The sequence below is a fragment of the Coenobita brevimanus genome, chromosome 34 (assembly GCF_032717465.1).
Source record: "Coenobita brevimanus isolate Jiangsu-jjx chromosome 34, ASM3271746v2, whole genome shotgun sequence".
In the NCBI taxonomy this organism is placed as follows: domain Eukaryota; kingdom Metazoa; phylum Arthropoda; class Malacostraca; order Decapoda; family Coenobitidae; genus Coenobita; species Coenobita brevimanus.
The window spans coordinates 17,857,664-18,146,021 of NC_136987.1; the positions used below are offsets into that span (position 1 = coordinate 17,857,664).

The 288,358-nt window shown below is 41.8% G+C and overlaps 1 protein-coding gene across 1 annotated transcript; it reads right to left on the reverse strand.

Annotated features, from left to right (window-relative positions):
* Positions 1-104,793: 104,793 nt before the first annotated feature.
* LOC145396010 (histone-lysine N-methyltransferase SETMAR-like) lies at positions 104,794-105,682 on the reverse strand. The gene is made up of 2 exons (XM_080269476.1): positions 105,590-105,682; positions 104,794-105,261 (listed from the first exon to the last, which is right to left on the reverse strand). Exons 1-2 carry the CDS (start codon positions 105,680-105,682, stop codon positions 104,794-104,796), a joined length of 561 nt encoding a protein of 186 aa, XP_080125602.1.
* Positions 105,683-288,358: the final 182,676 nt, after the last annotated feature.

Sequence of the window (288,358 nt, forward strand, 5' to 3'; positions counted from 1 at the left end):
AGCCTACATCGCTCACTTTCTTTCCGTTTACCGTTGAAGTTAGGCCACGCCCTACTTCCGGCGAACACGGCCATCTCTCACCCCCTTTCATGGTTTGAAGTTAGTCAGCTTTGAGTCGCCTGGAGGGTAGGACCGTTTGTGCTCAGTGTAGAGCAGCACCTCCATTGTACAGCAAGTTCCTGAATCTCCACCTAGACGGTGAATTTGTGAAGCGGGCTTAGCGAATAGCAGCATTTTGATGTTCATCACAGGCACTCAGACTACTCGTTCGGCTCCCCTCCACTGACCAGTATTTCTGTTCGTTTTTCTAGGCTTAAGTGTGTTTAGCTTTTGAATGAGAGAGTGAGTGTATTCTTGTTATTTTGAATTCATTTTTGAGATTCATATAATGTAAATTTATTTTATTGTAATCAATAAATTTACAGTTCTTTTCTTTAAGCTTAATGTAATTAGACACGTATTTTATTTCTCCACATTAAGCTTATTTTAGTTGCCGCTCCTAGTTTGCACAAACTCTTTACATTATTCATAACTGGTACTTAGGCCGGTTCTTTTGTGTCAAACTTAAATTCGTTGTGCCAGCCAGGAGTTAGCATCGGCAAGAACCTGTTTATTATTATTAGCATTAGTTATTGATTGTCAGGGGTGGAGTCAATTTCTCAAGAGGCTAACAGTACTAACAAACAGCACTCGTGAGTAATAAGTCTCTGCTGTGTACTGTTGAGAAAGTTTATTAATTCTCGTTCTTTGAGAATCGGCGAAGTAAGCCGGCATAAAGTAGAACTTACTGCTTGATTTTCACAAGTCAGTTCCTTGTCTCTGTTTTCAAGTAACATCTAGCATTCTTAAATCACAAATTCACACATCCCCCCGTGACATCTGGCGACCTCATTCCAGGATATTAACTCCTAGCTCTAAAGTTATTAACGAGATAATACTCACTCACACCTAGGTATTTATCATTAAAATCTATAGATACTATCTTACTGGGGGTTATTGATTCATTTCTGTTAATTTTACGTTATAGTTTTCCCAGTTAGTTGATTTTTTTAAATTTTCTTTCTTTACCAGTTTAACAAGGTAAAACTGGTCACCACCAACTCGTGCCTATATTCTTTACTTTTGATTATTGGCATTTCTCTGCAAAATAGCAGTCAGTACTCAGTCTTTAGTCTACTCAGCCTTAGTTGAGTTAGCATTATGGCTACAAATATGTATGTGCAGGAAGCCAAAGATATGGGGCTTACAGACCCCGAACAAATAAAGGAGTACATCCTCTCTCAGTTCAGTTACAAGCAGCAATGTGAGAATGATGCTCGTGAAGAGCGTCGAATTCAGCGTGAGGAAAGCGAGAGAGAGAACGTGAACACAAGCGAGAACAACGCGAACACGATCAAAAACAATGCGAACAATGCGAGAGAGAACGTGAACTCGAGCGAGAACAACGCGATAGAGAACGTGAATGCGAACGAGAACAAGAGAGAGAACGTAAATACAAGCTAAAACAATGAGAGAGAGAACGTAAATACAAGCTAGAACAATGAGAGAGAGAACGAGAACACGAACGTGCCGAGCGCAAGGCACATGAGAAACATGAACTTGAGATGTTGAAGCTCAAGCAAGACTCCTTGGCTTCAGACACATCTGGTGCAGCTAACCCAAGCTCCACGAGCACTCTCCCTACACATGTTCTTGCAACCCCACACATCAAGCTTCCTCCATACAAGGAAGGCGAGCGAATCGAGCCATTCGTAGCTCGTTTCAAAGACATGGCTCAGCTGTACCAGCTGGATGAGGCAGCTAAGTGGCTCCAGTTTCTTTGCTTGTTTGAGGGCCCTGCCCTCGATATTCTCCACAGAATTCGTGGAGACAATCTCACGTATGAGATGATGAATGCTGCACTCGTCAAAGTGCATGGTCTCACAGTTGACGATGCCAGGAGTCAGGTTATGAGGGCACGTCTACAAGAAAAGGAGATTGCTGTTCAGTTTCTTGATCGACTTATTGCTTACTTAGATGAGTGGATGGAGAAAGATGAAACTCCTCCCACGCGAGAGGGGATAATTGACCTTATGCTGCGCATGCAGCTAGAAAAGTCGTGGTCTGCTGAGCTTATGGCTCAGCTTAAGATCTGCCAGGTAAGGGATGCCAGCCAAATGGTGGAGAAGGCTGATGCATTCTTCACTGCGTACGGGTATCAAATTCGTAAGCAACACACCTGGAACAGGAAAGCTGACAAATCTGGGAAACCATCTCAGACTGAACCCCAGCAACAAGGCCGTTCTCAGAATCCAAACAAACCACAGAAGAAGGACCAGGGGCAAAATACCCAGAAGCCTGAGTGGAAGTGGTACGACAAGTGCCCTAACCAGCAGCAGTATCAGCCATACAATCGACTGTTGGGACAAACCTTCTCAGCACCAGCCCCAGTGTATCAGAGGCAAAGCAGCCTTCATTCCTCAGCAGCAGTACAGTGGTGTCATCCCTAGCAGCACAGGTACTTTCCCACAGTTCACTAGTCCCCCAGTGACAGTGAACTCTCTGCCACAGGTGGTAAACGCTCCATCTCCCCAGACGGTGCGTACGACTCCTCAGGTATCAAATTCTCAGGGCACCATGTTTGCTGCATCATTTACTCAGCAGCCTCATCAGTGGCTGGCTGCTTCCTCCCTAGGCCCTCCCGCAGGCAACAGTGCCTTCCTTGTTCAGCCAGGGTTTGTGGGAGGCGTTCCTGTAAAGGTCCTGAGAGACAATGGTTCCTCTGGTTGCTCTGTCAAGCAGAGTCTAGTTCGGCCTGAGGAATACACAGGTCGACAGATCCCAGCTCAGCTTATTGATGGATCAGTGAGATTGTTCCCTGAGGCACGTATCCAGGTGGCATCTCCATTTTACACTGGTACGACAGTCGCAGTTGTCAGGCCAGAACATTTTTTTGACCTTATCATAGGCAACATACAAGGTGCCAACTATAGTTGCACCATAGATGACGCTACTCAGACTTCGGCTGCAGCAACACGAGCCATGACTGAGGCTCCAAATTGTGTCACCCCTGTGACCATTGCTTCGCCGCAAGATCTGATTTGTAGCCAATAACTTCCATTCTTGGCAAAGTTTTTGAGATGCTAATTAACAAACACATAATCAAGCATCTAGAAATCAATAAATTAATCAATGATCAGCAATATGGATTTAGACAAGAACGTTCAACTGTAGACATTCTCTGCCTTCTTACCCATCAGATTAACAAAACAATAGAGCAACACCGTGAAACACACACAATAGCACTAGATATATCAAAAGCATTTGACAAATTATGGCACTGGGCCTTATTGTTTAAGATGTCACACTATGGCCTTGCATCACTGGTTCCTCTAATTTCTTCTTACTTTCATAATAGAAAAATATGGGTCATGGTAGATGATATTTATTCTCAGTTTTATTCCATAAATGTTGGCATACCTCATGGATCAGTTTTGGCGCCAACCCTCTTTCTCATTCATATAAATGACCTATATGTCACTCACAACCCAATAGACTCTTATGCTGATAACTCAACCCTTCATAGTTCTTTCACATTTAGTACCTCCTTTACAGAATTTGATATTATAAATTCCCAAATAAACACAGCTATTTCTCTGAACCAGGACCTTTCTAAAATTAATTAATGGGGACAAACAAATCCGGTCTCATTTAATGCTCAGAAAACTAAATACAATAATTTCTCCAACAGAAAGAATCCTTCAGACTCTCACATAATTTTAAATGATGTCAATATTCCCATATCCACTACAATTGATATCCTAGGTGTTACTCTAAACCTCAACCTAAGCTGGATAGCTTGTGTTAAACCCCTTGCTAAAAATCTATCTATCTATCTATTGCCAGCCGCCTCAATCCCGTTTGGGGTGGCCACAAACAAATCGCCTCCACGTCGCCCTGTCCCCCGCTATTTCACTGCCCTGCTCCCAACTCACACCTCCCTCTCTCATATACCTCTCCACCCCATCCCTCCATCTCATCCTCGGCCTACCCCTCCCTCTTCCCCCCTCCACCTCACTCACATACACTCTCTTCGTCAGTCTCTCACCCTCCATCCTCTCGACATGGCCAAACTACCTCAGTGTGTTCCTCATAACGCTTCCTATCACATCCACATCCACACCACAACGCTTCTTTATATCCTCATTCGTCAGCCTGTCTCTCGATGTGACTCCACAGGCTTCTCTGAAATAACTCATTTCCACTGCTCTCACGCTTGCCTTGTGTCCTTCCAGCAACGTCCAAGCTTCACTTCCAGACGTTAGAGTTGGTATCACAATACTGTCATGTAGTAACTTTTTCACTTCCATGCTCACTTCCCTGTTTCTTATCACTGCTTTCAAAAAACCAGCAACCTTTCTTCCCTCCTGTACCCTTTCAAGCATTTCACCCTCCAAACCTTCATCCTTACTCATCACACTACCCAAGTACTTAAATGTACTCACATTTTCCAATTCCTCACCATCCAACCTCGCTGTACATTCACTGACTTCACCTCTCTCAAAGACCATCACTTTACTCTTCCCTACATTCACCTTTAGATTCCGTTTCTTACACACTCTCCCAAACTCATCCACCAAGCCTTGCAGCTCCCCTTCGTCTTCACTCAACAACACAGTATAGTCTGCAAACAACAGTACAGGGAGTTTCCAAACACTATCCTCTCTCACCAGGGCCACTCCAACATCCACTACCCTACCTTGTACCTTTTTTATTACCTCATCCATGTACAGATTGAACAACCATGAAGACATGACATATTCCTGTTTCAACCCAACCTTCAAAGAGAAAAATTCACTTAGTTCACCATCCACACGCACTGCAGCCTTAGCACCATCATACATACTCTTCACAGCATTCAACAACTTCCCATCTACTCCACATATTATTAATACTTTCCACAATCCTTGTCTATCCATCCTGTCAAATGCTTTCTCTAAATCCATGAAAGCCGCATACAACTTCTTTCCCTTCTCTAGAAACTTTTCCACTAAAGATCTAAGAATGAATATCTGATCTACACAACCTCTTCCCTTCCTAAAGCCTCCCTGTTCTTCTCCATCTAATTCCTCTGTTCTTTCTCTAACTCTGTCAATAAGTACCCTACCATACACTTTTCCTATTATATTAAGAAGACAAATGCCCCTATGATTACCACACACTTCTTTTTCCCCTTTTCCTTTGTACAAGGGAATAATTATACTTGACTTCCAATCCCCTGGGACTCTACCTTCCTCCCAGGCCAATCTGCACATCTTCCACATCCATTCTACTACTATCTCTCCCCCATGCTTCAGCATTTCACTACACACTGCATCAATTCCTGGGGCTTTCCCCAATTTAACTTTCTTCAGTGTTTCCACAACTTCTATCCTATTGATTTCTTCCTGTCTTCTCACCTCCCTCCTTCTCCCAGCCATTCCCCAGCCACTTATACTCATATTACTTCCATCCTGTATGTTCAACAATTCCTTAAAGTGTTCTCTCCATCTGCTCACTTTTTCTCCCTTCTCCACTAGTAATCTACCATTTTTATCTTTCACTCCCCTGCTAACCTCACTTCCACCCTGTCTTACTCTCTTCACCTCTTTCCAGAACATTTTCTTACAGTCACTCCACTTTACACTCAAATTCCTTTCAAATTTCTCATCCACTCTCTTCTTACTCTCTCTTACTAATCTTTTCACCTCTCTCTATCTTTCTGCATATAACTCTCTTTTCTGCCTCTCAACTTCTTCCACGCCACTATTTCTCATCCATTCATTGTATGCTTTCTTCATTTGTGCCACAGCCTGTCTCACCTCTTCAGTCCACCACGCTGTTCCTTGCACCCCCCTCTGTCTTCTCTTCCTCCCACACACCACATCACATGCTGCACATATTTCTTCTGTAAATATCCTGCACACACCTTTCACTTCCCCCATCTGCTCCAATTCATATTTGCCCAATCGTTCCTCCACTTCTCTCTTATACTCTGCTTTTTTCTCATCCTCTTGTAACCTTTCCACCCTCCTTGCAACTACTCCTTCCTCTCGTCTTTCCCTTCTTCTATTCCTCCATGTTACTTGGATCCTAATTCTGGCCACCACCAAGTAGTGGTCAGAAAGTCCACTCCCCCAGCCTCTATAAGCTCTTGCATCCATTACACATCTTCGCATCCTTTCATCCACACACACATAATCAATCATTGCCTTCCTTTCATTCAGTTCACCACCCAACCTTCTCATCACTCGCCATGTATACCTGTGGATCATTTTATCCCTGAAGAGGGTATTGGCTATCACCAACCCCCTCCCAGCACAAATGTCCACTAATGCACTGCCATTCTCATCTATCTCAGCAGGCACACCCCACTCACCAACTATTCCATCCACCTTCACATTCCCTACTTTACCATTCATATCACTGATCAGAAACACTCTCTCATTCCTTCTAAAAATGCTTCCAAAAAATTGGGTCTTATGTACAGAGTTCGTGAGTTCTTCACTGACAAATTGATGGCCGCAATATACTAAAGTCATGTGCGTTCTCAGATCGAATTCTGTTCACCACTGTGGAGTGGATGTGGAGCGGTTGCATTGAGGCAGTTGGACAAAATTCAAAACAAAGCCATTAGATTAATCAATAATCCTGCCATCACGCAAGACCTTCCTCCACTATCAGTACGTAGAGATTTTGCTTCTTTAGCATTATTTTATAGATATTTTTATCGTAAGTGTTCAGATGAACTGCCTTCAATTGTTCCTCCCTTTCATATTTTCTCCCGAAATACTTGGGCAGCTGGGAGCGCCCATGAATTCACACTATCTCCCCCGCAATGCAGAACCTCTGCTTATCAAAATTCATTTATCACCAGAACTACTACTCTCTGGAATTCGCTTCCTGGAAGTTGGTTCCCACAAATATTTGATCCACTTCAGTACAAGTCCAGTTGTTAAAATATTTTATGAATGGAGGATGCCTTTAGGCACATGGACTTATTTTTTTCCCCTTTGTTTTTCCTTCCTCCATTCACTATCTATAAAAAAACAACAACACTGACCCAACACTTGCTGCTGTGTGAAAGAAGCAAAAGGGTAGAGTGATTAAGTATTCACGGGGAGGTCAAGCCAGGTTCCTACACAAACAAGGACGGTTGTACCGTGAATCACGAACACCCCAGGGCAAGGTTCGACTGCAGTTTGTCGTTCCTGCTAATTTTCGCCAAGCAATGTTAGAATGGGGTCATTGTTCAGCCTCAGGAGGTCACATGGGCAAAAGGAAGACCCAGGGCGGTATCCGTGCTGACTTTTTCTGGCCAGGAATGGGACAAGAAATAGATAGCTTTGTGCGTTCCTGCAATGTGTGTCAACGTACCACCAGTCAGGGACATGTCCTTCCTGTGCTGTTTGAATCCACACCCATAATCTCTGAAGCAGTTGAGAGAGAGGGCAGTGGTAATGTGGATGCAGACCTGATGTCTCGCCCGTTGGTCCAACAGGATACATTACGTCCAGGACCTGTATATACATGAATACCGTAGGTTATGTGGAAGATCGAGACCCCTGTATGGACAATCCGAGGCTGTGTTTGAATTACCTTGTGGTGTCTCGAGCTGTGGGCCTCTCTGGGGATTCCCAGAGAATGCACATTATCCACATGAATGTTCACACCCACGGTGGGTGTTAAAATGTGACCTGCCCTAGACTGCATAAGGATTCTAAGCTTGCCAATGTTAATGGTAAGTGCAGAGTAGGGTTTAACCAGTAAACTATAAGGGTCCTTTGAGATTCTGTCCTGGGACCAAATATCCTGGTTAATAATAATGTAGGTTTAGGGTTTAACCAGTAAACAATAAGGGTCCTTTGAGATTCTGTCCTGGGACCACGTTTCCTAGTTAAATGTATCCAATACGAAAATAATGGCGACCTCGAATGTACAAAGCTTGGGTGTCACTTAAAATTTTTGGCTAGGGCATACTCTTTGTAGCATACATACTGACTGCTAGGCAGAGAGAGAGAAATTGTAATTTAATAATAATTGTTATTTGCACTGACACTTTTGATGCTCCACCTTGATTGCTCTTACAGGTGCAGCTGGCAGGTGTAGCAATTTTATCGTGCAGATCAGCTGATCGTCTCTGCTGCATGCTGCCACCTCTTCTCTTCTGCCTCGTCGCCTCTATTTACTATTGATTGTATTATATAATTTTACACGTAGGCACAGTTACGCCACAACTGTCACACCTACACCGTGTATTACATACATCATGCTACATAACAACTGGTTGTTAATGTAAATGTAGCGAACTTTTTGCTCAGTTTGACCTGAGTACAGGATTTTTCACCGTCGTCACGGAGTTTTTTCCTCAAGTTTGCTTCTATTAACGTAAATACGAGGTTTTTACGCTCATGGGTAACTGTGATTTTCTCCTGTAGCAGGATAGTACACACACCACAGTGTGAATCTTGTGCAACTGAGTTAGGATTTATATGTACAGTATGTATATCGAAAATTTTTCTGAAGAAAAATTTGGTTTTGATGGGGCTTAATGTCATGAAATCGCACTAGCGTATTTTGTAAATTCGTGACATTGTACTTTAGTTAGAAAACCACGAATTCTAGTGGAATTCTCACTGGGCATCACTCAGTTCAACTGTCCTCGTATTCACTCCGATGGGGATGGTTTTCAGAACATTTCTCATTGTTTCACAAGTGACCATTCTTATCCATGAGATTAGTGCTTTCACTGAGTGATCTATTGTGAGCCTACAGTATATCGCTCACTTTCTTTCCATTGACCATTGAAGTTAGGCCACACCCTACTTCCGGCAAACACGGCTATCTCTCACCCCCTTTCATGGTTTGAAGTTAGTCAGCTTTGAGTCACCTCAAGGGTAGGACTGTTTGTGCCCAGCATAGAGCAGCGCCTTCGTTGTACAGCGAGTTCCTGAATCTCCACCTAGACGGTGAATTGGCAAAGGGGGCTTAGCGAATAGCAACGTTTTGATGTTCATCACAGGCGCCAAGACTACTCGTTCGGCTCCCCTCCACTGACCAGTATTTCTGTTCGTTTTTCTAGGCTTAAGTGTGTTTAGCTTTTGAATGAGCAAGTGAGTGTATTCTCCTTGTTATTTTGAATTCATTTTTGTGATTCATATAATTTAAAATTTATTTTATTGTAATCAATATATTTGTAATTCTTTTCTCTGAGCTGAATGTAATTAGACACTTGTTTTATTTCTCCACATTAACCCTTCTCAGGTAAACCTAAAATTTTATCCTTACTTAGGTAATGTGGGGTCTGTCAGACCCCAATCTTTAAAAAATCGTCAAAAATACTTACAACAACTTTATTGAAACAATCGCTTTTACACAGCTTCTGTAGGCCTTTTCCTTCAATTTAGTGCAAAATGTATGGAAATATAAGTAACGAAATATTTTATGGAAAATTAAATGAAAAAACATTGACAAATTTTATACCATCTGAAATTAGTGGCTGCCATACCAACACTGATATGTTCCACCAGTGTTCTATCATTGCATGCTGTACAGTAATGGCCAATGTTTCTGTAAGCAGTAAGAGAAGCACGTCATAAAAAAAAAAAAAAAAAAAATTGTATGGAAGATATATATATGGGAAAATAATCACAGGTTAGGTAAAGTGGGGTCCACTGGACCCCAAAGGCCCTTTATCGCGAAAACAGAGCCAGATCCCGAACTCACCCCATCACCTCCCTAAACTAGTCTACTAGTCAGGAAGGTAGAGGGAAAACCAGATCCCAAGACCTTATAGTAATATATGAAAAACACTAAGAAAAATAGCGTGGGGTCCCACAGACCCACATTACCTGAGGAGGGTCAAGCTTATTTTAGTTGCTGCTCCTAGTTTGCACAAACTCTTTACGTTATTCATAACTAGTACTTGGGCCGGTTCTTTTGTATCAAACTTAAGTCCGTTGTGCCAGCCAGGAGTTAGCATCGGCAAGAACCTGTTTATTATTACTAGCATTAGTTATTGATTGTCAGGGGTGGAGTCACTTTCTCAAGAGGCAAACAGTACTAACAAACAGCATTCGTGAGTAATTAGTCTCCGCTGTGTACTGTTGAGAAAGTTTATAAACTTTGATTCTTAGAGAATCAGTGAAGTAAGCCGGCATAAAGTAAAACTTATTGCTTGATTTTCACAAGTCAGTTCCTTGTCTCTGTTTTCAAGTAACATCTAGCATTATTAATTCATAAATTCGCATCCCCTCGTGACGGAGACCCTATTGATCCGATATTGGCAGAGCACTACACTGTCTGGTCTCAGTTCGTGGCTTCTTGTTAGAAGGTTCTTCATCATATGGTGCCCCTTTCGAGCGCTTCACTGCTGTGTACTGCTTGTAACACGAAGGGTGGTACCTTTCATCATCAACACAACCACCCAATATCCTTTTAGTGACGTCATGATACTTGTCTGCCTTCAGGTTTTCATGCAAAGTAACTGCATTTTTCACCTTTGAGATACTGTCCCCCAGAGTTTTCAGTTTACCATCTTCTTCATTTGATTTTTCACAGATGTAGTAGTGGGAAATAAGCTTTTCATTGCTCTGGAAAAGAATAGGAAAGAAATTACAACAGAGAAAGAAACTCTGGAAACAACATTTTATCTGTACAATATATCACACCAAGAGTATTCAGGACATAAGAACATAAATTAATGGCTCTCATATGAATAGGAATATCAGTGATGAGTTTAATTTCCGTACCTCTTGGTTCTCCTTGTGAGATGGTTCAACAACCGAAACTTCACGTAGTTCTTTAGACTGTAAAGATGAATTATCTGTATCCATTCTTTCTGACAGTATATTCAACCTGAAATAATATTCTATGTTTTAAACTACTGCATAAAAGTGGGTCGTCTGGCAGATGAGCCTCACCCAGAAAATGTCTGGCAGTGTCAGTTCATGATACCTGGGGTGGTGCTAACCATTTCACAACTGATTTCATTGGGTTCTCTTCTAAGCTAATCTAGCTTACATATAGGGGGTAACTTTTGGGGGGGCACCTGGCAGGGGCACCCCACCCCTGAAAATGTCTGGCAGTGTCAATTCATGATACCTGGGGTGGTGCTAAAAGTTTTACAACTGTTAGGACTCCATATTATAAATACAATTAATTATAGAAAACATGATAGATAAATAGATAGATAGACAGAGCACCAGGCAAGCCTGGGAACGGGAAATGATCTTGCAAGTGTAACTGAGGAAATGTTGACAATACACTGGAAGCAGCAAGTCAAGGGATGATATAGATAGTGTGTCAGCGAGATAGCATACGAGCAATGCCTAGTGACCATACACACACATACACACATACTCACACACAGGTTTCTAGAACATTCCAACAACAGTGTAACACACGTGACACGACCCCTGCTACACCAGAATTTAGGAAGCAGAGCTCAGAAGGAGGCTAGCATTAGAACCGACAGGTAGTGGTGAGAGTGAACAAGAAGAGGGGTCCAACTAGACTTACTTTTTTTATTTTTTTTTTTAATAACAGAACGGAGGAAGGAAAAACAAATGGGGGAAAAAAAAAATCCATACACCAGACTACTGTGTATTCAGTCTCTGTAATACATACACTGCTCAACTTAAGATTTTCTATGAAGATAATAAATCAAGATAAACTCCCTGTATTCATCTTTAACTCCTACTACAAGAATCGAGAGTCACATTTGGTTGGCAGCGAACGTACGGACCTCGTCTACGAATCAACAGTGAATTTTTACAAAAGCAAGCGAGACTCTACAAGATTAGCTTCAGTTCTACAGTGAATTCCTAAAAAATACAGCCTACAAGCCTAGGAGCCTACAAGTCTACAAAACAACTCTATAATCTTCACGTAACTTCAAGCAGCAGCAAGAAGAATAAACAACAAAGCAAGTAAAGAAAAAGAAAGACCAAAGCAACAAGCACACAAAACCCCAACATTCTCTTCTGCCTACATCCATCGTGACGCAGAGGTCAAGAAACACAGCAAAACATCAGAGCCACATTTATAACGCATCTTACTCACCTTCCTTCACCCAGGTTACTCATCGCTACTCAGTTACTCACCACAGCTACCAGTGTGGGAAGCCGACGTCACCATGTGTATCTGCTGAGATGAATCACCACGCGAGTTTGCTGACATAAGGCCACGCCAAGCAACGTGTGACTGACACCAGGCACTTCTCACCCACTACTCATTACTCATTATTCACATAGCTCCTACTCATACTCATTTATTTCCACAGTATTGAGTTGGAAATTCGACGTTCTATGCTGAGGTTTGCCTGTGACAGCTGTTAACCACCACAAGCACCAGGCCATGGAATTTCCTGAGTCATCAACATAGCACTAGAATTATCAAGAGATCTTCAATCAACCCTGCATTTTTCTTCCGAGATCGACAGTTGCATCGACACGCCTCTCCAATCTGTATCAAGTGGGTGAAATTATACTTACTCATTTCTTCTCAGTGCTAAAATTAGGTATATTCAACTCCTTTACTTATTTCTATATATACACTTATACACTCACTATCTATCATTTATTACAACTCATTTACTCATCTATTTAGTTAAGACATAAACAAAAGGTGTATTTCATTGCACCAGACCTTAATGACGGATATTTTCACCACCACCCACGTTAATACCAGATGAAAAACAATTAGCTCCAACAACAGATTCACAATTAGGAGAGCACCAAGGCAACACACTCATTGTACAAAACTCAACAGAAACTAAAGATCAAGAAACAAATACGTCAGTTCCAGATGATGAGTGGGAATCCCCCTCTGACGTAGCAAGTGAGGACTTTGTCGCTGACTTGCACACATATGCCAATATACTTAACAGGGTTCACCGTTCAGGCCGAACCTATTCCACTATTCCCTCACACAACGATAAACAAGTCCAAGTTAAATTAACAGAGCAAACAGTGAAAATGAATAACGCAACAAATACCGCGGATCAAACTTCCCCACATCATGTTTATGTTTACCATGAAGATAAAACTGCCCCAAAATTCTCTGGCACAGAAAAAGATCGTATTGACGTCATTTCATTGGTCAGTCAGTGCGAACAAATGTTCATCAAGCGACACATCCTCGATGAACAAGAGAAAATTGCCTTTTTTTCGTCTTGCATAAGCCAGGAAAGATGTCCAGCAAACAATTTATTGAGATCAGATAAGCTCCTCAAGGCTAGGACATATGATGAATTTAAAACTGAATTTTTGAAGAAATTTTCTGGAGGTATGAACTTCTTGCCAGGTATAATTCCAGAATTACATAAGATTGTAGATCTTGTAAGGGAGCACACTACAAACCATGTGCTCAGTGAAATAACTGCTGATGTCTCCACAATCAAAAGAACATTGTTAGTTACTAAATGTGATAGCAGAGGACTAGAGGCTTGAGTTGTCTCCCTCCTGCAGGTCACGATCCTCCTTTATGGTGGTAGAGAGCGGGTGGAGAGACCTTTGTATAACTAGTCAGTGGAAGCACCAAGTAATATCGTTGCCGCCACATCAAAGCGACCCTCTTCAGCTCCAGATGTTTATAAAATGACGTGTCCTGTCTGGTGATATGGGATCCGTACGTGGCCGCAGCTTGGAGCTTCCCCTCTCTCCTCTACTCCCTGGCTGTGTGTCGTGTTGCACCAAACTTCTAATTGAATGGTAAATTTTTTATCAGCCATTTCTATCAAACTCTGAGGATCGGTTGTCGCTGCTTGTTGTGTTGTTGTGGTGGTGGTGGTAGTGGTGAGGATTAGAGTGGACAACGCGTGCACACAGGAGCTGGTTTTGTTTGGTAATGGTGAAGATTGACTCTTTTGTGCTGAGCTCTGTAGGTGGGAGTTTAGTCCTTTTGTTTAATCTCTCTCTCTCTCTCTCTCTCTCTCTCTCTTTGTGTGTGTGCCCCATCCCCCACTTTACTCTCTTTCCATCTCTGCCTCATATGTCAGGTTTGTTATCCTTTCCTTTCTCTGTCATTATTTTAGACCGGGAGCCCCTGGCGTTCAGGGTATCTGAAAACCAAACCAATTTTCTCTTGTGTCATGATAATGTATGAATCATCCCAGAGCATGAATATGGAAGTCTACCGTGCACTTGGTGGTGGGTGTGGCTGTGAGCGCCATGAGAAAGGGTTGAAAAAGATGAGCTAGATCAGCTCAGAATCGATACCTTTGAAACAAATGTCAAAATGTCCCTCTTGCCCTAAGCTATAATGTATGGGTACTGCCAGACATTTTCAGTGGTGGGGTACCCCCGACAGAGTAATGTAATTAATGCACAAACAGTAAGCTAGGTGAGCTCAGAACCGAACCCAATGAAACCAGTTGCAGGACATTTTTCATTAGTAACTATGCAAGTCCCCTTTTTCAAATGAACTTCCCCATTCATGTGATTAATTATGAATATCTGAGTTTCCCCTTCGTCGTTCATCTGACATAATGTGTTTTCTACTGACAATCCCTTTACTTTACATAATTCTTCTAAGAGAAGAATAGTTCTATTCCGTAATATGCTCTTTATGGTAACTTTCATATAGGAATTAGGTGGTATAACTTAATCATTGGTGAGATGGGCTGGAAAAACTGATAAATCAGTACTGTTATCTGGGTCTCTAATTCTGGAGACTGGGGCTGGTGGTGGGAGTGGATCTATACACTCATCTGTTTGTGTATGTTTGTTTAAGCTCTTAATATTACCAATTCTTTTTGGTTCTGTTTTACTAATCGGTGAGGGCTCTGATGGTCTTTCCTCTATGAATTCATTGTCAAAGTCTTTTCCATTCATTTGTGGGTATAAAGTTATGTTCTCTGCTCTCATGCATCTTAAGCCCAGTAACATATGAACTTTAATTGCTAAGTTTTCAACGATATAGAAAAATGCAGAGAATGGTCTTGTAGTCTCTGTGATACTGATATTTAACCTTATCATACCTTTTACTGTAATTTTTTTTTTCCATCTACCGTATATAAATCTAAATCAGCTTCTTCCAGAAAAGTTACTTTCTTCTTATTTTTAAGAATTCTATTTATTTCTTCATGTGTTATTAAGTTCACTGGAGAGCCTGTGTCTAAAAATAAGGAAACGTTTTGATCCTCACATACAGCTGGTATCAAGATACACTCATTTCCCAACATGCCTCCTATGTGAATTTTAGACTTGCTTTTCTTTACGTTTGTTCGTTTTTTGTCATGACTTGGTCTTCCCTCGATTTGAACATAGACACAATATTTTCTACTGTTTTGCAGTTACTGGTCCAGTGCCCTTGGCATCTATGATGCCTACAGTAAGGACCAAATCCTTGTGTCTTTTGTCTATCCTCTTTTGTTTTGATAAAGTATTCATACCTTGTGTGTCCTGGTTTTGCACAATAATAACATAAAATGGACCTATCTCTTGACTGTGATCTACGAGGTGACTTCCCATATGTAGTGTCGTTTGTGGTGCGAGATCTGCTCGGGCTGCGCTGTAAACTTTTGAAACTGCCTATAGCCTGGGTTTTGTGATCGAACCCTCGTCACGTTTAGTTGTTTGCTCTGCCTGCTTTCGTGTCGCGATCAATTTTGTTCTCTGTTTGGGGTCGGTGTTGATGTTTTCACAGCTGATGCTGTCTCAGGTACTCTCATTCTACTAGAATGTGCGTGTGTGTCGACCATACCTGCTTTACTGCACTGCATCTCTACCTCGTTCATTAAGTCTAGGAAGCACATGCCTGGAGTGTACGTGATCGTCTTGGCGATCTTAAAGGTTCCTATCAGGTAATTTACACAAGGCAGCTACATAACCAATGATGTCCACGACGAGGTCTGGGGACATCTTTCCTGAGGGTGGGCGACAAAAAAAGACAAAGCACACTGGCCCTCAACGTAAATCTTAAACCACCACATTCAATGTGCTACAGCGGAATTGTAGGGGTCTTAGGAATAAATTATACAATATAGCAATCTTGCTTTTACTACACAGGCCAGACGTTGTTTGTTTACAGGAGAGCGCCTGGAGGATCAACCTGATCCTCCACAGTTCAAACACTATCACTCGTATAGAAGATATGACGGTCGCGGAGTTGCTATATACACACACAGATCACACCCACAAACGGAAGTGATTCTAAATTCTACTACGGAAGCTGTCGCGTGGAGAATAAAATTTAATAACATGTATCTGTCTATTTGCTCTCTGTACTGGCCTCCACATGGCCCCATTGATAGTGATGCTTTAAATTCAATAGTTGACCATCTTCCTGGGAATAAGTTAGTGTTGGGCGATTTTAACGCCCATCATTATCAATGGGGTAGCTTGAGGATCGATGGTCGTGGGGAGCATGTAGCTGACCTAATACCACAGTCCAGCCTCTATCTTCTGAACGATGGTAGAGCGACTCGTGTAGATGATCGTACTGGTAACTTTTCGGCCATTGACTTATCTTTGGCCTCCCCTGGTATACATCAAGATTTCTCATGGGACCCTTATGACGATTCCTTGGGAAGTGATCATTTACCCATCTGTCTTTCTTATACATGTGACATCGTTTCGGACCGTCCACCTCCAAAATTTAACTATAAGAAAGCAGATTGGTGATCCTTCTCAAGGATTGCCAACTTAGATATATCTGGGGAGACCATAGATGTTAAGGTCGAAAATGTAACTACTTCCATATTACACACAGCTGAGGCTGCTATTCCCAAGACTTCTACAGTTCATGCGAAGCATAGAGCACATTGGTGGACGCAGGATTGCTGATAAGCATTAACCCCTTAAGTCCTAATCGCATCAATTGATGTGATTTGAGTTTCCTGCGTCCCTTCCCACCCTGTCTTGCTCCTCCTCCCTCCTTGCTAGCCTCGTCCCCCCCAAAAAAAACCACCCCATCTCTCCCTCCTTGTCCCTCACTTACTTCCTAACCCAAAACAGGCCCCTGCGTGTCAGGCCTGATGTACGTACCTGTTTCATATTATTTCTACTTCTTCCCAAATTTTTACACCTCACTCTGTTCATTTCTCACTTCGTACCTACCAGTTTCTGTATGTAAGTAGTTGGAGAATACTGTATGTTGTACTACGTACAACACAACTTTTTCTTTTTCTTTTTCATTCTCCCTATCTGCCCAGATTAGCACCTCTGAGTACTGTCCATCTGTGTTAGTTTTTGAAAGACTTCGAGGCCTTGTAGGGCTACTCCCCGCACCGGTTTCATCTTCCCACACATACAAACACACCTGTTTTCATAGCTGGTGTGATAAAATCCAATGAAATGGAGAGTTTCCACAAGAGAATTTAGTTGTTGCCAAAACTGTAATGATAAGTGTGATGAAGTGTAATGATAATGTGATAACTGTAATGGTGTGATAAATGTGTAACGAGAAGTTGGGACAGTAAAAAGAGAAATCAGAAACAAATTATTGTTTTTTTTTTCCTTTCTTATGCATGCATTTATAACATTATTCAACTTTATTTTGATGTTCTTCATGGTTATAAATTTATATGCATCTGTGTTAGTTTTGGAATGACTATGAGGCCTTGTAGGCTACTCCTCACACCTGTTTTATCTCCCCATACCTACATACATACCTGTTTTTATGGCTGGTATGACAAATCCCATTGAAATGGAGGGTTTCTACAAGAGAATTTGGTTGTCGCCAAAATTTTTCTCCCCAAGTACCACCAAGGCCTTGTAGGCCTACTCTCCACACTAGTTATCTCCCCACACCTACATACACACCTGTTTTCATGCTAGATGTTACAGAACACAAGGCCGTGCTTTCTTTTCTTGCAAAAAGCTGGTTATTTCCAACCCCCGTACCTATAGGCCTACTCCCCACAGCCTACTTTATCCCCCCACAGTCTAATATCTCCCCATACCTATATATTCCTGATTTCATGGTTGGTGTGACAAAACATTTTGAAATGACCTGTTTCAATAAGAAAAATAGGTAATCAAAATTTTCATGTTTTCGATTGTTTTCAAGGGGTAACAATCATAAACTTTTTTAAATTTGACGCGCGATTGTGCGGTAACCATTAGGCCTACGGGGGTACGGATTGCTTTGTTAGGTGTGTAAATTCTTCCTCTTTAGCCAGAACATAGTCAGTTTGCCCTTGGTGAAAGTTGCCAAAACACCCCCGGATTGCGGTTGTGGGAGGTACCCTGCCTGAAACAATTGCGGTCTTAAGGGGTTAAGAAAACGCAATAGGAGATACAGGATTTTTGATAGTCAGCCCACTGAGGAAAAATTTATTGCATACAATGAGGCACGGGCTGAGGCAAGGAGAATAATAAGAGGGGCCAAACGTGACTCCTGGCGGTCCTTTGTGTCCACTGTGACTCGTACAACACTATTAAGTAAAGTGTGGTCCACCATAAAAATATTAAATAATAAAGGTCCATATTTCCCTATCACCACCCTGCAGGTGAATAACACCGTCTATGACAAGCCCGTGGACGTTGCTAACATCCTCGCCAGGAGTTTTTCCCATGTAAGTAGCTCAGCCAATTATGACCAGCGTTTCCAACATCATAAATGCACGGCTAAGCTACAATTAATAGACTTTGCCACAGAAGACGTAGACTCCCCGTACAACCAAGAGTTTACGCTAGATGAACTGCTCCTTGCCCTTAAATCCTGTAAAGACACCAGACCTGGACCAGACACCATCACGTACGGTATGATCCAGCATCTTAATCAGGACAACCTGATTAAGATGTTAGCATTGTACAATGAGATTTGGGCGTCTTAAACTTTCCTAAACTCATGGCACTTTGTGCACGTCATACCAATACCCAAAGAGGCTGGTCTTCTTATGAATCCCACTTCATTTCGTCCTATTGTGTTGACTTCTTGTCTATGTAAGGTCATGGAACGCATGGTTAATAATAGGCTTCTTTTTGTTTTAGAGTCAAAGAATTTGTTAAATGATCAACAATGTGGCTTCCATAAATACAGAAGTTCACTAGATCATTTAATGAATTTGGAGCATTGTATTTCAGAGGCGTTTGCCAATAAAGAATTCATGATAGGGTTCTTGGATGTCCATAAAGCCTATGACAAGACATGGCAACACAGTATACTAATGAAGCTCTATGCTTATGATTTAAGAGGTAATTTGCCTATTTTTATTTCAAATTTCTTAAGGGACAGGACTTTCTCTGTCAAATTGCCCCGTAATGTAACACTGGATATATTTATCCAGGAAAACGGGGTGCCGCAGGGAAATGTGCTTAGTCCTACTTTATTTAGCATTATGATCAATGATATTCTGTCATCAGCTCCCATCCTGAGGAATCTTAAATACTCGCTCTACGCTGACGATTGTGCAATATGGCACTCTTCCCATAATGCACAATTTTCGGCTGGGCGGATTCAAGCAGCCCTTGACTCTGTCCACCAATGGGCCTTGCAGTGGGGATTTAAGTTTTCCATCCCTAAGTGTGCCGCTGTAGTCTTCACTAATCGTAACGTACCTAATTTGTTCTTTATTTGGATAATCAGGCGGTACCTTTTCAAAATTCTGTAAAGTTTTTGGGAATTCATTTTGATCGTCAGTTGAACTTCAAAATTCATATTAATAATTTGCTTGCTCATTGTGATAAATCAGTAAATGTCCTCAAGTACCTAGAGGGTACTACCTGGGGTGCTGACAGAAAATCTTTATTAATGGTGTATAAGTCCCGTATTTAATCAAAGCTAGACCATGGTCCACAGGTGTATGGCTCGGCATCCGATGCCAGTCTGAAAGGATTGGATGTGTTTCAGAAAGAATGTTTGCGAGTGTGTCTTGGAGCCGTCCGGTGTACCCATGTAGCTTGTGTGGAAGTGGAGGTGAATGTGCCTCCCCTCCATATTCGTCGTGACCACCTGGCTTGGTCCTATGGCCTCAGAACACTGAGGAAAAGTAATATTGGCAATGTGGCCTGTACCCACCCCTGCATCAATACCACCACCTTCTGCAGGGGGTGCGTCGGCCACTTGCCGTTCGCCTCCACTTACTGACTCAGGAGCTTGGTGTGGACCGCAGTGACTGTGACAAGTTGGTGTTAAAAAATATAGTGCCTTGGGAGCCACCCGGCTTTACCGTTGACGTATCATGGCTCCCAGCACCAAAGGCCAAGGCACCAGAGGCGGAGGTCCACCACTTGTTTCGTAACATCATCGTGAGTCACTTGGGGTCCCACCAATTGTACACGGATGGTTCCAAGTCTAGTGAATGTGTGGGTGCAAGTGTATGGTCGACTGAATGTGCCCTCAGGTATCGGTTGCTGACTCATACATCTGTGTTTACCTCCGACCTTTTTGCTATTGACAAAGCCATAGACTATGCTCTAAATTCTAGGCATGACTCATTTGTCATATTTTCGGATTCAAAATCAGCCCTTCAGGCAATTGCATCTTGTACTATGGACTCTTACGAGATCCAGGGCCACATCATTAATAAGTTGCATTCATGCAACAAGTCATTCACGCTGACCTGGGTGCCTGCTCATTGTCGTATCTACGGCAATGAGCAGGCTGACTTACTTGGAAAGTTGGCTGTAGAGCTCGAGGAGACTTAGGACGCTCCTCGTGATCTCCGGTCGAGTCTCTCTCTCGGAATGAAATCAATAAATCTTCTGTGGCAAGGTCATTGGATCAGACTATATATTCGAACGTGTAAGCCGTGCCTGGGCGACTGGGCCACTGCCAACCATCCCAGTCGCCTGGAAGAAAAAGTGTTGGCGCGATTACAGCTTAATACCACCATGTTTACGCACATGAAACCTTATTTGGAAAAACGATTCCCACCACACTGTGACATCTGTGATGCGGTGTTGTCTATTAGTCATATCATCCTGCACTGTTGGCAATTCATTCGTGAATGCGCTTCACTTATAAATTACTGCGGCGCAGCAGACGTCCCCTTCACCCCTTCCACCATCTTGGGTGGTGGGGACATTGTTATGACTGATAAATTGATGGCTTTCTTGAGAGAGACCGGACTGATCAGAGTGATGTGACTTTTTTACTCTACGGTTTTTGTTTTTATCGACTGTAAATATGTATATATTGTACTATTAATTAGGGCTGACAGATGACATATTTGAAATAGTTTCTCATCCCACTGATCTATTTCTAACATAGATGTCCCCTACATTAAACCCCGTTCCTCGCTTGACAGTCACCAGCTGATGAGTGCAAGTGTGCAATATAGAATGGTATTGGGCACTTGCAGTCGATGGTGGTCTGTTGGACGAGGTTCCTCATTTTGTACATATTATGTGAATATATTTTAACATCTTGCTTAAGTTATTCTCATTAGGCCCGACAGCTGATGTATATAGAAATGTTCCTGACCCGTCTGGTTCCCTTTCATATATTGATGTCCCCTATATTAAGTTGTGCCTCGACTGACAGTCACCAAGTGATGAGTGCAGGTATGTAATGTAGAAAGGCATTACATATCTGCAGTTGATGGTGTTCTGTTACTCGAGGTATTTTTACCATTAGTGTAGGTCTAGCTATTTGTCTCTGTAGGATTTAGTATAGGTTAGCGATTTGTCTGTTAGGTGATTAGTTTTAGGGTCTTTAGATTAGGTTTTTCTTTATAATATAAGGTTTAAAAAATATAAAACCAAGAATAATAAAAAAAATACCAAAGATAAATAAAAATAAAATTCATTATATATTTATATGTACGTGTGCATGAAAATGTGTCTGTATGTATGCAAGGAAGTGTGTGTGTGTGTATATATATATATATATATATATATATATATATATATATATATATATATATATATATATACGGCCTTAATGACCAGGGGCTTCGGCCCCAATGGTGGATAGGCCAGAAAAAAAGAACCAAAAAAAAAAAAAAAAAAAGCACACAATTCAGATCATCGTCCCTTTTCATCGTTGCAGGTTAGTGCCTGAGCTCTCAGACACTCCCTTTTCTCTCCTTCGTGTATTAAGTCATCATATACGTTCGTGAGTTAAATAAGTGATATTTTCCCCTTATCCTTTTTCTGTTGAATAACAAGATCATACCTCCTTTTCATCGTTGCAGACGAGAGTTATGGAGGGACGTGGCTAGCATCCCAAGGATTCGAGCGTTCTAGCCGCGGCCTAACCACTAGCACACTAAATCCCCTCCCCCCCTTAGTTCATGGAATCAAAGTGAATATCGGCTGGTCCATTTGTCCATTTGATTACGGTCCATGTGATTACTGGTCCTTTTGATTATTGTGTCTAGTTTGTATAGTATTATTCAATTGTCGTGTATTTAGTCTTAGAGAATATTCGTTGGTGATAAACTTTAGGTTCCTTCCCGACGAGTCCGTCAGAGACCACCGGACTATATCCATGCGTATCAGCATTCTCGGGATGTTCATCTAGTGTGTAAAGATACATATTTCTGGAGTTATACTGTAAATCCTCATTACTGAATATTAATTTAGGTCGTGAAGATTCATATTTCTGAAAAATGTAACAGTATTCTTTGAATATTCAGTTCGAGATGATTCATAATTCTGTTGATATAGATCATCATAATATTTTGTTATAATACACAGTTTGAAGAGTAATTTGTATCTCAGTTCTTAATATATAGTAAACCTTAGGTTAAGTCATTTTGAGTTTGAATTTTGCTATCCTCTAAGGAGTAATATAGGCGAGACTGAGTGGCCCGCAAAATGTGCTTAATATCTAACTACTCACGCCCTCTCAAATAAGATCATGCTACCTCATTTCTCATAAAGCCATATATTCTCAAATAAGATCAAGCTACCCTATTTCTCTCTTAATCTCTAAAATTCTCAAAATAAGATCACTTGATCTCGCGATGTTTCTAGATTTAATGATCTTTAAAGCTCCTGGTGGACAGCGACCTAAAAATATCTGAGGATTACACTGGTATCTAAATTTTTCTTGCAATACACTGGTGGCTTAAACGGTGGGATAAGATATTGTTGTGGGATTAGATATTGTTGTGGGATAAGATATTGTTGTGCAATAAGATATTGTTTTGTGAGAAGATATTGTTGTGAAATAGCATCCCTCAATAACAGTACACTGGAGGCCCACTTACTCTCACTATATTTCTAAAATTAATGATCTTTAAGCTCCTGGAGGACCAGCAAAATTATACTACACCAAGAATAGAATGAATACAAAGATGGAGACACAACTTATGTATTTTGTTGTGTGGTCTAGTGGAAGGAGCAGTAAGATGGAAGATGAGTTGTTGATGGAACTTAAGGGTAAAATGTCAAGAAGAACGAGTGTAGCTCAGTGGACCATGATTGCTGATTCATTAGGTTCTTCCCCCTCAAAACAAAACAACCCACACACATCACGCCATCGTGTAGTGGAAGTGTTGATGGACGGAGGTGTGTACGTGGTAGAGGATGTGTTCATGAGGAAGAGGATGCAGGGAGCCGCGGGACAGGTGAGGCCTTGTGGAGGAGAAGAGTGGCCCCTGGGTCCCCTGGAGGGGGCCTTTGAGCCTGATCCGGTGGATGAATAGTTCCGGTGAGAGATGCCCTCCCCAGAGACTTATTGAGAAGGGTTGTGTGTTAAGCTGGTTATTGCAGGATTATGTTAAGGGATGGATAGGGAAATGTGTGCGGGTCAGACTGTCTGACTATTGACTGTGAGTTCATAGGAGTTTGGGTTATGGGTGCAGCCCAGTTCAGTGGAAATATTATATTGCTTTAATTTGAGGGTCAGTGTGCACCTACCTCTCAACTTACAATCAACACGGTCTCGGGTGAAACAGTGACTTCAGGATCTAACAGGCACTCGTCAGTTACTAGGTGGAGACCTGGATGTGTAAGAACGAATGGATGGGAGCGTAAATGCGATTAGTTGATGGGTTTTATGAATGGGAAGCGCCCCTAGGACGATCCTGGCAGTGAGAGTACGGGTCTGTCCAGGTGAGACGACCATGTTGCCACCCAGGCAGGAGGTTGGCTGGGGCACATCTATCCACTGAATTTCGATTGTTTATCGTGACAGAGAAGCGACCCCCTGGGGTACGTGATTTTTCTTGTGGTCTGACAGGTGCCACTTATTGGAGTCGTGTTCACAGTCAAATTTGGTAAGTCCGTCCCGTCCACACACACGTCCCAAGGAAATGTAGATGAATGATTTGAATGTTGACTTCCTATATTGATTTTTTTTTTTTCCCGAAGGAAGGACCCGTGTAGTGCCATAAATTTAAGTATTAGTGTGGATTAGTATAAGCTACTATTGTAAGTGTAATCTTAAGCTTAAGTATGGTTGTAAATATAGCTCATGATTAAACCGTTAAGGTTTACATTTAAGTCTAGTCTTAGTTGATATTCATAATCTGAACATGATTCTGCTATTGATAATGCTAAGTAAAGTTTTGATGTGAATATGACTTGTGTTTATACATATGAACCAGCCGTTTTTAACAAAGACGTATTACCGCAGAAATTTCAGCAGCGATAGAAAACGCGAGTGTCTTCCTTTATATTCTGATCTAGAGATTTACCTGCCAAAGTTAATAGATTTCCCCTTTTGAATTATGCAGTGGTGATTAAGAGTTGACTGAAGTAAGAATATTGAAGATTGTCATTTGTGAAGCGGTAAATTCATGTTGTTGAGTCCTGTTTACAGTCATGCAAGCATGTAACTGACACGGGTAATAAAACTGTTCGAATTCTTAATTAATTTGGCTTCATTATGATTAAAGTCCCTATACACTTATTACAAAAAATTTCAACATCGTACGTAACTTTTCTATGTATGCTAAGTGCAAACGTATCTTTCATGTTCTTTGGAGATCAAGTAGAAACAGAAATATTATAAAGCAATCAGTTAAAGTTTTAGCCTATCCCCGAATACTGTCTTGATGCTTATAAAAGGCGAGAAGCCGCAGCAAACAATTCTGATCATCGCTCCTTTTCATCGTTGCAGGTTAGTGCCTGAGCTCTCACCCCTCCTCTTTTCTGTTCTTCGTGTATTAAGTCATCATATACTGCGTAAGTTAAATTAGTGATATTTTCCCATGATCCTTTTTGTGCTGAATAACGAGATCATCGCTCCTTTTCATCATTGCAGACAAGAGTTATGGAGGGCCGTGGCTAGCATCCCAAGGATTCGAGCGTTCTAGCCGCGGCCTAACCACTAGCACACTAAATCCCCTCCCCCCCTTAGTTCATGGAATCAAAGTGAATATCGGCTGGTCCATTTGTCCATTTGATTACAGTCCATGTGATCACTGGTCCTTTTGATTATTGTGTCTGGTTTGTATAGTATTATTCAATTGTCGTATATTTAGTCTTAGAGAATATTCTTTGGTGATAAACTTTAGGTTCCTTCCCGACGAGTCCGTCAGAGACCACGGGACTATATCCATGTGTATCAGTATTCTTGGGATATTCATCTAGTGTGTAAAGATACGTATTTCTGGAGTTATACTGTAAATCCTTATTACTGAATATTAATTTAGTTCATGAAGATTCATATTTCTGAAAAATGTAACAGTATTCTTTGAATATTCAGTTCGAGATGATTCATAATTCTGTTGATATAGATCCTCATAATATTTTGTTATAATACACAGTTTGAAGAGTAATTTGTATCTCAGTTCTTAATACATAGTAAATCTTAGGTTAAGTCATTTTGAGTTTGAATTTTGCTATCCTCTAAGGAGTAATATAGGCGAGATTGAGTGGTCCGCAAAATGTGCTTAATATCTAACTACTCACGCCCTTTCAAATAAGATCATGCTACCTCATTTCTCATAAAGCCATATATTCTCAGATAAGATCACGCTACCCTATTTCTCTATAATCTCTGAAATTCCCGTTATTACACTGGTGGCAGTATTCAAATTTCTTACATTACAGGTGAATCTGTGGTTACAGTTGCTACAAATATTGTGACGGATTAATCTAACATATCAACACAGAAGTAGTTTGACGTAGATCGAATACCGAAAGGAAGGAAATCACTTCAATCAACACCATTGCCCTGACTTTCTTTTTTTTTCTCCCAGGGCTGAGATAACGGAAAGTGAAGAAAAGCAGGTAAGAGACGGCACGAATCGAAATAACTACCGTGAGCATGCCTAGTGAAAGGGGAAGCTAATGTAAGCTATGTTTCCTGTCAGCTACAATCAATTATAGATCCCTTAGTGCTACACTGATTTAATCTCATTAAAGAAGTTGATTCAAGAAGGTCAGTACATAGAAGAAAGCGACAAATGTTGAAAATTAGGCTGCAACATGTACAACTCTCATAATACCAGACACAGGACACCACTGCTGATTTGTGACTGCTGATCTCTACCTCATCACAGAAGTACCTTGAAGAACTTTGGTATCAACGCTATCACACCGAAGGAGAGACGCCAGGTAAAGGTTAGGTTAGTTAAAGCTATGTAATACTCTTTCAGTCAGATAGTCTCTCCTATTAAGTTGCATAATATTTTATACCAGTAGCATGAAAAGAGAATGTTTGCTCGGGATGAGGTGGTTAGGAAATGGAGAAATCCAGCATTTTTTTTACCTCAACCTTGCGAAATAATACCATGCCATAGCAGTCTCTAACGTCCGATCACAGAGCTACTTTGGGGAAATTTGCTTTTTGGAGGGACAAAAATCACCATCATCATCATTATCATCATCATCATGACTATTTTCCCATCATCCACCATCATCATCATCATCTAGACTTGTTTTTTTCCAGCTAAGGATAGGGTGACGTAGTGTACAACAAGAAGGATTAAGAAGGCACGAAGATGGGAGAACTATCAAGATCATGCCCAGTGAAATGAAATGCCAACAAGTTTTCCCTTGGGCTGTGATCACCATCGCATCCCATAGCATGAGACACTGAACATCATTGCCACTTTGCGTCTGCTCATGTTCCCCTCATGTAAAATTGCATCACAGAAGTACCATGAAGAATTTCTGTGCGTGATGGAAAGAAAAAGCCAGCAAAAACAGACAGGACGAAATGCCATGCTAGGCTGACTTTCGTCATCGAAAATCGGATTTGTCTAAGCAGAAGTTTCATACTGGGTCACACTATTTGCCATCATTGTCAAACTACCGTTTATTTTATACACATTTTCCATCTTTTATGTTACAGTATTTCTTGGATAATTGCTTAACTTTGACCTTCCTCAATTTCTTTCTGTTCGCCAATGAAATTCGAGGACGTCCTTCTGTTTATTTTAGTCTATCTCCAGACAGTTATGGCTTAATAAGAGCCCGCAGATAGTGCAGGGGTTAATGACTACTGCATCTATATCCATAAGTCTCTTCATAGCTGAATAAGATCGTCTGGAAGTAGCTAACATGAAATAAAAGAAAGACCTCATAATAGTGAAAGAATTATTTTGAAAGGTTGCAATCGCCTTTCCTGCAGTTTCACAAGTATGAGCTTTACAATAACGTATGTCCGAAGAACACTACTTTCGACATTAACCAGCCGTGTGCCAGTGCTCTTTTAAAATGGTCTGATATAATGCAGTGGCCAGTGCCAGTGCCGTTTTAAATGGATTAAAATAAAAAACTTCACTGTGACCGCATTTTTCAAGATTTGCGGGTAAAAATTGGCAGGCATGTAAGGTAACTGTTCCTCTACCATCCCCCAGGCTGTCAAGGCAATACCCTCACTCACTTCCCCCCTCACGCTCGCTCTGGCTCACTCTGCCTGTGTCCTTCACCCAGTACTGTACTGTACATAGTGAATGCATTTTATAAATAATTTCATGTAAGTGTAAGTTGTAAATATTTTCTTGTACGTGTAAGGACTATATAGTGAAGTCAAGTTGTAAATAGCTTCTTGTAAGTGCCAGAACTGTACATAATGAAGTCAAGTTGTACCTATCTTCAAGTAAGTGTAAGATTATGTGTTCACAGTGAGAAAGACACAAATTGTGATAGATGCTTAAGTAATAAGTAATCAGAAAAGTGTACTGAACATTGCTATACCTTTCCAGCATAAATACCTGAGTATACCTTGCATAGAAAATGGCTTTTTCTCATGTACTTGGTGCGTGTGAGAGAGCGGCTATACCTGTTCATGAGTATGCAAGACTCAATAAGCTCATTTCCAAGCCTCGGTGAGCATTTTAACCCGCCCCGTGCCAGTGCCATTTTAAAACGGTCTGACGTAATTGTGTTCTCAGTGCCAGTGCCATTTTAAAATGGTCTCGATTTCAAAAATTCATTGTGACTGCAATTTTCAAGCTAGGTGCGCATAAATTGGTGTGCTTGTAGAACAACTCTTCCTCTATCTGCCCTCAGGCGGCCTGACCCATACACTCATACGCTTCCACCTCACGCTCACACTGCCTCACTCTGCTTGTGTCAGTCATACCGTGTAGTGATGTCTCGCCATGATCTCTCTGACGAGGAGATTCAGGACCTCCTGAGGGTTCCCTACACTGGGGAAAGTGATCTAGACGATGACGACATGCAGGATAAGGATTGCATCCAGCCTGAGGAGGAAAGTAGTAGTGATGACGAAATTCCCTCACTTAGAAAATCCAGGTATGTGGGCTACACTAGGGCAACACGTGGTAGGAGGCCACCTGCACGTTGTTGCCTTTCACATCACGACAATGAGGAGGAAGGTAGTCCCGCAGTTGAGGGGTGGTTGGGGAGGCAAAGAATTTCACCACGTGGGAAGGAAAGTGTGAGGAGGAAGCATGGAAGATTTGGGAAAGTTCCATTGTTGGGGGAGAGTGACTCATCTCACCTGCGTTCTCCCTTGCCTCCCTGTGACCCAGTTCAGCCCAGCACCTCAGGACAAAGTCTTCCTGCCTTCTCCACACCCAGCACCTCACGTGAAACTCTTCCCCCATTCCCCACACTTCCCCATGTTTCTCCACAGCCCGAGGAACATGGAGGCAATGATGATGATGAGGAGGGAACGAAGTGGGAGTGGGAGGATGGTAGCGACTTTTTCCCCCCACATTCACCGATTCACCCACGAAAATGAGGCTGGGTGTAGTGTCCCTGAACTTCACCATACCTCCAGTAGTCTTGACTTTTTCAGGAACTACTTTCCTGTGGAGTTTGTTTTGAAGATTGTGGCCCTGACCAACGCCTTTGCTGCATTTGAATGTGGGGGAACAACACAGACACGACACAGCCGATTGTTTGAACCTGACTTGACCCTGGGTGAAATATATGTGTTCGTAGCACTTGTGCTTTTGATGGGGATATTGAAAAAAAATCAGCTTCCCTCGTAATGGACTGTGGATCCAGTAATGGTGAAACCATTTTTTGGTAAGGTGATGGGAAGGAATCGTTTTCAGTACATCCTGAGCTGCCTTCATTTTTTTGACACCCTTGACCCTGCTAACGCAAACAACACGGACAGGATGAGGAGGATACGTCTGGTTTTTGATCACCTTCGAGAGAATTTCCGTACCTCCTTCTCTCCATACCGAGACTTCGTCATAGACGAAAGTCTAGTGATATGGAGAGGTAATATTGCTTTTTGTCAGTATATCCCCAGCAAAAGACACAAGTTTGGCTTCAAAATCTTCATGATGTGCGACTGTAAGACTGGGTATGTGCAGGACATAGTCCTGTACACAGGTGTTCAGGTGGACATCACAGAAGATAGAAGTTTGGGACTCAGGGGCTGTGGTAAAATTGATGATCGAGGAATACCTTCATCATGGGCATGTCTTATACCTCGATAATTGGTACACAAGCCCCCTCTCACCAGGTACCTTCACCTGCACGAAACTGGCACTGCAAAGAAGACCCGTCGGCACATGGTGAAGGTGGGGAGGAAGCTTCAGAAAAATTAGGTTGTTTTTTACAAAGCACATAATATCCTTGCAACAGCATGGCACCACAACCGCAAAGTATTCCTCCTCAGGTCTGTTCATCGGCTCCTTGTACACCGCAGAGACAGTATAGATTACAGGGCAGAAGGGCGGCGCCACGTCTGGAAACCAGAACCTGTCTTGGCGTTGTTATTGGAACAGAGAAAGATAATGTACACTTTAAGTGAGAATATGAGGAGTCACTACTGTCCCGTAAAGTTCCAGGTTCAAAACAAAAGAGTTAGGTAAAATTACAAGTTAAAGTTTAATGCTTAAATTAACAACAAAACATTCAGGACTCATAAGGATAATGTAATGGCAAATAAACAGGTTAAATATATGGTTAACTGCAATAGCCTCTATTAACACGAAATTAGCAAGAGTAAATTTTATCTAAGTCAGCCCTGATAAAATGAGATACCAGATAATACTCAGTGAATGCCAGATAAATAATTACAGATACAAACTATTATCAAAAATGACTGACATAAAGAACCCCACACGAATTACAAAAACTTCACTAGGCCTACAAATTAAACTTATGCTATACAGTACAAGAAAAAATGCAACAACAGTTATACTCAAATTACACACAGCTGCTAGATGGTTGGAGACTTCTTGAGCACTCACAATAATAATATCTGTATAGGGGAGGACAGAGATGTGAAGAAAGTGAGGAGCAGATCTAAGTGGCAATGATGCAGAGACTGAGCTCATTATATAGGGGCCGGCAGAGCCTGACACAACTTGTAAGAGGGACGCGCAAATGAAGCGATGGGGACAAACGGTCGACAATCCCGCACTGAATAACAGAAAGGACGACTTACTCTACTATAACGGTAGAAGGGGGGGACTGAGGCAGAACACGCTCGTGATCAAACATGCAGCAACTGTGCGTTAAAATTACACAAAGGATGATGAAATCATAGGCTATGTAACACCTCCCCACAAAGAAAAAAGAAATTTACAAGGGAAATTTCTTATTACTCTAAAGCAATCTGTATATGGCATTACATAACATGCAAAAGACTTTCCTAGTGTTACAAAACATGAGATCTCCCTTGCACGTTCAGTCATAGGTACTTGCCAGTATCCCTTTAACAAATCAAACTTACTTATGTACCTAGCCTTTCCGATCTTGTCTATGCAATCTTCCACGCGAGGGAGAGGGTAAGTGTCTGTTTTAGTTATCTGATTAACACGTCTGTAGTCGATGCAAAGCCTCTGTGACCCACCTGGCTTAGGGACTAGAGTGACAGGAGAACTCCACTCGCTCTGACAGGGCTCAATCATCTTGTGGTCCAACAGGTAGCCAAGCTCCTTCTCGATGAGAGGAACTTTCACTGGGTTCACACGGTAAGGAGGCAATTTAATTGGCTTTGCGTCTCCAACATTGACATCATGCATCAACACAGTGGTTCTTCCTGGAGTAGCACGGAACACTTGCGGGTACTCCTGCAGCAATGCCGAAAACTCCTGCCTTTCCTTCGGAGGTAGATGAGAAAGCTTAGTCTGGAGATCATTCATGATATCAGGATTCTTCCCCAAACTATCACTCAGGCTCATACTGCATGGGAGAGCTTCACTTGCAGACTCGGGTGGAACAGCTACAGTGCAGGCTGGATTATTTTCGTCCCGCCTGTGATATAATTTTAGCATGTTGATGTGACAAAGTTGCTTGCTCTTTCTACGATCTGGTGTGGCGATGACATAGTTGACATCACTGAGTTTCTTCTCCACGAAATAAGGACCACTAAACTTGGCTTGAAGAGGTTGCCCATGAACTGGTAGCAGAATCAAAACCTGATCTCCTGGCTGAAAGTGGCGTAACCTGGACTTCTTATCATACCAAGTCTTCATCTTCTCCTGAGCAGCTCCTAAATTCTCTCTCGCCAGCTGTAAAGCAGTGGACAGCCGTTCTTTGAACTTCATCACATACTCCAGCAGGTTGACGTCATCTTCCTCCGACAGCCAGCATTCCTTGAGTAACTTAAGGGGTCCTCTTACTTCATGGCCAAACAGTAGTTCAAAAGGTGAGAAGTCCAGTGATTCATTTGGAGATTCTCTTGCAGCAAACACAACGAATGGAAGACCTTTATCCCAGTCTTTCTGATGTTCCAAACAGTATTTCTTGAGCATCGATTTGAGTGTTTGATGGTATCTCTCCAACGCTCCTTGGGTCTGGGGATGGTAAGCTGAAGACGTGATCTGGGTGATGCCCAACTCTTTCAGAGACTGCTTGAAAACGTTTGACATGAAATTACTTCCCCGGTCTGACTGTACCTCCTTAGGCAGACCAAACTTTGTGAAGAACCCTAGCATTTCCTTAACCACGTTCTTTGCTGAGATGTTTCTAAGTGGAATGGCTTCAGGATAACGAGTAGCCATATCAATCAGGGTCAACACATAAGAAAATCCTGAAGAAGTCTTAGGAAGAGGGCCCACAATATCCACCAACACACGGGTGAAAGGCGCCTCAAAAGGAGGAATGGTAACTAGAGGTGCAACCTTTTCGGTCTGATTACACTTCCCCACAACTTGACAGGTGTGACAAGACTTACAATACCAGGAAACATCCCTGAAGATACCTGGCCAGTAGAAGTGTTTCAAAATGCGTGCCACAGTCTTCCTCACTCCAAGGTGTCCTGCCAAACTGGAATCATGAGCCACTCTAATGATATCCTGCCTACAAACACGAGGGATGACAACTTGATGTACAACCTCCCATTCACAGTCGGCTGATGCTGTTGGGGGTCTCCACTTCCTCATAAGTACTCCTGACTTTACATAATAACAAGTAGAAGCACCGGCTGACTCTTCTTCACTGTAAGCAGAGTTAGCTAGACCTTTCAACTCAGGGTCAGCAACCTGCAACTCAACCAACTCTTGACGAGACAAATTATCAACACTACGGGGTACTGCCTCATCTGGTGAGTGGTCCAAATTAGCAAGAAAAGTGTCAGCTAGGATAACATCATCATCATCATTATCCTCTAAATCACCAGTAACTTTAGACTTAGCCCTAGTGACAGCACATGCAGGGAACACATCAGGGACATCACAATCCTGGGACGCAGCCACTGGCTCACTAGACAACTGAGGAGCTGGACACACTTGACTTCCACCAATATCATTTCCAAGTAAGAAAGTTACACCTGACATTGGGAGTGTCTCAACCAACCCAACCATAACAGAACCATTAACAAAACCAGACTCTAAATTCACTCTGCACAGAGGAACAGAGAAGTAATTATTCCCTACACCTTGTAAGATTACAGTTTCATCAGAGGAATTAAAATTAGAGCCTAGAACACTGGTCAGCATAAGGGATTGGCAAGCACCTGTATCACGATATATTTTAACTGATTTCCTGTCATTACTGTCCAGAGGACTGACAAAACCATCAGACAGGAAATTAGCACATGAACTCTTGAGAGTGTCACCCACGTTACTGCTCAAAAGAGGAGCTCCATCATGAGAATTTAAGTTACCCCTCAAAGCAGGTTCAGTTAACTCAGTTAAAGAATTCTGGGAACTCTCAAGAGTGGACACTAGACCAATTGACTGAATATTTAAAGACTCCTTTTTGTTCACATCACGCTGTCTCCTGAAACATCTCTCCGTAGTATGACCAAGCTTACTACAATAAGTACATTTACTTTTCTGAAATCTAGAGGTGAAGCTGGTATTTACTTCCTGAGAAACATCATCCTTATTCTCTTTCCTGTTACCTGTACTCTGAGTAGAGGCAACGTACTTACTCTCAGCTTTCCCTTTTTCTCTAGAATATCTCTTGTGAGTGAGAACATACTCATCAGCTAAAACTGCAGCATCAGACAAATTATCTATTCTTCTCTCATCAAGATATAGGCTTACATCTTTATAAATACACCTTTTGAAATCCTCCAGCAAAATCATCTGCTTAAATTTACCAAAATCAGAATCCACATTCTTAGAATTTAACCACTGCTCTAACAAATCTTCTTTGATTTTTGCATACTCAACATGGGATTGCTTATCTTGCTTGAAAGTTGTCCTAAATTTTACTCTATAGGCTTCAGGAACAAGTTCATAGGCCTTAAGAATCAAGCTCTTAACTACATCATAATTATCACATTGATCCTGAGGCAAAGATGCATAAGTTACTTGAGCTTTACCGGTGAGAACAGTTTGAAGGAGTACTGGCCAATACTCCTTAGGCCAATTAAAACCTGTAGCTACCCTCTCAAACAACTGAAAATACTTTGTTAAATCAGATTCATTAAAAGGAGGGACAAGTTTAACATTTTTAGCCACATCAAAATCATCAGAGCTAGATGATCCAGTTCCACCTTGTTTCATGCGATACTCATGGTCTGCCTGAATCCTAGCAAGTTCAACTTGTGCCTGTATCTGTGCCTCCTGAATCCGAACCTGAGATTCCGCCTCCTTAGCCTGAGACTCAGCCTCCTTAGCACGTGCTTGAAATTCAGCCTCCTGAATACGAGCCTGAGACTCCGCCTGCTTAGCATTTGCCTGAAATTCAGCTTCTTTAGCACGAGCCTCCTGCAGAGCTAGCTGTAACTTAGCTAATTCAATCTGCGTTTGCTCATTTGGAGGAGTTACATTAAACAAGCTTTTATTAATCATGCCAACAATTTGATCCTTAGAATGATGAGAGTGAACTGCAATTCCCAATTGTTGAGCAACATGCTTAAGTTCATTCTTTGTTCTGTTTTCTATATCACACACTGTTTGCACATTTGACAAAAAGTCCTTGGCTTCATCAAGTGTAGTAATAGTAGACATAATTAATAAGTAACAGTCACAAAATATCAAGCAATATCCTTATGATAATATCCTGAATATCCTGATATGAGGTCGCCAAATTTATGTTACGGAACAGAGAAAGATAATGTACACTTTAAGTGAGAATACGAGGAGTCACTACTGTCCCGTAAAGTTCCAGGTTCAAAACAAAAGAGTTAGGTAAAATTACAAGTTAAAGTTTAATGCTTAAATTAACAACAAAACATTCAGGACTCATAAGGATAATGTAATGGCAAATAAACAGGTTAAATATATGGTTAACTGCAATAGCCTCTATTAACACGAAATTAGCAAGAGTAAATTTTATCTAAGTCAGCCCTGATAAAATGAGATACCAGATAATACTCAGTGAATGCCAGATAAATAATTACAGATACAAACTATTATCAAAAATGACTGACATAAAGAACCCCACACGAATTACAAAAACTTCACTAGGCCTACAAATTAAACTTATGCTATACAGTACAAGAAAAAATGCAACAACAGTTATACTCAAATTACACACAGCTGCTAGATGGTTGGAGACTTCTTGAGCACTCACAATAATAATATCTGTATAGGGGAGGACAGAGATGTGAAGAAAGTGAGGAGCAGATCTAAGTGGCAATGATGCAGAGACTGAGCTCATTATATAGGGGCCGGCAGAGCCTGACAACTTGTAAGAGGGACGCGCAAATGAAGCGATGGGGACAAACGGTCGACAATCCCGCACTGAATAACAGAAAGGACGACTTACTCTACTATAACGGTAGAAGGGGGGGACTGAGGCAGAACACGCTCGTGATCAAACATGCAGCAACTGTGCGTTAAAATTACACAAAGGATGATGAAATCATAGGCTATGTACCAGCGTACAACGTGAATATGCGACAGGTGGATTAATCAGACCCATGATTTCCAGCGTTGACTGTGCCAGGCCCACGATGAAGTGGTATAAAAAATTATTCTTCCATCTTCTCGACATCACCATCCTCAATGCTCACTATCTCCATGCACAGACCATTGGCATCCAAGAGACATTCGAGGGCTATATTCACGAGCTGGTGCGGGAGATAGTGGGGGAATATGGGGAAGATAGAAGTGCTGCTCGCCACTGCCACACCGCTGCCACACCTCTCCGCCTCACCTCTAGACACTTCCCCAAAATCGTCCCTCCAAGTACAACTTGTCAGAATCCCCAGCGGAGGTGTCATGTGTGTGCAAACAGCACTGTAAGGCCACGTACTCAGAGGAAGGACTCAAGGTATACATGTGCCGAGTGTGATGTAGGACTGTGCGTATACCCATGCTTCGAGGAGTACCACACTCTCGCTAACTATTGAGAAACAATAGTGTGGTAATGATGAGCAATAAAAAGACGTTCAAAAAGTGTTGTAAATACGAATAAAGACGCTCAGGAAGTGTTATTATATGTACTGCATACAGTGATGACATGTAAATATTTTCTTGTAAGTGTAAGGACTGAATGTTGTGGAGTAAAGTTTTATGTATGTTCTTGTAAATGTTAGACGATATATTCACAGTGAGAGGATCAAAAATACTCCATGTACACTGAAGGCATGTTGTAAATAATTTACTGTAAATGAAAGGGCTGTACATTGTGAAGTCGTTATGCATATTTTCTCGTAACTTTTTTTTTTTTATGTGTCCGACTCTGGGCATAGACTTCACAGCCTGCTATCAAGGCCCAGCAGTTCTCCTACATACCATACACCTCTACATGTCACCACTTCGGTGCTAACACCCACCGTCCATATCGAATACATGCTAGGGCTGTCTCATACAGGACTGGTGTATTGGTATTAGCGGGGGTATTTTTACGACATGTCGGTGGGTCTTCTGGTTGATCAGTAAAGCCTGATTTAATGAAATTCAAATCCTTAAACTGTTCCCTGCCCCAGCCGGGCTCGAACCTGGGTCCGTTAGGACAGCAGGCCACCTCTCTGTCGATTGAGCCACCGCCTCCAAGACAATGCATTAACTGTACAGTGATACGTATTGTGTTGCATGAGTAAGTGATTTTCTTCCCCCAAAAACGCGATTTCTTTATGAAATAAGATTTTTTTTGGTGTGGGTGAGAAGTGGACAGATAAGTGTTAAGACCACTCCTATACCTTCCCTGAGTCACGTTGGTGAGAATACCTGAGTTTACCTTGCATAGAAAACGGGTTTTCTCTCACCACCGCTGGGGATTCCCTGCCCGCTCACAGCTGCGAGCGGCCAGAGAGACTACGAAAAACGCACTCCAAGCCTCCGGTGAGTTTTTTTATGGTCATTTTCGTTTTTTTTTCATCAAAATCTATCATTTTATAAAAAAAAAAAAATCAAATATTGGCCGGCACGGAGGTGACACTTAGGGCTGGGAGTGGCTGGCACGCGGCGGGTTAATGGCAAAATTCGTTGTTTCCACATCAAAATCTAACATTTTAGCCCCCCCAAAAAAAGTCGAAAAAGGGCTGGCACTGGGGTGACCCATAGGTCTAAAAATAGCCAACATGCAGCGGGTTAATCACCAACAAATGAAGTGTATATATATATATATATATATATATATATATATATATATATATTACAAACATGCACAACTCAAATTCAGTGACTTAGTCTGAGCTGCGGGTGTCGAAGTTCAAGAAACGTGCCGCAAAAAGTGGACGAGTATCATGGCTGTATACAGAAATATGAATCTGGACTATTTTAGGGGGAAGGGTAGGGGGTAAGTTGTTCTTTCCCTCCTTTTCGCTCTAGATATTCACTCACACATATGAGTTTTACCACTGCGATAGTTGTTCCTCTCGTCTTCCCAGCCTCCATCCGAGTTTCGTAACAGTATTCTTTTATCTGGCACAGAGGTTTACCTGTACTTCCCATGTAACACATAAGGAGTCGTACCTGAATCTTTTACTAAACTACAACATTACCTGCTGAAACAGTGAATACTGGGTGTCCTGGGATCTGTTGCACTAACTTAGTGAGGTATTTCCTGTGGTCATTCTTAAGATATTTTTAAATTAGTCGATACCGCAATGGTTATTAAGTGTAGGGAATTTAAATATAGCCTATCGGTTGATAATTGGGGACACTGCCTACATCGACACATTCTTCAATCATTATACTCGTAAATAATTTATTTTTTGTGTGATGGTTTGCTAGGTAAGTTGACATCAGTAAAAATAATAACAGTAATAATAGCAATGCACTTATGAATACAGTCTGATGGCAGACTGGAATGGATGGTTATTCAGACATACTCTCAAAAAACATTAGGCTTGGAATGACCTCAGGAAATACCTCCAGCTGTCCTTGGAAGCCTTTATCTCGCCCTTCCCTTAGAGTATTTCATCACTGAAATAATCCCATTACACCAATACTGAATGAGACAGTCCTCGTGTATCCTCAGAATAAATGGTTCTGTATTAGGGCCCACCTCTAGGTGGCAGAGAAGGCTTCGTAGTTCCTCTTCCATAGTGATTCATTTGGCATAATTAACCATCTTTCTTGTATATTGATTATGCAAATTGTGACAGTATAAATAGGTATAGATAGCATACGATATAGATAGAGGTAAGAGGGAAAGTAAATCGCTAAGGAAAAGGTACAATGAATTCTCCTACACAAACTAAAATGTGTCCATTCATGTTCAACTGGTGTCAGCGTGAGGGTGTGTGGCAACATTAGTAACGCGTGGTAGGGCTGCCTGGCCTTATGCAGTGGGCAGGGTACTTTGCCTTTGTTCCGACCTTATGATATCTGACTATGGTGGTACAAATCTAAACTGGCGGCAAGGGTGTGGCGCGACCCTCTGTACTGTGTTGCTATGTTTCCCAAACCCGCAATGTGAAACGGCTGTTATATATGTAAAAGACATCACAAATACGAAAAACACATATGAATACAATGTTAACGTGTGTATTATAATATATGAAAGAACAGTAAACTTATGCATGAAATATTTATATGGCAATACAGAAACGTGGCATAATTATTTTACATTGTTGCTAAGAAAAAAAGTAGTCACTTTTATTGGCTCTTACCATATTTCTGGGGTGGGTAATAATGTCACAATTATGATTATAAGATAATGTGCAGGAATATAAGTAAAAATATGCCAATTTTTTAGTAAAAGAAAAAATAATACATTAAACCCTCGTGAGTGGCAACACTCACACAGACCCAGACCAACCCGAAAGGCTCCTCGTGTCACTTTCTTTTGTGTCCTTACCACCTGGGTGGTGTGGAAATAAAGTCAAATTTACAATATGTACAATATAATGTTAAAGAAAATAACCAAAATGTATTCTGAAACACCATAGATGAGAGAGAGAGAGAGAGAGAGAGAGAGAGAGAGAGAGAGAGAGAGAGAGAGAAAGAGAGAGAGAGAAAGAGAGAGAGAAGGGGGGGCAGGAAGGCAGGCCAGAGGAGGTGTTAAGGGATGGAGGAAGGGACGGAAGGAAGGAGGGATAGAGTGATTGAATGAAAGATCATGGCGCCGCACCAGCGAGGTCATCTGGTGACATGTAAAACAATAATAAATAATTTTAAGTATAATTAGATATAATAAAAAAATAAAGAAATGAAAGCATAAGTTTATAAGTCACTCATAAAAGAAACAAAATTCCCCAGGGTGATGCACAGCTCCCCCAGGAGAGAGAGAGAGAGAGAGAGAGAGAGAGAGAGAGAGAGAGGGGGGGCATCACGCAAATGGAAAATGTGGCAACACTGTACAGAGCTTCGTGCCCCACTCTAGCCGCCAGTTTAGATTTATCCTACCATAACACCTTTCAGCTTAGCTGATTGCCAAGAGTACTCAAACTGGAAGGTTGATATTAGTAGCGACCAATGTGTTTGATTTCCTAATTCATAACTGAGGCTCACTGAATTTCATTTCAACCAGGGCTGTGACAGTGGTCCCATCCTGCCAGGTGAAAATAGACACATTATAGTCACACTTTTTCACGCGATCTGCCTAGCACGAGCTAACACATTTTATACCGGTATCCTTTTTTTTCATGTTTTAATGTTCTACCCATTGGACCAGTTGGCACCAATTTTAATGAATCTCTGAAATTACAAATGTGTTTCAAACCACACACACATACAAAGAAAGATATCAGGAAACTATAAAACCGAGACATAAACAACTTACTGAGAATTTACAGTTTTGTACAGGCATTAAGAAACTGGTGCCCTGGTACTGTGTTTAGTGGTTAATGCAGATTGCTCTCACTGTGTCTGACCCAAATTTTGAAATGACGATGGAGCAGTACCGTAATAGTAGGAAGTAATGTATACTGTTTTGAATTATCGGAATCAATGTTTTGACAGCATATCTGGCAGGAAAACAATAGCTGCTGTACTCATATTACCTCTTGTAGCACTAGGCGGGTGTGGGGCATCATAGGACCCGAGGTTAAGTTATCATAGTCCACTAACTTAACTGCATGAGACAACTCCATGTCCCTAGCACCATAATTCATGATAAACAAACCACCGACCACCTTCAGGAGTCTAACCACAGCCCGTTTTCTACCCTGTACAGTACTGCAGGGTAGGCAGGTTTTGGGTTGAGAACCAAGTCATCTCTTGTAGGGCTGGTGTCAGCCAGCTTGGATCACAAACAACCAAAGAAATGTATTCAGAGTCATTTTATGTTTACCCAGCTGTAGAAAACCTGGTTTGCTCCCTCAAAGGGCAGTAGTCAAATTACTATACTTCGTGCACCATAATTTGGCAGAGATTGTTGTCCTTCGGCAGTATATTCCACATAGCTCAGTGGCAGGGTATGACAATACTGGGGTTGTACATCCTTTCCAAGGCCTTTCATGATTAACACCTCATTATAGTCTTAACCCGCCCCGTCCCGACCAATTTTCCACAACTAACTCCCCCCAATCCTGACCAATTTTGGAAAAAAATTTTTTTGGCTCAAACCTCTGCCTTTGGTGAGAAACATCGAAAATTCATAGAGAAATCGCTCACCTGAGGTTTAAAATACTGAGTACAGTACCCCATACCTTACTGGATTTTCTTTCAGGCTGGCTCCAAAGAAATAGAGTTCTATGGGAGGGTAACTATTCCACACCACACAAAAACTGTATTTATTTATTTATTTGGTGCGAATTTATATGTAGTATGAGAGTATATTGGTTTTCACACAGTAATATGGGCAATATAAGCATAGTTTCACTCACCAAACACATCAACATACCTGACCTTTTATGGTGACATTACCTGATCATCATTTCTGACTGCTTCTTCCTCTAATGCTGTGTAAACTTTGTCCTACAAATTGTCATCAATTGGGGAATCACTCTGGCCTTGAATTTTGTACCGTGGCACGACATGTCTTTAATGGCAATGTCACTGGTAACAGGTGAAATGCCGAGATAATGGCGTGTGGGGGACGTCATGCTGGGTAAGGCATTGTCCCTGCCTGGCTTCTTGTAGAGGAAGGTGTCCCGTGTACATGTACCAAAAATCACGCGTGAAACTTGAAAAATGTGCAAATGACAGACCTTGGAATTGAGGCGCACTTATATACGTCATTGGGACTCACAGTGATAAAATGTTCGGATGTATATATACGTCAACGGGACGCGGCGGGTTAATCACTTGCTACAGCTCAGCATTCAAGACAGAGAGATCGCGTTTTGGGGGCAAAGTTACATTGGGTGCAATCAAGTGGCAGGAGGATGTACAGTGACCATGTAGAAACGAATATGTCTTTGGTACCTGGCAATCCCAGAAGCTCAGCCTGCAGATTTGCATATAAGTTCATGGATAAGGGATATTCACTGTATTGCTCCATTACGCAATTGATACGTTTAACATGCAGTGTATTTTGAAGATTTTTCTGGGTTATATCCTTTGCCAGTCCAACAATGACCCTTTTTTTATTGTGTTAAGTTGTATTATTTTCATTATATTACCTAATTGTAGCCAATATTGATGAACCACATTGAACAGTGGTAAATCATAGAGGTTAAGCATAAATATATTCTTAGTATATTCTTAGCATTAAATGCAAAACATAAAATAAATAGGATCTTAGGATATATTTCATGAATTTGAGTAATAGGACATCTAAAATAATACTACAACTTTATCTAGCATTTGTAAGGCCACATTTAGACCATGTAGTGCAGTTTTGGTGTCTGTACTACAAAAGTAATTTAAAAACGTTAGAAAATGTACAGACGAATGACAAAAATGATACATGACGTTCAGAACCTTTCATATGAAGACAGGATGAAACAAGGAAAGTTACACTCACTTGAAGGGCGCAGTGTAAGGTGAGACTTAACTGAGGTGTTTAAGTGGATGAAGAAAGTAAATAAGGGAGATATTAGCTAGGTAGTTGAAGTAAGCATACAGGATAGAACTAGAAGTAATGGTTTCTAAAGTGCAGTATAGTATCACCAAGGGCAACCCAACAGCCCCAGAAGGAGCCCACAGAGGAGCATATACAGTGCGACTGGAATCCGGGTGACAAGGACATAAGTCTGCCCAGGCCGCATTCCCCTATGATCCGGAGCTCGCCCGCTGCCACCATAGCAGGAAAGCGAGACTACCTTCCAGGCAAGCTGACCACCGACAACCATGGGATGGAGCTGTTACTCTAGCTCCCGTCAGCATCCCTGAGACGGCCAGTAGCCGCACAATCCTCCTACAGGAGACAGCCTGCACCCACTCTCAAGGTAACCAGGAGAAGGCCAGTAGCAGCTCCCTCCTTTGTCAGGAGACAGCCAGAAGCCGCTCTGAAGGTGCTCCTAACGAGACGGCCTGTAGCTGCTTGACCCTCCAACAGGAGATGGCCTGCAGCCGCTCCGGAGGTAACCAGGAGATGGCTGGTAGCCACTCTGAAGGTGCCCCTCAAGAGACGGCCTGTAGCCACTAGACCCTCCTACAGGAGATGGTCTGCAGCCACTCCAGAGGTAACCAGGAGATGGCCAGTAGCCGCCCCCGCCTTCATCAGGAGATGGCCGGTAGCTGCTTACGAAGGTGCCCCTGAGTCGGCCTGTAGCCACTCCCTCCCCCGGGCCACGGCCAATAGCCGGGCCTTAGCAACGGCCAGTAGCCATGCCCCTAGAAGGTCACGGCCAGTAGCCAGGCCCTATGGTAGGAGACAGCCGGTAGCCACTCTTTCGTCAGGTGCTGAATCCTGCCCACCATCCTACGACCCAGAGGGAGCCCCCAGCCTGGAGGAATACTGGAGAGGCCCCATGACTACCACCGGGCTCTTCTCCCTGCAGCTGGTTCCTGAGAGGACTCGCCTTACAGACCACGACGTAGGCTGACGCCGTAGCCCCCTCCTGACGGCGTCCCTGACTGCCAGGGACTGCAGCCCTTGGGACCTCCAGACCGTCCCCAGGACTGCCAGTCGAGACCTCCCTACACCCCAACGTCGGAGATCTTCGTCCTCAATTAGGCGCCTGAGCGAGAAGTTCAGGCAGCTATTTGGCCCCAGCCCTGAGGGCCAGACTCCTGCCCCATGCCCCGAAAGCACGGGACCCTTTACCACCAGCAGCCCCGGATGAGAGAAGATGCCCCTACGCGTGATCCCATGGCCCCTGAACACAGAGGCCCCTGGCAGAACTCAGCCCCGTCAGTAGTGAGTCTGAGTCACCTCCGCTGCCCTTGTACCTGACCGCCACGATGCCCAAACCAGAAAGTGAATGACAGTGAAAGCACAGTGTCCATGACATAGTGAAGTAAAGGCAGTCAGCGAAAAAAGCATCATTAACAGGATAAAAGAGTGGTGGAATGAGCAGGGCGACAGTGAAATGGTGAACATGGTAAGACTGTGAAATACGGGTTTATCACAGTTAACACGCTACCAAATAGTGACCCCGCACCACAATAAGATCGTATGTAGGCCCCAGTGTTAAAGAAATAATTACCCGCAGTGAAATAGTGCCACCAATTCCACCAATATACAGAATCTAGACACCCTGCAATAATAGTGCATAACCTCTCTGCCCTAAGTGCTATTCACCTTACTTGACCTTGTCTTGAGTAATATCCTGCGCGATACTAACATCCCATATCAAGGCCTAAGAATTATAATTGCACAGTATACCTGTATTTGTGACATCTGCCCGTTCCACTTTAGAAATTAGTAATACACATGCAAGGTTGTTGCCTTGAGTTTTTGTGTCCTGCCTCTCTCTATTTGTCTAAGCTCCGCTCTTGAAAGAGAACCCAGCTACACACTAGGTGTTAGAGAGACGGGAAGCCGACCCTAAAACACCTAGCATTACAGTTTCAAACTAGGTAAGATCCGTTTAAGTAAGAATATAGGCAGTGACTGGCTTAGCAATAGAGTAGTGGACGAATTGCATAAGCTACCACGTGAAATACTTACTGCCTTTTCCATTGATAGTTTCAAGGATAGGCTACATGAGCATATGACAGTTAAGGGCTGGATAAAAAAAAGAAAAAAAAAGAAAAAAAGAATCTAAAAACTGGCACTAAATTATTCTTTTTCCGTTTCAGGTATCACAGCGATAAACTCTTTTCTCACTTCGCACCTTCATATAAAATGCCCACACCAGTTTCTCTATGCTGCATGGTGTTCCCTTTGACATTTTCTCGCCGGTTCGGGTGGAGGGTTTGGTGGGTGGGTGAGAGCCTTTTCCTCTGATATCCTTGTCTTATTCTAGTTACTAATAGATTAATCACTCCTGTAGGAGCTGCCTAGTATGGGGCAACTAGCCTACCGAAGTTATCCTTTCTTCTTATGTTCTTATTTTCTAGCTAAGCTCATTTAATCAATAAACCCTTGACCACTGCGTCATAATACTATTTTCCTGTGGCTGTATTATGTTTAATTAGGCTAATAGCAAATGATAAAATTAGTTTAAATGAGCAAATAATGAAATAAAATTCAATACAATATGGACCTAACCTCTCAAGGTCGAAAGTCTGACCTATGCTGAATAAAATCAGCAGAATTTAAAAAAAATAACAATATTTAAAGTCTTCATGGCAGTGTAGGTGTTAAGAAATCTATGAACATTTTGACCGTCGAGGAAGAGTATACTATATGTCAACAAGAAATGTTTAACTTTTTAAATATGATGACGTCTTTTGCAATTTACTTTTGTTATCACCAAATGACCTTACGTATTTCAAAAGAGCCTTCATTATCAGGAGAAGTCTGGTGTAATTCCCACACCAGAGACATTCAGCAGAATTAACATTAATGTTGAAGGTAACACACCATTTGTGTTTGATTCTTTCTACTGCAGGGAGTTTTATATGGCCAGGAGAAGACCTCCAATGCAAAGACGTTTCTACCAATTGCTTATAATTACATCATTACCATCTCTCTTCTGTGATACATAAAATTGTCTGGGACAACAGAAACAAAATCAGATTTATACTGAATCAGTTTTGTACTGAAACGTTTAAATAAAGCTTATAATACAGTTTCCTTGTAATTTATTTTAGTTGAACTTAAAGTATGACCACGTGGCTCGAGAGAGAGAGAGAGTATATGGGGGAGGGCGATGGCTCAATCGGTAGAGAGGTGGTCTGACCGGACACCTGTTCAAATCTCCGTTAGGACAAGGATCTTCACAAATTCAGATTTTACTGATCTACCAGAAGACCCGCCGACATGTCGTAAAAATAACCCCGCTAGTACCAATTCCCCACTCCTATATGAGACAGCCCTAGCATGTATTCAATATGGACGGTGGGCGTTAGCGCCGAAGTGGTAACATGTGGAGGTGTAGGACTGCTGGGCCTCAGGGAGATACCCTGCGGATAGGCTGTGAAGCCTCTCTCTCTCTCTCTCTCTCTCTCTCTCTCTCTCTCTCTCTCTCTCTATATATATATATATATCAGCCGTGGCTCAGTGGGTTAGAGCACTCCACTCTGACCGAAGGGTCGGATGATCGAATCCACCCAAAGGTCATTGGTAGACATCAGGAAGGGCATCCGGTCATAAAATGCTACACTCTCCAGTCCAAAACTCCTCTACCCAGAGGCAATGCCTTAGCCCTTCGGGGATACCAGGTGTAAAACCAGATTATTTTTTTATGTTATATATATATATATATATATATATATATATATATATATATATATATATATATATATATATATATATATATATATATATATATATATATATATATATGTGTGTGTGCACGAGCCGTCTCTAAATCACTCTTTGCTTTGGAGGAGTGCTTTGTGGCTGCAAAACACTTTCCCAATTGAGAGCCATTTCTGAACAGTTGACACCCCCACCGTCAGAACTGCCACCAGTACTGAAGTTACCTCAGCTACCATCAACACCACCACTACCGCAGCTGCTACCACCACCATCGTCGTCATCACACCAACCACCACGGCCACCAACATCATCATCACTGCTTTCACCACCGCCATCACGATCCTCACAGCTGCTACCCCCACGATCACCACCACCATCGCAACTACCCTCTCCACCACAGCTGCCACCATTTTCTCTCGAATAAAGCTGTCTGTTCTAGCATAAATGAAGTAACAGACGTAAGAGTGTAAATGTACAACCCCCTCCATCCTGCCAAGTTTCATGATAAATCATTTTTTCCAGTTTTGGGAACACACACACACACACACACACACACACACACACACACACACACACACACACACACACACACACACAAGATTATAGTACTGAATATTAGACACAAGAGCCTCAGAGAGAGAGAGAGAGAGAGAGAGAGAGAGAGAGAGAGATAGTAGTAGTGGTAGTAGTTGTAGTAGTAGTGGTGGTGGTGGTGGCAGTGGTGGTGCTGGTGGTGGTGGTAATAATAATAATAATAATTATTATTATTATTATTATTATTATTATTATTAATTTTTATTAGTATTATCATTTTCAACAGCAGCAGAAGCAGTAATAGTAGTAGTAGTGGTAGTAGTAGTAGTAGTAGTAGTAGCAGCAAGAGTCAAATTGATATTAGCTGTAGGTGTAGGATCACCTGATAAGTGAACCCAGTAGAGTTTAGGCGGATGCTGCCCTTTTCAGGCAGTTCACCATCTTTCCTTGAGTTAGGGAGTGAGTTGAGGAACGTTTGTAATACTGATCTGTAGAGACTCCCGGTTATATCAGTGCTGCTACATGAAGGCGTCCCTCTCCAGCACCAAAAGAGCAAATAGAATGGAACAAAATAAAATGACACCTTTAACAGTTGAACCCATCCCTGCAACTTTGTAACTGGAAATAAATAAATAATCATTTGCAGAGAAGGAAAGCTGAGGGGCAAACCACGGGGATCCCAGCTGCTGGGTGAAGGTCTGCCATTATGCTAAAATTCGTATGCATACAACTATGGTGCTTATCTCCAGTGGCCGCCTTAAGGGCACTGGGATCCCCAGTGGCCTTTGGGCGGTCATTGGGGGTTCCACCCTGTTTAAAACACGACCAAGAGGAATGTCTACCCGTTCGCAAGTTCCTAGGTTTAATACAGTAATCATGAGCAAAGGTTTGGGCCAGAAACATCTAGGCTCCCTCTCCCCCGTGGGAGTAGCCTGTGGGGGTTTCACGTTAACTAAAACGTGGCCGCAGTAGAGATTTGCCAGTGTGAAAAAAGAATTCATGACCATTGGTTAAAAAAAAAAAAAAAAAAATCGTTCCTCCTTGGGCCTCCTCTCTCCTGCGACTTCAAGGGGTGGCCATCTGACCCCTCCCCCCCTTGCATAAAACGTGGTCAGGGTAAACGTCTACCAATACGCAAAATTTCGTGTTTCTAGGTTAAAAAACTGTTGTCGTGCACAATGGCTTTGCCGTAACCCCCAGGGGCTGCCTCCTTCCCTGTGAGGTCAAAACCCTCCGTGGTTACATCCTTCCCAAACCGTGGCCTGGGTGAACGTCTGTCAATATGCAAAATTTCATGTTCTTCCATTACAACTATGGCCATGCATAACGACATTGTCTGAGAACAGGGGAGGGGGTCACCCTCCTTGTGGGAACCCCGCCATGCTTATAACCTGGCACAAATGAAGCTCCACCATTGTGCGAAAATTCGTGTTCTTTGGTGAAAACTGACCGTGGTTTAGGCTTTGGGAAGGGAAAGACACCCAAGGGCGATCACCCGTGTGTGAGGCTGCCCTCATGGGTCCTATCCTCCCTGTAACCTGGCCGAGGGGTAGGTTTATCATTGCACAAAACTTCATTTTCCTCACACTCCTCCGATAAAACCTGGACCCCATTCATCATGAAAGTTTCATTACCTCAGTGAGCGGGTGAGTGAGTGAGTAAGGGAGAATGGGAGTGAGGGAGTGACACAGAGACAGGCACTATATTTGGCCGTCCGTGTGGGTGTGGCAAAAATGAATGATCAGCGAATCGTTGGAACAAGGGCACCAGAATTAAGATTATAGACTAGCTGAAGAAAATGTGAGCCCTGGCTCTGCTGAATCACAGGTGGCAGAGAAAGATTACAGAGGAGCATTAACTGAACAGACTTACGGTAATTTCTGACACTCTTTCATTTGTACTTCATATTTCAATGGTTTTATCCCAATCATTGAGATTTTTTTTTAGTCTTACTTCTACTAGCACGGGAGAACTTTTAGAACAGGGCGGGATGGATACTGATCTTCACTAGTTCCTATGCTGCTAGACAGCATTCTGAGAAGGATTAAAGTCGATAAACAGAAAACCATTTTTACAGCTAGAGAGAATCAGATCTGGACGGGAATACTTTTCTAGTCCCAGTTTATGAAGTCAGTATGCATCGAGCTCTACATCAGACACCTGGAAGTAGAAATACCATCATGCTTTGGCTCATCTGATAACCGCCCACCAGGCGCCAAGGGTCAGGAGTTACTATCTGGTCATTTTTTGTCAAAGCGTCAACCCTCACTCTGCCCTTCATGAGATAGCTCCAACTCTTCCATAATGATCCGAAATATAAAGTCAGTAATGAACGATATTTAACATTCACTACTACAGTGTTGGAATCTAAAGCCTGACAAGCCGAGCTGATTTACATTCTCAAAAGAGAAATGATTCCAAGCGAAGAGCACCCACACTTTTATACACGTAGAGTACCATCATCCTCTCACTCATGGGAGCCTGTAAGTTAATTCTTAGTACGCAATCAGCACACTACTGTACATCTCTTACCATCATACACACACTCTTTTGTTACCCTCTGCATATACCGATATCTTCATACATAATATTCTGTCCTAGCTCTAGAGGAGAACTACACTGTTAATGGAACCCCTATCTGTAGTTAGAACCTGCCTTATATGAACCTCTTTCTTATGAGGAAAATATACCAATCCTGGATAGGTCCAATATATGAGAATAAACTTATATAATTGTCTCTACAGAGTCTTTGAACTAACAAACAACCTAAATAATACTGTAAAGGTGTCAGCATACTAGAAGAGTTACATTACTTGGCCCTTGTGTGGCCACACCCAACTGTCCCTCCCTCTGTACCTATGTCACCAGTCCTCTCCTATCGTCTCCCCTCTCTTCATGCCGTCCACCCTCCTTCCTTTATCATCCCTGCTCATTCTCTCGCGGTCTCCCCATCGGCATTATCCCTCCCCTCTCCTGTTATCGTGGTCACACCTCAGGTCCAGACTAAAGTAAAGTCATTTAAACTTCCTTGATTAGACCCACACCCTCACGAATCTGATAAGACAGATCTGACCCAACCAAACGTATCCTAACCCAACGTAACTTAACCTTATCCAGCCTGATCTAATGACATACGTCGTGCCAAACCTGATCTAAATTATATAAAATTTCAATATCATGACATATTAGTTCTTTTTATTTATGCCACCTTCAGATACTCTTATTTAACTAGAAAACTCTATATTTGTTAAGGGGTTAATTGGGGGCTGTGTAAAGTAAAATGACGGGATCTGGCTGATGGGCTTAAAATTTACTGTTTTTTACTTCTCCTCCTTGAGTAATGCCACTCAGGAACCGATAAGGCTGGACACCGTTGCCGTAAACATGGACACTGAGAAGAATGGCCCAGGGCCCCTACGCTCATATTCATAGCAACCAGAATGGGACTGGATGTTGTTGTTTGCTGTTGTTGCAAAGCCATGCAGAATCTCCGTCCCGCCAGTCCCTTTATCCACTCATTACACACACCATCATTAACTATGCCTCTCTAACCAGATGATCCATGGTTTCACAGTGAGTGTTGTTGTTGTTCATGTTTTCTAACATGACAAAATAATATTTCTGAATATCTGGTGTATTTCATATATTCTACTGTATATTCTATCATTTATTTACCTTTTTTTTAATTCATTCTCGCTGCCTCCAACCGATATTATTAAATCAATGAGAGTTCTCTTTCCGTAATTTGTTCAATCATATCTACACTTTCCTTTTCGTATAGTCTCTCCTGAGCTTACTGATGTTATTTGGTCGTATTAAGAATAGCTGCATACGAGGTGTTTCGATAGTTAAGAAACAAAACTGGTGTTTTCCAGTTATTCCATTTTTTCCCTTCAAATTATAGGACGTTATTTCCTTTTTATTCTGGGTGTCATCAGACGGTCGTCTGTGGGGACTCCCTTCATCCACTTACTCAGCGTTGTGATACTCAACTCCAGGGCAACTCTGTGCTGAGTGACAAGCCAAATGATCTGTAAACCAGCATATTATAATGGGTGGTAACCTTAAAACCGATCAATACGTGTTACTTACATGTAAACAAGAGGGTTGATGAAGGGTTAGTGCCCCTCCTCGGAAAGCAACTAACAGAAAAGACAAACAAAATGCCTCGGACAGGGACAAGCCAACTACTGATGACCAAGAACAGTACAAAGGACATGGTATAGATTTCAACGATGAATGTAAGGGGTGCGAATAATGAGGTGAAAGAAAGAAACATTGTTCAGGTGCTTGAGGATGCAAAAGTGGATGTATGTGGATTAACTGAGACTAAATGCTGAGATGTGAGAGAGTGTAAGTATGGATGGGGTATTATATGCAGGAGTCGGTGAGAATGAGAGAGCAAAAGAAGGTGTATGTATTGTTGTGTGCCAAAGATGGAAGGAAAATAAAAGAGACTATGGATCAGTTGGTTCAAGGATTGTGTGGGTGAGACTGAAAGCAGCAGTACAAACATGGGGAATTGTGTGTGTATATGTGCCAACGGAAGACCATGCAAGCAGACTGAAAGAACATCTGGTCAAATGTCGAAGTGTACATGGCGTAGATGGAAAAGTTTGAGGTGAATGAGAGAGTGTTTTTGATTGGAGATATGAATGAAAAAGTAGGGAATGTGAATGTGGAAGGAGTGGTTGGTGAGTGGGGTGTGCCTGCAGAAGTGGATGAGAATGGCAGTGCTCTAGTAGACATTTGTGTGGAGAGGGGGTTGGTGATAGCCAATACCCTCTTTAGGCGCAAAATGATCCACAGGTACCATTTGGTGGTAGTGAATGTCAAGATTCAACTGAAACGGAGAAGTAAGAGAAGGGAAGGAAAGGGGGAAGTAGTCCATACCAGGAGTAAAGAAAGGTTGAAAGAGGATGGAAAAACGACAGAATATATGAGAGAAGTGGAGGAGCGATTCGGTAGATATGATCTGGAGCAGATGGGGGAAGTGGAAGGTGTGTGCAAGATATTTACAGACGAAATCTGTGAGGTGGTATATGGGATTAAGGTAAGACTAAATGGGGTGCAGGGAACAGCATGGTGGAATGAAGATGTGACAAGCTGTGGCGCAGAAGAAGAATGCATATAGTGGGTGGATGGGAAGCAGAGACATGAAGAAAGGTGAGAGACGGAAGAGAGAGTTATATGTAGAAGGGAAGAGAGAGGTGAAAATAATAAGAGAAAGATGAGAGCTGATCAGCTCTTTGGAAGGAATTTGAGTGTAAACTGGTAGGAATGTAAGAAGATGTTCTGGAAGGAGGTAAAAAGATTCAGACAGGGTAATAAAGAAGTTAGAAGGGGAGTGAAAGATAAAAATGGTGGACTGATGATGGAGAAGGGAGAAAAAGTGAGCAGGTGGAGAGAACCCTTTACGAAATAGTAAAACATAGAGAACGAAAGTGTAAGTATAAGTGGCGGGGGAATGAATGGCTGGGAGATGGAGGGAGATGAGAGGAAAGAAAGATATCAGTAGGACTGAAGTAATGGAAGCAATGAAGAAAAGTCAAAAAGGTGAAAATCCCCAGGAATTAATGGAGTGTGTGGTGAAATGCTGAAGCATGGTGGAGGGATAGTAGCTGAATGGATATGGAAGATTTGCAGATTGGCCTGGGAGGAACGTGGTCCCTGAGGATTGGAAGTCAGGTATAATTATATCCCTGTAGAAAGGAAAAGGGGAAAAAGGATGTGTGTGGAAATCATAGGGCATTTGCCTTCATGGTGTAATAGGAGAAGTATATGGTAGGATACTTACTGACACAGTTAGGGAAATAACACAAGAATTAGTTGGAGAAGAACAGGAAGATTTTAGGAGGGGAAGAGGTTGCATAGGTCAAATATTCGTTCTTAGGTGTTTAGTGGAAAAGTTTCTAGAAAATAGAAAGAAGCTGTATGTGGCCTTCATGAATTTGGAGAAAGCGTATGACAGAGTAGACAGACAAAGGAATGTAGAAAATATTAAGAATATATGGAATAATGGGAAGTTACTGAGTGCCGTGAAGAGTGTGTATGAGGGTGCTAAGGCTGCAGTGCGTGTGGACGGTGGACTGAGTGAATTTCTGTCTGAATGTTGGATGGAAACAAGGATTTGTCACGTCTCCATGGATGTTCAGTCTATTTATAGATAGAGTTATAAAAGAGATGCAAGGAAGGCCAGTGGATGTTGGAGTGGTCCCAGTGAGAGAGGGCAGTGTTTGAAAACTTCCTGTTCTGTTCTTTGGTGATACTGTATTGTTAAATGAAGTTGAAAGGGAACTGCAAGGCTTGATGAATGATTCTGGGAGAATGTGTAAGAATCGGCATCTAAAGGTGAATGTAGGGAAGAGTAAAGTCGTGGTCTTCGAGAGAAATGAAGTTACTGAATGTACAGTGAGGTTGAATGTTGAGGAAATGGACAATGTGAGTACATTTAAATGCTAGGGTAGTGTGATAAGTAAGACTAGAAGTATGGAGGATGAAGTGCTTGAAAGAGTACAGTAGGGAAGTAAGGTTGCTGGATCTTTGACAACAGTGATAAGGAATAATAAGTGACCATGAAAGTAAAGAAGTCGCTGCATGATAGTACTGTGATACCAACTCTAACGTTTGAAAGTGAAGCTTGAACCTTGTTGGAAGGACACAAGTCAAGTGAGGGCAGTGGAAATGAGTCATTTGAGAGGAGCATGTAGAGTTACATGAGAGACTGACTGACAAATGAGGAAGTGAATGAGCGTTGTGGTGTAGATGTCGATGTGATGGAGAAATGCAAGGAGGTGGTTTGGCTATGTGGAGACGATGGAGAGCGGAAGAAAGGGGTGGAGGGGAAGGGGAAAGCCGAGGATGCGGTAAAGGGATGGAGTGGAGAGGTACGAGTATACGAGAGAGGGTGTGTGTGGGCTGGGGAAGGGCAGTGAAATGGCGGGGTACAGGGCGACACGGAGGCGATTTGTCTGTGGCCACCCCTTCCGGGGGCGATGGGCAATAAACAGACAGATAGATAGATAGATACTGTAGATAGTGAGTTAGATGACTGAAATGTACATACAAGAGTTTACATGACTATACATCTGATTTTATTGTATTCAAGATGCCGGAAGAGTCCATGATAACAGTTATCAGAGACAGACAGACAGACAGACTGGATGTCGTTCAGTACAGCAGTGTGTGTGTGTGTGTGTGTGTGTGTTTAACGGTGCAGGGGATATTAAGGCCCGGACCCCTGCACACCAGCCAGCTTCATGCAGCGTAACAATTGTTTTAATCCATTACGCCTCCCCTCCTTCGGGTCACGCACACAGACTTCTCCCGTTCCGATTTCACAATATCATTTCAATATGTCCTAGCTTTGCAGGGAGTCTCTCTCTCTCTCTCTCTCTCTCTCTCTCTCTCTCTCTCTCTCTCTCTCTCTCTCTCTCTCTCTCTCCGAGAACTTGTCAGCGCAAACTGTTGTTGTGTATTTAACAGGATATAAGCTTAGCTGATTGGGCATGGTTTAACACTGAGCCAGGATATTAACTGTTTCATATTAATCCGCTTCAACAACAACACAGCAGCTGACACCCTGGGTCAGCGTGTCAGCGAGCTCTCTTAGCGCTGGGACAGCTCTCAGGCCAGAGTTGACTTTAACAAGTCATCTTCCATTCCCCCACTAAAATCTTCAGATGGCAATATTACAAATGACCCACGTGGGAAAGCAGATATCTTTGCTAGTACCTTTGCCAGAAACTCTACCATAGATGATACCAGCCAGAATGTCTCAGTACTGGAACTTGATTCTCCCTAAATTGCCCCACTTAAAATACAGACAAGATACGTAAAATCCATCCTAGACAATTTACCTACCAACAAAGCTCCAGGCCCAGATGGTATTCCGCCAATTGTTTTGAAAAAGTGTTCCCCTGAACTTGCCTCTGTCCTAGCTAAATTATTCAGACTATGCATACGTACTTCTTTATTCCCAAATTCATGGAAAGAAGCCAATATCCACCCAGTTCCGAAGAAAGGAAGTTCGTCTGACCCCTCCAATTACAGACCAATAGCTGTCACATCTTCTCTTGGTAAGGTATTTGAAACTTTAATTAATAAGCATATTGTTAAACATCTTGAATCCAACAACTTAATTAGTGATAGACAATACGGTTTTCGCCACGAAAGATCCACCATTGACATACTCAATCTCTTAACTCATACAATCCATCAATCAATTGATTTTTTTGGAGAAACTCATGCAGTAGCTCTTGATATCTCTAAAGCTTTCGACAGAGTATGGCACCGTTCCCTGCTGTTCAAACTCCCTTGCTATGGACTAACGTCTTTTGTTCCTTTGATTTCTTCTTATCTTAGTGACAGGAAAATAAGAGTAAAAGTAGATGATATATATTCGAATTTCCACTCAATTAACGCCGGCGTGCCGCAGGGATCACTTCTGGCGCCAACCCTATTTCTGGTTCATATTAATGATCTCTTATCTGTCACTCACAATCCCATTCACTTATATGCAGATGACTCAACACTACATAGTTCATTCACACTCAGACATCCATTTACAAAGTCTAATATCTCTACCTCTCAACTCAGTACAGCCATCTCCATAAATCAAGATCTATCTACAATCAGTGAATGGGGACAAAACAACCTTGTTTCTTTTAATGCTAGTAAAACTAAATATATACAGTTTACTAATAGACAGATATTGCCAGATTCGTACATTACCTTCAGTGCTACTAATATTCCCATCTCCAAAAGTATTGAAATTCTTGGTGTCTCACTTAACAGTGCCCTCAGCTGGACCTCTCATGTCAGATCACTTGCTAAAACCGCCTCAAAGAAACTTGGATTATTGTATAGAGTCCGTAACTTCTTCGCCGATGAGCAGTTAGCTATAATTTATAAGAGTCATGTGCGCTCTCAGCTTGAATATTGCTCACCCTTGTGGAATGGTTGTGGAGAGGTTGCATTAAGACAACTACACAAAATTCAGAATAAAGCTGTTAGAATCATTAACAACCCTGCCATTACATATAAACTACCTGCCCTGCAAGTAAGAAGGAATTGCCTCCCTTGCATTATTTTACAGATATTATTTTGGCAAATGCTCAGACGAAGTTGCGTCCATGGTGCCACCTCTCCATGTCTTCCCTCGTGCTACACAGGCATCTGGTAGCGCTCATGACTGGAATGTCACTCAACCATATTGCAGAACTTCTGCCTATCAGAATTCTTTCATTCCCCGAACTGCATCTCTCTGGAACTCGCTTCCCCAGAGTTGTTTTACTCCAAATTTCAACCCACAACTGTTCAAGTCTAACTGTTACAGATATTTTATGAACAGAGGACACCAGTTATCTGGTGTATGAATTATTTTTTTTTTACCCATTTGTTTTTCCTTCCTCCGTTCTGTTATCTACAAAAAAAAAAAAAAAAAGAAGTTTAGCGTGTTTGTACCTAGATCTAGAGTTATAATCCAATCAGTGATATTTTTCGATGATCCATAGCATGCACTGGCGATTTTCAAGCAACATTGGTATCTTACTTGGGGATTTCTTTTTACTTTTTTTTTTTTTTCGAGGGGGGGGGGGTTACCGAGAATCTAGCCCCTTTTGACAGCATGATTAAAGACTTTGATGCCATATCTAACGATATACATTTTCCTTTTCGCAATTTTTCAGATATCCTTTTGACTTTTTAGCCACATGCAGCGTTATCATATTTTTTAGTGGTTTTCTAGAATTATACATCTTTGTGTCTTGAGAGCAGCTGATACCGTTGAAAACCAGGCCAGCGATTTAATAATGAGGCTTAGCGATAGTTTTTTTGTATAGTCTCAGATTTTAAACTTTTACTACTTTTTAAGGCATTTAAGCATCTTAGCTATTTTCTGGAGATTTTTAGAGGTCAGTGAAAACCAGATATTTTTCTATAGCGAGTTTGGCGACACCGAGTGGGGTTGAGGGTGATGGGGATGAGGTTGAGGATGATGGGAAGGAGGCTGAGAGCTGTTGGATTTTTACAAAAATTGATTTTTAACGATTCTAATCACTCATTTCATTACTTCTTTTTCAATTTCTTTTTCACAGGGTAGATGCTCAACGTTTATACATATAATAAGGGCAGGTCCACAGGCAATTTCAATCGATAACACGACACGAAGGCAACTCTCTGATTACATCCCAAATTCATCACAGTGACGCCCCACGTGTTTTGCGACACCTAATTTTAAAGCGATAGAAAATCAAGAGAAAAATAAATGCGAAAGAGCTCAAAATGAAAACGCTTTGAATCATTGCGACGACTGCACGAAAATGTCTGACATTCCAGGCCTTGACCTACGCCGACCTGAGTGTCAAAGAGCCAACCTAAGCCGACCCGACCTACACCAGTGTGACCCTCAAAGCCCCTCTCAATTCCTTAAACGCCTTCAACGTCACCCGCAACGCCCCTCTCAACTCCTTTAACGTCTTCAACGCCATCTTCAACGCCCCTCTCAACTCCACCAACACTGGCATCAAAGCCTTCAACGCCATCCTCACGCATTCCCACAACTCCAGCTCTGACTGGGGTGAGAACAACAGGTGGCGGAGTAGCCCGAGTAGCTGGGAAAAGAGTTGAAGGTGTGTGGGGGAGATGAGGGGGAGGGAGAATGAGGGAAATGATCCCGGGAACAAGACGCTCCCGGGGAAAAAGAAGAGAAGAGACCGGGGTCCGAGACAATGAAGAGACCCGGGGCTGAGAAAAAGAGGAGACCCTGGTCTGAAGAAAAGAGACCCTGGTCTGAAGAAAAAAAGAGAACCGGGTCTGGAAAAAAAAAGAGACCCGGGTCTGAGAAAAAGAAGACCCGGGTCTGAGAAAAAGAAGACCCGGGTCTGAGAATAAGAAGAGACCAAGGTCTGAAGAAAAGAAGAGACCTGGGTCTTAGAATAAGAAGAGACCCGGGTCGGAAGAAAAGAAGAGACCCAGGTCTGAGAAAAAGAGGAGACCCGGGTCTGAGAAAAAGACCCGGGTCTAAGAAAAAGGAAGAGACCCAGGTCTGAAAAAAGGAAGAGACCCAGGTCTGAAGAAAAGAGGACCGTTGTCTGAAAAAAGGAAGAGACGCGGGTCTGACAAAAAGAGACCCATGTGTGAAGAAAAGAGGAGGCCCGGGTCTGAAGAATAGAAGAGACCCACATTTGACGAAAAGGAGACCCGGGTCTGACTAAAAGAAGATACCTGGGTCTGACGAAAAGAAGAGACCTGGGTCTGACGAAAAGAAGAGACCTGGGTCCGAGAAAAAGAAGAGTCCCTGGTCAAAAAAAGAGAAGGGACCCGGGTCTGAAAGAAAAGAAATGACCCGGTCTGGAAATAAAGAAGAGACCCGGATCTGAGAAAAAGAAGAGACCCGGGTCTGAAAAAAAGTGACCTGGCTCTAAACAAAGAAGAGACCCCGGTCTGAAAAAAAAGAAAAGACCCAGGTCTGAGACAAAAATGAAGAGACCCGGGTCTGAGAGAAGAAAGAAGAAACCCATGGCATCAAAAAAAAAAAAAAAAAGAGAGACCTGGGGCAGCAAACAATAGAAGAGACCCGAGTCAGAAAAAAAATCCCAGGTCGGAAAGAGACCCAGTTCAGAAAGAGACCCATGTCAGAAAAAAGAGATCAGGGTCAGAAAAAGAAGAGACCCGGGTCACACAAAAAAAGAGATCCAGGTCAGAAAAATAATGAGGCCCAGGTGGGCTAGTACTAATACTAGTAGAGTAGACAGCGCGCTAGCGAGAGCGAGAGAGAGGATGTGTGTTTATGTGAGGTTTTCGTTTCTTGTTATCCATATATTATACTATAAATGATGGGTATGTATGTACTGTATGTATGTATGTATGTATAAAGAAACATTGGAGACAACCATCTGGGGTCTAGTAGCCGATTTTCCGAATTTGTTTCAGATTGATTTCCTCTGAGGAGGAGCTGTGTATTTTGGTAGGCGTCGTAAACGAGCAGGGTGAATACAATGTAAGAGAAAATGTGTGTAAATGTACAGAAACAAGTAGTGCAGTGGGTGTAAGTGTAGTAAGTAGTTATAGTAAGTATAGTAAGTGTAGAATGACCAATACAGTAAGAAGCTGTAAATGTAGTTATAAGAGTGTAGAAACATAAATGTAGAAAAAGTAAATATAGCTATAAATGAGTAAGGGTGGAAGTTACAGAGTGTGTAAATGTATTTGTATATGAGCACAGACAAACACAGGAGAAAGTGTAAAATGTAACCCAGTAAAGGTAGGCGGGCGGTGTTGATTGTGGTGATGACTGACACGGATATACAGAAAATATTAGACGTAAATTAGTAAGCACATATGGAAAGAAGACGGTATAAAGAGTAGGCAAGTGTCAGTGCAGTGGGAAGCTAGGAAATATTGGAAGTAAATGAGTGTAGGTATAAACAAAGTGTAGCTTCAGCGATGGCCCGAGGAGTATGTGATTGGGTGGGGGGAGGACATTTTTAACCAACTTGATCCATATATATATATATATATATATATATATATATATATATATATATATATATATATATATATATATATATATATATATATATATATATATATATATATATATTGTGTAAGCACTGTTAACTGTTAGCCTGTACTGTGGATAAATATAGTAGAACAAATATTGACAATCATTTTTCAAATACCCTGTACTAAAGAACTAATAACTAAACAGAAAATATTAATGCTACTATTGGCATGATACAGACAAGGAGAAAATAAATTCTGGCTATCTGGGCAGCCTCACCTGCACGTTCTGCAACATACAGCCTACTGTACAGATGCACACATCCTCCTACCAGCCTCTTCCTGAATCAACTGACTCGTTCTGATCACGAATACTTCGGTGGGCTGTGGGGGTTGCACTGGGGTGGCGATGTAACATAATTGTTCGCTTCGGTGTGACTAGTACTTGTACTTGGACAGTTGTAATTAAGAAAATTTTTTTGAGTACTTGTACTTGGGCTTTTAAAAATTAAAATACTCGTACTTAAGTAAAACCACCTGAACTTGGACCCAAGACTGAATCATTGTTGACAAGAAAATAGACATAGTGTGAATTATTTAGTAGTTTGATTAAACCAAATGACCCAGTCATAACATTTGGAGTTATTTATGACCAGACCAGAAGCAGAAGTTCATACAAATTTGCCCCGACCTCCCCCTCCCCTTGCCACCGTTCTATGGGTGAAGGGGGTCCTGGTCCAGTCACCTTGATTACTATGGTACCGGGTACTTGGTTTTTGCTTTGACTATTCTCCTGACAGGAGGGAAACTAGGGTATTTTGTATTTTGTGCTCCAAATATGTAAATAAAAAATTTTGTAAAAAGTATTTTATTGTCTCCACTCTTCATTTTTTACCAACTCAGCATTTTTTTTTTACCAACACAGAAACAAACATAGGGGGGGGGTTAAACCCCCCTCCCAGGTCAGGCCATCACTTAGGGTAGAAGAAGTAAGATAGAGAGGCCTGAGACTCGTCGTCAACCGAAATTCTTTAACCATTTATACTTCAGCTGCACTCTTTCCCTTTCCTTCCTCTTTATCCCTTGGTTTGTTTCATTCCCTTCCCTCTTTTTCTTCCTTCTCCTTTATCCCTTGTTTTGTTTCATCCCGTCCTCCATTTTTTCCGTCTCTTTTATCCTTTGTTTCATTTCCTTCTTTTTCTTCCTTCTTCTTTTTCTCTTGTCTTGCTTCATTCCCTTCCTTCTCGTCTTCCTTCTCCACTGCCTCTTGTTTTGTTTCAATCCCTCTCTCCTTTTCATCCTTGCTTCAATTTCCATTTTCTCCTCTTCTTTTCCTTTTTCTTTGTCTTTTCCTTTCCGTTTTTCTCCTTATTTTTTCTTCAGTCTGCCTCTTCTTTCATTTTCATGTCTTCTTTCGGTCTCTCTATTGATTTACCTTCTTACTTTCCCTTCTACCTCCTTTCCTTCTTCCCTCTGTTACATTATAAAGCAACAAGAGAAGTAGGAGCCAAGGTGGAGCATGGTGGATCGGCCTGAGATTCTAACAAAGGTGTCTGACGCTCAACCCAACATACAGTAAAAGGCTCCATTTTTGTGAGTTTTCTCTCATTTTTTGTTTTATTTTTCTCTTTGTTTTTTTTCAATTTATTCCCCGTTTGTTTTGTTTTACTCTTTTCGTCCGCTCTGCTATTTCTTCCTTACATCTTTGATTTTTTTCTTATTTTTTGTCGTGTTTAATTTCTATAATTATATGAACCTTTTTTTTTCTTTCTAGTCTCTGCCCTGCTTTCGTTATATTGATTTCATCCTCTTTGTATTTTTTCCTTACTATTTCTTTCTTTCCCAGTTTGTTTCTTTTGCCCCATGACTTCTCTCTTCCTTTTTTTTCTCCCTACATTATATTACAGCATCACATACTACATTACCACCTTCACCACCATCACCATCATGACCACCTTTACTACCATCACCATCATCATCATTAAAAAAATAAAACTTTATTTTTATCCAGACTAACTTACATGGCCATCACCATCAAGAGCACCACCATCAAAATCACACAACATTCACCACCATCACTACCACTACCATTTGCTGCATGCGATCAAACCCACAACTACATTTCAGTTCAGCAACACAAGCTACAAGAGATGTAGAAGGGTAGATGAAGTAACGTAGAGCGGCCTGGGACTACTACAGGTGTACAGAGTCAACACCTTTACCATTTACAGCTCATTCATTTTCTTCCCTCCCCCCTTTCCGTCTTTCCTTTACTAGTTTTTCATATATTGTTTCATTCTTTTCACTCTTCATACTTTTTTTTCTCAATTTCCATTTTGCTCCACCTTCTTCGTTTCATCTTCATCCCTTCTTTTTTTCTCCATTCATTTCTAATTCACTTTCACATGTTTCTCTCCTCCTTCTTCTTTTCTTTCTTTCTTCACTTCTTTACAGCATTAAAGCAACAAGAGAAGTAGGAGCCAAGATGAAGTAAGGAGGAGCGTCCTGAGATTCTAACAAAGGTGTCTCGAGTTCCACCCGACCTGAGTCTTAACTCCTTTTTAGTTCATTGTCATTCTGTTTTTCTTTATTTTCTTTTTTCTCCTCCTTGTTTTGTTCAGTGTTCTTTTGCTCCTTTCCTTTTGTTTTCCTCATTGTTAATCGTGTTTAATCCTTTCTCCTTTCTTCTTTTGATCTTTTGATCTCTTCTTTTTTCTTTGGCCTATTTATATCCCATCCTTTGTGAGTTTTAGTGTTCATGGGTTTTTAATCTTGTATTTTTTCTATTTTCTACCGATTTGTACTGACTCGCTTTCTACATTCTCCTTTCTTTTTCTTTGTTTTCCTCATTTCTCCCTTTAAATATTGCAAGAGAAACAGGGAGGGAGATGAAACATTGTTGTTTCAGTAACAGTAGACTACAATAATTGTACACCACCACTATCATCAATATTACCCATAGTCATCTCCATTCTCATCAAACCAAGCTTCATCACCCTCACCATCATCACAACTACCATTATCATCACAGTCATTATCATCATCATCACTACCAGCACTCTCCTGACCTACGTAGATTTCAACGCTATATTTCAGCATCACAGGCTACAGGAGAGGCAGGAGACGAGATGCAGTAAGGTGGAGCGGCCTGGGACTCTATAGAGGTGTCCTTAGGTCAGACCTAAGAATATCCTCTGCTCTTCTTTTCTCTCTTTCTTCTCTTATCTCTTTCTCTCCATTTCTTTCAAATTTTCCCTCATGTCTTTTCTTTACCTTTTATCTTTCTGCTTTTCTTTGCTTCAACCCCTATTCTTTCTTTCAGCTTTTCCTACTGTGTCATTCATTGGTTTCTTTTTTTATCGACTTCTCACTTTTCCTCACTGTTCTATTTTCATCTTATTTGTCTTCTTCCCCTCCTCCCTCTCTCTCTCTCTCTCTCTCTCTCTCTCTCTGTCCACTATACATAGCATGAAGAGCTACAATAAAGGAGAGAAGAAAGGTGTATCGGCCTGGGACTCCTCTACAGGTGTTCCAGGTTAACACCTTTACTGTTAGTACCTTGTGTTCATTTTCTTCTCCTATTCTTAGTTTCATTCATTATTATACCACACTTTGTTTCATTCTTCATTTCTTCCTCTTTATATTCTCCTGAACATTCTTTTCATCTGATCCTTGTTTTTCTCTCTCGTTTAATTCTAAACATTATATATTGTGTCAGTTCTTCTATCTCTTTGTTTCTTATTTATGAATTCTGTTTTATTTCTTTTTTCCCAATCTTTTACTTATTTGGCCTTTTCACATTTCCTTCTTTTCTTCTCTACTTTCCCTCCTTGCATTCTTCAATATATTACAGCAATTAAGCTACATCAGAGTAAAAGCCGGGTGAGGTAAGGAGGAGCGACCTGTGAATCCATCAAGTGTCTCAGGGTCGATCCTTTCCTGAACAGTTGCTCTCTCTCTCTCTCTCTCTCTCCTGCAAATCTTTGCTTTAATGTTCTTCCTTTATGCTTTTATCATTTTCTTTAAATATTTTTATTCCTTTCTATCTATTGCCAGACGCCTTAATCCCGTAAGCGGTGACCACAAACATATCACCTCCATCCATCGTTTCTTCTTCTCCTTTTTTCACCCCCCATTCTTACATTCTACTTTTCTGCTAACTTTTATTTCTGGCTTTCTTTATTAAGTCTGTCACTTCTCATTATATGTGACATGTGTTCAGGTCATATTCCTTCACCCCCTTTTTTTTTTTCTTCCTTTTTTTTTCACCTATTTTAAAGCATCCTAGTTACTTGAGTGGAAGGAACGGGATGAAATAAGGTATTTTCACTGATGGTAACCTATTGTACACCACCGCTTCCATCACCACAACTATTATCATCATCGTCATCATCAACATTGCGTATCCATGGTTAATATCACTCTCATTAAATTAAGCTACATCCATCATCACCATCACCTCAGCCAACAACATCACCATCATCACATCCATCATCATCACCATCATTGCAACCATCATCATCATAATATCGCAATCACAATCCATCATCAGAACTCTCACCACCACCGCGGTCATCATCATCATTACTGCCAGCACCACCATCAGTTACATAGATCAAGGCACTATATTACAGCATCACAAGCTACAGGAGAGGCAGGAGAGGAGATGAAGTAAGGTGGAGCTGCCTGGGACTGCTACAGGTGTACCGAGTGAACATCTTTACCTTCTATGCTTTATCATCTTTTTTTGCCTTTCTTTCGGTCTCACTCCTTTATGTCATGTTTTGTTTTATCTTAGTCCTCTTGTTCATCAGTTTCCTTCATTCCTTCCCTTTTCATAATGGAAGACCTTCCCAATAACCCAACCAGCTCACCTGGGAAGTTTCAGTCAAAGCCATTAAATAACCTAGCAGGAGTAAAAGCACACACACACACACACACGAAATGACTAAATCATGCGGAATGGTATACGGCGCGGTATCAAAAAATTATGCCAGCCTGCTTTACAGAATTGATGATAATATTAAGATAATAATGATAATAATAATAATAATAATAACAGTATTAGTAGTAGTACTAGTAGTAGTTGTAGTAGTAATAATAGTAATAATAATAATCATCATCATCCGGACCTCCTTTCGCACCCTAGCAATGTCCAGCCCAAATTTGCCCGATCCAATGGGCCACGCTTCCATTCAATCATCACTCAAGCCCCCGGAATCCTGGCTCTATCGGATACACCAAAAATATTCAACACGTTTTGTAGCTTCACATAAACGTATCCGATAGAGTCAATCCGTACGCTGTCACGTTAAAAAGGGGTGCCAAATCCCTGATCATGAACATCTCTTCACAACATTCATCCAGCCAGCTCGATCTCTTGTCAGTTCCCTAGCCTCACCGACTTCCAAACCTCTCTTCCTCACACACTCCACCATATCTCTCCACTTTCTCCTTGGCCTACCTCGCCTCCTCCCTCCTTCAAATTCGTTCAGATATACCTTTTTCACCACTCTATTGTTATCCATTCTCTCCACATGACCATACCATCTCAGCACACTCTCTTCGATTCTGGTCTCCACCGACTTCCTCACTCCACATCTTTCACGAATCACATTAGTTCGTTTCCTATCCACCCTCTGTATACCACATACATTCCTCAGCAGTCCCATCTCCACTGCTCTTACTCCTGACTTTTCATTTTCATGCCACACCATAGTCTCACATCCATATGTTAAAGTTGGCACTAACACTCCTTCATGTAAGCCTCGCGCAGCTGCAACACGCAAGCTTCTGTTTCTTATCAAGGCCTTCATTGCATCAGCTACTTTTCTTCCTTGTGTCACTCTACTTTCAACTTTTGCACATTTTCCTTTCTTTTCTATCACTATATCTAGGTATTTGAACTCACTCACCAGTTCCAGTCTCTCTCCTTTCACTGTAACATCGCCCTGGGAGTCACCTTCTCTCTCAATAACCATCACTTTACTCTTTTCTACATTTATTCTCAAGGCACGACGTTCACAGACATCAGCAAAACCTCTGCACTAGCATACCAAATTCTTGTCCGGTATTAGCAAGGAGAACTGCATCATCAGCATACAACAAATTTGAGATATTCCATCCATCATTCATTACCAACGCCATCCCTTTCTCCATTACTCGTGTTTTTACTTCTCTCATCACCCCATCCATATATGTATTGAACAACTTGGGGGCATCACAGAACCTTGTCGCACGCCCGCACAGATCGTGAACGATTCACTTTGATGCCCTTTAACCCTTACTCTTGACGGCACCCAGCAGCTTACCATCTACACCGTACATGCACAATACTTTCCACAGTCCTCTGTCCACTTTGCCGTATGCTTTTTCCAGATTCATGAATGCCATAAACACCTTGTGGTCCTTTTCACAAGCCTCCTCTGCTATCTGTCTCACTGCATATATTTGATCCATACATCCTCTGCCACTCCTAAAGCCACCCTGTTCATCACTCACTAGGACTTCTGATATCTCTCTTACTTCTCTATAATAATTCTTCCATATACCTTCCCTACCACACTCAGTAAACTTATGCCACAATTATTTTGCAGTCACTTCGCTCACCATTTTTTTGTACAGGGGTACAATCACAGCCTTTTTTCCACTGCTGGCACAGTTTCACTCATCCATGCCTTCTTACATATCTTCAACAACCACTTCATTCCACTCTTTCCATTAAACTTAATCATCTCTGCATACACCTCATCAACCCCAACTGCTTTCCCATTTTTCAGCCGCTTCACAGCGCTCTTCACCTATGCGAATGTCACGTCTCCTGGCACTGCATTCCTTCTCTGCACCCCCCTAAAACCAATCATGTTTATTGCCTTTCTGCTCTTTCTATTTTTAAAGCCTGAATAATAATAATAATAATAATAATAATAATAACAGTAATGATGATGAAGATAATAGTGATGATAGTGATGATGATGATGCTGACACTACTACTACTACTGCTACTATTACTACTACTACTACTACTACTACTATTAACAATAATAACAAACTGGTCAAAGAGCAGACGTTCGGACCATCCTCAGCAATCAAAAGCACACTTCCTATCAAGGACCATATGAATTTGAGAAACACATTCACGGTTCATGGTTCTAATATCGTTGCCACTATTTTGTTATATCATCTCCCAGGAAAGTGTTTGAAAGAGGCAAAAAAATGAAATAAAAATAAAACAAGAGAAATAATCAACTTCAGTGCGTCAAGGAAAATGCAACAGGGACACAATTTCACCCACCCTGTCATGAAGAGGCGCGGCATTTACCCTTCCCAACTGCATGATCAATACAAATCCCACCTCACACACACGGCCCAATCTGTCTTCATTGTAATGCCTTGTCACATGGTATAATATATTTATCCGTCTCATACACCTCATTCTTGAAACAAAAATAATGCATTAAGCACAGCTACAAGAGATAACACTGGAAATATGCGGCAGAAGTGGCAGATTGTTCACAGCCAATCGTGAGCCGGGAACAAAACAACTCTTACACACAACCAAACCAACAACACACATCACTACATCATCACACAGGTAGTATGCTTGTTTCCGCTGGTGCATTATGGTCTTAATTCGGCGAATCATAGGGCCGGAAATCAGTCGGTCTCATATTATAAAAATTTTAAATGTCAAAATGGATTCCTTGTATGGGAGATGCTTTTCACCTGCTGTCGACGACTAAGGTAAGGTTGGAAGTTAGTCTCGGTTTGGTTCGCATTAGACGGATCTAGGTTAGGTTTAATGGTGTTTTGCTTGATTAATGCTTACTCGTAAAATGGCTTGTAAGCTCCCACTTTACGGTTGCAGTATTTCCCCAGACACCTGCTTAGTTTTCCCTAGATTTAGTCAAATTCCCCAAATAATTTTCATAAGATTTTTCATTGCATAATGTTAGAAAAGGTTTATGAAAAGCACAGTTGCATTAGAAATCTGTTTACTTCAAAAACTGAGACACTAGAACATTTATTTCATTTAAAAAATGAATGACCTGCCTGAAGCTGGAGCTGTAGCTTCTGTAGTCTTGAAGTGTATATTATACAAAGACTTGTCATTATTCATATTCTTGTCACTGTTTGCATATTCATCATGCATGACTGCAACATAACTGAGACATCAGCACGACATTATTCCTTAGATCTTAGAATATCATGAACATGGTTGCCATACATCCAGAATTTCACGGACATGTCCTGCATTTAGGTGTCTAAATCTTCGTCCGGGAGGAATTTTAAAAATTCTCCAAAAGTCCGGAATTTCAGCTTCCATCACTTATCCTCGAAAAAAATAATACACTATTAAACTCTGTAATAACGAGAGAGAGAGAGAGAGAGAGAGAGAGAGAGAGAGAGAGAGAGAGAGAGAGAGAGAGACTTTCGTTTTCCTCAACTGGTCAGTGTTGCCAGTTTGTCTGGTTTAGTGCTAGCAGCTAGCTAAAATGTCCTGCCTTTTCCTCTTGTTCAGCCACGATTTTTTTTTTTTTTTTCATACTTAGGGCTGATATAGCCATAAAATAAATGGTAATTGCACTCAATTATTGGCTTAGTTTTAATTTTACACTGTAGCATTGGTTATTCTTATTATCTTATCCTGCATCTAAGGCGTTGTTGCACTTTACAGCCATAATCTTGCCAATTCTGTGCTTTTGCATGTTTTCCAATACATTGTAAAACGATTAAAGCAGGCGCTCCAATTGGATCTATATCCAAGGGATGGTTGGGGTTTATTGCTCACGTAATGCTACTCAGGGATGAGTGAGGCTGGTCACTTTCATCTTAAATGTCAGGATGATGAATCATGGATGGATGGATGGATGGATGTCGTACAGTAGCACTGATATGTATATATATATATATATATATATATATATATATATATATATATATATATATATATATATATATATATGGAACCATAGTGGTAAAGTGTGCATTTTCGTACACTGGAGAGCGAGGGTTCGCGCCCCGCCAGGATAATAAACTTTGGAAGCGTTCTCCCGGCCATGTACTGCTTTGGCGAACACCAGGGGTGCTGTGATTGAACCAGTGTCGCATACTGTAAAGTAAGTTTGCACCCACTCTGCTTGCGCGGGCCGATTACACTTGGTTCAGAGACTACACACACATCCAAAGCCATTACAACACTACAATCACATTTACAAGCACTTCTCACCCTACATACAATCTCTACCAGACAGCCTAAGCCACTTGGTAGAGTTACATAGGCTGTATCGTCCCTACTTCGGTCGGGATAGACGGGTCCTGCAGTGGATACTCAAAGGGCTGATGATATATATATATATATATATATATATATATATATATATATATATATATATATATATATATATATATATATATATATATATAAATATTTATTTATTTATATTTATATTTATATAAGAGTTTCATTATGCCAAAAGCCCAAAGTTTGTGTTGGTGGGGGAGAATGGAGGGATGGATAGACATGGATTGTGGAAAGTATTAAAAATATGTGGAGTAGATTGGAAGTTGTTGAATGCCGTGAACAGTATGTATGAGGGTGCTAAAGCTGCACTGTGTGAAGATAGTGAACTGAGTGAATTTTTTTATTTGAAGGTTGGGTTGAAACAGGGATGTGTTATGTCTCCATGGTTGTTCAATCTGTATATGGCTGGGGTTATTAAAGAGATACAAGGTAGGTCAGTGGATGTTGGAGTGGCCCTAATGAGAGAGGGCAGTGTTTGGAAACTCTCTGTACTGTTGTTTGCAGATGATACTGTGTTGTTAAGTGAAGACGAAGGGGAGTTGCAAGGCTTCGTGGATGAGTTTGGGAGAGTGTGTAAGAAACGGAATCTAAAGGTGAATGTAGGGAAGAGTAAAGTTATGGTCTTCGAGAGAGGTGAAGTCAATGAATGTACAGTGATGTTGAATGAGGTGGAAATGGGAAATGTGAGTGTGTTTAATTACTTGGGTAGTGTGATGAATAAGGATGGATGTTTAGAGGGTGACGTGCTTGAAAGGGTACAACAAGGAAGAAAGGTTGCTACTTCCTTGATGAAATCAGTGATAAGGTACAGGGAAGTGAGCACAGAAGTGAAAAAGTTACTGCATGACAGTATTGTGATACCAATTCTAACGTATGGAAGTGATGCTTGGACATTGTTGGAGGGACAGAAGTCAAGAGTGAGAGCTGTGGAAATGAGTTATTTGAAAGGAGCATGTGGAGTCACATGGAGAGACAGATTGACAAATGAGGAAGTGAAGGATCGTTGTGGTGAGGATGTGGATGCGATAGGAAGCGTTAGGAGGAACATGCTGAGGTGGTCTGGACATGTTGAGAGGATGGAGAGCGAGAGACTGATGAGGAGAGTATATGTAAGTGAGGTGGAGGGGGCGAGAGGGACGGGAAGGCCAAGGATGAGATGGAGGGGAGTGGAGAGGTATATGAGGGATGGGGGTGTAAACTGGGAGCAGGGCAGTGAAATGGCGGGGGACAGGGCAAAATGGAGGCGAATTGTTTGTGGCAACCCTTTAAGGGATTAAGGCGTCTGACAATAGATAGAGAGATAGATAGATATGGCAACCTTATTTCATGAGAAAATGAAAAGACGCTATGCTCCCTTACCACGTGACCAACACACATTATACAACACTGACGATGAGGCCGAGTGCCCGAGCTGCTCAGCTGAGGACACTCAGTGCAAGTGAGCGGATGGACAAATCACCATTGCCGACAGATCCATCGTGACTCTTGCGTTTTCAATGGTTGAGATTTTAAATCAGGGAGTGGGGTTCTATCACCCAGTAAGTACCTTCTACGTGGGTGCTGGATGGTTGACTGATTATGCGAGATATTTGAAAAGTTAATGTCTGAGTGTAGTATTATATACTGGCGCCGGTGCGGTTTAAGCGCATATTGACATATTCCCTAAATAATCCCTGGTGCTTAAAAAATCCCTAGAATTCCCTAAATTTTTTTAAATCCCCAGATTATTCCCTAACTTCCTCAAAAGTTCCAAATCTGGGGATAATTCCCTAAAAGTGGGAGCGCTGCTTGTAAGTCACTCGTTTTGGTTTATTTTTACCATTATGAAAGAAATCCATTGTTTTCCTCTTTCTGTGTGGGTTGTGTAGTTTCTGGTTTTATCTGCATCGACAACTGCTCTCTTCCCATGATTAATTCAGTGTTCTGACCGATTGCCACTTTGAAAATCGCCGCAAACACAAGTTTCTTGGTTGAGGTCCGCTGGTCTAAAACTCTGAAACTAATGATTTGCGATTAATTTCTATGGTCAAATTCATTCAAATTACCTAAAAACTACTTTTTAAAAATTAATTGCAGGTGTCCAGTGTCATGGATGTGTGAATATTTTTCTTAGCAACAGCCCCACCTAACCAATCAGTTTTCACAATGAAGGCCAAACCATGTACACTGCACCACATCACCAATCCCACTCACTTATGAGCATACCACTTCAAAGTCATACTGCCACATCAACCGCACGAACATACCAATGCACCATTTCACGCCAACCACACACCACCATAACAAGCAACACACCAGCCAGCACCACACAAGCACACCACCACATCAGCTCTACCTATTTAAGATATGACTTAGGTTTAGAGTGTGAAGCAGCATAACATTTCAGCATCGCACTGCAACCACCAAAAGTATTATCCAAGGAACACCACAGCACAGGGGCGTACCTAGATATTTGGGGGCCCGAAGGGCTAGGTACTTTGCGGGGCCCGCCAGGAGGGGGGTTCCTCGCAAAGTACCTAACCCCCTTCATTCTCAAAACTTATCTAATATCTCAGCCGGGATTGTCGGGATGATAAATATATATATATATATATATATATATATATATATATATATATATATATATATATATATATATACCGGGTATATATATATGGAGTGTGTGGTGAAATGCTGAAGCATGGGGGAGATATAGTAGTAGAATGGATGTGGAAGATGTGCAGATTGGCCTGGGAGGAAGGTAGAGTCCCGGAGGATTGGAAGTCAGGTATAATTATTCCCTTGTACAAAGGAAAAGGGGAAAAAGAAGTGTGTGGTAATCATAGGGGCATTTGTCTTCTTAGTATAATAGGAAAAGTGTATGGTAGGATACTTATTGACAGAGTTAGAGAAAGAACAGAGAAATTAGTTGGAGAAGAACAGGGAGGCTTTAAGAAGGGAAGAGGTTGTGTAGATCAGATATTCATTCTTAGATCGTTAGTGGAAAAGTTTCTAGAGAAGGGAAAGAAGTTGTATGCGGCTTTCATGGATTTGGAGAAAGCATATGACAGGGTGGATAGACAAGGATTGTGGAAAGTGTTAAGAATATATGGAGTAGATGGGAAGTTGTTGAATGCTGTGAAGAGTATGTACGATGGTGCGAAGGCTGCAGTGCGTGTGGATGGTGAACTAAGTGAATTTTTCTCTTTGAAAGTTGGTTTGAAACAGGGATGTGTCATGTCTGGATGGGGTAATAAAAAAGGTACAAGGTAGGGTAGTGGATGTTGGAGTGACCCTGGTGAGAGAGAATAGTGTTTGGAAACTCCCTGTACTGTTGTTTGCAAATGATACTGTGTTGTTGAGTGAAGACGAAGGGGAGCTGCAGGGCTTGGTGGATGAGTTTGAGAGAGTGTGTAAGAAACGGAATCTAAAGGTGAATGTAGGGAAGAGTAAAGTGATGGTCTTTGAGAGAGGTGAAGTTAGTGAATGTACAGCGAGGTTGGATGGTGAGGAATTGGAAAATGTGAGTACGTTTAAGTACTTGGGTAGTGTGATGAGTAAGGATGGAGATTTGGAGGATGAAGTGCTTGAAAGGGTACAGCAGGGAAGAAAGGTTGCTGGTTCTTTGAAAGCAGTGATAAGAAACAGGGAAGTGAGCATGGAAGTGAAAAAGTTACTACATGACAGTATTGTGATACCAACTCTAACGTACGGAAGTGAAGCTTGGACTTTGTTGGAAGGACACAAGTCAAGAGTGAGAGCAGTGGAAATGAGTTATTTAAGAGAAGCCTGTGGAGTCACGTGGAGAGACAGGCTGACGAATGAGGATATAAAGGAGCGTTGTGGTGTGGATGTGGATGTGATAGGAAGTGTTATGAGGAACACACTGAGGTGGTTTGGCCATGTGGAGAGGATGGAGGGTGAAAGACTGACGAAGAGAGTGTATGTGAGTGAGGTGGAGGGGGGAAGAGGGAGGGGGAGGCCGAGGATGAGATGGAGGGATGGGGTGGAGAGGTATATGAGAGAGGGGGGTGTGAGTTGGGAGCAGGGCAGTGAAATGGCTGGGGACAGGGCGACTTTTAGGCGATTTGTTTGTGGCCACCCCAAACGGGATTGAGGCGTCTGGCAAAATATATATATATATATATATATATATATATATATAAAAGCTTATAAATTTTTAAGGCTTTTGGGCGCCCCCCTCAATTGGGGGACCAGGGGGCAGTCTCAAACAGACCCCCCGTCCCCCCCTCAGGTACGCCAGTGCCACAGCAACACCACACCACCACATGCATTTCACTGAACCAACGCAGGACACCAACATCACATCATCTATTCTAGCTAATATTAACCCTCTTGCACACGATAAGTTTTAGTAAGATTTCCGGCGCACGATTTTATCCAACTGGCTCGGCTACCTCCACGCTGCAAATAGCACGTACTCTTGCTTTATTTTCGCCACCCAAATATCAATATACTGCCATGAAACCTATGTCATCTTATTCGTCGATGTTCATTCTACTCGTAGCTGATAAATGCCACAAAAAAACAGAACACAAATAAAACAACATCAGGCTTTCCATGATACAGGAAAATGTTATTAGAAGGTTTGATAGAGAATTTCATCAGCTTTCGAGAAAATAGCCAAAGACTGAAAGCCTTTTTTGAAAAAAATTCAATGAGCTCTCATTCTGAACTTTTCTCGCACACCTTATGTTTTTATTGCATAATATTATGCAGAATTTCACGAACTTTCTAATGAGCAAAGATGGTTTCGATACGCCTCATAGTTTTCGAGTAAATCACCAAAAACGACTGGAAACTCACGTCCATGCGTCACTTTTGTGGTGCGCACACAGCATTCGCTATATTCCCCGCCTACGTAACAACGAATTCTTATCATAGATAATACATTGTTATGTCTTGTACATACATAGAATTTACTGCTCTTTATCCTGGTTCTTAAAGGAAATTGATACATCCAATAGTTTGCGGGTAATTGGCTGACAAAGTGAGATTATTCCTTCAAGCGCTTTTGACTTTTATCGGAATAAAAGAAAAAATGAAGTATGTTCCCCCGCCTTTTCCTACCAAAAATGCTCCCAAAGGCTTATATTCTGGTAATGAATATACGTAGAATTTACTGCTCTTTATCATGGTTCTTACAGGAAGTTGATACGCCCAATATTTTTTGAGTAATAGGACAACAAAGCTAGATTATTCTTCCGGCCGCTACCTACTTTTACCAAGTGATAAAAGAACAGTGTTTTCTCCCCCTTTGCCTAAAGACTATATATATATATATATATATATATATATATATATATATATATATAGTCTTTATTTTAGATAAGAATCATAAATTTCAACAATTATTTTATCAATGTACAGTACCTGTCCACTGAGGTCCGTGGTTGCCTGACGTTGCAAGGTACAGTACCTGTTCACTGACGTCCCTTGTTCCTTGGCATCGTTACCTTTCCAAGCACACCTACCGTTAAAGTATCATTCACCTACGCTACACACCTAAATGAACACTCGTGGCACAGTTCACTTATATTTTACATGAAGTATAAGTTATCACTAAATGTCAGACCAAGGTACAGTACCTGTTCAATGACGTTCGTCGTTTCTTGGGATCGTTACCTTTCCCAGCACTCCTGATGCTAAAGTATCACTCACCTACGCTATGCACCTAAACGAACACTCGCGGCACAGTTCACATATATTTTACATAAAGTATAGGTTATCACTAAATGTCAGACCAAGGTACAGTACCAGCTCAATTACGTCCATCGTTCCTTGGCATCGTTACCTTTCCCAGCACACCTGCTGTTAAAGTATCGTTCACCTATGCTATGCACCTGAACGAACACTCGTGACTCAGTTCACGTATATTTTACATAAAGTATAAGTTATCACTAAATGTCAGACCAAGGTACAGTACTTGTTCAATGACGTCTGTCGTTCCTTGGCATTGTTACCTTTCCCAGGACACCTGATGCTAAAGTATCGTTCACCTATGTTACGCACCTAAATGAACACTCGCGGCACAGTTCACGTATATTTTACATAAAGTATAAGTTATCATTAAATGTCAGACCAAGGTACAGTACCTGTTCAATGACATCCGTCATTCCTAGGCATCCCTGTCTCCTGAGGACACCTGCCGCTAAGGTTTTGCTAACCTACACTATGCACCATAACTTATGCCGTCACGAGGATACGGGGCACATTTCACTTACACTTCACACTATCTTACACAAATACATGACTACCACAATGATTCCACCCCAACCTCCGCAATTATTCCCTTTCTTACTACGGTTCAATGTGACTGTGATGCAGCATCCTTCACTGGGAGAGTACGATGCAACGTTATTGTATTGACACACACCACACTCCTTCACTAACACGTTCGTGAAGGAGCAGCATGTTTGACATATATTTCACTCAATTCCATACACATTTTCACCATCAGAATCACAATAATTCCATCCCTAAACACCTTTAATTATTCCTTCCCAACTATAAAGTGTACATGATGCCTGCCCCATTCCACACTATGGTTTATGGCGTCCATAATGCTATCTTGTTCCATAATTTCACCAAGCCAGCCATAATATCTTTCATACAAAATACAGTTTAGGCATTGGCTTCATTATATACGTATTTGTACTCACGCCATAGGGCCTAGGGGAGGGCGAGAGGCAAAACCCCGCTACAGTGAACACGCGTATTGCCTCTAAGCCTAATGAATGATAACAGGCACATTTCCTTTTCGTGACATATAGCTATTTTCCATCGACAGTATTACATACAAATATTCTCACAAATAATGGATTATCACATTCAGTACATAGGGGCTTTGGCTCGGGCAGGAGGGGGAGAATTAGCAGGAGTTTAAATGGACAGGACATGCGACACAGCCTTACCGCTTGGCTGCTTGGAAGTGACTGAGGTTTATCACTATGTGCTGGGCCCCATGAAGCGCCTCGGTGTTGCCAATGCCTTACCACAGGAAAGCGACGTGCTCGCTAGAACACATCAAAATTTGATGCAAATCGCCCAGAAACTAAATTTTTGACGAATATTTTTATGCTTAGGAACGCGATTCGCGTGACTGTGCTTCTTTGTAACAAACCACATGTAACGCGAATGACATGACTGTGCCTGAGAGAGTTAATATATTAGTATTCCATCAATACAGCCATCTCACATCAGTACACTATGACAGTAATACACCATCCACCTAAGGTAAGAGCGACATCACACCTCTAAGCTAGTATTAATACTTGAACATCACACAAGCATGTACACGATTGCACCACATAAACATCACTACATTACATCACCCCTATCCACACCACATTATTTCGCTGCCATCATATCACACCACATCAACCTTACACCACATTAATATCACCACACCGCCCCTACCCCCCTGAGGCAGTGAGTGAGATCAGGTGTGCAGCGGTGGTCAACATTCACACGTACACCCAGGGGGACTGAATACCACCAGCCAGTCTGAGGATCCATCGTGTAATTTCATCAAAGGCACCGCACAGGTACCAGGGGGCAACCTTCCTTTTATATTGACAGATTTAGTATAGACTTTTCACCCTACCTATGAATCTGATGTGACTAGATATACATATTTGGTGCTGTGTGGAGTTTCGGACAGATAAAACAATGAGATTTAAAATTGCTTCATTTTTGTTGATGAGGTCAACTGAGTCTCTTGATTTTGGCAAATTTTTGAGATGTTGTGGAGAAATCGACTGGAAAGCTACTTGGGAAAACAGACAAAAAGCTCACCTACACTTTTACCCTAGACGGCTTTAATATAATTTTCAGTTTACTAAATCTGGTGCTACTGAATACAACTCATTGCTGTGTGGGGTTAAATCTAGTGCAACTGAATATAACTCATTGTGTGGGGTTAAATCTGGTGTGACTGAATATAACTCGTGTGGGGTTAATTCTGGTGCCACTAAACATAACCCATTGCTGTATGGGGTTCCCGACTGATAAAAAGATAAACATCGAGCCCATGGATATATAATAGGGAGGAGGCGGTATGTCCGTCTTCCTCTAACCGCGGGGCTTAGTGGTCCGGGGGGGTGGGGGAGATTGACTCAAAACATTGCGGTTTAGCAAGGAGACTTATTACATTTAATTACTTTCTGGTGTTCACCACACACACAAATTTGGAAATAGTATATGATATGCTCGGTATATAAAAAGACACTTTGTCAATGATACAGATCCCTGAAAAACCCACCAGGCATCACACTATACTTAGAAAATGTAAAGTTCTTGACTTGTTCACTCCATAGATAATCATTAATATTCCTTGTAAGAAATGCTAACAGTGTGTTGTTTTGACATCATATTATACTGCAGTGACTACAGATAAATATGAATCAGTGATGCACGCCAATAATAATCACAAATGGTAGTATTATTTAATATGTTTGGTTTTCATCAGTGATGGAGTTGGATTGACTTGAAACATTGCAGTTTTTTGCCAATTGTCTTCTCAAAAGTTCAGCTACTCCCCCTGCACAGTCTTCCATTACACCTAAACTGCTCGTGAATAGATTATTATTTCTCAAGTTATCTATAACATTCTGCAGTTGAGCATTTTTCCTTAACCCATTGCGTGCTGGCTATTTTTTGCCCTATGGGTCACCCCAGTGCCGGCCATTTTTCAACTTTTTTTTTTTTTTTTTTTTTTTTATTGATAGATTTTGTTGTGGAAACAACGAATTTCGCCATTAAAATGCTCACCAAGGCTTGGAAGTGAATTTTATTGAGTCCTGCATACTTGTGTACAGGTATAGCCGCTCTCTCATGCTCACCATGTAAGTGAGAGAAAGCTGTTTTCTATGTAAGGTACACTCAGATATTTATGCTGGGAAGGTATAGGAATGTTCAGTACACTTTTCTGATTACTTATTACTTCAGCATCTATCACAATTTGCATATCTTCCTCACTGTGAATGCATTCATCTTGCACTTACTTGAAGATAGGTTCAACCGGATTTCATTATGTACAGTCCTGGCATTTACAAGACAGTATTTACAACTTGACTTCACTATACTGTATAGTCCTTACTCTTAGAAGAAAATATTTACAACTTACTGAAAATATTTACAAAATGCCTTCACTATGTACAGCACTGGGTGAGGCACACAGGCAGAGTAAGGCAGAGCGAGAGTGAGGGGGAGTAGCGAATGAGTGTATGGCCTTGACAGCCTGGAAGATGGTAGAGGAACAGTTATCTTACATGCCTGCCAATTATTACCTGTGAATCTTGAAAAATGCAGTCACAGTGAATTTTTTTATTTTAAACCATTTTAAAACGGTACTGGCAGTGGCCGCGGAATTATGTCAGACCATTTTATAACAGCACTGGCACGCGGCAGGTTAAAACCCTTCGTTATGACTGAAGTAAAGTTTTATTTTTTTTTCTTGGAAGCTACAAGTTTTCTTCATTTTCAGCAAACTTCCTCTTCAATTTAGCCTTTTCAGGACCCACAGAGGACATCATAGGAGAGCTTAAGGTTACGAATTTGCGCGAGTGTATTTATAGATTCGTGACATTGTACTTCAGTGAGAAAACCACCAGTTCTAGTGGAATTCCCACTGCACATCACTCAGTTCAACCGTCTTTGTATTCACTTTGATCGGGATGGTGTTCAGAACATTTCTCACCGTTTCATAAGTGACCATTCTTACCCACAACATTAGTGCTTTCACTGAGTGATTTATTGTGAGCCTATATCACTCACTTTCTTTCCGTTGACCGTTGAAGGTCGAACAAGGCCATCTCTCGCCCCCTTTCATAGTTTGAAGTTAGTCAGCTTTCAGTCACCTCGAGGGTAGGACCGTTTGTGCCCAGCGTAAGGCAGCACCGCCGTTGTACTGCAAGTTCCTGAATCTCCACCTAGATGGTGAATTGGCAAAGCGGGCTTAGCAAATTGCAGCGTTTGATGTTCAGCACAGGCGCCCAGTCTTTTCGCTCAGCTCCCCTCCACTGACCAGTATTTCTGTTTGTTTTTCTAGGCTTAAGTGTGTTTAGCTCTTGAATGAGCGAGTGAGTGTATTCTCCTTGTTATTTTGTATTCATTTTTGAGATTCATATAACGTAAATTTATTTTACTGTAATCAATAAATTTACAGTTCTTTTCTTTGAGCTTAATGTAATTAGAATCGTGTTTTATTTCTCCACATTAAGCTTATTTTAGTTGCTGCTCCTAGTTCGCACAAACTCTTTACATTATCCTTAACTGGTAGTTAGGCCAGTTCTTTTGTATCAAACTTAAATCCTTTGTGCCAGCCAGGTGTCAAGCATCAGCAAGAACCTGTTTATTGTTATTATTAGCATTAGTTATTAATTGTCAGGGATGGAGTCACTTTCTTGAGAGGCTAACAGTACTACAAACAGCACTCGTGAGTAATTAGTCTCTGCTGTGTATTGTTGAGAAAGTTTATAAATTCTCGTCTTTAGAGAATCAGCGAAGTAAGCCGGCATAAAGTAAGCTTACTGCTTGATGTTCACAAGTCAATCCCTTGTTTTTTTTTTTTTTTTCAAGTAACATCTAGCAATATTTAATTCAGTAACTTCACATACCCCCGTGACAGTCTATCCATATGAAAGGAACAATTACTAGTGCCTTCTAAAGTATCAGTATTGGTATTAACACTAACAATTCTACTGCTGTTACCCGAATCCAGTTTAACAGATTGTGCTGCTGGTACCTCCCGTTTGTCTGGGCTTTTCCTGGGAAATTTAGTGTTCTTCTGTAAATATGATGGGAAACCAGCAAACATACTTAGTATCACACCTTCCATTAATATAGTTTGGTGTGGTCCTGTCAAAATCCTCTTTCATAAAATGTTGAGAACAAAGAACTGCTGATTTAGAAGGATTAAAGTCCTTCTTACGTGTTGTTTCCACCTGCTTCCTGCGAAAAATTTCATCTCTTGGGAACCTACAAGATAAAATACAAGCAAATAAGTTTTCTGTCAAGAGAGTACCAAATGTGGGGTCAAATAAGATTTCTTTGCTCCAAGTCAAATCCAGTTCCAGAGGGAAATTAAGTTATCAAACTCTAATTCATTTGCATGAGAACATTTATTGATTCCAGTTCAGGTAAATTTACCATAGTTTAAATTTAAAATTACTTAGGCTACATATATTTATCTATTCCACCTCAATGAAATTCGCTCAAGGTTGTAATCTTCCTTAACCCCGGCATACCACTGATAAAAGATAGCCAAGACAGAAACCCTTAGTTTTTTGTCTATATTAAACCAATGACTGCTATAAAATAACTCTTATAGTATGAAAAAGTTGATCATTATTAGACATTACATACCTTTTAAATCAAGTGGATGAGCTGAACTTAAATAGCTTACGCTAAGATTAGATCAGATTATAATGGTGAATTGGGTTAGGTAAGGTTAGGTTAGGATGAGCTGGGTTAAGCTGGCTCGGGGTAAGTAGTGTTAGATGGGTTAATTTTGTGCCTGGTTAAGATAAGGTAGGCCAGGCTGGGCTAGGTGGGTTAGGTTAAGTTACGTTAAGCTGGGTTAGGTGATTAGGTTGGGTTAGGCTAGGTTGCTTAGGTTATAAAGACTAATTTGGGATAGGCTATGTGGGTTAGGTTAGGTGTCTGAGACAGTATATCCTAGGCTAGCCTACTTATTGGACGATCCTGCCTGCCATAATGCTGAAGCACTTTGCCGGTATTCTTTACTTCCCCAAAAAAAATTTGGAATATTTAGTATTAGCACCGGTGTCTAAACTGAATGTAGATCATTGGAGGTTGCTAAAGTCGTAAAAAACATCAATATCAAATCACTAGACCATAAATGATCAAAGAAAATGCGTGGAAAAGAATCCGTGACACAATTTTATGCCCATTTCTAAGAAACCATTTCTTTATTATTTTAACCTAGTAGTTTTACCTGTGAAATGTTACAGAGTCCCGTCGATCCCTCTGCGTACATCCAAGAGCAGAACAAGCAGGCATGTTGAGTGTTTACACAAAAAATAATGAAGAGTTCCACTCTCAGCTGACGTTTGTTTTAAGTCAATGGGGGGCGGGGGATGCAGCGCGCTGGCTTCAAGTCACGTGACCTCACGCCGACTCCACCCATTATACCTCCATGATAGAGCCTGTTTCATTTTTGTTCATTAGCTGGGCAAGATTTCTCCGCAATCTGATGCATTTTCTAAATATTTTGAAGGAACATGCGACAATAATGATAATTTAGGCAAAGGCTTCAGCTAAATACCTGCACATATATGTGGCCAGATGTACAGGTATATCCTTCACCCCACTGTGAATGTGTACAACTATATAAGGAGTTCGGGACTATTAGGCCGTATTATTTTCGCCTGTGATCCTGTTAGACTGTTAGAACTTTAGGTCGTTTGGAGTTTAGGCCGTAAGATGTTTAGGCCGTGAGACGTTTAGGCCATAAGACTTTTAGGCCGTACGACGTTTAGGCCCCGGGAACCTCTAGGCCGTGTGATGCTTAGGCCGAAGGGTGATAAAATTATATAATACTGAACCTACGGCACCGTATATTGTCTTAGCTATAGGTGTGTGTGTGTGTGTGTGTGTGTGTGTGTGTGTGTGTGTGTGTGTGTGTGTGTGTGTGTGTGTGTGTGTGTGTGTGGAAATATGACTATACTGTCTAACATAACGAAGTACAGTCGAACTAAATAAAACATACATCAGTACTATATAAGAGAATTATTATATTTTATTCAATGAGAAATAATAAAATTAATATAAAGGAATACAGACTGCTACCTAATATATTGTCATGCCGAAATATAAAATGCTTACAATATACTAACATCAATAACTATAGATTAATTAAAAAATAATACATCAGCACAATATGAAAAGTATATTATATATATGGTAATAAATGTACAGAGATGTGCAGTATAACATCTAACCTATCCTACCCTAACCTAACCACGTTATCTTGATTAAGTTTGCTTATTTAGGTTGTATACGATTTGGGCCGTACGTTGTTTAGGCTGTTTGGCGATTCGGCTCTTTGCCAGTTTGGACGTTACGGCCTAAATGACTTACTGCCTAAATGACCATGACCGCAACTAGGTACACATACGAGACGCTCTTCTTTGAATAAGTGTCTATGGGGAGCAAAATTATACTGAAAATTACGTAATCGCAGATAAGCTGTTAATATGCGAGTATCTGTTATATTATAATTTCAGTGTATCCATACACAAATATTCGCGTCCATGTGAAGCGCTGGAGCGTGACCAAGCTTCATTATTTGCAATTTAAGTGTACAGTCTTGATCACTAAATACCATGCAAGTGTAGAGTACAAGAATGAGAACTGTTTTGCTTTGGGGAATGTTTGGGTTTTATTTATTACTTTAACATTATGTCTTCAGCATCTGACACATTCTCTAAGAAACTTATCCGTTTTGCGAAATGAAGTCACTCCTAACCTAAATTCATTCTTGTTTTATTTCCTTTCCTCGTAAAGGGAGGGTTAATGGACACTGCTTTCAACCATTAGATGAGGAGAGACCATTCCTAAGTGCATACATTGTGTGTCCTTGCCAAATGGTTAGAGCAACGTGCTGTGATAAGGTATGTACTACCAGAGGGCACTTTTGAATGCATGTTCTTCTAGACGGCTAGTTGTAATACTTATTTGCTTCACCATGAAATTCATGATAATATGTTCAAACGCTCGTCGCCATTCCCGAGCAGCTCGTGAGAACTTTTCGTTACCTGAGTCGTAGGATTCTGTTAGCAAGAACCAAAAATGGGTTCTGGAGTGGTAATCTATAATATTTCATGAGTAACAAATGATATGATTGCTTGTAAATATCTTTACCTTCATTCCTCCACCTACCAAACACTTTCAAACCATAGTAGAGTAAGTTATATCAAAAAGAAAAAATCGACATAACTAAGCAATTGATGGCAAAATTATTTTCACAACTATTGAGACATAATTACCAAAAATCTTGGTTAAGATCCTTATCAATACATCAGGGCTGGGATGTTCAAAACATCGTTGCCAGACGTCTCTATGATCATCGTAACGCGCTCGTAGCGGCCATCTTCGATCGTGAGCTACGACAACCGCTAAAGGCGTGTTTTTGTCGTCCAAGCTGGAGCTTGGGATTCGAAGCGCGTCTTGGGGCGCTTGGTTTTTGTCTGCAATAACAGTCCAGGATACGTAGAACCGAAAAATTACGTGCCAATCGCAAAGTAAACAGAGGGGTTCGCCGAAGACGATCTTCTGACGAATATGCAACTTACATGTAGCCGTTATTTGTGCTGAACTGGCTCTATATGGCGTTAATATTAGCCACCTGCACCCTAATTTTATGTACATAATGCTAATTTCAGGATATTTATCATTTATGTTTCCTTGCTGGCCAATCTCACTCTCCCCAAGCTACACCAAGACTGCTCCCGACCCTGCTCGGGTTGGATACGAAGACGGTCTTGGTTTTGATGACAAACGCTTGGGCCGGCTTCGTATCACTTTGGCCAACAAAAACAGCGCAGCTTGGTTTTACCGAAGATGACTTCGAATACAATCCCTCAGTTTGGACGACAAAAACGCGGCTTAGGGTGTATCTTCTAACGCTCGCGGCAACCCTCATAGCTCACGATGATGCGATCGTAAAACCCGTTCCGTTCCGTTCCTATTGTTCATAATGCCACCCAGCTGATTGTCACTGGGCCAGTCAGGAGAGAGATTTCATAAACTTGAAAGATTGTGAGCCAATCATAATGCACTTTCAAAATGTAAACAAATACACTCCTCCAAGCACGCAATTACATCACTCAAGCAACTACGGTATTCATCCCAAGACATCTAAGGAATGGCAAGTGACAAGCCCCCCACCAAACGAATTTGTTGAGCAAATTTTACAGATGAGATGATTGCGCTAATACAGGGTTGGCTCGACAGACAGACAGTACTAAGGGAAAGGTTTAGCGTCAAAGTGACTGCTGACAGAAGACAAGCGGCATGGGACGATATATTAACGAAACATTGATAATTTTGAAAATATCGAGATGCAATCTGAGACCCTTTTACTTGAATAAACAATATATCATTGGCTTCAGACTGTACTGTTACGACTTCCACAGAGTTAAACCATGTTTTAATGAACAGTGCATCGGTCTGCATTTTTATAGGTGTAAGCAGTAGAAGCGAAACATTCCCCTTTTTTGCATCTTAACTTCCCTAATTTATATTCTGTACAACACATGTTTCACTGTTAATTATTCTGCTCACACATGCCTGTGTTAAGCCGAATGTGTCTGCCAACACACTCTGAAATGAGCCACTTGCATAAAATCTGAATGTCATTAATACCTGCAAATGACATGGCACAGCACGAGATCTTCTTGTCGCTGGTCCAGCTAGTGGTTCAACTCTTGCACACCAATGAAGTTCTTGTCTGGGAAACCTATAATATCTCAGCAAATGTTTGACACTGTAAGCAAATGGATCCAGTCTGTCTCTGTAGTTCCTTTCATGTCTCATCGGTCTTCGTACTGCCAGTTCTACCTATAAAACCACTTGTAACTCTATCTTCTTTCACAGAAAAGGGTAAATAAACAAACTCAGCATCACTTGTTAGAGTTTGTTAGAGAAACATCCACTGTGCGACCCTACGATCAGCTTAAGGGTGCTTGTCAGAAATCGTAGCGCTATGAGCAAAAATGGCGGATGGAGCATCGTAATACTTGTTTGAACATACACCTTAGCTGTTTACGAGCGCGCTATGATTATTGTACCCACTACGATGATCTTAGCAGCCGTTACGAGCTTTCGAACATCTCACCCCTGGGCTGGGATGTTCAAAAGATCGTTGCGAGACGCCGCTATGATCATCATAATGCGCTCATAGCGGCCATCTTCGATGGTGAGCTACGACAACCGCCAAGGTGTATCTTCTAACGCTCGCGGCAACGCTCGTAGCTCACGATGATCCGATCGTAAAATCTGTTCCGTTCAGTTCCTATCGTTCATAATGCAACCCAGCTAATAGTCGCTGAGCCAATCAGAAGAGAAATTTCATAAACCTTGAAGGATTGTGGGCCAATCAAAATGGAGTTTCAAAATGTTAAATACACTTATCCAAGCGCGCCATTACATCACTCAAACAACTACGATATTCATCCCAAGACATACAAGACATGACAAGTGACGAGTCCCCTACCATGCGAATTCGTCGAGCAAATTTTACACATGAGATGATGGCGTTAATACAGGGTTGCCTTGACAGACAGACAGTGCTGAAGAACAATCACATCACCTTGGGTATAACTATAGTGTGGGATGAAAGATGCACATCATATTAACAAAACATAGTGATAATTTTGAAAATATCGAGATCCAAACTGAGACCCTTTTACCTGAATAAACTATACAGTATATCATTGGCTTCAGACTCCCACAGACTTAAACCATGTTTTAATGAACAGTGCATCGGTCTGCATTTTTGCAGATGTAAGGGGGCACGATAGCTCAGTGGTAAAGCATTGAGCTCGTAATCGGGGGATTGCGAGTTCGAGCCTCGCCCGGGACTGCCGTGCCGGGAGTGGTAGGGCGCTCCTGTAACCTAGCGGGGCTATATGATCCAAAACAGGGTCTAGCTCGGGGGAACGCCATTTCTCCATTTACAGATGTAAGCAGTAGAAACGAAAAATTCCCCCTCTTTGCTTACCTTTTGGCATCTTAACTTCCTTAAGAGATTTTCTGTACAACACGTGTGCCACTCTTAATTATTCTGCTCAAACGTCCCTGTGTTAAGCCTAATGTGTCTGCCAACACACTCTGAAATGAGCCACTTGCATAAAATCTGAATGCCATTAACACTTGCAAATGACATGGCACAGCACGGGATCTTCTTGTCGCTGGTCCAATTAGTGGTTCAACTCTTGCACACCAGTGAAGGAGTTCTTGTCTGGGAAACCTATAATATCTCAACAAATGTTCGCCGCTGTAAGCAAATGGATCCATTATGTCTCTGTAGTTCCTCTCAAATCTCATCGCTCTTTGTAGTGCCAGTTCTACCTGTAAAACCACTTGTAACTCCATCTTCGTTCAGAGAAAAGGATAAATAAACAAACTTAGCATCACATGATTCGGTATGTTCATTAGAGAAACATCCACTATGCGACACTACGATCAGCTTAAGGGTTCTTGTCAGAAATCGTAGCGCTACGAGCAAATATGGCGGAAGGAGGATTGTAAAATTTGTTTGAACATACACCTTAGCGGTTTACGAGCGCGCTATGATTATCGTACCCGCTACGATGATCTTAGTGGCCGTTACGAGCTTTCGAACATCCCACCCCTGGCTCGCAAGTAGAACACTGGGAGTCGTAGTCAGAGGGAATATGGGGGTGGTTACCTTGTGTGCAGTAAGTTGTTGTTGTTGTTGCCCTAGGCTCGTCTGAGCGCAAACCTGATGGACTCCATAGTGTAGGATGATATTGGAGTTCATCTACGGTCACCATCCTCCTTTGGGGGGACAGGGAGGGTACTGAGTTACGTTTGTATAACCGGGCATTAGAGTCATCTGGTAATATTGGTGGCAGCACGTGAAGGCGTCCCTCTCCAGCACTATAATCAGTCAGTGAATATGTGAAGCAAAGACTAGATGTCCATGCAACGTGAGTCAGTTTTGACCCTGGAGCTGTGTAGCGATCATAATCATGATCATCATATCCTGATCTTGTTCTCCACATATACATGGAAAATGTAAGATCCACAGATTGGAACAAAACAGCTGTACAATACCAAAACAATCAACGAAGTGCTCAGTGAGATGTAGTCTCGGCCGGTAATCCCTTTACACTTCCGGCATTCCGAACTAACGAAAGGACGAGATTATAGTAATTCATCTCACCTCTCTCTCTCTCTCTCTCTCTCTCTCTCTCTCTCTCTCTCTCGTAGCGAGACCTCTTTTGAGGTTCACTTATGTAGGATTTAGTGCCATGGAACAATTGACCATTACTGTACAATACGTGACATGTCAGCCTGGGACAGTGTAAAATGTTTGGTGTTGGTGCAACAAAAAAGTATCTTTCTAAATTTTGGTATATAAATCGCGAAGTTGAACGATCCTGATAACGCAACAGCCGAATTAAGAAGGTGGTTATGTTTTGGTAGTTGAAAATACTCTTGACATAACAGGGAAGATACCTGATCACCTAATTATATAGTGCCCCTGAGTTTTCATGTGTTTGTTAGTGGTAACCTACAGTAGAAAGATTATACGACAAACAATATTCGTAAAAGAAGACTAACAATCTACAACGGTACATAATTAAGCATACAGGTGAGGAAAAGAAAAAAAATATTCATAGTTATTACTAGACGAAATTACAAAAGAAAAAAAAATTGCATGTTGTTTACTAATGACTATATTCAGCTTTGGTGAGACAACTGATAACGAAGGGTTAAAGAAAGTTGTTATCTAACGCTTCCAGTTTTAATAGTTTATATACCGTGAAAAAATTAGTATGGAGATGAAAAGAATATATATATATATATATATATATATATATATATATATCATCATCAGCCGTTTGAGTATCCACTGCAGGACCGGCCTATTTCGACCGAAGTCGGGACAATACAACCAATGTATCTCTACCAAGTGGCTTAGGCTGTCTGATAGAGATTGTATGCAGGGTGAGAAGTGCTTGTGAGTGTAATTGTAGTATTGTAGTGGCTTTGGATGTGTGTGTAGTCTGTGAACAAAGCATAGTCGGCCCGCGCTAGCTGGCTGGGTGCAAGCATACTTTTATAGTAAGCGACACTGGTTCAACCACAGCACCCCTTGTCTCCGCCAATGAATTACGTGGCTGGGTGAACACTCCTAAAGTTTATTACCTTGGGAGGGTGCGACCCTGGCTCACCCGTGTACGAAAACGCACACTCTACCACTGTACCACAGAGGTTCCATATATACTGTATATATATATATATATATATATATATATATATATATATATATATATATATATATATATATATATATATATTTATTTATTTATTTATAGATAGATAGATAGATAGAAATACAGTATATATATATATATATATATATATATATATATATATATATATATATATATATATATATATATTGCTGTATCAATGTCTTAGATGGGACTACGGCGTGTACTCGATCGTAATTAGTTATTGTCACTGATACAGCCGAATATCCACAGAAAATCGACGCCATCCTCAGTGACGAGACGACATTCTTTAGTGACAAAAGATCCAACAGAAGCACTCAAAAGGAAAGTCAACAAACTGATTGAGACCAATAACTTCCAGCAACAGCATTAAATTCAGCAAGCTTTTGGAAGATTATGGAATGGGTTACTGCTACCGCATTGTAAAAACGCATAAGTCTGGCAATAAGCTGAGACCAATAATGTCTCAAATCCCTGCCCCAACTCACACCCAGCCAGGAAGTTATGTCCCATCCTGACCCCCTATGTGCCTACTACCTACAGTCTAAATTCAGCATGATCAGAATTCCTGGATATCCTAATGTCGAACAACGCATCATTAGTCGTGGAGTCGTTATTTACAAATGTCCCAGTCGACTGTACCATCGGATACATCCTCAGTCGTGTATAACATGATAACTTCACTTCTAATCTTAACATCCCCAACTCTGTACTACAGTACGTGGCCTGCTCGAGTGCTGTACTAAAGAAGCTCCCTACATCTGTCCCCGAGGGAAGACCGCCAGATAGACGGTGTAGCTATGGTTTCTCCCCTGGGAGTGCTGCCAGCAAACTTTCTCATGTAATGCATTGAGGAGGAAGTGTTCAGTAAGACAGAGAAACCAGACATCTTCATGAGGAATATCGACGATATTTTTATCAAGAGTAACAGCAATGAGCACACTGAACACCTTAGGCTTCACCTACAAGAGATCTCCGGCCTTATTATCACCATAGAAAATAGTGTTGATGGAACGATGCTATTTCTCAATGTTTCCGTAAAGCATGATGAATACTCCTTTAACTCGGATGTCTACGTGAAGGCAACGAATCCTTGCCACTGCCTACACGGTGGTAGTGAGTGCCCACAGAGATATAAGAATTCAACCATCGGAGCCTGCATTCGAAGAGCACTCACCCATTGCAGCTCTTGGCAACAAGTACGCAAAGAAGTGGAACGCTCTACACAACTGTTAAACAACAATGCCTTCTCAAATAAGGACATCAACCGACAAACAAGGAAAATCATCGATAACTGGTACAAGAAGAAGAACAAAAGAAACCATAAGAAGGAGGATGACATCAGCCTTTACCACAGAGGCACCTTGTCAACAGCCTATAAAGAAGAAGAAAGAATTATAAAACAAACAGTGAAGAGCAATGTTTAGCCATTAAACCCCGAAAACAGACTTGACCTGGTAATATACTGCAAGAGCAAAAAGACCAGTCACCTGCTATAATGGAACAGCTCTCGCCAGAAGCAAGACTTCAGAGGTCGCCTGTTGTATACAGGTTTACTTGTCAACGAGGGAACTGCTGTTCCAGAACGTAACTCATATTTTCCTGCAGCTACAAGATAATTTATTTCGGTATGGCAAGGATGCTTAGTAGTGAGGGGTTTAATGCAGACTATATATAATCTTTTCAGTTCAAAAGTTTTGTATTCAGCCAGATAAAATTGTCTGGGCGTAGCAAGAATTAAGGTAAAGTACGTCACTAAAATTCAAGGGTTTGTTGTGATGCTGCAGTACTTAGAGGAATGGTGAATGGGCTGTCAGGCAACAATACAGTTACATATAAAATCATAGTTATTGGTCGGTGCAGCCTGTACCATGCATGGTGATTCTGCACATTTTTTGGTTTTTGATTGTGTGTATATCCTTGTAAAAAATTTAGAAATGTTGTTCATCGGAAATCTGGATATAATTAATGTTGACTGTGCTGTTCTCTGTTCATTTCATGTGGCTTTCTATAACGTAAGTATATTTAGCAGGATCACATAATTATTTTCTTCTGATAAAAAAAAAAAACAGTGATATAACCGCTTTTACCTGTAGCAGCAACCAACGTCACTACAAGATCCAGACGCCGACTGAAGATGTTAAATATATATATATATATATATATATATATATATATATATATATATATATATATATATATATATATATATATTTAAAATCTCAATATAGATTATAAATACTAGCTAAGGAAAATGTAACTGGGATACATGTGGTTCTCGATTCTTCTAGTAGGATTTAAATATGAATACAAGGAGTTTATCTTGATTTATTATCTTCAGAGAAAATCTTAAGTTGAGCAGTGTATGTATTACAGAGACTGACTACACTAAGTAAGTCTAGTTGGACCCCTCTTCTTGTTCACACTCTCCACTACCTGTCGGTTCTATAGCTCGCCTCCTTCTGAGCTCTGCTTCCTAAATTCTGGTGTAGCAGGGGTCGTGTCACGTGTGTTACACTGTGGTTGGAAAGTTCTAGAAACCTGTGTGTGAGTATGTGTGTCACTAGGCTTTGTTCGTATGCTATCTCTCTGGCACACTACCTATATCATCCCCTGACTTGCTACTTCCTGTGTATTGTCAACATTTCCTCAGTTAACATGCAAGATCATTTCCCTTTCCCAGGCTTGGCTGGAGCTCTGTGTATCTATCTATTTATCTATCTATCTATTATGATTTGTAATTATAATATGGAGTCCTAACATTGCTCGGCCACGCCGCTGTAGGTCCTCTGACAGTAGTTATCATTGACATATGCTAAGCTATTAGTACATAATATTGATTATAATATTGTATACATATAATATTCATAGTAAATTCCAATGATTCAGTAATATTACATTTTAAACAAGTTGTATACATATTTGAATAAATGCACTAAAGGTAAACTATTTAACTGTAATACAGTATGTACATGGGTTATTGTAGTGAAATACATACATGCAAGAAAAAAAAAAAAGTTTAAAATTAAGATTATGGTAAGAGTTATTAATATTTCATTTAAAGATAATGCTACTGGTATGCCATACTTCTATACCATGGGTCATTCCTCTTTGTATTATATATATATATATATATATAATTAATACTATATACAGAATATGTACACTTCATTCAGGGGGGTTAACTTGGATGTTAACTCTACCCCCACTAAATACTGACTCCAAATTTGCAAGTCTTGCATGCATTCTGTGCATTGCGAACAGCAGTACTGCAAATACAATGCAGAAGATTATAAAGACAGTAGGTGCTGGGCTATACACATAATATGGGTTGAACATACTCAAACTCAAATCTTCTCAGAGCTTCATTGTTTCATTGATCAGTTGCACAGTTTCAAACTTAGGTGAAGTCAACTTAATACTTGTGCTCATGTTTAATTCCATATCAGGCAGTGGGTGGAAATGTTTGTGTGTATGATTGAGGATGGCGTAGTGATTGATGGTGGATAAAGTGGACATGGCTGGTGTAAATACCGCACAGTAGTCTGGTGCTATGTATAATCCTGAGGCTGAAGTATGAGATGGTGGTATATCTGGACAGACTATGTGAACTGATGTGTTATGAGTGAAATAAAAAAACTTTGAGTGTCCGATGTGTTGATGGTGTACAAGCTTATCTGGAGCAAAAGTGAAGTTGCATTGGTTTTGAATATTGTTATTTCTGATGATAGCCACTTCACAAAGGACTGTATCAGTAGGATGAAACATGAAATTGTACGCAGGACAAAGATGAACAGCATGTAAGGATGTGCGGCACTTTCGTTCAATCGTTGATTCACTTGCGAAAGTGACAGTGTTCCTTCTCTTGGAGACCATGATGAGTTCGGTGTCTGTGTTGATGCTGATGATGACCAAAGTGTTATTTTTAGAGGGGAAGGGGTGTATTTGGTATACTGTGAACAGGTCTTCAGTTATGAATGGTACATGAACTACTACTGATGTTGGTGTTAGTGTTGCTTCTAAATATGGATAATATTGCATGAATTCCCTACTCCGGAACAAAGGCTTCAATTTATGTTTATGTATGCCTTGACTAATTTTCTGACGTAGCTCATGAACTGGAAGTAAGTCAATTGTGATCTTGCCATCACCAGCATTCGAAATTCCTTGCATAAGTGCCCTGTAACGAACTCTAGTGTTGTCTAATTGTAGTAGAATTGTGTCAATATATTCTGTGATGATCGAGAAGTTTTGGAAAAGTGTTATGTTACCTTCCATTTCATTTATTTTATGTACACTTTCGAGAGCTATGTTTTCTGCCTTTTTCACAATTGTCTTCATTGCTGAGTTATGTCCTGTGATGAATTTATCTTGATATGTTAGTACCCGAGCTATTTTATTAAATTTGTTGTTTATATCTGTAGCCAATCCAAAGATGTTCCCAAGAACTGCGCCACCCAGGTCGAACAAACCGCGCTTTTGGCGAGTACGTGTGATGTTGTTCCTGTCGCTCAATACCTCCGTTCCATAAGATGGGAGATCTTGGATCATGATGAGCATAGTTGACTTTGCCTGTTCTATTTTCCATTTCGCTAACTTCACTATTTCATTCACTTCCTTTGTGTTATATGCTTTTGAAACATAGCTTCCTATCATGAAGTCCAGGGTTCGCATGGGTTTCGCGAGATTTTCTAGATAAGAAGGTAATTCATACAAGTAATCCAGACTTATTTCAGTACTCATGACGTCTTTTACGATTGAAGTCGTGGCCGTTGGAGCTATGAGGCATCCTTGTCGTACTATGTGTTGGGGGTCTAAGTGCGCATATCCTCTTGCTATGTAGAGCCATTGCAGTTGACATCTCAAAGGCTTTCGATCGAGTCTGGCATAAATCTTTAATTTCCAAACTGCCCTCCTACGCTTTCTATCCTTCTGTCTGTGCCTTCATCGCTAGCTTCCTTTCTGGTCGTTCTATAGCCGCTGTTGTAGACGGCCATCGTTCTTCTCCTAGATCTATCAACAGTGGTGTTCCTCAGGGCTCTGTCCTATCACCAACTCTCATCCTTTTATTCATCAATGATCTTCTAAGCTGTACATGTAACCCTATCCACACATACGTTGATGACTACACCCTTCACCTTTCCATTCGGTTCCCGCAACGCCCATCTCAACAGTTACTTCACCAAACAAGGGATGAGGCTATGGCACACCTAATGTCTGACTTGGCTCGTATCTCTGACTGGGGTAAAAATAATATGGTTGTCTTTAATGCATCTAAGACTCAGTTCTTACACCTATCAACCCGACAAAATCTTCCACAGGTATACCCACTAATGTTTAATAATATTCAGCTTAATACTGCATCATCCTTGAACATGCTTGGGGTTTCATTTGCTCGGGACTTATCTTGGAAAGATCATATTACATCTCTTGTAAAATCTGCTTCCAAGAGATTGGGTGTGCTAAGCCGACTCCGCTCTTTCTTTACCCCTGCACAATTGTTGACTCTATACAGGAGTTTTATCCTCCCCTGTGTAGAGTACAACTCTCATGTGTGGGGAGGCTCCCCACATACAGCTCTTCTCAATAGGGTGGAGTCAAAGGCTTTTCGTCTCATTAACTCTCCTCCTCTTACTGACTACCTTCAACCTCTTTCTCTTCGCCGCACTGTTGCATCTTTATCTCTTTTTTATCGCTACTTTAATGGTCACTGCTCCTCTGAACTGTCTGCTTGCATTCCTCCACCTCTACGACGGGCGCGTAGCACCTGTCTGGCAGGAAACTCTCATCCCTTTTCTGTCCAGCTCTCTAATGCAAGAGTTAACCGTTACTCCCAGTCTTTCATTTATGCAACAGGTCAGCTCTGGAACTGTCTCCCTCTGTCTGTATTTCCTGCTGCCTATGATCTCCAGTCTTTCAAACGCAGTGTGTCCAGGCATCTCAAAATGATCGGATCTTGAATTTGGCTCTCTATTGTATTTTGTTTTTCTCTTGGAGGGAAGTGTTACTGCGGGCTCATGGTCTTTGGTTCCTTCTTCCTCGCATAAAAAAAAGAAAAAAAATAAGTCCCTTCATCGCTACTTACCGAAAAAAAAAATATATATATATATTAATTTCCTATTATGGTCATGCTGCGGTCGATGATAGTGATGGTGTGCGTTACGGTTGATTGTTATTTCATTTATAAATAGATATAAATAGATAGAGTGTTCGTATTTTGTTGTAAATATCTGGATGATGAAGTACAGACAAACACACCAAAGCCCTTCTTTTCCTTGCACTGAATTTACTGAATTTACTCTAAAATATTCCGACTCTAACGTGAATTGCCGGTTTTCGCTCACTATAGCCGGGGTAAATGCGCGTTTCATCCCCCCGATATTTTATTTCACTGGGCGGTGGTTCCTTCACATTATTATTACCCAAGTTGTGTATCCAAGGACGTATAATAGCAGTGTTACCTTCTTAACTACCTTGAAGTATTTTCTCATAGGTTCTAGCTGGCGTCAGACTATTTTATGCTACGTTACGGTAATGGACTTCCTGGTAGAGAAGTGGTTCATTGAAGAAATATAAAACTAATGGTCGGTGCAGTGCTCCATTAACTGTGATATGACTAATTCTGATCATCTTCAGTAAACCGAACAAAATTGTCTTAAGGTAACGAAAATGGTGGACGTGGTCTTGTTGTAGGCGTAGATCGCCTGTTCGATACATGCTCCTATATTTCACGCATACCCAGATCGTGTCCACAGCCCCATAATGGCACGCCTTCCCGAGATGGCTCCGATACAGAGCAGAGAGAATCTACTGTCCGGTTATACTTGTCCCTCAACTTCTTCCCAGTCCTCTACAAGGAAAATTGTGGACAGCAGAAGGCAATTTCAGCCTGCAGTTCAAGGGTTGACATTCAGATGAGTTTGAGGTCGAAAATAACGACGATAACAACAATAACAACTTGAGCAGGAGGGTGTCTAGCAGTATTTTGTTCTTGCCACCTCTAGACGATTAAATTCAGCTTTGGAAGTGCTTGCCAAACTTCTATAGAGGTGGTCACTCTACGCTTAGTAGACTAATATAGTCAGGGCATAGCAAAGCGTAAAGGAAAAACCGTTGTAGCAGTGAAGAAGTCGGTTGTTTATCCGGGGTTTATCTAACTGAAATTTAAAGCAATCGTTTGGTGTTAACTAGAATTTAGCCAAAAGTAATATGAACTCAGATTAAAAGGGTAATTGACATTTGTTTCATTCTTTTTTTTCTACAGACAGGCGATTTCATTAATTTCATAGGGAGCCTTAAAACAGCGAGACCTATATTCTACCGTAGGATATTGGACGGACGTCTGCACCAGGCATGGATTATGCTAAGTTACGTGCCCGGCTTATTATTCATAACCATACCTCAATTTTTTTTAGCCTCCCATCTCCCTGCAAAGCTAGTTGCCTGTCTGTCAGTCTGTCTGTCTGTATCTCTGCCTTTATCTCTATCTATTTATTTATCTGTCTACACCATATCAAGACCTATTCAGGTATCTGCACCATTTCATTTAGCTCATCTGTGTTTCCTTGTCGGGCTTTCAAGCGAGGGCAATGAAGTGTGTTATGGCGGCAGGCTGTAATTCTCTGTTTAGAGCTACATACGAGCACAGGAGCACCTCACTCCTGAATGTAAACACCTGTCGTGGATGTGAATATCTGTCTTGGATGTGAACACCACTTTGTACGACAATCATTACCCGCCACTGCTAACATTCAAGACCCACAGCTACCACCATACCTATTAACAAACCAATACCACAGCCATTTATTATACCAAATCTAACAGAAAGATGCCACAACACTGATTGTAGCTCCTAAACCAGCCCCATTAAAGTGATGATAACCCTCTGCACCTTCATAGCACAGTCATTACCAACTTATATTCAGAACTTGCAACCGAGAAGCTACTCATTTACCCCGGAATCAATATTTTATCCATTTACCCATCACTACGACGACCATTTGTCAAGCCAACTCTAACATATTCACAGATATCAGTCCAACAACCACACGCATGACCGCCGTAACCAGCATAAAAAAAACCACCACTTATCCACAACCAAACCACCATCACCACCCCGACGGTAGCTCTTAAACCAGCCCCCGCACCATAATGTCCCTACACCAGCCTCAGCTTGACTAATCAGCTGCTATGGGTCCCACAAGACGTCCATCCTGGTGGCCCTCGGGAGTGCTGGCTGGGGAACAAATAAGCTCCACCACACTGTTTGTAGTGGATGAGATTGCCCTGGGGAAACTGCCAGAGTATCTTCTGTTTTACTTTTTCCTCTTTCGTTGTAGTTGAGACTTTGTATAATATATTGGACTGTCGACCCGATTTCCTAAATTTCCTTGATGTAGTGATTCTTCTAATTATGGTTTAAGTTAATTCTGACTGGAATATAATATAAATATATTGACATTGTGACTGATGTGCAGGATACAACAGTATCGGCCTGACTTGGTCCCTCATTAAGTATACCTAAAGAGCTCTAGACTGAATCGAGACTGTCATAAACACAATATCAGTGAGTACGTAGTCAGTCAGCTCTCCAATCTGACTACACATGGCCATCAACTGAGGTTAAAATAGTGGAAAATAGGCAACCTGTGCTCCTGACCACACGGGGGAGCTGCTATGAACTGCAATTGTTCAGGGATTTATTGTACTAGAATCCGCTGAGAATGGCGTAACACATTTTGAAATATCTGATCAACGTTAATGAGCACATCGACCCACGGACGTCCCATCAGTTCTATTGTGACTACGGGAAGACCTCTTGTAAAAGGGTTAGGGAAGTCTATAACTACAGTAACGACTCGACCTGGAAATGATTCTTAAGCCACATAAAATCGCTTAGATATTAAGAGAATGCAATATTAGTGAAGATTTTTGAGTACACGGTTTTTGAATGCATTTTCTTTCAGGTACTGTATTCTTCATCCTCATGCTATTCTGTTGTGCTTTTATGCAGCAGGTCTAGTTATGTCCCTGTCGTAAAGGCAAGGAAGGCCAGTAGTATTTGGCTATATGTGGTCAATAGTGTGGAAATGCTCTCATATGCCGGATATAATCATTCGTAGGTCGCATCGCTGTCATCTTATTGAACCTCTTTTCCACATGGGTGGGATCCAGAAACAGATATTACACAACATGAAAGTAAGGGATCCAACAACAGAATGTTCAAGTACATAAATTAGTTCATGAAGCAAATTCGCAAAATTCCCGGTTCCACCTCACCCCAAAGAATTCACACACAGTAATAGGTCAAATTCATTCTGCAGACTGTTAAGCGAAAAGAAGTGTAACCTGTGTTATGTGGACCGCAGTAAATGCATCGTCCCTCTGTTTCTTTCCTTCATAATTTTGCCGCATCCACAAGGGCAGCCAGACACAATATTTGTCTCTAACTTGATTTTTCTCCCTCCCTCCCTCCCTCCCGCACTCACTCACTCACTCAGTCACTGAGTTACTGTACTTTCTTGAAGAATGACATCCAGACTGTGGGGAAAGTGTCAGGAATACAAATATCTGTATAGTGGTAGATATCCCCCGGGTCAGGTTTCAGCTAGAGTATGACCGTTGAGAGCCACTCTCCACAGGGGTGGCGACCACAGACTATCCCATGCAAAATCGTTCTGCACGGCCCTTTTTTTTTTTTTCACCTGGGAACAGGAATTTTTGCACACTGACAAAGCTTTACTCTTACCAAGTTATAACCATGGTGGGATCCCCGGGAGCCGCCTACAACAGTGGAGAGGTCCATATCTGTCTCAGCCAAAGTCGCTATCCACGGCCAAAGACTTTAACCGGAGAGCATGAAATATATGAAATATTCAATATTGATCATTTTCATGTTCACCCCAGCCACTTTTTTGGGCAGGATGGAGCCACTGAAGGTCACCCATCAAGGGGTAAGGGTAGCCCCTCGTGGGACCTGGCAAAGCCATTATTCACGGCCGTAGTTTTTGACCTAAGATCACTAAATTTTAAATACTGGTAGCATTTATTCAAGTCAACTTTTAGGCAGGGTGGTACCCTGATGACCTTTCCCCATGAGTTTTTGGCCAACGCCGAAGCTGGACAATACCATAGTTTTTATTTTATTTTTTTATTTTTTTACCTAAGAACTTGAAATTTTACAAAATCGTAGATCCTTAGTAAGGCTACGTTTTAGGCAAGATGAGAACCACCAAGGTCACCCATCATGGGAGAGGGCGGCCTCCAGGGGTGCTGGGCAAAGCCTTTATGCATGGTTTTTGTCAAAAGAATACAATTTTTCACTACGTTTTAGGCAGGATGTGACCACCTAAAGCCATACCTGAGGTGGGAACGGGGACCGGCCCCCAGGGGAGCAGTGTTAGATATTTTACTTAGGTACAAAATTTTCAGCAGCAGTAGAACTTTCCTCAGGCCAGAGTTTATAAGGGTGGGACACCCGGGGTTGCTCCTCTTCCCCACCCATAAATAGCTATTTCTTTCCCTTACAATATTGCAAAGGTGGGTGCTGCTATCAAAGATGTCCTTATCTATGCCTTGTTTACTCACACGTTCACCTAGATAATCGGCTAACTTTCTGTCAGTCATTTCATTTCCCTCTTACCCTCAAGCTCATTTATGTAAATCTTACTATAAAGTGTTGTGAGCGCCTTTATTTAGTGGCGCCGATTACATCAGTCTTATTGGTGCTGCGCAGTCATGTAAATGTCCCATAATTCCCTCCCTGTTCTCAAAAGGATGATGGTGGACCATGGAAGAAGGGTTTATTTTGGCCTGCGTTCCACAGCCTCCAATTCCAAATGAACATGGGGTTACTACTGCTACTACGACTACTACTACTGCTATTACTACTACCGCTGTTGCTGCTGCTGCTGCTGCTGCTGCTATTATTATGACTACTGCTACTACTACTACTACCCTAAATACATTAATTCTCCGTGACAGTGGCCTCCATAGGACCATATTTAATGGGTTAATGATAGTTTCATTTAACCTTTCCTTCTGGGAAAATCCTCCTTGTGTTGGGTAAAAATAATACAGTATGGCGGTTACAACAATGGAATTCAGAAGATTCCCTGAATACCAGAGACATCTCCCAAACTTAATATCATTATCTGGCGGTAACGAATAAGGCTTAGGGGCCGTCCTGATAATGAAAGTGTTAATGGAGATCACTCTACAACAGGCCTCAGGTCTCTTCTGGGCTTAATAAAGTATTTTGGCGGCAGCAAGAAAAACTGAACAGACTGCTTGGGTTAAGGAAAGGGCACTGGCAGACTGCAGACAAAGAAATATCTTCAGCCTGGGTACGTCTGTTTATAATTTATTTTGGCAAACTCCAGACGATTTCATTCCATTCTGGTTAGTGTCCGAGAAGTACGGGTTGGCAACAATTGCAATAATCCCTTCAATATGGGCCTATTTATTTATTTATTTACTTATTTTATTCTGACTCATCATAGACGATCTTTTTCAGCCTTCGTAAGACACCCTTGGGCTGTGGGAGTTAGGACAAGAGAATATTAATGTGCAACATGTATTGGGGGAGTGGACTTTCTGACCACTACTTGGTGGTGGCCAGAATTAGGATGCAAGTAAGATGGAGGAATAGAAGAAGGGAAAGACGAGAGGAAGGAGTAGTTGCAAGGAGAGTGGAAAGGTTACAAGAGGATGAGAAAAAGGCAGAGTATAAGAGAGAAGTGGAGGAACGATTGGGCAAATATGAATTGGAGCAGATGGGAGACGTGGAAGGTATGTGTAAGATATTTACAGAAGAAATATGTGCAGCATGTGATGTGGTGTGTGGAAGGAAGAGAAGACGGAGGGGGGTGCAAGGAACAGCGTGGTGGACTGAAGAGGTGAAACAGGCTGTGGCACAAAAGAAGAAAGCATACAATGAATGGATGAGAAATAGGGGCGTGGAAGAAGTTGAGAGGCGGAAGAGAGAGTTATATGTGGAAAGGAAGAGAGGTGAAAAGATTAGTAAGAGAGAGTAAGAAGAGAGTGGATGAGAATTTGGAAGGAATTTGAGTGTAAAGTGGAGGGACTGTAAGAAAATGTTCTGGAGAGAAGTGAAAAGAGTAAGACAGGGTGGAAGTGAAGTTAGCAGGGGAGTGAAAGATAAAAATGGTAAATTACTAGTGGAGAAAGGAGAAAAAGTGAGCAGATGGAGAGAACACTTTAAGGAATTGTTGAACGTAGAGGATGGAAGTAATGCGAGTATAAGTGGCTGGGGAATGGCTGGGAGAAGGAGGGAGGTCAGAAGACAGGAAGAAATCAGTAGGATAGAAGTTGTGGAAGCAATGAAGAAAGTTAAATCGGGGAAAGCCCCAGGAATTGATGGAGTGTGTGGTGAAATGCTGAAGCATGGGGGAGAGATAGTAGTAGAATGGATGTGGAAGATGTGAGGATTGGCCTGGGAGGAAGGTAGAGTCCCGGAGGATTGGAAGTCAGGTATAATTATTCCCTTGTACAAAGGAAAAGGGGAAAAAGAAGTGTGTGGTAATCATAGGGGCATTTGTCTTCTTAGTATAATAGGAAAAGTGTATGGTAGGATACTTATAGACAGAGTTAGAGAAAGAACAGAGAAATTAGTTGGAGAAGAACAGGAGGCTTTAGGAAGGGAAGAGGTTGTGTAGATCAGATATTCATTCTTAGATCTTTAGTGGAAAAGTTTCTAGAGAAGGGAAAGAAGTTGTATGCGGCTTTCATGGATTTGGAGAAAGCATATGACAGGGTGGATAGACAAGGATTGTGGAAAGTGTTAAGAATATATGGAGTAGATGGGAAGTTGTTGAATGCTGTGAAGAGTATGTACGAAGGAGCTAGGGCTACAGTGCGTGTGGATGATGAACTAAGTGAATTTTCTCTTTGAAAGTTGGTTTGAAACAGGGATGTGTCATGTCTCCATGGTTGTTCAATCTGTACATGGATGGGGTAATAAAAGAGGTACAAGGTAGGGTAGTGGATGTTGGAGTGACCCTGGTGAGAGAGGATAGTGTTTGGAAACTCCCTGTACTGTTGTTTGCAGATGATACTGTGTTGTTGAGTGAAGACGAAGGGAGCTGCAAGGCTTGGTGGATGAGTTTGAGAGAGTGTGTAAGAAACGGAACCTAAAGGTGAATGGAGGGAAGAGTAAAGTGATGGTCTTTGAGAGAGGTGAAGTTAGTGAATGTACAGCGAGGTTGGATGGTGAGGAATTGGAAAATGTGAGTACGTTTAAGTATTTGGGTAGTGTGATGAGTAAGGATGGAGGTTTGGAGGGTGAAGTGCTTGAAAGGGTACAGCAGGGAAGAAAGGTTGCTGGTTCCTTGAAAGCAGTGATAAGAAACAGGGAAGTGAGCATGGAAGTGAAAAAGTTACTACATGACAGTATTGTGATACCAACTCTAACGTACGGAAGTGAAGCTTGGACATTGTTGGAAGGACACAAGTCAAGAGTGAGAGCAGTGGAAATGAGTTATTTAAGAGGAGCCTGTGGAATCACGTGGAGAGACAGGCTGACGAATGAGGATATAAAGGAACGTTGTGGTGTGGATGTGGATGTGATGGGAAGCGTTATGAGGAATACACTGAGGTGGTTTGGCCATGTGGAGAGGATGGAGGGTGAAAGACTGACGAAGAGAGTGTATATGAGTGAGGTGGAGGGGGAAAGAGGGAGGGGGAGGCCGAGGATGAGATGGAGGGATGGGGTGGAGAGGTATATGAGAGAGGGGGGTGTGAGTTGGGAGCAGGGCAGTGAAATGGGGGGGGACAGGGCGACTTGGAGGCGATTTGTTTGTGGCCACCCCAAACGGGATTGAGGCGTCTGGCAATAGATAGATAGATAGATAGATGTATTGACAAAATTGCTAAAAACAATTGCCACGAAGTCTGCTGTTTCTACGAGAATTTAGATTACAGCCATCATTAACCCTTCAGTGTAGCTACTTTTTTCGCCATATCTTGGCCTGAAATTTTGCGCTTTTGTATTTTTTTCCACAAATCTCAATGGCAGAATAAGAATGGTACTGCTCTACATCCTATCCATCGCACTGCTTCATGATTAGCATCATGTTCTAGTAAAAACCTAATACAGTAATGGAGAAGTGGCAATTTTAGGCCAAGTTAGTGCTCTCCGAAGCAGAATAAAAACAATGTCTGGTAGTACCAAGACAATAATACAGTATACTGTACGGGTAAGGGGATGGGTCCATTATGATGTGGCATGTGTAAACCAGCTCTGCTGTCACGCCCTGTTGCAGATGTCACTGATTGCTCTGCACGGTTGACCCTCGTGCAGCGTGGTGCGGTGAGGATCTGTCTCTTCTCCCCTTGGGGCTAAAATGCGAATGAATGTGTTTGAGTGGATGAATAAATTGGGAGTGTGTCGTCCTGTCTCGGCTACGTCCCTTTCCTTGGGGGAAACAGCCTAGGTATTTGGATAGATAGATACTGTACGTCCTGGTAATCAGGGGGTATGGCACTGAGGTACTCCAGAGTGGACATTTACCACAAGATGATCCTTGAAGGACCGTAGTACAAGGTAGTGTTCCCAGAGCACTTTCATACTGCACGAGGTTATGGTCTTCAAAAAAAAAATTGTCATTTGCACGAGCGGTATTACAGCAATGACAGGGCTATATGGACGTTAGGAGACTCCAGTTCCCATTTCGCTGATGAAATAGGGGGAAGGGGATACGATGCTCCCAGCTTGCACCTGAATCTCTATGTCCGGTGGATGAAAGAGAGAGAAAAATGAATAAATATATAAAATACACAGATTAATAAAAGAATCTCTGATTTTAATGTTAACCTGCCTGTCCTTCCGCTGCTACTCTTCGCCTCACGCTACGTGACTGTCTCGTCGGGCGAGTGTCTCGTCTTGCCACTGCCGCCGAGATTGTTGTTCTCTCCCCCATCTCAGCCCTGCTCTCCATTGTCTCCTCCTATCCTCCACCCCGCTAGATGTCCCCTATCCCCATGATTTACTAGAATCTCCCCCCTGATGGGCTTCACTTCCCCGTGTCCACTCTACTGAGATAGATGGACGTATCTTAACAAACAGTGCACTCAGTCGAACAACTGTGAAAGTCTTACATAATAATCTAAAAAATATGACGGACTTTGAGGATGGCAATACAAGGTTTCGAAAGTGATCACTCAGTGTCTTGTTATGCATCGTAGTGTCGTGATCAGTGTTTATGTCCGCATCTGTACACTGGGACACACCGGTTCTTGTTTCACTGATCGAAAGGGAAGAGAGGTGCGATCCTGATTTCTCGGGCCTGAATCTATCCGGCTGATAGCAAAATAAACTATAAAATAACAAGTAAAATCATGGTATTGATGTTCTGGAGTTACGACATGAAAGGAGAGCAGACACAAATTTTCTTTCTTTCTCCCGAGAAGACCTGAACTCACCACTTCCTTTATAATACCTTTTTTTGTGGCTTGGTTTGCTAAGGATGGATCATTTGACCCTTTGACCCACCCTCCCCTCTGGCTACGCTACTGTTTACAAGCACCTCACCATTACCAGTTTACCTCCGCATGCAACATGGTGGTACTTCTCATGCATGTAGTATTTTTTTGTGTGTGATCCTGGACATAGGCGTCGCAGCCCGTTCCTTGAGGTCCAGCAGTCCTCCAACATACAACACACCTTCACGTGCCACCACTTCGGCGCAAACACCTACCGTCAATATTGAATACATGCTAGGAGTGTCCCATGCAGGACTGGAGTACTGGTGTTTGCGGGGTATTTCTACATGTCGGCGGGTCTTACGGTAGACCAGGAAAGCCTGCTTATTAGCGAAAATCAGATCCTTAAACTTTTTCCTGCCCTGCTGGATTCGAACCCGCCTCCACTGGAACTGCATACCACCTCTCTACCGATTCGGCCATCGCCTCCCCTCAAGCGTATGAAGGGTGGAACTCCAAACACTTTTATAAAAGTTCCAGGTTACTTCACCTAAAACACTCTGTGTTGATTTTATTGATACATTTCTAGCATATAACTAGAGGGGCACTCAGTGGACCGCATCTCTCCGACAAGGGCAACATAATTTCCAAACCACTCTTCATAATGGGCTAGGTTTTCTTTATCATTGGTTAGAGTTTCACAAAAAGTGTTTTCCGGATCCAGAATCTGTAATACGATCTGGATCTGTCCCAAAATTTAATCGATTGTTCCCTGGGACATGTGTTATCTACTCACCAAATTTGGTCCAAACCTCTCTTTTAGTTTTTGAGTAATCCTGCTAGCAAACAAACGAACAAACAAACAAACAGGAGTGAAAACATACTCTCTTTGTCGGAAAGAAAAATCAGCCACTAGGGAAGCGGTACTATGTACCCTCCTTAGGTGACGAGAACACGACTCTTGAAATGATGTTGACTTTGGGTACAGAGCCATGCTGCAGAAACAAAAACTTTGTTCCATGTAATAGTGTGTGTGTGTGGGGGGAGAGAGAGAGAGAGAGAGAGAGAGAGAGAGAGAGAGAGAATTCTGCAGGTTAATGAAGGAATTGAAAAAATTGTTCATAGCAATGAAAATTCTGACATTACGAATCCCAGGATGTGGCACAGTTATCAAAAGGTTAGGTTGCTTTCTCAGTAACTAATGTCTAACGAATGGATGGATTAATGGGCACAGAAATTAGAATCCATGATGTAACGAAAATCCTGATTCATTACCTGATGGAAGAGAATAGGTTTGATTGTAGGAAGTTACAATAATATGGTTGTAGAGAACTGTCACTATAAGATCAGGGATAAATGTACGGATTGAAAAATTAACTAGCAATTTTTCTTCCATGTTATGTAGAATATCCTTAAATATTACGAGCTCCTGCAAGATCTGAGATATTGATATACAATCTGAGATACCGTACCGATAGTTTAATTAAGGAGGAAAAATGCACTGGATTGGATGAATAGATGGACAAATGGGTAAAAAAAATACTGATTCTCATCCTTGAGATTATCAAAACGCAATCAGCGCTTCCAGAAAATCGGTTTGACTTGAATTACGAAAAAATTAATTGAAGAGTGATAAGATGATGCATGGATGGCCCAACGGATGAATAAATGCAAAACATTTTATTATACAATAAATATACGTAAATCTCAATACATTACCAGCTGGCGAAGACCGGTTTGAGGTGAATTATGAAATTTTTTGGTTGAGAGACAGAATTTAACAGGACTGGATGACCGACGGATGGATGGGTATGAGGATAAACCAGGGAAGATAAATAATGCATAATATTCATGAATATTTTAATATATTAAGAGCCGTGGAAGATGGTTGTAATGAACGACACTTGCCAGAAGTTTATATATGTGTTTTTCTACGTTAATCAGTCCTAATGTTTGGTCGCATAGATAGACAAACAAATTCGAATACCTAACATTACGAAAATCTTAATACACTATACCGTACTTGACGTTATACTGTTATCAAAAGATTAGGGGGAAAGAAAAATTTAGAATAAAGCTCAAAATCAAAAGACTGAATAGCGGATAGGTGGACTGAAAAGTGCATATGTGCAAGGGTGGATCAAAATTTCTAGGTCTCAGGTATAACGAAAAACGACAGTAAATCATAAATAATTTCATTTAGCAATATCGTCACACTGAACCTCTTGACACTTATTATAACGTTCTCGACGCTTTTCAATGCCGTTCAAATAAAGGTGTTATCTTGCTCGTTTAACCATTTTTCTGTGGTTGTCTCTGGCTTATCGTCATCCATGAAGCGAGTTCCACGGAGGTGGCCCTTCAAATCTGGAAACAGGTGAAGATCACTCGGTGCCAGGTCTGGTGAGTTCGGAGGGTACAGCATCTCTTCAAATCCACAGTCTTGCACAGCAGCCTTGGCAGTCCCTGACGTGTGGGCAGCAACATTGCTATGGAACAACAGGGGTATCTTCGACAACTTTCCTCTTCGTTTTTCACGAATTGATTGGCTCAAATACTGATGTAAATCCACGTAATACCGACCCGTAATGACAGTCTTGTGAGGGATGTAGTCAATGTGAATCACTCCTTCTCCATCGTGGAAAATGGTGCACATAATCTTGCCGGCACTGGGTTGGACCTTGAATTTCTTTTGTGCTGTAGAGTGGGCGTGCTTCCAATCTTTTACTGGTGTCTGGACTCAGGGTCACAGTGATGGATCCATCTTTCACACCAAGTTACAGACCGTTGCTTAAATTTTCCCAGCCCCGATTCATCAGCATAAGATTTTCCGCTGAACATCGGATACGATTTAGCTTCATTTCAGGAGTCATCTTACTCGATCCCCAACGAGCACACACTTTGCTCATAGCCAAATGTTCGTGAAGGATGAATTCCAGTGAGCCGTAACTAATCCCCACAGTGTTCACTATCTGACGCACTGTCACTGTTCTATTGTCATATTAATATTCTCCGCAGCCTCAATGTTTTCTGCAATGATCGCTGTCAAGGGTCTGCCAGACCTGGTGTCGTCCTCGAGAGATGTCCTGCCACTCCACCTCTTGCTGTGAAATACGCAGGACACTGGTCCAGGTCCACTTTGACCATGCCAGCATGATTTTCTGCAGGCTTAAAATAATCTAGTATCAACAGATTCTATCACAGCACAGTGCTTGATTTTGACGTTTTCAGTTTCCATGCTGGCGTAGGTCTGAAGGAAAGAAAAAAAAAACACACACACACACATCCAGAAAACTAAAATTGCATCTTTTCATACGCAAGAATGGGGCTCCAAATCGAAAAAGACTCAAACGTCTAGGACGCCACTTCAGAGTTAGGGCGATAACTTTTTGATCTCCCTCGTATATCCGTATCATTACCAAAACCTCAATATATTTCGAGCCTCCAGAGGATCGGTCTGATGCAAGACAGTTACCAGAAGTTTAGCTGGCTCTCCAGTTAAGTTATTCCAAGGCTGAGCACAGGCAGCAGACCGTCCTCTACGTGCACCTCCAACAACTCTAATTCCCAGAGTAAAGTTTTAATGGTGGTGCGAAAACTAGGGTAGGTCATGCGTGGTTAGAGGAGGAGTTGTGGTCCAGAAGAACAATTCAAAAACTGCGAGAAGGAAGGGTGGAAGAAGTAGAAGTGGTGAGGAACCAAATTGGAGAGGAGGAAACTACAGCGACGAAAAGAGGTGATTAGAAACAAAGCTGCAGCCCTGAAAAACAGTTACAAACTACGATGGAGGAGGGTGAAAGGGTGTTGATAAAAGTGTGAAACGGAAGAGAGAATGAGTGAGATTCCTGCAGCGAACATAGGACAAAACTACGAGGGGAAAGTAGGGAACTACTGAATGTCATACGTGTTGAAAGGAGGAATTGAAACACCGAAAAACAATTAGAAAACTACGACGGGGAAACCAGACAGAGTTGCATACGAAGATGAGGGGAATGACAGTTATCGATATGAACTGTTGGCAGTATTTTATCTAATCTCATGTTGTCCTGTTTTTTGGATGACAGACGAAGAGCGAAGGGGAGTAACTGCCGACGATATGAACAAGAAATAGACGACAATGGGCCAAAGAAAGGAAGAAAATGAAAATTCAGCAACAGAACGAATCATCAGTGCGTAAAGACAATATTGTAACGCCCTCTCCTCCCCCAAAAAAAATAAAAAAAAGAGAGAAAATTACAAATGACAAACAAGAAAAGAATCTGAATGAGACAGGAAGAACGGGGGTGAGTGGTACTGTTGATAATACAGTAATTATTACAAGGGGAAAATGTAAGAATCATGGGTATGTAGACTTGGAGATGTAATCTCGAAATAGGAACTGTGAAGAGGAATAATGGAAGGGGCGTAGGTGAGAGGGGGTAAACGGAGGGGAATTATTAATGTTGAAATGAAATGTTACGTTTTTTGTTCTTTCATACCACTGTTGTTCTGTTTAACGGTGACCTACACAACGGAGGCAAGGGACTTCAGTCCGAATGAATTATATATATATATATATATATATATATATATATATATATATATATATATATATATATATATATATATATATACTAAGCGAGGAAGCCAGAAACATGTATCGATGAGAGCTGGGCAACAGAGGCATGATTGCCGTAGATATGAGTGACAAGGATGGAGGGAAGCGATGGTGATGAGACTTGAGGCGCGAAGGAAAGTTACTGATGTCAGTATGAATTGCTATTTAGGTCTCAACTCCTTGGTGCAGATCTACTGTGTTCATTCTTCCTCTTTAATTTTTTCCAAACGCTTTTCAGATTGGTACCATTCCTTCATTACCAATGTTCTTCAGTCTTGACATAATTGTTCCTTTGCCATCTAATCCACAGACATTTACATTTTTTTAACAGAGTACTATTAAGGGGTTTTATGAGCTCAAAAGTGAAACTAAACAAAAGTAAAAATTTTATGATCTGTTATTGTCTGTTCATTAATTTTCATATAATTTTGGCAGTAGTTGTGAGGAGATCATCCTGAATCCACTTGGCAATGTTGGCACTGATGAGTTAACAAGAATGCGGTGTGCAAAAACAAATTTAAGTTAAAAAAAATATGAATGAACGAGAATTTGGTTTACTATATATATATATATATATATATATATATATATATATACAGAGAGAGAGAGAGAGAGAGAGAGAGAGAGAGGTAGATAGATTAAGATATATGGATGATAGAAAGATAAATAGACAGATAAATGTGTATACATCTCTCTCTCTCTCTCTCTCTCTCTCTCTCTCTCTCTCTATATATATATATATATATATATATATATATATATATATATATATATATATATATATATATATATATATATATATATATATATATATATATATATATATGTTGGAACTTCGAAGCCACCATTTATACATATATATGCAAACTAACCACAGGACAAATGAAAGGAGCGACAGTGAGTACTTTCGTATATTACATCTTCAGATAGAGTGAAGCAGAAACGTAGAGGGTAGACGTCTTTTATGCACACCCGCAGCAGATAGTGGCACACAGAACAATGAATGATCTGAATTTTTACCTGCGGCTTTACTTAGGGTCACCTGCAGCAGGAAGTGGAACACAACAAAGGATGACATGAATCTAAAAATGCACGTGACAAAGGAGGAGGGAGTGGGAGGGGAGGAAAGGGGAGTGGGAGGGAGGGGGAAATGGAGAGGGGGGAGGAAGGGATAAATACTGCTGCTTAACTTAAGACCTAGAGGATTAATGCTTGGTGTGTCCCACACAGGTGTGACTACACCACCAGGAAATGACAGGGAACAATCACATGTTAATCTGGGGGATACTGCTTTAAAATTAATTCAGTTAACAATTTATCACACTTAAATCTCTACGTTTCTGTCTCACTCTGTCTGAAGATGAAATATACGAAAGTACTCACTGTCGCTCCTTTCATTTCTCCTGTGGTTAGTTTGCATACATATCTTCACGGTGAATTGAAGTCTCTGCATATATATATATATATATATATATATATAACACTTTAATCTTGTAATAGGCGGATCTTGAGTTTTGGTTAAAGTTATTTTGTTAATTGAAGAGTAGGAGGAGTTAAAGATGAATACAGGAAGTTGATCTTGATTTATTATCTTCAGAGAAAGTCTAAGGTGAGCAGCGTCTGTATTACAAGGGACTTAATATACTAAGTCTAGTTGGACCCCGCTTCTTATTCGCTCTCTCCACTACCTGCCGGTTCTATGGCCAGTCCCTTTCTGAGCTCTGATTCCTACATTCTCGTTTAGCAGGGGTCGTGTCACGTGGGGTATACTGTTGTTGAAATGTTCTAGAAGCCTGTGTGTGTGTATGTGTGTATGTGTGTGTATGGTCACGAGGCGCTGTTTGTGGGCTATTGTTCTGGTGGGAGACATTCAGGAGAGGTGCTAACATCATTTCCTTTTGGCCTTTCGGTTTGACATTGACCTAACCTCTAGACTCTGTATGTATGTTGCTAGCTATTATGTATTAGGATATTCTAGAGTCCTGACATCGCTCGATCACGCAGCTGGCGGTCCTCCGACAGCAATGATCATTGACATATGATAATCTATAAATACATAATATTCCTCTTCTTCACTCTTAATACATAATATTGATTATAATATTGTACAGACATAATTTTCATGGTAATATTGCAGTGATCCAGTAATATTACATTATAAACAAGTTGTATGCATTATTGAATAAATGCAATATAGTTAAATTGGTTATTGTATGACATTTTGCAAGCTGTGTATGTATAATAGTAAAATGCATATATGCCAAAAAAAAAAGTTCAAAGTTAAGATTATGGTAAGACCTATTAATATTTCATACTGAGATAATGATACTGGTATACTTTTATATCATGTGCCATTTTTCTTTTTCTTTTTCTTCTTTTTTATAAAATTAATACTATATACAAAATATGTACACTTCATTCAGGGGGGTTAACTTGAATGCTTACTCTACCACTACTAAATACTGACTCCAAATTTGCAGTTCTTGCATGCATTCTGTGCATTGCAAACAGCACTACTGCAAATACAATACAGAAGATTATAAAGACAGTAGGTGCTTGGCTATACACATAATATGGGTTGAACATACTCAAACTCAAATCTTCCCAGGGCTGCATTGTTTCATTGATCAGTTGCATAGTTTCAAACTTAGGTGAAATCAACTTAATACTTGTGCTCATGTTTAATTCCATATCAGGCAGTGGGTGGAAATGTTTGTGTGTATGATTGAGGATGGCGTAGTGATTGATGGTGGATAAAGTGGACCTGGATGGTGTAAATACCGCACAGTAATCTGGTGCTATGTATAATCCTGAGGCTGAAGTATGAGACGGTGGTATATCTGGACAGACTATGTAAACTGATGTGTTATGAGTGAAATAAAAAAAAAAAACTGTAAACTGATGTGTTATGAGTGAAATAAAAAAAAAAACTGTGAGTGTCTGATGCGTTGATGGTGTACAAGTTTATCTGGAGCAAAAGAGAAGTTGCAATGATTATGAATATTGTGATTTCTGATGATAGCCATTTCACAAGGGACTGTATCAGTAGGATGAAACGTGAAAATGTACACAGGACAAAGGTGAACAGCGTGTAAGGATGTGTGGCACTTTCGTTCAGTCGTTGATTCACTTGCGAAAGTGACAGTGTTCCGTCTCTGAGAGACAATGATGAATTCGGTGTCTGTGTTGATGTTGATGATGACCAAAGTGCTATTATTCTTAGAAGGGAAGGGGTGTATTTCATAATACTGTGAGCAGGTCGTCAGTTATGAATGGTACATGAACTGCTACTGATGTTGGTGTTAGTGTTGCCTCTAAATATGGATAATATTGCATGAATTCCCTACTTCGGAACAAAGACTTCAATTAATGTTTATGTATGCCTTGACCAATTATTTGACGTTGCTCATGAACTGGTAGTAATATGTGTTGAGGGTCTAAGTGAGCATATCCTCTTGCTATAGAGAAGAATCCATAGCGTAAGTCCCTTCATCGTTACCCACGGACAAAAAAAAATATATATAAAATTTCTAATATGGTCAAGCTGTGGTCGATGATAGTGATGTGCGTTACGGTTAACTAACGTAGAACAATAACTTGATTGTTATTTCATTTATAGAAGGAGTTTAAATCGATATTTAAATCTCGTAAATGATGTTCTGTAGCTTTTATTGGAACAGTTGCACCTATATTTGATTGTTTGGTATATGACCTTAAATTATTTCTGTAATTATTGTTGTTTTCTTGATTGGTTTCGTGAGTTAGGTTCGGTTGTTCGGTTGTATCCTAGGCTGTATAATTATTGAATAGTTCCCTTGAAACTCGTTTTAAATGGTCAAATGAACTTGTTTTTCTTTCCCACTTGACAGTGACCTAATTAAAACGTTGTTTGATTTTATGTTACTTACTCTGTATGGGCCCTCAAATTTTGGGGATAATTTATTGACTCTCGTATGAATGATACCATAAACAATGTCTCCTAAGCTGATAAGCGAGTCTCTTGCCTTTTTATTAAATGCCTTCGTCATTTCTTCCTTGGACATCGTTAATTGTTTTTTAACTCTTTTGTGTATGTCCTGAAATTCACGTAAACGGAGTTTAGAGTCATCATCGTAATTGTATATGGGCAGACTGTCACCTTCTAGGAGCTCATATGGCAGTTTTTTATCTGTCCCATATATAATGAAATGTGGTGTGTCACCTATGGATTTATTTATAGATCCATTAATTGAGGTTTCGACTCTTGGAATCCAATCATCCCAGCTTGGATAATTTTCATTGAGAACGTGTCGTAGTACATCTAATACTTTTTTTTTTGTCTCTCTACTAACCCATTACATGCTGGGTGACAGGCTAAAACGTTAACCTTTTTGATGTTGTATTGTTTACATATTTCTTGTAAGATATCAGAATTAAATTCTCCTCCATTATCACTTATTAGTATCTTTGGGGTAGTAAAGCGACATATTACATTATCTATTATTGCCTTTGCTACTGTCTCTGCTGTTTTATCTTTAATTGGAGCTAAAATTACATAACGGGAAAAATGATCCGTTGCTACGAACAGGTATGGGTTATTATTGTATGATAATGGCATATTGAGTAAATCAACAGCGACAACGTCCCATGGTTGATGTGGTACAGGGTAATTACCCCTTCGTTGCAGGTGAAAATGGGTATCCTTTGTATTTTGCACATGATTTGCATCTGTCTATATGATTGTTTATATCTTTTCGTATTGATGGGCAGTAATATAACAACTGCACTTGTTTGAATTTCCTATGCTTTCCAGGATGCCCTGCATGTGGGCTATCGTGTATCGTTCGTAATACTTGGGGTATCATGTCATTAGGTACTACCAATTGGTTAGTATTTCTTCGGCGTTTTGGTTGTCCTGGGTTGATCTTGTATAAAGTATTATTGACTATTGTGAATTGTTCGAGTGGTACATGTAGTTTGGGTAATTGTGTGTCATCTCCACTTTCTAACTTGTGTATATCTTTAGACCATATTGGATCAAGTCTTTGTGCTTTTGTGATATCATTGTGGTTTGGGATATTTCTTTTGAGATCTAATGCCGCGACCTGAATTGTGTTCGGGTTCCTAGATAATGCGTTAGCTACTAGATTCATTTTGCCTTGTATAAAAAGAATATGTACATTGTAGTTTTCGACTGTACATTTCCATCTTGCTCTCCTCCCAGAGAGGAGTTTTTCTTTAAACATACCCACTAGCTATTTATGGTCGGTGAATAAGTGTATTTCGTAACCATATACCAAATCTCGAAACTTTTGTAATGCAAAAACCACTGCAAGTGCCTCTAAGTCTGTAGTGCAATAATTTTTCTCTGCACCTTTTGTTTGTCTGCTGACAAATGCAATTGGTTGATTCTGTCCTCTTTTATCTTCTTGCATCAGTACAGCCCCTAATCCTTTAACTGATGCATCTGTACAGACAATAAATAATTTTGTGAAATCCGGATATGCCAAACAAGGTGCATTTGTTAGTTTAATTTTTAATTTGTTAAATGCTTGTTTTTGTTCTTCTTCTCATTGGAATATAGCATCTTGTTTGAGTATTTGGAACAGAGGAAAGGCTATATGAGAGAATTGTTGTACGAATGACCTATAGTACCCAGCTAGACCTAAAAATTGTCTAACTTCGTCATTCGTAGTGGGGTCAGGAAAATCTCTCACTGCCTGTATTTTGTCATAAGTGGTGTGAATACCATTAGAACTTAAATTGTGGCCTAAGAAATTTATTTCCTCAATGCAAAATATGCATTTGGAAAGCTTACCATGATTTTAAAAGCAGCATCACCAAGTTTTTGTATGAGTAGGTCTAATTTCTGGAGATGTCCCGTGATATCTTTTGTTGCGATGGTAATATCGGCAAGATAAACAAATTTTCCTTGTCCTAAAATTCCGGACAACACGTAATTCATAAGACACTGGAATGTGCCCGGGGCTGTCCACAGTCCCATCGGCATCCTTCTATACCGATAGTGTCCTCTATTTGTGGAAAAGGCAGTGTATTTATGTGACTCCTGATCTACAGAAATTTGATAATAACCACTTAGCAGATCGATCGTGGAAAATACATTATTTTCTGGTCCAATATTCTGTAGGATGTTGCTTAGCAATGGCATGGGAAATCGGTCTGGGATTGTGTGATTGTTTAGTTTACGGTAATCTACTACTGCACGCATTTCTCCATTTCGTTTGGGCACGAAGAATAATGGGGCATTCCACTGGGAGACTGATGGCTCAATAATTCCAAGTTTTAACATTTCATCGACATACTGGTTTGCGAGTGTACGCTGAGATTGTGGGATCCGGTAGGCCGGTATGAAAATTGGTGGTGTATCTGGGTGCACATTACTCTTATGATTAATCAGGCTAGTATACCCTAATTGTTCTCTGGGTAATGCTACGGTGTCCCTGAGTGTTTCCAACAGTGTTAACAAATCATTTTCTTCACCAAATTCACCTGAGTGAATTAAATTCTCTTTTATGCATTCTCTATCCGTAGATTTTATCTCACTTGTCACTCCAGCTACAGCTATTTCCTTCACAGGGGCGGGACATTTTTCAGTATTAACTATACAAGTCCTCCTTTTTACTGTACTTTCCCATTCATATGATTAATTATGAATATCTGAGTTTGCCCTTCGTCGTTCATCTGACATAATGCTTTTTCTACTGACAATCCCTTTACTTTACATAATTCTTCTAAGACAAGAACAGTACTATTCCGTAACTTGCTCTTTATGGTAACCTTCATATAGAAGTTAGGTGGTATAACTAAATCATTGGTGAGATGGGTGGGAAAAACTGATAAATCAGTACCGTTACCTGGGTTTCTAGTCCTGGAGGCTGGGGGGGAGGGGTGGATCTATACACTCATCTGTTTGTGTATGTTTGTTCAAGCTTTTAATATTACCAATTCTTTTTGGTTCTCTTTTACTAATCGGTGAGGGCTTTGATGGTATTTCCTCTATGAATTCATTATCAAAGTCTATTCCATTCATTTGTGGGAGTAAAGTTATTTACTCTGTTCTCATGCATCTTAAGCCCAGTAACATATGAGCTTTAATTGCTAAGTTTTCAACGATGTAGAAAAATGCAGAGATTGGTCTTTCAGTCACTGTGAAACTGATGTTTAACAGTGTCATAGCTTTTACTGTGATTTGTTTTCCATCTACTGTATATAAGTCTAAATCAGATTCTTCCAGAAAAGTTACTTTCTTCTTATTTCTAAAAATTCTATTTATTTCCTCTTGTGTTATTCAGTTCACTGGAGAGCTTGTGTCCAGAAATACGGAAACGTTTTGATCCTCACTTACAGCTGGTATCAAGATACACTCATTTCCCAACATGCCTCCTATGTGAATTTTAGACTTGCTTTTCTTTATGTTTGTTCGTTTTTTGTCCTGACTTGGTCTTTCTCCGATTTGAGAATGGACACTAGTTTTTCTACTGTTTTGCAGTTACTGGTCCAGTGCCCATGGCACCGATGATGCCTACTGTAGGGACCAAATCCTTGTGTCTTTTGTCTATCCTCTTTTTTTTTGATAAAGCATTAATTCCTTGTGTGTCCTGGTTTTGCACAATAATGACATAGAATGGACCAGCTCCTGACTGTGATCTACGAGATGACTTCCCATAGTTAATGGTGTCTGTGCCGCGAGATCTGCTGGGGCTGCACGGAAACTTATGAAAGTGCTTGTGGCTTGGTGTTTGTGATCGTAGGCTTGACACGTTTGGCTGTTTGCTCTATCTGCTTTCGGGTCGCGATCGATTTTTTTCTGTTTGGTTTAGTTGTAGCTGTTTTCACAGCTGATACTGTCTCAGGCACTCTCGTTCTACTAGAATGTGATTGTGGTTCGATCACCCCTGCTTTGCTACACTGCATCTCTACCTCGTTCATTAAGTCTAGTAAGCACATACCTGGGGTGTATGCAATCGTCTTGGCAATCTTAAGGGTCCTATCAGGTAATTTACACAAGGCAGCTACATAACCAATGATGTCCACGACGAGGTCTGGGGACATTTTTTAATCTCCCGTTGTCCAGTTTGAGTTTTCTAAGGTAGCTAATAATGTTCTTTTGATCGTGGAGACATCAGCAGTTATTGCACTGATCACATGATTTGTAGCGTGCTCCCTTACAAGATCTACAATCTTATGTAATTCTAGGATTATGCCTGGCAAAAAGTTCATACCTCCAGAAAATTTCTTCATAAATTTCAGTTTTGAATTCATCATATGTCTTAGCTCTGAGGAGCTTATCTGACCTTAGCAAGTCTCCTGCTGGGCATCTTTCCTGACTAATCCAAGAGGAAAAAATGGCAATTTTCTCTTCTTCATCTCTAATGTGTCTTTTAATGAAGATCTGTTTGCACTGATTGACCAATGAAATGACATCAATGCGATCTTTTTCTGTGCCAGGGAATTTCGGGACAGTTTTATCCTCATGATAAACGAACATCTGATATTGATCTGTGGTATTCATTTTCACTGATTGCTCTGTTAATTTAACTTGGACTTGTTTATCGTTGTGTGAGGGCATAGTGGAATAGATTTTCCCTGAATGATGAACCCTGTTAAGTATATTTTCATAGGTATGCAAGTCAGAGACAAAGTTCTCACTCGCTACATCAGAGAAGGTTTGCCAATCATCATCATCTTCATCTAGAACTGAGGTATTTATTTCTTTATCTTTAGTTTGTGGTGAATTTTGTAGGGTGGGTGTGTTGCCCTGGTGCTCTCCTAATTATGTATCCGCAGTGGGCGCTGTGTATCATTTGGTACTAACACGGGTGGAGGTGAAAATATTCCTGTCATATCACTCAGCTAAAAAGAATTCATGTTGCTAAGGTATGGTGTTATGGAATACGTCTTTTGTTTATGTCCTAACTAAATAGATGAGTTAATGAGTTGTATTAAATGATAGATAGTGAGTGTATAAGTGTATATATAAAAATAGGTAAAGGAGTTGATTGTACCTAATTTAAGCACTGAGAAGAAATAAGTATAATTACACCCACTTGATACAGATGCCACTCGGAGAGGCGTGTCAAATCAACTGTCGATCTCGGAAGATAAATGCAGAGTTGAATGAAGATCTCTCGATAATTCTAGGGCTGTGATGATGGAAGATATTACTCAGAAAATTCCATGGCCTGATGAATGTAGTGGTTAACAGATGTAGTCACAAGCGAACCTCACCATAGAACGTCGAATTCCCACTCAATGCTGTGAAAATACATGAGTATGAGTAGGAGCTATGTAAATAATGAGTAACGAGTAGTGGGTGAGAAGTGCCTGGTGTCAGTCACACGTTGATTGGCGTGGCGTCGTCTCAGCAAACACGCATGGCAACGTCGTCTCAGCAGATACATATTGTCACGAATCAATTCGCGACATTTCCTTTTTGTGAGAAGCCACGAACTATTAGTGGAAAACTCACTGTGTATCGCTCAGTTAACCGTTTCTCTCTCCATTCCGGGGTATACTTTTCAAATAATTCGTCACCGTTTTCAAAAGTGACCGATTTAATGCACGTCACTAAGTGCGCTACTGAGCGATACAATTATTTCTTTATCGTTTGCCTCTGCTTCCCTCAACCGTTAGCCACGCCTTGCGTCCTGCCCATTCAATGTATTTGAATTCAGTTTTGTGTTTGCTGTGACGGAGAAAGGGTCTGTGCTCAGAAGTGGAGAGGTCAGCTAGCACCCCAAGCTCCATTAGTACAGTTAATCCCAGCTCTCCCACCTTAGTGGTGATACACAGTATTCATCGACTGGTATTTCTTTTGTGTATTTTGTAGTTTTAAGAGCTTAGTTAAGGTGTTTTTCCCTAGGCGTAAGTATTTAGCTTCTGTGTGAGTGAGCGAGTGCGTCTCATTTAATTTGATTTGAAATGTAATGTTAAATTTATTTTTGTGATTAATAAATTTAACAGTTCTATTTCTTGAGCTTAATGTAGAGTAAAAATCTTGTTTCATTTCTCCATAATTAAGCTTATTTTCCATACAGCTCTAGCTTGCATAAACATTTACTATTCATAACTGGTACTTAGACCAGTCTTGTTGTATTAACTTAAAATCCGTTGTGCCAGGAGTTAATGCATCAGCAAGAACCTGATGTTATTATTATTAGTATTAGTTATTTATTGTCAGGGGTGATGTAACTTTCTCCAGAGGCTAACAGTACAGTAAGTCAGCAATTGTGAGTAATTAGTCTCTGCTGTGTACTGTTGAGGAAGTTTATAAATTCTCGTTCTCAGAGAATCGTGCTAAGCCAACGTAAAGTAATCGTTGCTTGATGTAGCAAGACAACCATTGTCTCTGCTCTTCAATATTATTGAATATTATCAATTTAAATAATATTTAACCATTTATATCAAAATTACCGTGATATTATAAAAACCCCGTGACAATTGGCGACCTCATTCCAGGATATTAACTCCTAGCTCTAAAGCTATTCACGAGATAGTGCTCACTCATTCATATTTAGGTATTTATCATTAAAGTTTATAGGCACAAGCTTACTGGTGTTTACCGTTAATTTAGCAAGTGAATTTTGCTTTATTAATCAATAGAGTACTTAACTCTAGTTTATTCTTGGTAACGCCATACGATTTTATTCGCTCCTGGGAAGTCGCCGTACCATTGTGTTTATTATTGAGTCTTCCCAGTCATTTACATTTTTGATTTATTCTTTGCCAGTTAACTGGATAAGACTGGTCACCACTAGCTTGTGTCTGTATTCTTTATTTGTGTTTATTAGTATTCGTCGCTAAGCAGTCAGTACTCAATTTCGGTTTGCTTAATAAATTAGCGCCATGGCTACTACTGTATTTTTACAGGAAGCCAAAGAAATGGGTCTTTCGGACCCAACCGAAATTAAAGAGTATATACTCTCACGGCATAATCAGGAGCAGCAGCGCGAGAATGATGCCCGTGAAGAGCGTAAGATTCAGCGCGAATACGAGCGAGAACAGCGTGAGGAACGCGAAAAGGAGCGCGAGTACGAGCGAGAACAGCGCGAACACGAGCAGAAACAACGCGAGCTCGAGTTAGAAAAAGAGCGAGAACAGCGCGAACACGAGCGAGAACAGCGCGAATACGAGCGTGAACAACGAGACAAAGAACGAGAACATGAACTTGAAGTGCTGAAGCTCAAGCGAGATTCCTTGGCTTCAGACACGTCTGGTGCAGTTGGTCAAAGCTCCACGAGCGTTCTCCCTGCACATGTCCTGGCGACCCCACGCATCAAGCTTCCTTCATACAAGGAAAGCGAGCGAATCGAGCCGTACATAGCTCGTTTTGAGGACATGGCAGACTTATATCAACTGGATGAGGCAGCTAAGCGGCTTCAGTTTCTTAGCCTATTTGAGGGCCCTGCCCTCGATATTCTCCACAGAATTCGTGGAGACAATCTCACATATGAGATGATGAAAGCTGCACTCATTAAGGCGTATGGTCTCACAGTAGACGACGCCAAAGTTCAGTTCATGCGAGCTCGTCTCCAAGACAAGGAGACAGCTGTTCAGTTCCTTGATCGTCTCACAGCTTACTTAAATGAGTGGATGGAGAAAGATGAAACTCCTTCCACGCGTGAGGGGATAATTGACCTTATGCTGCGTACACAGCTAGAGAGGTCGTGGCCTGCTGAGCTCATAGCACAGCTTAAGATCTGCCAGGTGAAAGATGCCAGCCAAATGGCAGAGAAGGCTGACGCATTCTTTACTGCATACGGGTATCAAGCTCGTAAGCAAAACACCTGGAGCAGAAAAGATACTGCCAAGTCTGGGAAGCCGTCTCCAGACTGAATCCCAGCACCAAGGCCGTTCTCAGAATAATGGCCAAGGTCCAAAACCGCAGTGGAAGGACCAGGGGCAAAACACTCAGAAACCTGAGTGGAAGCGGTACAACAAGCACCCCAACCAGCAGCAGTTTCCCAAGCATCAGCAGCAATACAAGGACAAGCCACGTAACCCTCAGTCAGGTCAATTAGTGTATCGGAGGCAGGAGGCAAATGCAGCCTTTATTCCACAAGTACCCGGTGGTGCCATCCCTACCAGTGTGGGTACTTCCCCACAGTTCACTAGTCCCACAGTGACAGTGAACCCCCCTCCACAGATGGCCAATGTTCCATCTCCCCAATATAACCTTCAAGGCACAATGTTTGCCACATCAATTCAGCAGCCTCATGAGTGGCTAGCTGCTTCCTCCACAGGCCCTCCCACAGGTGACAGTACCTTCCTTGTTCAGCCAGGGTTTGTGGGAGACATTCCTGTGAAGGTCCTGAGAGACAATGGTTCCTCAGGTTGCTCTGTCAAGCAGAGTCTAGTTCGGCCTGAGCAGTATACAGGTCGACAGATCCATGTAAGCCTTATTGATGGATCAGTGAGATTGTTCCCTGAGGCATGTATCCAGGTGGCATCTCCATTTTATACTGGTATGACACTTGCAGTTGTCATGCCAGAGCCTCTATTTGACTTAATAGTAGGCAATATTAATGGAGTCAAGGATAGTTGCTCCGATGGCGCTACTCAGACTTCGGCTGCTGCGGTGACACGAGCCATGACTGAGGCTCCAGACTGTGTCACCCCAGTGATCATTGAATCGCCGCAAGATCTGATGTGCAGTCAACTTGTACAAGAACAACATTCTGACCCGACACTTGCTGCCGTGCGGAATAAACAAAAGGGTCGAGTGATTAAGTATTCACGGGGAGGTCGAGCCAAGTTCCTTCGCAAACAAGGACGGCTCTACCGTGAGTCACGAACACCCGAGGGCGAGGTTCGACTGCAGTTTGTCGTTCCCGCCAAGTACCGCCTAGCAGTGTTACAATGGGGTCATTGTTCAGCCTCAGGAGGTCACATGGGCAAAAGGAAGACCCAGGGCCATATCCGAGCTGACTTTTTCTGGCCAGGGATGGGACGGGACATAGATAATTTTGTCCGTTCTTGCAGTGTGTGCCAAAGTATCACCACTAATCAGGGACATGCCCTTCCTGTGCCATTCATAACCACACCTGTAATCTCTGAGTCAGTTGAGAGACAGGGTAGTGGTGAAGTGGGTGCAGACCTGACATCTCGCCCATTGGCCCCACAGGACACATTATGTCCAGGGCCTGTACATACACGAGTATTGTAGGTTAAGGGGGAAGTTTGAGAGAGAACTCCGCAGAGGCGACTTGAGGCTATGGAAGACCCAAGTTTGCACAAGGATTCTCAGCTTCCCAATACTAATATAGTACTGTAGGTTAAGGGGGAAGTGAGAACTCTGCAGAGGCGACTTGAGGCTATGGAAGACCCAAGTTTGCACAAGGATTCTCAGCTTCCCGATATTAATATAAGTACTGTAGGTTAAGGCACAGGTTGAGGACCCGTGTGCGGTTCGAGGCTATGGAAGACCCGAGTTTTCACAGGGATTCTCAACTTGCCGACCATAATCGTGTGCTAAAATTAATGGCGACCTCGAGTGTACTTTTCATAGCATGTACTGACTGCTAGGCAGAGAGAGTAATTGTAACATAATAAGAATTTTGTCTCATTGACACTTTTGATGCTCCACCTTAATTGGTTTTGCAGGTTCAGCAATGGGTGTAGCAGTTTTGCTGTGCGGACCAGCTGATCATCTGCCGCACGTTGCTGCCTCTTCTCCTCTGCCTTCGTCGTCGCCATATTATTTACTGTGTCATTTTACACGTAGGTACAGTTACACTACAACTGTCACACCTACACCGTGTATTACATACACCACGCTACACAACAATTAGTTGTCAGTGTAAATGTAGCGAATTTTCGCTCAGTTTGACCTGAGTACAGGATTTTCACCGTCGTCACGGAGTTTTTCCCTCAAGCTTGCTTCTATTAACGTAAATACGAGGTTTTTTCGCTCACTGGCGACTGCGATTTTCTCCTGTAGCAGGATAGCACACACACCACAGTGTGAATCTTGTGTGACTGAGTTAGGATTTATATATATGTATATTGAAATCTTTCTTCTGAAGGAAGAAAGATTTAATTTTCATGGGGCGTAATGTCACGAATCAATTCGCGACATTTCCTTTTTGTGAGAAGCCACGAACTATTAGTGGAAAACTCACTGTGTATCGCTCAGTTAACCGTTTCTCTCTCCATTCCGGGGTATACTTTTCAAATAATTCGTCACCGTTTTCAAAAGTGACCGATTTAATGCACGTCACTAAGTGCGCTACTGAGCGATACAATTATTTCTTTATCGTTTGCCTCTGCTTCCCTCAACCGTTAGCCACGCCTTGCGTCCTGCCCATTCAATGTATTTGAATTCAGTTTTGTGTTTGCTGTGACGGAGAAAGGGTCTGTGCTCCAGAAGTGGAGAGGTCAGCTAGCACCCCAAGCTCCATTAGTACAGTTAATCCCAGCTCTCCCACCTTAGTGGTGATACACAGTATTCATCGACTGGTATTTCTTTTGTGTATTTTGTAGTTTTAAGAGCTTAGTTAAGGTGTTTTTCCCTAGGCGTAAGTATTTAGCTTCTGTGTGAGTGAGCGAGTGCGTCTCATTTAATTTGATTTGAAATGTAATGTTAAATTTATTTTTGTGATTAATAAATTTAACAGTTCTATTTCTTGAGCTTAATGTAGAGTAAAAATCTTGTTTCATTTCTCCATAATTAAGCTTATTTTCCATACAGCTCCTAGCTTGCATAAACATTTACTATTCATAACTGGTACTTAGACCAGTCTTGTTGTATTAACTTAAAATCCGTTGTGCCAGGAGTTAATGCATCAGCAAGAACCTGATGTTATTATTATTAGTATTAGTTATTTATTGTCAGGGGTGATGTAACTTTCTCCAGAGGCTAACAGTACAGTAAGTCAGCAATTGTGAGTAATTAGTCTCTGCTGTGTACTGTTGAGGAAGTTTATAAATTCTCGTTCTCAGAGAATCGTGCTAAGCCAACGTAAAGTAATCGTTGCTTGATGTAGCAAGACAACCATTGTCTCTGCTCTTCAATATTATTGAATATTATCAATTTAAATAATATTTAACCATTTATATCAAAATTACCGTGATATTATAAAAACCCCGTGACACATATGGTGATGTTGGCTTCCCACACTGGTAGCTGTGGTGAGTAACTGAGTACCGATGAGTAACCTGAGTGAAGAAAGGTGTGTAAGACGCGTAATAAATGTGGCTCTGGTGTTTGCCGAGTGTCTTGACCTCTGCGTCAGCGATGGAGGTAGAGGGGCGGTGGGTTGCTTCGTTCTTGCTTTTTGTTTACTTGTTTTGTTTTTTATCCTTCTTGCTGCTGCTAGAAGTTGCGTGAAGAAGATTATAGAGTTGTGCTGTAGACTTGTTATTTGTAGTTAATCGTAGAGCTTGTTGATCCTCACTCGTACCTCGTTGTCGCTACTGTATGCTCGTAGACTCGTAGACTAGTTCCACTTATTGTATACTCACTTGCTTGATCGTTTAATTTTAGTAATGTAGAATCAGCTGTAGAACTGGAGCTGACCTTGGTTACAGGTTCGCCTGCTTTTGCAGAAATGATGTTTCGAAGACATAGAGTCGATCGATACTGCCACCATTTAAAGTTGGAACTTTGTAACCACCATTTATTTATATATATATATATATATATATATATATGTAACTCTTTAATCTTGTAATAGGTGAATCTTGAGTTATTTTGGTAATTGAAGAGCAGGAGGAGTTAAAGGGAGGTGATCTTGATTTATTATCTTCAGAGAAAGTCTAAGCTGAGCAGCGTCTGTATTACAAGGAACTTAATATACTAAGTCTAGTTGGACCCCTCTTCTTATTCGCTCTCTCCACTACCTGCCAGTTCTATGGCCAGTTCCTTTCTGAGCTCTGATTCCTACATTCTCGTTTAGCAGGGGTCGTGTCACGTGGGCTATACTATTGTTGAAATGTTCTAGAAGCCTGTGTGTGTGTATGTGTGTGTATGGTCACGAGGCGCTGTTTGTGGGCTATTGTTCTGGTGGGAGACATTCTGGAGAGGTGCTAACATCATTTCCTTATGGCCCCTCGGTTTGACATTGACCTAACCTCTAGACTCTATATGTATGTTGCTAGCTATTATGTGTTAAGATTTTCTAGAGTCCTGATATATATATATATATATATATATATATATATATATATATATGTGAAGGAGTGTTAGTGCCAACTATAACATATGGATGTGAAACTATGGTGTTGCATGAAAATGAAAAGTCAAGAGTAGGAGCAGTAAAGATGGGACTGCTGAGGAATTTATGTGGAGTACGGAGGGTGGATAGGATATGAAATAATGTGATTCGTAAAAAATGTGGAGTGAGGAAGTCGGTGGACACCATAATCGAAGAGAGTGTAGTGATAATGGTATGTCATATGGAGAGAATGGATAATAATAGAGTGGTGAAAAAATTTGAAGAAAGGACGAGGCGAGGTAGACCAAGAAGGTGGAGAGATATGGTGGATGAGTTTGTGAGGATGAGAAGTTTGGAAGTTGGTGAGGTTAGGGAACTGACAAGAGATCAAGCTGGCTAAATGAATGTTGTGAGGAGAAGTGCATGATCAGGGATTTGGCACCCATTTTTAACATGGCAGCGTCGGATTGACTCTACCGGATACGTTTAAGGGAAGCTACACAACGTGGTGAATATTTTTGGCATATCCGGTAGAGCCAGGATTCCGGGGGCTTGAATGATGAGTGAATGGAAGCATGGCCCATTGGATTGGGCAAATTTGGGCTGTCTGGACGTTGCTACTCCTCATCCTGCCATAAGGTGGGAAAGGAGGTCCGGATGATGATGATGATAATGATATATATATATATATATATATATATATATATAGAGAGAGAGAGAGAGAGAGAGAGAGAGAGAGAGAGAGGGAGAGAGAGAGCCTCTGTGATACAGTGGCAGAGTATGCATTTCGTACACGGGTGAACCAGGGTTTGCGCCCCACCAGGGTAATAAACTTTGGGAGTGTTCACCCGGTCACATACTACATTGGCGGACACAAGGGGTGCTGTGGTTGAACCAGTGTCGCTTACTATAAAATATGCTTGCACCCAGTCGGCTTCCATGAGCCGATTACACTTGGTTCACAGAATACACACACATCCAAAGCCGCTCCAACACTACAATTACACTTACAAGGACTTCTCACCCTACATACAATCTCTACCAGACAGCCTAAGCCAATTGGTAGAGATATATTGGCTGTATCGTCCCGACTTAGTTCGGGATAGGCCGGTCCAGTCATGGATACTCATACGGCTGATGATGATGATTATATATATATATATATATATATATATATATATATATATATCCCACGCCGTCCCGAGGAGGTACTTCCACGTCCTCACGTTTTGTCACAGCTAATCCCGAGGACGTACTTCAACGTCCTGCAATTGCAAGGTTCATAATTTCCACAATTTTCAATTTTCGCGAGTCATTTTTGGTACGTATACACGGGACACCTGCCTCAACAAGATGCCAGGCAGAGACAATGCCTTACCCAGCATGACCTCCCCCCCCCTGCATGCCCTTTTCTCAGCAATTCACCTGTTATCAGTGACCTGGCCAGTATAGCCATGTCATGCCACGGTATGAAATTCAGGGCCAGAGTGATTCCCCAATCAATGACAATGTGGAGGACAAACTTTACATAGCATTAGAGGAAGAAACAGTTAGAAATGATGATCAGGTAATGTGGCAAAAAAAGGTCAGGTATTAGTGAGTGAAACAATGCTTATAATGCCTATATTACTGCTTGAAAACCAATATACTCTTCTACTACATATAAATTCGTAACAGTAAATAAATAAATACCGTTTATGAGTGGTGTGAAATAGTTATCCTCCCATAGAACTCGTTTTCTTTGGTGCCAGCCTGATAGAAAACCCAGTAAGGTAAGGAGGCTCTCCTACCTGTAATGAGTATTTTAAACCTCAGGTGAGCGATTTCTCTATGAATTTTCGATGTTTCTCACCAAAAGCGAAAGTTTTAGCAAAAAAAAAAAATGGTCGAAAAATGGTCGGGATTGGGGGGTACCAGTGGTCAAAAAGTGGTCGGGACGGGGCGGGATATATATATATATATATATATATATATATATATATATATATATATATATATATATATATATATATATATATATATATATATTCATATTCTACGTTGCCCCATGTGGAGCGTAGGAGTCCGGGGCTAGGCAGGTGGTCCTGATATTTAAGATGAGAGTGACCAGCCTCACTCATCCCTGAGTGGCATTACGTGTGCAATAAACCCCTATTACCCCTTGGATATAAACCTTCACCGATTCAATCCGATTGGAGTGGAATAATTACCCACTAAACCACCAGGCGCCAAAATTTGGTTATATGGTTACCACCAAGCGTAGTAAATGGTTTCCTGGTGTACAGGAAACCATTTGGCTTGTCACTCAGTGTAGCTTCACCCACAGGCAGAAGGAACAGGAAAGAACAAAGAAAAGAAAGATGAGGGAGTGTAAAGTCACCCTCAGGCAGAAGGACGGGGAAAGACTGAAGGAAAGAAAAACAATAGAGGATGGAAGAATATATATATATATATATATATATATATATATATATATATATATACCTAGGCTGCTTCCCCCAAGGAGAGGGAGGTAGCCGAGACAGGATGACACACTCCCCATTTACTCATCCATTCAAACACATTCATTCGCATCTTAGCCCCAAAGGGGAGAATGGACAGATCCTCACCGCACCATACCGCACAAGGGTCAACTGCGCAATGCAATCAGTGACATCCGCAGCAGGGCCCGACAGCAGAACTGGTTTACCCCTGCCACATCATAACAGATCCATCCCCTTACCCGCACCTGACCTGACTAGCTGATCAGATCAAATGCGGGAGAATATCCCCTCAGGCCTGTGTCATCACTTATTCCTTCACAATTTCTCTCCATTTATTTCTGTCATGCACAGCCACTCTTCCTTGCTCAACAGACATCCCTCTCGCATCCAGCGCTCTCTTCACACTGTCCATCCATCCTATTCGTGGTCTTCCTCTCAGCCTTACACCTCTCACATCAGATCTAGTTATCTTTTTCAACAATCGCTCATTATCCATTCTCTCCATATGCCCAAACCATTGCAACACCCTCTGGTCAACTCTACCAGTCATCTTCCGAACAACTCCAGTTCTCCTTCGTACTTCATCATTTCGCACTTGATCCATGAGCGTCAATCCACACATACTCCTCAGACACCTCATCTCCATTACATTCAAACTTTTCCTCTCTGCTACACCCATATTCCATGTTTCAGCCCCATAAAACGCAGTCGGTACCACAACACCCTCATATAGCCTTCTCTTTACATCCATTCTAAGCGAACGACATCTAAACACTTTTTTCATTCCTCCCAGCACCTTCCCTACTTCATTTATTCTAAACTTCACTTCTTCATCTATTCTTCCATCCACAGCAACATGTGACCCTAAATATTTAAAACACTCTACCTCCTCAAGCAACTCGCCATTCAAAATTATATTCATCCCCCTACCATCTACCAACCTCGTATACTTCATCACTTTACTCTTATTCTTATTTACTTTCAATTTCTTCCTTTCACACACCCTTCCAAACCCCTCTACCAACTTTGTTTTTATGTGAAGAAGAAGGAACCAAAGGCCATGAGCCTGCAAAACTGTTCCTTCCAAGAGAAAAACAAAATACAAGAGAGAGCCAAATTCAAGAACCATTTATTTCGAGAAGCCTGGACAAACTACTTTTGAAAGACTGGAGATCATAGGAAGCAGGAAATACAGACAGAGGGAGATAGTTCCAGAGCTGACCTGTTGCATTAATGAAGGATTGGGAGTAACAGTTAACTCTTGCATTAGAGAGTTGGACAGATAATGGGTGAGAGTTTGCTGCTAGACGGGTGCTACGTGCCCGTCATAGAAGTGGAGGAATGCATGCAGACAGTTCAGAGGAACAGTGACCATTGACGTAGCGATAGAAAAGAGATAAAGATGCAACATTGCGGCGAAGAGACAGGTTGAAGGGAGCCAGTAAGAGGGGGAGAGTTAATGAGACGAAAAGCCTTTGACTCCACCCTATTTAGAAGAGCTGTATGTGGGGAGCCTCCCCACACATGAAAGTTGTACCCCACACAGGGGTGGATAAAACCCCTGTCTAAAGTCAACAATTGTGCAGGGGCAAAGAAGGAACGGAGTCGGCTTAGCACACCCAATCACTTGGAAGCCGATTTTACAAGAGATGTAATATGATGTTTCCAAAACAAGTCCCGAGGAAATGAAACCCCAAGCATATTCAACGATGATGCAGGATTAACCTGAGTATTATTAAACATAAGTGGGTATACCTGTGGAAGATTTTGTCGGGTTGATAGGTGCAAAAACTGAGTCTTTGATGCATTAAAAACAACCAGATTATTTTTACCCCAGTCAGAGATACGAGCTAAGTCAGACATAAGGTGTGCCATAGCCTCATCCCTTCCCTGTTGAAGGAACTGCTGAGATGGACGTTGTGGGAATCGAATGGAAAGGTGAAGGGTGGAGTCATCAGCGTATGAGTGGATAGGGTTAGATGTACAGCTTAGAAGGTCATTGATGAATAAAAGGAAGAGAGTTGGTGATGGGACAGAACCCTTAGGAACACCACTGTTGATAGATCTAGGAGAAGAACGATGGCTGACTACAACAACGGCCATAGAATGACAAGAAAGGAAGGTAGAGATGAAGGCACAGATAGAAGGATAGAAACCGTAGGAGGGCAGTTTGGAAATTAAAGATTTATGCCAGACTCGATCGAAAGCCTTTGAGATGTCAAGTGCAATGGCAAAGCTTTCGCCAAAGTCCCGAAAGGAGGATGACCAGGAGTCTGAAAGGTAGGTGAGAAGGTCACCTGTGGAGCGTCCCTGACGGAACCCATACTGACGATCAGAAAGAAGTTTGTGATAGGAAAGATGCTTTAAAATTTTTCTATTAAGAATATACTCAAAAACTTTTGAGATACAGGATGTTAAAGCAATTGGGCGATAGTTAAAGGGTTGGGAATGGTCACTTTTCTTTTGGACTGGCTGAATGAGAGCAAACTTCCAGCAAGAAGGAAAGGTACAAGTTGACAGACAAAGGCGAAAGAGTTTGCCTAGGCAGAGTGTAAGCACAGAAACACAGTTCTTGAGAACAACAGGAGGGACTCCATCAGGCCCATATGCCTTATTAGTACTGAGGCCAGCAATGGCGGAAAATACATCAGCTGAAGAAATTTTAATGTTAGCCATGAGGAAGTCTGAGAGGGGAAGTGATGGAGGAACAGTATATATATATATATATATATATATATATATATATATATATATATATATATATATATATATATATATATATATATATATATATATATATATATATATATATATATATATATATATATATATATATATATATATATATATATATATATATATATATATATATATATATATATATATATATATATATATATATATATATATATATATATATATATGGTACATTAGCTCATGAACAATACGATACATGACCCCTTGAACCCTAGGACGTCAGTCTCACCTTTTTCTTGCTGTTACCACAGTTTTATTCTGGTTAGTACACCTGATTAGTGAAAGAGTTACTCAGAACCTACCAGTTCGATAAGTGTACCGTAAGCTTCATGATATGACTAGATATGACATGCATACAGGAAAACAGAACGTCCTTTGCCCGAAGGAGATAAAATAACCAAATTATCCGTTTATAATCCTCACAACAGCAGTCATCACAAGCCATTACCTTCACGTCAGCATTAAACCTGCTTCTTCTGAGAGGCTCTGCTGACACCAGCCGATAACCCGTGATTGAAGAAGAATCCCTCACGCCCCGAGAATAGAAGGTCCTGGCTTCTCTCCAAACGTTTTGACTTCGGCGTCTGAAAATTACCCAAGTGAAATGTTGCGCTGATGGCGCCTTGCAGGCACTGTGGATGAGTCACTATCTTTTAGGAGAAAGAAAAGGATTAAGAGGGAAAAATGAACGAAAAATGGACGCTAAATGGGAAGGGACGATTCCTAGGAACGAAAAGGAAAATAATCGAGAGATTTAAACTGGAGCTTGAAGCAACATCAGGGATGTTGCTGGATGCACGACAAAGTCAGGAGAAATTATCTGACTCCTCGCCACATCCCTGCACCACAGATCTACTCCTCTCCCCCTACCACACTTCTCCGTTACAACCTGCCACACCTCTCCACCACGGTTCTACCACATCTTTTCACTATAGCCTACCACAGCTCTTCACCACAGCCTACCACACTTCTCTAGCTACCACGTTTCTTCACCTCATTTCTACTACAGCTCTGTCTTACCATAGTTCTCTATTGTCCTACCACACATCTTCCCCTATCACACTTCTTCGTCACAGCCCTAACACACCACTCCTTCTCCAACAGTTATTCTAGTCCTACCACACACCAACACCTTCCTACCACACCTCTGCTCCCTAACACACTTCACCACAGCCCTACCACACCTCTCTCCTACAGTCTACTACATCTTTCCATCATAACCGAACCACAGCTCTACACCACAGCCCTGCCATAACTCTCTGTTATAGCTCTACCACAACTCACCATCACAACTCTCCACTACAACCCTACCACAACTCTCTACCACTGCCTTACCACACCTCTCAATCGCACTTCTACCACAGTCTCCACACAGTCCTGCCACGCCTCAACTCCACCCAAGAATTCTACATCTCTTTCCCATATACGCCACACCTTACCAGGTTTTCCAGCCTGTCACACCTCTCAACACTGCCACACCTCAATACCGTCACCTCACTCCTACCACACCTCTCCATCTTCACACCAGCCTCGCCTCTGCACAAAACAGTATAATGGCTCTGAATATGTTCATGTGGAGAAAATGGAATGTGAGAGATTGACTAGGAGAGAGTATGTGAGAGGGGGGAGGGGAGGGAGATCGAGGATAGGATGGGGGAACATGGTGTAGATTCGTTTTTCTTTCCTATATTTCTTTTCGCTGATAATATAAAATAGAACGTACCTAACCAGCTTTCAATGTTCTTTATTGATGAAGTTGAAGAAGTCAAAGCATAAAATAAGAAAGCCTGAAGATATAAAACACCCTGACTGATAAATTTCATCCTGTAGTTCCGGTAAAGCAGGCGTTCTTCCTTACTTTAGCGTTATCTAATATTTACCCCGTCACTGAGATTATTTATATATTTTATTCTCTGTACCTTGTGACGTTTCTATTTAGCTTAGGAGAAACTTTTCAAACTGGAGGGGTTAGATATAGCCTTAATTATCGTCTTTGCTCGTACAAGACTTTTCTGAGATGAATTAAAAAAAAAAAAAAAAAGGTAACGGTAAAAAAATAATACAGGTCAGGATAGGCAAGCTTCGTATCGTCAAAACGTCTTTTATCCACAGAAATGAGGCTGCATGACTTCTGTCCTCGCATGAATGAACGGGGACAAAGATGTTTTCGTATCTGGCCGCCTGGATACCAATAACGACAGTGCTTTTATAAATGAAACATAATACATCGAGATGTACAATTAAATTCATGGAATCGGTGACATATTTCAGTTGTTTATGCTGCTTCCTGCAGACTGTTATATTCAGATAAAGGGAGAATTCCTGTAGTGCAGAGGTAAATGAACGGCTATACTGAACCTCTCCATTTCCACGATTTCCGAGAAAATTTGTCTGATCATTTTACTAACAGTAAAGCAAAAATACGTCATCAGATTAAAGACGTTACTAACACACTACATTACTTATCAGAAGTATCCTTTACCAGCATTAACCCTTTCAGTCCCATAACTTATTTTTATCCTTCTCTCTCCATACGATTTTATTCACCACAGCAACCAAGGGAAATGGATGTGGTAGAACCTTCTGTCTTTTATATCATAAACCCATAGTGGTTATCTGCCTCAGTGACCCTTGTGCAGTGGAAAGGCATATATCTATTTAATATCACTAAATCACCTTAGCATAGACGTTTCGATCTGGTGATTTTAAATACAAACTTCATTAATCTCCTTAGTACCAGGTGGCATTCCTTTGGCTGAATAAAATCGTCTGGTAACAGCAGTCATGAAATAAAAGTGAAGTGCTCAGGTAGAAGTTGTTAAAGACATAAGTGTGTAACAGGTGGTGATGCAGTGGCTACCTGCAGCCATACAGAGTTGCAGATATGACATTTATTTAAAGCACACAACAGAATAATTACAAAGCATAATTACCTGTCGCTTGGTAAATAATTTCACAAAAGTACTGAACACGATCTATCAGTCAATCTGTCAATCTTTATCTATCTATCTATGTATCTACCTGTCTATTTGCCTATATCCATCCATCTATTTTTCCATTTATTAATTTAATCACACACACACACACACACACACACACACACACACACACACACACACACACACACACACACACACACACACACACACACACACACACACACACACACACACACATGGCTACTTCTTCACACATGAAAGCCTGGTACACCATGGTGGGTGCATAGTTGAGAGATGTGATCATGTCTGAAGCTATTGTTACCTGTGCTATACTGTAATCATAATGTACCTGTGTAATTATATTAAGAAGAAGACCAATTAATGAATCGCTTAGCCAGTTCAACAGGAGTAATGCACAACGTGTTCTTTTCTTCTAATTCCATTACTTTTTCTGTTTTCAATAATCTCTTCAATAAGTTGATATCTGTTTATTTACTTTACTCTCGATTACTATCAGCGATTTCATTCAACTCTGTCTGGAATTTCAAAAGCAGAGGGGCTAAACTTATCATTAGATAACCATTTCATATTCAGGGTACTCTAAGCTAAGTTTAATAATACTCAGCTTAATCCTGCATCATCTTTGAACATGCTTGGGGTTTCATTTACTCGGGACTTATCTTGGAAAGATCATATTACATCTCTTATAAAATCGGCTTCCAAGAGATTGGGTGTGCTGAGCCGACTCCGTTCCTTCTTTACCCCAGCACAATTGTTGACTCTATACAGGGGTTTTATCCGCCCCTGCGTGGAGTACAACTCTCATGTGTGGGGAGGCTCCCCACATACAGCTCTTCTCAGTAGGGTGGAGTCAAAGGCTTTTCGCCTCATTAACTCTCCCTCTCTTACTGACTCCCTTCAACCTCTGTCTCTTCGCCTCACTGTTGCATCTTTATCTCTTTTCTATCGCTACTCAATGGTCACTGCTCCTCTGAACTCTGCATGCCTTCCTCCACCTCTACGACGTGTGCGTAGCACCCGTCTAGCAGCAAACTCTCATCCCTTTTCTGTCCAACTCTCTAATGCAAGAATTAACCGTTACTCCCAGTCTTTCATTCATGCAACGGGTCAGCTCTGGAACTGTCTCCCTCTGTATTTCCTGTTTCCTATGATCTCCAGTCTTTCAAACGCAGTGTGTCCAGGCATTTCGAAATGATCGGATCTTGAATTTGTCTCTCTCTTGTATTTTGTTTTTCTCTTGGAAGGAACAGTTTTGCGGGCTCGTTGCCTTTGGTTCCTTCTTCCTCACATAGAAAAAAAAAAAACATAAACCTTCAGTTGACGTACCGGTAAGTGGTTAATGCAGCCTATGGGCGTTCACAGACAGCCAACCTGAAATATGGGATGAGGCGCCTCTAACGCACTTACAGGCAAGACTTACATCTAAAGAGCTCCAGCCCACATTTACCTGTACTCCCTTCACGCCACCCACCTCTCACCCTTAGCATTGCAGGTAGGGTAGACGATGTCTGACAAACTATCAGCATAGTTTTGTGATTTTCACGCGATACCTTCATTGATTTCTAGATGCGGGAACATCTCTAGCAGTGGCCTGGTCTCTAAAATCTAATGGTATTTACAGGCAAAGTGATTCAGTCTAACGAAGCCTAATATGGTGGTTCATTTTAGTACCCAAAGGATTTTCACTCTCACTGTGTTACACTATGACAAAACCTCATGTGGTGCTTCACTGTACTCCGCTGAATGAGGCGTCTTACTGAATAAAATCGTCTGGAGGAGGCAGGGATATAATGGCAAAATGCGTCATCGGACTTAGAGGATTTAACGTCTCAAGCAACCCCTACAGGACGTGAGGAATCTTCACTCTTTTATTCTTTCAGATGACTTTATTCAGCTTGCAACCCCCCCCCCCTTGGGGATGGGAAGGGAATAATACTTCGCCAGTATTCCTGTTTGTCATAAGAGGCGACTAAATGGGGCCTTTTTGTCTCGTCATTCTCCTTACTGTCCTCTTCTGCTCTTTTGTATTACCTATCTTCTTGATACTCGTATTTCCGTGTTTTTTTCCTTACTTTATTTTTCCGTTACTCCTACAGTGCCATATAGCCATATTATGGTTTGGTGCTAATTCTTCATTATTCCTTCAGCTTGCAAGTGGTCTGTCATTGTGTACGAGTTGGTCCTCTGATATCTTCACTATCTTTTTATCTTGTTGCCTCCACACGATTTTACTTAGCCCGGCAATTTTACTTAGCCTAAGAACGGCTTCTCGATTAAGGGTTAATAATTATACAATGTGAGGTTAACCGTGCAGTGAATAAAATCGTCTGACGCTGGTAAAAAAAAGGCAACGACAATCACTGTCCTGGTAAGAGGTGCACTGAGGACGGTTTATAACTCCTGACATAAATAAACCCGTCTATTGAAGCAAAAATTTAAGTGAAGATATATTATTTTTTCTAGCTGTTACTGCGGACTGTTGGAAAATGTCTGCAATAACCCTCTAAGGGGAACGGGAAGGAGAGGGGGTGTGAGGTGGGGCAAAAGGTGGGAATTGAAAAGTAAGTGGGAGATGAAGACTTGTTGGGGGTAGAAAACCAGGATCTCCCCTTCCTCCTTCCCAGAACTCCATCATTATTCGTTTCTCCAACCACTCCAAACTTCCCTAATCTCCCCTGTGTACCTCCCTATCCCTTTCCCAAACCCACTCCATACATCCAAAAAACCACAAACACCACTCATCTCCCCCACATTTCCTCCAACGCAGTGATTCCCAGATTACCCTTCTCCTTCCCTCTTCGTTCCTCCATCCGTTCCAACAATCCTGACACCAATCCACCCTTTATTGTTGCTCATGTTCCATTTTCCCCTTTCTCCTCCTCCTTTTTTCCCCCAGTTCTCCTCATCTTGCCACCCTTCACATTCCCCATACACAGCTATAACAAGTGATTCTTCTGCCCCTAACCCTTTCACCACTCAGGACGTGCTTTACATCCCCATCTTGCCTCCACCAGACGATATTATTCAACAATTATCTGCAACTCCAGTAGTGAAGATATTAACTAAGGCTCAGTGTAACCCATCCACCTGGAAATGTCTACCCAGTAGATCTGAATAAACTGGCTTGTCGTAGGGGAGAAACAGGCGAAAGGTACAACATGGCGTCCAGGGGATTAACACGTCTTACTTTAATTCATTGTCTACTGTGTAGCGCCTGACCCAGCCTTCACTACCACCCCAGCCAACATTATAACTACACGAAACTAAATAATTGACAACCCTGCACTCTGCCTCACCACTGTTAATTACACTTTCATCGTCAAACACACCTGCAGTCCCGCAGTCTTTCTTAGTCACCTTCAAAAGTAAACTACCCTCAATAAGAACAACTCTCACACCGCCTTCTAACCATTATCATAACTACAATGCCCTTAATAACAGCTCTAAATAGTCTGTTACCACCTTCCTCACCGCTACCACAGCTACATTACCCTCACTAAAAACAGTTTCCACAATCTCTTCATCATCTTTGTCATTACACTATAGTCCGAAGAAAACAATTAAGAATATTTTTTTTTCACTCTCATCTTAAATGTCAGGACCAACTGCCTAGCCCCGGGCTCCTATGCTCCTCATGGGGCAACGTAGGATTGGATGATGGATGGATGGATTAAATATTTTCCTAACTACTGTCAAAACTATACTAATTTCATTATTAACACTTAAAAATCTTTTAGTCTTCACACCTACCATAACTACACTACTGCACAATCAGGAAAACTTATTCCCGCGTTCTCATCCAAACAGTTATTCCACTTCCCTCACCAAAGATAGAAGTCTCGCGCTCTCTTCCTAACTACCGTCGTAACTACCCTACCCTAACTAGCAATCCCAAAAGGCCAACTGTGTCTTCTTAATGACTACCATAACTAAAAACACATTACTCCCGCACTCCCTCAATGCACTACCGTCACTACTAGCATAGAAAACGATGCGAGCCGACCAGTTCCGGGATCACTAGAAATTAAGATGACTATAGGTAGAGCTCCCGGGTGTAATCTTTCATTTTACCTCTCTGCTCACAAGGGTGGATGAACACCTGAGTCAAGAATAACAGCACCCCGATTGGAAGCCCTTCGGTGCTAACCAGCAGGCAGCTTCTGGTACCATCAGGAAGTAATCAGCCGCCGCAGCCTGGACTAGACACAGGTTACGTTCTGGCTGAGTTTACAAAATTTTTTACTGTGTTCCAGCTTACGCCATATGATTTTTATTGCATTCAGAGAAACCACAGGCGAAGTATTAAAATTTGTTTAACCTTTTAGTGCAATGCTGTCTGTTAGTTCATTCTTGCTGATAACAAGCGAATTTATTCACCTTAGGAGAGGTACTTTGCAGAGAAGGGGATAAAAAAGCTGCATCAAATTCTTCCACTTGAAAAAAAAAAAACAAACTAAATAACATCGTCTGGAGAGAGCAAGAATAAAATGAAAAAGTCTACCCTCGCAGCGAAGAAAATGAACACCATAAGAGAGGTTTGCGGAGAAATGTTAGTAAGAAGAAGCATGCAAGAAGACTGGGAAAGAGGAAAAAGTAGGAGGTAAAGTATGAGCTTTGAAGAAAAAATTAATGCAAATTGCTATTAAAATGGGAAATTGTTCTAGATGCAGGTGAGAAAATGTAGAAGTGAAAGCGGAAAGAATTGGGAAACTGTGAGGGACGAAAGCAGAAGAACACTAAGCAGAGGAAGAGAAGTAAAAAGTAGTAAAAACAAAAAATATATCTGGAAGGCTTGGTGAATAGGAATGGTGAGAGCAGAGAGACTGTAAACAAGATTGGTTTTAGTCGTTCGCAGAGTAGAAATATAGTGCCTGGAGACGTGGCATTGACAGAAGTGAAGAATGCTGTGAAACGGCTGAAGTAAAGGAAAGCAGTAGGTACTGATGACATGTATTTTGACATGATAAAGTGAATAGATTGGATGACGTTTGTCAGAGATATGTAACAAGGCATAGATGAGTGAAATTGTCTTTGCATTACTGTACAAAAGTAAAGCCGAGTGAAGTGAGTGCAAAAAATAACGTGGTATTTATCTCAGGAGAGATGTAGGAGAGATAAATGGGAGAATTAAAATAGAGAAATTAAGAGAGATATTAAGAGGCCTGGGGAGTTGTGAACAAGGTGATTTTAAGACTGGTAGAGAATGTGTGGATCAGATATTTGAAATGAGACAGAGTGTGAAGAATGGCTGTGAGAAGAACTATAATGCATTAATGGCTCTTAAGGATGTGAAAATAGCATACGAAAAGAACTATAAGGCATTAATGGGTATTATGGATGTGATAATAGCATACGACAAGGTAAACTGGTCTGATGATATCCCATGCGTCATGGAGATGGCTGAGTCAGTTGGTGTGGCACTGAGAATCTGAAATGGACGAACGATCGAGAATAGACTTTGATAGCTCTGACTGAGACGTCCCCGAAACTATCTATCTCTATCTATATACCTAGGCTGCTTCCCCCAAGGAAAGGGAGGTAGCCGAGACAGGACGACTCACTCTCCATTTACTCATCCATTCAAACACATTCATTTGCATCTTAGCCCCAAAGGGGAGAACGGACAGATCCTCACCTCACCACACCGCACAAGGGTCAACTGGGCAATGCAATCAGTGACATCCGCAGCAGGGCCCGACAGCAGAACTGGTTTACCCCTGCCACATCATAACAGACCCATCCCCTTACCCGCACCTGACTTGACTAGCTGATCAGACCAAATGCGGGAGAATATCCCCTCAGGGCTGCGTCATCACTTATTCATTCACAATTTCTCTCCATTTATTTCTGTCACGCACAGCCACTCTTCCTTGCTCAACAGACATCCCTCTCGCATCCAGCGCTCTCTTCACACTGTCCATCCATCCTATTCGTGGTCTTCCTCTCAGCCTTACACCTCTCATATCAGATCTAGTTATCTTTTTCACCAATCGCTCATTATCCATTCTCTCCATATGTCCAAACCATTGCAACACCCTCTGCTCAACTCTACCAGCCATCTCCCGAACAACTCCAGTTCTCCTTCGCACTTCATCATTTCGCACCCGATCCATACGCGTCACTCCACACATACTCCTCAGACATCTCATCTCCATTACATTCAAACTTTTCCTCTCTGCTACACCCATATTCCATGTTTCAGCCCCATATAATGCAGTCGGTACCACAACACCCTCATACAGCCTTCTCTTTACATCCATTCTAAGCGAACGACATTTAAACACTTTTTTCATTCCTCCCAGCACCTTTCCTACTTCATTTATTCTAAACTTCACTTCTGCATCTATTCTTCCATCCACAGCAACATGTGACCCTAGATATTTAAAACACATTGGAAATTACAAGGTGGGATGGAACAGGAATATTAGACAATAACCACCTTTTCATCATAAGCGTTATTAACATGTGTCTTTGTGCGATGTTCTTTGTTGGTGTGAGGGAAGACCCAGCAGTCTGTGCCAAGAGCTGAATTTAATATATTTTCAATAATTTCGACGTTAGTAGAGATTACCAGAGTTCAGCATAACTTATGATATTAACATAATAATTACTCCTCAACATCTTCTCCTTTCGGCTCTCCCCTCAGGGGTCGCCACAGCGGATCACCCGTCTCCATCTTACTGTCTTCTGCATCTTCTTCTCTTACACCTACCATCCGCATGTCCTCCTTCACTACATCCATAAACCTTCTCTTTGGCCTTCCTCTCTTTCTCCTGCCTGGTACCTCCAATTTCATCCTCCTCCTCCCGACATACTCCTCATCCCTCCTCCGCACATGTCCAAACCATCTCAGTCTCGTCTCTCTAGCTTTGTCCCCAAATTGACTTCCGTGCGCTGTCCCTCTATTATGTTCATTTCTAATTTTGTCCAACCTCGTCACTCCTAGTGAAAAACGCATCTTCAGTTCTGCTACCTCCAACTGTGCCTCCTGTCTTTTTGTCAGTGGTACTGTCTCCATTCCATACAACATGGCTGGCCTCACTACAGTCATATAAACCTTCCCTTTCATTGCTGCAGAGACCCTTCTGTCGCAGATTATTCCTGTCATCTTTCTCCACCCACTCCATCCCGCCTGCAATCTCTTCTTTACCTTCTCTACCACACTCTCCGTTACTTTGTACAGTTGACCCCAAGTATTTGAATTCATCTACCTTTGCCACCTCTACATCTTGCAGCCTCACGGTTCCCCTGTCATCTCTCTCTTTTACACACATGTACTGAATCTTGCTTCTGCTTACTTTCATTCACCCTTCTCTCCAGTGCATATCTCCATCTATCAAGCTCTGCCTCAGCTTCCTCCCGGCTCTCACTACATCTCACAATGTCGTTTGCAAACATCATTGTCCACGGAGGCTCCTGTCTAATCTCATTTGTCAATCTGTTAGGACTCCATATTATAATTACAAATCATAATAGATAGATAGATAAATAGATAGATAGACAGAGCACCAGGCAAGCCTGGGAACGGAAAATGATCGAGAGATTTAAACTGGAGCTTGAAGCAACATCAGGGATGTTGCTCGATGCACGACAAAGTCAGGAGAAATTATCTGACTCCTCGCCACATCCCTGCACCACAGATCTACTCCTCTCCCCCTACCACACTTCTCCGTTACAACCTGCCACACCTCTCCACCACGGTTCTACCACATCTTTTCACTATAGCCTACCACAGCTCTTCACCACAGCCTACCACACTTCTCTAGCTACCACATTTCTTCACCTCATTTCTACTACAGCTCTGTCCTACCACAGTTCTCTATTGTCCTACCACACATCTTCCCCTATCACACTTCTTCGTCACAGCCCTAACACACCACTCCTCCTCCAACAGTTTATTCTAGTCCTACCACACACCAACACCTTCCTACCACACCTCTGCCCCCTAACACACTTCACCACAGCCCTACCACACCTCTCTCCTACAGTCTACTACATCTTTCCATCATAACCGAACCACAGCTCTACACCACAGCCCTGCCATAACTCTCTGTTATAGCTCTACCACAACTCACCATCACAACTCTCCACTACAACCCTACCACAACTCTCTACCACTGCCTTACCACACCTCTCAATCGCACTTCTACCACAGTCTCCACACAGTCCTGCCACGCCTCAACTCCACCCAAGAATTCTACATCTCTTTCCCATATACGCCACACCTTACCAGGTTTTCCAGCCTGTCACACCTCTCAACACTGCCACACCTCAATACCGTCACCTCACTCCTACCACACCTCTCCATCTTCACACCAGTCTCGCCTCTGCACAAAACAGTATAATGGCTCTGAATATGTTCATGTGGAGAAAATCGAATGTGAGACATTGACTAGGAGAGAGTATGTGACAGGGGAGAGGGGAGGGCGATCGAGGATAGGGTGGGGGAACATGGTGTAGATTCGTTTTTCTTTCCAATATTTCTTTTCGCTGATATTATAAAATAGAACGTACCTAACCAGCTTTCAATGTTCTTTATTGATGAAGTTGAAGAAGTCAAAGCATAAAATAAGAAAGCCTGAAGATATGAAACACCCTGACTGATAAATTTCATCCTGTAGTTCCGGTAAAGCAGGCGTTCTTCCTTACTTTAGCGTTATCTAATATTTACCCCGTCACTGAGATTATTTATATATTTTATTCTCTGTACCTTGTGACGTTTCTATTTAGCTTAGGAGAAACTTTTCAAACTGGAGGGGTTAGATATAGCCTTAATTATCGTCTTGGCTCGTACAAGTCTTTTCTGAGATGAATTAAAAAAAAAAAATTAAGGTAACGGCAAAAAAATAATACAGGTCAGGATAGGCAAGCTTCGTATCGTCAAAACGTCTTTTATCCACAGAAATGAGGCTGCATGACTTCTGTCCTCGCATGAATGAACAGGGACAAAGATGTTTTCGTATCTGGCCGCCTGGATACCAATAACAACAGTGCTTTTATAAATGAATCATAATACATCGAGATGTACAATTAAATTCATGGAATAGGTGACGTATTTCAGTTGTTTATGCTGCTTCCTGCAGACTGTTATATTCAGATAAAGGGAGAATTCCTGTAGTGCAGAGGTAAATGAACGGCTATACTGAACCTCTCCATTTCCACGATTTCCGAGAAAATTTGTCTGATCATTGTAACAGTAAAGCAAAAATACGTCATCAGATTAAAGACGTTACTAACACACTACATTACTTATCAGAAGTATCCTTTACCAGCATTAACCCTTTCAGTCCCATAACTTATTTTTATCCTTCTCTCTCCATACGATTTTATTCACCACAGCAACCAAGGGAAATGGATGTGGTAGACCCTTCTGTCTTTTATATCATAAACCCATAGTGGTTATCTGCCTCAGTGACCCTTGTGCAGTGGAAAGGCATATATCTATTTAATATCACTAAATCACCTTAGCATAGACGTTTGGATCTGGTGATTTTAAATACATACTTCATTAATCTCCTTAGTACCAGGTGGCATTCCTTTGGCTGAATAAAATCGTCTGGTAACAGCAGTCATGAAATAAAAGAGAAGTGCTCAGGTAGAAGTGGTTAAAGACATAAGTGTGTAACAGGTGGTGATGCAGTGGCTACCTGCAGCCATACAGAGTTGCAGATATGACATTTATTTAAGGCACACCACAGAATAATTACAAAGCATAATTACCTGTCGCTTGGTAAATAATTTCACAAAAGTACAGAACACGATCTATCAGTCAATCTGTCAATCTTTATCTATCTATCTATGTATCTACCTGTCTACTTGCCTATATCCATCCATCTATTTTTCCATTTATTAATTTAATCACACACACACACACACACACACACACACACACACACACACACACACACACACACACACACACACACACACACACACATGGCTACTTCTTCACACATGAAAGCCTGGTACACCATGGTGGGTGCATAGTTGAGAGATGTGATCATGTCTGAAGCTAATGTTACCTGTGCTATACTGTAATCATAATGTACCTGTGTAATTATATTAAGAAGAAGACCAATTAACGAATCGCTTAGCCAGTTCAACAGAAGTAATGCACAACGTGTTCTTTTCTTCTAATTCCATTACTTTTTCTGTTTTCAATAATCTCTTCAGTAAGTTGATATCTGTTTATTTACTTTACTCTCGATTACTATAAGCGATTTTATTTAACTCTGGCTGTAATTTCAAAAGCAGAGGGACTATACATATCATTAGATAACCATTTCACATTCAGAGTACTCTAAGCTAAGTTTAATAATATTCAGCTTAATCCTGCATCATCCTTGAACATGCTTAGGGTTTCATTTACTCGGGACTTATCTTGGAAAGATCATATTACATCTCTTGTAAAATCGGCTTCCAAGAGATTGGGTGTGCTGAGCCGACTCCGTTCCTTCTTTACCCCAGCACAATTGTTGACTCTATACATGGGTTTCATCCGCCCCTGCGTGGAGTACAACTCTCATGTGTGGGGAGGCTCTCCACATACAGCTCTTCTCAGTTGGATGGAGTCAAAGGCTTTTCGCCTCATTAACTCTCCTCCTCTTACTGACTCCCTTCAACCTCTGTCTCTTCGCCTCACTGTTGCATCTTTATCTCCTTTCTATCGCTACTCAGTGGTCACTGCTGCTCTGAACTCTCTGCATGCATTCCTCCACCTCTACGACGGGTGCGTAGTATCCGTCTAGCAGCAAACTCTCATCCCTTTTCTGTCCAACTCTTTAATGCAAGAATTAATCGTTACTCCCAGTCCTTCATTCATGCAACAGGTCAGCTCTGGAACTGTCTCCCTCTGTCTGTATTTCCTGTTTCCTATGATCTCCAGTCTTTCAAACGCAGTGTGTCCAGGCATCTCGAAATGATCGGATCTTGAATTTGGCTCTCTCTTGTATTTTGTTTTTCTCTTGGAAGGAACAGTTTTGCGGGCTCGTTGCCTTTGGTTCCTTCTTCCTCACATAAAAAAACAAAAACAAAAACCATAAACCTTCAGTTGACGTACCGGTAAGCGGTTAATGCAGCCTATGGGCGTGCACAGACAGCCAACCTGAAATATGGGATGAGGCGCCTCTAACGCACTTACAGGCAAGACTTACATCTAAAGAGCTCCAGCCCACATTTACCTGTACTCCCCTCACGCCACCCACCTCTCACCCTTAGCATTGCAGGTAGGGTAGACGATGTCTGACAAACTATCAGCATAGTTTTGTGATTTTCACGCGATACCTTCATTGATTTCTAGATGCGGGAACATCTCTAGCAGTGGCCTGGTCTCTAAAATCTAATGGTATTTACAGGCAAAGTGATTCAGTCTAACGAAGCTCAATATGGTGGTTCATTTTAGTACTCAAAGGATTTTCACTCTCTCTGTGTTACACTATGACAAAACCTCATGTGGTGCTTCACTGTACTTCGCTGAATGAGGCGTCTTACTGAATAAAATCGTCTGGAGGAGGCAGGGATAAAATGGCAAAATGCGTCGTCGGACTTAGAGGATTTAACGTCTCAAGCAACCCCTACAGGACGTGAGAAATCTTCACTCTTTTATTCTTTCAGATGACTTTATTCAGCTTGCAACCCCCCTTGGGGATGGGAAGGGAATAATACTTCCCCAGTATTCATGTTTGTCATAAGAGGACACTAAATGGGACCTTTTTGTCTCGTCATTCTCCTTACTGTCCTCTTCTGCTCTTTTCTATTACCTATCTTCTTGATACTCGTATTTCCGTGTTTTTGTCCTTACTTTATTTTTCCTTTACTCCTACAGTGCCATATAGCCATATTATGGTTTGGTGCTAATTCTTCATTATTCCTTCAGCTTGCAAGTGGTCTGTCATCGTGTACGGGTTGGTCCTCTGATATCTTCACTATTTTTTAATCTTGTTGCCTCCACACGATTTTACTTAGCCCGACAATTTTACTTAGCCCAAGAACGGCTTCTCGATTAAGGGTTAATAATTATACAATGTGAAGTTAACCGTGCAGTGAATAAAATCGTCTGACGCCGGTAAGAATAAGGCAACAACAATCACTGCCCTGGTAAGAGGTGCACTGAGGACGGTTTATAACTCCTGACATAAATAAACCCGTCTATTGAAGCAAAAATTTAAGTAAAGATATATTATTTTATCTAGCTGTTGCTGTGGACTGTTGGAAAATGTCTGCCATAACCCTCTAAGGGGAACGGGAAGGAGAGGGGGTGTGAGGTGTGGAAAAGGTGGGAATTGAAAAGTAAGTGGGAGATGAAGACTTTTTGGGGGTAGAAAACCAGGATCACCCCTTCCTCCGTCCCAGAACTCCATCATTATTCTTTTCTCCAACCACTCCAAACTTCCCTAATCTCCCCTGTGTACCTCCCTATCCCTTTCCCAAACCCACTCCATTCATCCACAAAACCATAAACACCACTCATCTCCCCCACATTTCCTCCAACGCAGTGATTCCCAGATTACCCTTCTCCTTCCCTCTTCTTTCCTCCATCCGTTCCAACAATCCTGACACCAATCCACCCTTTATTGTTGCTCATGTTCCATTTTCCCCTTTCTCCTCCTCCTTTTTCCCCTCAGTTCTCCTCATCTTGCCACCCTTCACATTCCCCATACACAGCTATAACAAGTGCTTCTTCTGCCCCTAACCCTTTCACCACTCAGGACGTGCTTTACATCCCCATCTTGCCTCCACCAGACGATATTATTCAACAGTTATCTGCAACTCCAGTAGTGAAGATATTAACTAAGGCTCAGTGTAACCCCTACACCTGGAAATGTCTACCCAGTAGATCTGAATGAACTGGCGTGTCGTAAGGGAGAATCAGGCAAAATGTACAACATGGCGTCCAGGGGATTAACACGTCTTACTTTAATTCATTGTCTACTGTGTACCGCCTGACCCAGCCTTCACTCACACCCCAGCCAACATTATAACTACACGAAACTAAATAATTGACAACCCTGCACTCTGCCTCACCACTGTTAATTACACTTTCATCGTCAAACACACCTGCAGTCCCGCAGTCTTTTCTTTGTCACCTTCAAAAGTAAATTACCCTCAATAAGAACAACTCTTACACCGCCTTCAAACCATTATCATAACTACAATACCCTTAATAACAACTCTAAATAGTCTGTTACCACCTTCCTCACCACTACCACTGCTATATTACCCTCACTAAAAACAGTTTCCACAATCTCTTCATCATCTTTGTCATTACACTATAGTCCGAAGAAAACAATTAAGAATATTTTGTTTTTTCACTCTGATCTTAAATGTCAGGACCAACTGCCTAGCCCCGGGCTCCTACCCTCCTCATGGGGCAACGTAGGATTGGATGATGGATGGATGGATTAAATATTTTCCTAACTACTGTCAAAACTATACTAACTTCATTATGAACACTTAAAAACATTTTAGTCTTCACACCTACCATAACTACACTACTGCACGATAAGGAAAACTTATTCCCGCGTTCTCATCCAAACAGTTATTCCACTTCCCTCACCAAAGATAGAAGTCTCGCGTTCCCTTCCTACCTACCGTCGTAACTACCCTACCCTAACTAGCAATCCCAAAAGGCCAACTGTGTCTTCTTAATGACTACCATAACTAAAAACACATTACTCCCGCCTCCCTAAATGCACTACCCTCACTACTAGCATAGAAAACGATACGAGCCGACCAGTTCCGGGATCACTAGAAATTAAGATGACTATAGTTAGAGCTCCTGGGTGTAATCTTTCATTTTACCTCTCTGCTCACAAGGGTGGATGAACACCTGAGTCAAGAATAACAGCACCCCGATTGGAAGCATTCCGGTGCTAACCAGCAGGCAGCTTCTGGTACCAACAGGAAGTAATCAGCCGCCGCAGCCTGGACTAGACACAGGTTACGTTCTGGCTGAGTTTACAAAATTTCTTGCTGTGTTCCAGCTTACACCATATGATTTTTATTGCATTCAGAGAAACCACAGGCGAAGTATTAAAATTTGTTTAACCTTTTAGTGCAGTGCTGTCTGTTAGTTCATTCTTGCTGATAACAAGCGAATTTATTCACCTTAGGAGAGGTACTTTGCAGAGAAGGGGATAAAAAAGCTGCATCAAATTCTTCCACTTGAAAAAAAAAAAAAAAAAAAAAACTAAATAACATTGTCTGGAGAGAGCAAGAATAAAATGAAAAAGTTTGCCCTCGCAGCAAAGGAAATGAACACCATAAGAGAGGTTTGCGGAGAAATGTTAGTAAGAAGAAGCATGCAAGAAGATTGGGAAAGAGGAAAAAGTAGGAGGTAAAGTATGAGCTTTGAAGAAAAAATTAATGCAAATTGCTATTAATGTGGGAAAATGTTCTAGATGCAGGTGAGAAAATGTAGAAGTGAAAGCGGAAAGAACTGGGAAACTGTGAGGGACGAAAGTGGAAGAACACTAACCAGAGGAAGAGAAGTAAAAAGTAGTAAAAACAAAAAATATATCTGGAAGGCTTGGTGAATAGGAATGGTGAGAGCAGAGAGACTGTAAACAAGATTGGTTTTAGTCGTTCGCAGAGTAGAAATATAGTGCCTGGAGACGTGGCATTGACAGAAGTGAAGAATGCTGTGAAACGGCTGAAGTAATGGAAAGCAGTAGGTATTGATGACATGTATTTTGACATGACAAAGTGAATAGATTGGATGACGTTTGTCAGAGATATGTAACAAGGCATAGATGAGTGAAATTGTCTTTGCATTACTGTACAAAAGTAAAGCCGAGTGAAGTGAGTGCAAAAAATAACGTGGTATATATCTCAGGAGAGATGTAGGAGAGATAAATGGGAGAATTAAAATAGAGAAATTAAGAGAGATATTAATGGAAAAGTTTCTAGAGAAAGGAAAGAAGTTCTGTGCGGCTTTCATGGATTTGGAGAAAGCATATGACAGGGTGGATAGACAAGGATTGTGGAAAGTGTTAAGAATATATGGAGTAGATGGGAAGTTGTTGAATGCTGTGAAGAGTATGTACGATGGTGCGAAGGCTGCAGTGCGTGTGGATGGTGAACTAAGTGAATTTTTCTCTTTGAAAGTTGGGTTGAAACAGAGATGTGTCATGTCTCCATGGTTGTTCAATCTGTACATGGATGGGGTAATAAAAGAGGTACAAGGTAGGGTAGTGGATGTTGGAGTGGCCCTGGTGAGAGAGGATAGTGTTTGGAAACTCCCTGTACTGTTGTTTGCAGATGATACTGTGTTGTTGAGTGAAGACGAAGGGGAGCTGCAAGGCTTGGTGGATGAGTTTGGGAGAGTGTGTAAGAAACGGAATCTAAAGGTGAATGTAGGGAAGAGTAAAGTGATGGTCTTTGAGAGAGGTGAAGTCAGTGAATGTACAGCGAGGTTGGATGGTGAGGAATTGGAAAATGGGAGTACGTTTAAGTACTTGGGTAGTGTGATGAGTAAGGATGGAGGTTTGGAGGGTGAATTGCTTGAAAGGGTACAGCAGGGAAGAAAGGTTGCTGGTTCTTTGAAAGCAGTGATAAGAAACAGGGAAGTGAGCATGGAAGTGAAAAAGTTACTACATGACAGTATTGTGATCCCAACTCGAACGTACGGAAGTGAAGCTTGGACGTTGTTGGAAGGACACAAGTCAAGAGTGAGAGCAGTGGAAATGAGTTACTTAAGAGGAGCCTGTGGAGTTACATGGAGAGACAGGCTGACGAATGAGGATATAAAGGAGCGTTGTGGTGTGGATGTGGATGTGATAGGAAGCGTTATGAGGAACACACTGAGGTGGTTTGGCCATGTTGAGAGGATGGAGGGTGAAAGACTGACGAAGAGAGTGTATGTGAGTGAGGTGGAGGGGGGAAGAGGGATGGGGAGACCAAAGATGAGATAAAGGGATGAGGTGGAGAGGTATATGAGAGAGGGGTGTGTGAGTTGGGAGCAGGGGAGTGAAACGGCAGGGGACAGGGCGACTTGGAGGCGATTTGTTTGTGGCCACCCCAAACGGGATTGAGACGTCTGGCAATATATATATATATATATATATATATATATATATATATATATATATATATATATATATATATATATATATATATATATATACCCGGTACATACACACACACACACTTCCATGCATACATACAGACACACTTTCATGCACACGTACATATATATATAATAATTTTTATTTTATTTATTTTTTTTTATTTTTGTCTTGGTTTTACTTCTTTTTACCTTATATTATAAAGAAAAACCTAATCTAAAGACCCTAAAACTAATCACCTAACAGACAAATCGCTAACCTATACTAAATCCTACAGAGACAAATAGCTAGACCTACACTAATTGTAAAAATACCTAGACTAAGAGAACACCATCGACTGCAGGTATGTAATGCCTTTCTATATTACACACCTGCACTCATCACCTGGTGACTATCAGTCGAGGCACAACTTAATATAGGGGACATCAATATATGAAAGGGAACCAGACGATTCAGGAACATTTCCATATACGTCAGCTGTCGGCCCTAAGTAGAACAACTTGAACAAGGTGGTATAAGGTATTTACATAACATGTACAAAAAGTGAAGGACCTCGCCCAACAGACCACCATCGACTGCAACTGCCCAATACTTTTATATATATTGCACACTTACATTCATCAGCTGGTGACTGTCAGTCGAGGAACGGGGTTTAATGTAGGGTACATCAATATTAGAAATAGATCAGTGGGAAGGTGGAACTATTTAAAATGTCAATTGTCAACCCTAATTAATAGTACAATATATACATAATTACAGCCGATGAAAAACAAAACCATATAGTAAAAAATCACGTCACTCTGATCAGTCCGGTCTCTCTCAAGAAAGCCATCAATTTGTCAATTATAACAATGTCCCCATCACCCAGGATGGTGGAAAGAGTGAAGGGGACGTCTGCTGCGCCGCAGTGATATATAAGTGAAGCGCGTTCACGAATAAATCACCAACAGCGCAGGATGATATCACTGATAGATAACACCGCATCACAGATGTCACAGTGCGGTGGGAATCGTTTTCCCATTTAAGGTTTCCTGTGAGTAAGCATGGTGGCATTAAGCCGTAAGCACTCCAACACTTTTTCTTCCAGGCGACTGGGACGGTTGGCAGTTGCCCAGTCGCCCAGGTACGGCTTACACATTCGAATATTTAGTCTGGTCCACTGACCTTGGCACAGAAGATTTATTGATTTCTTTCCAAGAGAGAGACTCGACCGTAGATCAAGAAGAACGTCCGAAGTCTCTTCGAGCTCTACAGCCGACTTTGCAAGTAAGTCAGCCTGCTCATTGCCGTAGATACGACAATGACCAGGCACCTAGATCAGCGTGAATGACTTGTTGCATGAATGCAATTTATTAACGATGCGGCCCTGAATCTCGTGAGAGTCCATAGTACAAGATGCAATTGCCTGAAGGGCTGATTTTGAATCTGAAAATATGACAAATGAGTCATGCCTAGAATTGAGAGCATAGTCTATGGCTTTGTCAACAGCAAAAAGTTCAGAGGTAAACACAGATGTATGAGTCGGCAACCGATACCTGAGAGCACATTCGGTCGACCATACATTTGCACCCACACATTCACTTGACTTGGAACCATCGGTGTACAATTGGTGGGACCCCAAGTGATGCATGATGATGTTACGAAACAAGTGGTGGACCTCCGCCTCCGGCGCCTTGGTCTTTGGTGCTGGGAGCCATGATACGTCAATGGTAAAGGCGGGCAGCTCCCAAGGAAACTATATTTTTTAACACCAACTTGTCACAGTCACTGAGGTCAACACCAAGCTCCTGAGTCAGTAAGTGGAGGCGAACGGCAACTGGCCAACGCACCCCCCACAGAAGGTGGTGGTATTGATGCGTGGGGTACAGGCCACATTGCCGATATTACTTTTTCTCGATGTTCTGAGGCCATAGGACCAAACCAGGTGGTCACGGTGAATAAGAAGGGGAGGCACATTCGGCTCCACTTCCATACGAGCTACACGGGTACACCGGACGGCTCTAAGTCATTCGCAAACATTTATTCTGCAACACACCCAATTCTTTGAGTGTGGCATCGGATGCCTAGCCATACACCTGTGCACCATAGTCTAGCTCTGATTGAATAAGGGACTTATACACCATTAATAAAGATTTTCTGTCAGCACCCCAGGTAGTACCCGTTAGGTAATTGAGGACATTCACAGGTTTACCACAACGAGCAAGCAAATTATTAACATGAATTTTGAAGTTCAACCAATGATCAAAATGAATTCCCAAAAACTTTACAGAATTTTGAAAAGGTACTGCCTGATTACCCAAAGTCAAGCAAAAATTAGGTATGTTACGATTAGTGAAGACTAGCCGCACACTTACGGACGGAAAACTTAAATCCCCACTGCAAGCCCCGTTGGTGGACGGAGTCAAGGGCTGCTTGAATCTGCCCAGCCGAAAATTTTGCTATGGGAAGAGTGCCATACTGCACAATTGTCAGCGCAGAGCGAGTATTTAAGATTCCTTGGGATGGGAGCTGATGACAGTATATCATTGATCATAATGCTAAATAAAGTAGGAATAAGCACACTTCCCTGCGGCACCCCATTCTCCTGGATAAATATATCCGATGTTATGTTACGGGGCAATTTGACAGAGAAAGTCTTGTCCCTTAAGAAATTTGAAATAAAATTAGGCATATTACCTCTTAAACCATAAGCATAGAGCTTCATTAATATACCGTGTCGCCATGTCATGTCATAGGCTTTATGGATGTCCAAGAACACCCCTATCATGAATTCTTTATTGGTAAACCCCTCTGAAATACAATGCTCCAAATTCATTAAGTGATCTAGTGAACTTCTGTATTTACGGAAGCCACACTGTTGATCATTTAACCCGCCCCGTCCCGACGACGTATGGGTACGTCACCACGATTTGCATTTGCCAGTCCCGGCGACGTACCAGTACGTCGTGCAATTGCAAGGTCGCTAATTTGCACAATTTTCAATTTTCGCACGTGATTTTTCGTATGTATACACGGGACACCTTCCTCTATTCCTGTACAAGATACCAAGCAGGGACAATGCCTTACACTGCATAACCTCCCCCCTCCCCCCCTCACGACATTGTCTTGGCAAAGGACCTGTTACCAGTGACCTGGCTAGTAAAGTTATTCAGGGCCAGAGTGATTCCCCAATCGATGACAATGTGGAGGACAATGTTTACATAGCATTAGAAGAAGAAACAGCCAGAAATAATGATCAGGTAGTGTGGCAAAAATAGGTCAGGTATGGTGATTAGTTAGTGAGTGAAACAATGCTTATAATGCCTTTATTACTGCTTGAAAACCAATATACTGTCATACTACATATACATTCGTACCAAGTAAATAAATAAGTACCGTTTATGAGTGGATAAAATAGTTACCCTCCCATAGAACTCGTTTTCTTTGGTGCCAGCATGTTAGAAAACCCACTCAGGTAAGGAGGAACTCCTACCTGGATTGGGCACTTTAAACCTCAGGTGAGCGATTTCTCTATGAATTTTCGATGTTTCTCACCAAAAGCGAAGGTTTTAGCCAAAAAAAAAAAATTCGAAAATACCTCGGGACTGGGGGATGTCGGAGGTGCGGAAAGCCTCGGGACGTGACGGGTTAACAAATTCTTCGACTCTAAATAAAAAAGAAGCCTATTATTAACCATGCGTTCCATGACCTTACATAGACAAGAAGTCAACTCAATAGGACGAAATGAAGTGGGATTCATAAGACGACCAGTCTCTTTGGGTATCGGTATGATGTGCACAAAGTGCCATGAGTTTTGGAACGTTTGAGAAGCCCAAATCTCATTGTACGATGCTAACATCTTAATCAGGTTGTCCTGATTAAGATGCTGGATCATACCGTACGTGATGGTGTCTGGTCCAGGGCTGGTGTCTTTACAGGATTTAAGGGCAAGGAGCAGTTCTTCTAGTGTAAACTCTTGATTGTACAGGGAGTCTACATCTTCTGTGGCAAAGTCAACTGTAGCTCAGCCGTGCGTTTATGATGTTGAAAACGTGGATCATAATTGGCTGAGCTACTTACATGAGAAAAACTCCTGGCGAGGATGTTAGCAACGTCCACGGGCTCGTCATAGATGGTGTTATTCACCTGCAGGGTGGTCACAGGGAAGTATGGGCCTTTATTATTTAATATTCTTATTGTCGACCAGACTTTACTTAATGGTGTAGTAAGAGTCACCGTGGACACAAAGGACCGCCAAGAGTCATGTTTGCCCCGTCTTATTATTCTCCTTGCCTCAGCCCATGCCTGTTTGTGCGCAATAAAATTTCCCTCAATGGGCTGACTATAAAAAATCATGTATCTCCTATTCCATTTTCTTAATGCTTGTCGGCAATCCGATGTCCACCAATGTGCTCTATGCTTCGCATGAACTGTAGAAGTTTTGGGAATAGCAGCCTCAGCTGTGTGTAATATGGAAGTAGTTATATTTTGGACCTCAACATCTATGGTCTCCCCAGATATATCTAAATTGGTGATCCTTGAGAAGGATCCCCAATCTGCTTTCTTATAGTTTAATTTTGGAGGTGGAGGGTCCGAAACAATGTCGCGTGTATAAGAAAGACAGATGGGTAAATGATCACTTCCCAAGGTGTCGTCATAAGGGTCCCATGAGAAATCTTGATGTATACCAGGGGAGACCAGAGATAAGTCAATGGCCGAAAAGTTACCAGTACGATCATCTACACGAGTCGCTCTACCATCGTTCAGAAGACAGAGGTTGGACTGTAGTATTAGGTTGGCTACTTGCTCCCCACGACCATTGATCCTCTAGCTACCCCATTGATAGTGATGGTCGTTAAAATCGCCCAACACTAACTTTTTCCCAGGTAGATGTTCAAATAGTGAATTTAAAGCATCACTATCAATGGGGCCATGTGGAGGACAGTACAGAGAGCAAATGGACAGATACGTGTTATTAAATTTTACTCTGCACACGACAGCTTCCAGAGTAGAATTTAGAATCACTTCCGTTTGTGGGTGTGATTTGTGTGTGTATAAGGCCACTCCATGACCTTCATATCTTCTATACGAGTGGTAGTGTTTTAACTGTGGAGGATCAGGGTGATCCTCCAGACGCATCTCCTGTAAACAAATAACATCTGGCCTCTGTATAGATAGAAAGATTGCTAGATTTTGTAATTTATTTCCAACACCTCTACGATTCCACTGTAGGATAGTGAAAGCGACGGTTTAAGATTTTCGTTGGGGGGCTGCGTGCTTAGTCTTTTTTTGTCATCCGGCAGCAAGCGAGTAACTACCTGGGGACCTATCCCGGTGCTTGTTGATGGAAACCTCCATATTTTCATCAATAACTAGGCTCCCAGCCTCCCCCAAGGAAGAGCTAACCTTTCTCTCCATCAATGGAGTAGGAACCGGAAGAACATGAGGACGAGACAGTTTCGTGAGGGTGGTCATGTTACACTTAGTAGGCTTGTCAGACTTTGCTTCAGGCCGTACTGATGGAGAGGCAGCAGCAGCCTGAGAATATGTGAAAGCTTTAGGGATGTCAGTGAGAGAGTTGGAGCAGACAGGAGGCCGAGATGGAGAGGTACTGTGAGTGGCAGGAGGGAGAAGGACAAGGTCAGTTTGCATCTCGACAGAGCACATCACAGGACGGGACATTACTGCTGAAGCATAGGACCTATTCAGGTTGGGAGTTGCGTGAAATTCCATCACCTTTTTCCTAGCTTCATAGAAGGAAATACCCTCAGTTGCCTTCACCGTGCAGACCTCCTTCTCCTCCTTCCACTTGGGACAATCCCTAGAGGAAGTGGAGTGAGTACCCTTGCAGTGAAGGCAGCATACTGTCTCGGATGTGCAATGTTCCGCATCATGACCCTGGCTTGCACACATGCCGCACACTGGCTGGGAAGCCCGACAAGTCTTTGCACCATGCCCATACAGCTGGCATTTCAGGCAATGCAAAGGGTTAGGGATGTACGATCGAACATGAATGATTTCATAACCAACTTTGACATGACTAGGAAGAGAAACTTTGCCATACATCAAGATAGTAGTTGCTGTCTTCGTCCTTATGCCTTCTGAGTAACGAGTAATGAACTTAGCCTCAGTTACATCTTCCTGCGCCAGTTCATGTCCGATTTCGTCCTCGCTCATCACCAAGAGATCCCTGCAAGTGACAACACCCTTGCAAGAATTCATGGAGACTGGAATTTTCGCTTTAACATTGTATCAGTGAAATTTACACAGTTTCAGCAAATCTTTCACTTGTGATGAGTTGACAGTATTGACCAGGGGATCTCCGTTAGCAAGTTTTTTTACTTGTTCGACTTCTCCCACACAGTGGTCAATCACCTTCTTGATAAGGAAGGGATTGAGACTGGACAGGGGAGTTGAACCGAGAGCATGGATAGTATGTCGCACTGTCTACGGGAATGTCAAGTGGGGCTCGAGTCTGACATCCGGCAGTCTGGGTGTGGTCAGTCCAGTCATTCCTACAGTCGTCAGGACCACCTACCCCCCTGAAGGGGGGGAGGAGGCGGCAGGGGCGTCCGCCATAATAACCACTCCCCCCTAATGGGGGAAGTGGGAAGAGGGAGAAAAACAAGCAAGGGACAAATAACCCGGGGAAATCACACCTACATTGAGATTACCCTCTCAAACCACTCTCGGGAGGACGCGCCTGTGTATAACTCACACCCCAGAGCGATCAGTGGGGGTACACTCCAGAGGCGAGTAAGCAAAGGTAAGCTCAGTAAACAGATATAGACATCTACTATATCTCTATTAAGGACAGGGAGGAAAATTAGGACTAGCGAACCTAACTTTTACTAACCCTACGTACAAAACTAATGCCAGTGAGGCAGCCCTAGAATGCTAGAGGAGAGATCAACGAGTACACGTCTGTCCTCTCCACGACCATCCATCAAAGTTAAACCAACTATGGACAGCTACTCCAACCTTATATATGGCAGCCCCAAGCCAGAAATGGCGGGAATCACTCCCATCATGCATCATTTCTCTAAACACTATGCACCATATATGATTCTGGATAAAAAAAAACATTTAGCAAACATTAACAAACAATACAAACACAATTTACAAAAAATACATTTAAATTATTAAATAAATCCCAATATACAGAATTTCACCTGAAACTGACTCTAGATCATTCTCATCGCTTCACGAGAATATTTCTAGTTCCCCATGGGTTCACTCAACTAAATCGAGATCCCAGTCCGTATTTATGGTACACTAATACATTTCTTAAAGGATCAGCAAGATACCGTACCTAACAATATATATATATATATATATATATATATATATATATATATATATATATATATATATATATATATATATATATATATATATAGATAGATAGATAGATAGATAGATGAACAGAGTTTCAGTTCATCATAAGTGATAAATCAATATGCAATAGTGCAATAGTTTAGACTGGTAGGGATACTGTAGGTTAGGTTCAGTTCGTTAAGGTGAGGTGGGACTGTGAGAGATTGGGTTGTAATGTTATGAATCCATATTATAATTAGAAATCATAATAGATAGATAGATAAATAGATAGATAGACAGCTCCATGCAAACCTGGGAAAGGGAAATGATCTTGCAAGTTAACTGAGGAAATGTTGACCATACACAGGAAGTAGCAAGTCAGGGGATGATGTAGGTAGTGTGTCAGCGAGATAGCATGCGAACAAAGCCTAGTGACATACACACATACTCACACACAGGTTTCTGGAACTTTCCAACCACAGTGTAACACACGTGACACGACCCCTGTTTCACCAGAATTTAGGAAGCAGAGCTCAGAAGGAGACAGGCCATAGAACCGACAGGTAGTGGAGAGAGTGAACAAGAAAGAGGGGCCCAACTAGACTTACTTATTATATTGTCTCTGTAAGACATACCCTGCTCAACTTAGATTTTCTCTGAAGATAATAAATTAAGATCAACTCACTGTATTCATCTTTAATTCCTACTACAACAAATCCAGAGTGACAACTAAACAACAAAACTTCTCTACAAGTTACTACAAAGTCTTTTATGACATATTGGTGGCAGCGGTGGGATATATTTGACCGGAACGGTGAACCCTGTTAAGTGTATTGGCATACGTGTGCAAGTCAGCTACAAAGTCCTCACTTGCTATGTCAGAGGGGGTTTCCCTCTCATCATCTGGAACTGACGTATTTGTTTCTTGAATTTTAGTTTGTGGTGAGGTTTGTACAATGGGTGCGTTGCCTTGGTTCTCTCCTAATTGTGAATCTTTAGTTGGAGCTAATTGTGCTTCATGTGGTATTAACGTGGGTGGTGGCGAAAATATCCCTGTCATTAAGATATGATGTTATGAAATACGCCTTTTGTTTATTTATGTCCTAACTAAATAGATGAGTAAATGAATTGTAATAAATGATAGACAGTGAGTGTATAAGTGTATATATAGAAATAAGTAAAGGAGTTGAATATACCTAATTTTAGCACTGAGAAGAAATGAGTAAGCATTATTTCACTCACTTGGTATAAATCGGAGAGGCGTGTTGATGCAACTGTCAATCTAGGAAGAAAAGTGCAGGGTTGATTGAAGATCTCTTGATAATTCTAGTGTTGTGTTGATGGACGATATTACTCGGGAAATTCCATGACCTGGTGCTTGTGGTGGTTAACAGCTGTCACAGGCAAACCTCAGCATAGAACGTCGAACTTCTAACTCAATACTGTGGAAATAAATGAGTATGAGTAGGAGCTATGTGAATAATGAGTAATGAGTAGTGGGTGAGAAGTGCCTGGTGTCAGTCACACGTTGCTTGGCGTGGCCCTAAGTCAGCAAACTCGCGTTGTGATGTCATCTCAGCACATGGTGACGTCGGCTTCCCACACTGGTAGCTGTGGTGAATACTGAGTAGCGATGCATAACCTGGGTGAAGAAAGGTGAGTAAGACACGTTATAAATGTGGCTCATTACCTGATAGGACCCTTAAGATCGCCAAGACGATCGCGTACACCCCAGGCATGTGCTTACTAGACTTAATGAACGAGGTAGAGATGCAGTGCAGTAAAGCAGGTATGGTCGACACACCTGCACATTCTAGTAGAATGAGAGTACCTGAGACAGTATCAGTTGTGAAAACATCTACACCGGTCTCAAACAGAGAACAAAATCGATCGCGACCCGAAAGCAGGCAGAGCAAACGACCAAACGTGAGGAGGGTTCAATCACAAACACAAGGCTACAGGCAGTTTCATAAGTTTTCGTGCAGCTCGAGCAGGTCTCGCACCATAAACAACACTACTTATGGGAAGTCACCTCGTAGGTCACAGTCAAGAGATAGGTTCATTCTATGTCATTATTGTGCAAAACCAGGACACACAAGGTATGAATGCTTTATCAGAGCAAAAGAGAATAGACAAAAGACACAAGGATTTGGTCCTTACTGTAGGCATCATAGATACCAAGGGCACTGGACAAGAGACTGCAAAACAGTAGAAAAAATTGTGTCTATGTTCAAATCGGGGGAAGACCAAGTCATGACAAAAAACGAACAAACGTAAACAAAAGCAAGTCTAAAATTCAAATAGGAGGCATGCTGGGAAATGAGTGTATCTTGATACCAGCAGTATGTGAGGATCAAAACGTTTCCTTATTTTTAGATACAGGCTCTCCAGTGAACTTAATAACACATGAAGAAATAAATAGAATTCTTAGAAATAAGAAGAAAGTAACTTTTCTGGAAGAAGCTGATTTAGATTTATATAAGGTAGATGGAAAAAAAATTACAGTGAAAGATATGATAAGGTTAAATATCAGTTTCACAGACACTACAAGACCATTCTCTGCATTTTTCTATATCGTTGAAAACTTAGCAATTAAAGCTCATATGTTACTGGGCTTAAGATCCATGAGAGCAGAGAACATAACTATACTTCCACAAATGAATGGAATAGACTTTGACAATGAACTCATAAAGGAAATACCATCAGAGCCCTCACCGATTAGTAAAAGAGAACCAAAAAGAATTGGTAATATTAAAGGCGTAAACAAACATATACAAACAGATGAGTGTATAGATCCACTCCCACCACCAGCCCCAGCCTCCAGAATTAGTGACCCAGATAGCAGTACTGATTTATCAGTTTTTCCAGCCCATCTCACCAATGATTTAGTTATACCACCTAATCCGTACATGAAAGTTACCAAAAAGAGCAAATTACGGAATAGTACTGTTCTTGTCTTAGAAGAATTATGTAAAGTAAAGGGATTGTCAGTAGAAAACGCATTATGTCAGATGAACAACGAAGGGTAAACTCAGATATTAATAATTAATCACATGAATGGAGAAGTTTAGTTGAAAAAGGGGACTTGCATAGTTAATATTGAAAAATGTCCGGCCCCTGTGAAGGAAATAGTTATAGCTGGAGTGACAAGTGAGATAAAATCTACGGATAGAGAAAGCATAAAAGAGAATTTAATTCACTCAGGTGAATTTGATGAAGAAAATGATTTGTTAACCCTGCTGGAAACACACAGGGACACCGTAGCATTACCCGGAGAACAATTAGGGTGTACCAACCTGATTAATCACAAGATTAATGTGCACCCAGAAACACCACCAATTTTCGTACCAGCCTACAGCATCCCACACTCCCAACGTACACTTGCAAATCAGTACGTCAATGAAATGTTAAAACTTGGAAATATTGAGCCTTCAGTCTCCCCGTGGATTGCCCCATTATTCTTCATGCCCAAATGAAATGGAGAAATGCATGCGGTAGTAGATTACCGTAAACTAAACAATCACACAATCCCAGACCGATTTCCCATGCCATTGCTAAGCGACATTCTACAGAATATTGGACCTGAGAATAACATATTCTCAACCATCGATCTCCTAAACGGCTATTATCAGATACCGGTTTCAGAGGAGACACGTAAATACACTGCCTTTTCCACAAACAGAGGCCACTATCAATATACAATGATGCCGATGGGACTGAGGACAGCCCCAGGCACATTCCAGCGTCTTATGAATTACGTATTGTCCGGAATTTTAGGACAAGGAATATTTGTTTATCTTGACGATATTATCATCGCAGCGAAGAATATTACGGATCATCTCAGGAAATTAGACTTACTCTTACAAAAACTTAGTGATGCTGGTTTAAAAATTGAGCTTTCAAAATGCAAATTTTGCTTTAAGGAAATAAATTTCTTAGGCCACAAATTAAGGTCTAATGGTATTCACACCACTGATGAGAAAATACCGGCAGTGAGAAATTTTCCTGAACCCACTACGACTGACGAAGTTAGACAATTTTTAGGTCTAGCTGGGTACTATAGGTCATTCGTACCACAATTCTCTCGTATAGCCTTTCCTCTATTCCAACTACTCAAAAAAGATGCTATATTCCAATGGGAAGAAGAACAAAAAAGGGTAATTAACAATCTACAAATTAAACTAACAAATGCACCTTGTTTAGCATATCCGGATTACACAAAATCATTTCTTATTTGTACAAACGCATCAGTTAAAGGATTAGGGGCTGTACTGATGCAAGAAGATAAAAGAGGAAAGAATCAACCAATTGCATTTGCCAGCAGACAAACAAAAGGTGCAGAGAAAAATTATTGCACTACAGACTTAGAGGCACTTGCAGTGGTTTTTGCATTACAAAAGTTTCGAGATTTGGTATATGGTTACGAAATCCACTTATTCACCGACCATAAACCACTAGTGAGTATGTTTAAAGAAAAACTCCTCTCTGGGAGGAGAGCAAGATGGATATGTACAGTTGAAAACTACAATGTACAAATTCATTATATACAAGGAAAAATGAACATGGTAGCTGACGCATTATCTAGGAACCCGAACACAATTCAGGTCGCGGCACTAGATCTCAAAGGAAATATCCCAAACCACGATGATATCGCAAAAGCACAAAGACTTAACCCAATATGGTCTAAAGTTATATACAAGTTAGAAAGTGGAGATGACATACAATTACCCAAACTGCATGTACCACTCAAACAATTCACAATGGTCAATAATACATTATACAATATTAACTCTAAACAACCAAAACGCCAAAGAAATACTAACCAGTTGGTAGTGCCTAATGACATGATACCCCAAGTATTACGAACGATACACGATAGCCCACATGCAGGACATCCTGGAAATGATAAGACATTCAGACAAGCCCAGCTGTTATATTACTGGCCTTCATTACGAAAAAATATAAACAATCATATAGACAGATGCGAATCATGTGCAAAACACAAAGGATACCCAATCACACCTGCACCGATGGGTAATTACCCTGTACCACATCAACCATGGGACGTTGTCGCTGTTGATTTACTCAAGATGCCATTATCATACAATAATAACCTATACGTATTCGTAGCAACGGATCATTTTTCCCGTTATGTCATTTTAGCTCCAATTAAAGATAAGACAGCAGAGACAGTAGCAAAGGCAATAACAGATAATGTAATATGTCGCTTTACTACCCCAAAGGTACTAATAAGTGATAATGGAGGAGAATTTAATTCTGAGATCTTACAAGAAATATGTAAACAATACAACATCAAAAAGGTTAACGTTTTAGCCTATCACCCAGCATCGAATGGGTTAGTAGTGAGACAAAAAAAAAGTATTAGATGTGCTACGACACATTCTCAGTGAAAATTATGCAAGCTGGGATGATTGGATTCCCAGAGAAGAAGCCTCATTTAATGGATCTATAAATAAATCAATAGGTGACACACCACATTTCATTATATATAGGACAGATAAAAAACTACCATATGAGCTCCTAGAAGGTGACAGTCTGCCCATATACAATTACGATGATTACTCTAAACTCCGTTTACGTGAATGCCAGGACATACACAAAAGAGTAAAAAAAAACAATTAACGATGTCCAAGGAAGAAATGACGGAGGCATTTAACAAGAAGGCAAGAGATTCACCTATCAGCTTAGGAGACATTGTTTATGGTATCATTCATAAGAGAGACAATAAATTATCCCCAAAATTTGAGGGCCCATGCAGAGTAATTAACATAAAAGCAAACAAAGTTTTAATTAAGTGACTGTCAACTGGCGAAGAGAAACAAGTTCATATTGACCATTTAAAACGAGTTTCAAGGGAATTATCCAATAATTATTCAGCATCGGATACAACCGAACAGGCGAACGTACCTCAAGAAACCAAGCAAGAAAACAACAATGATTACAAAAAGAAATTAAGGTCACATGACAAACAATCAAACATAGGTGCAACTGTTTCAATAAAATCTACAGTATATCATTTATGAGAATTAAATATTGATTTAAACTCCTTCTATAAATGATATAACAATCAACCGTAACGCTCATCATCACTATCATCGACCACAGCATGACCATATTAGGAAATTAATAGATTTTTTTTTTCGGTAGGTAACGATGAAGGGACCTATGCTATGGATTCTCCTGTACATAGCAAGAGGATATGCGCACTTAGACCCCCAACACATAGTACGACAAGGATGCCTCATAGCTCCAACGTCCACGACTTCAATCGTAAAAGACGTCATGAGTACTGAAATAAGTCTGGATTACTTGTATGAATTACCTTCTTGTCTAGAAAATCTTGCGAAGCCTCTGCGAACCCTGGACTTCATGATAGGAAGCTATGTTTCACAAGCACATAACACAAAGGAAGTGAATGAAATAGTGAAGTTAGCGAAATGGAAAATAGAACAGGCAAAGTCAACTATGCTCATCATGATCCAAGATCTCCCATCTTATGGAACGGAGGTACTGAGCAACAGGAACATCACACGTACTCGCCAAAAGCACGGTTTTTTCTACCTGGGTGGCGCAGTTCTTGGGAACATCTTTGGATTGGCTACAGAGGATGACCTTAAAGAAATAAACAACAAATTTAATAAAATAGCTCGGGTACTAACATACCAAGATAAATTCATCACAGGACAGAACTCACCAATGAAGACAATTGTGAAAAATCTGAAAAAGGCAGAAAACATAGCTCTCGAAAGTGTAGATAAAATAAATGAAATGGAAGGTAACATTACACTTTTCCAACACCTCTCCATCATCACAGAACATATTGACACGATTCTACTACAATTAGACGACACTAGAGATCGTTACAGGGCACTTATGCAAGGAATTGCGAATGCTGGTGATGGCAAGATCACAATTGACTTACTCCCAGTTCATGAGCTACGTCAGATAATTAGTCAAGGCATACATAAACATAAATTGAAGCCTTTGTTCCGAAGTAGGGAATTCATGCAATATTATCTATATTTAGAAGCAACACTAACACCAACATCAGTAGTAGTTCATGTACCATTCATAACTGAAGACCTGTTCACAGTATACCAAATACGTCCCTTCCCCTCTAAAAATAACAACACATTGATTATCATCAACATCAACACAGACACCGAACTCATCATGGTCTCCAAGAGACGGAACACTGTCACTTTCGCAAGTGAATCAACGATTGAACGAAAGTGCCGCACATACTTACATGCTGTTAATCTTTGTCCTGCGTACATTTTCACGTTTCAGCCTACTGATACAGTCCCTTGTGAAAAGGCTATCATCAGAAATGACAATATTCATAATCACTGCAACTTCACTTTTGCTCCAGATAAACTTGTACACCATCAGCGCATCGGACACTCACAGTTTTTTTATTTCACTCATAACACATCAGTTTACATAGTCTGTCCAGATATACCACCATCTCATACTTCAGCCTCAGGATTATACATAACACCAGACTACTGTGCGGTATTTACACCAGCCATGTCTACTTTATCCACCATCAATCACTACACCATCCTCAATCATACACACAAACATTTCCACCCACTGCCTGATATGGACTTAAACATGGGCACAAGTATTAAGTTGACTTCACCTAAGTCTGAAACTATGCATCTGATCAGTGAAACAATGAAGCCCTGGGAAGATTTGAATTTGAGCATGTTCAACCCATATTATGTGTATAACCCAGCACCTACTGTCTTTATAATCTTCTGCATTGTATTTGGAGTACTGCTCTTCGCAATGCAGAGAATGCATGCAAGAATTGCAAATTTGGAGTCAGTATTTAGTGGGGGGAGAGTTAACATTCAAGTTATCCCCCCTGAATGAAGTGTACATATTTTGTATATAGTATTAATTTTATTTAAAAAAAAGAAGAATGACACATAGAAGTATACCAGTATCATTATCTATATATGAAACATTAATAGCTCTTACCATGATCTTAACTTTGAACTATTTTTTTTTTTCATATATGCATTTTACTATTATACATACACATTTTACAATATATATATATATATATATATATAACAAAGAAGAATGACCCATGATATAGAAGTATGGCATACTAGTACCATTATCTTTAAATGAAATAGTAATAACTCTTACCATAATCTTAATTTTAATATTTTTTTTTCTTGCATGTATGAATTTCACTACAATAACCCATGTACATACTGTATGACAATTAAATAGTTTACCTTTAGTGCATTTATTCAAATATGTATACAACTTGTTTAAAATGTAATATCACTGGATCATTGCAATTTACTATGAATAGTATATGTATACAATATTATAATCCATATTATGTACTAATAGATTAACATATGTCAATGATAATTGCTGTCGGAGGACCTTCAGCGGCGTGGCCGAGCAATGTTATGAATCCATATTATAATTACAAATCATAATAGATAGATAGATAAATAGATAGATAGACAGCTCCATGCAAGCCTGGGAAAGGGAAATGATCTTGCAAGTTAACTGAGGAAATGTTGACCATACACAGGAAGTAGCAAGTCAGGGGATGATGTAGGTAGTGTGTCAGCGAGATAGCATGCGAACAAAGCCTAGTGACCATACACACACATACTCACACACAGGTTTCTGGAACTTTCCAACCACAGTGTAACACACGTGACACGACCCCTGTTTCACCAGAATTTAGGAAGCAGAGCTCAGAAGGAGACAGGCCATAGAACCGACAGGTAGTGGAGAGAGTGAACAAGAAAGAGGGGCCCAACTAGACTTACTTATTATATTGTCTCTGTAAGACATACCCTGCTCAACTTAGATTTTCTCTGAAGATAATAAATTAAGATCAACTCACTGTATTCACCTTTAATCCCTACTACAACAAATCCAGAGTGACAACTAAACAACAAAACTTCTCTACAAGTTACTACAAAGTCTTTATGACAGTAAATGTTAGGTGAAGATAGTATATGCCATAAGGGCTACGTTATGTCGTTAGGGTTGCTTAAGATAGGTTAGGACATTAGGAGCATTTTAGTGAGGTATTAGATTACATCAGGAAAGGTATTAAATGAATTACACTGGAGAAAGCTCCATCGCAGCGGTAGGTTAGATGTGGTAGGGCTACGTTGTTTTATGGTATGCAGCAGAGATCTATGCCTGTGGTAGGATTTGATAGTTTAGGCTAAGTTAGGGTAAGTGCAGAAATAGGTTACGCTGGGGAAACATGTCATTTTATTTTACTCCTGCCTAGCCTGATCCTATCCTTGGTCTCCCGCTCTTTTATTGACCATCCCACACGGCTAAAGACCTCATCAGTAACAGAATGGACACACCCACCATGTTGGTTCCGCCTCCATATAAGCTGCAGAGAGGGAGTATGCTTGCTTGTGCGGTTGAATCCAGTGATACATTATGCACTGTAGTTTAACTGCCTCCATGCGGTTTTATTCAGTTTAGTTAATTGTACTCCTCTGAAATGGAAAGAAATTCAATTTGTTGGGCTGAAAGACCTCGTCAACCATTTTCTTTCCCGGAGTCTCTTCAGAAACTCAATAAAAATGCTTTGTACGATCAATAATGAAATATATACAGCGCCATATAAGACTTTTCCTTTTTTGTGTTTGTGTGCTGACCTGACTTGTTTAGACAGCTTGTGTTTGCTGTATCTCTTACTGCAATGGTGTCATTTCATGTTAGGTAATACAGCTAGGAATGACAATATTAATATAAGGATAAGAGACACTGCATTTACTTTTTCATTTCACTCACATCTATTATTATTATGTTTCTGGACACAAGAGCATCTAGAGAAGCAGTTCTGTCCGTCTGCCTCTCGCTAATGATATTCGGACTCAAGGTACTTCATCCTCGTAGACTTTAGCGACTTAACCCCTTAACCGCGGGTATTGTTTTGGTCTGACTGTCCTCTCCCGCGGGGGTTTCAGCCAAATGTAAACAAACCTTTAAACCTTAATAACTCTGCACAGAATAAAGCTAGAGAAAAAAATAAGGTACCATTAGAAAGTACAAACCTTCAGCTTTCCATTGATGTAGGTTTCATGACTTCGTTGACTTTCACAGGACGGGGAGAGCCGTTAGAAGTGAGGGGTGTGAAATAACTATTTTACGCCCCACACACCAGTACCAAATGCCAACCACTCTCTCATAATAGTAATATAAACATATATGAACACTGTACATACGATAAACACCCACTCTGTGTTCACTGAGGTAGGTAAAAGGCACTTCCCTGCGGCTGCGCCCGCTCTTCACTGCGGCTGCGCCTCACTTCACTGCGGCGGCACCCGCTCACTGACGTTTCCTGCGATCTTTTCATTATTTCTAACTTCTAATATTATTTTACATATAATATGGGCAATGTACATTATATTTACAATGCACTTATTACTATATTGCGTCACTGGCGCATCACAGAATTACATAAGTGCCGCAGAATTCCACAAGTGCCGCAGATTCTCTTATTACAATATCACTTATTATACTGGCCAATATTTCCTTTATTTTCTAGGCAAAATATCCCTTATTACTACATTATCCATTATACAATTATTGGCAAAGCACGTCACTGTCGCATCACTATATATCACTGTCACTTTCAGTATTTACTCAGAGAGTGGTACTCGGCAAAGCACGGAGTTACACATAGAGCGACTTGGCATTCAAGGCACTGGTGTGTGCTCATTTTTCTCGTCGTAGGCCTTCGTGTGGTGGTTGAACATACTCTGCAGCGGCCCTGTGACAACCTGCCGCCTGCTTTAGGAGGCAATTTCACAAGCTGGTGCCGGCTCATGTAATTGCGGCACTCAAGACGGTCAGGTTGTGTGTCAGAGTGTCGCCTCGGGATCAATGCCGTCACCTGACCAAATCGTTCAAGTAGCTGCTGAACGACAGTCTTGAGAAAACTGTCTCAGTGATGGTTGCCTTATGCCCCCCGACTTGTGTCTTGTAAAGAATGAAGGCGTTGAGCATGCACATATCGAGCATGTGCAGGCAAGCCTTCCTGTACCATCGGGTGTTTCTCCTGAGACAGTCTATTTCGCCAATCATCATATCAGACTTATCAACGAGTCTCATATTTACATTATAATCAATGACGGCATCAGGCTTCATGATTGGCTCTCCCGTCCTGTAGCTGACCTTCCCAGTTCTCTTCATTTCCCCCTTGTGGATGGTGCTGATCATATTGACAACCTTCTTGTCATGCCACCTGATCGCAAGAAGCTTTTCTGACTTCTTCAGGTGAACATCTCCCCTGGATGATGATGATGCTTCGGGGAAACTAGGCCACTCTTTCCTATAGCTCCGTACAGTGCCCAGTGCCAATGCCGTGTTCAGCAAGGTATTTGGAGAGTTTCGGTGCTGTGTAATAATTGTCTGTGTACAGCACATGATTACCACCAAAATACCTCTCCATCAGCACTTTTACAACGGAGCCAGAGAAGCCAAGGGGTCTTTCCTGTTCACATCCATTGTGCTAGCCGAGTAAATGACAAAATCCATTATATACCCCGTCTCACAGTCACACAGCACAAAGAACTTTATCCCAAAGCGGTGGCGTTTGCTGGGGATGTACTGCCTGAATTTGAGACGTCCTCTGAACAATACCAGGGACTCGTCTATGACGACTTTCTGCATAGGCTTGAAAAATCGCATAAATCGATCCCTAATCTTGTTGAGGAAATCCCTCACTTTCCACAAAGGGTCAGTTTGGGACGGGTTGTCATTATCAGCGAAGTGCAGGTATCCAAGCAGCTGTCGGAACCGATCCCGTGACATATACTTCCCGAATATGGGGATAATAGTTATGTCATCCACGAGCCAGTACTCCTCCAACTCATGTCTCTTTATATGGGCCATCAAAAACATGAGTGCAAAAAAAACATACAGCTCTCTGATCCCGACAGGCAACCACGACACTTGCTTTGGCGAGCCAATAGGTCCCAGCCCTTGTGCTGCACACTGAGTTGCATACCTATTGGTCTCATCGCTGACATGCTGCACAATTTCATCATCAAGGAAGGCCAGGAAGTAATCAACAAACTCATCACCTGCGTTGCATGGGAAGGCAGGCTGTATTCCAGCATTTGTCATATCAAACGGTGGATTGTGTGGCTGGAAATCTCCACCGTCAGTCCAAACAAATGCATCAACTTGCCCTGTGCGTGGTTCAGTGGCAGGGGCAGGTTGCATTTCACTCTGCTTCCCCGTGAGAAGGAGCTGATGTAGAGGCAATGGGTGAGGCAGGAGGTGAGGCAGGAGGCAAGCGGGAGGTGGGTGAGGCAGGAGGCAACGGGGAGGGGGTGAGTGCGGGGCGGTGAGTGGGGGGGTGGCGCGGGTGAGGGAACTGAGCGGGGGCAGCCGGGGTATTCTGACCTGGTGCGTGGTGAAACTTGACCCTTTCTACCCCGCTTATCACCTCGCTTATCGCCTCGCTTATCGCCCAGCTTTGCCCTCCAACTGCCACGCATCCCCTTTGTTCTAGGCCTGCCTGCACGGCCTGCACGGCCTGCCTTCCCTCGCTTTGCAGGCTTTGGTAATTAATACTCCTCAGATGATGTAGACTGAGGAGAGGGCAATGACATGATGATGATGATGATGTGAGGGCAATTGGGCTAGGGGAACGGGAAATTGATGGGAAATGTGTACTAGGGCCTGGTGTGGGAGACGTGAGCCTGCGCTTCACTCCCTTCCCACGTGCAATACCAGATTTGCCCATAGGAGCCTTTCCTTTCCCAGAGTAAGTTGGGGGTGGTGGGGGGAATCAACACGATCACTTTCATCACTGTCACTATCAATGGAAAATGGTTCACCACCAATCACTGCCAAATCATCACTGCTTGCTGTGAGTGTGTCACTTTCACTGCCACAATCAAGAGTAGTACTTACTGTTTTGTCCAGCTCAGTTCTAATTTCAGGAGTGCTCAACCCCTTCTGCCTCGCCGTCGGCAGTTCCTTTACCGGTGTAGAGGTAGAGGGAACACTAGCACTAAACATTGTAGAGGAGGAAGCGAGCGACGATGAGTCGGGACGGAGCGCCATTATCACGCACAGAGCTGGACAGATACTGACTGACGCGGGTCAGGGCAGGGGTGGGGGGGGTCCCCTCGGGGTTGGAGGAGGGAGGTGTGGGATGGCTGGCGTGAAAGAACTCGACAGCTACTCTTGCGTGAGAATATTTGCGCGCCGGGAAAACGCGCGGTGTTCAAAATATTCACGATCATTCCAGAATGCCACCCGCGGTTTGGTCCAGTTTTGTCGCCGTCATTCTGGAATGACACCCGCGGTTAAGGGGTTAATCGAAGCCACACCATAACACTTCAAACCAAAAATCCTCTCACACCAAAGCACACCAAAGACATCAACCGCAGGGCCCTGAAGCTCCTGTGAGTAGTACTTCTGCATACCATACTATTTCCGGACGATTTTCATTCAATTTGGGGAAGGTCTGTCGTACCAACACATGTTACATTCTCCAACAACCAGTTCAGTATAACAGCTTCAGTTTACATTCATTCTTGCTACTTCCAGACGATGCTCATTTATGGAAAAACCTCTCATGCTACAGGAGTTAAAAGTTAGGAAAATTATTTCATCAGCTTTACATAGATGACGACTATTGTTGAATGTTGCTCCTACCGTCAGACTCTACTGTTCAGCGTAGGAAAAGCCCATGATATTGAAGGGGTTGATGCAGGCCATATCTGATCGTTCCAGTTCGAAGTAGTCTCTCCTAAGGTGACGTAAATCGTACGGAGATGGTAACCCCTCCCCCACACTCACAAATTAGTCATCGTTGTAATAAGATGAACTGAGTGTCTCTATCTCCTCACAGTAGTACAGTAAGACAGGTTTTCTTCATGCTGAATAAAGCTCTGTTTTTACCAATATCATGTTAAGTCTACAGACGTCATCGTACCTGAGTTAAAGAAACACATTCTTTGTAAGTTAGCTAAATCTAACTCGATTTCCTTTCTTTTTTTTTTTACTAGTCACCAAATGTATTGGTTACGTACACGGGACGTGTTTGTGTGAGAAGAGTGAGCCTGGGTCCAGCATGGGGGAACTGTCTACTGTAGTGTGTTTTAGTACAGGGTCTGTACACCCTAGCTTAACCCTGGATAGGCATAGGCCTTTTCTAGTAATACCACAGGCATACCTGGGTATTATTCACCCGGCCCTGGAAGAAAAAAAATTCTAATCAATAATTATTCATGAAACTTGGTATGAGTGTGGAAGAATCTCTCTTGTTCACATTGATATAGGTATTAAAGAAAATTTAATGAGAGGTAGCAATGCAAAGACAAAAATCCTGAGATCATTAAAAAAAAAAAAGTTCAAGAGTTGATAGGTATGTATATACAGGAGTCAAAACTTTTTTTGCCCTTATTTTATACTCCTTGCCTGTATCCTCAAAACCTTCCAGACACAGGCTGCTAGCTCCTCTTTCACCAGAAAACCATAAGTGAAAAATACTATTCACACCCGACCACCCACCCACCTAACACTGAGTCTCAACACACAGTGCAGCTACTGAGAGAGAGAATATTCTGGAGATAAAGGAACCATGTGTATAATACAGTGTTGCAATATCATTAGGTGAATTTCACTCAGGTATACCTGTCCAGGGTCAATCAAGGAAAGCCACTTAACATTCACTGTCCTTTGGAAGTCGACTGGTATGCGTACTGACTCATGAGATAATCGAGACTCAGGCTGGAGACACTGATTTAAAAAAAGATGGGAGAGTCCCTGCCCTGAGGTGCACTGTCTTATGTTATTCTATAAGCAGGTGTTGACTAGTGCTTTAGGTAACAGATTTCTGGGTTGACACGCTGAAATTTCTTTAATGAATAGCAAGTAGAAGTGTAAGCAGGGAACAGATATAGGGACTATTTGTATGAGGGAAATGTTCGAAGTCGACGTATTAATTTTCTGACCGTGTTATTCACTCCCTCAAGCCGCAAGTGTTAAGTAGAAGTGACGCGCACGGTACCGAATACACTGGTAGTGACAGGTATGGAAACTGCAAATGTTGGCAAAGAAGTAACGTACATGGTGCGTGCTACCAAAGACATTGTTGGGAAGCGAAAGTATGAAGTGAAAGTATGGATACAATGTACAAATTAGTGAATGATGGAAATTGCAAGTGTTGCCTTGGTGGACTTCGTGCACGGCATGTACACCTCCTGAAAGGTAGTCTGAGGAAAAAATCATTTTTCTAAAATGGTTTCTTGTTCTCTTTGATTTCATTTAAGCGTGATGGCAGAAAAAGCATGAACTGGAGTGGTTCTGGGTAATAAGACGCCACAAGAGTTAATCGGGCCATAAGTCCCATTATTCGGCCAGGCTGCAGAAGATGGCCACCACAGCTGACTCAAGCCAAGGCTGAGGCCAATGTTGGTCCCTCAGTGCATTTGTGACTTGACATATCACAAAAGTCAAGTTGACTGCAACAGCCCAGTTTGCTGTAACCGTTCACTGTAGGTAAACCGATGAATAACAACGGCCAGACTGGTTGCAACAGTTCAGTACGCTGCGGCCACTCCAAGATCGAGTACCAAATAAATATCGCCTGTGAAAGGCAAGTCTGCCTATCCTCTGGTGTTCTCGAGAACTATCAACTGAGCCGTCGTAATCCTGACTAATATCATTCACATTCGTAGAAAAAACGCTCATCATTTCTATACCCAACCTTAGCTTTGTGCTAGGCCACCAGCATGGTCCCTTGGACCATAAACTTGCCCTACTGATGAGCTAATTTATAGTAGCTTCAGCTCCCTCTGATCTCAAGGGCGAAGCAGTTGATAGCGACTTCAGTGGCGGTATCATAGCCACTGCGCTGTGTCAAGAGGCTTGCATGGCATCTGCTTACTGGTTTTATATTGTCGTATGAAAGCAGTTACCTCAGCATAGTGTCAGCATTACACAGTATGGGAAGAGTACTGAGGTTAGTATTCTTGATAGAACAGGGCTACAAGTAAAGTGTAATACAAGATGTTTCATTTCTTTTTCTTTTTTTTCCCCCCACTTACAGTGCAGAGAAATGACGCCTTTCAGTGTAAATGAATGCTGACTTGTTCACGGGCAGAACCAGAGAGGTAAACTTTAAACGCAATAGCTGCGATAATGCGATAAAGTTAATTCGTACGACATTCAGATTAACAGTAGGCGATATTTTTCACTTAGAAAAGAATTCTTAACGTGAAAAGGTTAATTTCCTGTTCAATTAACGTTTTTTGCCGTGAACTACAAACTTTGTAGTATATACCAGTTAACGTTGATTGAATTCAGCTTTTTATTTTCTGTTATCTCCACATGATTTTATTAGATTTAGGAAAGACCTTCAGTGAGGAATGGGTCGTGAAGGCCATTTGTAACTCCACCGATTTCGAAAGCTCTCCCTTGATGTAAATAAAATCGTTTCAAAAGCAAAAATATAAAGAAGAGAAAATACTTCCTGGGGCTGAAGATGTAATTATCATCAAAATTATTATTCACAGGCCATCACCGCTTCTATTAATAGATAATTTAAAGTATAACTCCCATGGCGCCCACTTGAGTGTGACTTGTATAATGTCGAGACAACTTGCCTGAAGTTAATTACGGCACAAACAACCACTTTCACAGCCAGTCCCTCTCCTCTGCGGTGTCGGCGTGGCGCACAGTGCTCACAACTCAGTATTTCCTGGACAAAATTCCAAGCTGTATCCTTCATATTAATGAAGGAGCGGTTTGTTCTACATAAGATCAGAATACAGTTATTGGTATTTACCTTATGCGGGTAGTCAGGGATAAAGGTCTGTCTAATATTTCATCAATTCCTTCTGCTCGCAAAATTTCCTAAGCTGAAAGGGACTTGGTATATTTCTGTCACAGTGGATGATTCTCCTTTATATGATGCGCCAGTGAGGACAGTGTTTCTTTCACAGTGGATGATTCTCCTTTATATGATGCCCCAGGGAGGGAAGTGATGGACATGCCACGAGTGTGAAGTAGACACAGTGGAGCATTAAACAAACTTTTGACCTCGACTGCACATTGGTTAGCACATCCTACTCGCAGCTCGACGAACCTGAACTAGGGCCAATATCTACTCGTAACTCAGATTCTTATTTACAACAAGAACACTGAACATAGCAAGTTTGGCACCATCATTTACTTGACTTTCCTGGAAAAAATGTTCATGATAATTTCTCCTCCCTAACTGAGGTCTATTTTTTGCTGGACGAACAAGAGACGTGGGAGAACTCCACAATCTCTGTTTTTGTTTTGTTTTTTTCCCCCAGATTAGAGACTGTCGGCTGCCGTATGTTTCTTCTCTGCCTTTGTCAACCCACCAGTACATATGAGTTCAGTTTCGTGGAAGAAGACTGAGACTATTAAAAATTATCGTTTGCCTTACTGACACTCGTGTAGTGTAGCGGTATGAATGCAAGCTTTCCTCTTATTTCTTCTCTTGCCATAATACAGTGATGTAACCCATATATAAAGACTGTGCCTTTTTGTATGAGATTCTGAGTATACTGACATTTATCTAGTGCTTGAAGTATGCTTATGAGTACACGGGTACCAGTATCATCATGAAATCTTCTTCGTAGAGTCTAGCAAAACTTCAAATTACCGCCGTAACACTGGACAACATGTCTTCGTTGGCTGGGAAACTCTGGCTACTTCCCTCTAGCCGGGATAGGACTGAAGGGTGAGTAGAAACTATAGGTTGTGAGCGTACAGTCAAAGACGATATTTTTTCAACTTACCTACTGTTTCAACTCCACATTTTGGGGAGTCCGTCACTTGCTCCCGACGGTATCGTTTCAATGGGAATCATTCACGTACAGAGAAACATGACAAGCCTCTCCCTTCTTAGGAATATTAGGTAGCAGAGGAAAGTGAGAAGCAGAAGACGTGACATTGAGGAACTTTGTCCCCCTATGACACATGCAATAAATGCTAAGTCTAGATCCCGTCTGTGATGTTTGTTTCATGTATGTTTTCACTCGACAAATTCATTACGTTCAAAAGAGAGATCTTGCTGTGGATGAACTGAGAACTTTGCCACTGATCAATCCTTTCACTAAGAAGGGTCAAGTTACATATATGCGTCATCGTTGTGAAGCGGTTGACATTATCCCGCATGACTTGTTAGTACCTTCACGCCGAGTACGTGTTGTATGATATTCTTGTTACCATCAGATTTTTTTATATGTGCGGAACTGACCTTCGGCAGCAATGGAGTAAAGGACGTCTATATCCCACCCGTCCGTTTTGAAGTCTCCCTTTAGGCCAATAAAACCATCTGGATAGTGCAGGAATTTAATTTTAAAAAGCCTGCATGTCAGAAGACTGGTTAATAATGCCAATGCTTGCTCAGGTTCTGAAAAAAACAGTGGCTTGGTAGCCAGGGCCAAGGTCCCCACGCTCCAGCTGGAGGAGATTGATACAGCCTCCATTGGCCCTTCATTACGAGAAGTCTCCTTTATGAATAGTTAAACCGTTTGATCTATCTACCTATCTATCTATTGCCAAACGCCTAAATCCCGAAAGGGTTGGTCACAAACAAATCTCCTCCATGTCGCCCTGTCCCCTGCCATTTCCCTGTCCTCCCCGCAACTCACATCCTCCTCTCTCATATACCTCTCCACCCCATCCCTCCATCCTATACTTGGCCTCTCCCTCCCTTTCACCCCCTGAACCTCACTCACATACACTCTCCTCGCTACTCACTCGCTCTCCATTCTCTTCATATGGCCAAACCACCTAAATATACTTCTAACAAATTCTATCACATTCACCTCCACACCAAAACGCTCATTCACTCCCTTATTTGTCAGTATGTCTCTCCACATGACTCCACAACTCCTCTCAAATTACTCATTTACCTTGCTCTCACTCTTGAATTGTGTCCTTTCAACAAGGTCCAAGCTTCACTTCCATATATTAGACATGGTATCAGTACTATGAAGCAGCGACTGTTTTACATCCCTGCTCACTTCCCCACTGCTTATCACTGCTTTCAATGAACTAGCAACCTTTCTTCCTTGTTGTGCCCTTTGAAGTACTTCATCCTCCAAACTTCCATTCTTACTCATAACATTACCCAAGTACTTAAACGCACTCACATATTCCTTCTCCTCATCATCCAGCCTCACTGTACATTCACTGACGTCATTTCTCTAGAAGACCATAACTATACTTTTCCCTACATTCACCTTTAGATTCCGTTTCTTACACAGTCTCCAAACCTCATTCACCAAGCCCTGAAGTTCCCCTTTGTCTTCACTTAACAATACAGATCATCTGCAAACAACAGAACAGGAAGTTTCTAAACGCTGCCCTCTCTCATTAGGGCTGCTCCGACATCCATTGTATCTCTTTTATAACCCCGTCCATATACAGATTGAACAACCATGGAGACATAACACATCTCTGTTTCAATTCAACATTCAGATAGAAAAATTCACTCAGTTCACCATCCATACACATTGCAGCCATAACACCCTCATACGTACTCTTCACTGCATTCAACAGCTTCGAATTTACTCCATATATTCTTAATAGTTTCCACATTCCTTGTCTATCCACCCTGTCATATTCTCCAAATCCATGAAGCCCGCAAACAGCTGCTTTCCCTTCTCTATAAACTTTTCAACTGAAGACCTAAGGACGAATATTTGACCTACACAACCTCTTCCCTTCCTAAAACCTCCCTGATAATCTCCAACCAAATCCTCTGTTATATCCATACCTCTGTCAGCAAGTATCCTACCATATACTTCCGTTACACTAAGAAGGCATATGCCCCTAGACTACCACAAATTATTTTTCCCTTTTCCTTTGCACAGGAGAATAATTGTACTAACTTCCAATCCTCCGGAACTCTACCTTCCTCCCAGGCCACATCTTCCATATACATTCACCTATTATCTATCCCATTTCATAAGCATTTTACTACATCCTCCATCAATTCCTGGGGCTTTCCCCATTCTAACTTTCTTCATTGCTTCCACTACTTGCATCCTACCGATCTCTTCTTCCCTTCTCATCCCCCTCCTTTTCTCACCAATTCCCGAGCCACTTATACTTACATTACTTTCATTCTCTGTGTTTAACAATTCCTTAAAGTTTTTCTCTCCTTCTGCTCACCTTTTCTCCCTTCTCCACTGTCAGTCCACCATTTTTATCTTTGACGCCCCAACTAACTTCTTTATTACCCTGCCTAACTCTCTTTACCTCCTTCCAGTTTACACTCAAATTCCTTTGAAATTCCTCATCCACTTTCTTCTGATTCTTCCTCTCTACATGTAACTCTCTCGTCTGTCCCTCAACTTTCTCCACGCCCCTGCTTTCCATCCACTCACTATATGCTTTCTTCCTTTGTGCCACAGCGTCTCTCACCTCTTCATTCCACCTTGCTGTTCCTTGTACCCCGCTCATCTTCTCTTCACCCCACGCACCACCTCACATGCTGTACAGATTTCTTCTTTGAATATCTTGCACACACCTTTTACGTCTCCCATTTGCCCCAAATCACATTTACCTAATGACTCCTCAACTTCCCTCTTAAAATCTTTCATTTTTTTCCATCACCTTGCAACCTTTCTTCCCTCCTTGATTGGACTACTTCCTTCTGTCCTTCTATCCTTCTATTCCTCCATTGTGCTTGACTTTCATCATCGCCAAATGGTGGTCAGAAAGTCCACTCCCCCAGCCTCTGTATTCTCTTGCATCCATTACACACCATTCCATTCTGTCATCCACACACACACATAACCAATCATTGCCTTCCTTTCATTCAGTTCACCACTCACCCTTTTCGTCACTTGGCATGTATAAGTGTGGATTATTTTGTGCCTAAAGAGGATATTGGCTATTACCAACCCCTTCTGTGCTCAAATATCCACTAGAGCACTACCATTTTTATCCACTTCTGCAGGCACACCCCACTCACCAAGTACTCCATTTTCACTCAGGTTCTGGCAATACAAATAAAGCGATAAAAGCCATAAAAATACTCGTACATCATCGGCTGGAAATAGTTAGTGCATGTGTCTTGTCACTCAAGTATTATCATTGCGCTGATTCTGACTTTCATTCCACCTTCTTTGAAGGGGACAGTGATTTCAGTGACCCTATTACCAGTCTTTTGATTCTTTTTCTGAATTAAAGATGAAACAGTCAAACACACAAACAAACAAACAAAAACACGACCAATATTTAAATAACATATAACCATCTATCTATCTATCTATTTATCTATAGCCAGACGCCTTAATAATGTAAGGGTTGGCCACAAACAAATCGCCTCCATGTCGCTCTGTCCCCCGCCATTTTCCTGCTCTCACCCCAGCTCACACACCCCTCTCTCATATACTTCTCCACTCTCTCCACTCCATCCCTCCATCTCCTCCTCGGCCTCCTCCTCCCTCTCTCCCCTTCACATTACGTACACTTTTCTCGTTAGTCTCTCGCCCTCCATCCTCTCCACGTGGCCAAACCAACTCAGTGTATTTCTCCTAACGTTTTCTGTCATTCCACATCCACACCACAATGCCCCTTCACATCCTCATTTGTCAGTCCGTCTCTCTATGTAACTTCACATGCTCCTCTAAAATAACTCATTTCCACCACTCTCACACTTAACTTGTGTCCCTCCAACAAGGTCCAAATTTCACTTCCATACGATAGAGTTGGTATCACAATACTACCATGCAGCGACTTTTTAATTTCCATAATAAAGGAGCAAAATAAATCAAAATGTTTTACTTATGGCCGCGCTAGAGCTTGACACTAAATAGGCTACGCACAGTTGTTAATAAGCGAGGATTAAAGCGCCTAACATTCAGGACCGGGACCAACTCACGACTACCCCGCTGTCTGCGTCTTATCACTGCATGAATTCTTGAGTGCGGGTTTAGCTCACAGTTTTATCTTACATGGTAGAGGATGAATCATTTGGAAATGAATTTATGATTTTTGCTAGTGACGTTTGCTAAAAATTCAGGTAATTAACAATATTTCTTCCAACCTAACTCGGAGATTATCATCATTTTGCAGACTTTTATTCGTAGCTCAGCTGCAGAATAATACTACAGTTCAACATCCTTTCCACAGCAGATCTTCATGAATAGCACCGTAGAGGGGGAGGCGGTGGCTGAATCGGCAGAGAGGCGGCTTGCAGTCCTAATGGATCCAGGATCGAATCTCGGCTGGGGCAGGGAACAGTTTAAGGATTTGAATTTCCTAAAAGCAGACTTTCCTGATCTACCTGATGACCCGCCGACATGTCGTAAAAGTACCCCCGCTAATACCAATACACCAGTCCTGTATGAGACAGCCCTAGCATGTATTCAATATGGACGGTGGGTGTTAGCGCCGAAGTGGTGACATGTGGAGGTGTAGGAGGACTACTGGGCCTTGGTATAGGCTACTGCCCCCAAGAAATAGGCCCTGAGCCTTTGTCCAGAGTCGGACACATAAAAAAAAAAAAAAAAATCCAGTATTAACCTCTTGGTACAGGTCAGCATTCAAAATGGTGAAAATAATACGGCTCGATATCTTCCCACGGGACTTCTTCGTGATTGGCACCGTTTTTTAGTAGCACCGAATTCAAGTGCTAATCCAACGTTACAACTTAACATTCAGGATGAGAAGAGGGTTCAGCTGTTAAAGCTGTCCATTGTTTTTGTTTAACCAGTCATGTCCTGAGGTTTTTCGCACCTCCGACACCCCCCAACCCCGAGCTATTTTGGAAATTTTTTTTTTTGGTTAAAACTTCCGCTTTTGTTGAGAAACAAAGGAAAATCACCAAGAAAGGGCTTACAGTGGTCCATAAGTGGTCAGAACAAGTGAGGTCCCCCGCGCCAGGTATCGTATTGTATTATTGACGTGTGAGTCGTTCACGTTTTCTATGGTAGGAAATACTGGGAGAAACAACAAACAACACCTCTACATTTATTGAATTTGAACTAATAAACAATAAGAGTAACAAGAAAATGAATTTCAAACACATATATATGAAAAATAAGCATTGTACCTTCGCACGAGCATAGTGAGTTGGGTCCGAGTGGTAACATGCTATGTGCTAAGTTTCTTGTATCAGTCAACATATCATTTTTTCTCTTGTATACTTCTGTTTCAATGACATTTTACCAATTTTTACTGTTTGTAAATGTTTTCAGCTGTTTTCATTCATTACGATGACATGCAGCATAAGTATAGCGCACATCTTGCTAAGGGCACTCGCTATGACTCGTATTTCAACATACTCATTTGTTTTATCACTTTCCTATTATTGTTTTCTTTACATAGAACCTTTCCTCCACCACTGTAAATGTTTTATTTACATTCATTACGAGAGCATTTAGCGAAATGCTAGCGCATATTCACGTAGCAAGCACAATCTCAAACACTCGTGCTTCATCTTCTTTATTTTTTCACTCCAATTATACTTTTCTCACTTACATTACACACGTTTACACCCCTATACTGCACTATACATAGTTACTGGCATTATTTATTCTAGTGAGCGTCAGAATATCGCACGAAAATACCCTCGCAATGAATGTTTCGACAAACATAATACTCAAACACTTACATACAAATTTTTCACTTATATTACACACTTTCCTACTTGTTGACTCCTATTTTCATAATTACGGGCCTTATTCATTCCACTGAGCGTCAGGAAATCGCATCTATATACACTTGCTAGGAATATTTTGACTTAGAATATATTTCAGCACTTACAATACTTTGAACTTATATTATACCCGTTTGCATTTCCCATAATAATATTTACATATTTACGGGCCTTATTTATTCCACTGAGCTACAGAATATCCCATCAAAATGCCCTCGCTACATATGTTTCCACTTAGATCATATTTATACTCTTACATACTATTTTTGCACTTATGTTATACCCGTATGCACTTTATACTAATATTTTCACATCAACAGGACTTATAATTACACTGAGCATCTGTTTATCGCATTTACTGCAGAGTTACGGTGTCCTATCACATTAACACCATATTGGAACTGCATCAAGGTGTGATACTCACTGAAACATGTGTGAATACAGAGACCCACGTCACACTCGACGCACTCATAGCGGGTGTCCTTCCTCTGTGTGGTGAGTCTCACCCGGGAATTGCTACACACGTGATACCTGCGTTGGGGCCTAGGTCTATTTGGCTGGGGAGGGATAGGAGTGGGGAAATGGCGGCCAGATATTCCAAGGGGAGTTTGGGCAATAGGGGCAGTGCGGGTGCGATGTTGGGGCCTTTCAACAGCATACCGTGCAAACATCTCTCTTGTGAGCTCCCTCACAAACCCTTCAAAGGTTTCCTGAACTCCTGTTGTCATAGCGTGCAGGTGGTGGTAATTCAGAGCAGTGATATCTAGCAAGCGAAAGAGCAGTTTCTTATACCACTTCATCGTGGTCCTGGCACACTCGACCGTCGATATCATGGAGTCTGACTGGTCCACCAGGCGCATGATTATGTTATAATCCAGGACACACTCATGTTTCCATATGTGACGCCTGTTCTCGCTCTAGTAATCCACGGAATCTGTACGGTCCATCAAAGGTCGGTGAACCGTGGACAAGAGGCTTACTTCTCTATTATGGTTCCACACAGTTGCAAGTATGTTGTTGGCTTTGAAGAAGACAACCTCATTCCTATCAAGTTTCAGCCCTACCTTGACCATGTGACGCCGGTTCACCTTCACGGTACCACAGATTCCCGTTTCATGCATGTGTAGATAACGAGTGAGAAGAGGGCTAGTGTACCAATTGTCCAGGTAGAGGACATGACCACAGTGAAGGTAGTCTTCTATCATTGTCTTTACCACTGCTCCCGACAGTCCAATACTCCGATCTTCTATTATGTCTGTCTGTGCACCAGTGTACAAGACTATGTCTTGCACATAACCAGTCCTACAGTCACACATAACAAAGATCTTGAACCCAAAACGGTGCCTTTTGCTGGGAATATACTGCCTAAATGAAATATTGCTTCTCCACAACACAAGACTCTCGTCTATGACGAGGTCTCTATAGGGATAAAATGACGAACGAGATGTTTGCCTCAGGTGATCAAAGACCAACCTAATTCGCCTCATCTTATCTGTGTCGTTCGCATTTGCAGGATCATCAGCATCGTAAAAGTGGAGGCGACTTAGAATTTGTTGGAACCGATTACTGCTCATGACTTGGCCAAATATTGGTGTCAGCATAACAGGGTCCCTTGTCCAGTAGGCCGGAATTCTGCTTTTTCATATAATACCCACCAAAAGGACCAGGGCAAAAAATAAGAACATTTCTGAAAGAGAGACAGGGTAATCATATATGATAGAATGCCTGCTCAATATTCGCAATCTTTCACTCTCACGGTGCTGGCTGCTTGCAAAACGGTTGGTTTGGTCAACTATCTGCTCCACGAAAGCCTCAGTAAAAAACGGGTGGAAAAAATCCATCCTGGTGGAATTAGGGTGAATTCCGGGAGCAAAGCAGCCAGCGCGCCCCTGCTCAGTGAAGGGGTGAATGAGGGGAGAAAAATCACTCCCATCCTCCAGATTCCATCCCACAAATCCCTCGTCCCCATCAGTGCTTTCGTCTGGGTGGGGAGGAGATGCTGGTGGGGGAGGTTGGGGAGAAGGAGTGTGGAGGGCTTCCCCACTCACACTCCTCCTCCCTCGGCCTTTACCCTTTCCCTTTCCCTTACCGTTATGGCCTTGAGGAACATTAGGGGGCTGTGGGGATGAAATTAAGGAATATTGGGGAGCATAAGACGTGGTGGGGAGTGGTTCCTCTCCACCTTCCCCCTCCATCACAACACCACATGATTTTTCACACACCCTCACTCGCCCACTTGTTTGGGAATATTGGGGAGTGTAAGACGTGCTGAGGAATCGTTCCTCCCCACCTTCCCCCTCCATCACAACCCCACGTGATTCAGGACGCACCCTCACTCGCCCATGTGATACACCCCGCTGCCTCACATCACCTAGGGAGAGCGATGACTCACTCCCACCGCTCACACTTTCCATACTCCTCCCTGCACTTTCCCTTTTGCTCCCCACTACTCCATGGCACTTCCTACCTCCCCAAACAAAAGACTAGGCCCATACCTGCTCATCCGATGTGGTGTGCACTCGGGGCGACGATGAGTTATTACCTCATGTCCGTACCACGTGGCAGCACGTCCCACGGCTCCATCCTCGTCCTCATCCTCGTCATCAAATTCGGGCTTCACATCACGTTGGGGCTGGGCAGAGGATGTTCCATGCTGTTTTTTGGCCGGCTGCCCCTTTCTAGCAGCACGGTAAGTCACCTACTGCTGCTTCCTAGGGGACGGGACTTCCTCATCACTGCTGGTGGTTTCCTCCTCCTCTAGCTGTACATTATCTTTGTCAACAACCTCGTTGTCCAGTAGGGAATCACTGTCGCCTGTAAAGGCATCTAGGGCAGCTTGAATTTCGTCCTCTGAGAGACCTCTCTTCGCCATGTCTGAGCAGGACCGTCGATAATAGGTGAGTGACCGAGCCGCCGGTGAGCGCAGATCCGCGAGGTCGCTGAGTGTCCCAGCCTGGTGGCAGGTAGGGGATCGTCTAGCGACCCTAAAGTACCGAAAATCAAGCGCGAAATTTGAAAATTGTGCAAATTATGCACCTTGCAATTGCGCGACGTACCGGTACGTCACCGGGACTGGCAAATGCAAAATGTTGCAACGTACCCATATGTCGACGGGATGCGGTGGGTTAAAATGGAACACAATCGTTTCATTTCTCTTTTCTCAAAAATGCTAATTGTTGTTTATTTAAATTCTTACTATAATTTTTTAATTATTTGCCATTTACTGATTCACTTAAAAAACAAGCTGGCATTTTATTGTCTACCTTTGATGATCAAATGCAGCTTGAACAGGTCATAAATTACATACAGACACTTGAAGAGTTGCAGATGAAGTTCTTACAACTAGTCCTGTTTACTATGCTGATCGTTTTTTCAGTTGAGCTCCCACGTTCATGATATTATCAAGTCTCTGCTGTGTTTCCAGTAAGGCCTGTGGACACTCTCATTAGTAATGTGTCAGCTACTATGGCAAAGAGGATTGGCAGGCTCTGAGGTAATATTTCTTTTTAAATCCTTGTAAAGACTGTTGGTCCCGTGTTGTGAGCTATCTGAGTGTTTTCTTAATGTTGCAGAACTGATCTTCTTTGCCTTGGAAGCACTTATTCTTTTTTCAAACCTACTGATTAATGTTGAAAATCTTTGTTCTATAACACTTGTTTTAACTTTCATCACGTCACGTACATGGATTTCAAAATATGCGGGGCCTAACTTACCACTCAATTACTATGCATGCTTTGTGTTGCCCTGGAGTTCTGCAAAATCTGTTTTTCTTCATAACAAGAAAAAATTCATTCACCTAATTAAATCTGAGCCTCAAAAATTCCACTGAAACTTCTTCATAAACCAAACATAGGATGCTAGTTCATACTGCAATTTCTAGTCTAGCATTTCATGCAATATTGATGATCTTGGTCTGCTGATGGGTTCAGCCAACAGGGGTATGCTTTGTTTGTTGTAGGATTCATGCCCGCTTGCTTTAGCCTTCAGAACAAACATCACATTATCAACTTCTTTTATGCCCACCCCTATTTTACACAAACAGTGCCCAATACAGTGAATTATCATATGTTCCCATAATAACTGTCAGTAATTTATACCAACAGTGATGTCGTTTCGATGTTACTGATTGCTCTACTGGTTTGCGGTGCGGTCATATTCATTCCCAATAGTTTTCTTTTCTCATTTTCTTTATTTTTTTTTTCTTTTGCATACCCGTTGATTTCATGGCATTACTATACGAAATTTATGAATATTCAGCTGTAATTTCTCCATAATTTTTCTTTGTTTTGGTCCTATCTAAAGTCTGCAATGACTCCTAGTTTCAGTATGACTTAAAATTGATCTTGCGGTTTTCTGGCGAACTTCTTCCATTGTCGTAACAATTTTTGTAGAACTGCTGACTACATCAGAAAATCATGTTCAGGAAATATATACAGTCTTGCAAAGTCGTCAACCCTAAAGTTGGGAACGCAGGGTTCGAATTCCGTAAAAAAGAACAAAACACTTTTCAATATAAAAAAAATCATGCATCTGTACCAAGAGTTCTAGGGTGCCTAAATTCAGTATATTAAGGTTATTACCCTCAATGTCGAGGTGGGGTGGACGATGCTGTAACGGTAGCACACTCGCCCTGCAAGAGAGAGTTCTCTGGTTCGATTCCCGGGTCGACCACGAGACCTTTTGGCACTGTTTCCTTTGCCCTAGCCTGTTCGTACCTAGAACTAAAAATAGGTACCCGGATGTAAAATTGACGGTTGCGTGTCGTATTGCGGGAGAATGTTTGGGAGCTTACTTTCCTTGTCTGTTCACTCCAGTGTCGAGGTCACTATATTTCTGCAACACTGTTGAAAACAGGCGGGAATTTTCATATGTTTTACACTGTAAAATGTTGAGATATTTTGAAACGCATTCTTGAGAAACACATGTTTAACAAAGTCATCCTTAATTTAAACTTACTGCGTTGATAATGCAGGAGCACAATGCCGTACTCATCAGTAGCAGCTTGTTGTTTTTAAGGAGCTGAAGCTTTAAATTGCTTTAAGAATACTAAGGAATGAGTTTTCAGAACATATTCAAATAAATTGTTCTGCATCAGAGCGAGGACAAACTTTAAATATCCTACCTAGCGAGATTTTCAAGTGCATCCATTGCCACCCTAAACCTTTGGACCATGGCAAGATTTATGAGGGGATCTGGTCTCACTTGGACCTCAGAAAAATAGTCTCACATCAGAGACCAATGGCGTTTTCCCTCAGGTAATGAAGGAAATGCTAAGATGCCAAAGTGCAAAGTAAGGCCGAGATTTTTTTTTTTTTTAAATAGTAAGTCGTATGGTGAGAAAATAAAATTATGGTCAGATGAGGCCTGGTAAGACGCTAGGAAACAGCTCCTTCCTTCCGTTTTCACGGGTAAGTGAAGGGTTGACACTTACGTTATATAATTAGTCCAGTAATGTAACGAACACTTTTATCATGTGGAGGTTCTTTTAAGTGTACTTCTTCCCTCTTGAAAACATGATATGATTGCGTTTGTAGACGTTGATAATGACCTTTAAACTTCACTTTTTCCAATAAGTTGCCTGGAAATATGAGAAGCTCACATCTGTAGCACTTCAAACCTTCTAAATAAGGCTTGATGCGATTGGGAGGGAAATGAAAATACGCGTTTTGATTGATTAGCGTTCATCGCTCAACAACAACAACAAAAAAATGTATTAAAGAAAGGGGAAATAGAATATTTATCTAAGTGTGTTCATAATGTTTTATACGAGTACAGACTCTTAGTGCACTGTCCGTGACTACAATTAAATATATGCCTGAGATAATCTGAAGACTTAGGTTATGAATTCTAGATACCAAAGGAAATTCATAAAATAGTTTCCAGTTACCAGGAAGATTCCCAATATGACATTCAATTTTAAAAATCTTTACGTTAAAATGTTTTCAATTATGGAGGCAGTTCGAAACCTAAACTTTAATTAATGAATTTGGTTTGAAATTTTAGCAAACTGACCCACGCCTAATTGATTAATCAAATAATTAAAAAATCAAGAAAATTCAGTTAACTAAGTTAACTTGACATCAACGACATTAAATGAACCAAATATATGCTAGAAATTGTCTAGTTCCTGCGCTCCAATAACTCCATTTTCTTGTATGCTCTTGCTGGCAGACAATCTGATTCAGCTCAGGAGAGACTTTAGCATCCAGATTTTAGCTACAGGTATAATTAACCGCTTTACTAGTATACGTTCTTTTTAAGCTAAGTAAAATAGACCACTGTGATTATATTACAGAGATTATCCTTGTGAAGTGGTTAATCAAATCAACACCTGAAGCCATCCTAACTCCTTCAGCTACCTTTTAGTTTATATTGCCAATTCCAGACGATCTTACTCAGCTAGGGAATATCCTCTTAGTAAAGGATTAATGAGGGCACAATGAGACCTTTCACTGGAAAAAAAAAAGTGTATTTTTAAGGCGAATAGAACAGTATAGAGGCAGCACAAATGCATTCAATGAAAACATCATCGAAATGAAGTGATTTAGTAAAGATAAAAGATCTCACATTCGGAACACGTAAAATGAAATGGAGGAAAAATATGAAAGTATAAAAAAATAAGACAGTTAACGAGTTAAATCCACGGGCAGATAAGGTCTTTTGTGAGGTGAAAGAAAACGAGATCAAACAAGATTTGATTTATAAAAATGTAGGTTCCGAAGAATACACGCTGCGGGGGAACAATTTACGAGCGGGAGATTGCGTTCATGGACGCACTCCAAATTGTTGACACTGCTCCTTCGTAGACTAGCCCCTTGTGTGTGTGTGTGTGTGTGTGTGTGTGAGAGAGAGAGAGAGAGAGAGAGAGAGAGAGAGAGAGAGAGAGAGAGATTAAAACAAAATTGCCACTGCCACAAGTAGACGGTTTACTAAGCAGAGTTAAAAAAGGGTTAGTTTAGGTTACAATAATACTGGCTTTATAAATGATCTGAAAACATAATGACCACCACAGTAACCATATTTTCATTTCATTTATGCAGTGATAAGGATCGTAATTTATGTGCAGTGCACAGTGAATGAATATAAAATCAACTGAAACTGGTATATGCATTCCTTTACAATGCAAGTCTCAGCATTTTTCGCCTAATCCTTCACGGAAGCCATCTGTAATGTTTAGTTATTTTTAATTAATTCTCTAATCAGACTTATTATTTTTAAAAGTTTGTCGTTGTTACCTTCATACGATTGTATTTTCCTTTGAGATTTTTCAAAATGGAAAGATTAAGTATAGCAATCGGCAACCATTCAGTTACAGAAGGTTCATTTAAAATAAAGATATCTGAAGGTAACGAAAACAATTATAACACATCATCGTAGTACTTAACAGCAGATAACAGTGCTCCTTTCATGGAAGTTGCCAGGACGATAAAGGGTTAAGTATGGGGTTTATTGCGGCTACTGAATCATAATTTTACGGGTTACTGGTAAATATCGTAGCTCAAAAGAGTTAAAAAGGGATTCTCCTTTGGCTGACAACGGACCAGTTCATCCTTCATGGGAGAACGTCTCATCTGTCAATGAAATTTTAGTTTTATTCTGGGTATCGCCACCTGACTGTGTATGTCATACTTGAGTAATTTCTGGTAAATGCCCCATGTTCTAAAGCATATTTTTCCTCTCTGGTTAACTCCTGCCGAGCTTATCTAACACCAGATTATTTAGCTCTTTAACTGGATATTCTTCGGTGGAAAGTGAGCCAAATTACTTTCTTAAGCACTGTTCTCTGCTAAATCAACAGTATACTGTATTTCTTCTGATTATTTATTCCACCGAATATGGTCGTTCTAAATAATAGCCCCTGCATCAGAAAGAACGACAAGATCTTATTCTTGATGGAAGGAACATTCAGAGTAATACCGACATACGCATTTTCTAAGATGCATTGAGGAATCCATGGACTTTTAACCCCTGCTCTCCCCTCCGGCCGTCTGCCCCCATCCCGCCAACCCATCCCATTTCTCCAAACACACAGGGACCCACCAGTACTCTCCTTCTCGCTCCTGGTAACATATAAATGTTTCAAATTGAATCTGTTCACTCTTTATGTTCGCGGGTTCATGTCTAGGGGAAATCGGGGAGTGGAACGAAATATACACTTTTATATCTGTTGCCTGATTTTGTAATATAAGAGAAACAAGAATTTTAGTAAACAAATGTGATATATTCATGTTATCAAACTTTCACAATAGATATTAGCACCGCTGTATCCATCAGCAAAAGCCTTGCCTGAAGGGATATTTTGTTCGAATTGCATAATACAGTCGACCCTCTGTCTTCGCGGAGGTTAGAGGCCTGAGACCCCCGCGAAGATCGAAAATCCGTGTAAAACTGGTGCCCCCCTAAAAACACCCCTAGCCCCCCATTTCCTTTTTTAATGAAAGAAAACCCCTGTGTACATGTCAATAAGCACTTTATTTATAATTAAAGTATGAAAAAAATAGTTTAATTGCGTAGGTGGATGGCTGCTCACACCGCTCGTCACAGCTACACTCTTACCCTCCATCACCGTTACCAGGATTTTCCCTCCCGTAACTTGTCCAGCAATTCTATCTTCGGAGATGTCTTGGCTGCTCTCTTAGGGCCCGTGGTAGAAAAAATGATGGTGTCACGGAGAGATCAGCGAGTGCAAGCACACACAAGCGTGGTCACAGTGAGAATGGGTTTCGGAACAATTCGCCGTCAAGTCAATTCGCAGTCACAACAATAACAAGACAATTCGTTGTCAGGACTTTTCGCCATCAAGACGATTCCCCGTCATTTATTTACTTACTATAATAGTCTTTTAAATATACGAATTTTAAAAGTGGTGGTGGTTTATTGTTTTTATAATAAATGTAGTGACATCTGTTGAGGCTCAGCCATATCTTTCCCCACAGTTTGCGTCCACTATGACCGATCAGAATAACACGTTGGATATTGTCATTTGAGATGAATATATACTTGTACCTCTTCAGAGTCGTTTTAAAATATACCCAGGATGTTGTAGTACCAATGAAAATTAATGAAGACAGCTACGGGTGACACTAGAATATAATTCAAAGTCGACTACAGTGAAGTAGAAACACGCTAATTATTGGCTAAAAGTGCAACTTATATATGATATCCAAAGCCTATGCTATTGAATGAACATAGACTTTGATAGATTCCCCTGAAAATTAGTTGTTAAAGTATTAATTATTCAAAAATAAGTATACAGTATTTATAGAATGACGAGGAATCGTCCAGGGTGCGAATTGTCCTGACAGGGAATCGTCCATGTTTTGACAGCGAATTGTCTGACGGCGAATTGACTTGACGGCGAATTATCTCGGAACCTGAGAATGAGAGAGCCTGCTGCGAGAGATTCAAAACAATGTGCGGGTGGCGCGGGTGACGCTGCGGGCGGTATGCAGCGTGTGGCGCGTGATTTGAATGTGTTTCCATTTTTCTCTGGATTTCAAAAACGGTGATTTGGTTACCCTGGTGACAAACCGCGAACAATCGAAACCCCAAACAGAGGAACCGCGAGGACAGAGGGTCGACTGTAAGCAACTCCTGTGCTCGTGAATGCGACAAGCCACGTACACGGGTTGCCCTACTAGATCTATGGCTGGCGGAAGGTGGAGCACTGCTCCTGGTCCCGTCTCAGCAGAACGTACGTCCGTATTTTTAAACTTTTCCTTCCCTTTTAGATGCATGAGAAGGTTATCCCTCGATGAAGTGGTATTCTAAATAAAATAAAAAAAATCTCTTTCGGAGCTGCTCGAAGGGCATGGTCTTCCCTTCCTGCAGCCGAAATTATTGGAACTTGACGGAATCATTTGACCCGTCTCTTCAAAAATTCCTCCGCAATATTTGTGCGTTCTTTTGTAATTTATTGCCTTAAATAACTTAAAATCCTGATGAAAGGTACTGTACAATATTATTAATACGATTTATAACGATTTGCTGATTTTTAAAAAGTGCTATTTGTATCTCTTTAAAACTGTTAGCTATGTCGGCTAAGATGGTTAGCCAGACATAAACAGAGCTGATGACGTACTACTTACAATATTCATCCAGTCTTATATGATCTGACACTGACAAATCTTATACATTATGGCCAGGGTCACACGAGCATTTTTTTTTTTTTTTCAAGAAATATTTGCTTGTAAATTTGCCCGGAAAAGGAAAATCTGCCATCAAGGTCACACGAGTGGTTTGGCTCATGTCTTCAAACTGGAAAAAAAAAAAAAGTGAGCGCCGCCATGTGAGTACATGAGACGGACATTAACAAGTGATGCTTACATTTATGAATACAAGATTAAAGATAATAATATTCCTTGATTATAATTTATCAAAATAGCGTCGTGAAGAGTGAACACCACTGCTGTGGTGTATTATTTTATGAATTTATTGCTCCACCATACCAAATATCAGCAGGATGGGTCGGTTTTAGCTTAACAGGGCCACCAACCTGAACATTTTCTCTTCCCTTCTAAGGAAATCTGGATACCAATGGAAATCAAAACTCCTTTGATGGGAAGGGAAAGTTTAGGGAAAGGATTATTTTTAAGATTACGGCTGTTAATTTCTTAACACAGGCAGACGATTTGACTCAGCTTAAGACAGGATTATCGAACGTAAGTGCTTAGATGCTGTATACTCGTAGTTTATGACTTTGCCCCTTCATCACCGCAGATCTTTCTGTATTTGAATATCATCTGCTGATCCCATAATTAATGTAAACAAAGTTATCATACTAAGAGAATGAGAACAATTGGAATAAATATAAAAAATAACCAAGTTCACGTAATAGATCACATACTGAATTCATAACCCTTTCAGCCTGGGAACATCCTTTTAGATGCCGTAATATGTCAAGCAGTGGCTCTGTTAATCTCTCACTAACGATTATCGGACTTGAGATGCTTCATTCCTGAAAGTTTTATCGACTTCAGCGAAGTCACACCACACCATACCACACCACATCGCGCAGCATACAATACCATACCACCCTCTCGCACTACAACACGGAAAATTACCCTCACACATTGAACCACGCCATATCAAGGACACTAACCAAAGTCCACTGAAGCCTCTGCATCTAGGACATCTTTGCTTGTTTCATGTTGTTCTAACAACATTTTATTTATTCAGCTGTGCACCATCTTCCCATAGTCAAGGGGTTAACGACGGCTGTATCTGGCACCTCCAGTTAAAAAAAAAAAAAAAAAAAAAAAAAAAAAGAGCTGAATGTATTTGTTAAGAAGTGCGATGAATAAAAAAAAAAAAAGTAATTGCAGTTAAAATCTCCACCCATTAATACGGAATCTGTTCCTGAGATACACAAAATTGTCTGGTCATTGTATATTAAAACGTGTTGAAAAACTGCTATGAACAGGCCAATCATGGTTTTGTAATTTGAATAAAAAACAGACCATTAATAAAACAAATATACAAAAGTAGGTTTTATAAGTATTTATAAATTTTTGCTCTTCTTTAAAATTAGAGGATAGATCAATAGTTGTAGCCTTGCAGGAGCCTCATAAGCTTAAGTTGAAATATGCCTATAACCCCCCCCCCAGCCTAGCTTCATGTAGTTGTATGTAACCTACAATCCAGACACAACTGCCTCTGAGTATGACAGTAACAGTGGTATATATTACTTCTTACTTCTAAATCGTGTTCATCAATGTGACATTTTTTGTTTAGTCACCCAAAGTAAAAATGAACAATCTTTCAAACTCATGGGAAAATACTCTGATAGTGGCAGAGGGAAAAAACGTTCACAAAAATGTAAATTTGTCTCTTCCCTGAGTCGGGGAAAAAGGTAAAAGTCAATATTTGAAGCTGTTGCTCCAGGTCTCCCCTCGTCACCCACCTTTCCCAGAGGTCATGAATAGTACACCGTTCGGATAAAATTGTGATGGGAATTTTTAAACTCTTTCCCTCTCTCTCTCTCCCTCTCTCTCTCTCCCTCTCTCTCTCTCCCTCTCTCTCTATCTGTTTATCTATCTATCTACCTCACTTTGATGAAAGCGCTGACGCCAAAAAACTAGCATCATCAGTAAAACAGTAAATTACACTTACTGATTTCCTGCTTATAAATCCTTTCACCCCTCATAAAGATTTTATGCCTCTTTTCATTTTCCCATCACTTTTCAGTGAAGTCACTGATGTAACAATTTTTAGGCAATGATCTGCCCTGAAGTAAAATTATTTATTTCAGTTATGGATTTTTATTTATTAACCTCTTCAGTCTAGTAGAAAAGCTGAGAAGAATACTGAACATTCTTTCTTCTTTTTCGAACTATCGGTTCTTTGGTGAAAGCATTGACGCAGCAATATTTAACCCTCTCGCTGCTGTTGGTACACTTACATATTATGTTGCAGATAACAACACAACATTATTGTACAACTGAGAGAAATTCTAACAGATTAAGTCTTCTACTGAGGAGTAGACTGTAGCACCATTCGAGCAGGGCAGTACTCCCAAGGTGGATGGAAAGCTGATGACAGGGAGACCTGGAGCTTCCGTTTCATCAGCCCTCGGGACTAGGTCCAGACCATCCCCCTTTGCTGAACTTTTTCAGTGTCTCAGTAACACAGAGAGTAGGTCAACATGCTCTCCAAAATAAGTTTCTCTAACTATCAACACCAAACTGCATGCACAGTACACACTACACTTCCTTTTCCAAAAAAAAAAAAAAAAAAAGTCATGGCAGCACTACACGTGGCCTCGGAGTCCCCAGGGGGGGGGGGAACATAAATACCCCCACCTTCTGCCCCTCTCCCGGTGATGACTCGAGCTGCCTGGAACCACTGTCTGACTCTTCTTCATTTCTGCAACATTCGCGGCCTTTCCTCTAATTTTCGCTCTGTTCAGCACCACCTCTCCTTCTCTAAACCTCACCTTCTTTTTCTAAATGAGACTCAGCTGTCTGAGGCAACTGAGAGCAAACCCTTTTCTGTATCCTCCTACTTTCTCTATACTCATTTCAAAGCCAAAGGTGGATGTTGCATATATGTACGCAATGACCTATCTTGTTCTCGTGTTCCTGAACTCGATTCTTCTGATTTCTCTACACTCTGGCTTCGGCTTTCTTGTCATTCTCTGACTAAATGTATCTGCGCTGTTTACTTATCCCCTAATTCTACTGACTATAAAAAATTCTTTGACTATCTTACTTCTACGATGGAACACATTCTATCCATTTCTCCTTTCTCTAAAATCTCCATTCTAGGAGATTTCAATATTCACCACCACCTTTGGCTCTCCTCTCCTTTCACTGATCCACCTGGTGACCTAGCCTATACCTTTTCTATCCTTAATGACCTAGAGCAGCTTGTACAGCCCCTACCCATATCCCTGACTACCTTGGAGAGAGCTCCCACATACTTGACCTCTTCCTGACTACTAATCCTTCTGCTTACACTGTTAATCTTTTCTCTCCGTTGGGCTCCTCCGATCACAACTTTATCACCTTAACGTGTCCTATCACTCCAGTCCGGCCTGTGGACCCTCCAATGAAACGACGTCTGTGGCACTTTGGAGCTGCGGATTGGGAGGTCCTCAGGCAGTACTGCTTTGATTTTTCCTGGAATAATTATTGCTTCCATTGCAGGGAGCCATCTGGGTGTGCCTTGCGCATTATGGAGGTTATTCTCTCTGGCATGGAAGCATACACTCCTTTCTCATATCCTCTGACTAATGCAAGAAAACCTTGGTTTAATCACGCTTGTTCTAATGCTGTCCGCAACAAGGAGAGGGCCTATAAATGGTACCAGAGCCATCCCACCTCTGAATCACATCTTTCATACGTTTCTGCCCGGAATTATACTAAGTCTGTTCTTCGCTCTGCTAAAAATAATTTCATCCGTACTAAATGCTCTCAACTCTCCAACTCGAATTCTTCCCGCTCCTTCTGGCACCTTGCCAAAAACCTTTCTAACAACTTTACCTCATCATCCTTCCCTCCTCTTTTCTAGTCTGATGGCTCTGTAGCTATTTCTTCTACTGATAAAGCACATCTCTTCGCTCAGACTTTCTCCTCCAGTTCCACCTTAGACGATTCCGGTGCTGTTCCTCCATCACTTCCCCCCTCTGACTTCCTCATGGCTGACATTAAAATTTCTTCAGCTGATGTATTTTCTGCCATCACTGGCCTCAATACTAACAAGGCATATGGGCTTGATGGAGTCCCTCCTGTTGTTCTCACGAACTGTGCTTCTGTGCTTACACCCTGCCTAGGCAAACTCTTTCGCCTTTGTCTATCAACTTATACCTTTCCTTCTTGCTGGAAGTTTGCTCTCGTTCAGCCAGTCCCAAAGAAGGGTGACAATTCCCAACCCTCTATCGTCCAATTGCTTTAACATCCTATATCTCAAACGTTTTCGAGTCAATTCTTAATAGAAAATTTTTAAAGCATCTTTCCTATCACAACCTTCTTTCTGATCGTCAGTATGGGTTCCGTCAGGGATGCTCCACTGGCGATCTTCTCACCTACATTTCAGACTCCTGGTCATCCTCCTTTCGGGACTTTGGCGAAAGCTTTGCCATTGCACTTGACATCTCAAAGGCTTTCGATCGAGTCTGGCATAAATCTTTAATTTCCAAACTGCCCTCTTACAGTTTCTATCCTTCTATCTGTGCCTTTGTCTCTAGCTTCCTTTCTGGTCGTTCTATAGCCACTGTTGTAGACGGCCATCGTTCTTCTCCTAGATCTATGAACAGCTGTGTTCATCAGGGCTCTGTCCTATTGCCAACTCTCTTCATTTTTATTCATCAATGACCTTTTAAGCTATACATCTAACCCAATCCACTCATATGCTGATGACTCCACCCTTCACCTTTCCATTCGGTTCCCGCAACGTCCATCTCAGCAGTTACTTCAACAAACAAGGGACAAGGGTATGGCACACCTAATGTCTGACTTCGCTCGTATCTCTGACTGGGGTAAAAATAATCTGGTTGTTTTTAATACATCAAAGACTCAGTTTTTACACCTATCAACCCAACAAAATTTTCTGCAGGTACACCCATTAATGTTTAATAATATTCAGCTCAATCCTGCATCATCCTTGAACATGCTTGGGGTTTCATTTACTCGGGACTTATCTTGGAAAGATCATATTAAATCTCTTGAAAAATCTGTTTCCAAGAGATTAGGTGTGCTAAGCTGACTCCGTTCCTTCTTTACCCCTGCACAATTGTTGACTCTATACAGGGGTTTTATCCGCCCCTGTGTGGAGTACAACTCTCATTTGTGGGGAGGCTCCCTACATACAGCTCTTCTTAATAGGATGGAGTCAAAGGCTTTTCGTCTCATTAACTCTTCTCCTCTTACTGACACCCTTCAACCTCTGTCTCTTTGACACACTGTTGCATCTTTATCTCTTTTCTATCTCTACTTCAATGGTCACTGCGCCTCTGAACTGTCTGCATGCATTCCTCCTCTTCTACGACGGGCGCGTAGCACCCGTCTAGCAGCAAATTCTCATCCCTTTTCTGTCCAACTCTCTAATGCAAGAGTTAACCGTTACTCCCAGTCTTTCATTTATGCAACAGGTCATCTCTGGAACTGTCTCCCTCTGTCTGTATTTCCTGCTTCCTATGATCTCCAGTCTTTCAAGCGCAGTGTGTCCAGGCATCTCGAAATGATCGAATCTTGAATTTGGCTCTCTCTTGTATTTTGTTTTTCTCTTGGAAGGAACAATAATTGCGGGCTCGCGGCATTTGGTTCCTTCTTCCTCGCATTAAAATAAAACTGTTGTGTCAGTTTTCTGCTAGTGTCAGACTCAGGAAATTAAAAAAGCCTGTTGTAAACGATTCTGCTTCGTCAAGAAAAAAATGTAGCATTCAATTAGTTATACAACCGTCTGTTATAAAAGAAGTTCATCATCATCCACACCCACCTTCTCTAAACTACACGAGGTTGGCGAGCTTCAGAAACAGGAATAGAACAATAAAATAGCTAATGAACAAACAAAAGCATGGCCCTCTGAAACAGAACGGGTTTAATGTTTCATTTTACAAATCCCCAGATATGTTACATGTTAGGTCGTTAAGTATTGCATTGTATTATTTAAGTATTAGAGATCTAATAAATAGAATCCTGATAAATAATTATTTACCTAAGGAGGAGGCTCGGCGATGGTTAGGCATGATACGGCTGACTATAATATTGAACTACGGGGAACTCTTTTTAAGTTGATTGGTGCTGTTCACCTTCAGTACATTAAAGCCTCACTACCGCCAGAGAACATTACCAATAACACTTGCACTGAGGAACAAACAAGTAACTCTGGATTGGTGAGTGTCATGGGGCGTGGCCATCCCTTCCCTGCCACTGCAACACACTTTGGATGACAGTTATTTAACCATCAAGGAATACTGTGTGGTACTGACTTGGCATGGTAGATTTGTTCACGGGAGTATTCTACGATATGGAAACGAGATATGTATTTTGTAGAAATATTCTGCAGTATTCTAGGAACCAAGACCTGGATCCAGTAATGCCCTTACGATCAATTCCCTATTGTTACTCAGGTTTTGATTTGCAGGAAGGACTAGGAGGCTGTCAAGTCTTCCTCTGTCTTCTGTTCTACCTTCATAAATGAATCTTACTTACGAGACGAAAATCACAGCAGGTTACAAGTGTTTTCTGCAGGATGATTGGGGAAAAGAATGAAAAGTTTTCCTTTGTCTAGTTCTTTCTGTAAAATCATATCTACATTACAACAGGGAATCAATAGTAAATATGTCTGAGAATCCTACCCATCACATGTACAATGCTTATACAAAATAGTAGGTAATATATAAACCAGAAATATCCATATTAAAATATCAGGAACCAACAACAATATAATGTACAGACTTTGGATGGCAACTTGTTCCTTTTCGTCTTGACGGAAATTTGCTCTTATTCAACCTGTGCCGAAGAAGCGTGACAATACTCAGCGCTCTAACTATCGCCCAATTGCTTTAATATCATGTTTTTCAAAAGTCTTTGAGTCTATTCTTAATTAAAAACTTTTAAGCACCATTCCTATAACAACTTTCTTTCCTATCGTCAGTCTGGGTTCTGCCAGGGACGCTCCACTGGCGACCTTCTCACATACCTTTCACGCTCCTAGTCAACCTCCTTTCAGGACTTTGGCGAATGCTTTGCCATTGCACTTGACATCTCTGGGCTTTCGATCGAGTATGGCATAAAAATGTGTAGTTTCCAAACTGCTGTCTTACGGTTTCTATCCTATGTCTGCCTTTACTGTATACCTAGCTTCCTTTCTGGTCGGTCTGTAGCTGCTCTTTTAGATGGCCACCGATCATCTCCTTGTGCTATCTATAGTGGTGTTCCTCAGGGCTCTGTCCTACCACCAGCTCTCTTCCTTCTATTCGCTAATGACCTTCTAAGCTGTCCATCTAATCCTATCCACTCATACACTGATGACTTCATCCTTCACCTTCCCATTCGCTTCCAGAAGCGTCCATCTCAGCAGTTACCTCAACAAATAAGGGATGACGCTATGGCACACCTAATGTCTGACTTGCCTCATATATCTGATTGGGGTAGAAAGAATCTTATTGTCTTTAATGCAACAAAAAATCATTTGTTACATCTTTAAACCCGACAATATTATCCGCAAGTTTATTCTCTAATCTTTAACAATATCCGTCTCAATAATGCATCACCTTTAAACAGACCTGGGGTTTCATTCTCTCGGGGTTTATCTTAGAAAAGTCATATTACCTCTCTTGTAAAATTTGCTTCCAAGAGGTTAGGTGTGCTAAGCCGACTTTGTGCCTTCTTTACTCCTGCACAGTTGTTGAATTTAAACACGGGTTTTATTCGCCCATGTGTAGAGTACAACTCTCATGTGTGGGGAAGCTCCCTACATACAGCTCTTCTCAAAAAAGTGGAGTCAAAGGCTTTTCACCTTATTAACTATCCTCTTCTTACTGGCCTCCTTCAACCTCTGTCTCTTCGCCGCACTGTTGCATCTTTATCTCTTTTCTATCACCACTTCGATGGTCACTGCTATGCTGAGCTGTCTGCTTGCATCCCTCCATCACTATGGCGGGTGCGTAACATCCGTCTAGCAACAAACTCTCATCCCTTTCTGTCCAACTCTCGAATGCAAGAGTTAACCGTTAGTACCAGTCCATCATGTGTGCAACAGATCAACTTTGTAACTGTCTCCCTTTGTCTGTATTTTGTACTGCCTATGATCTTCAGTCTTTCAAAAGCAATTTGTCCATGCATCTCGAGATTAACAGATCTTGAATTTGGCTTTCTGTTATGTTTTTTTTTTTTTTTTTTTTTTATGGAGGGAAAAATTTTGCGTGCTCCTGGCCTTTGGCTCCTCTCTTGCATAAAAAAAAACGTATTATTAAAAGCTAGTAATATTTTTAAGATACAACAAAAGGTAGCAGGCAGTTTGGAAATAATCTGTTAAGGAATCATGAATAACCACAGATTATGAAGGGCAAGTCTTTTAGGAACTAGGAATGTCTTACAGCACAGAATTAGGAGATTAAAGTGTCCACCAACCAGGAATATTACACGCTCAAACATCTGAATGGTTGATGTTATAGGTAACATGGGCTTTATAAGGAACTGATTTAGTATGACAGGTGTTTAGGAAAATGAGATAATTTACGATATACACAAACACGACGGAAGAGATATTGAAAACCAGGAATAATTTACGATATAACTTTGCATGGCATGTATTTCGAGAATCATTTAGTTTGAAACAAAAATATTTCATGATACAGGGCTGGGATAAGTATTCCGGGAGCCCGCACTGTTATACGGAACAAAATAAAATGTGATCCATGGCTCTGACATTAACCTTTATCATTAACCCGCTGACTGCACGGGATTTCTGTGCTCTGAATCGCATTGTTAAGGGATAATTAAAACTCACAACCAAAGCTAAACTAATACTCTGAAAGTTTTATAGAGACTGTTTTTTGATCCACTGACTACATATTACTTATGTCTGTTTAATAGCCTCTCCTAGAGTTAGTGAGCTTAATTATTATCAGAGTCTGACTATCTCAGAGGATGAGTCAGGTGGAATAACTGAGACAGAAAGGAAGTAGAAAACAATAGCAGTGCAGGTAGGTACCCCTAAGTTTTATTCTTATCCTTATCTATGCATTCTTCACGTAGCATCGCTATCTACTGTAATTACATGTTTCATATCGGCCATCAATATTGTGTTCCCTATATCTGCTTCATGTTCACCATTCTCTTACTTTACTGTTGCTGCAACAATATATCCAGATCTTCCATCAGATCAAGGTTTCCTTTACTCACCAGCACATGAATAGCTTTCCCTTACATAATTTTTCCCTTCTGTATGTCCACTTACATATATGAGCTCTCACAACCATTTACATAACACCGAACCAATCTGTAAGGATCCCGTTCATTGTCTGCACCGCACATATATTGACATTCTGCCTCCCACCATCCCCTGTGTCTGTCTCCTCCCTCCATTTTTAGCCTGCCGCACAACCCTGTCCAAATATGTACCGTACAACCGTCGGAGCAACAAACGCCTTTGTATCACTTCAACATTGGTATTGAACCATTCACTCAGACTACATTTATCCATAAGTGTAATGTCTTTTTCACCATACACCATTTTTCTATACACACTGTCTATGCTTTATACAGCTTCTTAAATGCCATAAACGTCATACAGCTCCTCTCACACGCTGTCTCCACGGTCTGTGTTACTGCAGTTGTTTGATAAACACATACCCTGCCACTCTGGAGTTCATGTGGACGTGTATGGAAATTGTTAGGAGTACTCCGAGATGGTTTGATTTGTGAATCTACTGGAGAGTGAGAGATTGACTAAGAATGTGCATCAAGTGAAGGGAGAGAGGGGGTGAGGAGAACCGATGATAAAATAGAGTGACAGGGTGGATAAACAGATTTATAATTGCTGCAGAGCCACCTTCTCTACAGCCTACAAGAAGGAAGAAAAAATTATACAACAAACAGTGAGGCGCAAGTTGAAGCCATAAAACCCCGAGAAAGAGACTTAACCTGGTAATACACTACAAGAGTACAAAGACCAGTCACCTGCTACTAAGGAACAGCCCCGGCCAGGAGAGAGACATACTGCATATTGTATATAGATTTACTTGTCAACGAGCAAACTGTGAAGCCCTCCCCTCTGCCCATGTGGGCATGACGACTATGAAATTGCCTGAGTTACCACCTTACAACTTGAGCACCTAAAAACCACCTTAAGCAGGAACATGGAATTACCCTTATAAGGAAAATATTGGAAGAAAATACAGAAATTCAAACTATATGTGAAGATGTAAGACGCCTCCACTTACAAGAGGCACCGTGTATCAAAGAACTAAACCCCAGACTCAATATACAAGCAGATCTCCAAGCCCTCTCTAGCTTACGGCGGGCCACACCCCAAATATAACAACCAATCAGAATCTAGCACACGCAGTTGTCCGATCCAGGACACGGATTAAATAGCGCCCACCTTACCTGCTCAGTGCGTCGTCATCGTGGTCACTCGAGCCCTGTACTGACTAAGTGAAACGTGGGTTGCACTGACCCAAGCCTTTTCATGCAGTCGGCCTCAGCAGCTGTCTCCATCGCCTCTCACAAAGCCCTCTGAGCTCTGCTGTCTCTGCCAACGCCATACACGACTGCAGCTGTACACTGATAGTTTCACTGTCGGCTGTACACTGTTGCCTGCACGTGTATCACCTGCTCCCTTACACCTTCATTTCCTTCACCATCCTCCCCTCATCTAGCCCCTCACATATTACCCAGACACACAACCTCAACACTACACACCATCGCACCATCTCCCTAAACTCTTTGCAGTCTTTGCCCACCCCGCCGTAGGATTCCCTGCCACTCCACAACTACCAACCCCGAGGAAAGCCATTTAGGGCCGCCACGAGGGGGGTCACTATAGTCGTTTTTTTTTTTTTTTTCCAGCTGCCGTAAATGTTGGCAATCGTCATCCAAACACCTGAGCTGGAAAGGAAATACAGAATCTCTAATCTTCCTACAAATCCTTCCAAGCACATTCCAAGCATATTCACTTTCTCATGATGGTTATGAATAAGTGTATGAGCAATCTAGACAAAAAAAAAAAATGTTTATCAAGCTTAAATGCAAGGAAAACAAACGATTTAAAAAATTAGGTGCATAAACATCTCTGTGACGAGACTCACTTTTTCGGTCATCCAGAGGCGCTTACTGTATCATCTTTCATAACTGAGATGACTATTGACTTCGTTTAATAGTGGTAAATACAATGAGGGGTGGTTGGGGTTGATTGCTCATGTAATGCCACTCAGGGATGAGTGAGGCTGGTCACTCTCATCTTAAATGTCGAGAACAACTGCCTAGCCCCGGGCTCCTAAGCTCCTCATGGGGCATTGTAGGATTGCATGATGGATGGATGGATGGAAATACAATGAGCTAACGTGAATGAATATCAGCATTTCTAGTGTCTGATTATATGACTGAGGTGAGGATGGATTTTGAATCAATGGTAAAAACATTGAGCTAAAGTGAAGAAATGTATTGTTAATTACTATCTGCATTATACAGTGAAAATAAGATTTAAAAATACTTCAGAATATGTTAATCGGGGAAAAAATACAAACAAAAGGAAAACTGGCCGCCAAAGTTATCGCTTGTGCAACATTTGGAAACATACCGTGTTAATTCCCAGTTCCCACACTGCCACAGGCTCCAACAGCAGTAGTGCAGTACGGGAAGGAAGTTGCCCAGTGAGTTGTTCTTCCTATGGTCAGTCTTAGGTGTACAGTACACAAGATCAGCTGAGGCGAAAATAAACACTGGCTTCTAAAGGTTCACTGTCTTTATTTTCCGAATAATTCCACTTAATGCTTTTCAGCTTCACTGTTCTCACAAGCACTGGAGCTGTACACACTTTATTCACTGCTGTTATACTTAATGCTTAACAACACTTCACTGTTAGTACACTTAATGCTTACCAACACTTCACTTATTACACAAGTACAGAAAATATCTTCACTGACAGTAATTACACTTAATGCTTGCCAGCAAGTCTCCACAAACTTCACTAACAGCACTGCACTGATACTGTACTACACTGAACCAAAACCGACTGCACTTCACTCAAACTGAACTGAAACCCGACTAAACTTGTAATAATCTCTATCCCATCTTACATAGGCTTCCATTATTCGAGAAACGTCTACACTTTACGAGTATACTCTCGACGGGCAACAGTTGCCAAACTCAGACACATCACAACATGCAGAGTTGTCTCACATTACATAACACTCAATATCATTTACCATACGAACTTAAATTACATAATTTAACAAGCAATCATTTAAATAAAACATTATTGAGAAAAAGAGCACAAAAATTAATGCATAACTTACGAAATAACTACGCTCACAAACAGCAGGAAAACAGGCAACTCTGACTCGTACCGGAGCTTACGGTATGAGAAACGTCTCGAAGGTACGAGACTACCTAACTGGCAAATCTCCCTTCATAACCGTATCCCACTATTTCTCCGTGTCTCCCAACCTTCTCTCCACTTCCTCTTCCAACCTCCACTCCTACCATTCTCTCTCAAAACCCCTCCCTCCCCTCACAGCCGTAAGAGTGTACAATATAATTATATGTTTCATTACTAACTGTTGTTTTATTATTGCTTTAAAGGCCCCCAACTAATTTTTAATATGCCAGTATTATAATATGTGGCAACTCTGTGCTCAGTAGATCGTGAAAATTTTAACCGTTGCCCATTGGCAGAGTTGCCAACTTGGCGCTTTTGGCGCTAGATCTAGTGCTTTTCATAATGATTTAGCGCCAAAAAATATTAGATTTTCTTCTACATCTAGCGCGTTTTGAAGTCCAATTTATCGCGAAAATTTGAACTATTTTCCTATAGTTTAGTGCGTTTTAAAGTTGAGCATAACGCTTTTGAAGATTTCTGCTTGGCAACACTGCCCGTTGGTTCAGACTCAGTATCCACCACTATGTGACAGGGGATGCATGTATTAGTCGTACTTCACCTTTTTTTTTATTTGTTACTCCTTGTTGTTCAGTGATTCTCCAGGCATGATTGGTTGTAGCATTAGCTGCTCTCACCGAGGAAATAATGTTGTGGGCTGGAGTGGAATGACAGGACATGTTATCCTTTTGAAATATTAAATGAGATCAAGAATCTGCGCATGTTTACCGTACTATTTTGACTAGGTAAGTGACAGTGAAAACATATATGTGAAAATTATGTGTATATGCAAAATAAAACCGAATTCAGCAAGGATCATATAGAATTGTGTATGGTGCAGAAAGGTGTTGACGGCAGCACTGTCTGAAGGCGAATGGTAATGTTAATGACTGATAACTCTGGTGGGCGAGATGTAAACTGCCGACATTTACGTCAGCTGAAAAAAAACGACTAGTTTATAAAGGCTCCAACATCATTGCATGCATCGAGCTTTGTCACTTAACCTGCCCCATCCCGACCATTTTTCCACCACTGACTCCCCCCAATCCCGACCCTTTTTGGAAAAAATTTTTTTTGGCTCAAACCTCCGCTTTTGGTGAGAAGCATCGAGAATTCATAGAGAAATCGCTCACCTGAGGTTTAAAATACTCGATCCAGGTAGGAGTACCTCCTTACCTTACAGGGTTTTCTAGCAGGCTGGCTGCAAAGAAAACGAGTTCTATGGGAGGATAACTATTCCACACCACTCATAAATGGTATTTATTTATTTATTTGGTACGAATTTATATGTAGTACGAAAGTATATTGGTTTTCAAATGGTAATATAGGCATTATAAGCATTGTTTCACTCACTAACTCATCACCATTCCTGACCTTTTTTTACCACATTACCTGATCATCATTTCTGACTGTTTCTTCCTCTAATGTTTGTCCTCCACATTGTCATCGATTGGGGAATCACTCTGGCCCTGAATTTCGAACCGTGGCATGACATGGCTTTACTGGCCAGGTCACTGATAACAGGTGAATTGCTGAGAAAAGGGCATGCAGGGGGGGGAGGAGGTCATGCTGGGTAAGGCATTGTGCCTGCCTGGCATCTTGTAGAGGAAGGTGTCCCGTGTATACGTGCCAAAAATCACTTGCGAAAATAGAAAATTGTGCAAATTAGGGACCTTGCAATTGATTCGGGTTTATGTACGTCGACGGGATTGGCAGTGACAAAACGTGTGGACGTTAATTCACGTCGACGGGACGCCGCCTGTTAAAGTACGTGACTGGCCCACCATACTCCCTGATCTCTGGCAGCCATCGTACTTGCCTTTATAAGTAAAAAATAAAAATTGTGAATTCATGATGGCAGAGCTAGTAGTTAAGACACCCATCTCATTTTTAACCCGTCACGTCCCGAGGTTTTCCGCACCTCCGACATCCCCCAGTCCCGAGGTATTTTCGAAATTTTTTTTTTTGGCTTAAACCTTCGCTTTTGGGGAGAAACATCGAAAATTCATAGAGAAATCGCTCACCTGAGGTTTAAAGTGCCCAATCCAGGTAGGAGTTCCTCCTTACCTGAGTGGGTTTTCTAACATGCTGGCACCAAAGAAAACGAGTTCTATGGGAGGGTAACTATTTTATCAACTCATAAACGGTATTTATTTATTTACTTGGTACGAATGTATATGTAGTATGAGAGTATATTGGTTTTCAAGCAGTAATAAAGGCATTATAAGCATTGTTTCACTCACTAATCACCATACCTGACCTTTTTTTGCCACATTACCTGATCATTATTTCTGGCTGTTTCTTCTTCTAATGCTATGTAAACATTGTCCTCCACATTGTCATCGATTGGGGAATCACTCTGGCCCTGAATATATTTACTAGCCAGATCACTGGTAACAGGTCCTTTGCCAAGACAATGGCGTGAAGGGGGGAGGGGGGAGGTTATGCAATGTAAGGCATTGTCCCTGCTTGGCATCTTGTAGAGGAATAGAGGAAGGTGTCCCGTGTATACATACGAAAAATCACGTGCGAAAATTGAAAATTGTGCAAATTAGGGACCTTGCAATTGCACGACGTACTGGTACGTCGCCGGGACTGGCAAATGCAAATCGTTGCAACGTACCCATACGTCGACGGGATGGGGCGGGTTAAGCTATACCAAACCTTTACAGTACACTTATAGAAGTTTTTACTATTTTTATTTTAGAGGCAAGGAATTTCTGTAATAAATATTAAGCCTGTCTTGTGGTGGCTCCTTTGGCATATATGAAGAGCCCAAGGCTAGAATCCCAGTTGAACCCTTTGAGTCCTGCCCTCAAAAATGTACTAAAAGTGTCCAAAATAAAGTCGACAATCAAGGATGCCCAGATTAAAATTACTTATGGAGGACATCATGAAGTACCATATAATGAGCTTTGTGAGGAAAAGAGCTTTTAGCCAGAGGGTTGTTGAAGAGTGGAATAGACTACCAGAAACAGTGGTAGCCTGTAAGTCGGTCAATCAGTCCAAGAACCAGTTGGAAAAATGGATGAAGAAAGACCCACTACTGGATTTGGATTCTGAGGTTACTGAACCCCCCCCCCTCATTCGGGAAGCCTCAGCTTTCCACAGCATTTGACAAAGAGAGACAGCAGCTCTAGTGCTGCATAACTCTCAATGGTGAGTCATGGTGAGTGAGTCATATTCGAATAATATGGCACTGTTGCAAACTGTGGCGATATTAACCCCTACACCGCGGGCATGTTTACCAATGTTTTGCGTGTGCCGCAGGGTTATTCGGGCTCTGACAGACTCTCAAAAAATATTTGCCAAAAATCAGTTATTAGTCCTAGAATATTAAAATTAAATATGCTTATGGCACATACCTTCAGCTTTCTTCTGGAATGTTTGTTGAGCCTTCATCGGTTACCATAGGACTTGTGGAGACCTCTGAAATTGGGTAACGAAGTCTCCACTTTACACTTCCCGACAAACCGTAATATGATTACCACACCCAGATATTAACACTATAAACACTACTCTATGATTTTCAAGTAGTTTGGGATCCATACTCCTAAAAAAAAAACACTGTGAAAGCAATGAAAATTACGAGCGCGTCTGACCGTCGCACTTGCGCTAGTTCGCTCTTGGTACTCTGTCATTTATTATTCATAAAACCCCTCACACTTTATATTTCTATTACTATATAACACTTATATATATCTACAGTCTTTATCCATAAGTTTCCTTCAGTAGTATTAGTTTATTGTCACTGTAGGGATTCAATTTCTTTCAGTAAAATACGTAGCATTCATTTCTCGTCCTGTATACTAGCATTGAGAGTGAATGTCACTTTCAATTTCACTCTCATAACTCATAGTATTCAGACATGCTAGAGTGAAACTTTCACTTTCATTACTCCTAGGGTATGTACTCGTATTCTTATAATACTACTCATTTACATTTCTATTTACGTTCTCTATTTTATTTACGTTATTTACAATTCTATTTTATTTACACTGTGTTATGCACTGTCACTTGAAGTAACTTATAAAACTATTTTCCACAGTTCACGTATATTTACATTCATTACTTTCACTTGCTGTTTACACATTATTTACAATTCCACTTGCACTGTTTTACTCAATAGAAAGATCGTAGTCACTCTTTTATCAATTGTCAGCCCTTTACACATTCCACACGAGGTTTAGTAGGGGGTAAAGGTCACAGGGCCCTTTTGCATGGGGGTGAAAAGGCCCTGAAGCTAGCAAGAGCGAACAGACGTACCCCCACACTGGAAGATGAGAGTGAACTGATAAGAGTGGGCCGGGGTGGTGGCCTACCTAGGGAAATCAGTACTGCCAGCGTTTAGCCTCTTGACACAGCTACTTTATAGCAGTGAAATGATTGGCAGGAAATCTAGACAATACATTATAAATTAGGTAGTTCCAGGTGAATGTAAATATCACTTAGGCTTCTCCCTTCCCTCCTTATATGTATATTTATTACGAAAATAGATCATACGGCATATTTCAAGGGGAAATAAACAGCGAAAATTAGCGCACGAGTGCACGTGAGGTGTTGTCAGGTGATAATTAGCCAATTCCAGGTGTATGGCACTCTCACTTACCTTATTTCTTTCTTGTATATATTTTTTGGTATAAGAATAGGGCATAGGGCTTATTTCAATGGATGAAATCAGTGAAAAATTCCAGGGAAGATTTACTTAGCGTAGCACGGCAAGGCAGGCGAGAGGATAGGGTAATGGAGGGGGGGTAGGGAGGGGAATCAAGAACGGGGAGAAATGGCTAAATTGTCAACAATGGATGGGAGTACAGATGAGATTAGGAGTGCTGACTAGTGTTGGACATTGGCAGTATTGATAGATGATACAAGCCCCCACTTGGAAGCCCGGGTGAATTCAAAATAACACAGAATCACAAAAGCGATGCCCCGTGGTATGATCCTTTGCTCCTAAGCGCCACGAAAGTGATGCCCCGCGGTTAAGGGGTTAAAGAAGGGTAAAGCAGCACACAAGAGAATATTATGGTATAAAGGCGAGTTGGCAGGAAGTAGGAGGCTCCTTACCAATTTATTGATGTATCTGGCACGTTAGTGTACTCATACTGTGCTTTTCCAATGGCAATATACAGAAAAAAAATCTCGTTCCTGAGGCAAACACATAAGCACCCACAGATGATATCAACCTTTTTTTATCACCAAAATTAGGGTAGAATTTCGCAGACTAAACTGGCATAAAATTTTCATTTCTAGATGCAATATGATAGAGTAAATAATATATGGATTTATGTTAAGTATATTGATTCTCTAAGAATAACAATAAATGTCCCAAATGCGAGTTTGCCTCAGTTTCAAAATGTTAACAAAGAAGGAGAAGTTCTGAGATGGCTTTAAAATGTATTATCACTTGCCTGTCTATGTACTGTTATGCTTGACAAATTTTTTGTTTTAGGTTTATTTAGGTTAGGTTGATCTAGGATAAGGTTAGGTTAAGGTTAGGTTAGGTAATTTAGGCTTAACAGAGAAGGGAACGGTAACTTCCAGCATAAAGTCACTCCGTGCATATGACACCAGGAATCTGTTTTGCTTACCTAATATTGCTTACCTAGTATTGCTTAAGTTTAATAAAGTACTAACTCAGTAATGCACAATGTCTGGTGCATGTTTGCTGGGGGAATACCTGAGGTGTAATGACCTGGAGAAACTAGGAACACGACAAGGAATTGCTTGTGAAGTCTTACGTGGTACTGATGGCCAAAGTTGTCATTAAGAAGCTGGGTTGCGGGGTGGATGGACAAGTGTTGCTGGTCACATACAAGGGTCAGAAGGCTTGTTTGAAGGTAGGGTATGAGCGACGAGATGTGTATGGCGATAAGCCAACGTATTGGCAAGCACACGTGATGGCCAAGCTGAACGGGATTGGGAGAGCACCCAAGGTGTACACAGTCTGCTCTGACTGTAAGATGATATTGCTGGAGTTCGTGGAAGGTACATCCATGGAAGAGTTTTATAAAAGTGGTTACGGCATTGACAGTTTTGACAGGATCCAGATTGAGAATGGCATGTGACGGGAGGTGAAACAGATTCATAATGCTGGTTACATGCACAGTGACATCCACGAGATGAACATGATGGTGTGTGGACAGCCCAGAAATTATGGCGTTCATATTATTGATTTTGGAAAGAGTAGATTGCTGAATGCCAAGGGTATGAGTGCTGAAAAAAAGACGACCAGGGATCTGAGCCCTGTAGAAGCTATGATTAACCGGCTAAGTTTTGAAGTGGGTTGTGAAGTCAGTGATTGCTTACCTTACCTTTAGTGATGGTTAAGAAGCATAGGATCAGTGCTCATAAAAGGTGCCTTTTCTCTGTTTTACAATCTCAGCATACTTGTCATACAAATTTTTAAAAGCATTCACAATCTGGCTCGTGACTACTTCATCTGGGAAACTGTTCCCATGGTTCACTACTCTTGCATTAAAATTTTTTTTCCTCCATGTGGTTCTGTGCCAGAGTTTAGCTAGCTTCAGACTGTGTCCTCTGGTGTTCGGTTGGCTGTCTCTTGATGCAAGTTGTAGAAAGTTTCCATCTTTAACCACATCAGTACTGTCGAGTACCTTTTACATCTGAATAATGTCGCCACATACCATCCTTTCCTCCAGTGTGGAGAGGCTGAGACAGGCCAGCCTTTCCCCACAAGACAGTTTGGATAGCTCCGGGACTTGTTTAGGGGCTCTCCATTGTACTTGTTCTACCTTGTTCATGTCTCGACAGGTGTAAGGTGACCATGCTTTGATACTGTATTCCAGTTGGGGTCTGATCAGAGATTTGTAAAAGGGGAGAAACATCTCTGCATCCAGGAATGTGTATGTTTTTCTTCAATGTCCCACTATGGAGTTTACGTTGGCTGCTGCCTTTGTGACTTGTACTGTTAGGTTCAGGTTGGGGGTAACATATACACCTAGGTCCTTCTCCTCCTCTGTGGTGGTTAGTGGAGTGTAACCCATATGGTATAGTTACTCTGGATTTCCTCTCCCTCGCTGCGTAACCTTACACTCCTCGATGAAATTCAGAAGCCATTTTCTGCTCCACTCCCGTAATCTGGTGATGTCCTCCTGAAGCTCTCTATCTGCTGGGTTTCTGATTCTCCTGAACAGCTTGGCATCGTCTGCAAAGAGCTTATTGCTTGATTGTATCGAGTTCATAAGGTAATTTATATACACTAGGAAGAGTATCGGCCTAAGCACACTCCCTTGGGGTACTCCACTCCAGACCCATAGTCATTCTGAATGTGAGTCTTTGATGACATGTTGGCCCCTCCTGCTCAGAAAGTTCTCAGTCCAGACCAAGGTATCATCAGAGATTGTCACAGCCATTAGCTTGCTGAGTAAGCGAAGGTGGGGGACAGTGTCAAAAGGCTTTCTTGCAGTCTAAATATACATTGTCCACATCATCCTCTTCGTCAAGTGCATCCTCTAGATCCTCAAAGAACTCCAGTAACTGTCAGACAAGATCTCCCTGTTCTGAAACCATGTTGGAAATATTAATACCAATACCCAGTAAAAATGATACCTTTAATAATAATAATAATAATAATAATAATAATAATAATAATAACAGTAATAATAATAATAATAATAATAATAATAATAATAATGATGATAATAATAATAATACAGACAACAACTACCACATATCTCCTCAAAAAGCACTATTGGATACATACTCGTACACCCACCAGTAAACTATTTTCTGTTACAGCACATGGTGGTGGTGTTTGGGCTGGTTTGGGCCTTGCTGATGGTCTGCATGCAATCTTGTAGCTAGGTTAGGTGTGGCTTAGTTGTTGGTTTAGCTGTGGTTTATCCTGGTTGCTGGCTGAGGTTTGGTTAAGTTATTGGCTGAGGTTTAGTTAAGTTGCTGGCATGGAGTGGGCCTTCTTCGATGGAACATTGCCTTGTTGTGGCGAAGAGGCTTGCGTTTCCCAGTCATCAATGGAGCTTTACTAGTCTGGTTCAGCTGGGCTATGAAAACTCTGGTTCATTGTTTGGGATCATATTAAAAGTGTTCCCCTCACAGTCATGGCCTGAATCGGCAGACTGCGTGGTGTGTATTGGCTCAGAATTTCCTTTAAACTACACCTTTTTTTCTACAGTAACTTAACCTAAAATTCACGTCTTTCCATCTTTAATGCTGAGTTTTAACCCGTCGCATCCCGTCGAGGTATGGGTACGTTGCAACAGTTTGCATTTTTCAATCCCGGCGACGTACCGGTACGTCGTGCAATTGCAAGGTGCATAATTTGCACAATTTTCGAATTTTGCACTCAGTCACTCACCTGTTAGCAATGGTCCTGCTCAGACATGGGGAAGAGAGTTCTCTCAGAGGACGAAATTCAAGCCGCCCTGGACTCCTTTACAGGCAACAGTGATTCCCCACTGAACGGCGAGGTTGTTGACAAAGATTATGTGCAGCCAGAGGAGGAGGAAACCACCAGCAGTGATGAGGAAGTCCCATCCCCCAGGAAGTGGCAGTACATGACTTACCGTGCCGCTAGAGAGGGGCAGCCGGCCAAAAATCAACATGGACCATCTTCTTCCCAGCCCCAACGTGATGTGGAGCCCGAATTTGATTACAAGGACGAGGACGGAGCCGTGGGACGTGCTGCCACATGGTACAGATGTGAGGTGATAACTCATCATGGCCCCGAGTGCACACCACGTCGGACGAGCAGGTATGGGCCTAGTCTTTTGTTTGGGGAGGTAGAAAGTGCCATGAAGGGAGTGGGGAGTGAAAGGGAAAGTGCAGGGAGGAGTATGGAAAGTGAGAGTGGTGGGAGTGAGTCAGCGCTCTCCCTAGGTGGTGTGAGGCAGCGGGGTGTATCACGTGGGCAAGTGAGGGTGCGTCCTGAATCACGTGGGGTTGTGATGGAGGGGGAAGGTGGGGAGGAACCACTCCCCAGCACGTTTTATGCTCCCCAATATTCCCTAACATGTTGGCGAGCGAGGGTGCGTGAAAATTCACGTGGTGTTGTGAATGGAGGGGGAAGGTGCGGAGGAACCACTCCCCAATATTCCCGAACTTCATCCCCACAGCCCCCTAATGTTCCTCAAGGCCGTTAGGGTAAGGGAAAGGGAAAGGGTAAAGGCTGAGGGAAGAGGAGTGCGATTGGGGAAGCCCTCCACACTCCTTCTCCCCAACCTCCCCCACCAGCATCTCCTCCCCACCCAGACGAAGACGCTGATGGGGACGATGGGGACGAGGGATTTGTGGGATGGATTGGGAGGATGGGAGTGATTTTTCTCCCCTCATTCACCCCTTCACTGAGCAGGGGCATGCTGGCCGCATTGCTCCCGGAATTCACCCTAATTCCACCAGGATGGATTTTTTCCACCTGTTTTTTAGTGAGACTTTCGTGGAGCAGATAGTTGACCAAACCAACTGTTTTGCAAGCAGCCAGCGCCGTGAGAGTGAAAGATTGGGAACAAGGAGCAGGGATTCTATCATATATGATTTCCCTGTCTCCCTTTCAGAAATGTTCTTATTTTTTGCCCTGGTCCTTTTGATGGGTATTATACGAAAGAACAGAATTCCGGCCCACTGGACAAGGGACCCTGTTATGCTGACACCAACATTTGGCCAAATCATGAGCCGTAATCGCTTCCAACAAATTTTAAGTCGCCTCCACTTTAACGATGCTGATGATCCTGCAAATGCGAACGACACAGATAAGATGAGGCAAATTAGGTTGGTCTTTGATCACCTGAGGCAAACATCTCGTTCGTCATTTTATCCCTATAGAGACCTCGTAATAGACGAGTCTCGTGTTGTGGAGAGGCAATATTTCATTTAGGCAGTATATACCCAGCAAAAGGCACCGTTTTGGGTTCAAGATCTTTGTTATGTGTGACTGTAGGACTGGTTATGTGCAAGACATAGTCTTGTACACCAGTGCACAGACAGACATAACAGAAGATCGGAGTACTGGACTGTCAGGAGCAGTGATAAAGACAATGATAGAAGACTACCTTCATCGTGGTCACGTTCTCTACCTGGACAATTGGTACACTAGCCCTCTTCTCGCTCGTTATCTACACATGCATGAAACGGGAATCTGTGGTACCGTGAAGGTGAACCGGCGTCACATGGTCAGGGTAGGGCGGAAACATGACAGGAATGAGGTTGTCTTCTTCAAGGCCAACAACATACTTGCAACTATGTGTAACCACAATAGAGTAGTAAGCCTCTTGTCCACGGTTCACCGCCCCTTGATGCACTGTACAGATTCAGTGGATTTCCGGAGCAAGAACAGGCGTCACATATGGAAACCTGAGTGTGTCCTGGATTATAACATAAACATGCGCCTGGTGGACCAGTCAGACTCCATGATATCGACAGTCGAGTGTGCCAGGACCATGATGAAGTGGTATAAGGAACTGTTCTTTCACTTGCTAGATTACTGCTCTGAATTGCCACCACCTGAATGCCATGACAACAGGAGTTCAGCAAACCTTTGAAGGGTTTGTGAGGGAGCTCTCAAGACAGATGTTTGCACGGCATGCTGTTGAAAGGCCCCAACATCGCACCCGCACTGCCCCTATTGCCCAAACTCCCCTGAGAATATCCGGCCGCCATTTCCCCACTCCTATCCCTCCCAGCCAAATAGACCTAGGCCCCAACGCAGGTGTCACGTGTGTAGCAATTCTAGGGTGGCACTTTGCACTTTACAGTTTTCTTCCATATTGCCCTTAAAAAACAACTTACGTTTACCATAGTATTGGACGTATATGATACTTTATTGGTTTGAATAAAACAAAACAAAAATGGTTGCAAAACGCTCAAGAAGTCCGGAAAGACACTTGCAAAAAATATTTTTCAGCTGATGACGTAATTTTAACAATGAATATGTTATTGTGCCAAATTTCTTAAATATTCCCCTTAAAGTACTCACATTTTATGCAACTTATGTCCAAATTTTAGAAACTAAAAATAAAAAATAACATTTCTATGAACTTAATTTGTCACCAGACATTGAAGGCAATTTGTGGAAAATCGTAAATGAGTCACATTGCCCCTTTTGACGTGCAGAGCCTCATATATATCCAGCTTAGAAAGACGTCTGGCACAGAATGGGTTGGTAAAGGGTACATTTAACCCCTCCTCTTCGAAAAGCCTCTCCTAAGGTGGATAACAGCACGTGGAGAGGCCATGAATATTAAGAAGTGGTACACAGAAAGTGCTATACCTACACCTTTAAATTGGTCTAAGAAGCAAATATAGGACTTTGCCTCCTTATCCGACTTTCGACCAATTGACAAAACTGAATTACTCCTTCCTTGCACGTGCCGTTATAATTCCACCAAATATGTTCTAAATTCAATCAAAACTGTTCCAGATAACTGTGTGCTGTGACCAAAACCTATGATCATTGTTCTCAAAATAGAATCTCTTGATCCATGCCTGACTCTCAACCTTTCCACGAAGGTTGTTCCAAAGCGATTCAACACTTTGCGTTACAGGGTCGAGAATCTGACCGTGTCTCATGACCTTGACCTTTCACTGATTCCCCCCAAAGTGAAATCAATACATCCTTGTCTTATCCTCACTGGTGCCCCTAAGTTTGGCTCAGATAATTTGACTGGTTGGGTGGTTATCACAATATCATACTTACCATCTGCCATCATAAAATGCCAATTGCTCGTTAACATAAATTATGCAAATCGTTCCACACCCAAAAGGACACACTAACGACGCTTGCCGGTTGTTATTTAAAATAAATCCGACAAACATATAACTCCGCCAGCCTATGGACGTTATTTTTGTTTCATTCAAGCTCTACATGTCTTTTGCAGCTTACGATACATTCTTCGAAATGACTGGGTGGTGAGTCTGGTTTTCTTGTTTAGTCACTTATTTTTTTAATGGATACGGTTGGTGAGGTTTCATACTTTTCTTTAATAGTGTCCAAATATGTCTTCTGAAGCAAGGGGTTCCCCATTGCATGAACAAAATCCGCTGGAATTTACAAAAATAGCTGAAACAAACGAAGTCCTCGTACTAGTTTGTTAATGTTCTATCATGTTGACGTCACCTTTCATCAAAATTTTGTTTATTTTCCGTGCATGGCATGATACAGTAAATCAAGGGGAAATCTTATCGCTTTCACTACAAGGAATATCTCCAAAGCGAAAATTAATTGTCTGGTGGTAGACATCGTTATACAACACCGATATCCTTCGACTGAATGGGTTGTAGATTGTGTTCGTGTCTTGCAACACAAGGAGTGTCTGCTAAACGGAATAATATAAAATGGCTGCAGTGAGGAATAAATGGAACCGAATTCACTTCTGTCGAGGTGCCCTTTGTCGCCACCACTCTCCACCGTACTCCTTGTAAGACCGTACTGTAGACTGACATGACAGAGACAACGGTCACAGTACTGGCTGCTGTTAACCCCTTGAAGGAGATAGTGTTTTATTTAAATATCTTATTTTTCTATAAACAGACTGTGCTATATTTCGTACGAGTGACTTTCTGCAATGTATGGGTCGAAATGGTCCTCATTAACCCTTTCACTAATAAAGGTCCTTCGTAATTTAAATAAAACCATCTAGTATTTTGCCAACACAACTAAAAGTAAAAATACGTCCTAGCCGAATGGATTAAATGTCTTAACACAAGTAAACTAATCCACACGAATACCTGGTCGTTGATGGAGACGCGCGTGTATCAGTATTTTGCCTATTTGAGCTAGAAATGGAACTATGATATCTGCGTCAAGAATGCTGTATCAAGATATTATAATTGAAAGGCGGTGGTAGCTACAAACAAGTAGTATGGAAATAACGTAAAGCCGTAGCATTGTGTTAATGTGTCGATAACCTGAGTGAACTAAACTGGAAAAGTACTAAAGTCTGTTACACGTAAAACTAGAGTAAACATAGAATGATGAAGGAAAATCACGTGAGAAGCGAGCGTGTACGAGCGTTTTACTGCACACCATTATCTGTGGCTGTCAGCCTCTCACTCATACCAACTTATTGCTCTCATTGTTACAGGCATTTTCAATTAGCCAGTGATTTACTATAGATCAAAGAGTGAGCTGCAATTTATGATTATCATAGTTATATACCATTCCATATGTTGGGGAAAAGTAGTGTAAGAATGATCATCAATTATGAGAATATCTTGTAATATACAATCACTTGTGTTTGAAGGGGATGGTTTAGTGTATTATTAATGTGTACAAGAAAAAAATACCTGACATCAGGATGTACTGTCCGTGTGTAATATTGATGTAGGCATGCTGGAAAGTGGTTATGTGGCTATGCAGGCTGCTGTCACACGGACTGTGTAAGGTTATGAACATATGAAATCACATGTGTCATGCCAAACCTAAACTTATTGTCATACAGCACTTAGTGCGATGTTGCCACGCCATACAAATTAGGAATTATATATATTTTACCCCCTATATTTATGAGGCAAATATATGCTATGGATAAATTCTCGTCCATCGTGAATGGCCATGTTAACTGGGTGCCGAGAGAACCCTGGTTCACACTATACAATCACCAGCGCATACAGCATGACGTATCTGATAACTTTATGCTGTCTGAGACAGACGACAAAACTAACTGGTGTGAACCGAACATAATCTTATAACCAACTGAATGTGGGTGACGTCCTGACAAATCATTGTCTTGTATTGAAGGGATTTATTAAGCATTATCTAACCCCTCTAGTTCGAAAAAGTTATATTTTAAATGAATAAAACCGTCATGAAAACAGAATGAATCAAATGTCCCTCGCTGAGATGGCGGAAAAAAGAATGGCGCTAGCCCAATGAAATAAGTCATCGCGATGAGGTAGATAATAGAACACACACACACACACACACACACACACACTCAATATATATATATATATATATATATATATATATATATATATATATATATATATATATATATATATATATATATGTATGTATATATAGGTGCAAGAAAGAAGGAACCAAAGGCCAGGGGTCCACAAACCGTTCCATCCAAGATAAAAACAAAAACAATACAAAAGAGAGCCAAATACAAGATCCGTTCATTTCGAGATGCCTGGACACACTGTTGAAAATACAGAAGGAGGGAAACAGTTCCAGAGTTGACCTGTTGCATAAATGAAGGACTGGGAGTAACGGTTAACTCTTGCATTAGAGAGTTGGACAGAAAAGGGATAAGAGTTTGTTGCTAAACGGATGCTACACGCCCGCTGTAGAGGTGAAGGGGTGCAAGCAGAGAGTTTAGAGGAGCAGCGACCATTGAAGTAGCGGTAGAAAAGAGATAAAGATGAAACAATGTGGTGAAGAGACAGAGGTCAAAGGGAGCCAGTAAGAGAAGGAGAGTTGATGAGACGAAAATCCTTTGACTCCACCCTATTCAGAAGAGCTGTAAGTGGGAAGCCTCCCCACACATGAGTTGTACTCTACACAGGGGCGAATAAAACCCATGTATAAAGTCAACAACTGTGCAGGGGTAAAGAAGGTAAAGAGTCGGCTTAGCACGCTTAATCTCTCGGAAATAGATTTTACAAGAGATGCAATATGATCTTTCCAAGATAAGTCCCGAATGAATGAAACCCCAAGCAAGTTCAAGGATGAGGCAGGATTGAGCTGGATATTATTAAACATTAGTGTGTATTCATTTGGAAGATTGTGTCAGGTTGATAGGTGTAAAAACGAAAACAACATGATTATTTTTACCCCAATCAGAGATACGAGCCAAGTCAGACATTAGGTTTGCCATAGCATCATCCCTTGTTTTTGAAGTAACTGCTGAGATGGACGTTGCAGAAACTGAATGGAAAGATGAAGGGTAGAATCATCAGCCTACGAGTGGATATGGTTAGATTTACAGCTTAGAAGGTCATTGATGAACAAAAGGAAAAGAGTCAGTGATACGATAGAGGCCTGAGGAACAACACTGTTGATAGATCTAGGAGAAGAACGATGGCAGTCTACAACAGCAGCTACAGAACGACCGGAAAGGAAGCTATAGATGAAGGCACAGATAGAAAGATAGAAACCGTAAGAGGGGAGTCTGGAAATTAAAGATTTATGCCAGACTCGATAGAAAGCCTTTGAGATGTCAAGTTCGATCGCAAAGCTTTCGCCAAAGTCCCGAAAGGAGGATGACCTGGAGTCTGAAAGGTAGGTGAGAAGATCGCCAGTGGAGCATCCCTGATGGAACCCATACTGATGATCAGAAAGAAGGGTGTGATAGGAAAGATGCTTTAAAATTTTTCTGTTAAGAATTGACTCAAAAACTTTTGAGATGTAGGATGTTAAAGAAATTGGACGATAGTTAGAGGGTCGGGAATGGTCACCCTTCTTTGGGACTGGCTGAATGAGAGCAAACTTCCAGCAAAAAGGAAAGGTACTCATACAAATTGACAGAAAAAGGTGAAAAAGTTTACCTAGGCAGGGTGTAAGCACAGAAGCACAGTTCTTGAGGACAACAGGAGGGACTCCATCAGGCCCATATGCCTTGTTAGTATTAAGGCCAGTGATAGCTCAAAATACATCAGCTGAAGAAATTTAAATGTCAGCCATAAGGATTTCAGACGGGAGGACGTGATGGAGGAACAGTACCGAAATCGTCTAAGGTGCACTTGGAGGAGAAATTCTGAGCAAAGAGATCTGCTTTATCAGTACAAGAAATAGCTACAGAGCCATCAGAATAGAAAACAGGAGGGAAGGATGATGAGGTATAGTTGTTAGAAAGGTTTTTGGCAAGATGTCAGAAGGATCGGGAAGAATTCGAGTTGGAGAGTTGAGAGCATTTAGTATGGATGAAACTGTTTTTAGCAGTGCAAAGAACAGACTTAGCATGATTCTGGGCAGAAACATAACAAGGATGTGATTCAGGGGTAGATTGGTTCTGGTACGTTTTATAGGCCCTCTCCTTGTTGTGGACAGCATTAGAAGAAGCGTGATAAAACCATGGCTTTCTTGCATTAGTCAGAGGATGTGAAAAGGGAATGTATTCTTCCATGCCTAAGAAAATGACCTCCATAATGCTCAAGGCACACTCAGATGGCTCCAGGCCTTGGAAACAATAATCATTCCAGGGAAAATCAAAGAAGCACTGCCTGAGGGCCTCTCAATCCACAGCTCCAAAGTGCCACAGTTGGTGTTTCTTTCGAGGGTCCACAGGCCATACCGGAGCAATAGGACAGGTCAAGGTAATTAGGCTGTAATCGGAGGAGCCCAATGGAGAGGAAGATTAACAATGTAAGCAGAAGGATTAGTTTTAACCCGAGGCATCCCATTGACGTATGACTACGTTGGAACATTATGTAATTGCCAGTCCCGTCGATGTACTGGTACGTCGCGCAATTGCAAGGTGCATAATTTGCACAATTTTCAAAATTCGTGCTTGATTATTGGTACGTAGGGACGCTCGACCTTCCCCTACCTGCCATCAGGCAGGGACACTTGGCAACCCCGCGCGACCTGCGCTCACCCTCGGCTTAGGCACTCACCTGTTGGCAGTGGCCCTGGTCAGACATGGAGCATAGAGGTCTCTCGGAGGAGGAAATCTAAGCTGCCCTGGACGCCTTCAGAGGCGACAGTGATTCCCTACTGGACGACGAGGTTGTGGACAATGATTATGTCCAACCAGAGGAGATGGAAACCAGCAGCAATAATGAGAAGGTTCCGTCCCCCAGGAAGCGGCGCTATGTGACTAATCGTGCTGCTAGAGAGGGCCAGCCTGCACAAAAACAACGTGCAACATCCTCTCGGCAGCCCCTACGTGATGTGGAGCCCGATTTCAAGGACGAGGACGAGGACGGAGCCGTGGGACGTGCTGCCATGTGATACGGCCATGAGGTTATCAACCATCGAGGCCCCGAGCGCACACCACGTCGTACAAGCAAGTATGGGCCTAGTCTTTTGTTTGGGGAGGGCGGAAGTGGCGTGAAGGGAGTGGGGAGTGAAAGGGAAGGTGCAGGGGCGAGTATAGAAAGTGAGAGTGGCGGGAGTGAGTCATCACTCTCCCGTGGTGGTGTGAGGCGGTGGGGCGTATCACGTTGGGCAGTGAGGGTGTGTGATGAATCACGTGGGGTTGTGATGGAGGGGGAAGGTGGGGAGGAACCACTCCTGAGCACGTCTTATGCTCCCCAATATTCCCAGACTTCATCCCCACAGCCCCCTAATGTTCCACAAGGCGTTAAGGGAGGGGAAGCCCTCCGCACTCCTCCCCAACCTCCCCCACTAGCATCTCCTCCCCACCCAAAGGCGATGATGGGGACGATGGGGACGAGAGATTTGTGTCATGGAATTGGGAGGATGGGAGTGATTTTTCTCCCATCATTAACCCCTTCACTTAGCAGGGGCACGCTGGCTGCACTGCTCCAAGAATTCACCCTAATTCCACCAGGCTGGATTTTTTCCACCTTTTTTCAGTGAGGGTTTTGTGGAGGAAATAGTGGCCCAAACAAAGCATTTCGCTAGCAGCCAACACTGTGAGAGTGAAAGACTGGGCACAAGGAGCAGGCATTCTATCAAATATGATTACCTAGTCTCCCTTGCAGAAATGTTTTTATTTTTTGCCCTGGTACTTTTGATGGGTATTGTACGAAAGAACAGAATTCCGGCATACTGGATAAGGGACCCTATTATGCTGACACCAATATTTGGCCAAATCATGAGCCATAATCGGTTTCAACAAATTCTAAGTCGCCTCCACTTTTACAATGCTGATGATCCTGCAAATGCAAATGACATAGATCAGATGAGGCGAATTAGGTTGGTTTTTGATCACCTGAGGCAAACATTCCGTTCCTCATTTTATCCCTATAGAGATCTCGTCATAGACGAGAGTCTCGTGTTTTGGAGAGGATATATTTCATTTCGGCAGTACATACCCAGCAAAAGGCATCGTTTTGGGTTCAAGATCTTTGTTATGTGTGACTGTAGGACTGGTTATGTGCAAGACATAGTCTTGTACACCAGTGCACAGACATAATAAAAGATCGGAGTATTGGACTGTCGAGAGCAGTGGTAATGACAATGATAGAAGACTACCTTCATCGTGGTCACGTCCTTTACCTGGACAACTGGTACACTAGCCCTCTTCTCACTCGTTATCTACACATGCATGACATGGGAATCTGTGGTACCATCAAGGTGAACCGGCGTCACATGGCCAAGTTGGGGCGGAAACTTCACAGAAATGAGGCTGTCTTCTTCCAGGCAAACAATATACTAGCAACAGTGTGGAACCACAATAGAGAAGTCAACCTCTTGTCCACGGTTCACCACCCCTTGATGCACCGTACAGAGTCCGTGGATTACCGGAGCGAGAACAGGCGCCACATATGGAAACCTGAGTGTGTCCTCGATTACAATATCAACATGAGCCTGGTGGACCAGTCAGACTCCATGATATCCACTGTCGAGTGTCCCAGGACCACGATGAAGTGGTACAAGAAGCTCTTCTTTCATTTGCTAGATATAACTGCCCTGAATTGCCACCACCTGCACGCCATGACAACAGGAGTTCAGGAAACCTTTGAAGGGTTTGTGAGGGAGCTTACACGTGAGACTTTTGCCCGGTATGCGGTTGAAAGGCCCCAACACGGCACACGCACTGCCCCTACCGCTCAAACTCCCCTGAGAATATCCACCTGCCATTTCCCCACTTCTATACCTCCCCAGCCAAATAGACCTAGGCCCCAACGCAGGTGTCATGTGTGTAGCAATTCCCGGGTGAGACCCACCACTCAGAGAAAAGACACCCGCTACCAGTGCATTCAGTGTGACGTGGGTCTCTGCATTCACCCTTGTTTCAGTGAGTATCACACCTTGATGCACTTCTGATATGGTGTGAATGCGATATGATGCTGATACTCAGAAAGAAATGTGACAAAGAGACGCTCAGTGTAATTAAGGCCCGTAGATCTGTAAATAGTAGTATGGAAGTGGAAACGGGTGTATTATAAGTGGAAAAATCTGTAAGGGCATAAATATTCTCTAAGTGGAAACCTTCCCAGCAAGTGTATGTAGATGCGCTTTTCTGATGCTCAGTGGAATAAATAAGGCCCGTAAATATGTAAATATTAGTATGAAAAATGCAAACGGGTGTAATATAAGTTGAAAGTTTTGTAAGTGCTGAAATTTATTCTAAGTTAAAATATTCCTAGCTAGTGAATATAGATGCAATTTCCTGATCCTCAGTGGAATAAATAAGGCCAGTAAATATGTAAATAGGAGTATACAAGTGGAAACGGGTGTAATATAAGTGGAAAATTAGTATGTAAGTGTATGAATATTATCTTAGTCGAAACATTCATTGCGAGGGTATTTTGGTGCGATATTCTGACGCTCAGCTGAATAAATATGGCCCGTAAATATGTATGGTGCAGTATAGGGTGAAAACGGGTGTAATGTAAGTGGGGAAGTGTATTGGGAGTGAAGAAATAAAGTAGAAGTTGAAACACGAGTGGTAGAGAGTGTGCTTGCTACGTGAATATGCGCTAGCATTTCGGTAAATGCCCTCGTAATGAATGTAAATAATTGAAAACATATTCAGTGGTGGAGGAAAGGTTCAATGTAAAGAAAACAACACTATGAAAGTGATAAAACAATATGGTATGTTGAGATACTGTTACGAAACAGAGAAAGATAATGTACACTTTAAGTGAGAATACTAAGAGTCACTACTGTCCCGTAAAGTTCCAGGTTCAAAACAAAAGAGTTAGGTAAAATTACAAGTTAAAGTTTAATGCTTAAATTAACAACAAAACATTCAGGACTCATAAGGATAATGTAATGGCAAATAAACAGGTTAAATATATGGTTAACTGCAATAGCCTCTATTAACACGAAATTAGCAAGAGTAAATTTATCTAAGTCAGCCCTGATAAAATGAGATACCAGATAATACTCAGTGAATGCCAGATAAATAATTACAGATACAAACTATTATCAAAAATGACTGACATAAAGAACCCCACACGAATTACAAAAACTTCACTAGGCCTACAAATTAAACTTATGCTATACAGTACAAGAAAAAATGCAACAACAGTTATACTCAAATTACACACAGCTGCTAGATGGTTGGAGATTTCTTGAGCACTCACAATAATAATATCTGTACAGGGGAGGACAGAGATGTGAACAAAATGAGGAGCAGATCTAAGTGGCAATGATGCAGAGACTGAGCTCATTATATAGGGGCCAGCAGAGCCTGATACAACTTGTAAGAAGGACGCGCTAATGAAGCCATGGGGACATAGAGTTCACAATCCCGCTCTGGACAACAGAGAGAACGACTTACTCTACTATAACGGTAGAAGGGGGGGACTGAGGCAGAACACGCTCGTGATCAAACATGCAGCAACTGTGCGTTAAAATTACACAAAGGATGATGAAATCATAGGTTATGTAACACCTCCCCACAAAGAAAAAAGAAATTTACAAAGGAAATTTCTTATTACTCTAAAACAATCTGTATATGGCATTACAGACCATGCAAATGTCTTTCCTAATGTTACAAAACATGAGATCTCCCTAGCACGTTCAGTCATAGGTACTTGCCAGTATCCCTTTAACAAATCAAACTTACTTATGTACTTAGCCTTTCCGATCTTGTCTATCCAATCTTCCACGCGAGGGAGAGGGTACGTGTCTGTTTTGGTTATCTGATTAACACGTCTGTAGTCAATGCAAAGCCGCTGTGACCCACCTGGCTTAGGGACTAAAGTGACAGGAGAACTCCACTCGCTCTGACAGGGCTCAATCATCTTGTGGTCCAACAGGTAGCCAAGCTCCTTCTGGATGAGAGGAACTTTCACTGGGTTCACACGGTAAGGAGGCAGTTTAATTGGCTTTGCGTCTCCAACATCGACATCATGCATCAACACAGTGGTTCTTCCTGGAGTGGCACGGAACACTTGCGGGTACTCCTGCAGTAATGCCGAAAACTCCTGCCTTTCCTTGGGTGGTAGATGAGAAAGCTTAGTCTGGAGATCATTCATGATATCAGGATTCTTCCCCAAACTATCACTCAGGCCCATACTGCATGGGAGAGCTTCACTTGCAGACTCGGGTGGCACAGCTACAGTGCAGACTGGATTATTTTCGTCCCGCCTGTGATATAACTTTAGCATGTTGATGTGACATAGTTGCTTGCTCTTTCTACGATCTGGTGTGGCGATGACATAGCTGACATCACTGAGTTTCTTCTCCACGAAATAAGGACCACTAAACTTGGCTTGAAGAGGTTGCCCATGAACTGGTAGCAGAATCAAAACCTGATCTCCTGGCTGAAAGTGGCGTAACCTGGACTTCTTATCATACCAAGTCTTCATCTTCTCCTGAGCAGCTCCTAAATTCTCTCTCGCCAGCTGTAAAGCAGTGGACAGCCGTTCTTTGAAATTCATCACATACTCCAGCAGGTTGACGTCATCTTCCTCCGACAGCCAGCATTCCTTGAGTAACTTAAGGGGTCCTCTTACTTCATGGCCAAACAGTAGTTCAAAAGGTGAGAAGCCCAGTGATTCATTTGGAGATTCTCTTGCAGCAAACACAACGAATGGAAGACCTTATCCCAGTCTTTCTGATGTTCCAAACAGTATTTCTTGAGCATCGATTTGAGTGTTTGATGATATCTCTCCAACGCTCCTTGGGTCTGGGGATGGTAAGCTGAAGACGTGATCTGGGTGATGCCCAACTCTTTCAGAGACTGTTTGAAAACGTTTGACATGAAATTACTTCCCCGGTCTGACTGTACCTCCTTGGGCAGACCAAACTTTGTGAAGAACCCTAGCATTTCCTTAACCACGTTCTTTTGCTGAGATGTTTCTAGTGGAATGGCTTCAGGATAACGAGTAGCCATATCAATCATGGTCAACACATAAGAAAATCCTGAAGAAGTCTTAGGAAGAGGGCCCACAATATCCACCAACACACGGGTGAAAGGCGCCTCAAAAGGAGGAATGGGAACTAGAGGTGCAACCTTTTCGGTCTGATTACACTTCCCCACAACTTGACAGGTGTGACAAGACTTACAATACCAGGAAACATCCCTGAAGATACCTGGCCAGTAGAAGTGTTTCAAAATGCGTGCCACAGTCTTCCTCACTCCAAGGTGTCCTGCCAAACTGGAATCATGAGCCACTCTAATGATATCCTGCCTACAAACACGAGGGATGACAACTTGATGTACAACCTCCCATTCACAGTCGGCTGATGCTGTTGGGGGTCTCCACTTCCTCATAAGTACTCCTGACTTTACATAATAACAAGTAGGAGCACCAGCTGACTCATCCTCACTGCAAGCAGAGTTAGCTAGACCTTTCAACTCAGGGTCAGCAACCTGCAACTCAACCAACTCTTGACGAGACAAATTATCAACACTACGGGGTACTGCCTCATCTGGTGAGTGGTCCAAATTAGCAAGAAAAGTGTCAGCTAGGATAACATCATCATCATCATTATCCTCTAAATCACCAGTAACTTTAGACTTAGCCCTAGTGACAGCACATGCAGGGAACACATCAGGGACATCACAATCCTGGGACGCAGCCACTGGTTCACTAGACAACTGAGGAGCTGGACACACTTGACTTCCACCAATATCATTTCCAAGTAAGAAAGTTACACCTGACATTGGGAGTGTCTCAACCAACCCAACCATAACGGAACCATTAACAAAACCAGACTCTAAATTCACTCTGCACAGAGGGACAGAGAAGTAATTATTCCCTACACCTTGTAAGATTACAGTTTCATCAGAGGAATTAACATTAGAGCCTAGAACACTGGTCAGCATAAGGGATTGGCAAGCACCTGTATCACGATATATTTTAACTGATTTCCTGTCATTACTGTCCAGAGGACTGACAAAACCATCAGACAGGAAATTAGCACATGAACTCTTGAGAGTGTCACCCACGTTACTGCTCAAAAGAGGAGCTCCATCATGAGAATTTAAGTTACCCCTCAAAGCAGGTTCAGTTAACTCAGTTAAAGAATTCTGGGAACTCTCAAGAGTGGACACTAGACCAATTGACTGAATATTTAAAGACTCCTTTTTGTTCACATCACGCTGTCTCCTGAAACATCTCTCCGTAGTATGACCAAGCTTACTACAATAAGTACATTTACTTTTCTGAAATCTAGAGGTGAAGTTGGTATTTACTTCCTGAGAAACATCATCCTTATTCTCTTTCCTGTTACCTGTACTCTGAGTAGAGGCAAACGTACTTACTCTCAGCTTTCCCTTTTTCTCTAGAATATCTCTTGTGAGTGAGAACATACTCATCAGCTAAAACTGCAGCATCAGACAAATTATCTATTCTTTTCTCATCAAGATATAGGCTTACATCTTTATAAATACACCTTTTGAAATCCTCCAGCAAAATCATCTGCTTAAATTTACCGAAATCAGAATCCACATTCTTAGAATTTAACCACTGCTCTAACAGATCTTCTTTGATTTTTGCATACTCAACATGGGATTGCTTATCTTGCTTATAAGTTGTCCTAAATTTTACTCTATAAGCTTCAGGAACAAGCTCATAGGCCTTAAGAATCAAGCTCTTAACTACATTATAATTATCAGACTGATCCTGAGGCAAAGATGCATAAGTTACTTGAGCTTTACCGGTGAGAACAGTTTGAAGGAGTACTGGCCAATACTCCTTAGGCCAATTAAAACCTGTAGCTACCCTCTCAAACAACTGAAAATACTTTGTTAAATCAGATTCATTAAAAGGAGGGACAAGTTTAACATTTTTAGCCACATCAAAACCATCAGAGCTAGATGATCCAGTTCCACCTTGTTTCATGCGATACTCATGGTCTGCCTGAATCCTAGCAATTTCAACTTGTGCCTCAGCCTCCTTAGCTTTTGCCTGAAATTCAGCTTCCTTCACACGAGACTCCGCCTCCTTAGCCTTAGCCTCCTGCAGGGCTAGCTGTAACTTAGCTAATTCAATCTGCGTTTGCTCATTTGGAGGAGTTACATTAAACAAGCTTTTATTAATCATGCCAACAATTTGATCTTTAGAATGATGAGAGTGAACTGCAATTCCCAATTGTTGAGCAACAAGCTTAAGTTCATTCTTTGTTCTGTTTTCTATATCACACACTGTTTGCACATTTGACAAAAAATCTTTGGCTTCATCAAGTGTAGAAATAGTAGCCATCATGAATATATCACAGTCACAAAATATCAAACAATATCCTTATGATAATATCCTGAATATCCTGATATGAGGTCGCCAAATTTATGTTACGAAACAGAGAAAGATAATGTACACTTTAAGTGAGAATACGAAGAGTCACTACTGTCCCGTAAAGTTCCAGGTTCAAAACAAAAGAGTTAGGTAAAATTACAAGTTAAAGTTTAATGCTTAAATTAACAACAAAACATTCAGGACTCATAAGGATAATGTAATGGCAAATAAACAGGTTAAATATATGGTTAACTGCAATAGCCTCTATTAACACGAAATTAGCAAGAGTAAATTTATCTAAGTCAGCCCTGATAAAATGAGATACCAGATAATACTCAGTGAATGCCAGATAAATAACTACAGATACAAACTATTATCAAAAATGACTGACATAAAGAACCTCACACGAATTACAAAAACTTCACTAGGCCTACAAATTAAACTTATGCTATACAGTACAAGAAAAAATGCAACAACAGTTATACTCAAATTACACACAGCTGCTAGATGGTTGGAGATTTCTTGAGCACTCACAATAATAATATCTGTACAGGGGAGGACAGAGATGTGAACAAAATGAGGAGCAGATCTAAGTGGCAATGATGCAGAGACTGAGCTCATTATATAGGGGCCAGCAGAGCCTGATACAACTTGTAAGAAGGACGCGCTAATGAAGCCATGGGGACATAGAGTTCACAATCCCGCTCTGGACAACAGAGAGAACGACTTACTCTACTATAACGGTAGAAGGGGGGGACTGAGGCAGAACACGCTCGTGATCAAACATGCAGCAACTGTGCGTTAAAATTACACAAAGGATGATGAAATCATAGGTTATGTAACAATACGAGTCATAGCGAGTGAACTGAGTAAGCAGATGTGTCATCATAATGAATGAAAACAGCTGAAAACATTTACATACAGTACACAATGGTAAAATGGCACTGAAACAGTATTATACATGTAGAAAAAATTATATGTTGACTGAAACAAGAAACTTAGCACATAGCGTGTTACCACTCTGACCAAACTTGCTATGCTCGCACGAAGGTACAATGCTTATTTTTCATATATATGTCAATGAAAACCCTTATATTGTTATTGGTATTGTTTATTAGTTCAAATTCAATAAATGTAGAGGTGTTCGTTGTGGCTTCTCCCAAAATTACCTACCATAGAAAACGTGAGCGCCTCACACATCAGTGACAGAATGTGATACCTCGCGTGGGGGAACTTATCTGTTCCGACCACTTATGGATCACGGTAAGCCCTTTCTTGGTGATTTTCCTTTGTTTCTCAACAAAAACGGAAGTTTTAGCCAAAATATTTTTTTTCCAAAATAGCTCGGGATTGGGGGGTGTCGGAGGTGCGAAATAGCTCGGGACGTGACGGGTTAAGAAAGAGGTCAAGAATGTTGGAGCTCTCTCCAAGATGGTCAGGGATACAGGTAGGGTGCTGTACAAGCTGCTGTAGGTCATTAAGGATAGAAAAGATGAAGGCCTGTTCACCAGGTGGATCAGTGAAAGGAGAGGAGAGCCAAAGGTGGTGGTGAACATTGAAATCTCCAAGAATGGAGATTTCAAAGAAAGGAGAAATGGATAGAATGTGTTCCATTGTAGAAATAAGATAGTTAAAGAATTTTTCATAGTCAGTAGAATTAGAAGATAAGTAAACTGCTCAGATATATTTAGTCAGAGAATGCCAAGAAAGCTGAAGCCAGGGAGTAGAGAATTCAGAAGAATCATGTTCATGAACACGAGAGCAAGATAGATCGTTGCGTCCATATACACAACCGTCACGTTTGGCTTTGAAATTAGTATAGAGAAAGTAGGAGGAAACGGAAAAGGGTTTGCTGTCAGTTGCCTCAGACAGCTGAGTCTCAGACATGAAGAGAAGGTGAGGTTTTGAGGAGGAGAGGTGATGTTCGACAGAGCAAAAGTTAGAGGAAAGGCCATAAATGTTGCAGAAATGAAGAAGAAGTGAGTCAGACAGTGGTTCCAGGCATCTCTCTGAGTAGTCATGGAGGGAGGGGCGGATAGTGGGGGAATTCATGGTTCCCCCCCACCCGGGGACTCCGAGGCCAGATTTTATTGAGCCATTTTTCTTTTTAAATTTTGAAAAGGAAGTGTAGTGTGCACTGTGCATTTAGTTTGGTGTTGATAGTTAGAGAAACTTGTATTGGAGAGCATGCTGGCCTACTCTTTGTGTTATTGAGACACTGAAAAAGTTCAACAAAGGGGGATGGTCAGGAACTTGTCCCGAGGGCTGATGAAACGGGAGCTCTAGCTCTCCCTGTCATCAGCTTTCCATCCATATATACAGTATATATATATATATATATATATATATATATATATATATATATATATATATACTACACACGCAAGTAGAAAGGAGGATGACTGGCACAGCGGTGAAGGGAGAAATACGTAGGACTCTGGGTAAACAAACGCTACATATTCCATCTTTCGGGGAGGCTGGAACATAAATTCAGAGCCGCCCAGCAGCATTCTTCCTCGCTGGCGATTCACAAAGCATGTATTTGATCTACGTGCCGCTTCCGCCTGCCAGACGTTTGCCAAGTATTCACGAGATCAAAGTGAAGTGTGCTGACGGAATAGGAGGATGTGAAATGGAGACAGTTACGAGTCTTTCTTATCCCACCCCATCCCGACGTTTTCTGGGCAGTGGTACGCCCCAGTCCCGACATTTTTGGACCTTTTTTTTTTTTGGCTCAAACATCCGCTTTTGGTGAGAAACATAGAAAATTCACAGAGAAATCGCTCACCTGAGGATTAAAATACTCGATCTAGGTACGAGTACCTCTCTACCTGACTGGGTTTTCTAACAGGCTGGCACCAAAGAAAACGAGCTCTATGGGAGGGTAACTATTTTATCCACTCATAAACAGTATTTACTTATTTATTTGGTACGAATTTATATGTAGTACAAGAGTATATTGGTTTTCAAACAGTAATATAGGCATTATAAGCATTGTTTCACTCACTAACTCATCACCATTCATGACCTTTTTTTCCCACATTACCTGATCATCATTTCTGACTGTTTCTTCCTCTAATGCTATGTAAACTTTGTCCTCCACATTGTCATCGATTGGGGAATCACTCTGGCACTGAATGTCTTTATTGGCCAGGTCACTGGTAACAGGTTAATTGTCGAGACAATGGTGTGCAGGGGGGGGGGAGAGGTTATGCGGTGTAAGGCATTGTCCCTGCTTGGCATCTTGTAGAGGAATAGAGGAAGGTGTCCCGTGTATAAGTGCCAAAAATCACTCGCGAAATCACTCGGGAAAATTGAAAATTGTGGAAATTAGGGACCTTGCAATGTTGCCGCGTTAATTCACGTCTCCGGGATATGAGTGCACATCATGTGAGGACGTGAATTCACGTCTCCGGGACGCGGCGGGTTAATGTATTTTTCTTTACTGTTATCTTCAGATTTGTTTGTTGCCGTCGTTACCTGCTTATAGAGCTTAAAAAAGTGCGGAGAAGTAACGTGACATTGAAGTAAAGAATATTGTGAAAAGGACTCAAAAATGGAAAATCATTGGCTGTTGATGAGATATATGCAAAGATGATGAAGAATAGTGGAGGGATAGTAATGAAACTTTTATTGGAGATACGAAAGAACACGTGGATGAGTGGAACTGTACCAGCACAGTAAATGAGAGCTGTGACAGTGGAAGTGTATAAAAGAATGACATGAGCGCAAAACTAATCATGGTAGAAGTCTCTTGAGTGTTTTAGGAAAGACAAACAGAGAAAGCTTGATGAGTGATGAACAGGGAGGCTTTAGGAGTGGTTGGCGTTGTGTGGATCAAATATTCACAATGAGATACCTTGCAAAGAGGACTGTAAGGTATTTCTGATATGTATGGATATAGAGAAAGCATGGGAAAAGGTAAACAGAGAGGGTATGTGGAAAGTCTTGCTCATGTGTGGTGTAGAGCAGTGCCTTTCAACATTTTTTAATGTCTTCCGCCCTTAGTGAAAGCACCGATAGGTGTCCACTCCAGGTAGTCATTGTTTATCTTTTTTACTGATATCTACTCTCAGTCATTTCCTGTGGCACCTCACGGGATCCACAGGGCCTCGATGAACTCTCTCCACCAATATTTGTCTCTTGCAATCTCCTTCAGGTCCAACCAACACTCCTCTCCTGTTTCTCTTTTCGTTGTCCTCAACCAGGTTTCCCTCGGCCTACCTCTGCCTCTTCTTCCTCTAGCAGTCCACTCTGGCTTATCCTGTATTAAACTGCCTTCTTTTCTATATTCTACAAGGGAAAAAAGTATTTTCACAACTATGTACTGAGTATAGATAAAGTATAATGGAGAGGAATGACTGTAAACACAAAACTGTCATTTTGGAATAGAACAGGTTTTTCCTTGAAGGAAAAACTAAAATATGTGTTACATCACTGTAAGTTTTAAGGATTAGGTTACTTGGCTAATGATGTAGCCTACATTGCATGCTATCATGTGCAACCTAGACATCAGAAGGCTTTCATATGCTTCCAACATGAATGGATCCAATTTAAAATGACATAAATTTTCACTGATTACATCTGAGAAGTCTTACTTATACAGGTTCAATCGGTAGAAAGGCGGCCTGCAGTCTTTCCGGACCCAGGTTCAAATCCCCGCTGGGGCAGGGAACAGTTTAAGGATTTGAATTTCATAATGTCAGGCTTTACTGATCTACCAGAAGACCTGCCAACATGTCTTAAAAACACCCCCGCTAATACCAATACACCAGTCCTGTATGAGTCAGCCCTAGCATGTATTCAATATGGACGGTGGGTGATAGCGCCGAAGTGGTGACATGTGGAAGTGTATGGTATGTAGGAGGACTATTGGGCCTTGACAGCAAGATGTGAAGCCTATGCCCAGAGTCGGACACATAAAAAAAAAAAAAAAAGATATAGTACTGACATCTGCAGGAACCTGGCTGTTTACCCCTCACATAACTCCTTGCAGTGTGGATTATCTAGCAGGACAACCCAGAAATCCACGATATGGGAAAATGTTTTGAAAGCTACTTTTCTCGTGTCATCCGTTCAAAGCCCCAGTAGGGAGTCAGAATGATCAGTCCCCTCACATAATAATAGATTGTGAACCCACATTTTGGAGATTAAGTTATTATTATTATCCTCTAAGAAATACATGTCAAAGTTTTCCTCCTGGCTTATCCAAAATTCATCAATGATCAGTGAGAGTAACCATTATCTGTCTTTTTTTTTTTTTTTTTTTATTACAGAAGATGAACAGAGGAAGGAGAAACAATTAAATTTTAAAAAATCCATACACCAGATTACTGGTGTCCTCCATTCATAAAAATTCTGCAACAGTTGGACTTGAACTGCTGTAGGTTGAAGTTTGCGGGGAAACTCTTCTGGGGAAGTGAGTTTAAAAGGGAAGCAGTTCAGGGAAAACAGAATTCTGACATGCAGAAGTACAGCAATATGGCTCTGTGGCAGTCCAGTCATGAGCGCTACCAGATGCCCGTGTAACACGGGGGAAGATGTGGAGAGGTGGCACAACGGATGCAAGTTCGTCTGAGCATTAGCCATAAAAGTATCTGTAAAATAATGCAAAGGAGGCAAAATTCCTTCTTACTTGTAGGGGAAGTAGTTCATTTGTAATAGTAGGGTTATTAATAATTCTTATACAGTAGCTTTGTTCTTAAATTTGCCCACTTGTTTTAGTGAAGCCTATCGACATCACCCCACAAGGGTGAACAATACTCTAGCTGAAAGAGCACATGATACCTTGTAGATTATGGCGAACTGCTTGTCGATGAAGAAGTAACAGATTCTGTACACTAATCCAAGTTTCTCTGAAGCTGCTTTAACAACTGATTAAATACGAGAGGTCCATTTGAGGGTATTGTTAAGTGAAACACTGAGAACTTCAGTACTTTTAGAGATAGGAATATTGGTTGCAATGAAGGTGACATAGGAATCAGGCAAAATGTGTCTATTAGAAAATATTATATACAGTATATATATCTGGTTTTCCTATCATTCAATGAGACAGTGTTATTTTGTCCCCATTCTGATCTTAGATAGGTCTTGATTTATGGAGATTGCTGTACTGCGTTGGGAGTTGGAGATATGAAACTTTATTAATGGGTGTTTAAGTGTGAAGGAACTGTGAAGCATTGAGTCATCTGCATATGAGTAAATGGGATTATGGGTGACAGACAAGAGATTATTAATTTGAATGAGAAACAGGGTGGGAGCCAGGACTGATCCTTGCGGCATTTACAGAATGGACATTAGAATAGGCACGATCTACTTTTATCTTTCTGTCGCTAAGATATGAGGAAATCAGTGAAACAAAGATGTTAAGCCATAGCATGGGAGTTCGGATTGCAGGGAATGGTGCCACACTCAGTCGAAAGTTTTAGAAATACCAAGGGTTACTGCATGAGTATCTCCATTGTGGACAATTGACTGATGGATGGAATTAGTAAAGAGATTGAGTATGTCAACAGTTGATCATTCGTGGCAAGAACGATACTGTGTCACTGATTATTAAGGTACTGGATTCAATATCTTTGACAATGTGCTTATTAATGATAATCTCAGATACTGTCCTTTAATAAGAGGAGATGTGTTAGCTCTTGATCTGTAATCAGAGGGATCAAGGGAACTTGCTTTTTTTCGGAAGTGGGTGGATATTGGCTTCATTACAAGAATGAGGGAATGAAAAAGTACGTATGCTTAGTCTGAATAATTTAGCTGGAACAGGAACAAGTTCTAGGGAACACTTTTTTCATTACAATTTGGAGGAATTTCATCTGGATCTTGGGCTTTGTTGGTTAGCAAACTGTCTAGGAGAGATATTATGTATCTAATCTATGTCTTCAGCGAAGCAAGTTCGGGAGAGTCAAGTTCTAGTACAGGAACGTTCTGATTGACTTCCTATAAGGTAGAATTTCTGGCAAACGTACTGGCAAGGATGTTAGCTTTTCCACGAGGGTCATTAATAGTGTTTGCATCTAAAGATTTTCATGGGGAATGTGTGCTGACTTGTTGAAGTTATTTTTGAAAGATGCCTTCATCCTTGAGGGAGTGACACACTAAAGCGGACTGTTCTTAAGCCAGTCTTTACTTATATCTAGTAGATAGGACGATTTGCATCACAGGACACCTGATTCCGAGCACAGTAATAGCAGGACTTACGGTCGTATGTTTAACCCAAGCAATGTGGTGACTTTTTTGTATCCTATCATTGCTGCTGCCACATACCTAATTATTTAATCCTTTACAAGTAAAGGTGTTAACCACCAAGTGTCATTGATACACCAGGTACACCCGCGAACCAAAGTTTCGGTACCCCCCCTCGATGGAAGGAAGTGGAAGTCAGGGTTAGAGAGAGGGCAGGTGAACGGACAACCGTGAGTGGTACTTTGGAACTGAGCTACGAGGCGAATAGTGAGAAACCTAATGACACTGGATTTGAAACATTTCCATGCTATTCACCAGCAAAACATTATACGCTCGTAACATACATACTGTAACATATAACATAGACTACTGTGTTATCATGGTGTCCTGTGATATTGACCCATCTGTTTCGGATCCTCATCATACAAATAAAGCACCGAGCCAGTTGTATATAAGTTGCAACTTGTCATTATAACTACAGTCATAATTTTTGTGAATGTTATCCCTGGATTGTCTATAGCTATAATAAAGAATGAATGTGAATTTAATGTTGATTTTCACAGTAGTTGTGCTGATGGTTATAAATGTGGCAATTATTTTATGTGGACGACTAAACCACATTGTGATGGACAGCAGAGAGCATTCGCCAATAATTTACTATAACCAGATGAAATTAGATGCAAACAACACAAAATATTATGAGACAACGAAGACACAGCTGTGGTATCCTGCTCCGCCTTGTTATCAAGGCCTTAACTGGGGCTTCACCTCATACGTGCATTATTTTCCTTCAGTCTCTGCCTCTTTTATTACTCTTGCTTCCCGATATCCTCTTACTGCGAGTCATCATATTCCTTGAAGGGTTTCTTGTCGTCCGGTCCTATAACCCGTACTGTATTACATTATTCCTGGCATCATCACTCCCAAACAAACAACGTTAGCCCAAGACTGCTGAATCTGTTAATATCATTTTTGCTACTGCCACTACTATTCCCCCTATCCCCATTGTGTCTACTGCAATTTCCCTCACAGTACTACTACTGCTACTCCTATTACTACTCCACTATAAATCTGTATAATAATACATATGATTGTCCTTATATCTGTGTATCTGTTAATCATATTGTCCCTGTCCCACCGTCGACAACTCGTCACTGACCTGGCACCGCTACTCCAGTTCCCATCCACCATGGATTCTACTCCTCCCCCACTCAGACACCACATTACCCTTCTCCTCATCCTTGGGCCAGAAGGCCTGTTGTTCACCCTTTACCAGTGAATATACATGGCATGCATTAATAATAAAAAAGAAGGCATTTGAGAGCTAAACGGTAATCGCCCTCTGAAATATTCTGTTTGCCAAGTCCAAACTTTAGGCCATATTTTGATACCATGAAGGTTTTATGTTGATAGCTCAAGCCATTCATGAGATTTAATGGTGCTAAAGGCAAGCAATAAAAACTAGTTGACCTTTAGCAGTTAGTTTGGTGACCTTGACTCTGACCCCGAGTTGCCATTTTCGAACTCCTCCAAGATTTTGGCCATATCTTGATACGCTGAAGGCTTCATGTTGATAGCTCAAGCCGTTCATGAGATATAATAGGAACACACACACACACACACACACACACACACACACACACACACACACACACACACACACACGCACACACACACACACACACACACACACACACACCACACACACACACACACACACACACACACACGCACACACACACACACACACACACACACACACACACACACACACACACACACACACACACACACACACACACACACACACACACACACACACACACACACACAGATGCAGTTAAAAACATGATCGCTCCGGCTTCTAAAGGTAGGCGATAATATTATAATAATAACAACAACATCGTAGATGTGTACTGTATTGTTCCTAACATTACACTTAATAACTGCAGACCCAAACGTGCTTATATTACGGAGCACTGATATATTAACTACAAAATCGACCACAGACCGTTCTTATCATTACCACTGCACCTTCCCTATAGCACTTCACCATGGTAATACAACCCACTGTAGTCCTCTGTGAGATCGCTACACGTGTTTGGGAAAAATAACAGTGCGCAACATGCCTACAAACCACTAAAATAACCATATGATGTTTCACTGACATCCATCAAATAGCCTAGGAGAAGTTAGTGGACAAACAAACAAACGACTGGACACACACAGACAGAAGCAGAATGTCTCGCATCGGTATGTAACGACCTGACAAAACTCTTGTGATCCTGCATTGCAGATGTCATCACAGAAATAATAATAATAATAATAATAATAATAATAATTAATCACATGTTATTAGGCACGATACTGAGAAGGACATACATTGGAATAGCATGTGTCGACGCAATGCAGAATCTGTTTGCCATGACAGAAGGTTGGGTTGCGGTCAAACATTAATTTAGTATTACTATAACCCTACCATTACGACATATTATGGCAATGTTTGGTTTTATATGTCACAGCTGTTTTCACTTGTTTTATCAGGGGGATTATGGTGTTTGTCCTCCTCTGTATCATGGATATTATCATGTGCTTACTACTACTACTACTACTACTACTGCTACTACTACTACTACGATTATTATTATTATTATTATTATTATTATGATGATGATGATGATGATGACACCTACAAAGCAGGATCGTAATAGTTTTGTCAGGTTGTCATACCGATGCAAGACATTCGGCCTCAGTCTTATGTCCAGCCGTGTGTTTGTTTGTCCGCTAACTTCTAGGCAATTTAATCGATGTCAGTGAAACGTCACAGGTGTATTTTAATGGGTTGTAGGCATGTTGTGCGCTGTTATTTTTTCCAAACATGTGTAGTGATCCCACAAAGGATTTCAGTGGGTTGTATTACTATAGTGAAATGCTACAGGTAAGGTCCAATGGCAATGATAGGAACGGTCTGTGGTCGGTTCTGTGGTTAATATATCAGAGCTCCGTAATATAGGCACATTTGGGTCTGCGACTTTCATAATTATGTAATGTTCGGAATACTGCAGATGTATGTTGTTGCTGTCAATTTTATAATTATTCTTATTAATGCAGGCCACGTATATTCACCGGTAAAAGGTGAACAACAGGCCTGGTGGCCCAAGAAGGAGGTGAGGGGTAAAATGGTCGGAGTGGGGGAGGAATAGAGCTCATGGCGGGTGGGAGAGAGGGGGGTGGGGTGCAACTGGGGTAGCGGTGCGGGGTAAGTGACGTGTTGTCGACGGTGGGACAGCGACAATATGATTAACAGATACACAGATATAAGGACAATCATATGTATTATTATACAGATTTATAGTGGAGTAGTAATAGGAGTAGCAGTAGTAGTACTGTGAGGGAAATTGCAGTAGACACAATGGGGATAGGGGGAATAGTAGTGGCAGTAGCAAAAATGATATTAACAGATTCAGCAGTCTTGGGCTAACGTTGTTTGTTTGGGAGTGATGATGCCAGGAATAATGTAATACAGTACGGGTTATAGGACCGGACGACAAGAAACCCTCCAAGGAATATGATGACTCGCAGTAAGAGGATATCGGGAAGCAAGAGTAATAAAAGAGGCAGAGACTGAAGGAAAATAATGCACGTATGAGGTGAAGCCCCAGTTAAGGCCTTGATAACAAGGCGGAGCAGGATACCACAGCTGTGTCTTCGTTGTCTCATAATATTTTGTGTTGTTTGCATCTAATTTCATCTGGTTATAGTAAATTATTGGCGAATGCTCTCTGCTGTCCATCACAATGTGGTTTAGTCGTCCACATAAAATAATTGCCACATTTATAACCATCAGCACAACTACTGTGAAAATCAACATTAAATTCACATTCATTCTTTATTATAGCTATAGACAATCCAGGGATAACATTCACAAAAATTATGACTGTAGTTATAATGACAAGTTGCAACTTATATACAACTGGCTCGGTGCTTTATTTGTATGATGAGGATCCGAAACAGATGGGTCAATATCACAGGACACCATGATAACACAGTAGTCTATGTTATATGTTACAGTATGTATGTTACGAGCGTATAATGTTTTGCTGGTGAATAGCATGGAAATGTTTCAAATCCAGTGTCATTAGGTTTCTCACTATTCGCCTCGTAGCTCAGTTCCAAAGTACCACTCACGGTTGTCCGTTCACCTGCCCTCTCTCTAACCCTGACTTCCACTTCCTTCCATCGAGGGGGGGTACCGAAACTTTGGTTCGCGGGTGTACATATCATTGATATACACAGTTCATTCATCCATCTACCATCCTGTCATTTTTTGTACAATCAGGGACGTAGAGGCTCGGGGATAGGCTGCTCAGTCCCGACAGGCAAGGAATCCTAACTTTCTTCAGATGGAAACCCATCCAGGGTCCACTGGGTTGGAGCGCCTTAACCCACCAGTCCATCAAAAGTCATTTGGTTATTTGATTATCATCTACCGTAGTAATGAGTTTTCTGGTTTACAGGACACTACTACATAGGCAGCACTACATAGGGTGAGTGGATGATGAGTGCCCTCGCTTACTACACATCGTTTGTGTGTGTGTGTGTGTGTGTGTGTGTGTGTGTGTGTGTGTGTGTACCAGCTGCAGCGAGGTATATAATATCTGCGAGGGAAATGAGTAGGATAATTGCTTCCACATCATATCTGGCACTTTGTTCAAACACGAAAATTTTCTGGTGCCATCAGTGTTGTGTGGGTACACACTGGTTCATTTACCACAAATACCTGCATTGTAGGTTATCAGCTGTAGAGAAAAAATGAAGCGAAAGAAAATCACGAATGTAGTGTTGGTCTCTGCTCTGCCTGTGGTGAATAAATAGATGGATAGACAGACACACACAGAGATATACAAAGAAGTAGATAGACGGACAGGCACGCGTATATATAGAAAGAGCCAGAATTATTGCATAGGGTGATAGATAGTTCAGTAGACAGCTACGTAGATAGACACTTTGGCAGACAGGTATGCAGACAGGCAAATAGACTGCTAGAGAGCTAGGCAGAAAGACAGATAGGAACAGTCAAATAGACAGAAACAGAGATAAACAAAGGTAGATATACAGGCGGGCAGACAGACGACTAGCTAGGCCATATTACTAGTTGTCGAGGTGTAGGGTGCTGAGGCTAGGCTCGCTTATTCCACAACATTGATGGGTGGATAACCAGTGTACCCCGTGTGGGCATTACAGGATTTAAAACCCTTCTGCTGCCTCTTGGAGTGTCGAACCCATGCACACAATGCAATGGCATCACTCACACTGACAACTTTACCATCTTCAACCCCACCATGCAAGTTGTATTATTTTGTGATGTATTCAGACCAATGTGGTAATGAAAGAATTCTTGAACGTTGTATCTATTCCCACCAACAAACAATGAACAGGATGTTAAGCTCTAATATGTTAAAAAATGCTGAAAAAGAGCTATTAGGAAGTCTCCAAAGACAACGAGAATATGGGTTCATAGCTGAAATTACGACTCCGAACCAAGATCATATACCCCTTCTTTACGATGACGTAATTTGTTAAACTCTTGCTACAGTCAGATGCTTTCCCTACGTGTAGGAGAGGCCCCTAGCATCGAAAAGGTTAATGAAGGCTATTTCTCACTCCCAGTACCAAGCCTTTTCTACGCTGAAAAAAATAAAAATCAGGATATAGCAAGACCCAAATACAAAGAAATCGGCATGATACATAGACTGTAGCAGGCCTCCCCTCGGGTAAGTTAAACTGTGTCGAAGCAGCAAGGATATGCCTGAAAAGACGTCCTCGTGTTCAAGAGTTAGTAACTGCACCTGATGGGCAAAACATTTGTAAAGGCATTCCGGATCCTTGGTAGCTTCAGAACCACTGTTTTTTTTTTTTTTTTTTTTTTAATGCGGTTTGCAAATGCTTTACATTCCTAGGTCCTGTCCTTGGTCGTCACTGGTTGGTCTGTCCTGGCCAGAGGAATTTCGTTTGTGTTTTTAGTTCGCTTTTTTCCGGGGAGTGGTATTAACCCTCCGTCAACCCACTTGTTGACACGTAGGGATTACGTGTTGGTTGGTTATAAGGTTACTTAGCCAAACTGTAATACTCTTTATTAGGTGATGCAGCTAACGATATGCTATCGATGATAAAATCTGTCAAATAAATTCTGCCAAACAAGAGTTATTGAGACAAAAGTAACCTTCTCTTTGCTGATATGAACACCGAACCTGTAATGTTATTGTATTTATCAATATTCAGGGGTAAAACAGCAAACTTTTTAAAATATACGGTGCATTTTCAAAATTCTGAGACGAATACAAATTAATTAAAAGACATCCATGATCAAAGCGACCCTTGACTTAATTTTGACGAAGCTGGAAGCACCACCCTTTAACTCCAACACTTTGTTGTTCAGGATTTAAATACGCGAATCCTAGTGAAGTGCATTTATAAATTATCAGTACATAAAAGTGCGGCCTAAAACAGACAAAGTAACATGACGTTTATGGCAAATGTGGACGAAAAGCACCAATGTTAAACTTTTCAGTCACGCGATTTCTTTACATGATTCTATTTTCAGATTTTAATCAACATAACGGCCTCATGAACTATATATTCAACCCCTGTTATCCATAAAGCATACCCTCAGGTTTATATAATTCTTTTGAAATAGGAGTAATAATGATGAAAAGCACGTCCTTGCACTTTTCCATTTTCAGTTTTATCGGCACATAATCCTGGTTCCAGCTACATCTCACAGGGGCCAACCCCACACCCACCCATCTTTCCCTAGGGACCTGTTCCTACACTGACAGTGTTCTCACATTACTCTATATTTCCCAGTGGACCAATGTTCACCATGAATCTGCTTCCCTCATGGATCTAGCTTTACCTATGTGCCTGTTTCACCATAGAGCAATTTTCACAAAGGTTGTATATTCCTCATGGACTGTATTTTCCCCACGGTGTCTTTTGCCATGAATGTGCTGTACCTCATTAACTCACTTTACAGTACATCATGAACATGTTTTCCCCTAGAACCTGTTTCTCCCTATGGACCTATTTTTCAGTTATGGACCTATTTTTTCTTCCAAGGGGAAACAATGAGTGTTCATATGGACCAAATATCTCCCAAGGACCTGTTTCCCTCATGGACCTGTTTTACCCATTGTACCTACGTGTACAATTGGGTCCGATCCCCCTGGATCTATTTTCCCCATGTACGTATTTTCTCTCACAGACCTATTTTTCCATGGATTTGTTTTTTTTTTACCATGAAACTGTTGGCCTCCATGAAACTATTTACCACATTGACCCAGCATTTCCATAGGACTGTTTTGACCTCCCTGGTCATACTTCTCCCTTCAGCCTGTTTTTGCCATAGACCTGTTTTCCCTTCATGGCAAACACTGACTCTCCACATGGCTCTATATTCTCCCGTGGACCTATTTCCCCTGTAGAACTATTTGTAGCTACTGAATGTATGTTTTCACTTGGACCCATTTCCCTGAAGGACTTAACCCTTTAACCGCGGGTGTCATTCCAGAATGACATTGACAAAAAACTGGACCAAACCGCGGGTGTCATTCTGGAATGATCGTGAATATTTTGAACACTGCGCGTTTTCCCGGCGCACAAAGTGTCTCACGCAAGAGTAGCTGTCGAGTTCTTTCACGCCAGCCATCCCACACCTCCCTCCTCCAACCCCGAGGGGGCCCCCCCCACCCCTGCCCTGACCCGCATCAGTCAGTATCTGTCCAGCTCTGTGCGTGATAATGGCGCTCCGTCCCGACTCATCGTCGCTCGCTTCCTCCTCTACAATGATTAGTGCTAGTGTTCCCTCTACCTCTACACCGGTAAAGGAACTGCCGATGGCGAGGCAGAAGGGGTTGAGCACTCCTGAAATTAGAACTGAGCTGGACAAAACTGTAAGTACTACTCTTGACTGTGGCAGTGAAAGTGACACACTCACAGCAAGCAGTGATGATTTGACAGTGATTGGTGGTGAACCATTTTCCATTGATAGTGACAGTGATGAAAGTGATCGTGTTGTTTCCCCCCCACCACCCCCAACTTACTCTGGGAAAGGAAAGGCTCCTATGGGCAAATCTGGTATTGCACGTGGGAAGGGAGTGAAGCGCAGGCTCACGTCTCCCACACCAGGCCCTAGTAAGCATTTCCCATCAATTTCCCGTTCCCCTAGCCCTATTGCCCTCACATCATCATCATCATCTGCCGTGCCCTCTCCTCAGTCTACATCATCTGAGGAGTATGAATTCCCAAAGCCTGCAAAGCGAGGGAAGGCAGGCCGTGCAGGCCGTGCAGGCAGGGCAGGCAGGCCTAGAACAAAGGGGATGTGTGGCAGTTGGAGGGCAAAGCTGGGCGATAAGCGAGGAGATAAGCGAGGTGATAAGCGGGGTAGAAAGGGTCAAGTTTCACCAAGCACCAGGTCAGAAACCCCCCTGCCTGCCCCCCGCTCAGCTCCCTCACCCTCGCCACCCCCCAGCTCACTGCCCCCGCACTCACCCCCCTCCCCGTTGCCTCCTGCCTCACCCCCCTCCCGCTCGCCTCCTGCCTCACCTCCTGCCTCACCCATTGCCTCCACCTCAGCTCCTTCTCACGGGGAAACGAGTGGAATGCAACCTGCCACTGCCACTGAACCACGCACAGGGAAAGTGGATGCATTTGTTTGGTCTGATGGTGCAGATTTTCAGCCACACAATCCACCGTTTGATATGACAAATGCTGGAATACAGCCTGCCTTCCCATGCAATGCAGGAGATGACTTTGTTGACTACTTCCTGGCCTTCATGGATGATGAAATCGTGCAGCATGTCAGCGATGAGCCCAATAGGTATGCAGCTCAGTGTGCAGCAGAAGGGCTGGGACCTATTGGCTCACCAAAGCAAGTGTCATGGTTGCCTGTCGGAATCAGAGAGCTGTATGTTTTTTTTGCCCTAATGTTTCTTATGCCCCATATAAAGAGACATGAGTTGGAGGAGTACTGGCTCGTGGATGACATTACTACTATCCCAATATTCGGGAAGTATATGTCACGGGATCAGTTCCGACAGCTGCTTGGATACCTGCACTTCGCTGACAATGCAAACCCGTCCCAAACTGACCCTTTGTGGAAAGTGAGGGATTTTCTCAACAGGATTAGGGATCGATTTATGCGATTTTTCCGGCCTATGCAGAAAGTCGTCATAGACGAATCCCTGGTATTGTTCAGAGGACGTCTCAAATTCATGCAGTACATCCCCAGCAAACGCCACCGCTTTGGGATAAAGTTCTTTGTGCTGTGTGACTGTGAGACGGGGTATATCCTGGATGTTGTCATCTACTCTGCTAGCACAATGGATGTGAACAGGAAAGACCCCTTTGGCTTCTCTGGCTCCGTTGTAAAAGTGCTGATGGAGAGGTATTTTGGTGGTAATCATGTGCTGTACACAGACAATTACTACACAGCACCGAAACTCTCCAAATACCTTGCTGAACACGGCATTGGCACTGTTGGCACTGTACGGAGCTATAGGAAAGAGTGGCCAAGTTTCCCCAAAGCATCATCATCATCCAAGGGAGATGTTCACCTGAAGAAGTCAGACAAGCTTCTTGCGATCAGGTGGCATGACAAGAAGGTCGTGAATATGATCAGCACCATCCACAAGGGGGAATTGCAGAGAACTGGGAAGGTCAGCTACAGGACGGGAGAGCCAATCATGAAGCCTGATGCCGTCATTGATTACAATGTCAATATGAGACTTGTTGATAAGTCTGATATGATGATTGGCGAAATCGACTGTCTCAGGAGAAACACCCGATGGTACAGGAAGGCTTGCCTGCACACGCTCGATATGTGCATGCTCAATGCCTTCCTTCTCTACAAGACACAAGTCGGGGGCATAAGGCAACCATCACTGAGACAGTTTTCCAAGACTGTCATGCAGCAGCTACTTGCACGATTTGGTCAGGTGACGGCATTGATCCCGAGGCGACACTCTGACACACAACCTGACCGTCTTGAGTGCCGCAATTACATGAGCCGGCACCAGCTTGTGAAATTGCCTCTTACAGCAGGTGGCAGGTTGTCACAGGGCCGCTGCAGAGTATGTTCTAACACCACACGGAGGCCTAGGACGAGAAAAATGAGCACACACCAGTGCCTGGAATGCCAAGTCACTCTATGTGTAACTCCGTGCTTTGCTGAGTACCACTTTCTGAGTAAATGCTGAAAGTGACAGTGATATATAGTGATGCGACAGTGACGTGCTTTGCCAATAATTGTATAATGGATAATGTAGTAATAAGGGATATTTTGCCTAGAAAAAAATGTAAATATTGGCCAGTATAATAAGTGATATTGTAATAAGAGAATCTGCGGCACTTGTGTAATTCTGCGGCACTTGTGTAATTCTGTGATGCGCCAGTGACGCAATATAGTAATAAGTGCAGTGTAAATATAATGTATATTGCCCAGATTATATGTATAATAATATTAGAAGTTAGAAAGAATGAAAAGATCGCATGAAACGTCAGTGAGCGGGTGCCGCTACAGTGAAGTGAGGCACAGCCGCAGTGAAGAGCGGGCGCACCGCAGGGAAGTGCCTTTTACCTACCTCAGTGAACACAGAGTGGGTGTTTATCGTATGTACAGTGTTCATATATGTTTATATTACTATTATGAGAGAGTGGTTGGCATTTGGTACTGGTGTGTGGGGCGTAAAATAGTTATTTCACACCCCTCACTTCTAACGGCTCTCCCCGTCCTGTGAAAGTCAACAAAGTCATGAAACCTACATCAATGGAAAGCTGAAGGTTAGTACTTTCTAATGGTACCTTATTTTTTTTCTCTAGCTTTATTCTGTGCAGAGTTATTAAGGTTTAAAGGTTTGTTTACATTTGGCTGAAACCCCCGCGGGAGAGGACAGTCAGACCAAAACAATACCCGCGGTTAAAGGGTTAATCTCCAAGGACCTATGCTTCCACAGGGACCTATTCCAACCACGGACCCATTTACTGCATGTTTCAGTTCTCCAGAAGACCTATTTTCTCCCATCCACCCACCTACTCACCCAAATACCTACCCACTCACACAGTCAAATCTCTCATGATGAGTCAGCAGAGTCCCCACCACACACACACATGCAGAGCTTATTTGTTAGTTTAATTATAATTTTATTTTTATTACAAGCTCCTCCGGCCCAGAAATAGAGAAGGATATGTTTTTAGTGGCGTTTGTGTGTGTGTGTGTGTGTGTGTGTGTGTGTGTGTGTGTGTGTGTGTGTGTGTGTGTGTGTGTGTGTGTGAATAATTTTAACCCAAACTTGCCACAAGGGTGGAGGTAGAGACGATACAGAAACATACAATTTCTGAGAACAAGGTCACTGGGCTATGTCAAACGTTCAGCTAGAAAAATAAACTTATATAGTTTTTTTATCTTCATTTTCGATCTAATTTTGGGAAGCTGTTGGGGGTAGTGTAAGAATGGAGTGATTTAGTTGGGAGAACAATCAGCGTACTTGATGAAAAAGTAACTCAGACAGTTATAATCTTATCTTAACCAAACTTGAGAGTCAGCCAAGGAGTATACGTATTGTCTTCGATATTTGGTCAAAGGTCAATGTCAACTTAAACAGATTTTAACCCACAGCGTCCTGTCGACGTACTTCCACGTCCTCACGTTATGTCACTGCCAATCCCGTTGATGTACTTCAACGTCCTGCAATTGCAAGGGTCATAATTTCCACAATTTTCAAAATTCGTGCGAGATTTTCGATTTGCCCACGTACCCAAGCCTCCCCTACCTGCCCCCAGGCGGGCAGCATCCCAGACCCCACGTGACCTGCGCTCGCCCTTGTCTCGGTCACTCACCTGTTAGCAGTGACCCAGGTCAGACATGGCGCATAAAGGTCTCTCAGACGACGAAATACAATCCGCCCTGGATGCCTTCACTGGAGATAGTGTTTCTCCACTTGATGATGATGTGGTGGATCGAGATTATGTGCAGCCTGAGGAGGAAATAACAAGCAGTGATGAGGAGGTCCCTTCGCCCAGGAAAAAGCGGTATGTCACGTATCGTAAGGCAAGGGAAGCCCAGCCTGCACCCAAAACACCTGCATGGACCTCTCTCCATCCCCTAGAGAGAGATTCTGATGAGGACGAGGATCAGGATGATGACGATGACGGCGGCTTAGGACGTGATGTTGCCTCGTGGTTGGGGAAGGAAAAAATCTCACCCTGAGGATCAGAAGGTGGGGCGAGAAGGCAAATAAAGTATGGCCTAGTGTTTTGTCTGGGGAAGGCGAAAGTGGTGTGGTGGGAGTGCGGGGTGAAAGGGAAGTGGTGTGAGGGAGGCAGCACGAGCACGTGGTGCACGTAGGCCTAGGGGAGAGGAGGTGGAGCCACTCCCCAGCACGTCTTTCGCCATACAATATTCCCAAACTTCCTCCACACAGCCCCAGGATGTGGGGAAAGGAAGGAAAGGGAAGGGAAAGGGTAAAGGAAAAGGGAGAGGGAAGAGAAGTGCGAGTGATGAAAGGTGCCGCTCTCCACCTCCCCCACCACCACCAATGTTGCGTTGTGCCTTCAGCCATGTTTCAGAGAGTACCATAACTTCCTACACTACTGAAACTGTGTGGGATGGCGATATGACGCTCAGTATAATGGTAAGGCCAGTCAGTATGTGCCAAGTCTTATATAAACTTGAAACGGGTGTAATGTTTGCAGGAAAGTAATGTATAAGTTGAGAAATAGTGTAAGTTGAACGAAGTGATATGAAAACTACACCTACTGTATAAATCTGCGAAAATATGACGCTCAGTATAACACTCTGGTCAGTAAATATGTGATAGCAAGAATATAAAGTGGAAACAGGTGTAATGTTAGCATGACTAAAACGTATAAGTTGAAAAATAGTGTAAGTTGTAATAATTGACGTCACGAGTACACCCACTGTGTAAATCTGCGAAAATATTACGCTCAGTAGAACATTCTGGTCAGTAAGTATGTGATAGGAATTATATAAAGTGGAATTTGTTGTAATGTTAGTAGTAAGGTAATTTATAAGTTGAATACTAGTGTAAGATGAAACAAATGATATCGCGATAGCACTCACTGTGTAAGTACTCGCTAATATGATGCTCAGTTGAATCGTAAGGTCTGAAATTATGTGATATCAATTATATCAAGTGTAAACATGTGCAATGTTAGTGGAGAATTATTATATAAGTACAAAAATAGGTTGTAAGTTGAAATAGTAGTCATAGCGACTTCACCGTGTGTGTTATTATGCGCTATTATTATGCTAAATATTTACGTAAGGCCTGAAATTATCTCAGAACAGTTCTATAAAGTTGAAAAGTGTATAATGTTATTAGGAAAGTATTATGTAAGTAGAAAAAACACAATACGAGTTGAAACAACAGTCACAGCGAGTTCACTCACTACGTAAATAAGCGCTAACATTACGCTAAATGTTATCGAAAGGCCTGTGAATACGTAAAAACAGTTCAATAAAATGTAAAATGGTATAATGTTATTGTAGAAGTATTATGTAAGTAAAAAAAATGATATGTATCATGATTTTCGAATGTTAGCAATTCATTGTGACCAGTCTGCCTGATTTTGCTCGTTTCGCACGATGGTACAATGCTTATTTCAGCTCTATTTTTGTATAAAATCCAATTTACTCTTTTATCACATGTTTTTATGTTTGTAATAAATACATATCTACTTACTTTCATTGATTTCCCAGACTTATAATACCATAGAAAATGTTAGAGGCTCAGACCACCTACAGAGAACACGGGGCCAGGTGGGACCAAGGCATACCTGGTTAGGGTAATTATGGACCCCGGGGACCAATTTCTTTGCCACTGACCATTGTTTTTGACCAAAAGCGAAAGTTTTAGGAAAAAAAAAAAAAAGGGTCGAAAAATGGTCGGGATTGGGGGGTACCAGTGGTCAAAAAGTGGTCGGGACGGGGCGGGTTAATCAATTTGCACCAAACTATGGGAAAAGATTACGAATAGGGGAAGAACAAAAGGATTCCATTTTGTAAGAAAAGATCAAAGGTCAAGGTCACAGGTATGATCAATTTTCGAACCATGTGTCTGTGGATGAATTAAATTACTAAAACAGTTTCATCCTATGTGGGTGAGTTGAGGATCACCCAAGAGTGCAACCAATTATTCATAAGTCAATGGTCACAGTCCCACGACAAAGTCTCCTTAAGCAGTTTTTATCTGGTACATATTTGAGAACAGCCAGGCAGAACTAAAGGTCACATGGACAGATCGAAATTCATGATCAATGGACAATGTCAACTCAAATAATTCTGATCTGGTTTGAACCAAAGTTGATGGAAGGGTTAAACGTTAAGCAGGAATGAAGTACTGTAATTCAATTTTGAGAGTAATTAGTGAAAGATCAAAGTAACAGGAAAACTAGAATTGGGCCCGTAAATCAACTGATGGACGCAGCTATTGCACCTTAGGAATGCTCCTTTTTGGTTTGTATTTATTTATTTTCCATTTTTATTCCTTACACGGTTGCCACCACCAGTCGGTAATTCTCGGCTAACGGGAAACTTTCCGAACTTGAAGGCGTCAGACATAGCCTTCATTAACTTTTTCACAAGACACATCCCCTGACCTGAGAAAGAGAAGTGTCTAGCGGAAGACATCACCGTATCAAAATGGATAAATCATCTGATTACATCAAAGGTCAGTCAGACCTATACTGGTTCAGCTGCTTCTTTATACATCCAATTCACCATAGTTACTTTTATTAGCTTTAATCTTGCTACATCTCTGTGATTGTATTCAGCTTTGGAGTGACCTCTCTTATTGAGAGAGTAAAGTCATCTTAACCACCACAGTACGATTACGTCTTTTTTGACCGAGATACATCCCACCTCACCCCGCATCTAAGATTTATCCCATTGGCTCCTAGAGTTCTTGTGTGGGGGAGTTTGCTGGAAAGGTGCTAGGCGTACTGCTCTCTGCCTATCGGCTCATAGTCGCGAAGCCCATAGGTCCCTTCCCAGGGTTCCCTTCTTTATCAAATTTTGAAAATGCCCAGTTCTGTCCTATATTGAGAACACTGGGCGCTAATGGGTTTCAAGGCCAAACAGTACACCATCTTTTTAAATGTACATTAATTGTCAATCAGGATCTTTTCAACAATCTCTACCTTCTCTCAATTGCTCGTCTACTTATTTGATTCTTACTGTTTCAGACAGCAAACACAGTAAAACAGTGCTGCCCCACGCCACAGCAGGGTACTATGTAAAACCTAGAGGGTTATGGCAACGTAAGAGTTATAGTTTGCCTTAAAATATTCTCAGTAACACCACCATGTGTCGACAAATAATTTCTGTAACGGTTGCTAAGCAGCGGTTTTTATTAAAACCTATTTCTCCACCATCCTGGAGGAAAAGAGTGCTTTGGCCACTGCCAGCTCGCTATTGTAAGACAAAAACAACAATTTAACAACTTCCTTCCCTCAGAAATATCCATCAGCCGCTGTCCTTTAGCGTCCCCTCTTGGCATTCTATAACGACCCATTACGTTATTCACTGGGCCAGTCACCTCCCGCATTCAGGGCTCCTGTTTCTGTACAGTCAATTATTCTTGGAGATTGGCTATCTAGTTGGCACCATAACTTAACTTTCTCTTCCTCACCTGTCTTATTTCAAAATACAAACTGAGCGGTCAATTCCACTTTCGCCATCTTCAGCTGTCAGTTGATACATCTGCAGTTTTTCATTCCTCTTTGCCATTCAGCGTTTATGAACAAAACACTTCTACTTGTACTTTACGCACGCTTCAGTATCTATCACAGCCGGATTAAGGGGTGGGCCCAAGGGGCCCGGGCCCTGGGCCACCTACCAAGAGGGAGCCTCCCACCAGAGCAACTTGTGTTCATTTCATTTCGTGTTTATGCATTACATATTACAGCATTGGATGAATAGTCCCCGTTCAGTATTTCCTAACTAAAAGTGTCCTATTTATATATTAGGATTTAGGTTACCAGTCTGTGGTGTATGCCACTGGGGGAGTTGGAAAGGGGGCCTCCCTTCCAAGCGGGCCCCGGGCCTCCCACAGGCTTAATCCAGCCGTGGTATCTATCCTTATACACTTCACACCCTCCCATTCCTTCAGTAAAGATTAAGTATTATTAATTGCAGACATTCTCTACTCAACTTAAGAAAGGAAATAATTCTCTATACTCTGAAATCAAGACTCAGGGTAGAGGTAATTCCCCCTTTACGGTATCAATAATACCAGCTGCCCCAAAATGGCATATGTAATGTGGCTCATGCTCTTTTCTCCGGGTTTGCCTCACAGGCTCACACAAGCCTTTTACCCCTACTTCTATATCTTTCCCTTTTATTATACTTTTCTGGGAACTCAGGATCTTTTCATCCCTTCTACATCTTTATTTTCCTCCTGCTACTACCAGTCGGCTTGATTCAGATTTGTAGACACTTTTCGTACTGTTTGAGAGAGATATAGCTTTCGTTAAGCGTTTCACCACATGATGTTTTTTAGAGGTGAATAATTTCGTCTGGAGGTAGCAAGATTGAGGTAAATACGACGTCAATTGATTCAGGGATAAATTCACTGTAGATGAGAAATAAAACTGGTTCTATGGCGCAAGGAGATACTGGACCATCCACTGAAAAATAAAATTTCTAATTTAACTCCATCAGCCAGAGGACGTTATCCATATTATACGAGTATTCTTGATCAAATAAGGCGATTTTCTTCAGTTTAAATTACACATTATTTATAAATGGAGCCCTTACCCTTAGATATACCTTTCTTTAACCTATCAAGAAAGAGAAACCTTTCCTAAGTTGAAAATAGTCGCTGGAGGCAGCATCTAAAATCGATCAAAGACGTCATGTGGTTCAATTGTTATCCACAAGGAGAAAAATATAAGAGGTTCTTACACGCAAATAAACTTACGGAACGTTTACTGAAAAAAAGGAACTTCTTGTTTGATGCTTTCCTTTGACCATTTTTTAACCTTGGGCATCAATCAAACCTCTTGTTCCTGTCATCCTAACCCCTTCCCCGCGCTCACTACAACCACCACCACCACCACCACCACCTCATCCGCAATCCATCCATCCTGCCTACAGGGGTTGCCAGCAATCAAAGCCGTTTTTTTTATTTAATGTTTTTTTTCGATTTGCCTGAGAGCAAGGGAACCAATATCACTTCCTGTTCCTTTTGGCCCATCTGTCTAACTTGTTATTCCTCTCTCTCTCTCTCTCTCTCTCTCTCACCTTCCTGTAGGGGTCTCCAGAAATCAATAACTTCTCGGTGTGCCTGGACTCTGGTGGGTCAACCCGACACCAGATGTAATACTGTAATATTGTCCCTCTTACCTGCCACTTACACCCTTCCCACCTCCAATATCCCGTCACAGCCTCTTGATCAGCATTGCACATACATACCAGTCTCTCAGCTTCACAGTATCCCATCACAGCCTCTTGATCAGCATTACACATATATACCAGTCTCTCAGCCTCACAGTATCCCGTCACAGCCTCTTGATCAGCATTACACATATATACCAGTCTCTCAGCCTCACAGTATCCCACCACAGCCTCTTGATCAGCATTACACATACTGTACATACCAGTCTCTCAGCCTCACAGTATCCCACTACAGCCTCGTGATCAGCATTACTCATACCTAACGGAGCCTATCAGCCCTCACAATAACGATCACACCCTCCCAATTTTCACCACAGATACATTCTGAACCTCTCAGACTTCAGTAACCTGTCATGGGCTATCACTCCCCACCACACAACACACAAGAGCTAAGAGTTCTAGGAGTTATGAGTGAGGAGAGAACAAGGGCGCGAATGACGAAAAACCTAAGTCAATTTCCTTCCGGTAACTTTTTTTTTTTTCCAAACAAGGGGAAAGAGACGAGATTCTGTATATTTCTTTCACTGCCCATTTTATGGGAGAAAATTTCCTCTCACGGCTCGTCAGATATACTTCTCAAACCTCCCAGAATTCAATATCCTGTCGTACAGTAGGGGCTTACCTGTCACCACACAACACACAAGAGTTGAGAATTGTGTGAGGTTTGAGCGAGGCCAGAGGGAGTCAAGCCCAGGGTGTGTGTGTTTCCATGACAGTGTTCGCGATGTCCATTGTGGGTCATGTGATGCGGGGCAAGACATGCACACCAGTCCTCAGGGCACAATGACTCATTCTTCATAGGCTGTCTGGTAGGAAGCATTTGCGTTTACCACTTCTGGCTGAGTCTGGTCCCGTCCGGTGGCTGACATATAAGAAGGTGCTGTCGTATGGTCTTTTCATGTGTTCTGACTTATTTTTCACTCTGTCATGATTACCTACGTTACATACTGTATACAGACTCTCTCTCTCTCTCTCTCTCTCTCTCTCTCTCTCTCTCTCCAACAAACAATACAACACAGTTTCCAAATGTACTTCTCACCCTACGCACCAAAGCCTTCAGCACCTATACTTATGCATGAAGCACTGAGTGAGGGAGGGTAAATTCTCAAATGACAAAACATGATGTCCCTCAGCCCTGTGGAACCGTAAAACACGGCTTAAACAGCAATAGTTGAGCTGCCCGTCCAGTGCAGGAGAGTGAAACCCGGCCACAGCAATACATATATACACATCATATCAGTACCATGATGGACTTTATTATTTCCTTTTCAATCAAATGACGTCTTTATGGTTTATCTGGGTATTATTTTTTTTTACCTCAAGACAGACATTTTGAACTGGGAGGGTTAAATAGCACCTTCATTAACACCTTCACTGCTAGGTGGGTCTTATAACTGAAGGAAATCGTCAGGCAGCAGCAACATATTAAACAAGTCAACGTACTGAAGCAGTTAATATTGGTATATCCGGACAATTATAATTAACTTTAGCGAGACATTGAACTATTGTAGATGACAGTAGTTTGACGTTAGCTACAATAAATAAGCACGCCCTTAAGCTAAAATTGATTTAATACTTTGACTAACTACAGAAAAATATTGATGTGCACGTCCTAGGGCTCAAACGAATATTTATTTATTTGTTTATTGTTTTATTACTGCCTACGGTTTCTGGAAGGTACTATCACCACAGTGAAAGTGCTATGAGATCATTTTATCCCCTCTGCTATGTACAGTTTCCTCAACTTAATAAAAATTTGACTATCGTATTTTGTGAGTTGCTTATACCATTACACTTTGTTTCTTCACTGTCTCCTTTTACTGCACAAACTACACGAGAACAACAAAACATCGCATTAATCAGCATCACAGTGAACTGTTTGTTCTTAAAGGTTATTTGTCTGACTTTCTGTGTATTTATCATTAACCAGTTTGTGGTCGGGTGCATCGATCGAATAAACCTATAGATACGGTAAGAATCTGTGATTCGCGGAAAATAAGCATGTGCACACGCGAGCCAAATGATGGAGAGAAGCCGTGGCCAGGAATCTACAAGGAACGAAGAAAAATTGTTAGTGTGGATGGTTAGAAAATATGTTAGATGGCATCACCATCATGAACTGCCACTCCTGCATTGTAGCAAAGTTCCCAACTGCCACCTTGACAACAGACAACCGCTCTTCGTTCAGTGTAAAATCCTGGATACAATTATGCAGCCAAAGGTAGGGCCATGGTGTGAGCAGAAACTATTATGACAAAAGTTTCTGACCATACTGCCACCTAGAATCTAGATTTACCCAGAGCAGATATATGTTTGAAGCACTTTGGCTTCAGCACACACACACACACACACACACACTCGCTCACGCGGTTTCACTAACACCTTTATTGTTTGTGATGATTGTTTTACATGGAACTATACTGCTGCTGAAGAAAGAAACCTGTACTTTACACAGGAAAAGTCATCCAATATATTACCAATATACCGGGAATCGAACCTGGGACTCTCAGGTGAGAGACAGGCACCATACCACTACACCACTACCAGGTAAAAGTTATCTCACATTGTCACAACCTTGTAACCAATGTCCCTGCACCCCCACTGTGGGGGCTGAAGAGGATTAGATAACCCCTTGGCACTCTTTCAAATAGATGCTTTTAATCTATCCCAAGCACTTACGGCAAGTAGTAGTGACAAAAGTTTCTGATCATATTCCAATCAAGAATCTATGTTTACCCAGATTAGATACCTGTTTGATGCACTTTAGCATCAGCTCACACACACACACACACACACACACACACACACACACACACACACACACACACACAAGGTGCAGTGGTATGCTACCTGGCTCTCACCTGAGCGTCCCGGGTTCGATTCCCGGCATACTAGTAATATATTGGATGATTTTTCCTGCATAAAGTACAAGTTTCTTTCTTCATTCTGACTTGCCGTAAGTGTTTGGGATAGATTAAAAGCATCTACTTGCCCGAGTGCCAAGGGTTTATCTCGTCCTCTTCAGGCCCACAGTGGGGGCGGAAGAACATTGCTTACAAGATTGTGACTGTGAGATAACTTTTACCTGGTCGTAGTTTAATGGTATGCCGCCTGGCTCTCACCTGAGAGTCCCGGGTTCGATTCCCGGCAAAGTGGTAATATATTGGATGGATATACGGCTGCTGCAATTCTCCACCATTTTTCCGGAGCCATGATGGTCACAAAAGCGAGTGATGGTAGTATGTCCTTCCATAGGCTAGCCTTTATTGCACCTTCTCATGTACTACCGATGTCATGTAGACTCTGACGTACACGAACCTAGTGAATGCAGCGCTTCGACACTGACGAGTGCTTCACACCCTACAGACGCCCCTTCACTACGTCTACATTTACTGTATACAGCGTAGGAAACTGTTCACTCTGCATAATACTTTCCCGCTTGATGACAGGTCGGGTTCTGAATTATTTTCGTGTGTGTGTGTGTGTGTGTGTGTGTGTGTGTGTGTGTGTGTGTGTGTGTGTGTGTGTGTGTGTGTGTGTGTGTGTGTGTGTGTGTGTGTGTGTGTGTGTGTGTGTGTGTGTGTGTGTGTGTGTGTGTGTGTGTAACAAATATACGCTTGATGCTGCCGTGCTTACAGCTAAAGGAAATACTTTTCTTTTTGTTTCCAGTCAATATCATGATGTGATATCTCTTAATTCTGTTGTACTGTTGATGTAACTGACGCATGATGGCATAGGATTACCAGGCGTGATGTCATTGTGATAAAATCAGTAGCACAACATGACGCTACACATTTCGTGCTTTGTGTTGCTGTTTTTTACTCTTCCTTTTTCTTTTAAATTCATAATCACATGAGTTAACCAATTCAGTACGGTAACGTTTTTTGTTACATAATTTTGCCACTACCAGATAATATTTTTCAGCTCAAAAATGCATGGTAACTGTGAGAGGGTGAATAATGGTTTATCTAACCATCATAGCTCGAAGAATGTATCCTAAGGCAAAGAAACTCGTCAGAAAATAGCAAGAAAGAAAGAGGAAGTACGACATCCGTCTGAACAAGCCGGACAATAGTATGATTAAATGAAGGCTTAGAAGTATTTCAGCTACACGAGAGGCAATAAGGAAGAGACTTCATTTATGCCCAACCCATATCTTCCCCCAGTGTACGATCCACAACCGTCGAATTTACTATCCAAGCACCTATTTCATTTCTAGATTCGGACAAGATCAGGTAAACAAGACTCAGCTCATTCACACGACGGTCTAGGAATGAATGGCAGAACATAGTCTTGTGTTAGAAAAGCTGACATATGTACTTATTTTAGGTCAGTCCCATTCTGTATACTGTGTATCTCCAGATGGTGTAACTACCCGGCCCCGCTCCGGAGGGGCTCGAGGTCGGGTATTGTTTTCACTCGGTTTGTTTGTTTGTTTGTTAACAACTTCACGCGAAAACGGCTGATGAGATTTTGACTAAAATTACAAGGATGATGGGCTATGACCTGATCACCTGATAAAATTTTGGGCCAAATTGGGCCAAGGCCCAGGCTGTAGGGCCAAAAAATGTATTAAAAAAAAAACAAAAAAAAAAACGGGCAAAATCGTTTTTCGCCATAATTCCTTTCAAATTCGTCATATCGACATAAAACCAAAACCTAAAGGTGCATCTTTCAAATCTGCATCCTATAACATGCCTCATTACATCAGGAGGGTCACCCCCCCAGTTTGCGGTAGGGGAGTCAGTGCCAGGTGACTCGGGCCTAATATTCCAAATGAGGATAAAATCGTCAATTATCACCTGATTTACTACAAATTTGATACGTGACATTTTTGACTAACTATCCAGTTGTGTTTATACGTCAGCACTAAAATGACTGCCGGAGACGGGTTTGCAGTGCCTTGGTACCGGTTTTTGTTACATTAGAAGAGACTTTTAGAAATTGGGGTTTGAAAGGACTTTCCTCTCGACCCTGAGCTTAGGATCGGGTTCCTTTATGGAAGAAGATCCACATATACTGTTATTAATCAACAATAGTTAGTAAATGTTAGAGGCTTTTGTTACCATTCAGTCATATTACAATATTCTGGGTTATGACATTCAGTTAGAGAATGGTTACCAAAAGACATGAACATAGTGAAACACACACACACACACACAGACACACACACACATCTGGTTTAACCGCACTACTTCTACTACTACTACTGCTGCTGCTGCTAATACTACTACTACTACTACTACTACTACAACAGGCAAAATGAGGATAATGGGGAGGAAGTTGATGAGGAGTAGGAGGCTGAAGATGAGATGGGGAGGAAGACACGAAGGCAACTCATTGATTACATCCCAAATTCACCACAGTGACGTCCCACACGTATATTGCGACACGTAATTTTAAAGCGTTGGAAAAATAAGAGAAAAAAATGCGAAAGAGCTAAAAACGTAAAAGCTTAGTATCATCGCGATTCCACACAAAAAAGTCTGACATTCCAGGCCTTGACCTGCTCCGACCTGAGTGTCAAAGAGCCAACCTACGCCGACCTGACCTGCACCTACCTGACCCTCAACGCCCCTCTCAACGCCTTCAACGTCTTCAACGCCACCCTCAACGCCCCTCTCAAAGCCTTCAACGCCATCCTTAACTCCACCAACACTGGCATCGATGCCTTCAACGCCACCCTCAAGCGTCCCCACAACTCCAGGTTGAACTGGAGTGAGAGCAACAGGCGGCGGAGTAGCCCGAGTAGCTGAGGAAAAGTTAGGGCGTGTGGGGGTGATGAGGGGGAGGGAGTATGAGGGAGACGATCCCGGGAAAAAGACACTCCTAGGGAAAAAATCGACCGGGGATAAGAACACCACAGGAGCAAGAAGATCCAGGAGGCATGAAGACCCGGGGGCAGGAAGACCCGAGGCAAAGAGACCCGGGGCAAGACGCCATCGGGGGCAAAAAGACTCTCGGGGCCAGCCAGAAATATGGAGACCCAAAGCCAAAGAAAGATCCGGTGAAAAAAAAAAAAAAAAAACGAAGCCCCCCCCAAAAAAGACATCCGGGTCCAAAAAAAAAAAAGGGTCTAAAAAAAAAAAAGACACGGTTCGGAATGAAATACAGAGACCAAGGTCATAAAAAAAAAAAAAAAAAAAGACCAGGTTCAGAAAAAATAAACGGGTCGGGGGAAAAAAAAGACAGGGGTCAGGAAAAAAGAGAGACATGGGTCAGGAAAAAGAAAGAGACAAGGGTCAAGAGAAAAAAGAAGAGACCCCGGTAGGAAAAAAGAGGCTCGGGTTAGAAAAGAATGGAGAGGCCCGGGTTACAAAAAACAGACCCGTGTTAGATAAAAAAAAAAAAGACCCGGGCCAGAGAAAAGAGAAGAAAGAGACACAGGTCAGAAAAAAGAAGAGACCTGGGTCAGAAAAAAGGAGAAGGCCTGGGACCCAGGTCAGAAAAAAAAAAAAAAAAAAGAGACGGGTCAGTAAAAAAGAGACCCGGGTCGAATAAAAGACACCAGGGTCGAAAAAAAAGAGAGCTGGATCAGAAAAAAAAAAAAAAAAAAGGATCCGTCATTAAAAAAAAAAAAAGGGGACGCGGGTCAGAGAAATATGGAGAGGCAAGGGTAAAAAGAAAAAATGAAGAGATCCACGCCAGAAAAAAGGAAGAGACCGGGTCTGAAGACAAGGATGAGACCTGGTCTGAGAAAATAATGAGCACCGGGTCTGAAAAAAGGAAAAGACCGGGGTCTGAAAAAGGAGGAGACCCGGGTCTGAACAAAGAAAGAGAGACCCGGGTCTGAAAAAAAGGAAGAGAGACCCGGGTCTGTAAAAAGAGACACAGGTCTATAAAAAGAAGAGACCCGGGTCTGAAAAAAAACAAAAAAGAAGCGACAGGAGTCTGAAACAAAGTAGAGACCTGGGTCTGAAAAAACAAGAGAACCGGGTCTGAAAGAAAAAAGTGCCCCGGGTAAAAAAAAAAAAAAAAAAGAGACCCGAGTCTGAAAAAATTATGCAAACCAGGTCTGAAAAAAAGAAGAGACCTCGCTGCGAAGAAGAGAAGAGACCTGGGTCTGAAGAAAAGAAGGGACCCGGATCTGAAAACGTGAAGAGTCCCGGGTTTGAAGAAAGGAAGAGACCCGGGTCTCAAAAAAAAGAACCGACCGGGGTCTGAAAAAAGAAGAGAAACCCGGGTCCGAAAGAAAGAAGAGACCCGGGTATGAAAAAAGGAAGTCTCGGGTCTGAAAAAAAAGGAAGAGACCCAGGTCTGGAAAAATGAAGAGACCCGGGTCTGATAAAAAGAAGAGAGACGCGGATCTCAAAAAAGGAAGAGAGACCCAGGTCTGAAAAAAGGAAGAGAGACCCAGGTCTGAAAAAAGGAAGAAAGACCCGAGTCTCAGAAAAGGAAAAGACCCGGGTCTGAAAAAAGAAGAGACCTGGGTCTGACAAATGAAGAGACACGGGTATGAAAAAATGAAGAGACCCGAGTCCGAAAAAAAAAGAGACATCGGTCTGAAAAAAGAAGAGACCAGGGTCTGGAGAAAAGAAAAGACCTGGGTCTGAATAAAGGAAGGGACACCCGGGTCTGATAAAAAAAAGAGAGACCCGGGTCTCAAAAAAGGAAGAGAGACCCGGGTCTCAAATAAGAAAAAGACCCGGGTCTGAGAAAGAAGAGACACGGGTCCGAAAAAAAGAAGAGACCACGGTCTGAAAAAAAGAAGAGACCCAGGTCTGAAATTAAAAAAAAGATCCGGGTCTGAAAAAAAGAAGAGACCAGGGTCTGAAAAAAGAAGAGACCCGGGGTAGAAGAAAAGAAGAGACCCGGGTCTGTAGAAAAGGAGAGATCTGGGTCTGAAAAAAGGAGAAACCTGGATCTGAAAAAAAGGAGAGACCGGGGTCTGAAAAAGGAGGAGTGACCCGTGTCTGAAAAAAAGAAAGACACCCGGTTTTGAAAAAAAAGAAGAGACCCGGGATTGAAACAAAGAAGAGACCCGGGTCTGAAAAAAAGGAGAGACCCAGGACTGAAAAAAAGAAGAGACCGGGTGTGAAAAAAGTAGGAGACAGGGGTCCGAAAGAAGGAGAGTCCCGGCTCTGAAAGGAGAGACCCGGGCCACAAAACAAGAGATCTGCGTCTGAGAAGAGGAGAGACCCAGGTCTGGAAAAAGGAAGAGAACTGGGTCTGAAAAAATGAAGAGACCCAGGTCCAAAAAAATGAAGAGACCCGGGTCTGAAAAAATGGAGACCCGGATCTGAAAAAAAGAAGAGATCCGGGTCTGAAGAAGGGAATAGACCAGGGTCTGAAGAAAATATGAGACCCGGGTCTGATAAAACGAAGAGAGACCCGAGTCTCAGAAAAGTAAGAGAGACCCAGGTCTCAAAAAGGGAAGAGACCCGGGTCTGAAAAAAGGAAGAAGGACCCGTGTCTCAAAAAAGGAAGAGACCCGGTCTGACAAATGAAGAGACCCTGGTCTGAAAAAAAAGAAGAGATCACGGTCTGAATAAAAGAAGAGACCATGGTCTGAAAAAAAATAAAGGACCCTGGTCTGAAGAAAAGAAGGGACCCGGGACTGAAAAAAGTAGAGACCCGGGTCAGAAGAGAAGAAGAGACCCGGGTCTGAAAAAAAGGAGAGACCCGGGTCTGAGGAAAGGAGAAGAGACCGGGGTCTGAAAGAAGGAGGAGAGACCCGGGTCTGATAAAAAGGAGAGACCAGTGTCTGATATAGGGAAGAGAGACCCGTTTCTGAATAAAAAAGGAAGACACCAGGTTTTGACAAAAAAAAACGAGGAGACCAGGGGCTGAAAAAAAGAAGAGACCCGGGTCTGAAAAAATAAGAGACCAGGGTCTGAAAAAAAGCAAGAGACCCCGGTCTAAAAAAAGGAGGAGAGACAGGGGTCTCAAAGAAGGAGAGACCCGGATCTGAAAGTAGGAGGAGAGACCGGGGTCTGAAAAAAGGAAGAGAGACCCAGGTCTGGGAAAAGGAATGAACCCGTGTCTGAAAAAAATGAAGACACACGGTTTTGAAGAAACGAAGAGACCCGGGTCTGAAAAAAACAAGAGGTCCGGGTGTGGAAAAAGAAGAGGACCGGGTGTAAAAAAAGAAGACGTCCGGGTGTGGAAAAGAGAAGAGGACGGGGTGTGAAAAAAAACAAGAAACTCGGGTGTAAAAGAAAGAAGAGACCCGGGTCTGAAAAAAGAAGAGACGGGGGTCTGAGAAAAAAGAAGAGACCGGAGTCAAGAAAAAATGGAAGACCCGGGTCTTAAAAAAAGAAGAGAGACCCGGGTCGGAGAAAAGGAAAAGAGACCCGAGTCTGAGAAAAGGAAGAGAGACCCGAGTCTGAAAAAAGAAGAGGTTCATGTGTAAAAAAAAAACAAGCAACCCGGGTCTGAAAAAACGAGAGACCCGGGTCTGAAAAAAAAAGAGATCCGGGTCTCAATAAAGGAAGGGAGATCCTGGTCTGAAAAAAGGAAGAGAGACCCGGGTCTCAAAAAAGGAAAAGACCAGGGTCTCTAAAAAGAAGAGACCCAGGTCTAACAGATGAAGAGACCATGATCTGAAAAAATGAAGACACTCGGGTCTGAAAAAAAGAGACCACGGTCTGAAAAAAAGAAGAGACCCGGGTCTGAGAAAAAGAAAAGGTCGGGGTCTGAAGAAAAGCAGAGACCCGGGTCTAAAAAAAGTAGAGACCAGGGTAGGAAAAAAAGTACAGACCAGGGTCTGAAAAAAAGAAGAGACTATCTATCTATATACCTAGGCTGCTTTCCCCAAGGAAAGGGAGGTAGCCGAGACAGGACGACACACTCCCCATTTACTCATCCATTCAAACACATTCATTTGCATCTTAGCCCCAAGGGGAGAAACGGACAGATCCTCACCGCACCACACCGCACAAGGGTCAACTGCGCAATGTAATCAGTGACATCCGCAGCAGGGCCCGACAGCAGAGCTGGTTTACCCCTGTCACATCATAACAGACCCATCCCATTACCCGCACCTGACCTGACTAGCTGATCAGACCAAATGCGGGAGAATATCCCCTCAGGGCTGCGTCATCACTTATTCATTCACAATTTCTCTCCATTTATTTCTGTCACGCACAGCCACTCTTCCTTGCTCAACAGACATCCCTCTCGCATCGAGTGCTCTCTTCACACTGTCCATCCATCCTATTCGTGGTCTTCCTCTCAGCCTTACACCTCTCACATCAGATCTAGTTATCTTTTTCACCAATCGCTCATTATCCATTCTCTCCATATGCCCAAACCATCGCAAACCCTCTGCTCAACTCTATCAGCCATCTCTCGAACAACTCCAGTTCTCATTCGCACTTCATCATTTCGCACTCTATCCATACGCATCACTCCACACATACTCCTCAGACACCTCATCTCCATTACATTCAAACTTTTCCTCTCTGCTACACCCATATTCCATGTTTCAGCCCCATATAACGCAGTCGGTACCAAAACACCCTCATACAACCATCTCTTTACATCCATTCTAATGAACGACTTCTAAACATTTTTTTCATTCCTCCCAGCACCTTTCCTACTTCATTTATTCTAAACTTCACTTCTGCATCTATTCTTCCATCCACAGCAACATGTGACCCTAGCTATTTAAAACACTCTACCTCCTCAAGCAACTCGCCATTCAAAGCTATATTCATCCCCCTACCATCTACCAACCTCGTACACTTTAACACTTTACTCTTATTCTCAATTACTTTCAATTTCCTCCTTTCACACACCTTTCCAAACTCCTCTACCAACTGTCTCAATCTCTCCTCTGAATCAGCCACCAGTGCATTATCATCTGCAAACAGCAGCTGCTTCAGATTCCACTCTCCACCATCAACATTCACCAGACCCAGACCTCCACCTAAAACTCTTGCATTCACCTCCCTTACAACACCATCCATGTAAATATTAAACAACCAAGGCGACATCACACATCCGTGTCGCAGCCCCACTCTCACGGGAAACCAATCACTCACAGCATTTCCCACTCTTACACACACTCTACTATTTACATAAAAGCTTTTCACCCCTTTTAGTAACCTACCATCAAGTCCATACAATCTTAAAACAGTCCACAAACCTTCCATATCAATTCTATCATACGCTTTCTCTAAATCCATAAATGCCCAAAACACATCCTTGCCTTTCGCTAAATACTTTTCACACACTTGTCTCACAGCAAACACCTGATCCACGCATCCCCTCCCTCTCCTAAAGCCACACTGCTCTTCACCAATCACTCCCTCTGTACCCTCTCTAACTCTCATAATTAACACTCTGCCATAAAACTTACCTACAACACTCAACAGACTTATACCCCTAAAGCTAGTACATTCATACTTATCACCCTTGCCTTTATACAACGGGACCACACAAGCACTTGCTCAGTCAATTGGCACCATATCTTTCACAAAGCACACATTCAACAATCTTACTAACCAGACAGCAATGGTCACTCCACCACTCTTCAGGCATTCAACAGCACACCCATCCATACCTGCAGCTTTCCCTGTTTTCATCTCCTTTACTGCCTTCTCCACTTCCTACTTCGTGATCAAAGAATCATTCAACTCTCCCAACACATTTATTCCTTGCACCCTTCCATCTGCCACAATCTCAGCCACCCTTTCCTCCTCTACATTTAACAATCTTTCAAAATACTCTGCCCATCTCTTCCTTACTGCATCAATCTCAATTAACATCATTCCATCCTCCGCTTTTACTCGTTCTTCCTTCCCAGACTCTCCCTTTCGCACCCGTTTCACCTCCTACCAAAACATTTTCTTATTCTGTTGAAAATTCTCTGTAAGCCGCCTACCCCACCTCTCATCTGCTTCCAATTTAGCATCACGCACAGCCCTTCTCGCCCTATTCCTCTTTTCCTTATACCTTTCATATGACATCTCATCCTTCCTCTGCATCCACACTTCATATGCACGTCTCTTCTCAGCCACAGCCATACTTACTTCCTCGCACCACCATTCACTTCCTTTTCTTACACCACCACCCATACGTCTCACAGCACACACCTCTTCTGCATGCCCCACCACAGCACTCTTTAACAACTGCCATTCCTCCTCCACACTGCCATTTTCCTGATCTTTCAGTGCGTTCCAATCATCTTTCAATTTCTCCTGATACTCTATCTTTTTCTCTCTTTTATCCAAATCACTCACTTTCAAAATCTCCCTGCCACACCTAACCCTCCTAGCTCTTACCCATCTCTTACCTACTCTTAACTTTCCCTCCACCAGGTAGTGGTCAGACATACCTCCACCCTCCCCTCTCAGAACTCTCACATCCAACAATCTTCCTATTACATTCCTAGACACAACCACATAGTCCATCAAAGCTCTATCAACAACCCTTCCACCCTCCTGTCTCACCCATGTATACTTATATATCTTTCTTGTCAAACAGTGTATTTCCAATCACCATCTCTCGTTCAAAACACATCGCTATCATTCGTTCCCCATTTTCAATTCTTCCAGGCACACCTTGCATACCAACTACACCTTCAACTGCTACATTTCCCACTCCAGCATTCAGATCTCCCATCATTACCACATTCACATTCGCTCCAAAACTCTGCAGACACTCATCAACATCATTCCAGAAAGACTCCCTCTCTTCTTCATCCCTTTCACTACCAGGACCATATGCACTCACAAACACCCACAACTCACGTTCAAAATTCGCTTTCACCCACATCAGTCTCGATGACACCTCCTTCCATTCAGTCACACACTGCTGTACTTCCGGACTCACTAACAAGGCCACACCTTCTCTTGCCCTTCCTCTATCAACACCTGACAATCTTCCATTCACACTTCCAAACATAGACTCACCCTTCCCTTTCATCTTCATTTCACTCAAAGCTAACACATCCAACTTTCTTCTCACAAACATTCTCCCAATCTCCTCCCTTTGAGCCTCAATCGTACTACATCCACGCACATTCATAGACCCAATCTTCAGGGCACGGGGATAACTCCATCCCCCATCCCCCTCTCTGGCCTGTCTCTTTTTAGGAACTAAAAAACAGAGGAGGGGGTCCCTAGTCCCCTCACCCCGCCCCTTTTAGTCGCCTTTTACGACACGCAGGGAATACGGTGGCAGTATTCTTCCTAACACAACCTGGCCGCAGAGTAGTAGTACCACCCCACAGTGCGGCCAGATTGTGTCCCCCCCGCCACAGGGGGGGACACAAAAGACCCGGGTCTGAAAACAGGAAGAGAGACCCGGGACTGAGAAAAAGGAGAGACCCGGGTCTGAGAAATGGAGAGATCGGGGTCTGAAAGATGGAGGAGAGACCCGGGTCTGAAAAAAGGAGGAGAGACCTGTGTCTGAGAAAGGGAAGAGAGACCCTTGCCTAAAAAAAAAAAGGAAGACACCCGGCTTTGAAAAAAAACGAAGAGACCCGTGTCTGAAAAAAGGAGAGACACGAGACTGAAAAAAAGAAGAGACTCGGGTGTGGAAAAAAGAAGAGACCCGGGTCTGAAAAAAAAAAAAAGAAGAGGCCCCGGTCTGAGAAAAGGAGAGACCAGGGTAAAAAAAAAAGAGATCCGGGTCTCAAGAAAAATAAGAGACCCGGGTCTGAAAGAAAGAAAAGACCCGGGCCTGAATAAAGGAAGCCTCGGGTCGGAAAAAGAAAAGGAGGAGACCCAAGTCTGGAAAAAGGAAGAAACCTGGTCTGAAAAAATGAAGAGACCCTGGTCTGAAAAAAGGAGAGGCCCGGGTCTGAAAAAAAGAAGAGACTCGGGTGTGAAAAAAGGAGAGACAGGGGTCTGAAAGTAGGAGGAGAGACCCGGGTCTGAAAGAAGGAAGAGAGACCCGGGTCACAATAAAACAAGAGACCCGGGTCTCAAGAAAAATAAGAGGCTCAGGTATGAAAAAATGAAGAGTCTCGGGTCTGAAAAAAAAAGGAAGAGACCCAGGTCTGAAATAAGGAAGAATCTTGGGTCTGAAAAAATTAAGAGACCCGGCCCTGAGAAAAGGAAGAGAAACCCGGGTCTGATAAAAAGAAGAGAGACCCGGGTCTCAGAAAAGTAAGAGAGACCCAGGTCTGAAAAAAGAAGAAACTCGGATCTGACAAACGAAGAGACCCGGGACTAAAAAAAAAAAAAGAGATTCGGGTCTTAAAAAAAGAAGAGACCGGGGTCTGAAAAAACAAGAGATCCCGGTCTGAGAAAAAGAAGGAGAGACCGGGGTCTGAAAGAAGGAGGAAAGACCCGGGCCTGAAAGATGGAGGAGAGACCCGTGTCCGAAAAATGGAAGAGAGACCCGTGCCTGAAAATAAGGAAGACACCCGGTTTTGAAACAACAAAGAGACCCGGGACTGAAAAAAAGAAGAAACCCGGGTCTGAAAAAAGAAGTTTCGGGTCTAAAAAAAAGAAGAGACCAGGGTCTGAGAAAAAGAAGAGACGGGGGTCTGAAAAAACAAGAGACCCGGGTCTGAAAAAACGAGGAGAGACCCGGGTCTGAAAGAAGGAGGAGTGACCCGGGTTTGAAAAAAGGAAGAGACCCGGGTCTGAAAAAGGGAAGAGAGACCCTGGTCTGAAAAAAGGAATAAACCAGGGACAGAAGAAAATGACACCCGGTTTTGAAAAAACGAAGAGACCCGGGTCTGAAAAAAAGAAGAGGTCCGGGTCTGGAAAAAAGAAGACACCCGGGTGTGAAAAAAAGAAGAGACCCGGGTCTGAAAAAAGAAGAGGTCCCGGTCTGGAAAAAAGAAGAGGTCCGGGTGTGAAAAAAAAGAAGAGACCTGGGTCCGAGATAAAGAAGAGACGGGGGTCTGAAAAAAAAACAAAGTGACCGGGGTCAGAAAAAATGAAAGCGACCCGGGTCTGAAAAAAGGAAGAGACCCGGGTCTGAAAAAAGGAAGTGAGACCTGCATCTATAAAAAAAAAAAGGTCCGTGTGTGAAAAAAAAAAAAAAAAAGAAGAGACCCGGCTCTGAAAAAAGAACAGACCCGGGTCTGAAAAAAAGGAGAGACCCTGGTCTGAAAAAAACAAGAGACCCGGGTCTGAAAAAAACAAGAGACCCGGGTCTGAAAAAAAGAGGAGAGACCCTGGTCTAAAAAAAAAGAAGAGAATTCCGGGTCTAAAAAAAAACTAAGTGAGACCCGGGTCTGAAAAAAAAACAGAATGGAGATCCGGGTCTTAAAAAAAGGAAGAGAGACCCGACCCGAAAAAGAGACCCGGGTCTGAAAAAATGGAAGAGAGACCCGGGTCTGAAAACAGGGAGAGACCCGGGTCTGAAAACAGGGAGAGACCCGGGTCTGAAAACAGGAAGAGAGACCCGGGTCTGAAAAAAGGAAGACACCAAGGCCTAAAAAAAAGAAGAGACCCGGGCCTGAAAAAAAGAAGAGAGCAGGGCCTGGAAAAAAGAGAGACCCGTGTCTGAAAAAGGAAGAGATACCCGGGTCTAAAAAAGGAAGAGAGAACCGGGTCTGAAAAAGGAAGAGAGATACGGGCCTGGAAAAAGGAAGAGGGACCCGGGTCTGAAAAAAAAGAAGAGTACCCCTGGTCTGAAAATAGGAAGACACCCGGGTCTGAAAAAAAGGAAGAAAGACCCAACTCTGAAAAAAAGAAGAGACCCGGATTCGAAAAAAAAGAGGAGACCAGGGTCTGAAAAAAGGAAGAGACCCGGGTCTGAAAAAAAAGACGAGACCCAGGTCTGAAAATAAATGGAGGGACAGGGTCTGAAAGTAAAAGAAGAGATTGGGTCTGAAAAAAAAAATATCGGGGTCTGAAGAAGAGAACACACCTTGGTCAGAAAAAGGAAGAGAGACCCGGGTCTCAAAATAGAAAGAGAGATCCGGGTCTGAAAAAAAGAGACCCGGGTCTGAAAAAAGATGTCGGGATCTGAAGAGAACCAGGTCTGAAGAAGAGAACAGACCCGGGTGAGAAAAAAGAAAGAGAGACCCAGGTGTGAGAAAAGGAAAAGAGACTTGGGTCTAAAAAAAAGAAGAGACCCGGGTCTGAAAAAAGAAAGAGACCCGGATCTAGAAAAGAGAAGAGACCCGGGTCCGAAAAAAAGAAGAGACCCGGGTCTGAAAAAAAGAGACCCGGGTATAAATAAAAAGATGAGACCCGGATCCGTAAAAAGAAGAGACCCTGGTCTGAAAAATAAGAAGATACCCGAGTCAGAAAAAAAGAAGAGATCTGGGTCTGAACAAAAGAAGAGACCTGGGTCTGAAAAAGAAGAGACCGGGGTCTGAAAAAGAAAAGAAACCCGGGTCTGAAAAAAAGAAGAAACCCGGGTCTGGAAAAGGAAGAGACACAGGTCTGAATAAAAGAAGAAACCTGTGTCAAAAAAAAAAAAAGGAAGAGCCCCGGGTCTGATAAAAGGAAGAGACCCGGGTCTGAAAAAAAGAAGAGACCTTGGTCTGAGAAAAGGAAACCCGAGTCTGAAAAAGGGTGATAATACAATTTGCTCTAATTTGAAAGCCAGTATCAATAATAATTTTGTAATCATAATTAGAAAGAGCTTAGTTAGAGGTGTGTGGTACGTAGGAGGACTACTGGGCCTTGAAAGCAGGCTGTGAAGCCTATGCCCAGAGTCGGTCACATTAAAAAAAAAAAAAAAAAAAAAGTTATCGTAGGCTGTGTCCGGCTTGTCGTTTGGCATATAATTATTTGATATACAGTATAATAATAATTTTGGCCTGTGAATGTTGTCGGCGTTACAAACAGATACAGTTATAAAGTTAGTTGGCATTGTCTTCGATGTAAGTTACAGCAGTAATCATAATAATAATCAGAGAATATTACAGCTTGAAATTAACTATGAGGTATAAGGTATCAGCTAAGGGGTCGGTGTAATACTCTTACATTCCCGAAAATTAACCTATAAGTTAATAGAAAATAGCATGACGTTGATGATGATGATCATTGTGCTGCTGCTGATGATGACAGTTTTGAGTATGATGTGCTTGGGAGGGCAAATGTTAGCCCTGTACCTAGATTTATGAAGCACGTATGGCATCTGGTTTTGTGCTTTGATGAAATAAACGCCTGTCTTCTGGAGAGTGATGTTCAACAACAAGGCTATTTGCTGGAGTGCACCACGCCACGGGGAATGTTTTTGCTTGACGGTAATGATATATAATGCTGTGTATATTTATGTATTACCCTTCAGGGGCAAAACAACCTTCATTAGTTTATACCTGCAGTCTCTGGACAATTTTATAAAGTTTATGAAAGACCTCTCGTACTCAAGGGATATATGAACATTTTACCGAATGCCTCCACTCCAAAGTCTTCCTTATACTGTACTGATTAATACAAAACAAAGAACTCCTTTGATAGCCGCACCCACCCTGCAATACTGAAAGAGGAAAGAAATATTCATTTGCACAGGAGTCGTAGAGGCCACCCCCGAGAGTCCCACCCCCTATAAACTCTGGTCTGGGTGAAGGTCTACTACTGTACAAAGTGTCGTGTGTCTACGCAAAAGCTATGGCGTTGTCCCCCAACACCACCTTCAGCTCCTGGACAAACCAGATAGACCAACAACTAACACCACCCTCCCATCGGAGGTCCATGGTAGAGGACCCTCTTGATTCCCTTTCATAGAGTCAGAGCCTACAACAGGAGAGACTCCTTGGTGAGTAACTTTAAAGCAGGCAACACTTCGTCCGGCCGGCAAGTAACTCTCCCTCACCACAGAAATTCCCAGTGGTACTCTTACAGTAGCGATGCTTCACCATGCCCTGAAGTTCACCACATGAACCACAGCCTGCCAACCACAGCAGCAGTGTCCTGAGAGCAGCAGATTCTTGCCAAGTCTACTGACGCCACTCAATGTCTTCTTCGAACTCTTGCAGTGGAGGTGTAGTAGCAACGCCTTGTACCCTTTTTATTACCGATCTTGCCCAGCTCCAATCTGTTTTAAAAAGTCGGTCAAGGGAAGATCATTCACTTCACAATACATTATATCACGTGTATTTGTATTCTAGCTTTGTACATCTACTTTTATATAGCAAAAAGATTAATTTACCTTTTCCTCAGTGAGATACTACAATAATGATAGTCTTGCGGGTAATAAGTAAGTTTTTAACCATTCTGAACAGAACTATAATTATAGTGATGGTGACTGATATGAAAGTATTTTTTGTTGTTTTTGCACCCCAGGCTACATTCGATATGATCCCACTGAATAGCCGGACACAACCACATCAGTCGGCTGCTACCAAAGACCTTTTGTTGAGGTAATGTTAAAAGACCTAATGTGTTATGACAGTGTGGTGTACGAGGTAAGTGTGTTGTGGTGCGAAGAGCTGCATTGCTGTGTGAGAACAGAGGACTGTTTATGAGCTGTATTTTGTGCTGAGATTGAAATAAGGCACAATGGAGGTCACCCAGGAGTATTGCTGTGTGTAATTGTGTCTCTGTGGGTAGGGTAACTTTCGAAGGATGAATGTCTGACGTTGGTTTGTGAAGGATGCTCTTTTGCTGGAGATTAAAAGGCCGTAGTGGCCGTGTGTGGCGCGTGTTTGTGAAACAAAATGTTATGTGAAGGAGGAAGGAAGGATGTCATCGAGCCACATTGCGTAGTGTTGGGCAGGCGTTCGTTGTTTTACCTTTTTGTGCTGTGAGTTGATGCAATATAAACTTGTAAGGATGGTATAGTTCTTGGCTACGAGTAGAATGATGAGCTGTTTGCTATTCATATTCATGTGATCCTCAAAAGGAAATAATTTTTTCATCGATGTGGGTAATCTGTATCTGAGAATTTCGTACGTCCTTTTATTATTATTTTTTGGGTTTTGTTTGTGTTCTTTAAGCTTTTCCATGTTGGGGGGGGGATTAGGTTGACGGTCTAATTTGGACTAACGTAATTTATTGTCATTCGAATGACCTGTTTATAGAAGGTGTTCAGTGATTCTTGCTGTTGTCCGGAGGTAGTGGCTGCGTGAGTTTTCAAGGAAGTCAGTATACGAGATGATTTTAGAATGGTGTTGCTTGTATCATGAGAAAAGGTTATGCATGTATTCAAAGCAACAACTAGAATTCTAGAGATGTCATTCCCGTGTTTGGTTAAAGTTAACCCAGTGACTGTGTTTGAGATTGATGAGATTCATGCCTATTTCAAGAGAAAAGATGGTGGTTGATTTGGTTGATGAAGCAGTCACACTTTTGTTGAAGCCAGTGGTCTGTTGACGTAGGTACTGTTGGAGCTGTCCCGCTGCGTGTTGAGTTTGGTGTTGTGAAGCTGTTGCTGTCACTGGTATAAGGCAGTAACTGCTACTGAAGGAGGAGGGTTGGCAGTTCGTAAACGAAAACCATAGAAAGTGAGGATAAAAGAACCAAGCTCAGTGGAACGCTGTTGGATATTGGTCTGAATTTGGAACTTTGCCTTGGTAGAGTACCTGAGAATCTGCCTGGCAGTATGTCAGCCATTTTTTATCGTTGTATTCCATGTTTGTGTCCATGGTTTTGCAGATCATGATGTGTGTTAGTACTGTATCAAAAGCTGTGCCACTGTCTATCGCTGCTGGAGTGGTTATTATTGGTGATGCTTTTATGACAAAGCTATTCAGGATGGATTAATTTAGGGTAGTGTGCGGAGCATGAGTGATTGGGTCGGAATCCATGTATGAAGTCAGATAGAGTAAAACAGGCATCAAGTTCTTCAGGATTAATCTTTTATAAGATTTTGGATGACACACAGTGTAGCGAAATTAGTCTTTAAGATGAACTATTGAGTGGTTTTACTAGTATGAGTTTGGTAATGATGATTGCTTTCTCTCGTATATCGGGGATTTGGTTGTGAGTCCAGAAAAATTTGAAAATTTCAACGAGACTTTTTATCGATCTGAGGGACAAGTGTTTTAAGTATGGCCTTGAAGATGATGAAGATGATATCAGATATATAATGATTAATGGCGCTGAGGTTGGTACTGACCTTAATACTGATGATAATGATGACGATGACGAGAAAATAATTCAAATGTGTTGGGCTGTTGTGCAACAAGGGAAGGGCGCCGCCATGTCACCCCGTCATAAACTGCAGTATAATGACTCACTCTCACGACGCTGCATTATTAACTCCTTGATATTTCATGGGGTAAAAATCACTTCAGAAATTGATGACGTCTTTCTCTCTAAATTACACCGTTGTACCATGCTAGATGCCGTGAGTATGACATTATGGCATAAGAAAGAACCGTAGAATGGTGTCAGTACGAGAGGATGGTGTGTGTGTGTGTGTGTGTGTGTGTGATTGTTTAGAGACCTGCTGGAGGTAAATATGAAGCATTTTTTCTTAAGAATTAACTAATATTTCAAGTTGCTATGGTACTGAAGAGGTAATAGATCATATTCTCTTACCTTCGCTAATGGAGGTTTTCCTAAGCTAAATAACATATACTATATGATGGAGGCAAGAAGAAAAACGTATCGATAAATAAACTTCATAGCAATAAGGAGGATACTGAAGATTATTTCTAACGCCTTCATTGCTTAGATGACTCCTAAAAGTGTAAGTAAAGGAGGATTTAGCAAGAAAAGTGTAAAAGAAAAAATCATAGTAGGAAAGTGACTGGGGTGTAGTGCTAGTTCCTTCATTAAGAAACTTTTTTCATAAACTGAAAAATATCCCTCCTTTTTTAATAAAAAGTATGTCTTGTTAGTGACTATAAGGTAAAAAGAAGTCAGGACAAAATACTTTAAGAGTGTGTGTGTGTGTGTGTGTGTGTGTGTGTGTGTGTGTGTGAGAGAGAGAGAGAGAGAGAGAGAGAGAGAGAGAGAGAGAGAGAGAGAGAGAAAGAGAGAGAGAGAGAGAGAGAGAGAGGGGAACAGGTGAAGGCCAGGCGAGAAGGGAGAGAGCGAGAGGGACAAGAGGGATAGAGAGAAGGGAGAAGTAGCAAGAGGAGTAAGGAACAGAAAGAGAAGAAACTGGGTAAGAGAGTGAGAGAAGGAGGGAAGAACAAGAAGGGAGAGAGACAGAGAGGCAGACAGACAAAAGGAGTGGGAGAAGTATGGGAGGATGAAGAGAGGGAATGGGGAGAGGATCAGGAGAAAAGGGAGGGAAGGAGCCGGGTAAGAAGGGTAGGAAGGAAGAGAACGAGAGGATAGGGAGGGACAGATGGAGAGGGCAAAGGAGTAAAGAAGGAGGGATGAAGTGAAGGAGTAGGACGAGTGTAAATGGAAGGAGGGGGAGAAGGGGCCGGAGAAGCAGGAAAAGGAAATAATGAAGAGAAAGGAGAATCACAGAAGGAGGAAGAGGGACAAAAGAAGGGACAGAGAAGAAGGAGGAGGGGGAGAGGAAGAGAGGGATGGAGAAGGGGTAGAGGGAGAGAAGGAGCAAGATGGAGCAGAGATTGAGTTTGAGTGAAAAAGAGGTAGAGACTGAAAACAAAGAAAGCAGGAAGGGTAGGCTTAAGCAGAGACAGAGGGAAGGAGGGGAGGGGAGGGTGGAACTGGGGAGGAAGGAGGGGAATGAGGGATGGAGAAGGAGCATAAATCATCAGCGGCCAATATACTCCATGCCACCCTCCCGTGAAGCATTAACACACACACACATACACACACACACACACACACACACACACACACACACACACACACACACACATACACTCCCTCACATTATCTCTCTCTCTCACTCTCTCTCTCTCTCTCTCTCTCTCTCTCTCCTTGGTTGTTTCAAATTTCCATTTACACCCTCTCCCTCCTGTTCCACCCCCCCTCCGTCCTTTTAATATCTTTTCTTCTCCCTACACTCTCCCCTTCCCTTCTCACTAGCTGTGTTCCTACAAAGTTTCCTTTTTACATTACAGTCACTTACATTACAATCTTCCTGTATTTTCTACACTCATCGATCCTTTATTTCACTTATATTGTTCTTTCAGTCTCCTAAGCCAATTACTGTCTCCATATACATAGTTTTTGCTTCTTTTTCATTAATAAGAAGCCCATTGCCTCTTTCTATGGGTAAGTACGGAAAAGTTTTAAGTAGTGATGCCACTCAAAATTCTCTCACTCTCTCTGCTCTTCTTTCCCCCCTCTCTTTGTCCGGCAACACCCTTCTTTCTACTTCTCCATCTTGTTACATTCTCATTTACTCTCGCTGCATTATTACATTCGTATGTACACTTCCTATGATTATTCCTCTCTGCCTTGCCCTCTCCCTGTAACACTTCACTCTTCTGTGCACTCTCCCTCTCACACTTATCTTCTTGTGAATTTTTTTTTTTTTACTTCTTTCATATCCTCTTCTTTTCATTATCCTTGTAACTATATCAGTTTTTATCCTTCCAACTTCCGTTTCACACTCCTCCTGCCTTTTTCTGCTCCCACTTTACAATCGCCCTGATTTTTTTTTTTTTACTTCTCTTCCACTGTGCTTTCTCCTTTGTCATTATTTTGCCATCGCCTTGTGCCTTTTTGCTTCCTTTTCACGCTGTCCTCTACTGTCCCCACTTTCTATTCCACACTTTCATAAATATTTCCATACGTTTTTTTTTATTCATTTTTCATTCTCCTCCTGCCCCCTTTGTCCTCTCCCCATCCCTCTCTCGCCCCCAGTTTGCAGAATCATCGCCTCCAGTAGTTTTCTTTCACTATGGCCCCTTTCAGTATGGTCCTCGTATTATCACGTACACTTCCCCATTTCACACAAAGTGGTTGAGCCGTGTGTCTGATGTCTTCCCAAACTCCTCTTCACCCTCCCTCTTAGGCCTATCATCACACTCTTCTGTCTCTTCCTCTCTGTGTTAGCTGAATTCCATTTGTTATATCGGCTGTCTAAGGGTTCAGTGACACTGGCTTATGTTTAGCATTATAGAGTCTGGTCTATATAATACACATCCCACTTCTCATGTGTTGCAGGAACAGTTTGATTAGGGTCATCTGTGTTCTACCCGGTTGCGTTTCCTCTGACCTACAATCATTTTTTTTTTTTTTTTTTTTTTTTTTTTTTTTTTTTGCGCGTATTGATTGCAGGGTTGAACAATATTATCAGACCAGAAGCCTACACTGTCGCTGCAACACACGAACCATGAGAGTGTAATACAGAGACCACCACGTATACAGTGTTGGTAAGGCATCGGAGAAAGTGGCTAGTGTAAGGTTCACGTACCAGAGCCTATTTTAGGCTTGGAACTACCACATATACACCAAGACAGACATCTGTACAAAAGGCTGATAAGAGCATCGGTGTGTGTGTGTGTGTGTGTGTGTGTGTGTGTGTGTGTGTGTGTGTGTGTGTCATAGTCCGGTGTAAGTATCAGCGTGAGTGATAGTTTGGTAGTAAGTGTGAGGTCAGCAGGTGTGGTCGTACTAAGGCACTTGTTGTTCGATTATCGGTTCAATCAGGCTTTGAGACACAACTGGATTCCCTTTGTCCTAGTTAAACCAGAAGTACAATTTGGGATTTGGACGTAACCTGAATAATGCCAGTTAGATTCTATGAAAGATTGGGAGTTGGCGGACACATGATTGTCTGTCCTAACCACTTCAGTCAGTTAACCCGTTTTATTTTTTATTATTATTGTTGCTTCCTGACATCTTTATTCAGCTTAGGATAGACACTCCGAGATGCAGGTGTCAGAACCACATTCCATTAACCAGACAAATACAGTTAACCTTCCTTAAAATACAGTAAACAAGGCTGATGTATCGTCAGTAGGTACCGGCAGTAGGATTGAAGTAAAGGAGACGTACAGTGGTTCAGTGGTTAATGACCCTCCTGTGGCTGAGATGTGATATTGCAAGCTTTCTTCTTCTACGTCACGCTGTATGAAGTCGTCACATATTAAGTGGAGTTAAATAAAATGCGTCTAATTTTCGGCCGCCACGTAAATGAAAGTTAGTTTTCAAACTTTTTGTTCCAGTAGGTTCTTGAGCCAATTGAATAATACAGTCTGCCATTAGCTGGAATAAATGATAGATACAGCACCAATATCAACATATCCTAACATGCTCTTTCATCAGAAGACTATTTTCATACTTCGCTTTTTTATGTCCCTTTCTCCCTCCACCCTTTCTTCCTTCTTTTTTTTTTCCATCCACCCCTTTTTGCTTCTCCCTCTCCCAACTTTTCCTCCTTTACTCCCCTCTCCTGTATCTGTCTCCTTTCTTGTATCTACTCCCTTCTGTCATGTTCTCAAACCTCCTTCCCATATTTTTCTCTTTTTTTCCTTCTTTCATTCGTCTCATTTATCCTTCCCTGTATTTTGCTTGCCCCTCGACCCTGTCTCCCTTAATCTCCCCTCCTTCGCTCATTTTCTTCTATTCTCCTTCCCTTATTCCTTTCAGACCCTCGCTACTTCTTTCCCTCTCTCTCTCTCTCTCCCTCCTTCCTTCCTTCTTGGTTTCTAGTCTTCCCTTATTTTTTTCCCACACATTTTTGGCGATCATTCTCCCTTCCTTATTTTCATTTCATCTCGTCTCTTTCTTCTCTTTCCTCCTTTCTCTCTCTCTTCCTTCGTCCCCCCCCTCCCTTCATCCTTTATCCCTTCCGTCCTACCTTTCTCCCTTCTTTTTCCCTTCCTGCCCTCTTTCGTCCTCCCTATTTTTTCTCTCTTTTTTTCTTCCCTAAATAATCCCTCCCTTATTCCGCTCAGCATTCCTCTTCCCTTCCTCCTACCCTCGTCCTCCCGTTCTCCCTCACCCTCCCTTCTTAACCCATTTAGCCCGAGGACGTCTTCAGTGAGTTGTAACATTTTTCTTTTTAGCTCAGGATAATCCCACCATAGTAAAGACGTAAATTATGACTATATCGGATCCTTCTACCTCGATAGGCGTCTCCAAGCTAAGAAAATCTGACTGGAAGTAGGAAGAATCAAATTAAAAGAATGTTACTAAATTGAAGGAAACTATCTCACCCAGACCCTTTTCATATTTCACCCTTAATTAATTTCAGGTATCCTCCCTCCCCCCCCTCTCTCTCTCTCTCTCTCTCTCTCACCGCCCTACCCCACACCACCACCGACTCACCTCTGTACGTTTCATTATCATTTCAATATAACCTTCTCCAAGCGAATTTAGAACAGAGAAATATTTTTTCGCTCACGCCAGATGATTTCTTATGGCCAAAGTGAGCCACCGCAGCCAGAGAGTTAATCTGTTATTACGATGACATCTTTTATACCCGTTATGTATTCTTATTACAGCCAGACGATTTCACCTCAGATTACCAGAAACGTTCATTGAAGAGTTTAGAAACAAATCCCATTTACCACATGTTTCTCGATGTCTGCCATCAGCTGAACAAAATCGTTTGTTAGTAGCAACAGTGTAGAAAATACATATATTATTGTACTAGTTAGAGCAACTGACCCTATTGCAAAGGTGTGTTTCTGATAACTGAATACAATTATCAGTGATGAACTAGAATATTGTACCCAGCATCGACCTTAGATCAGGGATAACTTACACAATATCATATATATACATAGATTTTCACGTCAGGTCCTGTCCTTTCCTCTCCCATCATTATTATTTTTCTGCCATCACTCCCTTCTTACACCATTCTCTCTCCCATCTTTTCCTCCTTCCCTCTCCCGCTTCCCTTCTTGCCCTTTCCCTTCCTCCATTCCATATCGTACTGTATCGGTGTCTCCCTCATCATTATCTTCATTATCTGTTCCCTTCGGCTTTTTCTCTCCTTCTTTTTTCCCTTCCCTTACTTGCTCCTCTTCACACCTTCCTCCATCTTTTCTTCCTCTCTCTTTCCTTTCTTTTCAATCCTCTTCCTTTTCGTGTCCCTTTTCTACCTCCTTTCCCCTTGTCTCTTTCCCTCTCTACTCCCCCGTCTCACTAATCTCATTCCCACCCACACTTTCTTCTTGCCCATCTCTCTACTTCCTCGTTCCCCCATCTCTTTACTTCCTCTTTTCCCTTCTCTGTTCTTCCTCATCTCCCAACTCCCTCGTCCCCATCTCTCTGCTTCCTCTTTTCCCCTGTCTCTCTACTTCCTCGTTCTCCCAGCTCTCTACCTCCTCGTTTCCTTTCTCAGTTCTTTGCCCTTCTCTTTACAATCTCAATCTCCTTCTCTCTCCTTCTTCCCTCTGTCTCTGCTCCCTCCTTCCTCTCCTCATTTCTTTCTTGCCGCTTCCCTCCTCTCCCTTTTTCTCTCCCTTCGTTTTTTCTCACGCCCATCCCTACTCCCTCCCTTAACCTCCTCCCTCCATCCCCTCCTTCGCTATCAGGCATCATCTGTTTCTCTCATCATTATCTTCCCTTCATCCTCTCCCCCTCGTCGGATTTCATTTTTCATAGATCCACTTGAGATGGTATCCTCAATTTTCCCTTTTCCTCTTTATTTTCTTTGTGAATTTCTCGATATTTAATCCATCTCTCTCTCTCTCTCTCTCTCTCTCTCTCTCTCTCTCATTTTCTGTTATGATTTCAATGCGATATTATTATCATCATTCCCTTCCTCATCTCTCTCTCTCTCTCTCTCTCTCTCTCTCTCTCTCTCTCTCTTTCTCTGATTTTCTGTTACGATCTCGATACGGTTTTATTATCATTACTACCTTGCGCAACCTCTCTCTCTCTCTCTCTCTCTCACACACACATACACACACACACACACGCACACACATTCATTTTCTCTGTTATTCACTCAAGACGGTTACATCAGTATCCCCCCATTGTTTTTACCTTGATACTGTAACACCATTGTTATTATTTCCCTTTCCCCTTTTTTCCACTTTTTTTTTCTCCTGTACTCCCTTCACTTTTATTATTCCAGTGTACTGGGGCTGGTATCCTCATTATTCCTTAATCCTCCTCACCATTATTGTCACTCACCTTTGCGTCAGTTAGCTCACATTCCTCATCCATCACACTTTTTCCCTATCGAGCACTCAAGATGTATCTTAATTTTCCTGTTTCCATCTCTATTTGCGTACTTCCAAGTATACCAGCATTGATATCAATACCCTCTCTCTCTCTTCCCCTCTCTGTCACTTACCTCCACACTCCTTTGCCCCTTACTTCGCCTCCCCTCTGCTCTCTCCCCTCTCACCATAGTATCACTCCCCTCGGCCCACACCACCGCTCTAGGGGTAGTCCCGTGGAGGGTGCTCTAAGCTCACATAGGTTTCTGTCGTCTCTTATTTTATTTATTTATTTACTTTTTTTTTGCGAGTACTATAGCTTAATCGACCGCATCTGAGAAGAGGCGAGCCTTAAGCGTTTGAAAACTGGCTGCTGATTGGTTGTTCGCGCGCATTCATCACTGACAACGCGTTATAAATTATTTTTAGTATAAAGATTATAATAACCGGTTGACGTTAATGTTGCACGAATAAAATATTATATATAGTTATTTTACATGGATATTTTTACACTATGAACCCATTTTCCCATAACCCACCCACCCACACCCACCCTGCCCACCAATCCTACCCACCTATGCATCCACTTATTCCCAATGGACCTGGCTTCCCATTACCCACCCACCCACCCACCCACCCACCTAATCCCCTTGGACCTATTTTCCTCATACCCCCACCCACCTCACCCTGCCCAACCACTCAGCCACCCACCAACCCTTACCAGCCGCCCACTCATTCGCCCACCTTGGCCCAACCTGCCCCACCACACATACACATCCACCCCACCCATCCTCCCACACACCCGACTCGTTGTATTATTGATATGGTTGTAAGTTAAAACTATGGTAAGTGGGCCGCACGCCCCACCATGAGGATTTGATTAGTGACTTGGCAAGTTTTCATTCTGGCCATCAGGGGTGCCACGTCAGCACCTTTTAGCCTCACAAATAAATTCCCGGTAAAATACCACCCCCGTTACTCTCCCTTGGAGCCTGGTGTAGTGGTAACGGTGTACACCCTTGGAGCTGGTGTAGTGATAACGGTGTACACCCTTGGAGCGTGGTGTAGTGATAACGGTGTACACCCTTGGAGCGTGGTGTAGTGATAACGGTGTACTCCCTTGGAGCCTGGTGTAGTGATAACGGTGTACACCCTTGGAGCTGGTGTAGTGATAACGGTGCCTGACTTCTATCTAGAGGACCCGGGTTCGATTCCCAGCTAGAGGGTAAAAAAAAAAAAAAATCTTGATATCCATAGCGGACAAGCACATAAACAAAGAGGCACACTTTCAGAAATATAGATATATACATTGCATATTACATAGTATTATTACATGGATACCTTTTATTTAACATCTCTGTATTTATCTGTTCTGAGACTGTATAGTCATACGCTCTTGGATTAGAAGGTTTTCTATAATTTCTTCCTCAAAAATGATGGTTCATATTACATGACCTTCATTTCTTCTTGTGTGTGGTTTATATTATTTTAATGTAGGTATTATATAACTCTGTCATGATCTAGACAACTCTTATTGTATTCTCTTTAATGCCGGGCGGTTTTATTTAGTTGATCTTCAGTCAAAGAATTCTCAGTGTTAAATACTACTTCCTTTAACCCCCACCTGGTCTGGACAACTCTAGTTTTTTACTCAAGCCAGACGATGTTATTCAGCTGACAGTTAGCACGGCAGCCTGAGAGTGTTGATATGAACAGTCTAAGCAAACGATTTAGAAAACAATATAGACGTACTTTATATTACAATCAACCTGTAAAATAAAACCAGAAGAGGTACTAGGCAGCCTTCTGAACTAATGCAAATATATATTTTTTCTTAATCGGTATTGAAGAAAATTTCTTCTCTCCTGCTCCTCTTCCTTGCATACCTATTAGCATTACACATTACTCGTGTCAGTTTTACACTTTATATTTATCGTGTTTGTACATCCGAGGCCATGTTCCCTTGTGCCGGAATTCCCGTGAGCCTAGGAGACTTTACAGCACTTCATTTTTATTGCCTTAACTTGAATATTGCCTCGCGGTACTTCATGATTTTTGTGTACTGTAATATCGGCATAGACTGCATAAACATCACACAGTATATAGTTAGCATCATCCTTGAACATGCTTGGGGTTTCATTTACTCGGGACTTATCTTGGAAAGATCATATTACATCTCTTGTAAAATCTGCTTCCAAGAGACTGGGTGTGCTAAGCCGACTCCACTCCTTCTTTACCCCTGCACAAGTGTTGACTCTATACAGGGGTTTTATCCGCCCCTGTGTGGAGTACAACTCTTATGTGTGGGGAGGCTCCCCACATACAGCTCTTCTCAATAGAGTGGAGTCAAAGGCTTTTCGTCTCATTAACTCTCCTCCTCTTACTGACTCCCTTCAACCTCTGTCTCTTCGCCGCACTGTTGCATCTTTATCTCTTTCCTATCGCTACTTTAATGGTCACTGCTCCTCTGAACTGTCTGCTTGCATTCCTCCACCTCTACGACGGGTGCGTAGCACCCGTCTGGCAGCAAAGTCTCATCCCTTTTCTGTCCAACTCTCTAATGCAAGAGTTAACCGTTACTCCCAGTCTTTTATTTATGCAACAGGTCAGCTCTGGAACTGTCTCCCTCTGTCTGTATTTCCTGCTGCCTATGATCTTCAGTCTTTCAAACGCAGTGTGTCCAGGCATCTCAAAATGATCGGATCTTGAATTTGGCTCTCTATTGTATTTTGTTTTTCTCTTGGAGGGAACTGTTACCGCGGGCTCATGGCCTTTGGTTCCTTCTTCCTCTCATAAAAAAAAAAAAAAGCCAAGACTGATTTATGCCTCTCCATTGGACAAAGAACATTAAGGCAGATAATAGCTGAGGGCTTATTATTAAAGGAGGGGAGATTCCGTGATTTGTGCCTCCCCTCACATACAAAATACTCACTGCGTGCTATATGGGTGAAATATACTGGTATGGAAGAGGTGCTGGAAAGCCTCTCAAGACGACCAGAAAGCGGATATATAATTATCACCTCGTGCATAGCCATTCACTGAACACTGAATGTTAATATCACACCCAAATTTTATCTTGTATGTAGCCCACAGGAACAGTTTTTGATTTCTCGAAGAATTTTTGCCTATCATAGCGATGTATTTTCAGCACTATTCCCTTACATTTACAGGCTCTTATGATTCACTCTTAGCTGAATATAATCGCCTGGCGTCAGTTAGTACTGAATACTGGAAATATCCCAATCATGAATGGAGTAATGGTATCAGTATTGATACTTTTAGGTTTCTATACTTCCTTTTGGCTTTAAACTGTATGGCGACAGCTGTGCTAAAATAGTAAAATTGACCTGACTACGAGATAGTTAACGGTATCTATATGAACACCCTCAGGCTTCTATGCTCCCATTTAGTTAAATAATTGATTGGTATCAGTTACAATAAAGTATGAGAGAAAACCCGACCGTGAGAGGCTTTATTACCTCAGCCAAAGGGGTGATGTTTTCACCCCTGTCCGTTTGTTTGTTGGTTGGTTAGTTTCTAAGCAAGATTACACAAAACCTACTGGACGGAATTCCACGAAACTTGGTAGAAGAATGGGCCTTGGCCCAGAATACACTCCAGAAAATTTTGGTGCTTATCCGGATAAAGGTGCGGATCCAGGATTTTTTTTTTTTCACTTTCTTTAACATTGCAAGATAGGACGTTGGTGGAGGTATGCGCTCTATCGAGTGCCATTCTAGTTTTGCATATAAAACTAATCTCGTATGCAAAAGGAACTGTATTCTCTTTGGCTTGGGAGTTTTTCACTTATATTTCAGCGATCACTTTGCTCATTAAACTTAAGTATTATCATAGTGCTTGAATATTTCTAATGTGGCCAAATGGAACGGAAATTGATCCCTTGACGGGGCTGGCAAACTTTCAGTATGTGAATTTCGTTAAAGCAGTTTTAATCGACCGTGTGCAGCGCTAACTGACATGTCATAAAAACACACTAGCTGGCACCAACACACCAGTACTGACAAGGCAGCCCCAGTGTGTATTCAGTATGGACGGTCCCCGAAGTGATATGTGAAGTTTAGTGGCTGAATTGTTCGTCAGGAGGACTGGTGAACTTTAGGAAACGGAGAGTAAATCCATGCTCAGATTTGCTGAAGTATAAGACAGAGATGATACAACAGTGTCCTAAGGTAACACAGAATACTGGCCAGCCGTTCTGGGTTTATTGAAAACTGAGGAAGTTGACGGTGCATTGGTTGGCTCATCCACCTTCCAATGCTCTGTTGTAGAATCTATCGGGCTGATGGAGTCAACTTGCCACTTTTAACTGGTGTTCTGCCAGATATAACACGGAACCCGGATGTAACATTGTCTATGTCAGGCTGTGTACTGAATGACGATAAATCTATCTATCTATCTATATACCTAGGCTGCTTCCCCCAAGGAAAGGGAGGTAGCCGAGACAGGACGACACACTCCCCATTTACTCATCCATTCAAACACATTCAATCACATCTTAGCCCCAAGGGGAGAAACGGACAGATCCTCACCGCATCACACCGCACAAGGGTCAACTGCTCAGTGCAATCAGTGACATCCGCAGCAGGGCCCGACAGCAGAGCTGGTTTGCCCCTGCCACATCATAATAGACCCATCCCCTTACCAGCACCTGACCTGACTAGCTGATCAGACCAAATGAGAGAGAATATCCCCTTAGGGCTGCGTCATCATTTATTCATTCACAATTTCTCTCCATTTATTTCTGTCACGCACAGCCACTCTTCCTTGCTCAACAGACATCCCTCTCACATCAAGCGCTCTCTTCACACTGTCCACCCATCCTATTTGTGGTCTTCCTCTCAGCCTTACACCTCTCACATCAGATCTACAGTAGTTATCTTTCTCACCAATCGTTCATTATCCATTCTCTCCATATGCCCAAACCATCGCAACACCCTCTGCTCAACTCTATCAGCCATCTCCCGAACAACTCCAGTTCTCTTTCGTACTTCATCAATTCACACTCGATCCATACGCGTCACTCCACACATACTCCTCAGACACCTCATCTCCATTACATTCAAACTTTTCCTCTCTGCTACACCCATATTCCATGTTTCAGCCCCATATAACGCAGTCGGTACCACAACACCCTCATACAGCCTTCTCTTTACATCCATTCTAAGCGAACGACATCTAAACACTTTTTTCATTCCTCCCAGCACCTTACCTACTTCATTTATTCTAAACTTGACTTCTGCATCTATTCTTCCATCCACGGCAACATGTGACCCTAAATATTTAAAATACTCTACCTCCTCAAGCAATTCGCCATTCAAAACTATATTCATCCCCCTACCATCTACCAACCTCGTACACTTCATCACTTTACTCTTATTCTCATTTACTTTCAATTTCCTCCTTTCACACACCCTTCCAAACTCCTCTACCAACTGTCTCAATCTCTTCTCTGAATCAGCCACCAGTGCAGTATCATCTGCAAACAGCAGCTGCATCAGATTCTTCTCTCCACCATCAACATTCACCAGACGCAGACCTCCACCTAACACTCTTGCATTCACCTCCCTTACAACACCATCCATATAAATATTAAACAACCAAGGCGACATCACACATCCCTGTCGCAGCCCCACTCTCACGGGAAACCAATCACTCACAGCATTTCCCACTCTTACACACGCTCTACTATATACATAAACACTTTTCACCCCTTTTAGTAACCTACCATCAAGTCCATATAATTTTAAAACAGTCCACAAAGCCTCTCTATCAATTCTATCATACGCTTTCTCTAAATCCATGAATGCCCAAAACACATCCTTGCCTTTCGCTAAATACTTTTCACATACTTGTCTCACAGCAAACACCTGATCCACGCATCCCCTCCCCCTCCTAAAGCCACACTGCTCATCACCAATCACTCCCTCTGTACCCTCTCTAACTCTCATAATTAACACTCTACCATACACCTTACCTACAACACTCAACAGACTTATACCCCTAAAGCTAGTACATTCATACTTATCACCCTTGCCTTTATACAACGGGACCACACAAGCACTTGCCCAGTCAATTGTCACCATACCTTTCACAAAGCACACATTCAACAATCTTACTAACTAGTCAGCAATAGTCCCTCCACCACCCTTCAGGCATTCCACAGCACACCGATCCATACGTGCAGCTTTCCCTGTTTTCATCTCTTTTACTACCTTCTCCACTTCCTACTTCGTGATCAAAGAATCATTCAACTCTCCCAATACATTTATTCCTTGCACCCTTCCATCCGCCACAATCTCAGCCACCTTTTCCTCCTCTACATTTAACAAACTTTCAAAATACTCTGCCCATCTCCTTCCTTACTGCATCCATCTCAGTTAACATCCTTCCATCCTTTGCTTTTACTCGTTCTTCCCTCCCAGTCTCTCCCTTTCGCACCCTCCTTCCAGAACATTTTCTTATTCTGTTGAAAATTCTCTGTCAGTCGCCTACCCCACCTTTCATCTGCTGCCACTTTAGCATCACGCACGGCCCTTCTCGCCTTATTCCTCTTTTCCTTATATCTCTCATAAAAATAAACAAAACAAAAAAGAACAAAGAAAAATGGTACTGTCTGCCTGAATGAGAGTAATAAAAGCTTTCTTTTGGAAACTGTTAAGGCTGCTCGTCTCCTGCATCCCTTTGGTCATGTTCTGTAGCTGCTGGGAAAGGAACACACTTGAGAGAGAGAGAGAGAGAGAAGAAATTCATTTACTCCAGTTGTATCAGTCTCTTGGTCTCCCCTCCGTCCCTCCCTTCTTCCCTCCTAATTTCTCTCTCTCTCTCTCTCTCTCTCTCTCTCTCTCTCTCTCTCTCTCTCTCTCTCTCTCTCTCTCTCTCTCTCTCTCTCTCTCAAGCATTTAATTACAAGGAGGGATGGTGTTTCATGTAATTCTTGCCACTCCCATCAGATACTGATTACTGCACGGCAAATGAGAAGGCTGCCTACCATCCTTTGCTTGTGTGGAAACTCGGGTGGTGATGATGATAATGATGACTATGATACAAACCTTGATGATGATGATGATGATGATGTTGATTAATTCTTGACGATGATGAATGAGAAGAGTGACAAGGTTATTGCCATCAATCACTTTAAACTGTCTGTAAGTCTATCTGCATATCTGCATATTTCCAAGGTACACATTGATTTTAAGGATTACTGATTCGTGTTGTTGTGGGATTACGAGGCCATCATCATCATCATCATCACTAGCATATCATCATCATCATCATCATCATCATCACCATCATCATATCCCACTAATAAATGACGTGTGTAGGATCTAGTAATGAGAAGGAACGTATAAAAGCAGGAAACTATTAGCGATTGTCTAGCGAATTTTCATAAACAATGGTATTACTGCAGGAAATAGATAGGGGAAGGGATTTAAGTAAACCGCTAACCTCTTAAGTACGACTACGTCTTTCAAAGATAGTTCTTCCAACTATTACATTTAGGTTAGGTGAGACATCTCGTCATGAAGCGGTTAGTAGCAGACTCCATTATGTCTATCAGTACAACATGATTTTTTAAATCCTTGCAACCCCTAGATAATTTAGGACCAGCCTGGGAAACACCTTGTATATAGATACGGTCTCCATTAATACCAATCAGTACTGCATTATTTATTTTAGCATCATCATCAACCAATATCTCACATATATATAATTATTAAAAGCTGGAAAGCGTCAACGCAAAATAACTAATAACTGCAATTAGCTCCTCCCTCCCAATCATGAGTCATCCTCGTCTATAAACAAAACGTCCCTCTCATGTATCGACCAGACAATATAATGAAAGTCAGAAGAGTCGACCCTCCATCTGGTAACCCCCTCACCCTACGACAGTGCCTTATAACTCTCCCTTTGTCCCTCTGTGGGTTCCCCTTCATTCCTCCTTGTTATTCCCCCAGTCCCCCATCCCTCCCCGTGATTCCTTGCTTCTCTCGCTGCAGTACCCTCTTCATTTCTCCGTATGGTCCCCCTCTATCCCTCCCAGTCGTCTCCCTACATCCTTCTCTGAGGGCCGCCTGCATCCCTTCTGCTGTCTCTCCTTCCATCTCTCCCTCTGGTCCCCCTCCATCCATCTCTCTGCGATGATATCTTGCACCTCTCCCTGCAGTCCTCCCTTCATTCCTCCCTGTGGTCATCTTTCATTCCTCCCTGTGGTCCCCCTTCACTCCTCCCTGTGGTTCCTCTTCATTTCTTCCTGTGGTCCCCCTTCATTTCTCCCTCTGGTCTCCCTTCATTTCTCCCTGTGGTCGCCTCCATCCTTCACTGTGGTCCCCCGTCATCCCTTCCTGTGATACCCCTGCCATCCCCTCATTAACCAGCAGGACAGGGCACGACTCCATCTCACCCTTAAAGATATTTCCTGTAGTGGCCAAGGCTCTCACGCGTTTATACCCCACTAAAGGAGAGTTGCGCTGGCTTTTCTTTCTATGTCTTGGGCTTAGGCTTTTCATCGCATGGTTCCCCTCCTTTATATTTTCTGCCAAGAAATTATCTTACACGACATCTTCTGTTTCTTTCTAACTTACTAATTTGAGTGCAAATAATTTAATAACCATCATTCACATTACATAGTCCTTCACATCTATAGTTAGTTAACACTGAAAGTAGTCCTCGGTAGTTCCCTGCACCTACGACCTACAATAGCCTTTTTTAATACAGATGGACCTGACAATGTACTCTGACCAGTGCACAAGTTAATAATTTGACCTACTGAATATTTTATCAACAATATTTTTGTCATATGCAACTAATATTTTGCCCTTCATCGCCTATCAGTACGAACATCTTGATTTTCTAACACCTATTAAATTTTCAGTAGCATCAGCAGCGCATATATTATTATACAAGATATTTTTTACCTGGTATTCTTTACCAACTCTTCTCTTTCATTTGTCTCGGACCCCCTCCTCGCGCACTGCAAATCAGGTTTTTAACTCGATTATTTACGCAATTATTTCACCTCCACATCTCGATCGCACGCGCCTTCCTAACCTTTTCTGTAAATCAACTGTATCATCAGAGTACAGGCACGTGTTTAATTGGTATCATTGATCTCAATTCTACCCCCCCCCCCCAAGCATTGTCTTAACCAGCCCGCCTGATTCTCTCTCTCTCTCTCTCTCTCTCTCTCTCTCTCTCTTTATGCAAGGAAAAAGGAATCAAAGGCAAGAAGCACGAAACTGTTCCTTAAAAAAAAGAGAAAAAAGACATAACAAGAGAGAGACAAATTTAACATCCGTTTATTTCGAGATGCCTGGACACACTGCATTTGAAAGATTGGAGATCACAGGAAGTAGGAAACACAGGCAGAGGGAGACAGTTCCAGAGTTGGTCTGTTGCATAAATGAAGGACCGGGAGTAACGGCTAACTCTTGCATTTGAGAGTTGGACAGAAAAGGAATGAGAGTTTGCTGCTAGACCGGTGCTACGCGCTCGTCGTAGAGGTGGAGGGATGCAAGCAGACAGTTCGGAGGAGCAGTCGCCATTGAAGCAGCGATAGAAAAGAGATAAAGATGCAACAGTGCTGCGAAGAGACAGAGGTTGAAGGGAGTCAGTAAGAGGAGGAGAGTTAATAAGGCTAAAAGCCTTTGACTCCACCCTATTGAGAAGAGATGTATGTGGGGAACCTCCCCACACATGAGAGTTGTACTCTACACAGGGGCGAATAAAACCCGTGTATAACGTCAACAACTATGCAGGGGGTAAAGAAGGTACAGAGTCGGCTTAGCACACCCAATCTCTTGGAAGCAGATTTTACAAGAGACGTAATATGATCTTTCCAAAGTCCGGTTATCGCTATCTCAAACAATTATATTCAGGGCAAAAAATAATCGTCAGGCTGGAGAGATGAGATATGTCATTTATTAATTACTACATTATCTGGGATCTCTTGCATAAGTTGAATAATTCATTCTGGTAGTTGTAAGAATAAAATAATTAAGATGTCATCGTACCACAGAAGGTAATACTGGAACCTTCACTAGTAACTGGTGGCTCTAGTTCATTGTACCGCTATTAGTTTAGCCTTTCAAGTTATATATAAATATTCTTACAATCGCCGAATGATAATATATATATATATATATATATATATATATATATATATATATATATATATATATATATATATATATATATATAAATATATATATATATATATATATATATTCTTACAATCGCCGAATGATAATATTCAGATTATGAAAAATGTTTATGAATTAATGAAGAGTTTAGAAACAAATCTGCTTTTTCTACGAGAAATCCCCCATAAACTGAGCATAATTGCCTGGTAATATGAGAAATAACCTATAGAAAACATTGTAGTGAAATGTATAACACATTCTTGTTTTGTTATAAACTGTTTTATGGCTGCCTTACCGTTTATTTCCCCAATATTATTTTTTTTCACTGAGTCGACTACACACACATACAGCTTGACAACACAGCCCTGGCAATGGTAGTCTTTTCCTTAACAGAGTCAAGCTGGTTCTGGTGGTAGTAAGCCCAGGTGAGCCAGAAGAGTTCTACTTTACCATTTTGGTGCAGCACGTCTTTCTTAGCTTATTCTTGATATTACCAGACAGTTTGACACAGCTTAGGAGACCCGCCGGGCAGTGACGATGTCGATGAAGACTTAGCCTTCCTCTCCAATGCGAAATACATCTCTTAAGCTGAATTAATGTATTTGCTGGCACAGCAGATGTCACCATGCTAAGTTTCTCACTTTCCTGCTTGCACTGAGCACATAACAGACTCCTATCTACACCCTGGCAACACGACCCTAGTGTTGGTAAATTCTGCCTAAACAATAACAAGTTGATTTACGCCGCAGTAATAGCCAAATGAGGTAGGACAGTTCTGCTTTGTCTGTATAGTTTATTCTTGATGATTATTATCAGAAGATCTTATTCAGATATGGAGACCCCCCCCTCTAGAAGTGAAGGGGCAAAGGTCAAAGCTATAAGCAAGAATAAATTACTGATCGTGTGTAAACTATTTACCTAAAATAATCTTGACCTGCTTTGGAGCAAACATGGTGGATGAGCTGAACGTCAGCCTAGGGGTTGATCTCTCTCTCTATCCCTCTCTCTCTCTCTCTCTCTCTCTCTCTCTCTCTAAGAACAACAGAATGTAGGTCAAGTTCACATAGTAAGGTTAACTTAAACAGGTTTTATCAGCTTTAAATAAAGCTTTTTGAAAGTATATAGGATAAATCACAGAGAAAGGGATCTGACCTGGAAAAATTTGACAAATATATAGGTCACAGGGAAAGGCCAAGGTCAAGGTCACATGGCAAGGTCAACTTAATGTTCTGACCACATTTAGCTCAAGTTGGTGGAAGAGTTCAGGGTAAGGCGGGTACGAAGGAATCTTATTCTAAGAACAAGCCATCAGAGGTTGATGTTTTCATGGCAAGGATGATGAAACCCGTGTGTGTCTCTGTGTGAAAAGGGTAACTAAAACAGTGTTGA

Excerpts from the sequence above, each read along its gene's own strand:
- LOC145396010 (XM_080269476.1), bottom strand. The coding sequence starts at position 105,682 with ATGCTGGCATGGTCAAAGTGGACCTGGACCAGTGTCCTGCGTATTTCA. Across the intron at positions 105,262-105,589 it reads TCTCTCGAGGACGACACCAG|ACACCAGTAAAAGATTGGAA; the intron begins GTCTGGCAGACC and ends CCCTGAGTCCAG.